The sequence below is a fragment of the Staurois parvus genome, unplaced genomic scaffold, assembly GCF_062004578.1.
Source record: "Staurois parvus isolate SC_StPar_1 unplaced genomic scaffold, SC_StPar_1.0 ptg000692l, whole genome shotgun sequence".
In the NCBI taxonomy this organism is placed as follows: Eukaryota; Metazoa; Chordata; class Amphibia; order Anura; family Ranidae; genus Staurois; species Staurois parvus.
In genome coordinates this window covers 24,984-249,363 of record NW_028318488.1, presented here as the reverse complement: position 1 = coordinate 249,363, position 224,380 = coordinate 24,984, and the positions used below count along the sequence as shown (strand labels likewise).

Here is a 224,380-nt window from a genome sequence, read left to right as displayed (position 1 = left end):
TCAAGAGTTAAAGTCAAGGGCACGTTAGAGCCCATGCTGAGAGAATGGGTTACTTGCTGCTACTGGAACTGGTAGTTTGAAACGCTGGACAGGTGGCTGTGGTCAGTGTTCAGCACAGCTCGCCTAATTGCACACTACAGTGGGAAGATGTACATTGACGCAGGGACTCAAGAGCTAACTGGAGAACTGTTGTGTATTCCCAGATGGCAACCTCAGCCTTGTTTGAAGCCATTAGTGAAAAAGGCACACAGTAAAGGTACCCCATGTGTGTGAAATAGAGTGATCCTATCTCAGGTGCCTAGCGTAGCCCAGAGGAGCCCACCCGAGGGTAGGCCTCTCATGTTTCACTGACTAGGTGCAAAACATGTAGGATGTGACAAACAACCATCATCCTACCCTCATGCATGTATGCGGAGTGCAGGACTCCAGAGTATTGATTATGAGAGGAACAAACTGTTTTAACAGCTTTCTCTGGATTTTGGTATTCCCAGATTGGGCTCCATAGTTTGGAGATTTCAAAGTGCTTTGGGAGGAAAGAAATCTCCAACCCAGTGTCCAAATCTTGTTGAGGACCAGCAGTGTGCGTGTCCAGGTGCACACAGCCCTTTCAATGACGGACAAGGAATTGTTCAGGGCTCCCATTTTGAAGGCAGGGTTCCACCAGACGGCCAGGAGGGATCTGTTCAGGAGACAATAGGGCTTCATCTTAGGAGACAGGTGTGAGCCCATACTGCTGTGTGCATTGAAGGGGAGTAGTTTGCCTTGAAGAGCTGGTGGTCCGAGGGACCAGTACCAATAATAGCAGTGCTGCTAAAGTGTAGCCAGGTCAGCTAGCATTGTCTGTTGCTGATGTTTGTTGGAGAAAAGCCCCTGTGTGGGCAACCTGTATAAAGACTTTGCTTTTTGTTTCAATAAAAGTGAGCTACGAGGCCCTTAAACAGCAAGTTTGGACTTGTCATGTCTCACTAAAACACATCTACCATACTGATTCTAATCACCCCGTCACACTATTTAAGAGGAACTACATGTCATCTAAGCACCACAAACTGAAAACACTATTTGTTTCAATTTTAAGATTCAAAGCAAACTCACCCATCCATCCATGTCTCCATGCTTTATTTTGCTGAGAAACCCCCTAGCATTTCTGGCCATGGACATCTTTAGTAAGGGCAGATGATTCATGTAGCATTTACTTCCTGGAATCCATCTGCCTTTCGCTCAGGCATACAGGCCAGAGGGTGTGCTTAGCTGGGAAAGCCCCTCTTCCCCTCCTAAGAACTCCTGGGATTTATGACATCATTTGCCTAGGCCTGGAAACCTGGAAGTAACAGAAGAAATTAAAAAAAAAAAAAAAGATTAAGTGCCCGGTCATACTGGTGCGATTTTAGCTGCGATTTGGGAATTGAAATCACATCTAATGAATGTAAATATCTATGTCTTAACATTTACGATTTGCTGCAGCGCAATTTCTAAAGTACACTGCTCAAAAAAATTAAACGAACACTTTGAAAACACATCAGATCTCAATGGAGAAAGTTATCATGCTGGATATCTATACTGATATGGACTGGGTAATGTGTTAGAAACGTAAGGATTCCCCATTGTTTAGTGGAAATGAAAATTATCAACCTACAGAGGACTGAATTCAAAGGCACGCCAAATATCAAAGTGAAAAAATTATGCAGCAGGCTAGTTAATTTTGCTGAAATTTCATTGCAGCAACTCAAAATGGTGCTCAGTAGTTTGTATGGCCCCCACGTGTTTGTATACATACCTGAAAACATTGGGGCATGCTCCTAATGAGACGACGGATGTTGCCCTGGGGTATTTCCTCCCAGATCTGGACCAGGGCATCACTGAGCTCCTGGACAGTCTGAGGTGCAAGCTGGTGGCATTGGATGGATCGAAACATGATATCCCAGAGGTGTTCTATTGGATTTAGGTCAGGCGAGTGTGGGGGCCATTCAATGGAATCAATTCTGTCATCCTCCAGGAACTGCCTGCATACTCTTGCCATATGAGGCTGGACATTGTCGTGCACCAGGAGGAACTCAGGACCCACTGACTATGCGCCCCTCCATGGATATGCCTCCCTAGACCATCATTGACCCACTACCAAAACGATCATACTGAATGATGTTACAGGCAGCATAACATTCTCCACAGCTTCTCCAGACCCTTTCACATCTGTCACATGTGCTCAGGGTGAACCTGCTCTCATCTGTGAAATGCACAGGGTGCCAGTGGCGGACCTGTCAATTCTGGTATCCAATGGCAAATGCCAACCTTCTACGGCCCTGTCCAGCTCTCCTTGAGTAACTGTCTGTCTCCTAGAATCTCCTCCATGCTCTTGAGACTGTGCTGGGAGACACAGCAAACATTCTGGCAATGGCACGTATTGATGTGCCATCCTGGAGGATTTGGACTGCCTGTGCAAACTCTGTAGGGTCCAGGTATCGCCTCATGCTACCAGTAGTGACACTGACCCTAGCCAAATACAAAACTAGTGACAGTCAGAAAAGATGAGTAGGGAAAAAATGTCAGTGGCCTCCACCTGTAAAATCATTCCTGTTTTGGGGTCGTCTCATTTTTGCCCATCTAGTGCACCTGTTGTTAATTTCATTAACACCAAAGCAGCTGAAACTGATTAACAATCCCCTCTGCTACTTAACTGACCAGATCAATATCCCAGGAGTGATATTTAAATTGAAGTGGTGTGACCAGTGACTAAAACAAGTAAATATGACATACCTTCCTATCTATTTACTAATGCTTGCAGCATAATGGTTAAAAATAGTCAATGATGTATCAGAGAGTGAAGTTCTGCTTTTAGGGTATTTATTTTGCTGTACAGTCCTCCTTTGATTCTAGTGAATCAAAATAAAAATGAAGGAATTTGAACAACCATATTCCACCATGAGCAAATTGTAAATTTAGAGGCAAATGCTTTGCCTTATATGTTAACAATTGCTACAAAAGACTTGGCATTTATGAAGTGACAAAAGAAAGTATTTCAAGCTCAGCACAAGCATGACAGAAGTTTCTGATTTTACATTTTCTGTCACTTCAAACATAATCCCATAACTGTGCAGTAGTCCCTTGTAAACTTGTTTCAATGGCAGTGCTTTTCAACTGTGGTTCTCTGCAACTAATAAGTGCTTGTTTACACTAGAATTGACCTCTGAAAAGCTGTCTGTAGTGGTCACTTTTCAAAGGGCGTTTGACAGGTGGTCAGGAGGCATACTGTTGCCTCACCACCCCATGATGCCTCATTCACTTGATAGGGGGGATCATTTTTACCACACTGAAGGCTAACCTTTGCAGCTTGGAGGACAGTAAAAATGAAACTCAGTCACCTGTTACTTGCGCCCCAACCACAATTGTAAACTAGGTGTTAGAAGTCCTCTCAAATAAAGCCCCTCCCCTACGTGTTGCGCCACCGGGTCACGTGGCTTCACGTGGCATATCCCCTGATGAAGCCACGTGACCCGGTGGCGCAACACGTAGGGGAGGGGCTTTGACGTCATGACACTGAACGAACAGTGAGAGGTATCAGCTGGTTATACATGTCAGAACTGCTAGTGGCATTTGGAGCATTTGTTTTTTGCAGTAAGCGCATCTATACATTGTACATGTGAGTGGAATATACTTTATTACAAATAAATGCTTTTTATAAGGATAAAGCACAATGTTCTGGTTATTTTTTTAGCATTTAATCTGATGGAGGAAGACAATCAGAGGAGTGAAGGGGATCCAGACCTGTTGGATACCAATCCTATCTTTACATAACCCAATAAAGGGACACAAGCTCTATATGACCTTACTTAACGGTTCGATCATGTATATAAGGTGAGCACAACTGACGGAGGCGCACACATGTTGGTTTGGCATTAAACACCAGAGGTGAACTGAGGAGCACTTGATTTATCATACTACAGGGATTTCAGAGAATCACAGATGTGATACGGACACTTGGATATACAGTATTTGTGCTGGAAGATTTTTGTATTCTTGTATATATATTTATAGTTTGTTGTAGATTTAAGTGGAGTGTGGCACAGTTTTGTTACTTTTTATTATTGGCACATTTGTATGAGTATGTGTATGGTGCAAGCGATCTGCTAATATTCACATAGGAAGAATTCACTTATCACATTTTGGCACTGAGTATTTGGCTTAGCAGTTCACAAGCTCTTATTTCATTTAGCTACAAGACCTGCTATGTTGTGGGAAACATTTAGAAATATAGTTCTACCCAAGCCTAAAAAAATAACAGAGCGGAGCACTTTCTTAGCATACAGTCACATATCTGCAGTGTGCGATCCAAGGCTCTGCTGCCACTGACTGCTAGTTTAAGCAGATACAGATTGAGGTTTGGTGATGTCACTACTGCACTGCTCCATGTTCTCCTTGCTGGAAGCTCTGACTTTGAGGAAGCAAAACTCTGCCTGTACCATGATGGCCACCTCCACACAAGGGTTCATTTACTAAAACTATAGAGTGCCAAATCTGGTGCAGCTCTGCATAGTAACTAAACAGCTTCCAGTTTTTTTTTGTCAAACTTAATTGAACAAGCTGAAGTTAGAAGCCAATTGGCTACCATGCACAGCTGCACAGGATTTTGCACTCTCCAGTTTTAGTAAATCAACTCCACAGTACAGAACAAGGCATGGTAATTCAGTAATGGTGGAAAGATCAGCTGTAGGGAAACCAGAGACAGTACTGTTGACTAGTTCTTTGCCGTATGCCTTTCTTTTTAGGGATCAGCTTCCACTGTTCAGGTACTTTTTAATTCCTCAACTAGTTTCTGCTTTGTATGTTGCCCCCCCATTTCCCAAACACACTCTCTTTTCCAGGGGCGTATTTACCACAAGGTAAACAAGGCACTTGCCTAGGGCGGCATTTTTCAGGGGGGCAGCACCTCCCCCCAGAAGAAGGGATGGAAGAAGGGACACGCGCACTATGGAAACCAGGTGGGATCAGAGAGAGGCTGCGGGCTGCTTGATGGTGTATGTAGAGCCTGACTCTCATTCCCGGGGATGTCTGGAGCTGTGAAGATAGATGTCTTTCTATCGCCGGGGGGGTAGTGGAAGGTTCTCCCAGGTAGGGGGCAGGGGTGTTGTTGGTCAATGTCAGGCTCTCTCGGTGGGAGGGGGAAGGGGGGGTGTTGATAGTGTCCATGGGGGCCTAGGGCAGCACAAAACCTAAATACTACACTGCTCTTTTCTCTCCCAATGGTCCATGATAAGCTGTCGATTTCAATGGATGCTTACTTCACAACTTGTTCAAATTTGGTGGAATTAAAATGAAGGCCCTTTTGAACATGGAAATTAACTTGAATTAAGAAGATCAAAAGATGTTTTAATAATGTTTGTGTGCTTTATATTAAAGGATAAGTTCACCTTTAAAAAAAAAAAAAATGCACTTTTTTTGCAGATGAAAAAAGTGCATTTATTTTTTTTAGGAGCCTGGAAAACATTGCACCCAGGAACAGCAGATCGTGAGTGCAATGTCCGGTTCCTGCAGACTATCAATGCAGCTGTCTGCCCATACCTATGATACAGGCAGGCAGTTACTTCAGTCCAGAAAAAATCAAACTACGAGGATGCTCAGCAGCACCCTCGTAGTTCATTGAAAAACTGCAGGCTGTCAGTCTCACAGGCTGTCAGTACTTGTAATAAACACTAGGGGGTCAGAGGGGTCCCCTCAAAGATAGAAATTTAAAAGAGAACCAACAGCGGTGTAGTATAAAACCAACAGCATTATTAAATTCCAAAAAATGGCAATAGACCTATTAGGCCAAAAAGATCCTCTATTCACATGAATAAAAGAGATAACGTTATCACTATGAAATGACCTGGGCCACACAAAATATGAGTATAGACATAATACAACTACCTTGCATCTTATATGAACACTGGTTGTGAGTCAATAGCAGCCAAAGTCTCGCACAGTGGGTCAACCCACAATGAGCCAAAGAAAGGGCAAAGCTAAGGCTCTGGACAATGGACTCCCCAACCAGAACATAATCCACTTATCATGTGCTACGCTACACAGCCACATCTCTCATTCAGTTCTGTCAATGAATAGACTACAAAGTACTAACAGAATAATCAATAGATAAAATCAAACCAAAATCAAATCTTTGGGTCATACAGCCAGTAGCCTCGCACAGCTGCGCTCTTTTCAAATTGTGACAGTGGTTGCAAGAAGAAGATCCCCAGCCTGCTGTCACAGGGAGGGGGGGGGGTGGATGGGGGAGAGCTGCAAGAAAAAAATGGGTGGAACATGTAACATGTTCCTGAAGGTGAACTTATCCTTTCAACCATTTCCTTACCCAAACGCTCTGGTGAAGGGATGCATTCGTAATGGCTCAAACTACATAGAGTGCTTTATTCCAATTCTTTTGAGTGACTAATCAGGTTGGCAGTCGCTTCATTGCAAGTACGGGAACTCTTGCAAATCACCAGCAAGAAGTAAAATGCAATAAAAATCACTTATTTTTCTCTAAACATGGTATCCCAAATATAACATTAGAGAGGACAAGCGCAATAACAAATATGACATTGGAGAGAACCAGCGCAATGACATAGTCTACCTACAGAGTGTCAGCGAGCGTATCCCAGCAAAGTATAGTAGAGTATAAAATAATCTATACTATAGGTGCAATTAAAATGTATTCAACATAAAAGCGAAATCATAAGTAAAACAAGTGTGATTTTTTTTCGGTATGGTGATTTAGTACAATAAGTTCATATTTTCATAAAAGCATAGACTAGTCTGGGTCAATTAAATATAATTTTTATTTGATACTTTGAACTTCAATAAACAACACAGCCATACAATATAAGGCACATAAGGGTAACATAAAAAGAGGACAACGCACAGTGTGGTATAGATTTGAAACTGCATTGTAATATTAAGTGCAATATTAACAGTTACAGGAAGTTTACATCTCCTGTCTGCATTGTTGACTTATAATGAATCCCACTTTTTTTTTTTAAGGATAAAGTTTTATTTAGTTCAAAATTAGGTAAAGCAGTAGAAAAAGTAAAAACAAAGTTTAACTCATAATGAATAGCATTTAGTACAGCTCAAGGCAGTAACATGATGGTGAGAGTAAATTGCAGTCTTTTAGAATTGTCTGCATGTACCATTAGCTGTCTTCAGAGTCCTGTAACTCCCAAACCCACAGAGGTCATTCTTCAAATGTCAGAAATTTGTCTCAGCTTCTTCTTATTCACTGAACCTTAAAGTGGTTGTAAACCTCAAACATGAAAAATTAATAATCCATATCCCTCTATAATGTCTACTTGTCTCAATTCAGAGTACTAAGTGTCATTTCTGTCTGCTGCCTCATTCCTCTGCTATGAGCATGAGTCGCTTCTGACAAGTTTTTCTTACACAAAAAGAAAAATGGTGACAGGGGAGGGACCTCCAGCAGATTGACAGCCTCAGCTCTGCTCTCGTGTGCTGTGTGAAGCAGAAGTGGCTTTTCCCTCCAATCAGCTCTCAGAACTCTTGAAAATTGTGTAACTGAAGCTCCCCGCCCCCTGCTTTTCAGAGCTGAGAGATACTGTATAAATTGTGCACTCTGAATGTATGTAGGGGAAAGATGGCTGTTGATAAACAAGTACAACTTATGTAAGAATATTTACATCTGTGTATAACCTGATGCCAGTCATTTCACTAGGTATACTTAGGGTTTACAACCACTTTAAATGTGACAGCCTCCCTCAGCAAAAGTGAGGTTTGGATGAGGCAAGCTGAAGTATTTGAATCTGTGCATAATTTACATAGATAGAGAGGGATTTTTTGTGATATTAATTGGTGGTTTAGTATATATTTTTTTGCTTGAAGACAATGAATTTTTGGATTGGCCCTTTGCCGGAGATTCTTTGGCAAATATATGTGACATGGTTTTCCTTTTGGGTTTACCCAATTCTAAGAGCAGAAATACATATTTGTAGGATTTATTCAGCCATAAATTATGGGTGAGGTCTCAGCCCCAATACTTTCTTAGTTATTTAATTGGCTCACTATGTGAGAGATATATAATCCCTTCATTGAAAGTTAGATTTAATAATATATCCTTTTTTCCCTTATGGTAGTGGGTGGTGATGGTCAAAGGGTCCTTGTGTGAATCCACAGGGGGGGACAGCGGCAACTATCTGTCACACCTCAGCTATGGAAGATGTCTTCCATGCTTAACAGATCATGATACATGTAAGAAAATACTTTCCTTGTGATTTAGTATGCATTTGAGAATTATTAATTTTTTCCTTGATTATTTATTGTGATGTAGTTGATTATGCATAGAACTTTGCATTGCAGAGTGGTATTATTTTCCTGAGGAAGGAACTAGTGTAACGCGTTGGAACCACAACCTGACCAACTAATAATCAAGATTCAACAGGTTGTAAAGTGTGAACATGTTTTCTACATGTGTTAGCTGGGGATACCACTGTGTATAGACTGTTGACAATTGTACTATTTGAAAACTAGCTCTTTAATAAGGATATATTAAAAATGCAATACTTTTGTGGAGAATGTGGATGTGTGAAACAATGTATATTCTAAACTACTAGATATTTGGTTTCTGGAAAAAACCAAATTTTTAAAGTTGATCAACCTTTTTTTACAATATGGATAATAGAATGTTTTTATATTCATGTTTTGAGTACTTATGGTTGTCTTTAAAATCCCATGAAGGGGGTTTTTCAATTGATGTAATCAAATAGGGATGTTGGCAACCACACCAACAAAAACCTTTATCTCGAAGTTCTGACTTCAATGCTAAAATAAGTAAATGCCTTGTGCAACTGTGATGATAACTAATCATATATACAGGCACCAAGTCCTGCTGACACTTGACTATTCCACACTTTACTAGGCCTCATGCACACTGCAGCTCAAAGATGCTTCTCCTACTGGCATTTGAGATGTTTTGAGCTTTTATTTTTCTTTGCCTGTTAACCCCCCTCTATGTTAGCCTATGTGTCCATGCACACTATAGGGGTTTTTAGGAGTTGAGTAGCAGGGGAGTTTACAGGCGGCAAAACAGTCTTTTTAAAAAAAAAAAAAAAAAAATCCACTCCTGCTGATGTAATTCTGATGCTAATCGTAGGTCTGTTTTCCACAATTAAGTCTAATCAGGGTGAAATACATTAGAAAGAAGTGGTTTCAGGCAGGGATCACTTACACAAGCTGATGCAATCAGTGTGCGGCCTTCTTCTCTACCCAACAGACTTTGTTTTACCTGTACTCCTAAAATGTATTTATCACACTAACTATATGGTAGGATATTTAATCAAAACCTGTATTGAGAGGGAAGAGAAAAAAACCGCACAGGATTATGTATGTGTATGATTATGTTAATACATAGCACTTTTGTTTTTCCGTTATAGTACTGTCTACAGTTTTCTAACAGTCCATGAGATAGGGAACTATATATGAACGGATGGAGTGTGCCTCCCAGAGCACTTCGGGCTCATGTAAAATAGCCCCAACTACTCTGTACAGTCAACACAGTGTTGTGCAGTGCTGAACAGTGCTACAGTGCAATTCAGGGAAGTGTCAATATACAGGTTGTATTTATCACAAAGTTGAACTGAGGGGCTACCCTGCTGCAGAAATGCATCATTACTTAGGCTTTATTCACACTAGGGCATTTCAAATTGCGGCGATTCTGCCCGCAATTTGAAACGCCCTACTGTGAATGAAGCCTTAACAATACCTTTCTTTATAATTATTTCTGCACACATTTGAAAAACGAATGATGCCATATACTACCAGAGTGGAATAACAACCAGAAGGACATTTAGTTACCAACATGGCAATATTTCTTTATAGTAAGAAAAGTGCTGTAAAGGGAAATTATGATAGCTACTACTACTATTCCCAATGAAGACAGCTGTACCAAACTAGCTTTTTAGAGGTTAACTTGAAATCTTAAATATGCTTTTTTGCCCCTGTATTTTTCAACGGTTTTAACTAACTTATGCTTTTCTTTCGCCAGATTGACCAACTGACAACAGTTTGTATATGCAGTAACTGCAGAGGGCTTGGGTTCTGTAGAGATCTTTGAAACTGTGCAATAATGTCAATGATGGTCTCTATTATGCTTTTTCAGATATGCTAGTAATACATTATGTGTCATGTGCTCAATATTGGTTACTAGTTCATTAAACATATATATTACCTATGGAGTCACAAATATATGTAGACCATCTTTGTGCCGATTCCAAGTGGCACTGGAAGCAGCAGTAAAACAACTGAATGTTGCATTATCTGGTGGCTGGTCATGAAGGAGGAATTGCCAGCAGATATACTATATGGATTACTGTTGTAGGCAACATGATGATGATACATTCGGGTGCATAAAATTTGACAACAGAGGACTGAGGTATGTAACACATTTGCTGGGTTCTCACTCTCTTGTCAGGATTCCACACTCTGGTACAAACTCTTACTGGAAGGGGTCCTGCTGTGTGGAGCATTCCTCAAGCTCTACACCCCACTTCGACATTTTGGAAAAATTGGGCCATCCAGGTCGGCCAGCCTTCTCTTTCTCACTGGTGAAGAAAAGCAAATATATTTAGAACATAACAAAGATCGAATAATTACTATTCAAGTTGAATCGACCTTGCAGTTACAGATATGATTTTTGAATGATCATATGATTATTTAAGAAAATGGCCCAAAATTTAGTAAACCAATAAACAGTAATCAGTCATTGTTTCATCTTGGTTGGTGAAAGTTGAAATCTAAGAGGCGTCTATGGTTTACAGAAATGTAGATATAATCACTTCTCTCTGGAATGCCTTATTAAATAAAGCCTATTCAGCACACGTCTGTATGGGGACAGTCATTAGTTATTTATGTAATTGCCCAGGTTAACCCATAAAAGATTTCTATTTCCTCCTCTTATTTATCCTCACCTAGGTTTTCTAAAGCTGGCCATAGACAGCAATGGATAGATAGAATGTTGAATGAATATTCTTAGGAAAAGTCTTAGGAAAATTTGTATAAACATTCTTAACCCCTTGGCGCCGCACCTCCCAACCCTTCAAGGGGTTTGTGATGCTGAGAGGCAGGGCTGGGCTTATGATTGGCTGTCACAGTGGTCACATGATCGGAAAGTTCACGATTGTAAATAGCGATTGCCGGTAACTGTGCTGGGAGTGCACAGGGCATGCACTCTCGGAACATGTTTGTTTACATCTGCTACCAAAATATGTGGCCTCTCGGCATCAAGGCCCACCTGCCAAGAGGCTGCATATTTGTGTATCGCCGGCGCTAAGAGGTTAAGCAGGCTTGACAAGTAGAAAAACAAACAAAAAACAAAGCTGATAGGCCAATCATTAAATTTTCAAATAATTACTGTGTCCTTGATTTTTGTGTCCCCATCGAAACTACATGACCAAACATGTTGGAAATTTTTATCAGAACAAACGATTTTCTAATAGTTTATTGGGTTATCATTAAAACAAAATGTAATAAAACTAAAATATGCATGAGCAAAAAAAAAAAAAAAAAAAAAAAAAAAAAAGGTTCTGTCACAGAAGTTCTGTCATGTCTTATTTTGATGAGCATAGTGTAGTGTGTGTTTTCTACTAGAGGAAATAAAAAATTTCCTGCAGCCACAGCTGACTGTAAGGGACGAGGGAGTTCAACATTTTGTGTATTGCAGCCTTGTAATCACAACAAGGAATCCAGACAGATGTGACTGGAAGCCTGTGAAGCAAACTATTTAGCATCATAAACCCATCACTTTCATCACTTCCACAGATAAAGAGAAAAAAAATGTTTTTGCAAAAATTACAAAACAATGATGGCCCGATCGTATGAAAAATTGAACAATTTTGATTTTCGTTCAACAGATTGTACGTTTTTCTACTTGTCTATGGCTTGCCTTAAAACATTCTCAGAACATGTGTTTGCGGTTTTTAAATTAATGGACTTTACCAAATAAAAACCACATACACTGTTAGAAATTCGTTCATTTGAGAAACAATTTCCATCCTGCTCCTTCTAATTTCTTATCACCGTGGTTGAAACCAAATGTTGATTTGACCCACTAATAGCTAGAAAAACAAAATTTCCTTAAAATCTACTTTTCCCAAGAATTTTCATTCAAAATTCCACCCATCTATGCCAAGCTTTAGCATGATACTTCACTTTGACGGCAAAGTCCAAAAATCACCTTTATTGTTGCCATGCTAACAGCCTTCTTGCCATCTTACATTGTTTTGTCAATTGCTAAGAGTGTGTTAATTAGCTGCTCAAATGCCCCAAAACACATAGTGCTCTATTATGGAAACACTAGATTCATTTCTGGAGTTAGTGCTTGGTTCCTACTCCCTCTCATCTACCACACCCCACTATTGGTCCATAATTATGAAAGGTGACCTAGAGGGAGCCAAGCCCTCACTTCAATAATTAGGTTGATATTTCTGTCATGGAGAGCCATGAGTTTTAGGATTTCCAGGCTGCTCAAGCAAACAAATAAACATTTGCCCTAGAACTTGTAGCTGTCTTTCATCACATCCTAGAGGAAATTCAATATATATAAAAAAAATCCTTGGTTACCCTTCATTTTTTAAAACAATTCTTTAGTTGCTATGTGAGAAGAGCATATCCCTCCCCTAGAACAACAGCCATAAAGCCAACTGCCCATCCCTGAAACCTCCAAGACCTCCAGAATTCTACCTTTTGACTTGGCTAACAGAGTTTGCACAATTCTGAGCTTCTGTACCTCTTCTCACTGACAGAAGGGAAGGATTGGCCCTATCATACATACATATTTAAACAAGTTGGAAAGATTAGCACTTCTGATGGTAGCCCTAAATGGCCCTAAAGGGCTTTCCACGTTGCAACTGACACAAGTATATTCAATAGAGGGGAGGGATCAGGCTGTTTTTGGTTCATTTTGACCTAAAGCTCAAATGCTAATATTCAGTTCTGCTGACCACTTATATTTCTCCTGCAGTAAACAGGGACTTCAGTAGGGAAAGCACTGCTACCCTGAATAGCTAAAAGACAAAAAAGGTTGTATTGGTTAAAGTGTGAATATGCCTGAAACCCAGGAATTTATTTTCTATGGTCATTAGAGACCTCTCTATAACACTAATAGTGGGCCCGTTAAGGAACGGCCTTTACATACAACTCCAATTCCAAAAAAGTTGGGACGCTGTGTAAAATCTACATAAAAACAGAATGCAATGATTTTCAAATCTCATAAACCCTTATTTTTTACAATAGAGAATATAAAACATATGAAATGTGTAAACTTAGAAAATGTAGTGTTTTAAGGAAAAGATAAGGTAATTTTGAAATTGATGTCAGCAACACGTCTCAAAAAAGTTTGGACAGGGCAACAAAAAGCTGGCAAAATAAGTGTTACTATCAAAGAAAAGCTGCAAGAACATTTTGCAACTAATCAAGGTTCACAGGCAACAGGTCAGTAACATCACCGAGTCAGAGTGTCTCAGAAGTAAAGATGATAGGCAGAAGTTCACCTATCTGTGAAAAGCTGCGTCTAAAAATTGCCAAACAATTTCAGAATAATATTCCTCAATGTAAAATTGCAAATACTTTAAATATATTATAATCTACATCTATCATCAAAAAATTAAAAAAAAATATGGAGAAATCTCTGCACAAGGGACAAGGACGAAATGCAATATTGGATGGCCATGATGTATGGGCCCTCAGACAGCACTGCATTAAACATAGGCATGATTCTGTGATGGACATCACTGCATGGGTTCAGGGACACTTCCAAAAATCACTGTCTGTAAACACAGTTCAATGTACATCCAGAAATGCAAGTTAAAGCTCTATCATGCAGAGAGCCTTATCTGAACATGATCCAGAAATGCCGCCAACTTTTCTGGGCCAAAGCTTATTTAAACAGGTCTGTTGCAAAGTGGAAAACTGTTCTGTGGTCAGACGAACCAAAATTTGACATTTTTTTTTATGGCAACCATTGGAACTGTGTCCTCTGAGCTAAAGAGTAGAGGGACCTTCCGGTTAGTTATCAGCACTCAGTTCAAAAGCCTGCATCTCTAATGGTGTGGGACTGCATTAGTGCATATAGAATGGCAGCTTGTACATCTTGAAAGGCAATGCTGAAGATATGTTCAGGTTATAGGACAGCATATGCTCCCATTCAGATGATGTCATTTTCAGGGAAGGCCTAGCATATTTCAGCAGGACAATGCTAAACTGCGTACTGCATCTATGACAACAGCATGGCTTCATAGTGGGGCCTAACTGGCACGGCTGCAGTCCGGACCTTTCAAGAACTGAAAATATTTGCTGCATTTAGAACCAAAAAATACAACAAAGATGACCCAGGACTGTTGAGTAGTTAAAATCTATAAAATGCTATACCAGGCAACAATGGGACAACATTCCTTACCCCAAACTCCGGCAACTGGTCTCCTCAGTTCCGAAACCATTACAGAGTGTTGTTAAAACTACACCATGGTAAACATGGATCTTTCACAACTTTTTTGAGACATGTTACTGCCAATTTTAAAATAATCTTATTTTTTCTTAAAATGGTGCATTTTCTCAGTTTAAACATTTGATATGTTTTCTATTTTTTATTCTATATGTGAATAAAGAGATTTAGGAGATTTGCAAATCACTGCATTATAGATTTTACACAGCATCCCAACATTTTTGGAATTTTAGTTGTATATCATTCTTATTATCAGCTAAGTACCTATTCTAAGTGATTTCAATTGCTCTTCCTGTAGGTTTCATTTTTCAAACCACTAATAAAACAACTTAAATTAATTTTCATGTACAATATTTTAAATATATAGAAAAGTAAAAGTTAAAAATGCAAAAAAGCGGTAGAAAAAAAAAAGCACAAAAACAGAAATGTCCAGATAAAGAAAAAGTATTTTGATGAAATGCAGAAAGAATAAAGCAAAGGCTGTGGACAGCCAGAAGGTGGCAGAAGTGAACATGGCTTGTGGAATAGACAAGACATTGCTAATAGAAATTTATAGAGATATTTTTTCTGTACTTATATATCTTCCAAGTCCAGAGTTGAAAAGTTATGCCATGGGACATCAGACCTATGTATACGAGCTGTAAACAAGAAGCAGATTGCATGTTTCTATGGGCAGTCAAAAAAAGAACAAGTAAGGAAGAGTAACATATTTTTGAGAAGTTGCAAATCCTGGCTAGGTTTACATCTGCAAGTGACTGCCATTGCGGGACCGCAGCTGTTCCCGCAGCCGCAACCACCCGCACAGAAAAATACCTTGGATGCATGTGGGTTCCATTAACCCGCACTGGAAATTGCTTCCCCACTGGGAACTGCAATGTACTTGCAGGTTCCGTGCGGGCTGAAATTTCTGTAATGCTGCAGGGATATTTTCCCTGAGTTTCAGGAGGCACGGCAGCCCATTCAAATAATTGGGCTGCCATATCCATGCAAATCGCATCTCGCATAGCTGCTTAGATGTGAACCTAGCCATAATAAGTTATATATTGAAACATTCACTACTGTATAACGTCAGGGGGAAAATGTAAGAACAATTAGCCCAGTCTCTTATTATTATAAACTTGTGTATTCAGCTCTGCCCAGATCACGTTGTAGTGTACCATCTAAGTACAAAAAGGGAAAGACTCCTAAAAAGGTAGGTATACATATGGATTTGAAAAAAAAAATAACATCTCTGTAGAATTCTTTATTTTCAGATATAAAATAGAACACCTACCAAATTTGTTTTGGATAAAGTAGTTTAAATCTATGTTAGTTAAAAACTAACGTCCATGTAACGTCCATTTGCTCTCAATTCATATCAATACACAACAGGAAATGAGAAGAAATCTCCCAAGGTATGGGCAAATCCCACTACTGTCACTATAAGGCCTCTTTCACACTGATCCGGTGCACTTCTCTTGCCGCGTGAATGCAGCACAGTGTACCCACAGTTTTTGTGTGGGTTAGAATTCTATTATGTCCAGTAGTTTTGATGCACTTTCACAAAGTGCACCAAAACTCTTACATGCAGGACCGCAGGACATAAGAGAAGTCACAAAGGCAAAGAACAGATGACCTGCATGAAAACCGTGGGTATGCTGTACTGCCCTCGTGCTGTGGGAGAAGTGTCCTAAAATGTGTCCTCCCTAGCAGATTTTAACTCTACTCTTATTTAGTGACAACTGTAAGATGTTAGATTTCCTTTCACCTTCTGTCTTGGTGTCATCCGTTACCAGAACAGAAAGCATCAATGAATTTCCTAAATGGGGAAAATTCTAATATATACAAACTAAACAATAATTACTTTTAGGTTGACAAATGTAGCATAAATACATTCTGAAATACCTGTTGAGTTTTTCTCATATCTTTGGCATCTCTTATATTGTTCAATTCACTGTGCGTTTTGGTGCCTATCCCACTTGACAGTTTTCAAGCATGACACCAATTGGAGTCCATTGCATGGTGAGAGATGCATTTTAACATCCTTTAATTCATTGCAGCATAGTGAGAGATTTATTTTTTTATGTTATAAATGTAATTTGCTCATGCATTAACTAAGTCACAGGTTATACATTCTATACCATCAGTTGCCCTAATAAATGCGAAGAGCATAACAAGAAAATACTAATAAGAGTAATTAAAATATGCAGCAGAATTTCTCTTATTTAAAAAAAGTACAGAGTGCTTGTGGATTACAGCACCAACTCACCAAGATCATTATTGTTCATCATTGCGTTTGAGGCTCGCAGCCTGGGGCCTTGTTGAGTGAAATGATAGCCAAATTTCAAAAGCGTTGAATTTTTTTCTAACATATTTGCAATTTCCATTTCCACTTTATTGCCAAAAGCTTGACTCTAAAGGGAACAAAAAAATGTACATTATATGAAGTGTATATTGCGACAAAATGTGGTGTCCGACCCCTGCCCTTCTCACCAACTTGTGACAAAGGACCGGCAAATCTCACCACGCTGTCGCTAACGTAACAATGCCACTCTCAGCTGCATCCTGCACAAAGATATTCCAGCTTGCAGGACCACAATCTAGGTGCCAGCAGCCTGAGAGTTACCTAAGTAAATAAACTTCAAACTGCCAACAGCTAGCTTTGAGCCTATCAACCCTTCACAATATTAGCAAGAACAAATATGAAGAATAAACGTCTGTACACACACTGTCACCACAGACAGGTATGTCCAGAGATTTATCATATACAGTAGCACTCTTAAAGAGACAGGGATCATTTAGTTTGCATTAAAAGCCCTAGAGATAATTTTAACACTTTTCAAAATAGGGTTTAATAATGAAAAATTCAAAATGGTGCAAATAAAATATTTACAGAACAAGGGTGTTAAAAGGGAATAAACACACAAGGCAACAGAAAAATAAAAAGCTGTTGAAAATGAAGAATACTTAATGTCCTGGTTTGCAGAGTCCAATGGATAAGCAAAGATGGTGGCTCTCTCCAGTCCAGTTAGGTGTTCTTTGGTTTTATATTAAAAGAGAGCTGTCAAAGTGTCCTGGCATCCCCCTTTTCTGTGGTATCAAAAGGGGTGTTGACAGAGGCCATCTGACCAATCATCCGGTTTAAGGGGTGGTTGCTGGGAGGTCACCCATTTATGACCCAGTCCCAGATGCAGTTTTCTATAAGTTTCAATAACTCTGTACAGCCGACTACCATGCATATTATTGTCCAGCATGAAATAAGCTTTACAATGGATATCAATATGACAGATCTCTAAAATTTACTTCTCATAGGAGGGGTGTGGAGGCCTAATCCACTCTGGTGCCTCCTATCATAGGGGTGTTTGGGTTCAAAATGCTACCTACTAACTGATGGTGAATATGACTTTATTCTGGCTATACAGTCATGATTTCAGAAGTTATGGAACATACTGCGATGATGGGTTCTACCAAAAGACAGATATGCATATTCTATGGATTCCAACTAAGGTATTTATGACCCAATGTCTGTTAACTTTCTAGTCATTGAAGTGGCTAAGTTAGATACTTTTATGGGCCCTGCCATGTGTATTGGAGGTTAGATCCTGCTAGTCCTATTACCAGACTGATAAGGGGTGTCTGACAGCAGCTAAGAGTTTGTGGATTGTATGAGCTGAAAGGAGGAGGGAGGGGGAGCAAGAAAAAAGGTCACTGTGTTATGCATTCTTATACAGAAACTGCATAGGAGACTTGTGACGTCAACAAAATGGCTACTACCCACACAGCTATTCGGGTCCCTGGTACGCACGACCATTACATATATGGACAGAAGAAAATATATTCCTATCTTCCAGAGATCAGGATATTAGACTACAAGGATCTTAAAGGGTAAGTTCACCTTTGGGAACATGTTACATGTTCCACCTGTTTTTAGGGTGGAACATGTAACATGTTCCCATGACCTCAGCCACCCCTCCCTCTGACAGAGGGTACAGAGAGCCTGGAAAGCATTGCACCAGCAATCAGTAGAACGATGATGCCATGCAGGTCTCCTGCAGACCTGTCAGAATATCTGCTTGCCGTGCTGGTATGTACAGCCAAGCAGATATTCTGACAGGAAGCTTCAGTGACGTGGTAGTTCATTGGAAACTACAAGCCAACAGCCGCTAAGGCTGATGGGACTTGCAGTTCAATAATTCACAGAAGACGCTATTTTCTAATCTGACAGAAACTTCTCCACGTATTATCTGTCGGAGGGGGGGACGGATATTTAACATGTTCCCAAAGGTGAAGTTATCCTATAAGCTGACTATAGATAGATAAGTGCATCACTAGGTGATTTTGGTGAACTGTCTAATATCTACTAGGGATAGGCACCAATACCCATTGTAGTTTCTCTACCCATTTGGACAACCATGTTTTATTGCTAGAGTGAACAGGGATGACCGTGCAGAGACCAATTTACCATAGGCTGCTTTATCTCTGGAAGTTACAGCTATTAACACACAGGAGAAAAATAAGAAGGTGCGGCCCATGCCCTATCTCATGTTGTTTTGAATTCTGCATTCAGTCAAATAAATCAGAGATATCTCATATATCATTGATGACCATGCTTTTACCTGATTGTCTATCTTCAGCTCAACCAGTGATGTGTTATATTGAAGTGACTCTACAAGAGCGAGTATTCCATTTCCACTGATGAAATTAGATTCCACATTTAAACTCCTCAGTGTACTATTGACCTTCAGCATGTCTGCCAAAGCCTTAAATAAAGAAAAAGCCCTGGATCAGTGTACTACATTCACAGCTGAGTTTAGTTACTTTTTGAGGCTTAGCTGGTAAGATGCAAAGATGAACAAAGACCAGAGCAACCAATTAGATTTCAGATAGAGGACTTAGACATATGTAAAATATTATTTCTGATTGGTGTTTGTTACTTCACTTTACTTTTTTCAGTGCCTCGTACTTAAACAGACCATTAACCACTTGACTTCCGGAAGGTTTTGCCCCCTCCATGACCACTGCCACTTTTGTTATTCAGCACTGTTACTTTAACTGGCAATTGCTTGGTCATGCAACACTGTACCCAAATTAAATTTATATAATTTTTCACACAAATAGAGCTTTATTTTTTATTTCAGATTTGATTTCAGGTACAAGAAACATCCAGAGTGCTGTCTGTTTACAGAGTTCTGTGTGTTTGTAAACTGTGCTGTGATTGGCCACAGCCAATCAGCAAGTTTCAGTCAAAATCATTGGCTGAAACCTGCTGACAAACTTGTGCTGTGTCCAATTACAGCACGGGTCAGCAGGGGGCGTGCACATGCATGCCCAAAAATCCGAAACAGGCGGCGACATGCGAGTATGTCGCCTAGCCTGTAGCCACTGCCGGCGCACAATAGGTGTACTGTGGGTGGCCAGCAAGCAGTTAAAGTGGTTGTAAACCCTTACATATACTCACTGAAGTGACTGACCTCAGGTGATACACAGAGATGAAACAAATCATCCCACATAAGCAGCCCTCTCTTCTCTACATCTATTCAAAGTGCAGAATTTACACAGGATTGCTCAGCTCTGAAAAGCAGGGGGCATGGAGCTGAAGTTACACTGTGCAGAGCTCAGTGAGGAGAGTTTTGAGCCCTGATTGGAGGGAAGGGACACACCCTCCTTCACACAACACACAGGAACAGAGCTGAGGCTTTAAATCACAGGCGGTGTGTGGGAGGTTCCTCCCCTGTCACCTTTTTACCTCTTGGTGTTAGCACTCATGCAAATAGAGGAATGGGGCAGCAGAGAGAAATGGTAACTAGTACTCTGGACTAAGGCAAGTACACACTATAGAGAGATATGCTTTGTTCATGTTTCATGTCTGAGGTTTACAACTGCAGGGAGCAATCATTAGAAAGTGCCCAAAACTATCAATTGAACTGGTTCGAGTCATGTGAACTTGGTATGTAAGTGTGGTGAATTGTTGTGAGCAAGATTGCCCATGAGTCACTGCATGATTCATAAGCGCACAATTTAGTAATGTAAAGTTATAAATGTACAAATATAAAAATATAAATTCCGACTAAAAAAAATTGCATATCAACTTATCTAAATGTTATGAATGCACTATATATACACATACACATACATACATATATACACACACATACATACTCTTTAAAAAAACTATCCACAGTTCAAGTGGTTTACTTACAAACGCAACTGGGTCATTACTTCTTGTTCCCACAATACTGAACTTCTTCACATGGGTATTATTTTTCATTTCTTCAGCGTAAGCTTTTAAAGTTAAAATAGGAATGTTCTAGAAACAGAACACAACATAAAATTACATTTGTATTAATACTACCAGAGTCTCCTTTAAGAAATTAGCATTTCATTTTGCACTTCAAAAATGTATTTATATTTTTTTTTAATGTGCTATGCAGATTTGGGGAGAATCACGTAATTCACAAATCCTATATGATCAATGAAAGAGTTCTAGAAAAAGATGCATTTTTTCTAAACGTGGAAATTGAAAACAATTTACTTTTTCAGTACACTGCCCTGAACATTGTTTTTTTTAGATATATCATTTAGGGCTCAGCAAATTTTGCTTCATGAACCCCCACTTTAGCCCAATGAGGTAATGGCTGCCAAAGACATTAGAGTAAGTATGTTCAAGTAGAGAATGGGACTAGGACTATGGCTGATGCAGGGAGCCTGCCAGAAAACGTTCATGGTGCCGGTAAAAAAAAATCAGAAATAATATGTTACATATGTCTGCACAGATTATCTATTTGCTTTTTTACAATTATGCTGGTCTTCTTTCTACATTCTGTAAATAGCAGACAAAAACAATGGGGGGGGAGCATGCTGCCAAGGTGAACACTGAGTCCCGTGAAGACTGAGATTTGGCTCTGCAGTCACTTTCGCAGCAGTTGTTTTCTTATTCTGGGTCACAATCCTGTGCAATGTCCTTCTCTCTCTTTCGGTCACCTGACCATGTTGACCATGCTTATCAGACTAAGTTTTCCCGAAAAACTGTATATGCCATCATAACCTTTGGTACTGTACCTCGCGACACAGCACATAAGTTGTCAATTTCAGAGGCAGCAGCTAAGTGGGCACCAGCACTTCACCCTCTTTGAAGCTCAGTAAGCTCTGACATGACTCCGTATTACTAGTAGCGCACGCAGTGAATGACGAAAGTGAGGCTTTCCACCTGTCAGCTATGTGTCTCATCGCACAGCAGAAGAAGACATTACCTCTGCTTTCAGCGTGACACATGTCGTCACTTTCACAAATCATAAATCATGTAGTGTTTCCATTTTTTGGATATAGAATTATTATTATTTTTATTATTAATAATAATAATTAATAATGCATTATTAATAAAATATGTAATCTATCTATTTTACCAGCTAGGTCTTGTCTTTTTTGGAACCATGCCCTTCCTTTTTCCTGTCCCTGTAGAATGACAAGTCCCAGCATCGCTTCTCTTCATGCTTACAGCCACACTAGTGGATGCATGGCCACTTATACTACTCTTCACCCTCCACTTATAGCCACTCCTCAACTTCAGGGAGAAACTTAGATGCTTAATAGATACAGTGTAGACTGGCTATTGAGTATATTGGGCTCCTGGTGGGAGCTGTATTCCTCCAATGTATATTATACAGTAAATAAAACCTTTTTTGTGCCTGTCAATGAATTATAATACAAAATAAAGTCCACAAAAGTTATTACTCTTCCGTGTCCAACTTGCACCTCCACATAAATCCAGATAAAGTGTGTACCTCAAAAAAATAAAAATACTACATAGTGCATTACCTTCAATAACAGCTAGTATATACTTTAGCAAACAATAAGTATATACTTAACACAAATAAGTAATAAAATAATAAATGAGATTCAAATCGTGAGCAACACGTGAATTGTGAAATCACATCATGTACACCTTAAATAACTAAATAAATAAATGTGAGCAGTGTACACTCAAAAATAAATAAAATATAAAGAAAAAACAAAATAAATGAAATAAATCAATCAATCAAATAAAAATAAGTAAATAAATAAATAGTGCACTCTCCGTGAACACTTCTATAGCTGAAATGCATACAATTCTTCTGAAGGGATGCATTTCAGCTATAGAAGTGTTCATGGAGAGTGCACTATTTAATTATTTATTTACTTATTTTTATTTGATTTATTTATTTAATTTTTTTTTTATTATTTTTGTTTATTTATTTTTTATTTATTTTTGAGTGTACACTGATTGCTCACATTTATTTATTTAGGGTGTACACGGAGTGATTTCACGATTCACGTGCTGCACACGATTTGAATCTCATTTATCCTTGCATTTATTTGTGTTAAGTTTATACTTATTGTTTGCTAAAGTATATACTAGCTGTTATTGAAGGTAATGCACTAAGTATATACTTAACACAAATAAGTAATAAAATAATAAATGAGATTCAAATCGTGAGCAACACATGAATTTGTGAAATCACATCATGTACACCTTAAATAAATAAATAAAATAAATAAATGTGAGCAATCAGTGTACACTCAAAAATAAATAAAAAATAAACAAAAATAATCCAAAAACAAAATAAATAAAATAAAATAAAAATAAGTAAATAAATAGTGCACTCTCCGTGAACACTTCTATAGCTGAAATGCATACAATTCTTCTGAAGGGATGCATTTCAGCTATAGAAGTGTTCATGGAGAGTGCACTATTTAATTATTTATTTATTTACTTATTTTTATTTGATTTATTTATTTAATTTATTTTGTTTTTTTATTATTTTTGTTTATTTTTTATTTATTTTTGAGTGTACACTGATTGCTCACATTTAATTTATTTATTTAAGGTATACACGGAGTGATTTCACAATTCAAGTGTTGCACACGATTTGAATCTCATTTATCCTTGCATTTATTTGTGTTAAGTATATACTTATTGTTTGCTAAAGTATATACTAGCTGTTATTGAAGGTAATGCATAATGTAGTATTTTTATTTTTTTAAGGTACACACTTTATCTGGATTTATGTGGAAGTGCAAGTTGGACACGGAAGAGTAATAACTTTTGTGGACTTTATTTTGTATTATAATTCATTGACAGGCACAAAAAAGGTTTTATTTATTTGATTCACTTTCAGGGGTGAAAGTGTGACTTTTTTGGACTCTTTTTGTGGATTTTTGTGGGACTTTGTTAGATTTACATAGTTTGAAGTATATTATAATTAATATTTTTCTGGATACCGAAATTATATATTTATATATTATACAGTGTATTGAACATGTACATTAGCAGCATTTTCAGTAAGGAGGTAGGGTGAGAGGGGAAATGTGTTGGAAGAAGGCTGTAACTCTTGGGTGGACAAGTTATATATCACTTAAGGTGTGCAGGTACATAGTGGGCTATATAAAAGAGTGGGCAATTCCCAAAGCATGTATCTATGAAATAGCTCAGATAACAAAAAAGTCTACACAGAAATGTTATAAATAACAAATGTAAATATACATTCCTTATACATGCGGATTAACATTCTGAATTCCTGTTTTACCAAAAAGATCACATTTGCTAGTGAAAAATTAAAAACACAGAGCGAATGGCAGTAGGCATGATAAGCAAATATGTTGGCAAGTGCATAAAAACTCAAAAGCTTAAATGTAAGCCATAACAACAAACTTCTCTTATTTGTTGCCTTCTAGTCTGGTAAACATACCATTGCAAACGTGCATAAATTCATTTGTGGCTCTATAAAAGTTGTAAGTTCAATAATTTTCATAATTTAAATTCTACAAACCAAATACAGAACTTTGCAATATCTTGTAAGATATTAATGAACTTCACCTCCATTAGAGAAGAGCACTTATCTTTAAAAGCTTTCCTACTGTTTTCACTTCTAACTATGAACTGTTTTGGCCATCATACACACTTCTTTCTCTTTATTTGCCATTTGAAAAACATTCCAGTCTTTGACTAGGCACTGGTATTTTTTTTATGTAGCTGGATTTATGTATTTCTATTAATAATGTATTATTATGCTTATTAGGATAATTTAGGAAACAATCTAATACAGGGTTTCTCAACCAGGGTTCTATGAAACCCTATGGATCCTTGAGAGGTTGCTAGAGGTCCCTTGAACGATGAGCAACTTCTGCCTCTCAGATAAGTTCCCACTGACAATATTGATCTTTGTACCTAGATATAAGGGGGCAATTCTTCCCAATGACCAGAAGTATAAGGAACACTAATGTATCATGAGTTGTAGATATAGTCATTTTTAGTTGGGGTTCCCTGAGACAGGGAGGTTATTTCAAGGGTTCCTCAGTGTTGAAAAGGTTGAGGAAGGCTGATCTAATACTGTATGTAGTTGTTCAGACCAGATTCTTAAATCTTAGAGCAAATATAGCATCAGAACTACCATATTATGAATTAAACTCCAATGATGTACTGAGAAAATTGGAAACAGATTCCTGAGGAACATCTCTTGGTTGGTATGTGGAGTCACTGTATATGTCTATTCTGCATTAGATGAGAGAGGGGAGTGCGGCCGTTGGCTCAAGGGATAGAAAGAAGTCACCCACTGTCTGGAGCCCAAGCACAATCGTATTTTTGTTTTTCGATCAACAGAATGTTCAGTTTTCGGCTCGTCTATGGCCTGCCTTGTACTACAATGTGCTGCTGAAGACAGAACGAGGTCTGTTTTAAAAGCAGCGCTAATTTCTAACTGTACAGACCACCAAACTAGAGGAAGAAAACATTACTTAACTGACATTTATTGATCTATGGATAACTTTCTGACTCCTGTCATCATCCCTTGGACACTTTGCAGTTCTCTTGCTTCATTTAATTATAATAGTCTTGAGGAGGCCAAAGGAGGTAGGCTTACTGCTAGCTCCCTGTCAGGGCACTGGTCCATGTGTGCAACTATGGTAAATACAGCTCTGGATCAGGCTGGCACCCATAATTGATAGGTGGCTAGATTTTCAAAAATCATAATCAACATCATATAAATACATACCCTTATATTGTTGAGATTAACCTCTTCAAGATCAGGGTCATTGCTTTTAACTCGTTCTAAGGTTTCATCCACATCTGTTGAATTAGGTTCTTCATCGGGAACAGGTTTATACTGTGTAGGCTTAATTACACCTATAGAAAGCATACTGTGCTGAATATTAACATTGAAATATACATTGCATACAAGATACGATAAATGTAATATTGCGATGATCCATTTCAGACCACATCTAATAAGCACATCCAAATACTTGAACACTAAAAAATTGCTTAAAAAAAAAAAAAATACTGCGCTGACAGACCCACAAATGTCACAATTTTTTCACTGGAATTGGGGACAATAAAAGGCAATCTGTAGGTGAATGCTTCTCCTCAAAAAATAGGTCTTGTGTGTTCCTAATGCACACATTAAAAACACGCACAAGAGGGCGCCCAATCTAAGTGTAGAAGATTTACTAAAACAAATGGTTAAAAAGTATTGCACTCACTGCATAAGAGAAGGTTCAGCTTGTCACATTCCCAAGAAAGAGGGACTTTCAAGAACCACCATTAACTGCAGAGCTCAGCAGGCAAGCAGCTGGTTAAAGCAAAGTTCGGCTTGGAAGCGGCTGGTGAAAAGTGAAGCGAACCAGCTGCAGTGTGGAACTCTAACTCTGTAGCAACTTCTAGATGCAAACAGATGACTTGGCTGTGGTTGGCTCTTGGTGTGAACCTCCGGTAGGCTCAGGTGGTGATGTCAGGGTGCAGAAGGCGTGGCATCGCATTTCAGGACATTTGGGGCTGGCCCTTTCTGGACGCAAAAGTACATGGCTTTACAAGGTGCATTCTAGATACACTATATTGCCAAAAGTATTTCGACACCTGCCTTTACACGCACATGAACTTTAATGGCATCCCAGTCTTAGTCCATAGGGTTCAATATTGAGTTGGCCCATCCTTTGCAGCTATAACAGCTTCAACTCTTCTGGGAAGGCTGTCCACAAGGTTTAGGAGTGTGTATGGGAATGTTTGACCATTCTTCCAGAAGCGCATTTGTGAGGTCAGGCACTGATGATGGATGAGAAGTCCTGGCTCGCAGTCCCCGCTCTAATTCATCCCAAAGGTGTTCTATCGGGTTGAGGTCAGGACTCTGTGCAGGCCAGTTAAGTTCCTCCACCCCAAACTCGCTCACCCATGTCTTTATGGACCTTGCTATGTGGACTGGTGCACAGTCATGTTGGAACAGGAAGGGACCCACCCCAAACTGTTCCCACAAAGTTGGGAGCATGAAATTGTCAAAAATGTCTTGATATGCTGATGCCTTTAGAGTTTTCTTCACTAGAACTAAAAGGCCAATCAAGCCAAACCCCTGAAAAACAACACCGCACTATAATCCCCCCTGCACTAAACTTTACACTTGGCACAATGCAGTTAGGCAAGTACTGTTCTCCTGACTACCGCCAAACTCAGACACGTCCATTGGATTGCCAGTCAGAGAAGCATGATTTGTCACTCCAGAGAACACATCTTAACTGCTCTAGAGTCCAGTGGAGGCGTGCTTCACACCACTGCAACCAACGCTTTGCAGTGCACTTGGTGATGTAGGCCTTGGATGCAGCTGCTCAGCCATGGAAACCCATTCCATGAAGCTCTCTACGCACTGTTGTGCTAATCTGGAGGCCACACGAAGTTTGGAGGTCTTTAGCTTTTGACTCTGCAGACAGTTGGTGACTTCTGCGCACTTCAGCATGCGCTGACCCCGTTCTGTCATTTTATGTGGCCTACCACTTTGTGGCTGAGTTGCTGTTGTTCCCAGTTGCTTCCACTTTGTTATAATACCACTAACAGATGACCATGGAATATTTAGTAGCAAGGAAATTTCAAAGGAGGACTTATTGCACAGGTAGCAACCTATCACAGTACTACGCTTGAATTAATTTAGCTCATTGAGACCCATTCTTTCACAAATATTTGTAAAAGCAGTCTATATTCCTCAGTGCTTGATTTTATACACCTGTGGCCAAGGAGGTGATTGGAACCCCTGAATCTAATGATTTGGATGGGTTTCCTAATACTTTTGTATTTATATAATGTAGTACCTGGTATCAAATCGCCTTGCTAAAATGTACCCAGGCTCCCTGCTCTTCTGCTTCCGGGGTTGTGGCCATGTGGGAACAGTTTGCCAAACATGGTAGACCTGTACTAAGGTGCGTCTGTTTTGGATAAGTGTCCACTCTCTTATACATTCGGTTACTATGGTCAACATCCCCAAGGATGCTTGGACAGCACTACTGAATGCCCCAGTGGCTGATATCCTGAGACGCTCAAAGACTTTGATCCATTTTATGTTCCTGGTGGCTAAGATCACCATTGCGACAGCCTGGAAAAGTAAAGTAGTTGATCTGGCCTTGACGAAGTGTAAATTGACGTAGTCATGCTCAATGAACAGATTTTGAGTGTCCTACGGGATAAACAAACCATCTTTGAAAAAGTTTGGAACCCCTTGCTCTCTTATCTACAGGTTCCAGATGACTAGGGGTGGCTCGGAGATCTGTTCGCGTTGGATCCCAGGATGGATGCACCTTTACTTTTTTCTCTTTTCCTTGACTTTTCTTTAATTTCCATTCCCTACAAACTCTTCCAACTTTTAAAGTAATTATAATTACAATGTGAAAATGATATCCTAAAACACCCTTACACCTATACTAATTCGAAATTGGAAAAAACTTTCAACCCTTGAAAGCTTAAACTTAAATAAATAGGTCCAAAGAAAATCTACCCTCTTTAAACAAATAGTCTACCTATATGTGCAACAACAAAATTATCCCCATATAATTATATGCATAAACTGACACAAAATCATAAAGTCCAGTGTCTCATTGATCCAAAACCAAATCATAAAAGTCCAGTGTCTCAATAAAAAATAATAGAAAAAAAGTTGTATTTCTTGCAGTGTTGATTGTGAAAAAACCTCAAAAATAAAAAAAACTCACAATAGTGCATTACCATAATATAATCAGAAAAGAAAAAAAAAAAAAAAAGAGATTATATATATATACACATACATGCACACATAAATGTGTATCATAAAATAGTGCAACTTTTAAGTGATATAAAATAGTGAAACACTTGTGAAAACCTTCCAAAAAAGGTAATAAAACACTCGTGCTTAAAAAAATTATAAAATCCTGAAGTGATCCACTCAGTGAGATTCCTACCCACACGTGACACTTCTAGTGAGTAAGGCTAATATACCCTTACCAACAGTAGAAAGAACCCACGCCTTGATCATATATTATGTAGAAATCCTCCAAAGGAACTTTATCCTCCTCTCCTCCTTCACTTTTTGTTAGGGTAATGTTAAAATGTCATTCACATTCATAGGTCTATAAAGCATGACGTACCTCCATATATATTCAGAGTAATATCATTTTAATGAATCTGCTTGCATATTGAATTAAAAATAAGCGATTTGGACAAACCCCACTCTGTGGGGATTACCGGGCAGTTCCCACAGTTTCCCAGGCAGTTCACATACAAATATCCAGCGATTCCCCAACAAAGATGGCCGCTGTGACACTTCCGGAAGTGTCACAGCGGCCATCTTTGTTGGGGAATCGCTGGATATTTGTATGTGAACTGCCTGGGAAACTGTGGGAACTGCCTGGTAATCCCCACAGAGTGGGGTTTGTCCAAATCGCTTATTTTTAATTCAATATGCAAGCAGATTCATTAAAATGATATTACTCTGAATATATATGGAGGTACGTCATGCTTTATAGACCTATGAATGTGAATGACATTTTAACATTACCCTAACAAAAAGTGAAGGAGGAGAGGAGGATAAAGTTCCTTTGGAGGATTTCTACATAATATATGATCAAGGCGTGGGTTCTTTCTACTGTTGGTAAGGGTATATTAGCCTTACTCACTAGAAGTGTCACGTGTGGGTAGGAATCTCACTGAGTGGATCACTTCAGGATTTTATAATTTTTTTGAGCACGAGTGTTTTATTACCTTTTTTGGAAGGTTTTCACAAGTGTTTCACTATTTTATATCACTTAAAAGTTGCAGTATTTTATGATACACATTTACAGTTGCAAGAAAAAGTATGTGAACCCCTTGGGATTATGTGGAGTTTTGCATGAATTGGGCATAAAATGTGCTCTGAACGTCATCTAAGTCACAACAATAGAAGAACACAGTCTGCTGAACATAATACTACACAAACATTAGATGTTGCCATGGTTTAATTGCACATAACATGTAAACATTCACAGTGCAGGGAGGAAAAAGTATGTGAACCTTTGGACTTAATAACTGGTTGACCCTCCTTTGGCAGCAATAACCTCAACCAAACGTTTCCTGTAGTTGCAGATCAGACCTGCACAACGATCTGGAGTAATTTTGGACCACTCCTCTTCACAAAACTGTTTCAGTGTAGCAATATTCTTGGGATGTCTGGTGTGAATCGCTCTCTTAAGGTCATGCCACAGCATTTCAATCGGGTTGAGGTCAGGACTCTGACTGGGCCACTCCAGAAGGCGTATTCTGTGCTGTTGCAGCCATTGTTTTGTTGAATTACTTGTATGCTTTGGGTCATTGTCCTGTTGCATCACCCATCCTCTGCGGAGCTTCAGTTGGCAGACAGATGGTCGTACATTTTCCTGAAAAATGTCTTGATAAACTCTGGAATTCATTTTCCCATCAATGACAACAATCCGTCCAGGCCCTGAGGCAGCAAAGCAGCCCCAAACCATGATGCTCCCTCCGCCATGTTTCACAGTGGGGATGAGGTTTTGATGTTGGTGTGCTGTGCCTTTTTTTCTCCACACATAGTGTTGTGTGTTCTTCCCAAACACCTCAATCTTGGTTTCATCTGTCCACAGTATATTTTGCCAGTAGTGCTGTGGAACATCCAGGTGCTCTTTTGCAAACTTCAAACGTGCTGCAATATTCTTTTTGGACAGCAATGGCTTCCTCCGTGGTGTCCCCCCATGTACTCCATTCTTGTTTCATGTTTTCCTTATTGTAGATGTGTCAACAAAAATGTTAGCATGTGCCAGAGATTTCTGTAGGTCTTTAGCTGACACTCTGGGATTCTTCTTTACCTCATGCAGCATTGTGCGCTCTGCTGTTGCAGTCATTTTTACAGGAGGACCACGCCTAAGGAGAGTAGCAACAGTGCTAAACTTTCTCCATTTGTAGACAGTCTGTCTTACCGTGGACACATGAACATCAAGGCTTTTGGAGATACTTTTGTAACCTTTTCCAGCTTCATGCAAGTCAACAATTCTTGATGGTAGGTCTTCTGAGAGCTCTTTTCTGCGAGGCATGGTTCACATCAGACAGTGCTTCTTGAAACCAGTAAACCCAAAACAGGTGAGTGTTTTTTAAGGGCAGGACAGCTGTCAGCAACACATCCAATATCATCACACTGATTGGAGTCAAGGTTGGCTCACTCCTGGCTCCAATTAGCTCTGGGAGAAGTCATTAAGCTAGGGCCTCACATACTTTTTCCTCCCTGCACTGTGAATGTTTACATGTTATGTGCAATTAAACCATGGCAACATCTAATGTTTGTGTAGTATTATGTTCAGCAGACTGTGTTCTTCTATTGTTGTGACTTAGATGACGTTCAGAGCACATTTTATGCCCAATTCATGCAAAACTCCACATAATCCCAAGGGGTTCACATACTTTTTCTTGCAACTGTATGTGTGCATGTATGTGTATATATATATAATCTCTTTTTTTTTTTTTTTTTTCTTTTCTGATTATATTATGGTAATGCACTGTTGTGAGTTTTTTTATTTTTGAGGTTTTTTCACAATCAACACTGCAAGAAATACAACTTTTTTTCTATTATTTTTTATTGAGACACTGGACTTTTATGATTTGGTTTTGGATCAATGAGACACTGGACTTTATGATTTTGTGTCAGTTTATGCATATAATTATATGGGGATAATTTTGTTGTTGCACATATACAGTTGCAAGAAAAAGTATGTGAACCCCTTGGGATTCCGTGGAGTTTTGCATGAATTGGGCATAAAATGTGCTCTGAACGTCATATAAGTCACAACAATAGAAGAACACAGTCTGCTGAACATAATACTACACAAACATTAGATGTTGCTATGGTTTAATTGCACATAACATGTAAACATTCACAGTGCAGGGAGGAAAAAGTATGTGAACCTTTGGACATAATAACTGGTTGACCCTCCTTTGGCAGCAATAACCTCAACCAAACGTTTCCTGTAGTTGCAGATCAGACCTGCACAACGATCTGGAGTCATTGTGGACCACTCCTCTTCACAAAACTGTTTCAGTGTAGCAATATTCTTGGGATGTCTGGTGTGAATCGCTCTCTTAAGGTCATGCCACAGCATTTCAATGGGGTTGAGGTCAGGACTCTGACTGGGCCACTCCAGAAGGCGTATTCTGTGCTGTTGCAGCCATTGTTTTGTTGAATTACTTGTATGCTTTGGGTCACTGTCCTGTTGCATCACCCATCCTCTGCGGAGCTTCAGTTGGCGGACAGATGGTCGTATGTTTTCCTGCAAAATGTCTTAAAAAACTCTGGAATTAATTTTCCCATCAATGACAACAATCCGTCCAGGCCCTGAGGCAGCAAAGCAGCCCCAAACCATGATGCTCCCTCCGCCATGTTTCACAGTGGGGATGAGGTTTTGATGTTGGTGTGCTGGGCCTTTTTTTCTCCACACATAGTGTTGTGTGTTCTTCCCAAACAACTCAATCTTGGTTTCATCTGTCCACAGTATATTTTGCCAGTAGTGCTGTGGAACATCCAGGTGCTCTTTTGCAAACTTCAAACGTGCTGCAATCTTCTTTTTGGACAGCAATGGCTTCCTCCGTGGTGTCCTCCCATGTACTCCATTCTTGTTTAATGTTTTCCTTATTGTAGATGTGTCAACAAAAATGTTAGCATGTGCCAGAGATTTCTGTAGGTCTTTAGCTGACACTCTGGGATTCTTCTTTACCTCATGCAGCATTCTGCGCTGTGCTCTTGCAGTCATTTTTACAGGACGACCACGCCTAGGGAGAGTAGCAACAGTGCTAAACTTTCTCCATTTGTAGACAGTCTGTCTTACCGTGGACACATGGACATCAAGGCTTTTGGAGATACTTTTGTAACCCTTTCCAACTTCATGAAAGTCAACAAAGATCGTAGGTCTTCTGAGAGCTCTTTTCTGCGAGGCATGGTTCACATCAGACAGTGCTTCTTGAAACCAGTAAACCCAAAACAGGTGTGTGTTTTTTAAGGGCAGGACAGCTGTCAGCAACACATCCAATATCATCGCACTGATTGGAGTCAAGGTTGGCTCACTCCTGGCTCCAATTAGCTCTGGGAGAAGTCATTAAGCTAGGGCCTCACATACTTTTTCCTCCCTGCACTGTGAATGTTTACATGTTATGTGCAATTAAACCATGGCAACATCTAATGTTTGTGTAGTATTATGTTCAGCAGACTGTGTTCTTCTAATGTTGTGACTTAGATGACGTTCAGAGCACATTTTATGCCCAATTCATTCAAAACTCCACGTAATCCCAAGGGGTTCACATACTTTTTCTTGCAACTGTAGGTAGACTATTTGTTTAAAGAGGGTAGATTTTCTTTGGACCTATTTATTTAACTTTTAAAGTAAGTTGGTTTCTATTGTTGAGACTCAGGTCTCTTCTACTGTTCACACATTGGTTCAACACAAGTGATACTTTTATGCCATGAGGATGGGGTGATCCCACAACCTTATGGATATTATTGAGCCATATAGTTGTATCTATGTAGTCTTATTGTAGCTGATATTGGCTCGTTTAATGGAGCTTAGGTTAATATGTTGGGAACTTGTAACTGCTGTTTATTTCTTTTGTACTGAATGTACTGTCATACATATCCTCATACTAGTATGTATCACTTTTCAATGGTGAACCAAATAAAAATTATTGAAACAAAATATCATGTGCATCAGAATCCTTTCAGTAGCTGCACATTTTCATTGTGCTTCTAAAAGGCCAGCCTAATTGTCACTGCCATTCTGGCTGGTAGTATCATATTGGTGTCCATTTAACACCAGGAAAACCAAAAGTGGAATTTAATGGAAGGCAATGGATTTAAATGTATTTGTTGCTAAATAATTTACACAATTTTTTTTTTCAACACAAAACATATGGCTACAATTAAGGTATTTATGATGTACTACATATGTATTATATATGTATTATATATACTTACTATTTAGACCCTCCTTGTTGACAATATTGCTGCTTGCAAGGGCCTCATAATACTGCTGATTACTCATCAAAGTGTGCATTCCCAGGATAGCTGAGATAAAGAAAGCAAACCAGCAGATTATATGCTTGCCAGAAGCTGAGATATATGCATGTATTATTCACTTCAAATTAACATATTTGATGAAGTTTGATTATAAAATTAGTCTTCTATTTTCATTATCAATTAGCTGGTCAGCCAATTAGTTGGCCTGCCTACAGAATGCATTATTTGTCTACATGTCAGTATACAAGGTGCAACACACATACAGCTCAGTACACTGTCCATACATGTCATGAGAACTTGTGAATGTGTGAGGATCAATGCCTCACATGACATGTAGTCCTGGGCAGGAGAAGCAAGTGATGTAAGGGCTCTGTGCAGGGAAGATCAGCATCTGAACCCACAGAAGCTGGAGACTGAGACTGGAGGTAAATTAAAGTATTTCAATTAATGTTAACGTAAACATTTACCAGTTCTGTGCATATCTAAAAACATATCCATGCAAAAAGTCTCAGCCTTTAGTACTTCTTTAATAAAAAAACTTCTATTCTCCCACCCATCCTTCATGTAGTTTCAGGTCTGATAAATAGTGTTAAAGTCCATCAATTGTATACAAAAGTCCATGCTCAAATAAACCTCTTAAGTGAGCGAAACCAAACCATTAAAAGGGACGGAGAAACCCACATTCAGTGAGTTAAAGGAGGAGGGAGATGACACCTCTAAGATCCTGGTGAAAACGACAGACATAGAAGAGCTCTTATCAGAGCTATTGTGCTTTTGTTTTAAAAAGCCAACAGAGCTGTAGGGGTTAACCCCAAACATGTCCCCAATGTAGCGCAGAGGTGATTCTGCCTGTGGCTCTGCTCCAACCTCGTATTTCACGCAGTGTTCATGGGAGTTGTAGTCCCGGCAAGCCCCAGTCCACCAAGTATGAGCTATTCCCAAAAAGCCCAACAGAGAATGAAAGTGACATCGGCTCCAGCACTGTTCTCCCCCTGCAGCGTCCCTGGCTCGCTGTCCCCTGGGGCTGGCTGGGACTACAACCCCCATGAACACTGCATGTTGGATAATTTCAGCCAATCACAGCGTTCACTGTGTCCTTGGCCGCATGAAGGATTTACCAGTGGAAATACGGAGTTGGAGTGGAGCCAAGGGCAGAACCCCTAAAGCTCTGTTGGCTTTTTAATACAAAAGCCCAATAGCTCTGGTAAGAGCTCTTATATGTATGTTGTTTTCACCCGGATCTTAGAGGTGTCATCTATCTCCTTTTTTAATTCACTGAATGTGGGTTTCTCCATCCCTTTTGACGGTTTGGTTTCACTCACTTAAGAAGTGTATTTGAGAACGAACTTTTGTATACAATTGATGGACTTTAACACTATTTAATGCTGAACATCTTTTGCTATATATAATAATAAGTTGCAGCCCTAGTTAGATGCAAATCAGGATGTCATAATCCTCAAGCTATATCATGATCATTACAATACTAAGGCTTTTAATGTAGCCTTGGCTTAAATAACCTGTATTATGTTAACTAGAAACAAATACACATTCTGGTTTGGATTTTTTTCTAAATACCAAAGCCCAATTCTGGTACATATTCCATAATTCCTGCTGTAATGGAGATACATTCAGAAAATGTTACTACCACTAATGTATAAGAAAATAATATCAGACACCAAAACACACCTATATTACGAGGGCCAGGTGGTTTATGGGACACATTACACCTCCTAAGGAAGACATCCCCTTCTTCATATCATATTTGGTGTCCATCAAATTGTTGTTTCATTTTATTCAATATATTTGTTGCCAGATTGTAAAACCATGTCATCTAAAAATATAGATATCGTTAGAATCATTGGCATGAAGAGATCTATGGCCATATTTCTTTGGTCATACATCTCTTTGGGTCACAGAAGTGCACTTACTTTTGCTCTCCTTTGACCTAGGGTCACCTGACGTCACAGAGCCACATCATATTGTCGGGATACACCCAGCTGCCAGACTGACAGCTGGCACTGGCTCTCAGGGAAAGATTGCGCCCACCCCTTCTCCTGCCCAGCCCATCAATGAGCATTGGAGAGGGAGAGAAAAGAAGAGTGACTAACAATCACTGCTCTCTGCACAGAGAAGACCCAGGGCTAAGCAGTCAGTGGGCACAATCTTGGTCTTAAGACAGTTGTAGCATCACACTGATGTTGCAGCATAGAGGTGAGTGTGTATGTTTGTTTTTTTTTCATTAAAATATAAATAAAAAAGTCAGCACTTTATGTAAAAAAGTATAAAATCAGTTGCTGGCACTAATAAGGTAAAATATGCCTAAACATTGTGATATGTCATAAGTGAAATAAGTGCAGCACTCAGAAAATCATAAACAAGTGTCATAACACATGGTTATATGAAAAAGTCCAGCAAGTGAGAAAACTCCAAAGATAACAGTTTATATAGTTACAGTATAATCATTCCTCAGTGAAGTATATCAATCTTCAACAAAAACTTAGTGGGTCCCATCACCACTCAAATTCACTCACCAGACAGAGTTGCTGCACAGGTTACAGGCAGAATATAGGGTCCAGTCACATGCTTCCTAATGGATAGAGTTCCTTAGAACATCTCCTTTAGAGAATTACTTCTTCAAAGATGACACCCACCAGGTACATCTCCCAACGGAAGTCGTAAGTGGATGGTAAAGCTAGATGGGGGCAGGGACAAGTGTTCCCCCCCAAAAAAAATTTGTATATATAGTGTAGTGGACCAAATATATAAAAAAGGATAAAATAGTGCAGCGCTGAAATAGTGACAATATGACAAAAAATTGTCCACTAAAAGTCTTGTTCATATGAACATGTCCAGTGTCAGATGTGAATTCAGAATTGGTGATCCGTGTGGAAATGGCTGGAAAACGCACTCACCAGAAGTAAGACACATAAACGCAGTGTGCATTTAAAGCTCATGGGTCATCAATCCAGAGGGAAGTGAAGCTGGTCCGGTTACAGGAATGGTGGGTCCCTCCTCCGTAAATGCAGCAACAGATCTTCCTTCTCTCGATTAGAAGTAGAATTCCAAGATCCAGGTTCTGCAAGCAAAAGCTCCTCAAGGGAGTTTTAGGGAAGGACACCCATAGTGAAGTAGGTCATAAAAGGCAGCTTTATTCAAAATAGTGATATCCAATTCAAAGCAGGCAGGTATCATACAGATGTGTCAGCAAGACAACTAACCCTGGCACTTCGAATAGTGGCCGCCGGGCCTCCACGTGGCTCCGGCGGCGTAGCGTCTCGACGTCCAGGCTCCTCCTTACGCGTTACGTGCGCACGCACATCTTCAGAGGTATGGAACCATTGACGTATTGACGCGAATGGGCGCATATATATAGGCATAATGACGCATGCGCAGTAGCGTGTGCGCCAATGCGCAAAACCCAAGGCGCATGCGCGTGGCTCCGTCTTCCATTTTAATGGAGCTCGAAGACACAGGGTGGGAGGGTGGAAATGCCCTATAATTGACAAATGAATGTCAAATGGAGTCAAGTTCAACAATGGTGTAAATTACACCTATATAAAGCAATCCGATGTGAGTCTATATAAAATATATGTAAAAAAGGCGCGATAGCGCCAATATGCTGAACTAATTTCCAATTAGATAGTATTTCAGTAAATATATACATGCGTCATTATAACTATGCAACTTAAAATTTGTCAACATTCAATAAAAACATAATATGCATAAAAGTTAAGTAAAAAATTCCCAAAGGATACAACAAAATAAAGATAAGAAGGCTGCAGAGCTAGATCTGTACCAACCTAAGAAATAATGCGCATCATTGAGAGATCATGGAAGGTACTAAGGTAGAAGCGCATGTGAAAAGGTCAAATCAAGCGTCCATACCCATGCGACTAAAGCATGGAAAAAATGGGGTGAAATTAAATCATCCATTAGCAATAAAGCAGTTAAGATCTAGATCTACATTGAGCCCCGCTGGATGGGAAGTACCCAATTCAAAAATATGTTTAGTCTCCAGCTGGGAAACTGCTCTCACTTTATGTGTACCTCTCCAGTGTGGGGTGACTGAGTCGATCCCCACAAACTTGAGTGATGTGGGATCTCTATGGTGAAAACGTCTATAGTGTAGAGATAGAGAATGGTCTTTGTAACCTTTTCTAATATTGGCAATGTGTTCCCTAAGGCGATCCCTAAGCCTCCTGGTGGTCCGGCCAATATATTGTTTGGAGCACGGGCATTCAAGTAGGTATACTACAAATTTGCTGTTGCAACTAATAAATTTATCTATTTGGTATGTCTTGTGTGTTTGACTGGAATTGTAGGAAAAGATTTTCTTCTTTCTAATTCCATTACACTTGCAGGCGATGCACCTGTTACAGGGGAAAAAACCCTTCATATTGAATAGTGTGAATGGTTGGGCAGGGGGGTTAATAATATTAGGAGATATTTTATCTCTGAGAATGGCTGGTCTCCGAAAAATTACTTCAGGTGTGTCAGGAAGTATGTTGTTCAAAACTGGATCTGATTTTAATATGTTCCAATTCTTCCTGATGATATATTTAACCGATCTATGTTGGACAGAGAATGTAGTGATGAACGGACAAAAAATGTCATTCATTTTCTTGGAATTGGTACCCAGGAGTTCCTCCTGGTTAATCTGGGTAATATCTAGGATAGTGTTATCTAGGGATACCCCATTATAGCCCTTCTCCAAAAAACGTTTTTTCAAAATATCGGCTTGTATCTGAAAGTCTGAGGTGTTAGTACAATTCCTTCTTAATCTTAGCAATTGTCCTTTAGGGACGTTAGCAAGCCAGCTGGGGTGGTGGCAACTGTCCAAAGGAATGTAGCTATTCCGGTCGGACGACTTGAAAAACGTTTTGGTGATAATTTTGTTATCTACCCTCATCAAGGTGAGGTCTAAAAAGTTAACTTCTTCATGGCTGAAGTTGTAAGTGAGTCTAATGTTTTGATTGTTAAAATTCAGAGTTGTGAAGAAATTATTTAGTGATTGTGTATCCCCATTCCACAACAAGAGAATATCATCAATGTATCTCCTATAGAAGGTCAATTCTGGCCAGTCCCTGGAATATATAATCTCCTCCTCCCAGAAGGACATAAATAGATTGGCGAGACTGGGGGCGAATTTCGCCCCCATAGCCACACCCTTTATTTGTAAATAGTATCTGCCATCGAACCACATGTAGTTCTTGACCATTGCAAATTCAAGTAATTCTATGATGAAATCTATATGGGTGGAACTAAGAGGGCTCTGCTGTCTTAAGTAGCATTCTGCAGCTCGCATTCCATCTGCATGGTTAATGTTGCTATACAGTGATTCAACATCTGCCGTAACCAATATTGTAGATGGAGTGATGACTGCGTCTTTGATGGCATTTAGGACCTGTTTAGTGTCCTTGAGATATGAGGGGGTATGGACTACTAGTGGCTGTAGGTAATGGTCTATATATTGCCCGATCTTGGAGCAAAGGGAATTAATCCCGCTGACAATTGGCCTTCCTGGAATAGCTACATTCCTTTGGACAGTTGCCACCACCCCAGCTGGCTTGCTAACGTCCCTAAAGGACAATTGCTAAGACTAAGAAGGAATTGTACTAACACCTCAGACTTTCAGATACAAGCCGATATTTTGAAAAAACGTTTTTTGGAGAAGGGCTATAATGGGGTATCCCTAGATAACACTATCCTAGATATTACCCAGATTAACCAGGAGGAACTCCTGGGTACCAATTCCAAGAAAATGAATGACATTTTTTGTCCGTTCATCACTACATTCTCTGTCCAACATAGATCGGTTAAATATATCATCAGGAAGAATTGGAACATATTAAAATCAGATCCAGTTTTGAACAACATACTTCCTGACACACCTGAAGTAATTTTTCGGAGACCAGCCATTCTCAGAGATAAAATATCTCCTAATATTATTAACCCCCCTGCCCAACCATTCACACTATTCAATATGAAGGGTTTTTTCCCCTGTAACAGGTGCATCGCCTGCAAATGTAATGGAATTAGAAAGAAGAAAATCTTTTCCTACAATTCCAGTCAAACACACAAGACATACCAAATAGATAAATTTATTAGTTGCAACAGCAAATTTGTAGTATACCTACTTGAATGCCCGTGCTCCAAACAATATATTGGCCGGACCACCAGGAGGCTTAGGGATCGCCTTAGGGAACACATTGCCAATATTAGAAAAGGTTACAAAGACCATTCTCTATCTCTACACTATAGACGTTTTCACCATAGAGATCCCACATCACTCAAGTTTGTGGGGATCGACTCAGTCACCCCACACTGGAGAGGTACACATAAAGTGAGAGCAGTTTCCCAGCTGGAGACTAAACATATTTTTGAATTGGGTACTTCCCATCCAGCGGGGCTCAATGTAGATCTAGATCTTAACTGCTTTATTGCTAATGGATGATTTAATTTCACCCCATTTTTTCCATGCTTTAGTCGCATGGGTATGGACGCTTGATTTGACCTTTTCACATGCGCTTCTACCTTAGTACCTTCCATGATCTCTCAATGATGCGCATTATTTCTTAGGTTGGTACAGATCTAGCTCTGCAGCCTTCTTATCTTTATTTTGTTGTATCCTTTGGGAATTTTTTACTTAACTTTTATGCATATTATGTTTTTATTGAATGTTGACAAATTTTAAGTTGCATAGTTATAATGACGCATGTATATATTTACTGAAATACTATCTAATTGGAAATTAGTTCAGCATATTGGCGCTATCGCGCCTTTTTTACATATATTTTATATAGACTCACATCGGATTGCTTTATATAGGTGTAATTTACACCATTGTTGAACTTGACTCTATTTGACATTCATTTGTCAATTATAGGGCATTTCCGCCCTCCCACCCTGTGTCTTCGAGCTCCATTAAAATGGAAGACGGAGCCACGCGCATGCGCCTTGGGTTTTGCGCATTGGCGCACACGCTACTGCGCATGCGTCATTATGCCTATATATATGCGCCCATTCGCGTCAATACGTCAATGGTTCCATACCTCTGAAGATGTGCGTGCGCACGTAACGCGTAAGGAGGAGCCTGGACGTCGAGACGCTACGCCGCCGGAGCCACGTGGAGGCCCGGCGGCCACTATTCGAAGTGCCAGGGTTAGTTGTCTTGCTGACACATCTGTATGATACCTGCCTGCTTTGAATTGGATATCACTATTTTGAATAAAGCTGCCTTTTATGACCTACTTCACTATGGGTGTCCTTCCCTAAAACTCCCTTGAGGAGCTTTTGCTTGCAGAACCTGGATCTTGGAATTCTACTTCTAATCGAGAGAAGGAAGATCTGTTGCTGCATTTACGGAGGAGGGACCCACCATTCCTGTAACCGGACCAGGTTCACTTCCCTCTGGATTGATGACCCATGAGCTTTAAATGCACACTGCGTTTATGTGTCTTACTTCTGGTGAGTGCGTTTTCCAGCCATTTCCACACGGATCACCAATTCTGAATTCACATCTGACACTGGACACGTTCATATGAACAAGACTTTTAGTGGACAATTTTTTGTCATATTGTCACTATTTCAGCGCTGCACTATTTTATGTTATTGCTTTTAAGTTTTATTGGTTGCTTAGAGTGCTCAGCCGCTATCAGGATTAACGCTCACTGCTGTTGTTTTCTTATATAAAAAAGGATAGTGTATAAAGAGACAGTGATTGAAAACTAGATGTAAATCTCCACGTGTTTCACCACCACCAGTCCAATGCACTCACCAGACCGAGTGGCTGTGCAACATGTGAACAGCAAACGAGCCAAGTATCTGTCTCCAGAAAACCACAGCAGGCACACTTAAGGAGAGTGCAACACTAGCCACAGTTGGTAACACAAATCAGTCTCCAGAGGAACAACAGGACTGTATGGAAAAAACACTCACCAAAGCAAAGCCAGAATGGAGGTATATAATGTAGTATTTATTAAAATTTTAAGCACGAGCAGGATAAAACCGACAAACAGCGTTCAAAACTTACAACTATGGCCGCCACATGCAAACATGCATCAGAGATGACGTTAGCACTCTAACTCCACCCAACGTGTTTCATGTTCTAGCACATCTTCAGGAATTTTTTCATTCCCATACTTCTCCTTTAAGGGAGTGGAAGTATAATAAAAAAAACTTCAGCATCCCTACATTAAACCCCTCAGATTTGCTAATTAGGTGCAGGGTTCAATGACATATTCTAGAGGGTCAACAAAAAGCTGCTGCAATGGGCAGCTGTAGCTCTCTCTAGCCATTAAACTACAAAGAAATACTAAGGATCATTCATAGGAGCCAGTGACATATCAGATTAGATTTATTCTGCAAATAAATTGGACAGGAGCCAAAGACCAGGTGAACCTTGCTAAGTACATTTCACTTATAGGTGTCCGTTTATGAACCAGCAGTAATAGATCGCTGCTCAATTCTCCGGCATTCTCGGAGAACACAGTTCTCCTGTGAATGCAGTTTATGAAGCAGGTCTCTGAACGAAGGGAGAACGGTCTCCAAACGCTGGAAAACGGCTCATTTTACTATAATCTCGCGAGATTACAGTAAAAGATCAGTTTACTAAGCAGAGGTAAATTATCTCTGCTTAGTTTTCGGTGCCTCTGATTCTCCAGCTCTGGGCTGGAGAATCTGGAGGGAGAACACAGATCTCCAGTGAAGGGCTGACATGATCTCCTGAGTGTCATAAACTGTGAATGACCAGAGAATAGCTGAGATCTGTTGAATCGCAGCTATTCTCTGTGTCATAAACGGACACCTAAGCCCCTATTCACACTTTGGCTTTTCTCAGCTTGTTTTCAAAAGCCTGACTATGGTCAACATGCAGAATCCCATTTTTTCTAATTGCCCCTGTTCACACTTGTATGTTTAACCTATGCTCTACACCCTGCACACAAAAAAGTAAATTTGCTTTTTTTTTTTCAGCATGTCCAGGCATTTTCCCCCTAAACTTCGATGGGTGTGCCTGTATATGTGTAACTTACGTGTTTGCACTAATTTTTAAAATCTAAAAAAACCCTCTCCTTCTCTAGAACTGCTCTACCCCCATTCCCAGTATAGGAAAGAAACACCTGAAGCTTGATACACATGCTACATTAGCCACATAATGAGGAACAAACAAAGAACTCATAATTCAACTGGTAAGAAATCATTAAAAATATTTATGTTATTTTAAATATATTATCATTGCCTATAAAAATGTATGAGATGCTAATGAAGCCCACTTCAGTGCTTTATTTACTGCATTTTTGGGTTTATTAAATACCATTAACGATGTGTAGTAATCCAAAGCAACTAAGCAGATTGCATTTTACTGCAGTTAGATGAATTAATTGAAAATTGGTTAGTTGAAAATGATAATTTGACTGCAATTCTCAAAGTATCATTTACAAAGGAACACCGCTGACTATCTCCTTTGTTTTCTTGTAATATTTATACAGCATCAACTTAAATGTCGGGGCTTTACTGGAGTGCAAGGGAATTTATGTATCAGGCAGGTGAATGATCTTTTTGAAGCTGTCCAACTGCATCTATTAAATCTCAAAAGTCTAGTGTCTAGTCCAGGCATGTCCAACCCACGGCCCAAGCTGACTATGAATGCGACCCAACATAAAATTATAACCTTATTTAACCCCTTCACGCCTAAGGGTAAAACAAATCTAAATGCCTAAGCACAATTCTGCAACGTTGACATGTTAGTAAAACCGTACCTATCGTCACAACTACTTTGTACATCCAAGTGGATTATACCTTGTTTTTTTCAGGACAAATTGGGCTTTCATTTGGTGGTAAATGGTAATGGATAGCTCCTAATTTTTTTTTATTATTAAAGGAAAACTGGGCCAAAATAGTAAAAAAAATCATTTTTTTAAATTTAACTGTGTGTTTCTTGTTACGACCATAACCTACCACCAAAGAACAACCCAAAATACATTCTCCAGTTCTTGACGATCGCAGCGATACCATATATGTGTATGTTATTTGTTGTTTGTACCCGTAGTAAAGCCCAGAAACAACAGTGCGCATTTTGTTTTTGTCTTTTTTTTTATTTTTATTTTTTTACATAAAACACACTGTCACTGACATTGACATTAACACTAACTGACACTGATACCAATTTTTTTTTAATCCTGACCTTTGACCCTGACCTTTGCCCTTGACCCTGACCTTTGACCCTGACCTTGACCCAAACACTAACCCTGGTACTATAAAAAACCTTGATCTAGGTATTTTTCTTTATTTTTTAATATTTATTTATCTTTTTTTTTTTTTTTTTTACAAACTTTTTTTTTCTCTCTCTATGTCAGGAGTTCGAGAGATACAATGTATCTCTCTTCTCCATTCATAGAGAGAGAGAAAACAAGGGGGCCGGGCTGCACAGTGATTGATCACTGTGATAGCCAATCAGAGGCTATCACAGCGATCACGTGACCCGGAATCGGGAGTCCCGGGTCCCGATCGTTAGAACGGGACCCGGGGCTCTCAGTGACACCGCGGTCTTGGTGCTGGGAGCGCGCCGAGCGGCGCGCTCCCAGCACAAAGACAGGTACGCAAATATGCGGCCCCACGGAAAAAAGCCCAGGTCCGTGAGGCCGCATATTTGTGTTACGTCGGCGTCAAGGGGTTAAAAATATAGATTTTTTTAAATGTGTTTACACTCAGCGAAGACATGCGGTCGAAGAAGAATTTGACAATGTCTCTTTACTGGACTTTTATAAATGTTATCTTTCCAAAGAAAAATATATCAATCTTCACAATAACACTTTATTGATGTCCTCAGTTTCTGGCAGCACCTATATTTGCAAGCAACTATTTTCATGGAGGACGCACACAAGGGCAAAATTAGAATCAAAATATCTGATGAGTATCTTGAAAATTTATTGAGAATTGCAACTATCTCCAACCAGATATTGGTGTGTAAGGTTATCAAGTGTCAAATATCACGACAGTGTCAAATATTGCACCAGTTTTATGTTGCCCTCTTTTATTTTTATTTATTAAAAATATTACAAAAAAAAGTTTTATTATTCAGACAGGTAAATTATCTACAGCACCCTTTAAAATTCTGCACAATTTCGAGGCACCCGTTACAGAATGTAGCAACATCTGCACATGTAGGACACCAAACGTCACAGGTGATTTATTCTTTAAAAGCAAACAAACCTTTGCACACTGGTACTGACTAGTACTCCATTGTTTCGCTTCTCCTTCAGTCTCTCTCCATCACTCAGCTAACATGACTCCAGTGATGATGGAAATGGTCAAAGGAGGGGCAAGCAAGGATGCTGTTCAGGTGCCCAATGTCCTCCTTATCAGTTGATGACATCATTGTTTTTTTTTATATTGTCGGTGACTTGAATGTTGTAACGGTGCACAATGAAAACCTGTGGCTTTATGTAACTACAAGGCAGGCTTGATCCACCTGCTGGCTTGTAAACAATTTTGCCGAGGCATCCCTGAAGAAACCTGAAGGCACCCCAGGGTGCCTGGGCACCCTGGTTGAAAAAGGCTGATCTACAGTATATCGGCGATTGCTAGCTTCTGATATTCCTTTTTCTGCTCATCAGCTATTCTAATTGGTAGTGTATTTTATGTGTGGCCCAAGACAATTCCAACACCCATAGTTTAGACCACTTTAACCATTTCAAATCTGGACACTTTTACCCCCTCCAGGCCAATTTTCAACTTTCAACGCTCTCACACTTTGAGTGACAATTACTCAGCATGCAACACTTTGCCCATATGAAATTTTTATTATTTTTTTTAGACAGAGTGTTATTTTGGTGGCATTTAAACACTACTACACTAGTTTCTTATTTTTTGCTATATAAATTAAATATACTAAAAATTTTGAATAAAAAACATTTCTCAGTTTTTGTTCTAAAATTTTGCAAATAAATAATTTGTATTCATAAATTTAGGCCAAAATGTATTCTGCTACTTTTTTTGGTAAAAATAACCCACAAACAGTGTATATTATTTAGTGTGTATGAAAGTTATAGACTCTACAAACGATGGGATATTTATCTGAAAATAAATCAGTTGAGGACCTAAAATGGAGGACGCTGGTATGGGATATGGCATTGACCAGGACACTGGTATGGTATATGGAAATAAGGGCACTGGTATGGCATATGGGGTGATCAGAATGCTGCTATGGTGTATGACGGTGATCAGGGTGCTGGTATGGCATATGTCGGTGATCAGGACGCTGGTATGGCATATGTCGGTGATCAGGACGCTGGTATGGCATATGGTGATGATCAGGGTGCTAGTATGGTGGTGACCAGGGCGCTAGTATGGTGAATGGTGGTGATCAGAACTTTGTTATGGTGTATGGAGGTTGTATTATGAGCACTGATGACACTGGAACAGGTGACAGAAGCTGGCTGCATTGTTTATTTGTACTACACTTGGGGCAGTGATCAAGGACACTGGGGATGGCTGCCAATGCAGTCTGTGAGTGTACATGCACTGTGACAGGCAGTGTACACTCACAGGCCTCAGCAAGTGATGGGCTGTGAGAGGAGAGAGAACCGATATTTACATTTAGTTTCTATTGTTTACCATATGATTGCTGTGATTGCACACTGCAATCACATGATACAAGACCATGTGATAACCCGGACACAGCGGTAATGTGATCCACTGTGTCCAGAGGACAAGCCAATCAGGGGCTCCCAAACGCACACTCTGAGCCGCTCACGAGCCTCTGATGACATTCAGAAACATCCAGCCGTGTCGGCAAGCATCCTGTCCATGGTTTATGTACATAGACCAAACAGGAAGTGGTTAAACTAAAGCGCATATGTCAGGACCCATCTGTATTTAATATAAATCAAATTTTAATATACTACTAAACGTAAACCTTTTAAAAAAGTACTGTCATTTTACCATTTTGGTGTATGGAGTAATGGCCATTGGTTTTAGCAGTTAGTAGGTAGTTAGTGAGTTTTAGTAGGGCAGTTTCAGTGCAATGTTGTTGGCGGAAGCCAGACAGTAGGGGATCAAGATGGTTGTCATCGATGAGGTAGCAGTTCATGTGGTTGTGAGAAACATGGAGGCAAACGGGAGCAAGGAGATGGGTCTAAAGTTATTCAAACAGGTGGGGTCCAGCAAGGGTTTTTTAAGTATGGGGGTAACCAGTGTATGTTTGAGCGGGGAGGGAAAGGTACCTATGGAGAGTGAGAGGTTGAAGATGTGGGTTAGAGAGTTTAGGATTGAGCAGGAAGGAGGCTGCAATAATTGTGTGGGGACAGGGTCCAGGGGACAGGTGGTGAAGTGAGCCTTGGAAAGGAGTTTGGTAACTTCCTCGGTGGTAACAGGGTCGAAGGAGGAGAGTGTTGAGTGTGGTGTTGGGCCTGGTATGTTGGTTGGAGGAGAAAGCTTGACACTGGAGATATCATCACAAATTGTGTCAATCTTGTTCCTGAAATGACTGGCAATCTCCTGTGCAGTAAGTTGGTGGGTGGAGGCAGTGTTGGGTGGAGTAAGGAATTTTGGGTAGAAAAGAGTTGATGAGGATTGGATGAGAGGGTTTTGATGAGAGTGTTGTAGTATGTTTGTTTAGCAGCGTGGAGGCCACAGTTGTATTTGAGACGGGCGGATTTGTAGAGGGTAAAGTCTTGCAGGGATTTAGTTTTACGCCATGCACGGCTGCATCTCTTGAGACTTCTGGTGTCATCTGTTTGCCAGGATTGTGGCAGGTGAGGCCTGGTTCTGCATGTAGAGAGAGGAGCAAGAGCGTCCAGGGAGGATGATAGTTTTTGTAGGCAGATGTGGCCAGGTCAGGGCAGGACAGCAGTGCAATTGTATCATAGAGGCACTCAATTGCAGAGTGAAGAAGTTCAGGGCTGATGTGGTGGAGGTTTCTACAGGTAACGGTTTGCTGGTTGGAGGCATGGGAGGTAGGAGACAGGGAGAATGTGAAGCTGATAAAGTTGTGATCAGAGAGAGGAAAAGGGGTGTTAGAAAGGTTACAGGGAGTGAATAGGTGGGAGAATACAAGGTACGTAGAGGGTGTTGCCATTAGAGTGGGTGGTGGATTGTGTCCATTGTGTTAGGTTAAAAGAAGAAGTTAGGCTGAGTAGTTGAGAAGTGGCTGAGATGTTAACATTGACTGGGATGTAAAAGTCAGAGGAGAGAAAGTATGGTAGCCATGCCGAGAAGCCATCAAGAAAGCGTGAAACTGGGCCAGGAGGCCGGTAGGTGACTGCGATCCTCAGACAAACAGGAGAACAGAGACGAATACAGCGCACTTCAAAAGAGCAGAGGGACAGAGAGGGAGGTGTAGGAAGAACCTGGAACGTGCTTTGTGGGGAAAGAAGAAGTCCAACTCTGCCCCCTTTTCATCTACTGGGTCTGGGTGAGTGAGTCCAGAGGAGGCCACAATGGGAGAGTGCAGCTGAGGAGACAGAGTCGAAATCCTGGAGCCAGGTTTCGGTAATTGCAAGTAGGGTGAGGGAGTGGGAGAGGAAGAGGTCATTGATAGTAGAAAGTTTGCTAGATCCTGAACGGGTGTTCCAGAGGGCACATAAGAGAGAGGGGTTGGTGCGTGGAAGAAGGGGAATTAAAATAAGAGAGCGAGGGTTGCGGATAAAGCCAGAGAAGGGAGGCTGCTGCTTCTGTGGCCTGGAGTTTGATGGTGGAAGGCCAGGGTTTGGGGCGATGTCTCCAGAAGTTAGTAGTAATAGGAGGGTGAGGGAGGTGAGGTGGGAGCGGAATTTATATGAGGGCAAATGCCTCAGTGATTTTGGAGTGGTGACATTATGTGGGCTAAGAGAGAGCAGGAGATAAGTGCAATGATATTGAGAGGGCAGAAGTGAGGGTGATATGTACAGGTTGTGGTGTGGGGAGGAGGGGTAAAGAAGAGAGAGTTTGAGGAGAGAGGGCATTATAGCAAAAAAGAAAGTTAGTAAGAGCATGCTGGAGAGAGGAGAAGTAACAAAGGAAGGCTAATGGAAAGAGATGATAGAGGAAAGAGCACTTGCAGACTACTTGGGGTGGAGCACTAATGTTTGTACTTGCCTTAGTTAAAGTGCCATGTTCAAAGTGCCATGCACTTTGCTCAAGGAATGGCCAGCCTGTCCCCTTGCCAGTAACCCCAAGGACTGTACTGAATTTATACTTGGATGGATTGGGGGAGGTTAGGCAATAGTTCAATTAAGAGCTAATACATGACACATGGCGGAGGTGTTCTGCCCTTAACAAATTGCAAGCAGGATGGACAAGAAAGAAGGCAAGGTGTTTGATCTCAGCTAAGGCACTAAGAGACTAAGTTAACCTAATATAGACAAGTATAGACAGCAGTTACAAAAAAAATCTAACAAAGCGGATAATTTCAGTGATGTAAAATAGCTTAGTGATTGAGCGAGCAGTGGAATCAGTGGTTACCAAGGGCAACAGAACACAGATGTCAGTTGCAGGCAGGCAGAGTAGGAGGTTTAAGAGCAATGGAATCAGTGGTTACCGAGGGCAACAGAACACAGATGTCAGTTGCAGGCAGGCAGAGTAGGAGGTTTGAGAGAGCAGTGGAATCAGTGGTTACCATACTGAGGGCAACATTTACATGCAGCAGAGTGCAGGTGTTTTGCTGCATCAAAATGGACAAGTACAATTGACAAGTATAAATAGGCCTTTAAAGTTCTTTTACTGCTTGTTTAGAATATATAAATGTTTCAGTGTGCATAGTCTGGGCACAGACATACATTCCATTTGACCTGCTTTGCCTGCAATGTAAATGTACAGCATGTCAGGGGAACCGGCTACTTCCTAAGAAATGAAAAGCAATGCAAAGCAGAGCCAGCACATCTCAGAACTGTCACCCACACTACATCATTGAAAACATGGGGATCTGCTGATCTGTGTTTGACATGCACTTGTACATTAAACTCAGAAATACAATGCCTGCTGACACGAGCCCTAATGCCCCCTGTAATCTGCACAACATTTGTCTAACAAGAAGTGAACTGTTTTTACTGTGGCACAATGTTGGCAGTAGAAAACATCCAGCACAGGACAGTACAGGGAACTCCATTACTCTTTTTCCATCTTACTATACCGGGAAGGTGTCTGGCAACAATAAGTATAACACAGCTTGATCCACATACACCACAATGTTCTAGCTGGAGTTAATATTCATATTCTTGCAAATATAATTAAACTTGAATACCACATTAAAAGTCCATTAAGATTTTGGCAGAAACAATGTTATTCTACTCCAGATTCAAAAGCATAAACTGAACAGAACATTCAACCCTTACAGGGCAAGATCATTTCTATCTGCTGAGCATGTGTCATCATTTTTTGCTTTATTTTCCATTTCTCAGAAGAAACAATTATATTTTCACACAAAATTCACATCACGCTAAACCCAAATTTGTACAAGTGTTAGAGAGAACAATGGCAACATAAGTTGTCTTTTATTGTTGTGGTGCCTGTGAGAGTCCATCAACAGGACTAGGGCTGAAACTACTAATCGACATAACTGATAATAGATTATAAAAATAGTTGTCAGCTATTTTCAGTATCAATTGTCATATCAACCCATTTTGCGGTATTTAGTAGGAGGAATGCGAGTTTTTGGAAGTTGTAATTTTATTGTCACAATGTTTTGAAAATGAATTTTTTTTTTTTTTTTTACACACTGTCACCAGAGCAGTACAGAGTCATCATATGACTGGTGTGATCAGGGATACTGATTGGTGACAGTATGATAAAAAAAAAAAAAACAATACATTTTTAAATAATTTATTTAATTTTTTTAAACATTTTTTTCCCTTTTTTTAATCTTTTTTTTGCACACTTTCATTAAAGTAGTTCAGTGTCACCATAGTAACACTGTACTACTCTGGGGGGAGGTGATCAGGGATTTTTTTTTTTTTAATTCAGTTTGCAGTTAAAATGATGATTACTGTAAAAGCAGTGATTTGAACGGTCATGAATAGCTTACATTCAAAACAGCTGTGATTACTAGTCATCTGTGTTTGACTACAGCTAATCACATGGCACAGGGTGCTGTGAATGGCCCATGTACCGTGTGATAGCTGTGGGCTAATCACTGCACCACTCTATAGAAAGCACAGCTGTTATGAATGACATTCATTCATAACAGCTTTTCATATGATCCCCGGGTCACTTAAAGCTGCCAGGTACCAGAAGCCACAGTCTGCAGCGGTTGCACGAGTGTTGCGCTGCACGTTCCTAACCCGGAGAAAGCTGGATAACGTACATATACATTATCTTGCCTGCTCATGCCACTCGGCCACAGTAAATGTACTGTGAGGGGACGCCAAGTACTGTATTTTTCGCTCCATAAAGACTTTTTTCCCCTCACAAAAAAGGGGGAAATGTCAGTGCATCTTATAGAGCGAATATGGAGCGGCCGGTCCGGTATTTCCACCGCTGCCGTGTCAGAATACAGAGCCGGCCACTCAGCTCTTCTCTGCAGCAGGACCTTACCTGTTCCTCGGTCCAGCGCTGTGCAGTCTTCCCACGCTGGCATCGTTAGTGTGGGAACTCGGCTGTGACAGCTGGGTGCCCACTGCGCATGCGCGAGAAGCGCTGCACTTTGAGAATTGTCCGGCATCTTCTGACACGACAGGTCCCAGAAGACGCCGGGCCATTCACAAAGCACAGTGCTTCTCGTGCATGCGCAGTGGGCACCCAGCACATCTGGACACAGCCGGGTGCCCACACTAAAGGGAGGACAAGTCTGCAGAATTGGGAGCGAGTATCTGTCAAATTCAGGTACCCGCTCCCCCTCCCTTCCTAAAGGTCTGCAGTCTCTTGGTCATCCCCTGTACTACGCCTGCAGTCTCTTGGTCATCCCCTGTACTACGTCTGCAGTCTCTTGGTCATCCCCTGTACTACGTCTGCAGTCTCTTGGTCATCCCCTGTACTACGTCTGCAGTCTCTGGGTCATCCCCTGTACTACGTCTGCAGTCTCTTGGTCATCCCCTGTACTGTCTGCAGTCTCTGGTCATCTCCTGTACTATGTCCCCAATCTCTGGTCATCTCCTGTACTGTGTCCGCAGTCTCTGGTCATCCCCTGTACTATGTCCGCAGTCTCTGGTCATCTCCTGTACTATTCCCGCAGTCTCTGGTCATCTCCTGTACTATGCCCGCAGTCTCTGGTCATCTCCTGTACTGTGTCCGCAGTCTCTGGTCATCCCCTGTACTGTGTCCGCAGTCTCTGGTCATCTCCTGTACTATTCCCGCAGTCTCTGGTCATCTCCTGTACTATGTCCGCAGTCTCTGGTCATCTCTTGTACTATGCCCGCAGTCTCTGGTCATCTCCTGTACTATGCCCGCAGTCTCTGGTCATATTTCTGTGCTCAAAGCGGTACCATTATTTTGCATGGAAATATGTATTTTTTTTGATTGTAGGCCTGTAATTTTTAGGAATAACTCACTGAAATCTGTCCGAACAAGAGTCTAGTAGACATCCCGGGTATGTTAAAATTTGAAACACGAAATCATAAATAATAATTTAATAAATAATCATAAAAATATAATAATAAATGTAATTCAATAATATAATCAAACCAAAAACACTGAAATTTGAATTATAGCGCCAAGTTCGCACATCACTGAGCAAAGTCGCAAAATCGTTTTCAGTGTCTGATGATGAATTTCCCCACGAATCATTATCACTCAATTCTGCAAGTAGTTCTAATTTACTATCGCTGTTCTCTAGCTGGTCTAAACTGATTTTGACCTAAAGGGACGCTTTTTGGACTCCATGGACTTTTCTCAGTTTCCAGGCAGAAAGAACAGTAAAAATGCAGGCAGGGCACAGGACAAAGCACTCGGAACAAAATGTATGTGAAATGCTTTGATATAGTAATGTTTTACTATGTGATTTTAGTGAATGTCACTTTTTGTCATTTTCAAATTTCCAGCCGTTCCGTCCCCCGTACGTCCCGACGTCGCAGGGGACGGAACCCAGAAGACAGATGCCAGCATCCGCCGGAGGACATTACAGGGGACACTGCAGGAGGGACATCGCGGGAGCGCAGGCCAAGGTAAGAGAAGAACAGATCCCAGAGCAGCGCCGCATGGTAAGCCCGAGTGTAGCTCGGGGTTACCGCTTGTGGTACTGAAACTTTACCCCGAGCTACACTCGGGAATACCGCCAGGGAGGCTACACCACCTGCCCTCCAGAGGATTTACCCCCCTTCCTGACCAGGCCATTTTTTCCGATGCAGCAATGCTTTACTTTAACTGACAATTGCGTGGTCATGCAACATTGATCATAAATTAAATTTATGTCATTTCCTGATCACCTGTGCAGTTTTTATTTTTTGAGCTATAAACAAAAAAAGTCCAACAATTTTGAAAAGAAAAATATTTTTTACTTTTTGCTATAAAACATATCCAGTAAAAAAAAAATTAAAAATCTAGTTTTTTTCATATATTTAGGCGAAAATGTATTCTGCTACATGTCCTTGCTACAAAAAAAAATCACAATACGTGTATGCTAATTGGTTTACATGAAAGTCTACAAATGGCGATATATTTGTTTATTTCAGGTACTTATATAGTGCTCTCAATTTACGCAGTGCTTTACATATATACTGTACATTCACATCAGTCCCTAACCCTCAAGGGGTGTACAATCTAAGGTCCTTAACTCACATTCATACATACACATACTAGGGTCAATTTAGACAGGAGCCAATTAACCTACCAGCATGTCTTTGGAGTGTGGGAGGAAACCGGAGTACCTGGAGGAAACCCACGCAAGCACAGGGAGAACATGTAAACTCCAGGCAGGTGGTGCCATGGTTGCGTTTCAAGGCCTGATTCACCCACTTTTAAAAAGAAATATCCCTTTTATCAGCATTTCCCACATAGGGATTTCCAACAACATAATTTCAAAACAAAGCAAATGTGTATCTAGCCGTCTGGCTTCTTCCAACAGCACCACTTCTCTGGTCTATAGCTTAGGCCCTTTGTCTCACAACATGACTATGCTTACTGGTGCACACCTTGAACTGGTCCACATTCTGTGAAACCTGAGCTATAATCTGTACTCCTACTATAAGGGCTGTGCATACCTGCACAATCAGCAGGTGCTGGTCGTCATTAAAATATGGAGCCAAGGTTGAAGGCTTCATCCCACTTAATGCTCTACAAAATTTCTAGTTCCAGAACCCATACCAGGATTTACCAATACAAGAGAAAACTGCAACCCACATCCTGCAGCCCCTAAACCTGCACTGATGAGAACCCTGGGTGACACAAAATCCTTTTCTATGCTGTGGCACAGGCAAACTCTGTCACAGCAGCCATTTCAAGAGTAATCAAAAAGCAAAAATTTGTTACAACAAAATACTAAGAGACAAGCTGTAACATTGAATATCTTCCTTAGGCCGAACCTCAGCAAACCCAATTATTTTCTGGGGGAGCTCTCTTAACCTCCCTGGTGGTATGATTATGTCAGGAATTTTGTACCAAAAGCGGTACCATTTTTTTGCATGGAAATTTGGTGTTATGTATTGTAGGCCTGCAATTCTTAGTAATTACTTACTTAATAAATACTCATAAAAAATAATATCATAATAAATTTAATTCAATAATATAATCAAACCAAAAACACTGAAATTTGAAATAGAGCGCCAAGTTCGTACATCACTGAGCAAAGTCGCAAAATCGTTTTCAGTGTCTGATGACGAATTTCCCCCATGAATCATTATCACTTAATTCTGCAAGTGGTTCTGATTTACTATCACTGTTCTCTAGCCGGTCTAAAACCGATTTTGACCTAAAGGGACGCTTTTTGGACGCCATGGACTTTTCTAAGTTTCCAGGCAGAAAGAACAGTCAAAATGCAGGCAGGGCAAAGGACAAAGCAGTAGGGACAAAATGTATGTGAAATGCATTGATACAGGAATGTTTTGCTATGAAATAATAGTTTTAAAAAAAATTTTACCGGGACCGGAACACGGAAGCCAGATGCCGGCATCGGCCGCAGGAGATGGCCAGGGACGCTGCAGGGGACACATCGCGGGAGCGAAGGACAAGGTAAGCACTGTAGGGAATCCCTGTGCAACGCCACATGGTAAGCCCGAGTGTAGCTCGGGGTTACCGCTTTTGGTACTGAAACTTTACCCCGAGCTACACTCGGGAATACCACCAGGGAGGTTAAATTAGAACTATAGGCAAAACTTTGGGATTTTCTTTTGCTTTCACTTTCAGTGATAACGGTAAACAAGATAAATAGAGAGGGTAAATGTCTCTAATAGGGGACACAGACAGCAATAAAAACCTAATAGGTGTTGTAATCCATCTCCACTCTATCCAAAACTAAAAAAAAAAGTTTTTTCTTTAATAAACTGTAAATCTGGTTCTAGTGGATTATACAGGACTAGTTTTTTGATATTAGCACATTTGAAATGCTACAGGTAATTCACTGACTGGCTTCACTGGTTGCATGAAACTATTCTTTAATATACTGTATGTATGTAAACCTAAATCAGAAAACTAGAGTTTGTGAAGATCACAATTCAATAATACATATCATTATTGAATACTAAAGGCTTTGTGTATGATTTTTTTTTCAGTCCTCCAAGGTATCAGAGTCACATTGCTGAGAAACAGCACCTTGATTTTATCTAAACCGACCAAGCATTAACACATAGGGGGTTATTTACTAAAATTTCATGGAGCAAAATCTGGTGCAGCTCTCCATAAAAACTAATCAGCTTTCATATATTATTGCCAAAGATTAAACAAATTGAAGTTGGAAGCTGATTGGCTACCACAATCAGCACCAGTTTTAGTAAATCTCATCCATAGTTAATTACAATAAATTTACCAAACTTAAGATAGTTTTTTTTTTTTAATTTTCATCTGGTATTTAGAGATATACTTATTTGGCTTTCTTGTAAGAAGAAAAATGTCATTTTACGTGCCAATATCACCAAGGGCTTTCATGTACACCGTTATAATCCCTACACTCACATGTAGTCCTCATATAGACTTACCTGCAATATCACATAATTCAGCATCCGAGGCATTGGCTAAAGCTTCTTCCAGTTCTGGCTCCAGAGTGACACTTTCTAAAACTGGATCAACTGGCTTGTTTTTTGGTATCCAAGGTTTTCCTGAAAGCAGGTAGGCAAAACATCAGAATAACATTTTCAAGTAAATAGTGTACTGTTAGATGAATAACACGATATATAATATGTGTTAATATATAAACTATTCTATAAGTAAATACCTATTCTCGCACATCAAAAAATCTAAGAGCCAATCTTTATTATACTGGTGCAACAGACATCATATACTGACAAATACAACCATAGTTTCCATCCAGTTGAGAAGAATTTAAATGGCCTACAAAATTGATATATCACTGTGGGGTTTATTTACTAAAGCTGGAGAGTGCAAAATCAGGTTCAGTTCTGCATAGAAGCCAATCAGCTTCCAAGTTTTATTGCCAAAGCTTAATTGAACTAGCTGAAGTTAGAAGCTAATTGATTTCTATGCAGAAGTGAGCCTGATTTTATTTATTATTTATTTATTTCAGGTACTTATATAGCGCTGTCAATTTATGCAGTGCTTTAAATATATATTGTACATTCACATCAGTCCCTAACCCTCAAGTGGTGTACAATCTAATGTCCCTAATTCACATTCATATGCTAGGGCCAATTGAGACAGGAGCCAATTCACCTACCAGCATGTCATTGGAGTATGGGAAAAAACCAGAGTACCCAGAGGAAACCCACACAGGCACAGGGAGAACATGCAAACTCCAAGCAGGTGGTGCCATGGTTTGGATTCAAACCAACGACCCTAGTACTGCCAGGCAGAAGTGCTAACCATTTAGCCACTGATGTTGAACTCTCCAGCTTTAGTAAATAAAACCCGGTATGTGGGAAGAATGTTTGCAGAATAGATATAAATAGCACCTTCATCTCAGTAAAAAACTTCCTAGCTTGAACATAGGTTTCTGTGTCTTCAACAAATTTGGTTACACAGATATATGGGCAAATCTGTACAATCAAATTACTCAAGTGAAGCCAGTGGATGATGAAAGCAACAATGAAGATGGCTGCATGATGACCTTGTACCCGCATCCATGTACATGTGTGTATATTAACCAAACAGTGCTATGGACCACGGTGCTTATATGCCACAGATACCTGATAGTGAGGTCTACAACAACATAATTATTCTGGAAATTCTCTCATCTATGGCCGGTTATAATATATCTCTATTTACAGACAGCAGTCTTATACAAGCACAAAAAAAGGATCTTTTTTCTTAATGTGAATCTATGGTCAAAGGCAAAATCAAATATTCCTTTTCACATTGTATTGTAATTACTTCTAGCCTACTCCTATTAATCTGAATGATCTTGAAGTTTGTAAACATACATCTTAGATTGTAAGCTCCAAGGAGCAGGGCCCTCCTAACCCTCTTGTATTGAACTGTATTGTTGCTGTATTGTCTCCCGATATATTGTAAAGCGCTGAGCAAACTGTTGGCGCTATATAAATCCTGTATAATAATAATAATAATTATTGTGAAGTTCCCCACACATTTACATCTTTGAATTCTGTGAAATCACTATACCCTGTGAGAAGGCACTGCTGTGTCACACATTTCACGGAGCCTGTTTCCTGAAAGTATAACTAAAGCAAAGCCTTTTTTTAGATTTGGATATATTGGAGATGGATTAGAACCCCTGTCAGTTTCTATTGCTGTCTGTGCCCTTGGTAGGGAGATTCACCCTCTCTATTTGTACATTATTATTGAAAGTGAAATGTAAAAGAAAATCCTAAATTTTGGGTTGTCCCCAGAAAAGAAATTGAAGGGAAACCTTCTAATGGGGACATTAGTTCTGGGGTTCCCCAAAGGATTCCCTTATTTTCAGGAATTTCCTTTCACTTCCTGTTTGGCTATGGAACTGGAAGTGAAGGGAAATCTTCAAAATGGGACACAGATGACGGGAAAAAAAAATCTGACAGGGGTTACAACACTTCCTTACTATCTCCAAAATGGAAAAAAAATGTTTTGACTATATTTCTACTTGAACTACTGGGAGGAGGAGTTTCAGGAGGCAGACTCAGTACAGGAATCATTGTTAGCAGGCAGCAAGGTACCATGGGATATGTAGTCCTTAGAAATGGAAAGTAAACAGCAGAGGAGAAGCTACAAAGCAAGGCGGCAATATAGGATGGTGTGGAAAGAAATGGCCAGACGATAGGCAGCAATCACAAAATGAAAGGAGATTTTTCCAGTAAGCTTATATTGGGTGCTTGCTTCGGCTGCACTTATATTAAAATTGGAACGATACAGAGAAGATTAGCATGGCCCCTGCGCAAGGATGACACGCAAATTTGTGAAGCGTTCCATATAAAAAAAAAAAAGCTTATATTGGCTTGTCAAATATAACTATTGTTTGTATTGTTCTTACAATGCTGATGTTAAATGTGAAAATGTCTGCTGAGACCACAGAACTCCTTTAAAACACAAATAACACACTGCTGTCAGTAAACATTTGGTTTTCTGCAGTAAATCCCATGTGAGGAATGCTAAAACCTTGCCTTGGTTCTTTACTAAACAAGACACCATTATGTTAATGTAATAGAATATTCTCAGGATCGATTGTTTTCCAAGATGCTGGTTTTACATATAATTCGGTGACCAAGCTTTTTCATTTTCAGAACTGGGTGACTTTTTTCCTGTCTATTATTAGAAGCACTGATGTCACCCGGCTATGATACTTCTGATCCTTCCAAAGATTTGTTAAGAGATGTGCACAGCACAACGTTGGTAGGTCGTTACTTGCATGCTCCTTTTCACTATTTCAACTTAAAGGATCAGAAATCATCAATTCATAATAAATATGGAACTTTTGTTTTTCTTTTTTGTTGTTTCAAAAATATATTTGGAGACAGCATAATGTAAATAATTATATCAATGTGTGTTACAGCCCATATTTCAGTAGACCCATTGACCAGCTATAAAAAGATTAAAGCGATACTAAAGGCCTAATTTGTTTTTTCTAAAAATAACAAACATCTCCATACACACCTGCTGTGTGCAGTGGTTTTGCATAGAGCAGCCCAGATCCTTGGGTTCCCTGTCAGCGCTCCTGGCCCCTCCCTCCTGTCTGGTGCCCCCACAGCAAAAGCTTGCTATGGGGGCACCCGCTGCTCTGTGTGTCCCTTCACACACGGAGCTGCTACTCTGCCCCATCCCCTCTCTCTTTTTATTGGCTCACTGGCTGTGATTGACAGCAGTGGGAGCCAATGTATATAGATATGGATGAATATACATATTATAGATATACAGTAAATATTCGTGACTAATTTCAGTTCGGTGATGGTGACTGTATACTCTGTCTCAAGTAGTGCTCAAACCACAATCATAATGGAATGGATACAGTGCCACCTCCAACACCTCAGTGGTCACAGAACTCTCACCTCAATAGAGATGTATGTGCACCTGTCGATGATAAATCATCACAATTCTCCTCCACAAGACTCCTCCAGCTCCCGTTACCCACTAGGGGACCTGCTCCTCTTTCTGATTGCACTTCCACGTACATCACTTCTGGTCTGCCTCCCTTCACGCCCTATGCATTACGTCACGGTCACGTGACTTCATAAGGGGAGAGGCGGCAGGCATTCTAACTGTCCTTATATAGTCCTATGGAATTCAATTGAGTGGTGGCCATTTTGTTGTAGTCCATAATGGTCTATTGCAGTGGCCGTTTGCCCTCTGATTTGTATATGCACTGCTAACAAGGATCCATAATGTTGTAGCCAACAATTGCACTTACCGCAGTGTTTACATGTGAGAATAAATTCCACTGCAACTAGGTTAAATTCTAGTAAATAATTAAAGTGTTACTAAACCAAAAACAGTAAAATCAGTCTGTATATGCAGTAAAGCATGCTTGTTATACTCACTGTGGAACCTAGGGGGTTCGCATTGTGTAAAAAGGATGTTTGATCCTGTCTTCTCTGATCCTCCCCTTCTTCCACAGTCCATGATCTATCTCCTGATCGAACAGAGCCTTGGGGGCAAGCTGCACATGCTCAGTTTGGTATGTATTGCTAGAGAGTTTTTTTTTTCTTGGGAGAGTGAATGAAATCAGCACAGGGCCAAACAGCATGTCCAGACAGAGGGTCAGGGGTCCTGCAGCCTCATAGAATAATCAGGGGAAAATGAAAACTGCTCCTACAAGCTTTAACCAGTGCTCTGCTGGACACTGATAGAGGTCATAAGACTGCTGATGAAAAAAAGGTATTTAGCAGTTTATATTTACTAAAATAATTGTATTTCCATTTTCTGTGTACTGTGGTAGACCAGATATAGTGAATGCAGGGTCTTTGCGTTTAGTAAAACTTTAATAGAACAATAGTGATCACTGTGAAAGCCAACAGGTTGTATTGTGGTGACAGACCACAGGTAAAGTTAGTTTCAGATAGATCATTCACCATTTTTGTTATGGTCCGCAATTATCTATTACTGTAGCCATTTTCCTTATTAATATGTACTACTAACAGGGGATATTTTACTGTAGTCAATCATTGTGCTTTCTCACAGTGTATATAGACTCATCTGATATGCTAGCAAAGGAAGATGAGAAGGCAACAAAGGAAAATGAAAAAATAGAGCAAGACATTGGAGGACTAAAGGAAGGAAGAGGGACCTCAGCTACCACGGTTGAATTATTATAACGATAGACAAGACAACATCCCAAGAAACTATGCTGAGCCACGTGGTCATGGAAATCAGTGGGGAAGGACACCACAAGGGTCATGGAACTCAGGGGGAGTGACACCACAAACTCTGTGGAGAATACCCCCTAACAGAAAACCACAAAAAAGACCATATTGGAACTGGAATAAAAATAAAACCAGTCCGAGGGGAAGAGTAGATTACACATACCGAAGACCCTAGGAATGAAGTCCAATATCCACCTATAGAGGAAGAGGAGGACCCCCCCTCCCCATCAAAGACCATATGAACGAAGCCCTATTCCAACATATAAAGAGAGGGACTTAGAGGGACTTGGAAGGAGGAAAACACTATAATTACAACCATTATGCATATAACCGATCCTTTTTAGGAAGAGAGAAAGAAGGGTTCAAAAGTACATTAAAAAAATAAACATTCAAACATATATTTTTATGGTAAATCGGAAAATCAGTGTTCTAAAAAACCGCAGGAAAATACAGGCATACATTGTGAAACAAGTCCTTGTTTAATCCCCAGGTGCAGGATAATAAACACATTGAAGTGTTTAAAAAACTAGTGTTAAAAGAGCTGGAAAAGTTGAAACCTAAAAAATGTGGCAATCAATTCTCTATCAAAAATGTAATCCAGAGTCTCAATAACCGGAAAGATATTGTTATCCGCGAGAAGGGAGGGGGGCATATTCATCCTAAAGAGCAATAGCAAGAAGAAATGAGTTGATTACTGAATGATGAAACTACATATCAGAAACTACTGACTCTACAGCTAAATACAAGAAAGAACTAGAAAAGATAATAAATCTAGGAATCAAGATTAAAGATAAAAAAAACTAAGTATCTGGTCCTGGAAATGTGCAGAATACCTATCATTTACACAGTGCCCAAGATAAACAAGAATAAGGAAAAACCACCAGGAATACCTATTGTCAATGGGATTAATTCCAGCAGGGCTCAGATGGCCCATTACATTGGTGGTTTCCTCCAACCTATAGTACAGAAAACCAAAGCATACCAGAAGACACCAAACACGTATTACAACTATTGGAAGGTAATAAGGTGGACAGAGGGCCCATAATTCTAGCCATGGCAGATGTGGCGTTGTTATAGAAGATTATTAACACCCATCAGGTATGTAAAGTCACCAAATTTACAAATGACTAAGAGAATATAGTAACCTGCAATGCTTTCGAAGGAAGTACTTGGTCAAATGTTTAGATTTCTGTTTATGACCAGACCTTCTATCAGCAAAAACAGGAATTGCAATGAGAGCTAAGTTCACTCCCAGTGTGGCCAATATCTTCATGGCCCAGTGGGAAGAGGAATCTATTTATCAAATGCCCCCCAGAACTCATATTTTATGAAAGATTTATTGATGATGCCATTATGATCTGGAATGGTGAGAAACATGCATTACAGAGATTCATGGAAACACTTAATCAAAATGAGAAAATCATACACCTATCTTGGGAAATTAGTAGTGATAAAATTATTTTTTAGATTTAGAAGATCTTGCTGGAGAGTGATAGGATAGTGACTAAAACACACTTCAAGAGTGTTGACCAGAATAGCTACCTCCCAATAGATAGCTGCCACCATAACCCGTGGCTATACAATATACCTAAAGGCCAACTCATGAGAGGATTTTTTGGAACAAGCCAGTATGGTGGGCAAAATAATTACCAATAAAGGGTATGAAAACCAGTTTATACAAAATAGAATCAAAGAAGTGAGAAACATTGATTGAAGCACCTTGATTAACACACAAAAGAAGAAACAAAAACCAGAAGACGGGGTACCAATTATCCTTGAGTACAACATGCAATATAAACAAGTTGAGAAGATTATACAGCGCCACTGGCACACACTAAAAGCAGATGTCTCCAAAAGCTTTTACAGGATAAATCCAACGTTGTCTCTAGAAGAGCTCCCACCATCAGAGACAAAATCGTAAAAAATGTAGTTGAGCCACCACCCACCAACAGATTATCCTTTTTCACTGGGATAGGATTTTATCCATGCAAAAGATGTTTTTCCTGTAATCACACTAAAAAACCTAGTGAGAAAAAAACTAACCTTCACTGCCACAAGTACAAGTACTACCCATTGGAACAAGGATTTCATATGCTGTTAACAAGGAGGAAGTGGTATACGTTTTGGAATGCGCATACAAATTACAATACCTTGGAAGAACAAGAGACTGCTCAAAGTAAGAATAAAAGATCATATAGAGAACATCAAAGAGGCATGCAGTAAACACAACATATCTAGGCATTTTGCACTAGTACACAACAGACACCTCCCACTTAAGATTCTGGGCCATAGAATGCTGAAAGAAGCAATGGGCAATGGCAAGGCAGCTATAAACTTAGGACTCTGAGTCAGCAAGAATCAAGATGACACCTAGTGGCCTAAATGTAGAATTCGACCCAAATTCCTTCATTAGTGATCACTAGTTACACACTTTTTGGCACTCATTTACAATAAATAATCAATTTGTTGCGCTGTGTATATAAATATAGATCAATATGTGGATAAACAAATATCTCTATCAAAATAAAAACAGTAACCTGAAAACGAATTACAAATATATACCGTATGTGAAATTTAAATCAAAGTCCATAAAATCCAATCAAGCCTTTATCCATGATTTTAAGTGCCCATTAATCTGTTACATCCAATGCAAATGTGCATCCACCACCACCACCAAACAAAGCCTCTTACCAGAAATATAGACCTCAAATTATAGGTGGTCAATTAGGGCATGAAGCTGTGTGATCATGAGCCAAATCATCCACCACGGAGATGCTCCAATGCTACGGTCTCCTCCTTCTATCCTTATACAAGGACTCAGATATAGAAAAAGGAATCTTCATACTGAAGTACCGCAAATAAATATTTTATTGTATAATTGCCGGTTCACACCATAGAAATGCAGTCCAGATGTGCAGTTGGGTATTTATTTATTTTTCTTTTCACTAATTGCAGTGAAGAGTGAATTTTTGTTTGTTACTTCTCCACATTACTTTGATTCATTATTACACTTTATTTCATTATTTAGCCCATTTGGGGTTGTATAATTCGTTAGGCTTACGTTATAGATGCACTCCAGTTATATGAGTATCAGCATTTATTTACTTGCACGACCTGGTGTGCAGGGGTGTTATGTAAGTTTATGTTATTCTATATATAGACCGCTACTCCTGTATTGTTTAGCAGTCTTACTTTATCTCTCACACTGTGGTATATACAGAGCTGCATTTATATCGTAGCTCAATTTCACTAATAGTTTGTTACCAACCATCCCAGTTATGTTTTTACATTGTTTGTAGTTATTTAATCATTTATCACCCAATGTAATGTATCTGAGAAGTTTATATACACTGTGAGAAAGCACAATGATTGGCTACAGTATAATGCCCCCTGTTAGTAGTACATATTAATCATAAGGAAAATGGCTACAGTTAAAGTGGTGAATGATCTGCTAGAATTTAACCTAGTTGCAATGGAACTTATTCTCGCATCTAAACACCATGGTAAGCACAAATGTTAGATACAACATTATTGCTCCTTTTCAGCAGTGCATAAACAAATCACAGGGAAACTGGCCACCACAATAGACCATTATGGACTACAACTAAATGGTCGCCACTCCACTGAATTCCATAGTACTATATAAGGACAGTTAGGATGCCTGCCGCCTCTCCCCTTATGAAGTCACGTGACTGTGACGTAACACGTAGGGTGTGAATGGAGGCAGACGGCAGAGCAGAAGTGACGTATGCAGAAGTGTGATCCGACTTTTAATTTTAAAGTGTTTTATGGCAGTTTTTTGAATGCAAGAGTATTACTTTTAATACAAGCAGATTGTATGTGCATACTTCACTATTGGGGGCCTTTCTCTTTCCACTTATGTGAGTGTGTGACACAGAGCCTTATGAATGTAAGCGGGCCTTAATGGAACCCTGACCCATCTAGCAGTGGAACATTGGAGAAAGAGGAACAGGACCCCAAGTGGGTAACGGGAGCTGGAGGAGTCTTGTGGAGGAGAATTGTGATGATTTATCATCAACAGGTGCACATACATCTCTATTGAGGTGAGAGTTCTGTGACCACTGAGGTGTTGGAGGTGGCACTGTATCCATTCCATTATGATTGTGGTTCGAGCACTACTTATTATATAGTCACCATCACGGAACTGAAATTAGTCACAAATATTTACTGTATATCTATAAAGACTGCATATGGGAATTTTTGTGTTCAGTTTTGTAACAATATTCATGCACTATTGATGCAGATTATGTTTATGAGAGAGGTGGGAATTGTATTTATTATTTTGTGATTTTATTTTGATACACATTTGGTTCATTTATCTCTTCAGCAATCTTATACTATGAGGAGCAGTGCAGAATTTTAATATATTCAGTAGTCTTTGTTGTGGGAACACAATTACTTGCTATCAGCAGCATTCTATCACTTCACTATTGCACATAATCAGGCACTGGTAGTGAAGGAGTAACACTTCATATACACTGCTCGAAAAATTAAAGGAACACTTTGAAAACACATCAGATCTCAATGTTGAAAAATCTCATGCTGGATATCTATACTGATATGGACTGGGTAATGTGTTAGGAACGTAAGGATGCCCCATTGTTAGATGAAAATTATCAACCTACAGAGGACTGCATTCAAAGACACACTGAAAATCCAAGTGAAAACATTATGCAACAGGCTAGTCCATTTTGCTGAAATGTCATTGCAGCAACTCAAAATGGTACTCAGTAGTTTGTATGGCCCCAATTGCTTGTTTGCATGCCTGACAATGTTGGGGCATGCTCCTAATGAGACAACGGATGGTGTCCTGGGGTATTTCCTCCCAGATCTGGACCAGGGCATCACTGAGCTCCTGGACAGTCTGAGGTACAACCTGGCAGCGGCGGATGGACCGAAACATGATATCCCAGAGGTGTTCTGTTGGATTTAGGTCAGGCAAGTGTGGGGGCCATTCAATCACGTGACCAGCTGTGTCATGGATATCGCTGAGTGCACGCCATTGGGGGAACATGGGAGGACTCGTTCTGGGAGGACGTCATATGATGCCCTCCCAGAACTTGACAACAGCACCGTAGCTGTCATTCAGCTCTAACGCAGTTGGCAAATGGTTAATGTAAGCTTAGACTACAGTAATAGAATGCTCCATTAGTGATTTATCTCTATAATCTATGAGAAAGTAACTTGTCAGCAATGATCAGTAGCATTAAAGTAATATATTAGTGTTGTTTAGTATACAAGCACACAAAGTTGCTCAATAAAGCACTATCAATTTGTTAGGCCAAATTCCATTTCAACACATAAATCTTAGTCGTGTGCTGTCTTAACTTGCTGAATCACCATTGCTTAGGGGCTGCCATCAGAAGACACTTCATTTATAATCAACCTTTTTAAGTATATGATATTTCCCAAAACTGGAAAGACAAAGCTGTTCTAGATCAAAGTAAATCCCTCAATTCTAAAATGTAAAGTCACAAAACAGGGATGATAATAGAGGACAGAGATGTCAACACATCCCTTTAAAGCTACCCCCCAGACAGATATACAAATAAGCACCATTTAATGTGTTAATCATGTATTCAGTAAAATGAGTCATGTATTTTTATATGCAACTAATATAAGTATATGAATTTATCTTGATATCAGGCTCCTGTGATTTCATGTATGGCATTACTCAAATGGGAACAGGTAAGGGTTAACAGGCCTCTAGTAGCAGATTAGGCTCTACTGAAGGTATATATGCTAACAAAAATTAGAAATAAGATGATACAGGCCTCAAAGGGTTCAAAGTAGAAATGTTCTGGTTAAAAAGCTGGCTTCAGCATCTGATTGTTCCAATGTCTTTCTATTTTAATTTGTTTAAAAGAAAAAAGGGGTGCTGTTGCACTTAGGAAAAAAATTTAATTGATATATATGTGAAAGGATTAACTATACATAAGAAACCTATATAGCAGCAGTCCTAAATGTGAATTTTTACACACAAATCTTATATATTTCAAAAATGGACTGTGCTAAGTACCAGTGTATTTTCTGAAGATAATCTATTGGTCGAAGCTAGTCGAGGGCTTATGACGCAACTTCTGCTGACGTCACTTCCGGTATTTGGAACTCACGCTGGAATGTGGCAGCCATCTTAATTCCCATTCATAATACACAAAGCTGAATACACCTAGTGCCAGGAAAGGCATTTTTTTGTGAGCGGCATTTCTATTGTTTGACCCCATATTAATGTTTTATACAGTTTTTCACTATGGAATGTCTGGTTTTGTTTTGATTTATGCTGAAAATATGAAATACTGCCTGTGGAGGAGAGGAGTTGCCTAACATTGATGCAGATCTAGTGGAAAGTTATTGGTTACTACCAGCAACCACGGTTATAAGGGCGAAGGAATATCGGCCATCAGGACCTGATTGCAAACTGGGATAGTCCCAAAAAGAGAGTGTGACTTATCTAGAGATAGGTGGTCATGAAATGATGGTGAGTTTACATCTATGTGGGGCACCAATGTGAACACAGTGAAGCACTTGTCATTTCAGTATGGAGTATCACTGTTAAAGATACAGCACAGTTGCACCAATTATTCACATGTTGGGACTGAATATCAATATTTTATTTGTATTTTGCTCAGTGTTATCACTTTAAAGATTACACAGTTTATTTTGTCAATTTGTGACCTTAGCACGGTCCATTTTTTAAATATATAAGATTTCTATTTTAATTAGCAAATTGAGCCCTAATGAATGAGGCCTTTGAGAGCTCCAAAATGTATTCTTATAATTTGTACTCCCAACTTTTGGACTCCAAAGTATTTGTTTCTACTTTGTCTAAAGCTCACTCATAGTATATGTTACCATAAATATTTTTTTTTTACTTTGTGTGTGGTCAAATATGTACCGTATTTTTCGCTCCATAAGACGCACCTGACCATAAGACGCACCTAGGTTTTAGAAGCGAAAAACAAGAAAAAAAAATATTCTGAACCAATGGACTGCAGACACAATACAGGAGATGACCAGAGACTGCGGATATAATACAGGAGATGACCAGAGACTGCGGACACAGTACAGGAGATGACCAGAGACTGCGGACACAGTACAAGAGATGACCAGAGACTGCGGACACAGTACAGGAGATGACCAGAGACTGCGGAGACAGTGCAGGAGATGACCAGAGACTGCGGACACAGTGCAGGAAATGACCAGAGACTGCGGACACAGTGCAGGAGATGACCAGAGACTGCGGACACAGTGCAGGAGATGACCAGAGACTGCGGACACAGTGCAGGAGATGACCAGAGACTGCGGACACAGTACAGGAGATGACCAGAGACTGCGGACATAGTACAGATGACCAGAGACTGCGGACACAGTACAGGAGATGACCAGAGACAGCGGACACAGTACAGGAGATGACCAGAGACTGCGGACACAGTACAGGAGATGACCAGAGACTGCAGACACAGTGCAGGGAATGACCAGAGACTGCAGACAGTGCAGGGAATGACCAGAGACTGCAGACAGTGCAGGGAATGACCAGAGACTGCAGACAGTGCAGGAAATGACCAGAGACTGCAGACAGTGCAGGGGATGACCAGAGACTACAGACAGTGCAGAGGATGACCAGAGACTGCAGACAGTGCAGGGGATGACCAGAGACTGCAGACAGTGCAGGGGATGACCAGACACTGTAGACAGTGCAGGGGATGACCAGAGACTGCAGACAGTGCAGGGAATGACCAGAGACTGTAGACAGTGCAGGGAATGACCAGAGACTGTAGACAGTGCAGGGAATGACCAGAGACTGCTGACCTTTGGGGAGGGAGGGGGAGTGGGTACCTGAATTTGACAGGTACCCGCTCCCACTTCCGCGGAGTTGTCCTTTCCTCTTCTTCCCTAGCCGGCTTCTGTGACAGCCGGGTGCCCACTGCGCATGTGCTGCACTTTGTGAATGGCCCGGCGCCATCTGGGACCTGTCATATGTCCCAGAAGACACCGGATCATTCACAAAGCGCAGCACATGCGCAGTGGGCACCCGGCTGTCAATTCCTTCATCCTCCAGGAACTGTCTGCATACTTTTGCCACATGAAGTTCTGTGCGTCCCTCCATGGATATGTCTCCCCAGACCATCACTGCCCCACCACCAAAAGTGTCATGCTGGACGATGTTGCAGGCAGCATAACATTCTCCACGGCTTCTCCAGACCCTTTCATGTCTGTCACATGTTCTCAGGGTGAACCTGCTCTCATCTATGAAAAGCACAGGGTGCCAGTGGAGGACCTGCCGATTTTGGTTTCAGTGGCAAATGCCAATCAAGCTCTATGCTGCCAGGCAGTGAGCAGAGGGCCCACTAGAGGACGTCAGGCCCTCATGAAGTCTGTTTCTGATTGTTTGGTCAGAGACATTCACACCAGTGGCCTGCTGGAGGTCATTTTGTAGGGCTCTGGCAGTGCTCAACAAAGGAGCAGATACCGGTCCTGCTGATGGGTTAAGGACCTTCTACGGCCCTGTCCAGCTCTCCTAGAGTAACCGCCTGTCTCCTGGAATCTTCTCCGTGCTCTTGAGACTGTGCTGGGAGACACAGACAACCTCCTGGCAATGGCACAGATTGATGGAGGAATTGGACTGCCTGTGCAACCTCTGTAGGGTCCAGGTATCACCTCATGCTACCAGTAGTGACACTGACCCTAGCCAAATGCAAAACTAGTGAAAAACAGTAAAAAAAAATGAGTAGGGAAAAAAAATGTCAGTGGCCTCCACCTGTAAAACCATTCCTGCTTTGGGGAACGTCTTATTGTTGTCCATTTAGTGCGCCTCTTGTTATTTTCATTAACACCAAAGCAGCTGAAACTCATTAATAACCCCTTCTGCTACTTAACTGACCAGATCAATATCCCAGGAGTTTAACTGACTTGATGCTATACACTTAAAAAGTGTTCCTTGCCGTATTGCAATATTAACCCCAAGCACTGATGTCAGTAAATGCAATATAACTTCCAGCATTGGTGTCAGCGGATGCAATATAATCTCCAGCACTGGTGTCAGTGGACACAGTATTAATCCCAAGCAATGGTGTTAGTGAACGCAATATTAACCCGCAGCACTGATGCTAATGGTCGCAACAATAACACCAAGCACTTGTGGTGGTGGACACAATAAGTATCTGCACTGGTGGCAGTACACGCAACAATAAGCCTCAGCACTGGTAGTAGTGGACACAATAATGACCCCCAGCACTAGTGTCAGTGAACAAAAAATCAAGCCCCAGCACTTGTGGCAGTGAATGCAAGATTAATTCCCCCCACTGGTGGTAATGGATGCAATATAACCCCCCAATGCTGATGGCAGTGGATGCATTAAGCCGCATCACCGGTGGCCGTGGACACAATAATAAGCCTCAGCGCTGGTGGCGGTGGACGCAATATTAACACACAGCACTGGTGGCCCTGGACATAATATTACCCCTATCACTGGTGTTGGTGGATGCAATATAATCCTCACCACTTGTGTCAGTAGATACCATAATAACCTGAAATATCTAATGGCTCAGTCACATGTGAGATTGGGGAACCGTATAACCATGCAGTTGAGCTACATTCTTACCTCCCTTTGCTGCAGAGGCAGCAGCTGGGGGTGTACACATGTTGCAGCCACAGCAAGAGATATATTGTTAGCAGTCTGGCCACACCCAGCATTTTGCCACACTTAGCTTTGTTACTGAAGGTACGGGAGGTGTTAAATGATGTACATTGTTGCAGGTCCACATGGGGCCCAGCTTATGCTCTTGCACACAGGCCCACTGCATTCTGAAAACGCTCCTGCTGCAGGTACATGTTTATCCCTTTTTCCCAGGTGGATACTTATACTTTCTGACAAAGGAAGTCTCCCACTAACTCCCCATAGACCTTAACTAGTTGCCGACCGCAGATAGCCGAATGACGGCTTCACTGCGGCCGGCCAGTTCTGGGTGGACGTCATATGACGTCCCCCCAGAACACGCTCTCCTGCGCGCCCCAGGGGGCGCCCACCCGGCGATCTCCGTGTCCTACGGACACAGCTGATCACGTGATGTGCTAAAAGGCCGATCCCAGCGGCCTTTTACCACGTGATCAGCGGTTTCCAATGACACGCTGATCACAGGGAAATGCAAGTGCCGGTTCTCGGCTGCACTTTCCTCACGCTGTCAGATCGTGAGGAAAGTACTGCCGAGAACTGGCAGTTGTCACAGCGGGGATCGGCACCGATCATCAGGACACTGATGATCAGTGCGCTGATGATCGGTGCCCAGCAGTGCCACCCGCAAATTCCGCCCACCTGTGCCCAGCAGTGCGCCCACTAGCTCCGCCCACCTGTGCCCAGCAGATCACCCACCTGTGCCCAGCAGTGCACCCACCTGTGCCCAGCAGTGCACCCACCTGTGCCACTCTGCAGTGTCACACACCTGTGCCCAGAAGTGCCACCTACCTGTGCCCAGAAGTGCCACCCACCTGTGCCCACCCACCTGTGCCCACCAGTGCCACCCACCTGTGTCACCTATCAGTGCCGCCTATCAGTGCTGCATATTAGTGCCGCCTATCCGTGACACCTCATTAGTGCTGTCTATCAGTGCCGCCTATCCGTGCCACCTCATTAGTACTGCCTATCAGTGCCCTTTAGTGCTGCCTATCAGTGCCCATCAGTGCCGCCTATCAGTGCCCATCAGTGCTGCCTCATCAACGCACATCAGTGAAGGAGAAAAAATACCTGTTTGAAAAATTTTATAATAGAAACAAAGAAAAATTTTTTTTTTTTTCAAATTTTTTGCACTTTTTTTATTTATAGCGCAAAAAGTAAAGCGCCCAGTGGCGATTAAAAACCACCAAAAGAAAGCTCTATTTGTGAGAAAAACATGATCAAAATTTCATATGGGTACAATGTTGCATGACCGCGCAATTGTCAATCAAAGTGCGGCAGCGCTGAAAGCTGAAAATTGGCCTGGTAAGGAAGGGGGTATAAGTGCCTGGTAGGCAAGTGGTTAAAGTGGTTCCAAAGGGTCAAGGTTTTTTTTACTGTCATGCAATCTATGCATAAAGTTAAAAAACCTTCTGCTCCCCCTAACACTTACCTGAGCCCTATCCCAATCCAGTGCTGTCCATGAGAGCCTCGATTCTCGGGGGACTCTCACTTCTGACTGACTGTGGCAACAGCGGGAGCCATTTATTAATTTTTTTTTATTTTTATATTACATATATATATATTTATATATATAATTTTTGTTATATTAATATTAGGTTATATAGCTAGAGGTTTAGGAGTTCATATATACTTGGTTGTATATAACACAACCAAGTAAAAGTGAGGTAGGATGTGTTTAGTATTTTTTCCCACTAGGTGGTGCTGTAGAATAAATAGGGCCGGGAATTCTTATTTGTGCATCTATTTGAGAAGTTCTTATTTTCAAAATAAATATAAAAATATATATATATACGTTAGTATTGATTGTAATGGGTAATATGTGTTTAATCATGTACATATAGCAAATAGATGAATATTGTGAAGCCCATATGGTCCGCGCTATGCAAACAGCCTAAATATGGTTAGACCAATTCAACCAATTAGGAACAAATGGGTGGCTTGAAAATTGTTTAGAAAATGGCAGCTCCGTGGCTTCCTGAAAGCGCGAATAGCAAAACTAGTTGAGGCCCTTGAGAGTTGTCATATCCGGTTCCAGTGGCATCACATCCAGCTCGCTCCTTTCCAGTCAGTGAAACGCACACTGATCCTGGGAAGGATCGTGATTCAACACAGGCTGTTTACATCTGTGCTGATCTTGGGCACAAGCTGATGTGAGCGCAATAGTTTTAACTTATATGCCTTTTATATGAATAAAAATAATGCACTATAGCCTTTATTCTCTTTGGTTTGGTGGTATGGTTCATTTCTGGAGAGCTGTTTCAGCAAGAAAGGAAACTATGGAGGAAGTGAATTAGATGGCCAATATATACCTTGGAGGAAAATATATAACCAATAACGCTTCTCGACCTTTAGTCAAATCGGTCACAGGAGTGTCGGTGAGTGTGTGCTTCTCACTGTGGTGGCACTGATACAAGATTTGAAAATAGAAGCACGGAAGATTATATGCACAGTGGACCTTATATACAGTAGAGACTTTTACATGTTTATCAAATTGGTGTGAATATTGATGTTCATTTTATTAGGGCCTGTATATTCCTTTTTTACTCTTTTGACCATTTTTCTCTTGGCGTCAGAAAATCTTGTCAGATGTGATTCATACTGATAGCAGAGGAAAAAATCTCTTAGATTGTAAGCTCCAAGGATCAGGGCCCTCCTAACCCTCTTGTATTGAACTGTATTGTTGCTGTATTGTCTCCCGTTATATTGTAACTGTTGGCGCTGTATAAATCCTGTATTATAATAATAATAATAATAATAATAATAAAGCAGACAGAAATGACAGTACACACTCTAGAAGGATATACTTTGTTCATATTTAATGTCTGAGGTTTACAACTACTGTTGTAATGGGATGTACCCATACTGCTGGAGTGACTTTCTATTCAAGTCCAAGAACAATAGCGCACAGACCTTAATTTCCCGGCATTGTAGTTTAAAAAGTAAATAATTTTTTTGCTTTCTTTACAACTTCCACCACGTTTTACGTCAAGGGTGTCAAACTTAATTTCATTGTAGGCCACATCAGCATTATGGTTGTCCTCAAAGCGATAGTTATATCTGTAATACTAGAAGTCCAGAGCACCCCACCCCCCTTTTATATCAGATGTCAAAAGCCACCCCACCATCAGAAGTCAAGATTCCCCTACCCTCCCCTTATATCACTTAGCTCAGTGGTTCTCAACCTGTGGGTCGCGACCCCTTTGGGGGTCGAACGACCCTTTCACAGGGGTCCCCTAAGACCATCAGAAAACACATATTTCCGATGTGTAAAGAGCAGCTACTGTGTAGAAAGCAGCTGCTGTGTTGAAAGCAGCTACTCTGTTAAAAGCAGCTACTGTGTTGAAAGTAGCAGTATTGGAGGTAAAATGACACTCATGAATTATAATTACTGGGTAAATAATTTTATGGTTGGGGGTCACCACAACATGAGGAACTGTATTAAAGGGTCACGGCATTAGGAAGGTTGAGAACCACTGACTTAGCTAGAGGAGTCTGCTGAATGCTGAGACCAGGGGACTCATAGATGAGGGGGGTTTCAGAGAGGTGCAGGATCTGTAGGAGTTCTTTCCTCCTTTCTGCTGCTAACTGCTGGGACAGGGGAGGGAGGCAAGCAGAGGAGCTTCTCTGCAGCTGCACAGAAAAGTGCAGGATCTGGTGGAGGAGTTCTGTCCTCTTCTCTGCTGCCGACCACTGAGACAAGGTGAGGGTAGAGATGAAAGGGTGCCACAGCTGCAAGAGAGGTGTGAGGGCCACTTGAAAAGGCATAGAGGGCCGAATTCAGCCCAAGGCCACAGGCCTTGTGTTTGACACATTTTACGTGCTGTTAGGAATCCCTGTTTTGGGGTTTTATGCTTTATTACTCCTTTTGCCGAGGTTTATTGTATCAAATATTGTTTGTCCACACTTGGCCTTATGTAGATGCAGACTACACTAAATAAATATGCAGCACCATGACTAAGTGGTTAGCACTTCCGCCTGGCAGCACTAGCGTCATTGGTTCAAATCCCAGCCATGGAACCACCTGCCTGGAGTTTGCATGTTCTCCCTGTGCAAAGACATGCTGGTAGGTTAATTGGCTCCTGTCTAAATTGGCCCTAGTATATGTATGTATGAATGTGAGTTAGGGACCTTAGATTGTACGCCCCTTGAGGGTTAGGAACTGATGTGAAGTACAATATATGTGTAAAGCGCTGTGTAAATTGATGGCACTATATAAGTACATGTAATAAAAATATAGATAAATGCAATAAACATTGATTTACAAAAAAAACAAAAAAAAAACAAAGTGAAAATGTACCTTATCAAGATATCACAGGTGAGAAAAAAATGACATCAGGAATCTTCCCAAGTGCGTTTAAACATAACATAAGAATGAAGTATCACATGAGGACTGTGGGATTGTCTGGATAAGAGATACCAACCACACAGCACACATAGCAAGGAGGCAGGAATGTTACACACTGTCTATTTCTGGCCTGTCCCTAAAGAAAGTCATAAAAAGACTGAGTGACTGCCAGACAGAAGAACAAAGAGGCAGCCATGTTTTATAAAATGACCACTCACCAAAGCCAAATATAAACCTCTCATCAGGGATGAATTTAGCAACCACTCACTTGGACTACATGTAACCTTCATCGGCTTATTAACTTGTTAATCTTGTAAGGGATAGAACAGCTGTGATGCTACAACCACCTCCTCATTCACAACAAATGGCACTGTTCTCTACCACAACTTTGACTTCCTACAAATGGCACTGAAAAACAAATGGATATCACTCTTGTGTGAGGCATTGCACTAAAAGCTGTCCAGCCATTTTTTTCAGTTTTCTGTTTAAATCATCGTTATTGTTTTTTTTTAAGGAGACATAACAACAGTCAAAATGTTTTTTAAGACCCAATATGAGCTTAGAGCTTTGAATCTAGGACCCAGCTAAAAAAGTTAGGAGTGTTTTAACCACTTGCCTATGAGCACTTTCAACCCCCTTCCTGCCCAGGCCAACTAGCCCTGTCACACTTTGAATAACAATTGCATGGTCATGCAACACTGTACCCATATGAAATGTTTTAAATAGTTTTTTTTCACACAAATAGAGTTTTCTTTTGGTGGTATTTAATAACCACTGGGGTTTTTTTTTTTGCAAAGAAATGAAAAAAAAAAACCTTTTATTCATTTGTGTTATAAAATTTAGTTTACATGTGATCAGCTGTGATGTGGACTGATAAAAATCCAGGAGCCAGGACACAATTTCTAGTCACCATAGCGACGTGGCGCCTGGGATTTGTCAAGCCCTGGCTTAGAGTAGTGTGTGAGTGGTCCAAGCTACTATAAGGGCAGACTGATCCAGTCAAGAAAAGATATGGATAGCATAAAGAGTGATAAGATGAGAATTACTAATACAGTCAAACCCCAAAACTTGTGGGGTCACGTTTGTAGAGCACCCGCGAATTGTGAAAAACTGTGAATTTTGGATGTGGTCAAAAAAAGAATAAAACGAGAAACACGAGAACACTCAGTGAAATACTCAAGATAGCTACACGCTGTAAACGGTTATGATGCGGGAATGCTGGGCTGATCTGCCAAGGAGGAAAAATACGCAAACGACTGAGGCCACGAACTCTGAACTGGGGTCGACTGTAGTAAGATCTGATAGGGGGATGGGACCTCAAAAAGCCAGGGTAAAAACTATAGGCAGCTCAATCTAGAAGAGTTCAAAGATGGTAAAACATAAGTACGCCCCATAATTTGACAAATTTAGGTTGTGAACCATTAAGGATGCTAAACATTTTCTCATTCACCAACATTGAAATAGGACTTTTCTTCCAAGCTTTGGCTATTGTTTTTTTGTAGCCAGAAACAAAGTCAATTTTCTGTTGCTACGAAAAAAGTCCTGGAATTCTGTACTGAAGGAGGGTTACTGTCACATTCCTATGGACTATTATATGAAATAGGGTTTTAAGGAGGTTAAAATCCATATGATTCTTAGAGACCCCAGGGAACACGGGCATGTATTTTCGAAGGCTCATTTTGGGGAATTTTTTTGAGTTTTCATTAGTCATACAACATATTCAAGCAATGGTGGTAAAAATCAGGAGAGGCACTGGTTAACCTCTAACCGCCTGGCCTATGGCCGAATGGCGGCCAGCAAAAACACTCACCTTTCCGGGTGGACGCCATATGGCGTCCTTTTGGGCATGCGCAGTTTGCGTGCCTGCAGAGCCGCGCAGCGGCGCGATCTGTCACCGGCCGTGTACCTCGGACACGGCCGATGACAGATCTGAGTACCCGCCCTGTTGCCGGCACCATGTGACCTGCTGTGACCAATCACAGCAGGTCACATGACAGTTATATACAATGGATGGCTTCATTCATGCCATCCATTGTATACTAGTGTGTCTAGCTGTGAATGGTCACAGGGTGAATGGTCACAACCCAGCTGTGTCATGTGATTAGCCGTGGCCAAATCACAGCTAAGCACAAAAAAAAACAAAAAAACCCTGAATGAATCGATGTCATTCAGGTAAATGCTTGCTTATAGCAAAGTAATTCTTTGCTATAAGCAAATTGTGTAAAAAAAAAAAATACTGATCACTACTATGGTAACATTGTACTACTTTGGTCATAGTAAAAATGTAAATAATGTAAATAGTAAAAATGTAATAAAAAATTTTAAATAAAAAAATTCAAAAATTCAAAAAAATTATAATTTTTTTTCATACTATCACCAGTCAGTGTCCCTGATCACCGCCATGCCAGTTATATGATGACGCTGTACTGCACTGGTGACAATATGAAAAAAAAATTGTGAAAATAATTTTTTTAATTTTTTCATTTTCCGAAAAATTATGACAAAATACAACTTCAAAAAACTCACCATGCCTCTTATGAAGTACGTTGGACTGTCTACTCTCCAAAAGGGGTCATTTGGGGGATATCTGTACTGTTCTGACATTCTTGGACCTCAATTAGATTGGCTGTCAGTACTTCAGGATTGATCAATATTCAGATATATCCCATAGTTTGTGAACTCTATAACTTTCCTACAAACTAAAAAATACATCCTAATTTGGGTTATTTTCACCAAAGACATGTAGCAGAATACATCTTGGCCTAAATTTATAAAAAAACAATTATTTATTTGCAAACTTTTATAACAAAAACAAAGAAAAACGTGTTTTTTTTTCAAAATGTTGTTTTTTTTGTTAATTTAGCAAAAAAAAAAAAAAAACCCCAGTGGCGATTAAATACTAACAAAATAAAGCTCTAGTTGTGTGAAGAAAATGATAAAATTTTAGTTTGGGTACAATGTTGTATGACCGCGCAATTGTCATTCAAAGTGTGAGAGAGCTGAAACCTGAAAAATGGCCTGGGCAGGAAGGGGATAAAAGTGCCCGGTATGGAAGAGGTTAAGAAAAGGAAGTACAGCATTAATGTGGTTCTAAACTCTAAAACCTTGTTCACACCATACGTGCAAAAAAACTGAAAACCAAGCAGATTTCACTTGCAGGGACAGGAGTTTACATCATTTTTTCATGCAGGGCTGAGTGACACCAGTGTTGTGGTGTGAACAATTCACATAAAGAACAATTATTTATTTTGTGCCTCTGCAGAAAAACTGGAATCTCTGCACCATGGTGTGAAGGAGGCCCAAAGGTTTTTTTAAGCACAGAACAATGCAAAGTTGACACTTCAGCGTTCAGAAATCCTAGGGAAGCTTGCCATTATGATACAAATGCCATGGGCACTGTGCAACATGGGCTGAATGATTAAGGCTGTGAGGTCCTCCTCAGATCGGGGAATCCAGTACTGCACAAACAACAAAAAAGGCACAAACACATAGTGCATTAGCTCCAGTACTTTATTAAGGGATAAAATGGTACATATTATAGTAACAAACCCAAATGGAGATTAATGGTATGTCAAGGTGGCAGGATCCAGATGTCCGCTCTTCAATCTCATGCAATAGTGCAGATGACAATACCAGCTGACATGTTTCAGGGGAATAGCCCACTTCCTCAAAGCAAGGACTGGTGCACCCTCCTAAATATAAAACACTGATGAACCCCACCCGCCCACCCACAACAGGGGAGGGGGAGCGGGAGGGGGAGGAAAGGAGGACAGGATTGGAAGATGGCCCCACCCACATTTTTCTCCAAAGGCAAGGATGCAAGAGTAAGCAAAAATTCAGGAAAATGACAAACATTCACATGACTTCAGCCCACAGTTTCTTATACATCAAAGGAGCGCCTATGAAATAGTTAACAAAATCAAATTGCACAGTGCACAGAAGTCGCCAACTGTCTGCAGAGTCAATAGCTAAAGATCTCCAAACTTCATGTGGCCTTCAGATTAGCACAACAACAGTGCATAGAGAGCTTCATGGAATGGGTTTCCATGGCCGAGCAGCAGCATCCAAGCCTTACATCATCAAGTACAATGCAAAGCGTTGGATGCAGTGGTGTAAAGCACGCCGCCAATGGACTCTAGAGCAGTGGAGACGTGTTCTCTGGAGTGACAAATCACGCTTCTCTGTCTGGCAATCCGATGGACGTGTCTGGGTTTGCTGGTTACCAGGAGAAGGATACTTGCCTGACTGCATTGTGCCAAGTGTACAGTTTGGTGGAGGGGGGATTATGGTGTGGGGTTGTTTTTCAGGGATTGGGCTTGGCCACTTAGTTCCAGTGAAAGGAACTCTTAAAGCACACCAAGACATTTTAGACAATTTCATGCTCCCAACTTTGTGGGAACAGTTTGGGGATGGCCTCTTCCTGTTCCAACATGACTGCGTACCAGTGCACAAAGTAAGGTCCATAAGGACATGGATGGTTTGGGTGGAGGAACTTGACTGGCCTGCGCAAAGTCTTGACCTAAATCCGATAGAACAGCTTTGGGATGAATTAGAGCGGAGACTGTGAGCCAGGCCTTCTCGTCCGACATCAGTGCCTGACCTCACAAGTGCACTCCTGGAAGAATGGTCAAACATGCCCATGGACACATTCCTTTACCTTGTGGACAGCCTTCCCAGAAGAGTTGAAGCTGGTATAGCTGCAAAGGTATGCCAACTTAATATCGAACTAAGAATGGAATGCCATTAAAGTTCATGTGCGTGTAAAGGCAGTCATACCAAAAAGTTTGGCAATATAGCATATACTATACTATAGACCTGTATAAATAATGGAAAATATGCAGTTGATATATTATCTATAAATTATTATTATTAAAATCAATTATTATACTGAATATTAAGTGGAATAAAAATAAAATTAAAAATGAGATCAACTCATCCTAATGATATATTCTATTAAACCATCTTATACGCTAAAAAAGGTCCAGTAAATTAGCACCTCCACTAACTCCAGATTAGATTTCAATCCATATTTCTCATCCCATCCTAGTGGTGTAATATATAATATATTTCTGTAGAGAAATGCAAGGCTTATTTAATTGGCAACTCCCAGTAGCTACCACAACACAAAATCATTATTTGACAGTTGGATGACAATGAGTAATTAATAGATGTTAATGAATTAATACCTTCGGATGATTGGTGACCATCCTATTTATTCATCAAAATCTATTAATGATTCACTGTCATCCAATTGTCAAATAATGATTTTGCATTGTGGTAGTTATTTGGAGTTGCCAATTAAGTAGGCCTTCCTTTTATCTACAGCAGAGATGTCCAAACTTTTGACTTTCCTGGGCCACATTGGAAGAAGAGGAATTGTCTTTGGCCACACATAATATACACTAACAATAAGGAGATCTGAGGAACAGAAATGTCGGGCACCTAACAAGTTAATGATCACTGATACAGATAATGAACCTGTGTAATAAAACTGCATTTTTGTAAAATATTTATTACAAAAGTAAAAGAAGGCAACATAAAACTAGTGTGATATTTGACACTGTTTTTTTTTTTATAAGCTAAAGCATCAATATCTGGTTGGATGGATGTAGTAGCAATTCTCAATGATTCTCTAAAGGTGCTTACCAGATATTTTGGTTCTAATTTTGCCTTTCGTGTGCTTCATCCTTGAAAATGGTTGCTCACAAATATACTGTAGGTACTGCTGAAAACTGATGACATAAATAAGGCATGATTGTGACAAGTGGGATATTTTTCTTTGGGAAGACAAAACACATAAAAGTCCAGTAAAGAGACACTGCAAGGTTTTCTTCGGCTAAGTGTGACCCTAGGTTCACACCTAAGCGTTTTCCGCAGCGTTTTGCAGAAATGCAGTACAGTCCATTTAATATTATTATTATTATTATACAGTAATATGATTTCCTATGGGACACGTTCACATCTCCATGTTTTCACCCATGCGTTTTTTGGAAAGGGTCAGGGACTTTTTTGAACGCAAAAAGTTGCGTCTTTGATTCTATAGACTTAAATGGAAACGTTTAAATCTGCCTAGCAACAAGGAAAAAAAAAGCAAAACGCTTCAAAAACACGGCAAAAACACAGGTGTAAAACACAGTGCAGAAATGGTTGAAACATAAACTGCATAGGTGTGAACCTAGCCTGAAAGCATTTTTACAAAAAATCCCCCCCCTCCAAAAAACATTTTTAAATAAGTTTCTGATTATGTGTTGGGCCGCACTCATAGCCTTCTTGGGCCGCAAGTTGGACACATCTGGTCTACAGGATGTCTAATATATCCCATTAGGATGGGATGAGTCTTGAAATTTGTATTGAAATCTAATCTGGAGTTAGTGGAGGTGCTGATTTACTGGTCCTTTTTTCGTGTATAAGATGGTTTAATAAAATAAATCATTAGGATCTCATTTTTAATTTTATTCCGCTTATATATCCAGTATAAAAACTGATTTTAATAATGATAATTTATAGATAATATATAAACTGCATAGTTAGTCTATTTAATGTATTTATCAGTATATATGCATCAGGTTTTTCATTTTTACTTTATTTATACAGGTCTGTAGTTTAGTATAGTATATCAACATGCAGTTGCATTACTATAAATGGCGAGGTTTCAGCAATTAAATAGATAGTTTTTACAGATATTAGTTTTGACATATGTTTCCATTCACAGCTTGCTATGTTGGTCTTGCATTGTCTTGTTTTTAATTATGTGAGCAATTGACAATTGACACAGAAGGCTAAAACTGCAATGATTATTAAGTGATTTTCACATTGCATTAATATATATATATATATATATATATATATATATATATTAAAATATTCCTATTTCTTCAATTATATATTTTGTGTTTTATTTATTTTTTATTTTTCACTGATGTTTTTTTAAATTCGTGTGTTTATGGCCCTAATTTAAACAGGATAGATTTCTATAATATTTTAGACTATTATCCCCAATGGGAGACTCAATGTCTTATGACCTCCTTTTAGTTCTAATGTGATATACTCATAGCTTCACAAAAACGGCGATCGACGCTGTCCTGTACAGGCCCAACAGAAGTGACATTATGTTTTGGGTAATCAGGCTCCTTCCTTTCCACTACAGGACTACTTTAATGCATATAAACTGTGGGCTAAAGTCACCTGGATATTTGTCGTTTTCCTGAGTTTTTTGGTTTCTTTTGTGTCCTTGCCTTTGGAGACAAACGTGGGTGAAGCCACCTTCCAATCCTGTCCTCCTTGCTGCCCATTGTTGTTGGGGTGTGAGGTTCAGTAATGTTTTATATTTAAGGAGGTTAAGGTGGAGGGTGCACCAGTCCTTGCTCTGAGGAAGGGGGCTACTCCCCCAAAACGTGTCAGCTGGTATTGTCATCACACTATTCCATGAGAGTGGAGAGCGGACATCTGGACTCTGTCACCTTGACATGCCATTAATCCATTTGGGTTTGTGAGCAAAATATGTACCCTTAATAAAGTGCTGGAGATATTGTACTTTGTTTTTTGTTGTTTCTAAAGGTTTTTTTTACCCTAATGTATTCTTTAGTAAGGTGAAAAATAGTGTTGCACCAAAATGAAAATTCTTGGACTGAAACCAAAATTTCAGGATGCAGTTGGCCAAAAACTGAAAATGAAGTTTAAAACATTTTTTTTTATATAGAATTGTGTTCTGTTTGACTTTTTTAAATTAATATCAATGATTTAAATGAATATGAATTTATTTTCAGTACCTTTTAGCCAATAGGCTACTTTTACAGTGAGTAGTTTTTGCAGCGTTTTTGTGTAAAAAAAAAAAAGAAAAAGAAAAATTTTAAATTCAATGTATGTCTTCACACTGGTCCATTGCGTCTCCCATAATATGTTAAAAATCCTGCCTGCCGCATCTATGGTACATTTTTGTCAAGTTAAAAGAAAAACGCACCTCCCCATTAAGGCCTGGTTCACACCAATGCGTTTTTTAGGGCTTTTTGCAGAAACGCACTACCGTCCATTTAACATGATTCCCTATGGGACACATTCACATCCTATGCTTTTTGAGCAGCTGCATTTTTGGAAAGGGTCAGGGACTTTTTCAACACAAAACAATGACTTTTTGGTTCAACAGACTTAAAGGTAGACACTGCAGAAAACGCATCTCGTGCATTTTTGCTGCATTTGCTACATTTGTGATGCGTTTTGTGTTTAATCTTAACAGATGCATAAAAAAAAAAACACAAGACACACTGCAAAATGTACAAACCGCAAACTGCATTGGTGTGAACAAGGCTTGAAATGCATAAAAAAATGCATGTGTTGCGTTTATGATGTGTTTTGCATTTTTAATCTGCCCAGCAACAAGTTGGCCAAAAAAAAAACATTAGAAAAACGCATAAAAAAGCTTCAAACGCATGTGCAAAAAACGTAATATGCACTGCAAAACCGACAAAACGCAAACTGTGTTGGTGTGAAACGGGCCTAAAATGCATTGCAAACGCTGTGCTTTTGCTGCGTTTTGCATTTTTAATCTGCTCAGCAACATAAAGAAAATTAAAAAACTTGTCAATAATGCGTATGCAAAAAGCACTGCAAAACAGACAAAATGCAAACTGTATTGGTGTGAACCAGGTCTGAAATGTATCAAAAACACATGTATTGTGTTTTTGATGCATTTTTATTCTGTCCAGAAACAAGTTGGTCAAAAACAAAAAAACTCCATCTCCTGGACTCCTGCTGTGGAGGGAGGACAACTTCCTTCACTCCTGGATCCCTGGACTGCCGCTGGGGAGGGAGGACGACCACCTCCTCTCCCTGACTGTGGATCTACCGCTGGGGAGGGAGGACAACCACCTCCTCTCCCTGACTGTGTATCTGCCGCTGGGGAGGGAGGATGACCACCTCCTCTCCCTGACTGTGGATCTGCCGCTGGGGAGGGAGGATAACCACCTCCTCTCCCTGACTGTGGATCTGCCGCTGTAGAGGGAAGACGACCACCTCCTCTCCTTGACTGTGGAACTGCCGCTGGGGAGGGAGAACGACCACCTCCTCTCCCTGACTGTGGATCTGCCGCTGGGGAGGGAGGACGACCACCTTCTCTCACTGACTATGTATCTGCCGCTGGGGAGAGAAGACAACCACCTCCTCTTCTTGACTATGGATCTGCAGCTGGGGAGGGAAGACGACCACCTCCTCTCCTTGACTATGTATCTGCCGCTGGGGAGGGAAGACAACCACCTCCTCTCCTTGTGTCAGGAATGGGCTCACCTGCTGTGTGGGCTGCAGTACTGGTGCTTGCCAGCGGGTGCTTTCAGCAGCAAGGATCTTACTCCTGAAATCAAGCCATCACCTGAGGCTGATTGCAGGTGTTATATTTAAGCAGCACCAGGCCTGCAATCAGTGCCTTGGTGTTGTCCCCATGAGCCCCTGTATCTTGTTCCTGATTGTCCTGTGCTCCTGATTGCCTTGTTGCCGACCCTGCTTGATCCTGACCTTGCTGACTTCTCCTGCTCTGATCCCTGGCTCGTTTGACTACTCTTCTGGATATCCCTATTGATCTGAACTCCTGTTACCGAACCCAGCAAGTAACCCGACTACTCTTTGCCTGCTGCCTTCTACCGTGCTGTCCCCACTGTTACCGACCCCGCCTTTCTGACCACGCTTGCTACTCTGTCATCCATCCGTCCTGCACGGACCTATCTGCCTCTTCACGTCAGGCTTTTACCAGTGTATACCTCTGGCGGACCCCTCTACCACAGGTGGGTGTACTCAGGGGCCGCGACCTGGTCACTGTCTGCTCCAAGTCCATCCCCACCATCAGGGGCCCTGGTGAACAAGCAGACTGGGGCTTAGACTCCGCGCTCTGGGGAATCCTGTCCTGTGGATTGCTAGAGGTACCGCCAGGCAGTATCTGACAGAACCATACGGCCTGCCTGACCATTCCACCTCTCCAGCCCTGACTACACCTGTGTTCCCGCACATACTGATATTAGTGGAAGTTTGGTTTTGTTACTGTGCGTTTTGTATATTTGGGCAGCTAACAATAAATTATATTGTTATTACATCATTCCTGAAGCCTGTTACTTCCCTGTGTCAGTCCACACATTTCTGGTCATACCCGGATCCCGGACACCTTGACTATGGATCTGCCACTGGGGAGGGAAGACGACCACCTCCTCTCCTTGACTATGGATCTGCAGTTGGGGACGGAAGATGACCACCTCCCCTCCTTAACTATGGATCTGCCGCTTGGGAGGGAAAACGACCACCTCCTCTCCTTGACTATGGATCTGCCGGTGGGGAGGGAGGACGACCACCTCCTCTCCTTGACTATGTATCTGCCGCTGGGGAGGGAAGACGACCACCTCCTCTCCTTGACTGTGGAACTGCCGCTGGGGAGAGAGGACGAGCAACTTCTCTCCCTGGGTCCCCAGAACTGCTCTGGGTGTGGGGCAGAGGTCTTGGACCCTCTGTCCTGTTGTCAGCTCTTCTGCTGGGACTGTGTATGGGCAGAGACTGACGGTACTCAGCCCCGCTGCCAGCGTTTCAGCTGGGGTTAGGAGTTCCACTGTATCGGCCTGCACAAATCCTCCAGGGCCACTGATTTTGTAGGCAGAGGTCAGCAATAGTCTGCTTCGATGCCAACTGTTCTGCTGGAGGCTCACTGGGTTGTTCCTCCTTAACAGAAAAGTCTATTAAATTTCCAGTCTCTGGAATTGCTGAAAATCCAGGGCACAGGCTGGCGGCACTTGGACCTAGTGCCAGTGCTTCGGTAGGCAACTCATAATCCATAACATTCATGGGTGCTGGGGCATACTGATGAGCTTCGTCTAACAGTCTTTTATATGCTTGTTCCAGCTCCCATTCTTGTGTAACTAAAAAGTCCAAGTCTGGGTTCAATCCGAGCTCAATGGGAAGTTCCAACTCCCTAACATCTCGAATGTCCTCTAATCTCCACTTCGCTGCATCACCAAAATATGAATCTTACTGAAGCATCTCAAATTTCAATCCCGGGCCGCCGTAATCATAGCTTTCTATGGGATCGATCGCTGTTCTCTTCCATGCCGACTGGCTCCTGGAATACTTCTTCGATAGCACCTGAGAAAGGGTCCCGGTGGTGGTTTGGATGTCCCAGACTGTAGGAAGCATCCCACTGCTGCCACCAAATGTGACAGAACGCCTGGCACCCAGCTTGTGTCTTCCGTCAGAGAACCGCTTCCTTGCCACTGGGACACAGAGCCAAGATCTTATAGCTGGGCACTGCACCCAAGACTAGATGAGACTAGCTTAGATCCAAACTGGAACACTTAGTTGAACAGAAATAGTTTTTATACATTCCAGAAATAGGGCAGTCCCCCACACTGATTAGATAACAAGGTGAAGTGGACATCAGTCTAATCCTATCGTGTAGACAACTCCAGATGGACTTGCCAGCAGACAGGAGTAATAGGTGACTCAATTAACAATGGGAAGGCACACAATGGGAGAAGATAGTAAACACATAAACCCTGGTTCACATTGCAGCGGTGTGGGTAATCCCATGTGATTCGCACAGGAACTGCACCGCATTCCTTTACAAATCACGTGATTTGTATGCAGTGAGATTAGAGCCATACATTTTGTATGGCTCTAATCGCACCGCACCATCACCAAAAAGGTGCAGGACCCTTTTTTGGTCAGCACTAGAATCGAATCGTATTGGTATTCACACCTATCCGATTCTGCACATCAAACCACGTTTTGTGGACCGATTTGGGGGTGTCGTTAACGTAGCAAACACATCCGCATTGGGTCGTGTGAACAGGATGCGATTGAGATGCGGTGCAGAATTCGCACTAAAAACGCTGCGAGTTCAGCACCGAATCAGTGTGAACAAAGGCTAATAAACCGATTAGTGCAAGAGTCCTCCCATCAGGTTGTTTGGCTAATTACATCAACATATTCTTAGAGTCTCTGAGTCTAGGAGGAGGGTTGAAGCAGTCAATGCTAGTTTGGGCACAGAGACCCCAAATCTGTATGTCCTGATTGGGTCTCTCACAGAAACCAATCAGCTTCCAGGTTTTATTGGTAAAGCTTAACTGAACAAGCTTAGAAACTGACTGGCTACCTAGCACAGTTGCACCCGATTATGAGTGCACCAGTTTTAGTAAATCTACCCCACCAATGTCCTAATTACTATGCTGCTTTGATTTGCTTACTCATAAAAATCTGTTGATTAACCATTTGCCTACTAGGCACTTTCACCCCCTTCCTGCCCAGGCCAATTTTCAGCTTTCAACGCTGTCACAGTCTGACAATTGCGTGGTCATGCAACACTGCACCCCCCAAAAAAATGTATGCTTTTTTTTCTTTTGGTGGCATTTAATCGCCTCTGGGGTTTTTCTTTTTTTGCTAAAAAAAAACTGGAAATTTAAAAAAAAAAGTTTTTTTCTGAGTTCTTGTTTATAAAATGTTGTAAATAAGTAATTTTTCTCCTTCACTGATGTGCGCTACTGAGGCTGCAGTAATGGACACTGATAGGCTGCAATGATAGGTGATACTGATAGGCACTGATAAGCATCACTGGTGGACATTGAAAGGCATCACCGATGGGCACTGAAAGGCAGCACTGATAAGTGGCATTGATGGCACTGACAGGCATCACCGATGGGCACTGAAAGGCAGCACTCATATATGGCACTGATTGGCAGCACTGAAAGGCAGCTCTGATGGGCACTGATATGTGTCGTTGATGTGCACTGGTAGGCACTGATATGTGGCTTTGATGGGCACTGACAGATGGCTTTGGGCACTGACAGATGGCACTGATGGTCAGTGTAGATGTCCCCTCTAAGGAATGCCGATTACCGGCTCCCCTCTCCTCACATGCTGTCAAGTGTGAGGAGAGGACTGCCGATAATTGCCATTTCCTTGTTTACATACGATCAGCTGTGATTGGACACAGCGGATCACATGACAGAGCCAACCTCATCAGCTCTTTAGTGTGATCGGTGACCCACTTTGTCCCAGGGAGACAGCGCACCACTGATCGCAGCGCCGTGCGCTCCAGGGGCGCGAATTTGCAGTTAGAGTGGGAGGACGTCATATGACATTCTCCCAGAATGAGAGAGCTGCTGCCCGCTTGTCATTTCCTTATATGGTGGATGGGAGACGGTTAAAGTTGTTGTAAACCCTCACATACATCCAGTGAAGAGACTGCCCTCAGGTGATACACAGATGAAACAAATTATCCTACATAAGTTGTACCTGTTTATCTACAGCCAGCTGTCCGCTACATCCAGTCAAAGAGCAGAATTTATACAACATCTCTCAGCTCTGAAAAGCAGAGGGTGGGGATCCGAAGTCACATCAGTGAGGAGAGCTCTCAGAACTGACTGGATGGAAGGGACACATTCCCCTTCACAGCTCATAGAAACAAAGCTGAGGCTGTCAATCACAGGCTGTGCCCTTCCCTGTCACCATATTTCTGTTAGTGTCAGGAAAACCTGTCAAAAGTAATATTGCAGAAGAACAAGGCAGCAGAGAGAAATGACACTTGATGCTCTTGATTGAGACAAGTACACACTATAAGAATATGTCCATATTTCATTCTGTAGTTTAAAACCAAAAGGGCATGCTCTAATTTTTCCAAGCATGCAGCACTGCAGTGCCATGATGTGAACAATGGGTTTTCTACAGGAGCTGCAATTACCTGCAATATATTACATTTGCTATGCATTTTACCACTGAAAAACAAAACCAGCCATCCTTTACCAAAGCTACTTCAAGGCACAGCACTCACCTCTTTTTTCCCCAGTGTAAGGCACAAGATCTTCCCTATCCTTCATTTCTTTAGCCTGTTGCTCTAGGTGTTCTAGAAGGGCATCTCGCTGGAAAGGTCCTGTTGGAGTTTTGGTGGTCTGATTCTTTTGTCTTAAACCAGCAGGTAATAACTGATTCTATAAGAAAAATACAAATTATATTGCAAATACTAGAATATCTTTTCATGTGACAACACTGAAGAAGTGACACTTTGCTACAATGTAAAGTAGTGAGTGTACAGCTTGTATAACAGTGGAAATTTGCTGTCTCAAACGTGAGTACACCCCTAAGTGAAAATGTCCAAATTGGGCCCAATTAGCCATTTTCCCTCCTTGGTGTCATGTGACTCGTTAGCGTTACAAGGTCTCAGGTGTGAATGGGGAGCAGGTGTGTTGAATTTTGGTGTTCTCACTCTCTCATGTTGGTCACTGGAAGTTCAACATGGCACCTCATGGCAGTGATCAGGCACACTGACTGGTGACAATATGTTTAAAAAATAATAATATCGCTGAGCTGCACCTACCCTCTTTATCCGTTGCAGCCTGAGATGCCCTGAATGCAGATATCTCTGAATCTGAACTCTACCAAGCCATCAAATCTTTGAAGGCCTCCAAGGCTCCAGGCCCAGATGGGTTTTCTGGTCTTTACTATAAAAAATTTGCCACCGTTCTGGTTCCTCATTTGACAGCCTTTTTCAATTCTTTGAAGCAGGGTTCCCGGCTTTTTTTTGGAGTCTCTTAATGCGCATATTACTATGATCCCTAAGAAAACTGAAGATGCTTTTGAACCACAAGCTTTCAGACCGATCTCGCTGCTAAATGTGGACTTGAAGATTTTGAGAAAGATTCCGAGCACCCGAATTATTAAGTATCTACTCTCCCTTATTCATCGAGATCAGGTTGGCTTCGTTCTGGGGCGACAAGCTGCTGATAACATCCGTAAAATCATCCATCTCATTCATATTTTACATCGTCGCAGGATACCAGGGTTCCTTTTATTCCTAGACATTTATAAAGCGTTCGATTCACTTTCTTGGGAATATTTGACATATACGCTATCTAGATGGGGGTTTGGTGATGCATTTCTGGCATGGATCTCATATATATACTTGTGAGCTACTATGGTGGTTACCTAAAATATTCCAATTGCTTATCTTAATAGAGTGAAAAATAAAATAAAATATAATGCACCTGTGGTTCGGTGGCACTCACACCAACTCATTAAACAGTGTTCTGTGACAAAAAGGTAAATATACTAATAGTGCCGCGCTCCTGTATATATTAACTCTGATGATTAGTGTTGTATTTCTCAGTTCAATTAATAAATAAATAAACATAGGAAAATTAAATATCAACTGTAAACAATATATATTCTTATATATGGTGCAAGAATAAACCATCTATTGCCTATAACACCATATAAAAATGAAGCATAATTGTGCTAGTGATAATTAGTGAATTCTAATGGTGAGCACACAGCCAGGATAACCAAGGAGTGGCTCTGTAAGAAGCATATCAAGGTTCTGGAGTAGCCTAGCCAGTCTCCAGACTTAAATCCAATAGAACATCTTTGGAGGGAGCTGAAACTCTGTGTTGCTCAGCGACAGCCCCGAAACCTGACAGATCTAGAGGAGATCTGTGTGGAGGAGTGGGCCAAAATCCCTGTTGCAGTGTGTGCAAACCTGGTCAAGAACTGCAGGAAACGTTTGACCTCTGTAATTGCAAACAAAGGCTTCTGTACCAAATATTAACACTGATTTTCTCAGGTGTTCAAATACTTATGTTCAGCAGTGCAAGACAAATAAATTCTTTAAAAATCATACAATGTGATTTACTGAATTTGTTTTAAATTCTGTCTCTCAGAGTGGGAATGCACCTACAATGTGAATTTCAGACCCCTCCATGATTTATAAGTGGGAGGACTTGCAAAATCGCAGGGTGTTCAAATACTTCTGTTCCTCACTGTATATTTGAAATGAGCATTTTCAGTGTATAATTGATTTATTGACTATTAAAGGAACAGTGCACCATTTTTTCCCTATACATCACATTATTTTGTTTAAGTCAATGAGTGCACTGATTTGATGGTAGCTGCAATTCCACTTGCATATCACAGCAGACTATTGTGTGTGTATATGTGTAAGTGTGATAAATAAATATATATATATATATATGTGTGTGTGTATGTATGTATGTTTTGGTCAGATATCACCATTTTCAGTAGTTATATTTTTTGGGGGGGTTTAGGCACATGGCAGCGCATACGTTTTTTCTCTTTTATTTTTCTTTACTACCTAACTCATAGCTCCAAATGTCCCCAATTTGGAGAAATGATCCCTCTTTTGCAGCCAAATCCCTCTGTCCCTCTTTCCTCCCCAGTTGTCCCTTTAAGCACTTGCCGTCCGCCTGCTGTTTATAAACGGCAGGGCGGTGGCACTCCAGGGGCGGGTTGCCGTTCATAAACGGCACCCGCCTTTTCTAGCTGTGCGCGCTCCCTGGGAGCGCGCAGCACCACGATCCGGTGCCCGCTGTGTTCTCCGGACACAGTGAAACACCGATCGTCGGACGGGACCTCTGTACGAGGTCCCGATCATGTGATCGCTGATTGGCCAATCAGTGATCACATGCAAAGTACTAAGCAAGATGTCACTTGTGACATCATTGCTTACTACTTATGAAATCTGTGAATGATCACAGAGGTCACATGGTACAAGGCTATTCACAACAGCCTTGTACCATGTGACAAGGTGTGACCAATCACAGCTCACTCAGTATTTCTCAATGGCTGCAAGAATGCAGAAAGAGAAATTATTGCTTTTACATCCTATATGGGTGTAAAAGCAATCACTGTAAAAAAAAAAAAAATATTCATCACCCCCCACAAGTAGTACAAGTAGTACCATGGTGACACTGTACTGCTAGGGTGACAGTATGTAAAAAAAAAAAAACCCATAAATAATATAAAAAAATAAAATTAAAATGTACAAAAAAGTTTCAAAATTATAATTTTTGGTTATACACTAATTTGGCTTATTTTTTTTTTTTTACTAAAAATATAACGGAATACATTTTGGTTAAGATTTATGATGAAAGATTATTTATTTGCAAAATTTTATAAGAAAAAAACTTTTTTTCAAAATTTTTGGACTTTTCATTTATATAGCAAAAAAAAAAAAAATCCCAGCGGTGAATAAATACCATCAAAATAAAGCTTTATCTGTCTCAAAAAAATGGTAAAAAATTCATATGGGTACAGTATTGCATGACCGCACAATTGTCATTCAAAGTGTGATAGTGCTGAAAGCTGAAAATTGCCCTGGTCAGGAAGGGGGTAAAAGTGTCCGGACAGGAAGTGGTTAATAAAAAAATCACTATTTCAGCTACAAAATTGGTATTCTATATTGAACCTTTTATCATCCAACCTTGAGAAATTGGCTGCTCCACCTGAGTGCTGTCATATGAGAAGAGGTCACATTCTCCCCTGTACCTGGAACCATTAAACATGTTCACCAGCTGAGTCAGTGGAGAGAGCACTGTTAAGGTAAGTATTCGGGGGGGGAGGTCGTAGGGCACTGCCAATTTGGCCGGAACGTCTGCAGTCCCAATGTTCGCAACTTGTGGAAAAGAGTTAACATTTTTTGTCAGGTTTTTATCTTTGTTCATGACCCCAGTTGGAAGATTTACCTTAACTTTCTGTCCTTGTATGAAAAATTACTGGAAGCAGAAGACCCAAACCGCAATAAAAACATTGTCAGATAGTCTAACTAATCTGCAATCTAAGTTTTTCCGCAAGCCACTACTGTGTTTTTCTCCAGGTCTTTTTTTTGGATGGTTTTCCCATTACTTCCTGTAAACCAGCGGTTCTCAACCTGGGGGTCACGACCCCTTTGGGGGTCGAACGACGCTTCCACAGGGGTCGCCTAAGACCATCGGAAAACACATATTTCCGATGGTCTTAGGAACCGAGACACCGCTCCTCGCCGCCGCCGCCTCCACCGCCGTCTCCAGGTGTGGGCGGGATGACATGCCGCCCCTGTCATCTGGACACACCTCGAGATCAATCCTCGCCTGTGATTGGCCGCCGGCACTGTAGCTCAGGAGAGGCACACAGGCGGCCAATCACCGGCAAGGAGGTGGAGCTTGGAGAGGAGGAGCCGAGCGGCACCGCGAAGATCGAGCGAGTGAAGAGGAGGAGAGCGGCCGGAGAAGGAAGACATCTGACAGGTAAGTGTCGGTACCATGGGAGAGGGAGGGAGCGAGCGAGCCCAGGCTGGAGCAGGGGTCTGCAAGGTAAGTATCATTGGTGTCAGTGGGAATAGTGCCCCATCATTGGTGTCACTAATGCCAATGATGGGGCACTATTCCTCCCACTGACACCAACGATGGAACACTATTCCTCCCACTGACACCAATGATGGGGCACTATTCCTCCCACTGACACCAACGATGGGGCACTATTCCTCCCCCAAATGACACCAACGATGGGGCACTATTCCTCCCCCATTGACACCAAGGATGGGGCACGATTCCTCCCCCCACTGACACCAACGATGGGGCACAATTCCTCCCCTCACTGACACCAAGGATGGGGCACTATTCCTCCCCCCACTGACACCAAGGATGGGGCACTATTCCTCCCCCCACTGACACCAAGGATGGGGCACTATTCCTCCCCCCACTGACACCAAGGATGGGGCACTATTCCTCCCCCCACTGACACCTATGATGGGGCACTATTCCCCCCACTGACACCTATGATGGGGCACTATTCCCCCCACTGACACCAATGATGGGGCACTATTCCCCCCACTGACACCTATGATGGGGCACTATTCCTCCCCCCACTGACACCAATGATGGGGCACTATTCCTCCTCCCACTGACACCAATGATGGGGCACTATTCCTCCCACTGACAGCAATGATGGGGCACTATTCCTCCCACTGATACCAATGATGGGGCACTATTCCTCCCACTGATACCAATGATGAGGCACTATTCCTCCCACTGACACCGATGATGGGGCACTATTCCTCCCACTGACACCGATGATGGGGCACTATTCCTCCCACTGATACCGATGAAGGGGCACTATTCCTCCCACTGATACCAATGATGGGGCACTATTCCTCCCACTGACACCGATGATGGGGCACTATTCCTCCCACTGATACCGATGACGGGGCACTATTCCTCACACTGATACCGATGACGAGGCACTATTCCTCCCACTGACACCGATGACGAGGCACTATTCCTCCCACTGACACCAATGACGGGGCACTATTCCTCCCACTGATACCAATGACGGGGCACTATTCCTCCCACTGATACCAATGACGGGGCACTATTCCTCCTCCCACTGATACCAATGACGGGGCACTATTCCTCCTCCCACTGATACCAATGATGGGGCACTATTCCTCCCACTGACACCAATGATGGGGCACTATTCCTCCCACTGATACCAATGATGGGGCACTATTCCTCCCACTGATACCAATGATGAGGCACTATTCCTCCCACTGACACCTATGATGGGGCACTATTCCCCCCACTGACACCAATGATGGGGCACTATTCCTCCCCCCACTGACACCAATGATGGGGCACTATTCCTTCTCCCACTGACACCTATGATGGGGCACTATTCCTCCTCCCACTGACACCTATGATGGGGCACTATTCCTCCCACTGATACCGATGATGGGACACTAATCCTCCCACTGATACCGATGATGAGGCACTATTCCTCCCACTGACACCGATGACGGGGCACTATTCCTCCCACTGACACCGATGATGGGGCACTATTCCTCCCACTGACACCAATGACGGGGCACTATACCTCCCACTGACACCAATGACGGGGCACTATTCCTCCCACTGACACCAATGACGGGGCACGATTCCTCCCACTGACACCAATGAAGGGGGCACTATTCCTCCCACTGACACCAATGACGGGGCACTATTCCTCCCACTGATACCAATGATGGGGCACTATTCCTCCCAATGACACCAATGACGTGGCACTATTCCTCCTACTGCAAAATTACAGTTATGAAGTAGCAACGAAAATAATTTTATGGTTGGGGGTCACCACAACATGAGGAACTGTATTAAGGGGTCGCGGCGCTAGAAAGGTTGAGAACCACTGCTGTAAACCAAGGTCTTGAAAGGGCCTACACAGCTACAAAAGTTCCCTGATCAATTTCTGGATTGAACACATATTCTCTGATGTCTGTAGGCAACTTTACACAGTATAGGAGCAGAGCACACAATTGCATTTCTTCCCTGAAGTATTATTTTTTCCCAATATCAAAATTGCCTGCATCTTTATCTAAAATGATATACAGTAATGAAGCTGCTTCTCTTCTCATGCTTATCTACAACATATGAAACACGAGAAGCTCTTTTGTGCTGATAACTGTGGTTGACATGCAAGCTTCCAACGATTCTAGTAGGGGATGACTATCTAATGCTGGCTAATATTACAGCCGTACACAAGTAAAATCTAGCATAATATTGGTCAAATGAAATTGAAGAATCCTTTTCCTTTAACCACTTCAAATCCGGATACTTTTATCCCCTTCCTGCCCAGGCCAATTTTCAAGTTTCAGCGCTCTCACACTGAATGACAATTGCGCGGTCATGTAACACTGTACCCAAACTACAATTTTATCATTTTGCTCACACAACTAGAGCTTTCTTTTGGTGGTATTTAATCACCGCTGGGGTTTTTATTTTTTGCTAAATTAAGAAAAAAAGACCGAAAAGTTTGAAAAAAAAAACACGTTTCTTTGTTTCTGTTATAAAAGTTTGCAAATAAATAATTGTTCTTCATAAATTTAGGACAATATGTATTCTGCTACATGTCTTTGGTGAAAATAACCCAAATCAGTGTTTATTATTTAGTTTGTAGGAAAGTTATAGAGTTCACAAACTATGGGATATATCGGAAAATTGATCAATCCTGAAGTACTGACAGCCAATCTAATTTCTTGAGGTCCAAGAATGTCAGAATAGTACAGATATCCTACAAATGACCCCTTCTTGCAAAGTAGACAGTCCGACGTATTTCATGGTGAGTTTTTTTAAGTTGTAATTGTTTTTTGTCATAATTTTTCGGAAAATGAAGAAATTAAAAAAAAAATTTTCACAATTTTTTTTCTTTACATACTGTCACCAGTGCAGTGCAGCATCAGCATATAACTGGTATGGCAGTGACCAGGGACACTGACTGGTGACAGTACGGTAAAAAATAAATGATGATTTTTTTTTCAATTTATTTTTATTTTTTATTACATTTTTTTTTTAAGTTTTTTTTTTTACATATTACGCTTTGACCAACTTGGTATAATGTTACCATAGTAACATTGTACTACTTTGGGGAAGTGATCAGTATTTTTTTTTATACACAATTTAATTGCTTATAGCAAAGAATTTCTTTGCTATAAGCAAGCATTTCACTGAATGAAATCGATTCAGTCAGGTTTTTTTTCAGAACAGAACAGAACAGGTTTTTTTTGTTGTGATTAGCTGTGATTGGCCATGGCTAATCACATGACACAGATGGGCTGTGATTGGCCCAGCCTGTGCATGTGATCAGTGTAACCATTCCCAGCTAGACACAGTTGTATACAATGGATGGCATGAAAGGAAGCCATTCATTGTATACAACTGTAATGTGACCTACTGTGATTGGTCACAGCAGATCACATGGTACTGGCAACAGGGCTGGTACACAGATCTGTTATCGGCCGTGTCCAAGTTACATGGCCGGTGACAGATCTCACCATAGTGTGGTCCAGGAAGGACGTCATATGACACCCTCCCGGAGGGACGAAGTGTTCGCCCGGCCATCATTTGACCATAGGCCGTCGGCAAGTGGTTAAATATGTGTGCCTTTGTTTACCTCCATTACATGGCGGTTTGATGGGGCAAATAGTTGACACACAAATGAAAAAATGTTTGTGCCTTATTTTTAGCAAAGCAACAATGCATTTTTGGCAAGATCACCAGTTATTGATATTTACTGAAAACGTTCTTAGCCTAAGAAACCAAAACAAATGCAGTCACCATATCTATGGACTGGTAAACTATCACATACAACATTTTTGTTTCTGGTTTAGATATGCTTTAGGGCCGGTTAACACTATAGAAATGCAGTCCAGATGCATTCTGGATGAGTTTTTGCATGCGTATTTTTGGCACGTTATAGTGCGTTTTTGACGTGTTCCAGTGCATTTTTTATGCATTCCAGTTCATTTTTTCCCCTCTCTTTTTCTTCAATTTAAATAGGGACATGTGCATTCCAGTGCAGTTTTGGTGCGTTTTACTGCGTTCCAGTACAGTTTTGTGCAGAAAAATGCAGGCTGTTCTACTATATTTCTGCAACTGGAATGCACTGGAACTGCAAGCACTGATGTGAACTATGACATTGACAAACATATAACCTACTATAACCAGGACAAACAGAGAGGGTGAATTTCCCTAATGGGGGCACAGACAGTAATAATAACCTAATTGGTGTTCTAATTCAGCTACACTCTATCCAAAACTTAACCGCTTCCCGACTGCCCTATAGCAGAACTACAGGGCAGCAGGGCTGCGCAAAATCACGTGTATATATACATGATGCTGCATTTCTGGGTAGCAGATACGGCGGTCGATCACCAGGTCTCGGCTGGAAATTCCAAGGAACAGTGACAGAGGAGAGGTCTGTATGTAAACCATTCAGATCTCTCCTCTGTCCGCACCAGCATGCTCCTTTGTATTACTCTGCATAGCAGAGCAATACAAAGCAGCATGATTACATAGTACAACACACACAGCACACACAGTAAAACAGCACACAGTTAACCCTTTGGTCGCCCTAGATGTTAACCCCTTCCTGCCCAGTGTCATTAGTACAGTGTCAGTGCTTTTTATTAGCACTGATCACTGTATTAGTATCACTGGGGATGACAGTGGCAGTTAGTCAGTTCCCCCCCAGTGTCAGAATATTTTGGCCTAAATTTATGATGAAATTTTATTTTTATTTTTTTTATTGAACATGTTTTATAGCAAAAAGTCAAAAATATATGTATTTGCTTTCAAAATTGGCAATCTTTTATTGTTTATAGTGTAAAAAATAAAAAACAAACGATCAAATACCACCGAAAGAAAGCTCCATTTGTGGGGGAAAAAAAGATGTAAATTTCATTTGGGTGAAGCGTTGCATGACCGCGCAATTCTCAGTTAAAATAATGCAGCGCCGTATTGCAAAAAATGGCCTGGTCAGGAAGGGGGTAAATCCTCAAGAGGGCAAGTGGTTAAAGTTTTTTGCCTTTAGTTACACTTAAAGACTAAAAACTGATAATGTCATCAAGTAGCATCAGAAAAGAAGAAAAATGGTACCCACATCAGGATCTAATTCTTCCAGTTCTCCTTCAAGAGCTCTCAGTTCCTCCTCAGTAAGTTTGTTTAAGATTTCATTCTCATCCACATCCCGATACTTTTCTAAATCGTTTCGGCGTATCATTTTCTAAACCTTTGGATACTTGGCTTTCAGCCTGCAAGAAAAAAAGATTTAGATTTAACTTGTTGAAAATACTGTATGTTCTTGTATGCAGTAAGCACAGGGCTGGTGCAAGGATTTTTGTCAACGCAGGTTAAGGTGCATTTTAATACCCCCCCCCCCATGTCCTCCTGCCACCTCCCTCCCCTCCACGATGGCAGTGTGTAATGAGGGGGCGATTTTTTGCATTCCTCACTTCCCCTCACTGGCTATGGGCAGCTGGCAGCTAGGGCAAGCTAAAACTTCCAAACTGCGCCCGGTAGGAGAAGGGGTGCAGCGTGACCAAAAGACAGGTATTTTAACCACTTGAGTACTCACAGGGCATCATAATGCATGGCGCCCCTGGTCACTGCCTAGGTGCCCCAAGTGCATGGGGGGCCCATGATGATCATTTTGCATTACATCGTATTTTCCAACTGTCCAGGATTTGTTGGGACAGTCGCACTTTTTCAAAGCTGTCCCAGGATGGCCCAGGCCGCATCCCGAAACCTGCATTGTGCCCTATTGATTGCACCCCCCCATGCTGAGCCCTTCTGACTTCCTCCCCGTGCTGTGCCCTTCGTGTTGATTAGTCTTTGATTTATGACATGTTTTCTTATTGTTCAAAATCAATTTTATTAAAAATACTAATAAATATATGTAAAATTCTGTCACCTATTTCTACTTCAGTTCTTGAGAGTAGGTGTGTAAATTGGAGGGGGCCCTAGAGCATTACTTTGCCCTGGGGCCCATGATGCTATAAGACTGCCTTGAATCCCGGAGCCATTTTAAAAAATTTTTTTTACATGTTTTAAAAATCATTTTAGGCCTGAAGTAGGGATGCACCAAAAATTCGGTGGCTGAAACATTTCGGCCGTCTGCCAAAATGAAAAAAAAAAACCCAATACAGATGCCTAAAAATCCCCGCCCCTCGCCACCGTCCGCCGCTGCCACCACCAGCCACCGCTCAGTAGTTCTCAGCATTACCTGAGAAACCATCGAGCAATCCCGGCGCTGTTCAAAGAGATTAGTGAAGGAAAGATGGCCTCCACTCATCTCTATGCCCTTGCAGGACCGAAGCGATGTCACTGCCGCTTCCGGCCATTTTTTTTTGTTTGTAAAGCACTAGATCAATGCGTGTTGTTTTTTTTTTTGTTTTTTTTTGGGTTTTTTTTAATCCAATGCTTTACATTGCAGAGGAGAGATGTGGGGTCTTATTGACCCCATATCTCTCCGCAAAGAGGACCTGTCAATAATTATTTCTATCACAAGGGATGCATGCATTTCTTGCGGTAAGAACAAAAGTGATTAAAATTTTTTTAAAGGGACAGTGCAAAAAAAACAAAAACAAAAAAAAACCTATTAAATTATTAAAAAACAAAAAAAAACTTCAAAGTGTCCCTGTGCTTGCACGTAGTGGTGAACGCATACGTAGGCCATGCCCACATATGTAAATGGTGTTCAAACCACACAAGTATTGCCACAAATGTCAGAGCAAGAGCAATAATTCTCGCACTAGACCTCCTCTGTAACTGCTAACCTGTAGACATTTTTACAGCATCACTAATAGAGATTTTTAAATACCACAGTTTCACGCCATTGCACGAGCATGCGCAATTTTAAAGCGTGACATGTTGGGTATCTATTTACTTGCTGTAACATCCTCTTTCATATTTTACAAATAAATTGGGATATATATTGTTTTTATTTTTTTTAATCAAAGTGTATTTTTTTCCAAAAAATATATATTAATTTTTAAAAACTGCGCACTTTGGTTTTCGGCCAAGTGCATTTTGAAGTTTCGGTTTCGACGCCAGAATTTTCATTTCGGTGCACCACTAGCCTGAAGATGACTTAAAATCCTCAAAACATGATATATTTTCTGAAAGCAGACACAGCAGAGAATACAATGTTGGTAGTTCTAACTTTTTATGTTACATAATATTAGAGTGTAACGATTTCTGCAAAATTTCAGTAAAAATACACTAAAGCAAATTTTAGGCCACCTAACTACAATCAATTACCAATTTTTGGTAAATATATAAAAGATGAGATTGTGCCCAGTAAACAGATACCCAACATGTCAAGCCTTAAAAATTGAGTGTGCCATGAAACGGTGAAAAACTGAAGTACCCTATGTTTTTTTTATAGGCAACGCTTTAAAAGCCACTGCATGTCATCGGTTTAGTGTTATGCAGGAACTTAGGAACAAGTGGCTGGGTATTCAGGTTTAACCTCCCCCATCCCAGTGCCTTAAAGCAAACATACCTTCACAGATTTTAACCACATACCGCCCAGCCACTGTAGAAATATGACGGCAGGGTGGCATGGCTGGGCAAAACCATGTTTTAAAACGTGTGTTTGCAAAACAGGTAGGGGGCGCGTGCCGCGGATGTCAGTCGCCGGGTCACAGCCGGTCATTACTGGTTGTGTCCCGCTGATTAGCGGCAATCACTGACAGAGAGCAGGGCTGTAGTAGCTCTGCTTTCTGTCAGTTCCCTGTCAGCTCCTGACATGCTGAGCCAGAGAAAAGATTTTATCTCTCCAGATCAGTGTGTCCCCTGTGCAGTACACACCCCCGCCCCCTAGTAAAACACTCCTCTCACACAGTTAACCCTTTCAGTAAATAAAAAAGTTAACCCCTTCCTCCCCAGTGCCATTAGCACAGTGTCAGTGTTTTTTTGTTTATAGCGTGAAAAATAAAAAGCGCACAGGTGATCAAATACCACCAAAAGAAAGCTCTATTTGTGTGAAAAAAAGGACGTAAATTTCGTTTGGGTGCAGCATTGCATGACCGCGCAATTATCAGTTGAATTAGTGCAGCGCCAAGTAGCAAAAAGAGGCCTGGTCATTAAGGGGGATAAATCCTCAGGAGGGCAAGTGGTTAAATGATAAATCTGGGTGATGTGTTTGGAGTAAGTAATGAAGTAGTGCGATTTCATAGTTGCATTCAGTGTGAAGCACGGCTTAATCAGCAAAATGAAAAGTGATCTGAGAGCCCTAAGGCTACATTGGCCCAAGCAGCCAGGGGAAGCCGCCAGTGAGAATCAGTAGATTGTTGCTGGCGGAGCTGCATGCTACATGCACACGGTGCGAATAGCAGGAGCTGTCAGCGGCGGCTGTCAGATGTTCGAATGTTACATGTAAGCAGTTACATGTGAACAGAGCCCCTGACCAACCCTGAAAACAGACAGTGTGCGTCAGAGATGACTTTTCTACAGATTTGGCAGCACAAAAACTGGATGTAGCTAATTGGCCAGTTTGTATGTGACCATAGTCCACAGTGTAGCTGCGTCCACAGGAGGCGTCTAGATGCTTCTAAATGCAGCAAACTTTCTGTTCCCGGCTGCCTGTGTGAATGCAGCTTAAAAGTTGTTTTTACTTCCCAGATGACTTCTCCTGCATTTAGAATAGCTAAACGCAGGAGTGCCCATGTAAATGAGGCCTTAATGGATGTGGTTCCCCATAATGGGACTGTATGTCCCTCCATGCCAAAGTTCTGTGGTGAAATCCTGGCCAAGAAGCTGAAACATCTTATCCTAGGCGGTGCAGATATGCAAAATGAAAAAAATTTGATTTGTTATTTGACTAATTTCATTTAGTTTTGATTAAATTCGTTTAATTCATTTTTCGGAATTCATTTTGTTTATTTAAATTTGACCAAATTCAAAATTTCAAAAATATTTTTCACAGACTCGATAACAATTCCAACGGATTCGATAATAATTCTAACCTTACAATCCATATGTGTTTTTGATGGTATAGGGGCTATATGAAAAGTTGTGTGACCATATTGGAAATGTCTATTTCAGCACAATTTTCACAGTGCCTTTGTTGATCATTATTCACGTCACCATAACGCAGCTCACAACGTTTTTGTAAAGTATTTTAGTCTTTTCTAATCTATTCTATTCTTTTCTATTATTTTATATTCTATTCTGATGTATTCTGTTCAAATTCATTCTATTCAAAATTCGAATTACGGAAGGCAGTTATATTCTATTTTATTCTATTGTTTTTCTATACTATTCTATTCTTTGATTCTCTATTCTAATCTTTTCTTTTCTTTTATAATCTATTCTTTGATTTTCTATTCTAATTGATTGTATTCTATTCTTTTATTTTCTGTTCTGTGTTACAATATTTTCTATTCTATTCTTTGATTTTCTATTCTTTTTAATTATATTCTATTCCAATCTTTTCTATTCTATGCTTTGATTTTCTATTCTAATCTTTTCTATTCTATGCTTTGATTTTCTATTTTAATCTGTTCTATTCTATTCTTTGATTCTCTATTCTAACATGTTCTATTCTTTTCTATTCTTTGATATTCTAATTGATTATATTCTATTCCTTTTTTTCTGTTCTTTTTTACTCTGTTTTACTCTATTATTTTCTATACTAATTTTTTCTATTCTAATGAATTCTATTCTTTTCTATTCTAATCTTTACTATTCAATTCTTTGATTTTCTATTCTATTTTTTTCTGTTCTGTTCTAATGGATTTTATTATTTTCTATTCCTTTATTTTCTATTCTATTTTGTTCTGTTTTACTCTATTATTATTCTCTACTGCATCCTGTCTTATTATTTTATTTTCTATTCTTTTGTATTTCTTTTTTTCTGTTGTACTTTATTCTATTCTTGTCTTTAAATTCAAATTGTTTTTCGAATTTGAATTGATTCCAATTTCGGCCAAATTTCGTTTTGTTTTTTCAGATTCATTTAAATTCGTTACTATTGGAATTCGGATACATCCAAATTTCCGAATAATGGAAAATTTGTTCGAATTTTGATTCGGAAAAAAACAGACTGCACATATCTAATGCCGTGAACCCCCTGTGTAAAGATATTTAGTGGCCCCACTCTCACCCCTATCACCCATTTGTTTTTTTAATAAAGCGGTTGTAAAGGCTGAAGGTTTTTTTACCTTCATGCATTCCATGCATGAAGGTAAAAAACCTTCTCTGTGCAGTATCCCCCCCAGCCCCCCTAATATTCACCTAAGCCCCCTCTCGACCCAGTGATGTGCACTGGAGTCTTGGCTATCCTGGGACTTCCTCTCATTAGCTGAGACAGCAATCGCAGCTAGTGAGCCAATGAGAAGAGGCAGGGAGAGGGGCCGAGCCACGGCTCCATGTGTGAATGGACACACGGAGCAACAGGTGCCCCACATAACAAGCTGCTTGCTGTGGGGGCACCCGACAGGAGGGAGGGGCCAGGAGAGCCTGCGGGGGACCACAGAAGAGGAGGATCCGGGCTGCTCTGTGCAAAACCACTTCACACAGCAGGTAAGTATAGACAAGTACCTCTCCTTGGGCTGCTTTGCTGGTTCTGTTTACTGTCTCAAGCTACCTTGCTGTTGCTAAGAGCTGCTCTGTCAGCTGGACTTCTGCCTTCCTTTTGGGTCTTCTTACCTGTACTCCCACTCAACTTCCCCTTTTTTTATTTTTCTCTTGTCACAGTTCACCTTTATATGGGGTAGTGTCACCCACTTCATCTGTGGACATTGGATAGTAAACTGTTAGTGCCGCTTCACATTATTCCCACATAGGAATCGCACAAAAACATGCTGCGGGTTCCTGTGCGAATCAAATGCAGTTTGAAATGTGGTGCGATTCCAGGCCATTCATTCTGAATGTGCTAAAAGTTGTACACACACTACTTTTAGAATCACGCAGCGACCAAATCACATGGTACTTTTGTACCCTGCGATCCAGTGTGGGCATAGGCACTGCGTGTTAGGGGTGCAGTGATATATCGGTGGCCAAAAATAGTGTTATCCGCATTTTGCCAATAGGAAAAAAAAGGCTGCCGAAAACAAGCGATTTTATGTGCAATTTTGCTATATGTTTAGGATGTGTTAGGTCATGTGACCAAAAGAACACATCAAAAACGCAACACGTGTGCATTTTTGTTGCGTTTTTAATGCATTTAAGGCCTGGTTTAAACCAATATAGTGTGCGTTTTGTCCGTTTTGCAATGCGTTTTTGAATGCATATTTTATTTTTGATGTGTTTCTTGACGCATTTTGCATTTTTTGTTTTTTGGGGGGGTTTTTGCCAACTTTCTGGGCAGATTAAAAATGCAAAACGCATAAAAAAATACAACACATGTGCGTTTTTTTATGTGTTTTTGCTATGTTTTGAATGCATTCCAGGCCTGGTTCACACCAATGCAGTTTGCGTTTTGTCCAATTTCCAGTGCGTTTTGTGGGGTTTTTTTTCAAAACTTGTTTTTGACGCTTTTAAGAAAAAATGTTTCTCGTTGGCCAACTTGTTGCCAGGCAGATTAAAAACACTGCAACACATGCGTTTTTGCTGTGTTTTCAATGCATTTTAGGCCTGGTTCACAACAGTGCAGTTTGCGTTTTGTCCGTTTTTGCAGTGCATTTTGCCTTTTGGCCAAGTTTTTTTATGCATTTTGCACTTTTTTTTTTCTTTGTCCAACTTGTTGCTGAGCAAATTAAAAAAGCAAAACACAACATGTATACATATTTGCTGCATTTTCAATGCATTTTAGGCCTGGTTCACATCGTGCCCCATGGTTGGTATCAATGAGAGGAATAGTGCCTCATCGACAATGTCAGTGGGAGGAGTAGTGCCCCATCATTGGTCTTAGCAGGAGGAATAGTGCCCCACTGATGGTGGCAGTGGGAGGAATAGTGCCCCACTAATGGTGTCAGTGGGAGGAATGGTGCCTCATCACTGGTGTCAGTTGAAGGAATAGTGTCCCAAGGGCTGGATAGAGTCAAGCAAAGAGCCGCATCTGGCCCCCTGGGCCGTAGTTTGGAGACCACTGCACTAAGATGTCCATAGACATATAGATATTTATTATTTATTTATTTCAGGTACTTATATAGCACCATCCATTTACGCAGCGCTTTGCATATATATTGTACATTCACATCAGTCCCTAACCCTCAAGGGTGTACAATCTAAGGTCCCAAACTCACATATTGTGATCATTGCCTGATCTAGAAGATCATGGCCAAACTGGAAGACAATAGTTTGCCTCAACTGAAGGCATTTCATGACATCTGCAGACCTGTCCTGGATGACCAACCCTGAAGAAACAAGTCATTGACAAGGCTGTATTTTTCCAATTGCTTTTGTTCCTTTAAGGAAATATTGGCATCTGCGCAGTCCGTTCAGAGACCAAACAGGCCTGCTCAGTTGTTACCAGAATGCTTGTTTATGCCAGTATTATAAAGAATAATTGCATGGTGGTCAGATTTTTCCAGTTACCATGTCTATGCTGTGGTCACCTTTTTATCTTTTTACAGTAAAAAATAACTAGAACACTTGCAATTAAAGAGTTACCCTCAGTTTTATAAGTGCTTTCAGTAATTGATTTAATAATTTACTGAGTATGCAGCATCTTTATTGTTTATTCCATGCCTATGTTCAGGTATAAGATGGGGTCATAACTGCTGCCCAATGATTCCTGTTTCAGGGTAGTTCTTTTTGTTTCATCCTATGGAGCCACCCTTGCATGCAGGGACTAAATTTGCATATCCCTACACTCTGTGCATCAATAGAATCACACAGCCCCAAAGCCTAGGACAACCTTTCTGAACTTTAACCATGAAGGAACCTTTGAAATAACTTTACAGTCTCAAGGAACCACTGCTAATATTTACTATATCTACAGCTCATGGTACATTAGCATGATGGCTACTAGGAACCGTGCTCTATTCACTTGTAGTCAATGGAAAGCATGCCCTCCTTGCAGATAACCCCTAGGATCCTCTGGAGGAACCGTTTGAGAAACTTTGGCCTAGGAGGACAAGGCATTCCCCTGCCCCACCCCTAGCTAACAGACTGGCTGGAGACTGCACTGTCCACTGTTAACTCTTTCTTGTGAAGGCCAGGAGTTCAGGGAGGTAGGATTGAGAGAGCAGAGGCCAGCAGCACTGAAAGTTGCGAATTGCAAGTGCTGGAGTAAGAATTTTAAGAGCCCTATGAAGAAGTCAGAAGTGATGAAATGCGTCATTGCGGGACTGTGTGGCAACTGGAAGTGACATAAGCGGAAGTGACGTGATTGGCGCCATTTTGTGTTACATGGCGGTGGTGAGAGCACTGCGGTTTCACTATCTGCAGCATTTTTGAGCTTGTTATTCTTTTTATTCTTGTAGGTGGCTATCTATTTGGGCCAATAAAGAAATCAATTTTGTACACCATTTGGGTTTCTCTTTTGTCTCTTTTCCCTAACTTGAGAGGTAATTACAGAGGAGGAAGAAGTGAGGTTGTGACCATTTTCAATGCCTGTAGATCCATTACCAACCAATCCATGGAATGATACCTGTGCATCTTGAAGAGAGTGACATCTTGGTGTAAGGGTGATGGTGATTGTTTTCTTTAAGCGATTTGGCCAACCATGAAAGTGGGGGGCAAATTCATTTGGTGAGTGTACACCTGAAAGGGGGGACATTTATATTGTGCACGTGATGATCCTTATTGGAGAATTTGAAGATTTTTCTGGGACTTTATTTAGGACTTTTTCACATCAAAAGTTATATTTCGATATTTAGTTTGATTGTTTTATTTACTACATGATATTTTGCGCCACTGAACCACATTAAGCTGTTGTTTTTTTGTCACATAAAAATGTTAACAGTTTACTGGGGAATGTTTAATTTGCTGTGCTTAATGTGTTCAGCTAAAAAAAAACACATTAAGAAAAATCAAATTCACATTTTTTAAAGGACTTGAAAGTGGAAAGTGAGGTGAATGAAATCTGGGCCACTTTACTAAATATTTGACCCCAGATGCATGTCTCCTCACTTAACCTCACTCCAAAATTTAGTAAATCAGTTTCAACGCACACACTCACTAACATGCTATAGGTTTGCTTTAATCCTTTTGGCTGCTCCCCAAAGATTTTATCCAAATAATAGTTCTCTGTTTTAGAATATCATTTATTTAAATTGGCAACTGTGTCTATAGGACATCGAGCACACAATAGTTTCTTGAAAACGATTGTACTTTAATAATGCCCTAGCTCCTTTTACATATTCAATCATATAACAAAAATTTGTATATAGCCTTCACAGTTTTCATTGATCTTGACACTTTTTATGAAATCTTTAGGTTCCTTGGCAGCTCCACCAGTTCCCATTTCAGAACTAAGGACTGGTAAACCCCTTTGTAAGAATACATTTTCAGTATATACACTGTATTGCCAAAAGTATTGGGACACCCCTCCAAATTATTGGATTCAGAAGTTCCAATCCCTTCCATGGCCACAGGTGTATACCATCAAGCACCTAGGCGAGCAGACTGCTTCTACAAAAATTTGTGCAAGAATGGGTCGCTCTCTGGAGTTCAGTGAATTCAAGCGTGGTACCGTGATAAATTGCCACCTGTGCAATAAGTCCATCTGTGAACTTTCCTTGCTACTAGATATTTCATGGTCACCTGTTAGTGGTATTATAACAATGTGGAAGCAACTGGGAACAACAGCAACTCAGCCACGTAGTGGTAGGACACGTACAATGACAGAGCAGGGTCAGCGCATGTTGAAGCGCACAATGCTCAGATGTTGCCAGCTGTCTGCAGAGTCAATAGCTAAAGACCTCCAAACTTTGTGTGGCTTTCAGATTAGCACAACAGTGTGTAGAGAGCTTTATGGAATGGGTTTCCATGGCCGAGCAGCTGCATCCAAGCCTTACATCACCAAGTGCAATACATAGCGTCAGATGCAGTGGTGTAAAGCACGCCACCACTGGCATCTAGAGCAGTGGAGACGTGGTCTCTGGAGTGACGAATCACACTTCTCTGTCTGGCAATCCGATGGACATGTCGGAAACAGGAAAACAGTACTTGACTGACTGCATTGTTCCAAGTGTAAAATTTGGTGAAGGGGGGATTATGGTGTGCGGTTGTTTTTCAGAGGTTGACCTGTACTGACCTCAACCCGATAGAATACCTTTGGGATGAATTAGAGTGGATACTGTGAGCCAGGACTTCTCATCCGACATCAGTGCCTGACCTCACAAATGCGCTTCTGGAAGAATGGTCAAACCATCCCATAGACACACTCCTAAACCTTGTGGACAACCTTCCCAGAAGAGATAAAGCTGTTATAGCTGCAAAGGGTGGGCCAACTCAATTATTGAACTCTACGGACTAAGACTGGGATGCCGTTAAAGTTCATGCGCAAATCTTGTAGGTGTGCATACTCACATACTCTGATCTTCAGCAAGGGTGAGCTAGAAACAAGTCTACAGTACCTACAGCGGTCCAGAGGATCCTTCAAAGACAAAGAACCGAAGACTATCTGCAATTTTTTAGGATTTTCTTGTGCTACCCATTCAGCTATCGGCAACTTCTGTTTCCGAGAAAGTTTTGATAACACGACAGCCTGTTGAATGTATATAAACTAGGTAGAGGAGCAACGCTGTTTTGGTTCACTTGCTTAAAGGCCAACTTTGGACAACTAGAAAAATTATCCCCTGGCAGTGGACCTATGCATGCACTGCAAGAGTTAATTGCTCATTTTGGTCTAGGGCAGTGGTCTCCGAATGTGGCCCTTAACTTGCCTTTATCTGGTGCTTGGGGCACTATTCTCTCAAATGACACCAATGATGGGGCACCAATCACCCTACGGACACCATTAATGGGGCACTATTCTTCATGTTGATACCAACAATGGTGTACTGTTTCCCCCATTAAAACCAATGAATGGGCACTGACGGGGGCATTTTTTACTCGCACTGGCCACAGTATGACCCCCCCTACAGCCTGAAGGACAATAAACTGGCCCTTTGCTTAGAAAGCCTGGAGACCCCTGGTCTAGGGGAACAAAAAAAAGAATTTACACTTACGCAATGCTTCACTCTATTCTGTAGCTAGACAGGTTCAAACATCTTCTTCTACCAGGCATTTCAGCATTCTAGGGCCATGAAATAATCATGGCAAAAGCAGGGTCTATAGCCCTGCATTGGATGAGAAATGTTCTTCTCTTCCCTAGACAAAATGAGCTATTAACCCTTGTAGTGCAGACGCAGCTCAAACTTGGGCCTTAGGAGCTAAAAATTATTGAAATTTTTGCTGTTTGTGTTTCCAGGCCTAAAATGGTATGGACATACCATGAACTGTATACTGTACATATGGCCAGATCTGCTATCATGTGCATTTCCTTTATGTAATAAAAGTCAGATCTCCCTGCATGTACTGCCTGTCTCCTATATTGCTGTTAACTGAACTATTTTGCACTATGCAACCCTGATATTTACAGTGATTACAGTCAATATAAGAACTTCATGAGTCATCAGATCACTTATGACATCCACTGATAATAATAACAATAGACCTGACCAGAATAGCATGTTAGAAACAAGAACTGTGCATAGGCTGGTAATAACTAATGACACACAGCAAACATGCTAAAAAGTATCTGTTGTAAGACTGGAGAGGCACTTTAACCACTTGCCCTCCTGAGGATTTACCCCCCTTCCTGACCAGGCCATGTTTTGTGTTACGGCGCTGACAATTGCGCGGTCATGCAACGCTGCACCTAAATGAAATTTACGTCCTTTTTTCCCACAAATTGAGCTTTCTTTGACTGGTATTTTATCGCCTGTGCGTTTTTTTTTTGTTTTTTTTTCTCTATGAAAAAAAAACACTTGAGAAAAAAACAATATTTTTGACTTTTTGCTATTAAACATGTTCAGTAATAAAATTAAAAAATCAAATTTCATCATAAATTTAGGCCAAAATGTATTCTGCTACATGTCTTTGCTAAAAGAAAAAATCCCAATACGTGTAAATTAATTGTTTTACATGAAAGTTATAGCGTTTACAAATGGTGGTATAGATACTGAAATTTAAAAAAAAATGTTTTGAACTAGTAATGGCGGCAATCAGCAACTTATAGCAGGACTGCGGCGGGCATTCTAACACTGGGGGGAATTGACTTGGTGTCACTGACATCCCCAGTGACACCAATACAGTGATCAGTGCTAAAAAAAAAAGCACTGACAATGGGGAGGAAGGGGTTAACATGAGGGGTGATCAAAAGGTTAACTATGTGCAGGGAGTGTTTTACTATGGGGCAGTGTGTTGGTGCTTCATTGTAAGCAAACTGCTGTGGATGGCTGTGCTGTGCACAGCCATCCACAGCAGTGTGCCCGAGCTGACAGGGAGGAGAACTGTTAGTAAACAAAACAGTCTTCCTCCCCATCTGTGATCATCGGAAATCAGCCGCGGCCATGAATGTGCGGGAAGGAAGCGCCCCCTACCCGGAAATGCAAAATCATACAGTGGGGCAAAAAAGTATTTAGTCAGCCACCAATTGTGCAAGTTCTCCCACTTAAAAAGATGAGAGAGGCCTGTAATTGGCATCATAGGTAGACCTCAACTATGAGAGAGAAATGAAAAAAAAAATCCAGACAATCACATGATTTGGAAAGAATTTATTTGCAAATTATGGTGGAAAATAAGTATTTGGTCAATATCAAAACTTCATCTCAATACTTTGTTATATATCCTTTGTTGGCAATGACAGAGGTCAAACGTTTCCTGTAAGTCTTCACAACGTTGGCACACACTGTTGCTGGTATGTTGGTCCATTCCTCCATGCAGATCTCTTCTAGAGCAGTGATGTTATGGGACTGTCGCTGGGCAACACGGACTTTCAACTCCCTCCAAAGGTTTTCTATGGGGTTGAGATCTGGAGACTGGCTAGGCCACTCCAGGACCTTGAAATGCTTCTTACGAAGCCACTCCTTCGTTGCCCAGGCGGTATGTTTGGGATCATTGTCATGTTGGAAGACCCAGCCACGTTTCATCTTCAATGCCCTTGCTGATGGAAGGAGGTTTGCACTCAACTATGAGAGACTGTATACGTGACTTTGCACACCCGTGCCGCCCTGTAGTAGTATTTCTGCTATAGGGCGGTCTGCAAGCAGTTAAAGAGTCAAGACTGATAGACTTTTTTTTTTATGACATGGCTCTTCTGCTAAAGACCATTTGGAAACTCGGGCACGGCACTGCACTGCCCGAGGGCCCGGGGTAAGTAGGGGGCCCCATGAGATGCCCCTGGTACCTTTTTCATAGGCTTTTTTGAGTTTGGGCAAGGACACAGGGGCCCCATGATCTCCCATTGCCGGGGGGCCCCATGAGTTGTCAGTCCACCCCTGTGCACCATAATGTGCAAATATGATGTGCATACTTTCACATTATAGTAAAAAGCTCCTGGGACCCCCAATTTTTTTTGGGCAGTTTCTCTTTAATATAAAAGGAAAATTATGCAACAACAAGCATGTACAAATTTTACCCACTTCATGACCAGGCCATTTTTTGCTATTCGGCACTCTGCTACTTTAACTGGCAATTGGCGGTCATGTAACATTACAGAGAAATGTATATCATTTTTTTTCACACAAGTAGAGATTTCATTTGGTGGTATTTGATCACCACTGGGTTTTTAATTTTTTAGTATACAAATGAAAAAAGACCAAAAAATTTGGAAAAAAAATATTTTCTACTACTATAAAACATATCCAATTAAAAAATCCATTTTTTTAATACATTTAGGCCAAAATGTATTCTGCTACATGTCTCTGGTAAAAAGAAATTCATTAAGTGTACTGGTTTGTGTGAAAGTTATAGAATCTACAAACTATGTGTAATAAATCTGAAAAATAATCAGTTCTGATGTGCTGACTGCCTATCTCCTTTCTTGAGGCCCTTAAAATTCCAGGACAGTAAGAAGGCATGGGAAGTTTTTTTAAAGCTTGTAATTTTTTGAAAAATAATTAATAAAATTAGTTTTTTTCCCAGTGCAGTACAGCATCATCATTTGACTGCAGTGGCGGTGATCAAGGATACTGACTGATGACAGTATGTTAAAAGAAAAAAAAAACTTTTTTTTTTTGAACACTTTTTTTTTGTTCTATTTTTTTTTAACATCCTGTTGTCAAGAGTAGCTCAGTGTCACTGTACTGCTATGGGGGGAGGGGGATGAGTAGAGATTTTCTTTTTTTACACTGTTATTGGTTATACAATTAAGATCACTGTATAAGCAATAGTTTTAGCTGTCATGAATAAACAGCTTGCTTATGGTTGTGATCACATGGTACAGGGAACCAGGAAACAAGTGATTGCTGTGGACCAATCAGAGATCAAAAAAGTAAGTGAAGCCATTCATGACAGGTTGTTTACATTGTTATCATGTGATCTTTATGACCAATTATGGCAATCACATGATACCAGGTTACCAGTAACAGTCACAGTAACTGTATTGTGGCAGGTGATTAAAGTCACATCAAAAATGTTGTTAAGGAAAGCACTGAAAAAACACTATACGTTTATGCATAACTAAAGGTAAAACCTTCCCTTTTTTTTTTGTTTTGGACAGAGTGGAGAGGAATTAGAACACCTGTCAGGTTTTAATTGTCTGTGTCCCCCCCCATTAGGGAGATTCACCCACTCTTTGTCCTGTTTTCCATTATCACTGAGAGTAAAAGTGAAAGAAAATCCCAAATTGTGGGTTATCACCAGAACAGGAATAGAGGGGAAATCTTTCACAGGGACACTAATCCTGTGACCCTGGTGACAACCAGGGATTTCCTCATTTTGAAGGGATTTCCTCTCACTTCCTGTTTTTGTCTATTGGACAGGAAGTGAAGGGGAATATCCCCAATGGAACACAGATGGCACAAAATGGTTCTTAGTCCCACTTTAGTACTGCGTTTTCATTCCCTAGAATAAGTGGCTATGCTAATGGCATAGAGCAATATCTGTGCTCCTCTGAAGGAACAGATGTCTTTTCATCTCCCCCTATATGAAATAACAGAACATGTATTGTAGGTTTGGTGTTAATTTACAGGGGCGACTATACTGGTCCCATGTAAGAAGACATCTGGGTTTGAGGATTTCTAAGACAGTTCTGAGCCTGGCAGAGTGAACTTGAGGCCCCATTTACACCTACCTGCTGCATTGCTGCAACACCCCATTCATGCTTTGCATTGCAGTGCCATTTATTTCAGTAGCATGCCATTGTATTAAGGCAGTGTACCTCCACACCTGTCCTGCATGCATTTAGGAGCAATGGCAGCCCATTCATATGAATGTCCTAATGTACCAGAACATGAGGGGGTAAATGGGTTCTGTGTTTTTTGTGTTTTTTTTATGAATTATTTTAAATAACTACTGTAGATTGGAGACAAGTATGAGAAATGCATCTACACTATAACAGTAATGTACACTTGCCGACCACAGATAGCCGAATGACAGCTTCACAGCGGCTGGCCAGTTCTGACAGGGCATCATATGACGTCCTCCCAGAAGGCGCTTTCCTGTGCGCCCTTGGAGGCCACACACACTGGCGATCTCTGTGATCGCTGTGTCCTACGGACACTGTTGATCACGTGATGTGGTAAAAGGCCAATCACAGCAGCCTTTTACCATGTGATCACCCATGTCCAATGACACACTGATCACCAGGAAATGCATTTGCCGGTTTATCGGCTGCAATTTGCTCACACTGTGATAGCATAAGGAAAGTACTGCTGAGAACCGGCAGTTGTCAGAGGAGGGATCAGCACCGATCATCAGGGCACTGATGATCAGTGCCCTGATGATCAGTGCCCAGCAGTGCCACCCACCTGTGCCCAGCAGTGCCGCTTATCAGTGCCACCTGTCAGTGCCCAGCAGTGCCACCCGTCAGTGCCCAGCAGTGACGCCCGTCAGTGCCACCCATCTGTGCCGCCCATCTGTACAGCCTATCCGTGCCACCTCATCAGTGCTGCCTATCTGTGCCACCTCACTAGTGCTGCCTATCAGTGCCAATCAGTGCCCATCAGTGCTGTTTGGTTCATGCATTATTTGTTTATGCCTATAGAAAAAAACAGGGGTTATGCCATTCCCTTACTCTACCTTTTACTTTATAAATGTGAACAAATTATTGATATATCATTTGTATGTGTTACTGCTCATCCCTGCCTATCAGTGCTGCCTATCCGTGCCACCTCACTAGTGCTGCCTATCAGTGCCCATCAGTGCTGTTTGGTTCATGCATTATTTGTTTATTCCTATAGAAAAAAACAGGGGTTATGACCTTCCCTTACTCTACCTTTTACTTTATAAATGTGAACAAATTATTGATATATCATTGGTATGTGTTACTGCTCATCCTTACCTTTATTTGTTATGGTAATTGTTATGCTAATTGTTCCCATATATAATGTGCTTTTGTATTTAGTTAGAGGTGCTTAAACCTAAATGATGAAAAAAAGATCATTTAATATTTTATGTTTAATAACCTATAGGTAGTCCTTAAAGCACAAAGATTGCCATTCCCCAGCAGATAAGTGAATGCATGGTGTAGGTCTGCCACAAACACAGATTACCCTTTTTTTCACTGTTATCTGAAAAATTTTAAGTTGCCTAAATAGATGACGAGGACAGAAGTCATGACTAAATTTGGTTGTTTAAGTTTTAGACAGTACCATGACTCATACCCACTTACCCATCAACCACCAAACCATCCATTACTTTTATGACATTTATTAGAGCTGCTGTGAAAAGTGCGCACAAAATACATTTATTCATAAAATATAGATATTAGATAAAATGTCTGTATGCCTTAAAATTCCTTAATAGATGTCTTATGTAAACATTCTTTCTTTGGATTATGCACAGCAAAACTTTCAATGATTTGTGAAGTGATGCCTGTGGAGTGTTCATGACGTAAATGATACTTTTTAGAATGTCCCTAAAGCAACGGTATATAAACATGCATAGATAGTAAATTAGAAAGATACGGTATATCACATAAAAGTAGCTTGCATATAACCCTCCAAAGAAAATTGGATAGTTATTTGACTAATATAGTTGATATTATTTAATCCTACTATAAAATTTTGGGTGGAATGGATATAACTGTGGAGCACCACAAGTGAAAAAAATCTTTAGTTCTCTAGCACACTGCAGATTGTAAAAGCTCAGTAAAGCGTTTTTGTTTTTATTTTTTTTGGGGGGGGTTACTGATCTAAAATGCAGTCCATTGTTTACAATGCACCTGTACCCACAGTTAAGTAAACAAGCACTGTGTATACTTGAGTAAAAAAAAAAAAAAGGAAAATCTGTGTTCCCAATCAGTATTTTGCACCAGTACTTGCATATGCACGCAAATACGTCCATATGAGCATGAATGTTAATGGATTCTGCATAAAAATGTATTGTGTACGTGAATGCATATACGCACATAAATAAGTGCAAATACGCACAAAAGTCTGAAATTACATCCACAAATGCTGATGCTCAAACATCAGTACCGTGTGCAAGAGGCCTTAAGGTTCCATGTCCCATATAAATACATGTGTATATAATACTACTACAGAAACAAGCACTGTTTCAAGGTTGAAGCAGAACTTCACTCTCTCAATCAACATTGACTATTTTTTTATTCCTTAGTCTACTATCATTAGTAAATAGATAGGAAAGTATATCATATTTACTTTTTTTAAACTTTTTTTTGCATTTCTTCAGTTCCTTTCTTGGGTTCCAGGCCTAAGCAAACAATGTTATATATCCCACGAGCCTTCAGGAGGGGTTTTCTCAGGAAAGCACACCCTGCAGTCTGAATGCCTGAGCTAAGGGCAGATGGACTCCAGGATGTAAATGCTGTATCAATCATCATCAAACGGGCACGGCCAGAAATTTAAGGGGGTGCTTTTCAAATTGATTTCTCAACAAAATAAAGCATAGAGACATGGATGGATGGGGAGTTTGCTTTGAATATTAAAAGTAAATCGAATAGCGTTTTTGGTTTGTGGTGCTCAGATGTAGTTTAGTTCTACTTTAAAGTCGAGAAGAATGAATTTCTGAGATTCTGCAAGATGCAGTTGCTGCCATGGGCCCCGACGCATTGATAACATCCCTGAAATAGCACAATTACAAAGCTAGCAGTGATTTATTTGCATGCATATATTAAAAAATGTTGTATGCTATTCATGTGCACCAATACGATTAAGATGGCCTAAAGTGTGACCTGTAGCATTCCCAGGAAACACTATGGTTGATTTACGAAAGGAAAATAGGTTGTTCGCTTTGCAAGGGTAGTTGCCCAAATTTCACTATGCAAAGAATACCCAATCACGTCCAAAGAAAAAAAACACAGCATTTTTGCTTGCACTGATTATATGATGGAAGTCAATAGAGCTTCACCACTTTCTTAAAGTGGTTCTAAAGTATCAAGGTTTTTTACCTTCAATGCATGAAAGTAAAAAACCTTCCGTGTGTAGCAGCCCCCCAACACTTACCCGAGCCTCCTCTTGATCCAGCGAAGTCCACGAGAGCCTCGGGGACCCCTACTCCTGATTGGCTGAGGCAGCAGAGGGAGCCAGTGGCTCCTGATTCTGTCAATCACAGCCAGTGAGCAATCAAGAGAGGGAGGGGGTGGAGCTGAGCTGCGGCTCTGTGTGTGAATGGACATGAGCCACAGTTTGAGAACACACCTGCTCGGGTGCCCCCATAGCAAGCTGTTTGCTATGAGGGAACCCGACAGGAGTGAGGGGTCAGGAGTGCTGGCAGGGGAGGAAGATCAGGGCTGCTCTGTTCAAAACCACTGCACAGAGCAGGTAAGCATGACATGTTTGTTATTTTTAAGAAAAAAAAAAAACAAGACTTTGGTATCACTTTAAAACTCACATCTGAGCAATGCATGCAACTAGTTTCTCCATACAGGACGTGTCTTGAAGCTATCATTACCAACAAAGGATTTTGTACAAAGTATTAAACAAATTTCAGTTAGCTTGTTCAATACTTTTTCCCTGTGCCATTCCATTTTATTACACCTAACTTTATTTTTAAACTTATTTGTTTTGGTTTCTTTGTATGTATAGATTGCATGGGTTGTCAATAGCACCTTTTTAGAAATATATTTACTGAGAAAAAGGGTGACATGTTCAATACTAATTTTACCTGCTGTACCTTCAAAACAAGTTAAAGTGGAACTGTAGTCAGAAAATTAAGTCCTGCTAGATTATAGATATATAAAACAATAAAAATAATTGACTTTTAAAAATCCAGTAATACACTGTCCCACCCTGCTCTACACATGCTCAGTTGCTCTCTATTTTTAGGCACTGTGCCAAATTTGTAGAGGCTGATTGGATGACAGTCTACAGATTTACTGCTGTTCAGGGCTCTGGGCTTCAGCAAAATGGCAGCCTCCAGCAAGAAGGAAGAGGAACAATTCTGGAGGCAATTTACAGCACACATCAATTTTGGTAGCACAATTATTGTGGAATGTATGTTTCTTGCTAAAGAACATTATTTTTTTTATCAGGTTGTCATGGGTAAAGTTCCTCTTTAACCATTTGCCGCCCGGCCAATGGCCGTTTGGCGGCAGCAAAAGTGCTTCTGCATGCCGGGTGCACGCCATTTGGCGTGCTCCCGCACATGCTCAGTTCGCGCAACTGCAGAGCGGCGCAGCAGCGCGATCTGTCACCGGCCGTGTACCTCGGACACGGCCGATGACAGATCCGAGTACTGGCTCCCGTTGCTGGTACCATGTGACCTGCTGTGACCAATCACAGCAGGTCACATGACAGTTGTATACAATGGATGGCTTCATTCATGCCATCCATTGTATACTAGTGCCTAGCTGTGAATGGTCACAGCAGGTCACATGCACATGTCATGTGATTAGCTGTGACCAAATCACAGTTAAGCACAAAAAAAAAAACTGAATGAATCGATTTCATTCTGGTAAATGCTTGCTTATAGCAAAGTAAATCTTTGCTATAAGAAAATTGTGTAAAAAAAAATAAATAAAAAAATACTGATCACTTCCCCAAAGTAGTACAATGTTACTATGGTAACATTGTACTACTTTGGTCATAGTAAAATATGAAAAAAAATATTAAATTTTTTTTTAAAAAATGTAATAAAAAATTAAAAATAATAAAAAAATAAAAAAAAAATAAAAAATATATATATATATTTTTTTTTTATACTGTCACCAGTCAGTGTCCCTGTTCACCGCCATGCCAGTTATATGATGACGCTGTACTGCACTGGTGACAGTATGTAAAAAAAAAATTGTGAAAATAATTTTTTTAATTTTTTAATTTTCCAAAAAATTATGACAAAAAAAATACAACTTCAAAAAACTCGCCATTCCTCTTATGAAGTACGTCGGACTGTCTACTCTGCAAAAAGGGGTCATTTGGGGATATCTGTACTATTCTGACATTCTTGGACCTCAAGAAATTAGATTGGCCGTCAGTACTTCAGGATTGATCAATATTCAGATCTATACCATAGTTTGTGAACTCTATAACTTTCCTACAAACTAAAAAATACATCCTAATTTGGGTTATTTTCACCAAAGACATGTAGCAGAATACATCTCGGCCTAAATTTATGAAGAACAATTATTTATTTGTAAACTTTTATAACAGAAACAAAGAAAAACGTGTTTTTTTTCAAACTTTTTGGTCTTTTTTTGTTAATTTAGCAAAAAATAAAAACCCCAGCGGTGATTAAATACCACCAAAAGAAAGCTCTAGTTGTGTGAAGAAAATGATAAAATTTTAGTTTTGGTACAACATTGTATGACCGCGCAATTGTCATTCAAAGTGTGAGAGCATTGAAACGTGAAAACTGGCCTGGGCAGGAAGGTGTAAAATTGCACGGTATTGAAATGGTTAAACATGGCAGCATCTATATTTCTGTCTTGACAGATTTCCTTTAGCCACTTGCGGCCCACCCACAGTGCATTTATTGCGGGTGGGCGGCACGGGCAAGCTGGATCACATATATGTACTGTACATCATGCAGTCTGCTGCGGGTTAAGGGTGTGCAGTGCACCGCTCCTGCACACCCTTAATCCTGCAAACAAAAAATTACAACTTCAAAAAACTCACCTTGCCTCTTACTAAATACATCAGACTGTTAGAATTGTCAATTAAATAAGTACAGTGCAAAAATGATCCTGGGCATAAAGGGGGTAAAACCTTCTGGAGGGCAAGTGGGTAAATACAAAATGTTTGTGTTTGGCTGAAGGGTATCTCTAACGTTAAACTGGTTGTAAAGGCTCATGGTTTTTATACTTTCATGCATTCTATTCATGAAGGTAAAACACCTTCTGTAGAAGCCCCCCCAACACTTATCTGAGCCCCATCTTGACCCACCATTGTCTCCCGCTACTTTCAGTCACAGCTAGTGAGCCAATCTGGAGAGGGAAGAAGCGGGGCTAAGCCATGGCTCTGTGTGTGAATGGAGGATTGCACATGCTCAGGTGCCTCCATAGCAAGCTGCTTGTCATGGGAGCATCCGACAGGAGGGAGGAGCCAGGCACGCTGGCAGGGAAGATGGATCGGGGCTGCTCTGTGCAAAACCACTGCACAGAGCAGGTAAGTATGATGTGTTTTGTTTTTTGTTTTTTTGTTTTTTAAAACAAGACTTTAGTATCACTTTAAGCTAAGATGCAAAATGCTTTCCAGACAACAATTATTCTATGCTAGCTCCATTTAGCTTCTTCTACACACACTCTTCCAAATTGCCTCAGGAACAACTACCAAGAACTTAACTCTACAAACAAGATAAACTAATTGCCAACATCTGAAAATATTTAGGAGGGACACTTTGAATGTAATGAGGCCTATTGCTTTCACTGGTAGTCAGCGGCAGTAACAAATAACCCCCCCCCCCCAATCCCACTTTCATTGATGAGCAGTGGCTTTCCTTACCTGATCACATGCTGTTGACTCTCTTCTCAGCATGTTGGACCAGGACTATAGTTCTACAGTCAGGTAGAGATCACTGGGACAAGGACAGTGTTCTAACACCCAGCACCTTGTTGTCTCTCTGCTCTGGTGCTAATTTGTCTTGGGTCCTGTGGGGCAGCAAGAGAAACATGGACACTTCAGGACAGTGTCCAAAATCCTGGGACTGTCCTACAAGATTCTGGACACTTGGCAACTATGTGTTGCCTAACTTGTGTTCACATGGATAATGCTTTATGCAGTTCCAAAAAGGAGCATATGATAACAGGGAAAGTATTATGGATATGTCTTGTTGTCCTAGAGGTGGTACTACAATTATCAGAGATAACATGATAAAAAGGATATCAGCTATTCCTTAACCTCTTCACGACCGTCCGCAATCTACTTCGGACAGACGGTTGCTGTACGCAAAGCAATATATAGATACGTCGCTGCCTACTTCCAAAAGAGATGATATAAATTTTGTTTGGGTACAGTGTTGCATGACCACACAATTACCAGTTAAAATAGCGCAGTGCGGTATAGCACTGGCATAACAATGGTGGGTACTTGCCTAGGCAAAAGAAATTAATGTAATGCATCCCATTCCTCCCAGCAGCTACAAGCCTAGTGATGATATCACAGATAGTAATAAAAGCTTTTTCTCATTAAATGAACAAGCTAAATGAGAAAAATGGGGCATTCTGATTAAGTGCACCGCTAATCCGTGTTCTGACAGCGCTGGGTACAGCTGCCAGAATACAATCTTCCAGCAGACGGGATTCCTCCATCCCCTTGTTTGTGGGGATGGAGGAGCCTGTTAGCTTTTTTTTGTTCAGTCCAGTAGATGAAGAAATAAAAACAAACCTTCGGACCACTAGCTTCTGGGTCTCGATCACCAGCCGATGTCACTGGCCAGGCCGAGATGAGGTCACTCCTATGCATGTGTGGGAGCTGCGTCAGATTAGGCATTGCCAAATTTGTACACTGAGCTGCGCTTGTGTGTCTTACTGTACAGGGGTGGTTCACTAATTTTTAAATCTCAGCCTAAAGTTACACTTTAGCATAATGACACTATGAATCAAGTGGCGAGGAATAGGGAACATACAACATGCATATGGAATAAGGTGCTGCAAAAAAGGGTAAATACAATATGGCATATGGGATGAAGTGGTGTCCTGTCTAAATTGGCCTTAGTATGTATGATAGGGACCTTGGACTGTAATCTCCTTGACAGGGACTGATATGAATGTAAAGTGCTGTGTAAATTGTTAGCACTAATTAATTACTTGTAATAATAAATGTGTTTTGCTTACACAGACAATTTAACTTAGCCCAGTCACAGGCTGGAGTGAGCCCTGATCCAGGCTACATGGCACTACTGTTTTAGCCGTCTTTGCAGATATTTGCCTGGCATTCAGCTTTAGCCCCGTTCACATCTGGCGATTTATAATCATCACAACTTTACCCTCAATTCTAAATTGTGCTACAATCCTGTTAAAATGCACCACGCGAGTTTGTGTGCCATTCATTTTTTAATGGCACTTCAAGCGGAGGGTGGTTTTTCCGCAATATATCACACAACAAACTGGAAGGAAGGGAGGAAGGAAGGAAGGGAGGGAGGGAAGCAAACAAGGAAGGATGGGAAGGAAGGAGCGTGAAGGAAAGAAAGGAGGAAGGGAAGAATGGATGGGAAGAAGGGAAGGAAGGATGGAAGGGAAGGATGGATGGGAGAAAAGGAGGAAGGAAGGGAGGAAGGAAGGAAGGAAGGAAGGAGGGGGAAGAGAGGGAATGAAGAAAGGTAGAAGAGGGAAGGAAAGGAGGGAGAGGGGAAAGGAAGGAAAGGAGGGAGAGGGGAAAGGAAGGAAAGAGAGGGAAAGAGGGGAGGGAGGGACGGAGGAAGGAATAAGGAGGAAGGAAAGAAAGAGAGGGAGGAGGGAAGGAAGGGGGGAGGAAAGGACGAGAGGGAAGGAAGGGAGAGAGGAAAGGAGGGAGAAAAGGAGGGAGAGAAGGAGTGAAGAGAGAGAAGGAAGGAAGAGAGGGAGAGAAGGAAGGATGAGAGGGAAGGAAGGAAGAGAGGGAGGGAAGGAAGAGAGGGAAGGAAAAGAGGGGGGGGGGTGAAAGGAAGAGAGGGAAGGGAGGGAGGGAGAGAAGGAAGGGGGGGAGGAAGGAAGGAAGGAAAGAGAGGGAAGGGAAAGGAAGGAAAGAAGGAAAGAGAGGGAAGGGAAAGGAAGGAAAGAGAGGGAAGGGAAAGGAAAGGAAGGAAAGAAGGAAAGAGAGGGAAGGGAAAGGAAGGAAAGAAGGGAAGAGAGGGAAGGGAAAGGAAGGAAAGAAGGAAAGAGAGGGAAGGGAAAGGAAGGAAAGAGAGGGAAGGGAAAGGAAGAAAAGAAGGAAAGAGAGGGAAGGGAAAGGGAGGGAAGGGAAGGAAAGAGGCAAGGAAGGGAAGGGAAGGGAAGGAAGGAAGGAAGGAAGGAAGGAAGGAAGGAAGGAAAGAGATAGGAAGGGAACGAAGGAAAGAGATGAAGGGAAGGGAAGAGAGTGAGGGAATGGAAGTAAGGAAGGAAAGAAAGGGAGGAAGGCCAGGGAGGGAAGGGAGGAAGGAGAGGGAGGGAAGGGAGGAAGGAGAGAGAAGGAAAGAAAGGGAAGGAGAGGGAGGGAAGGGAAGGAAGGAAAGTGGAAAGGAAGGAGAGGGAAGGAATGGAAGGAAAGGATGGATGGGAGAAAAGAAAGGAGGACGGAAGGAAGGAAGGAAGGAGGGAGGAAGGAAGGAAGGAAGGAGGGGGAAGAGAGGGAATGAAGAAAGGTAGAAGAGGGAAGGAAAGGAGGGAGAGGGGAAAGGAAGGAAAGGAGGGAGAGGGGAAAGGAAGGAAAGAGAGGGAAAGAGGGGAGGGAGGGACGGAGGAAGAAAGGAATAAGGAGGAAGGAAAGAAAGAGAGGGGGGAGGGAAGGAAGGGGGAATGAAAGTACGAGATGGAAGGAAGGGAGAGAGGAAAGGAGGGAGAAAAGGAGGGAGGGAGAGAAGGAGTGAAGAGAGAGAGGGAAGGAAGAGAGGGAGGGAAGGAAGAGAGGGAAGGAAAAGAGGGGGGGGTGAAAGGAAGAGAGGGAAGGGAGGGAGGGAGAGAAGGAAGGGGGGGAGGAAGGAAGGAAGGAAAGAGAGGGAAGGGAAAGGAAGGAAAAAGAGGGAAGGGAAAGGAAGGAAAGAGAGGGAAGGGAAATGAAGGAAAGAAGGAAAGAGAGGGAAGGGAAAGGAAGGAAAGAGAAGGAAGGGAAAGGAAGGAAAGAGAAGGAAGGGAAAAGAAGGAAAGAGAGGGAAGGGAAAGGAAGGAAAGAAGGAAAGAGAGGGAAGGGAAAGGAAGGAAAGAAGGAAAGAGAGGGAAGGGAAAGAGAGGGAAGGGAAGGAAAGAGGGAAGGGAAGGGAAGGGAAGGGAAGGGAAGGGAAGGGAAGGAAGGAAGGAAGGAAGGAAGGAAGGAAGGAAAGAAGGGAAGAGATAGGAAGGGAACAAAGGAAAGAGAGGGAGGGAAGGGAAGAGAGTGAGGGAATGGAAGTAGGGAAGGAAAGAAAGGGAGGAAGGACAGGGAGGGAAGGAAGGAAGGAGAGAGAGAGAAGGAAAGAAAAGGAAGGAGAGGGAGGGAAGGGAAGGGAAGGAAGGAAAGTGGAAAGGAAGGAGAGGGAAGAAATGGAAGGAAAAGGAAGGAGGACGGGAAGGAAGGAAGGATGGGAGGGAAGGAAAGAAGGAAGAAAGGAAGGAGAGGAGGGAGGGAAAGGAAGGAAGGGGAGGGAGGGAAAAGGAAAGGAAGGAGAGGGAAAGGAAGGAAGAAAGGAAGGAGAGGGAAAGGAAGGAAGAAAGGAAGGAGAGGGAGAGAAGGAAGGAAGGAGAAAGGAAGGAAGAAAGGAAGGAAGGAAGGAGAGGGAAAGGAAAGAAGGAAGGAAGGAAGGAAGGAAGGAAGGAAGGAGAGGGAAAGGAAAGAAGGAAGGAAGGAAGGAAGAAGGAAGGAAGGAAGGAGAGGGAAAGGAAGGAAGAAAGGAAGGAGAGGGAAAGGAAGGAAGAAAGGAAGGAGAGGGAAGGAAGGAAGGAAGGAAGGAAGGAAGGAAGGAAGGAAGGAAGGAAGGAAGAAAAGGGAGGGAAGGAATGGATGAAGAAAGGAAGGAATGAAGGATGGAAGGAAGGAATGAAGGAAGGGAAGAAGGAAGGAAGGAAATGAAAGGAGGGGAGGGAGGAAAGAATGAAGGGAGGGTGTTCAACACTTCTTTTTCTGTCACTAAGGCCCAAATTATGATTTGCACACAGGCCCACTTCTTTCATAAGACACTCCTGGTTGTGTCATAAAGATGGCTGCCACGTGGCAGCCATCTTTAAACCTAGAAGTACCCAGCAGCTTCTACAGAAAGAAGCCAAGAACGTCCAGACAGGCTATGCTGCGGTAGATATTTAAGGTCCCCTCTACGCAGCTGAGCTGCAATACGTAGTTGGGGCTTGAGTGTGGGTGTGTGACTTGAGTGTGGGCAGGGACACAGGGGGCCTCATTATCTCCTATTGCCCGGGGGCCCCATGAGTTGTCAGTCCGCCCCTGTGTAAGACCTTTATCCCCCCCCAAAAAAAAAAACAGCTGTAACTGCTTTTAAAGTATTATCTGAAGTCTGACTTAAATTTTTTAGTGTATTTAAATTTGTTAATACATCGAACACTCTCCCCAGACTGACAATGTTGCTGTCCAAATATGCCCCCTGTACTCCTGTGGGGGCGCTCTCTCTTATTCAGGTGGTATGTTACTGGCTAGATTAGCAGTTTAAAACAGAGAGTTCTCCCTGCCCCTCTGAGCAGAGATGGGACTGTCAGTCACCAGCTCTCTGCTCTGCCCCCTCAGTGATCACTGGAGCGCTGGGCTGTGAAGGAGGCAGGAGTGGCTGATTCAGGCTCTCAAAGGATCACTGATGGGATGTGGGATGAAGTGGTGTCCTGATCGCAGAGAGGCTGAGCCAGGTGCTGGTCCAGGCTCCTGGGTGAATCCGGACCATATGGTCAGGATCTTTCCCCAGCTTGAACCGTCTGAGTGACATCAGCTGACAGTGGACTTTAGCCTGCTGTCAGCTTAAAACGAGTCACAGGAGTGCAGAACGAACTGCACTCCTGTGATCCACAGAAGTACCGCCAAACCAGCTTTGGCTGTACTTCTCCTTTAAAGTGCTCCCGCCCCCCGCACTTGCACGCAAAGGCGAATGCCCGTGTCGGTCCCTCATGCACACAAACAGTGATCATCCCACATGTGTGAAGTATTGCTGTGAATGTCAGACCATAGGCAGTAATTCTAGCATTAGACATCTGTAAATATAAAGTGGTAACCTGTAAGGGCTTTTAGGACCAGTTCACACTACAAAAACGCACTCTGTGTGGTGTGAACTGTAAGCAAAAACGTATCCAGAATTAATCTGCAGTTCTGGTGCAGTTATGATGCAGTTTGCATTTTCCAGTATGGTTCTGTGCAGAAAAATTGCAGCACGTTCTCCTTTTCTTTTCTGTACCGGACCACGACTGGAACTGACTGCACTAGTGTGAACCTGGGCCATTGGAATACATGGAAAACACTGTGCATGCAATTTTGATGCAGAAAAAAAGCGCACTGAACTACATCTGGTGTGAACTAGCCCTTAAAGCGTCGCCTATGGATAGCAAAATGTATGTGATTTGTTGTGCACAATTTTAAAGCATTACATGTTGGGTGTCTATTTACTCGCTGTAACATCATCTTTTATATTTAAAAAAAAAATTAGATAATGTATTTTGTTTTTTTTTCATTTTTCTATTTTTTTCCTAAAGATTGCGTTTTTGAAAAAGCACCACGTGACATAAAAAACTGTAAAACCCACCAATTTATTCTCTGCTTTAAAAATGATATAATGTTTGGGGGGTTCTAAGACATTTTCTAGCAAAAAATATAAATAAAAATATTGTTACATGTGAACAAAAAGTGCCAGAAAAGGCGTGCTCTTCAAGGGGATAACTGTGGGATCTGGTAATCAGCAGTTACAGGACAGCAGAGATGGCAGCAGGTTTGTGTAGTTAAGTGCAGAGCATCTCAGGCACTCCAAACTGAGATAAACATGCATTGTCCCGATCTCAGCGGATCACTGTCTTCTGCTATTTATAGACACAAGCCGCGCAGTCCCCCCTTTGGTGACAACTGAATATTTTGACCAGATATGGTCCTGGCTCAGCATGAAATCCACAAGGCAGTTTAAGGAAGACTGCATCAATGGTAAAGAAATAAAAGAGAGATCCTTACCCTGGCTGAAGAAGTGAAGGCTGGAGGGCAGAGGATGAGCACAGAGGCAGGATGAACTTGTCCTTGCGGAGAACTTGTGTGCAGCAGCTGCCCGGAGAACTATTGTAAGAAGAACTCGGCAGCTGAACTCTGCTTCAGGCATCTGCGGGCACCGCAGCTGTCACTCAACTGACGTCACTGGCTGGCCTCCGGTGCATTGTGCCTTATTAAAAAGGGATGGGACCGTGCGCTTCTACAGGGCGTACCACTAGGGGCGCCACACCAGAGGAAGACTATCAGAACGTCTGCTACAGCATCCCCAGGAATGTCCTTTGTACATACAATGCAGCTGTTCACAGTGCTACAAAGTTTCATTCTGTGAAGTCTGAAGAATAAGAAGAACCATGTATTTACTTTTTAGCACTCAATGTACTATTTTATTTATGTTTATTTTATTACTTTTTATTGTATTTAATCACTAACTGTCTGGAGCAATTTTGACATTTTCATGCACATGCTAAAATCAGTGTTTTTTTGGTGACATACTGAAAGGAATCACGGAATGGAATGCCCATAAACTTTACCAGGGCACTGGATTGCCCATAGAGAATAATGAAACAGAAAGGAATGCCAATAGAGCATAATGGAACAGAAAGGAATGCCCATAGAGAATAATGCAACAGAAGGGAATGCCCATAGACAATAATGGAACAGAAGGGAATGCCCATAGACAATAATGGAACAGAAGGGAATGCCCATAGACAATAATGGAACAGAAGGGAATGCCCATAGAGAATAATGCAACAGAAGGGAATGCCCATAGACAATAATGGAACAGAAGGGAATGCCCATAGAGAATAATGCAACAGAAGGGAATGCCCATAGACAATAATGCAACAGAAGGGAATGCCCATAGACAATAATGGAACAGAAGGGAATGCCCATAGAGAATAATGGAACAGAAGGGAATGCCCATAGAGCAGAGGTGGGCAACTGTAGCCCTCCAGCTGTTGGTGAAATACAAGTCCCACCATGCCTCTGCCGTTAGGAGTCATGCTTGTAACTGTCAGTTTTGCAATGCCTCATGGGACTTGTAGTTCTACAACAGCTGGAGGGCCACAGTTGCCCACACCTGCCATAGAGAATAATGGAACAGAAGGGAATGCCCAGAGAGAATAATGGAAAAGAAGGGAATGCCCATAGACAATAATGGAACAGAAGGGAATGCCCACAGACAATAATGGAACAGAAGGAAATTACCATAGAGAATAATGATACAGAAGGGAATGCCCACAGATAATAATGGAACAGAAGGGAATGCCCATAGAGAATAAAGAACAGAATGGAATGCCCACAGACAATAATGGAACAGAAGGGAATGCTCATAGAGAATAAAGAAACAGAAGAGAATGCCCACAGACAATAATGGAACTGAAGGGAATGCTTGAAAAAAACGGTCGCCCACTCACCAAATGCAAGGAGAAATTCCTCTGTGGCGAGTGGCGAGCAGCGAGCACAGATGAAGCATGGAGCGAGTGCCTCATTGTGAAGCCGAGTTCCGGTTTACAACTTCCGGTTTCTGGCTTCTTTGGCTCCGCTGAGAGGAGACACCCTCTCAGCAGCCACGGGGGACTCGGAGGGACTAGGAGTAAGTACTGTATACAACATGTCATATCACTATAATGGAGTACAGGGGAGCTGGGATATACATTACTCAGTAATGTATATCCCAGCTCCCCTGTACTCCATTATAGCGATGTGACATGTATACAGTAATGTGTATCCCAGCTCCCCTGTACTCCATTATAGCGATGTGACATGTACACAGTAATGTGTATCCCAGCTCCCCTGTACTCCATTATAGCGATGTGACATGTATACAGTAATGTATATCCCAGCTCCCCTGTACTCCATTATAGCGATATGACATGTATACAGTAATGTGTATCCCAGCTCCCCTGTACTCCATTATAGCGATGTGACATGTATACAGTAATGTATATCCCAGCTCCCCTGTACTCCATTATAGCGATGTGACATGTACACAGTAATGTATATCCCAGCTCCCCTGTACTCCATTATAGCGATGTGACATGTATACAGTAATGTATATCCCAGCTCCCCTGTACTCCATTATAGCGATGTGACATGTATACAGTAATGTATATCCCAGCTCCCCTGTACTCCATTATAGCGATGTGACATGTATACAGTAATGTATATCCCAGCTCCCCTGCACTCCATTATAGCGATGTGACATGTATACAGTAATGTATATCCCAGCTCCCCTGCACTCCATTATGGCGATGTGACATGTACACAGTAATGTGTATCCCATCTCCCCTGTACTCCATTATAGTGATATGACCTGTATACAGTAATGTATATCCCTCCTCCCCTGTACTCCATTATAGTGATATGACATGTACACAGTAATGTATACCCCCCCTCCCCTGTACTCCATTATAGTGATATGACATGTATACAGTAATGTATATCCCAGCTCCCTTGTACTCTATTATAGTGATGTGACATGTATATAGTATGTATATCCCAGCTCCCCTGTACTCCATTATAGCGATGTGACATGTATACAGTAATGTATATCCCAGCTCCCCTGTACTCCATTATAGCGATGTGACATGTACACAGTAATGTATGTCCCCCCTCCCCTGTACTCCATTATAGTGATGTGACATGTACACAGTAATGTATGTCCCAGCTCCCCTGTACTCCATTATAGTGATGTGACATGTATACAGTAATGTATATCCCAGCTCCCCTGTACTCCATTATAGTGATGTGACATGTACACAGTAATGTATGTCCCAGCTCCCCTGTACTCCATTATAGCGATGTGACATGTATACAGTAATGTATATCTCAGCTCCCCTGTACTCCATTATAGTGATGTGACATGTACACAGTAATGTATATCCCAGCTCCCCTGTACTCCATTATAGCGATGTGACATGTACACAGTAATGTATATCCCCCCTCCCCTGTACTCCATTATAGTGATGTGACATGTACACAGTATGTATATCACAGCTCCCCTGTACTCCATTATAGCGATGTGACATGTACACAGTATGTATATCCCAGCTCCCCTGTACTCCATTATAGTGATGTGACATGTATACAGTAATGTATATCCCAGCTCCCCTCTACTCCATTATAATGATGTGACATGTACACAGTAATGTATATCCCAGCTCCCCTGTACTCCATTATGGTGATGTGACATGTATACAGTAATGTATATCCCAGCTCCCCTGTACTCCATTATGGTGATATGACCTGTATACAGTAATGTATATCCCCCCTCCCCTGTACTCCATTATAGTGATATGACATGTATACAGTAATGTATATCCCAGCTCCCCTGTACTCCATTATGGTGATATGACATTTACACAGTAATGTATATCCCCCCTCCCCTGTACTCCATTATAGTGATATGACATGTATACAGTAATGTATATCCCAGCTCCCCTGTACTCCATTATAGTGATTTGACATGTACACAGTAATGTATATCCCAGCTCCCCTGTACTCCATTACAGTGATGTGACATGTATATAGTATGTATATCCCAGCTCCCCTGTACTCCATTATAGCGATGTGACATGTATACAGTAATGTATATCCCAGCTCCCCTGTACTCCATTATAGCGATGTGACATGTATACAGTAATGTATATCCCAGCTCCCCTGTACTCCATTATAGCAATGTGACATGTACACAGTAATGTGTATCCCAGCTCCCCTGTACTCCATTATAGCGATGTGACATGTATACAGTAATGTATATCCCAGCTCCCCTGTACTCCATTATAGCGATGTGACAGTATACAGTAATGTATATCCCAGCTCCCCTGCACTCCATTATAGCGATGTGACATGTATACAGTAATGTATATCCCAGCTCCCCTGCACTCCATTATAGCGATGTGACATGTATACAGTAATGTATATCCCAGCTCCCCTGCACTCCATTATAGCGATGTGACATGTATACAGTAATGTATATCCCAGCTCCCCTGCACTCCATTATAGCGATGTGACATGTACACAGTAATGTATATCCCAGCTCCCCTGCACTCTATTATAGTGATGTGCCATGTACACAGTAATGTATGTCTCCCCTCCCCTGCACTCCATTATAGTGATGTGACATGTACACAGTAATGTATGTCCCAGCTCCCCTGTACTCCATTATAGTGATGTGACATGTACACAGTAATGTATGTCCCATCTCCCCTGTACTCCATTATCGTGATGTGACATGTACACAGTAATGTATATCCCCCCTCCCCTGTACTCCATTATAGTGATGTGACATGTACACAGTATGTATATCCCAGCTCCCCTCTACTCCATTATAGTGATATGACATGTATACAGTAATGTATATCCCAGCTCCCCTGTACTCCATTATAGTGATATGACATGTACACAGTAATGTATATCCCAGCTCCCCTGTACTCCATTATAGTGATATGACATGTACACAGTAATGTATATCCCAGCTCCCCTGTACTCCATTATAGTGATATGACATGTACAGTTGTGACCAAAATTATTCAACCCCCACTGAAATTGAGTGTTTTGGCCAGTTTGACATTGCTTTTGATCATTCAGTCATCTTGCTTACATTTACATTAAAGAGGCACTTGTAGGTCAGACAAATATAACATAACAGTTATAATGAAATAACCACAAATGTCTTTTCTGTGCTCACAGCATTATCAGTTTTATTCAACCCCCAAGTGACATTCAATCTTAGTACTTAGTACAGCATCCTTTTACAGTTATAACAGCTTTTAAACGTGAAGCATAGCTTGACACAAGTGTCTTGCAGCGATCTACGGGTATCTTCGCCCATTCTTCATGGGCAAAGGCCTCCAGTTCAGTCACATTCTTAGGCTTGCGCACTGCAACTGCTTTCTTTAAGTCCCACCAGAGGTTCTCAATCGGATTTAAGTCTGGTGACTGCGATGGCCACTCCAAAATGTTCCAGCCTTTCCTCTGCAACCATGCTCTAGTGGACTTGGAGGTATGCTTGGGATCATTGTCCTGTTGAAAGGTCCAACGTCTCCCAAGCCTCAGGTGTGTGACGGACTGCATCACGTTTCCATCCAATATCTCCTGGTACTGAAGAGAATTCATGGTACCTTGCACACGCTGAAGCTTCCCTGTACCTGCAGAAGCAAAACAGCCCCAAAGCATGATTGACCCTCCACCATGCTTCACAGTAGGCAAGGTGTTCTTTTCATCATAGGCCTTGTTCTTCCTCCTCCAAACATAGCGTTGATCCATGGGCCCAAACAGTTCTAATTTTGTTTCATCAGTCCACAGAACACTATCCCACAACTTTTGTGGTTTGTCCACATGGCTTTTGGCATACTGCAGTCGACTCTTCTTATTCTTTGGAGACAGCAAGGGGGTACGCCTGGGAGTTCTGGCACGGAGGCCTTCATTACGCAGTGTGCGTCTTATTGTCTGGGCTGAAACTTCTGTACCCACATCTGACAAATCTTTTCTCAGTTCCTCAGCAGTCACACGGGGACTTCTCTCCACTCTACGCTTCAGGTAGCGCACAGCAGTCGAAGTCAGCATCTTCTTTCTGCCACGACCAGGTAGCGTTTCAACAGTGCCCTTTGCCTTGAATTTGCGAATGATGCTTCCTAAGGTGTCTCTTGGTATGTTTAACATCTTTGCAATCTTCTTATAGCCATTGCCCTTCCTGTGAAGAGAAATCACCTCTTCTCTTGTCTTCCTGGACCATTCTCTTGCCTTCACCATGTTTGTAACCACACCAGTAAATGTCTAGAAGGAGCTGAGTATCACAGTCATTTTAAAGCTGCCTAATTGGTGCTTATTATGCTTGATTGCTGCTCGGTGACATCCACAGGTGTTTTCAATACCTGATGGAAAGCACCTGTATGAACCTCTGTTCTTCAGAGTGGTAGTCTTTAAGGGGTTGAATAATTGTGGCAATGAAGAAACCACATAAGAACCATTTACTACTGTATTACATAAACAATTGATGTCATTTTAGTTGCATTTGGGTAGTTACAACGTCCTTGTAGGATTTGATTCTGAATACAATTCCAAATGTACACTATAGTCCCTAAACCCCTTTACAGCATTGGGGGTTGAATAATTTTGGTCACAACTGTATACAGTAATGTATATCCCAGCTCCCCTGTACTCCATTATAGCGATATGACATGTATACAGTATGTATATCCCAGCTCCCCTGTACTCTATTATAGTGATATGACATGTATACAGTAATGTATATCCCAGCTCCCCTGTACTCCATTATAGTGATATGACATGTATACAGTAATGTATATCCCAGCTCCCCTGTACTCCATTATAGCGATATGACATGTATACAGTATGTATATCCCAGCTCCCCTGTACTCTATTATAGTGATGACATGTATACAGTAATCATTAATGTAATGTATTATGGCTTCATATAGGGGTGCAAAATGTGAAATTATTTGCAGACAAATCTGTCACGTAGCAAATTAACCTTTCCCACAGGTGTTCCCCAAGTAGAGAAGAACATTGGAAGAGTTTAGATTAAAAAAAAAAGTAACTGACATGCTCTCAAAATTCAGTGGCAATGTTTAAATTTGGGATTAAGCATTAGAACCATTAGACATATCAAATAAATCCTTAGCAGACATGCTCTCCAAGTTCAGTGGTGATGTTAAAATATTAAGATTAAGTGGGATTATCTCTGTGAATGACAGAAAGAAATGCCCATAAAATATAATGGGAAACAAAATATAAACTAATTTGCAAGCAAATCTAATAGAAACAGCGATTTAACCTTCCCCACAGTATTCAAGTAAAGTAGCAGGTTGTAAGGTTGAAGTAATTTAGGGTTATAGCTGTTTTCTATGGAATGACAAAGGTGAATGACAGATAAAAATGCCCAAAGAGTATAATATGAAGCAAGATGTGACTTGATGTCAGAACCATTAGACCTATCAAACAAATCCTTGACCGACATACTCTCCAAATTCAGTGGTGATATTTAAAATTGAGATTAAGTGGAATTAGTATTATTTTCTAAGGAAAGACAAGGGTGAATTACCATAGAGTATAATGGGAAGCACAAAGTGATTTGGAGTCAAAACCATTAGGTTGTATGAACGTAAAAAAAATTAGCTGACATACTCTTTAAATTCAGTGGAGATTATTAAAATTGAGATTAAGTGGGATTATCATTGCTTTATTTGGAATGACAAGGATGAATGACAGAAGGGAATGCCCATAGACTATACTGGGAAGAAAAATATTAATTTATTTGCAGACAAATCTGTCACATAGCAAATTAACCTATCCCACAGGGGCTCCAAGTAGAGTAGCAGATTGTAAAATTGAGATTACCTTGGATTATAGCTGTTTTCTATGGAATGGCAAAGAATGGAATGCCCTTAAAGTATCATGGGAAGCAAGATGTTACTTGAAGTCAGAAGCATTAGACATGACAAATAAATCCTTAGTCGACATACTCTCAAAATTCAGTGGTAATGTTTAAAATTGAGATTAAGCAGGGTTATCATTGTTTTCTATGGATTGACAAAAGTGAGAATGCCCACAGAAAATAATAGGAAACAAAATATAAACTAATTTGCAGGCTAATCTGAGAAACGTAGCAATTTAACCTTTACTACAGGTGTTCCTCAAACAGAACAGCAGATTGTAAAATTTAAATTATTTGAGATTATATCTTCTATGGAAGGACAGATGAATGAAACAAAGATATGCCCATAGAGTATAATGGGAAGCAATACGTGATTTAAAGTCAAAACCACTAGACATACCTAATAATCCTTAGCCGACATAATCTTCAAATTCAGTAGTGATGTTCAAAATTGAGATTAAGTGGGATTATTATTCTTTTCCATGGAATGACAAGGTGAATGGCAGAAGGGAATTCCCATAGAATATAATGAGAAGAAAAATATTAATTTATTTGCAGACAAATCTGTGTCACGTAGCAAAATAACCTTTCCCACAGGTGTTCCCCAAGAAGATTGTAAGATTGAGATTACTTTAGATTAAAAAAGTTATCTGACATACTCTCAAAATTCAGTGGTAATGTTTAAAATTGAGATTAAGCAGGTTTATCATTGTTTTCCCTTTTTTTTTTTAACCACTTGCCTACAGGGCACTTATACCCCTTTCCTGCCTAGGCCAATTTTCATCTTTCAGCGCTGTCACACTTTGAATGCCAATTGCGCGGTCATGCAACATTTTACCCATATGAAATTTTTATAATTTTTTTGAGACAGATAGATCTTTATTTTGGTGGTATTTAATCACCTCTGGGTTTTTATTTTATGCTAAACAAACCAAAAACAACTGAAAATTTTGAAAAAAAACAATTTTTTTCTTAATTTCTGTTATAAAATTTTGTAAATAAGTGATGTTTCTCCTTCACTGATGTGCACTAACTAATGAGGCTCAGGGATGAGCACTAATAGGCTGCACTGATGGGCATTGATGGGGAGGCACTGGTAGGTGGCACTGATGGGCATTGACGGGCATCACTAATAGGCACTGAAAGGCAGCACTCATATATGGCTCTGTTAGGCGGCACTAACTGGCACTGATAGGCAGCACTGACTGTCACTGATATGCGGCACTGACTGGCACTGATAGGTGGCATTGATTGGCAGCACTGATAGGTGGCACTGAAAGGCAGCTCAGATGGGCACTGATATGTGGCATTGATGTGCACTGGTAGGCACTGATATGTGGCATTGATGGGCATTGGCAGGTGGCATTGATGGACACTGACAGGTGGCATTGATGGACACTGACAGGTGGCACTGATGGGGTTACACTGATCATCAGTGCCCTGATGATCAGGGTACATGTACATGTCCCTTCAGCGTGACAGCTCGTGAGGAGAGGAATGGCGTTAACTGGCATTTCCTTATTTACATGCGATCAGCTGTGATTGGACACAGCTTATCACATGACAGAGCCGACGTCTTTGGCTCTTTCCCAGGGACACAGCACAGCACCGATCGCCGCGCTGCACGCCCCCGGGGGCGCGCACGCGTAATTAGAGTGGGAGGATGTCATATGACGTCCTCTCAGAACAAGAGAACCAAGTTGCGCCCGTCATTACCTTATATGGTGGGCGGGAGGCAGTTAATGGTTGAACTGGATGGACTTTTGTCTTTTTTCAGCCAGACTAACTATGTAAAAAATAAAAAACTCATGGGTAGACAAATCTGAGAAACACAGTATTTTAACCTTCCCACAGGTGTTCCCCAAGCAGAGTAGCATATTCTAAGATTACCATTATTTGGGATTATAGCTGTTTTCTATAGAATGACAGATTAATGACACAAAGAAATTCCCATAGAGTATAATCGGAAATAAAATGTGTCCTGGAGTCGGAACCATTCAATGAACCAAGTAAATCCTTAGCAGACATACTCTCCAAATTCAGTGGTGTTTAAAATTTAGATTAAGTGGGATTATTATTGTTTTCTATGTAATGACAAGGGTGAATGACAGAAGGGAATGCCCATAGAATATAATAGGAAGAAAAATATAAACTCATTCGCAGGCAAATCTGAGAAACCCAGCATTTTAATGTGTCTCACAGGTGTTCCTTGTATAATAGCTGTTTTCTAGAGAATGACAAAGGAAAATGACAGAAAAAGGTATAATGAGAAGCAAGATGTGACTTGACATCAGAACCATTAGACTACTACAAGAGAACAATAATAATCCCAACCAATCTCAATATTAAATATCACCAATGAATTTGAAGAGTATGCCTGCTGAGGATTTATTTGGTTTATTGATTGGTTCTGACTCCGAGTCATGTCTTGCTTCCCATTGTACTCTATGGGCATTCTTTTGTGTCATTCATCTGTCATTCCGTAGAAAACAGCTACAGTATAATCCCAACGGAAAGGTTATTTTGCTACGTGACCAGGGGCAGACTAACAACTCATGGGGCCCCTGGGCAATAGGGGATAGTGGGCGCCTGTTTCCTCGCCCACACTCAAACCACACACAAAAAAGTCTACGAAAGGTACCAGGGGCATCTCTCGGGCCCCTTACTGACCCCGAGCCCTCGGGCAGTGCCTGAGTTTTTCGAATGGTCAGTCCACCCCTGTACGTGACACAGATTTGTCTGCAAGTAAATTCATTTTTTTCTTCCCATTCTATTCTGTAGGCATTCCCTTCTGTCATTCACCCTTGTCATTCCATAGAAAGTGGTGATAATCCAGTTAATCTCAATTTTAAGAATCACCACTGAGTTTGGAGAGTATGTCAGATAATGTTTTTTTTATAAACCTAATGGTTTTGACTCCAAGTCAAATCTTGCTTCCCATTTTACTCTAAACTAAGGGCATTCCCTTCAGTCATTCACCTTTGTCATTCAATAGAAAACACCTATATTTATTTATTTAGTTATTTATTTCAGGTACTTATATAGCACCGTCAATTTATGCAGCGCTTTACATATATATTGTACATTCTCATCAGTCCCTAACCCTCAAGGAGCATACAATCTAAAGTCCCTAACTCACATTCATACATATACAGGGACAATTTAGACAGGAGCCAATTAACCTACCAGCATGTCTTTGGAGTGTGGGAGGAAGCCAGAGTACCCAGAGGAAACCCATGCAGTCACAGGGAGAACATGCAAACTCCAGGCAGGTGGTGCTGGGGTTGGGATTCGAACCAGCAACCCTAGTACTGCCAGGCGGAAGTGCTAACCATTTAGCCACTGTGCTGCCCCATATTCTAAAGTAATCTCAATTTTACAATCTGCTACTCTATTTGGGGAACATCTATGGTATAGGTTATTTTGCTATGTTGCACAGATTTGGTGGCAAATAAATTAATGTTTTTCTTCTTATTATATTCAATGGTTATTTCCTTCTGACATTTACCCTTGTCATTCCATAGAAAACAATAATAATCCCGCTTAATCTCAATTTTAAACATCACCACTGAATTTGGAGAGTATATCTGCAAAGGATTTATTTGATATGTCTGATGGTTCTGACTTCAGATCACATCTTGCTTCCCATGCTATGGGTATTCCTTTGTACTATTAATCTGTCATTCCATAGAAACCAGCTTTAATCCTAAATAATTTAAATCTTACAGTTTGCTACTCTACTTAGTGAATACCTGTAGCAAAGATTAAATTGCTATGTTTATCAAATTTGTCTGCAAATAAATTCACATTTTGCTTCCCATTATATTCTATCGGCATTATATTCTATTGGCATTTAATTTTGTAATTCACCTCTGTCATTCCATAGAAAACAGCTATAATCCCAAAATATTTAAATATTACAATCTGCTGCTATACTTGGGGAACACCTGTGGAAAGGTAAATTGCTATGTTTCTCAGTTAGTTTTGCCTACAAATAAATGTATATTTTTCCCATTTTATTATATTGGTATTCTCTTCTGTCATTTATCTTTTTCATTCCATAGAAAACCATGATAATCCTACTTAATCCCAATTTTAAACATCACCATTGAATTTGGAGAGTATGTTTGTTAAGGATTTATTTGATATATCTAATGGTTCTGACTCCAGGTCACTTTTTGCTTCCAATTACACTCTGGGCATTTCTCTGTGTCATTCATCTATCATTCCATAGAGAGCAACTATAATCTCAAGTAACTGCAATTTTACAACATGCTACTCTGCTTGAGGAACACCTGTGGAAAAATGTATATTGCTATGTTTCTCAGATTTGCCAACAAAAAAATTATTTTTATTCCCATTATTTTATATGGGCATTCACCTCAGCCATTCATCCATAGAAAAAAACAATAATCCTGCTTAATCTCAATTTTAAACATCACCAGTGAATTTGAGAGTATGTCTGCTAAAGATTTATTTGGTATGTCTAATGGTTCTGACTCCAGGTCACTTTTTGCTTCCCATTATACTCCATGGGCATTTTTTATGTCAGTCACCTGTCATTCCATAGAAAACTATAGAAAGCTGTAATCCCAAATAATTGTAATTTTGCTATGCTACTCTACTTGGGGAACACCTGTGGGAAAGGTTAAATTGCTGTGTTCATTGGATTTGCCTGCAAATTAGTTTATATTTTGCTTCCCATTATATTCTATGGGCCCTCCCTTCTGTCATACACTTTCATCATTCCACAGAAAACAATGATATTCCAACTTAATCTCAATTTTAAACATCACCACTGAACTTGCAGAGTATGCCTGTTGAGGATTTATTTGTTATGTCTAATGGTTCTGATGTCAAGTCACATCTTGCTTCCTATTATACATTAGCACCATTCCATTTTGTCATTCACCTTTGTCATTCCATAGAAAACAGCTATAATCTAAGGCAATCTCAATTTTACAATCTGATACTCTAGTTGGGGAACTTCTGTGGGAAAGTTTAAATTGCTATATGACACAGACTTGTTTGCAAATAAATTCATATTTTGTTTCCCATTATACTGTATGGGCATTCCCTTCTTTCATTCACCCTTGTAATTTCATAGACATCAATGATAATCCTGCTTAATCTTAATTTAAACATCCCCACTGAGTTTGGGGAGTATGTTTGCTAAGAAATTATTTGGTATGTTGGTTCTGACTCCAGATCACATCTTGCTTCCCATTATACTCTATGGGTATTCCTTTGTGTCATTCATCCATCATTCCATAGAAAACAGCTATAATCCCAAATAATTTCAATCTTACAATCTGCTACTCTATTTGGAAAACAGCTGTGAGAAAGGTTAAATAGTTGTATCTAGGGGAGAGGGGCCTGAGGTGGAGTGTGACGGGAGCTCCAGGCACCCTGCCGATGGAAGGCATGAATGTAGCCTAGGTCCCGTATGGACTAAGATCATTGGACCATTACCGAAGGCTTCTGACTTGTGTGGTGGTGGGCATCTGCGGCTTCCGGCGCGGTTCCTTCCGGATATGCGGACCCGCGGTGGTGGCTGGAGACCCTGGCTGGAGGGCTGAGTCATCAGGTGGTCAGTCCTGGAGCCGAGCCAGAGACCGGAGTTGAGCTGGTGGAGTGCCAGCAGGCAGGAGGACGGCGGCAGAAGGAGGAGAGCGGTAGAACCTTGAGACCCTGTAGGACTGGAGCAGGAAGCGGCAGGGTTTGAGAAGAGTGCCAGGATGCCCAGGTGATCACTTCACGTGACAGCACCCGGAAGCTTGGGAGAGTGGTGGGGTTCTGTGGACAAGGAGGGGAGCTGGCACCGGAGGAGAGTCCCCCCCCCCCACTCCAAGGCAGCACCTTTAGGAGATTGAAGGACTCAGAGAACACCCTGAAAATCACCCATAGAGACCTGCAAATCAACGTCCCCCCCCAGGAACTATGGTGAAGGTGGACCTGGTGAGGACAGGAGAGCACATTGAGATGGATGTTGCTGTACACAGGGCACAGTGAGTTCGCGGCAGGACATTTAAAATTTCTGTCAATATTGAAAGTCTCAGTCTTAAAATATTGAATACCTAAGCAGTGGGGAGGTTGGGGGGGGGGGTTGGAAAACGTTACATATTGGGTGTTTTCAGATAGGGGTGGATCTGTTAAATCTTTCCCTGCTCCAAAGTAACATAACAGGGATCACAAAAGTCTACAGAAGAACATTAAAAAAGAACCCACCTAGCGACAACTACCATACCTGTACAGTAATAGAAAAGGAGCGGGAGAGTTGACAGGTATGAAGGGAAGATCAGCTAAAGGAGGGGAATCAAAACCCCCCAATCAAATGCAAACACCAGTACAATTAGAAAATATATGCCCTTACAGGAGAAAAGCCCAGAGAAACAAACTTTGGAAAAACAACAAGAGGGACTTAGAAAGTATGATGGAGATCAATCCAGTATGTTATATGGGACCCGGGAAGGGAGCCAGATTAATGAATCAATACGCGGGGACAGTGTAATGGAACAAAGTATCATGGAACAACAGGGAGCCATGTCACAAATACGTACAAAAAATGAGATGGTGGAAATGTTTGCAAAACTGGAGATGTTCATGAAAAATGAGATGGCGGTATTACGCAACGATTTGGGCTGAATATTAACTTGAGTGGAAGAAGTGGAGGGGAAATTGGAGACACACGCCCAAACGATTAATAAATTAGAAACACAGGTGTAGGAGATGCGAAGAGAACAGAGAAAGCTCTCATTCAAACTGGAAGACCAAGAGAATAGTGACAGAAGAAATAATATAAGGATACGGGGTCTACCAGAAGAAGCGCAAGGAAAGGATTTATATGATAAAATAAAGAGAGTGTTTAATCCAATAATGGGAAGATCAGTGATAGAACACCTGAAAATTGAGAGAATTCATAGGATTAGATGACCACAAGAAGTACAGCTAGAACATCCCAGAGATGTGATAGTCCGATTTCATCATTATGAAGACAAAGAAAGAGTATGAAAAAGTTTGTGTGATACCACCGAAATAAAATATAAGGAAACAAAGCTGCAAATCTTTGCTGATATTGCATTTGAGACACTAGCTAGAAGAGGATCAGATGAGGGAGAAAAAAGTTCGATATACCTGGGGATTTCCAGCATGTCTGATTGGGTGGAAAGACGGGAGATCAGCAAGACTAAGATTCCCAGAAGACTTTAGTGACTTTTGCGAAAAATTATACTTACAGAAAATGGACCTAGAGAGGTGGCCAGAGGGGTCTAAAGAGAGCGTAATGCTGGGGACAGAAAAATGGCATTGGGTATCTAGGAAGTGAAAGTAGGCAGATGTGGGGTGGGGGGGTGGAAGAGAGGCCAGGTGGAGCAGAGGGGGAGAATTCCTCAGTCTGTCCTGGGACCCGGATACTTTGGGAATTTGTTTTTTACTTTTTTGGTTCTCTCTCCCTCCCGCTCCCCTCCTCATCCTAATTCTACTGCGCTATCACCCTCGGTTCTTCCTTCCCTTGTAGAGAGAGTGGGGGGAGGGGGCAGAGGGTTAGCGGGAATCTGGGACCGGCGGGGCGCCTGGAGGCCAAACATGCTGCTAAACTCCAAATTGACCTATGTTATGAGCTGGGGTTTGGAGTGAGCGTTCGTGTTCTCACCCCAAAATATGAGTCACTAGTGGAAACAAACCACGGCAGATTTCAGGGCAAAATGTGGGCAATGGGGGTTTTAGGAATAAGATAGTTAAAATGAAGGGAGGGTGGGAAATAGGGGGGGTGAACAGAGGGGGGGGGGGTTGTTTCAGTAAGGGGGGAAGAATGTCCATGTCCTAAGTTGTCTATACCTTAGTGACTTTGATTGGAAATTTGGAGGGGAAGTTAAATAACATTAAAAATGAGCCTGATTAAGTTCATAACTTATAACGTGACAGGATTAAACTCCCTGACTAAAACAAATAAGATACCTAGGGAAATTCATCAATACTCCATAGATGTAGTGTTTTGTCAAGAGACACACGTAACCCACGACACAAATATTAAGTTATATTCAAAGTATTATCCAACTTGGTATTATGCTGACTCCCCATTAAAAAGAGCCAAAGGAGTAGCAATCGAGTTCTCAAATAATGTAAGTTTCACCTGGAGGAGAGACTGGTGGATCCAGAGGCTCGGTTTCTATTCCTGAAGGGAAAACTACAACTACAAGGATCTGAATGTACACTAGTTAATATTTATTTTTTAATTTTTTAATTTTTTTAATTTTTTAATTTTTTTTTTTGGAGGGAAAGTGGCAGCAATATATATAATACTTATATAATAATTACCTGCATCGGGCATGATATAGTGACTTTTTGGCAACAATTTAAGGTGGTCACTTATAGAATAGTTAATATTTATTGCCCAAATAAAAATAGGGCGTCTTAAGAAACTTTACTGCATTTAAAAGGGGTAGTCTGGTTGTGGCAGGAGATTTTAACCTATGTTTGGATCCACAGATGGATGCATCATCAGGTACGCAGAGAAAGGGTGGTAGGAAATTAAAATTGCTGAGGACGACGCTATACCAATATCAACTAGAAAAGCTACAATTTCTGGGGAAATTGTGTGAAGTGTTCTTGCCACCACCAGTAGTCTACAACTGGAGTGTGCGGAATAACTGGGTGGAGTGGCTTGAGTAACTGTTGTGTGGTTGGAGTGAGATAGAGTGAGAAATGCATTTCAACTTTTAATTATTTATATAGCACATTTAATTGCAATGTTGTTGCCCAAAGTGCTTCACAGTTACATTAAAACATACATTTATAAAAACATTAGCAGCATTATCAAGCCTAGCAGATGAAGATATGACCACATGCATTTGGGGGGTCTCAGCATCTTGACATAGAATGGAGGTGAAGGTGTGCTATCTGTTTGATGATAATCAGTATTCACAATCACTGTTTCCAGGCAAAGCTCATGCCCTGTTTATGCAGGCTCTAAGCGTGTTCACAAACACTGCTCAAAACACAATACACAGGATCATTATAGCTGTAATAACTGTGCAGTACTCCTGACTGGAGACAGTGCTGCACCCTGGAGATGTAAATGTGATCCAACAGTGTGTTTTTTTCTGTGGTGGCTGCCCAGACCAGTTGGGTATATCCTCTTGAGTGAAGAAGGTCAGATATTGGCTTCTTTGCTCTGGACAGAAAATCTTCATTGAAATCTCCACAGAGTATTATAGGTTGGCAATCCATTCTTTCCAAAGATTCCAAGAGGCCCAGCAGGTTAGTAAGGAATTGGCCAATACTGTAATCCTGTGGCCTGTAAACAACGGTGATCAAAGCTTGTACAGGGGACTCCAGTTTGACAACCAAGAACTCCAAGTCAGTCACATTGTGATGATACTGCTTTTCAAAGGCCTTAAAATGGTTTCTGACATACAAGGCGACACCTCCGCCACTTTTCTTGCAATGTCAGGAACGTTCGTGTACGAGAGGTGTCTGTTGTATTTGAACAGGTTGTAGCCCTCCAGCTGGAGACTTTTAGCAACAGAAGAGCCTGAGAGATGAGATCCAGTGAAACATAAAACATCTCCAAGTATCAACTCGTGGTGAGATTTGATATCTTCAATGTGAGCTGGTAATCCTTCCGTGTTGTAATGGATAATTGTTCATGTTTGCTGTTTGTCTGTTGTCTGTAGAAACTTTAAGAGGGGCATAACACTTTCCAGTGATGCATTCTTCATTGAGTCCATGGAGGCTGTGATTTTAGGATCAGCAAAGATCTTCTTCTCATCAAAGTCGGTTATGTGCAGTCCTTGCAGTGTAGTCGGTTTACTCAGTGCAACATAGGCCATTCCCGGTTGGAAGACAGATTTCAATGAGACCACTGCCGACTGTATCGACATCCCCTGACACTTATGAATTATACATGCAAAAGCCAACTTCAGGGGGAACTGCCTGCGAACAACTCCTTTCTGTCTCAGGTTTTCCTCTACCCTTTCTAAGTACACCAAGTTGTCAGCATCACCAGACGACTTGTTACGGTATCTCTGTCCTGCATTTGGATTGTCCAGCACAAGCCCAAGCTTGTTTACCGTAGTAGCACCATTCTCAGTCTGGATGATTATTCTTGCAATCTTGCCAAATGTCCCGTTAACAAGCCCGTCTTCAACATCAATGTTTCTTGTGATCATGATACGGGCACCTTCAGCTGCTTGCAGTGTGTCAATCAGATTGTCTTTGTGTCCTTTGAAAGGTTGGTGTTGCCTCTGCATCACTCCTGTTTTAGGGTCTTTTTTGTAATCGTCGGCATCTATGTTGGTGACGTTTGAATGGAGAACAGACACAGTTGCGGCATTATGTTTGTGAACCTCTTTGTTGGTGGCAAAGATTTGCAGCAAGTCATTAGGGCAGTGGGTGGGATCTGTCAAAGCCTGAGCAAGCAGAGCTTTGTCATCATTACTTAAGGTGCCAGTCTTCTGCTTCACTCTGATTCTATTCAAAAGCTCAGCAAATGAAATGTCATCCTTCTGTCGCATGATCTCTGTCAGCGTGAAAGTAGTCTTTCCAGACGTCATTGGTATTTTCCTCAAACACGCAGAGTGGCTTACTTTTTCCCAGCGGGGGGACCTGGTAAAAGTCTCCTGCTGCTAGTACTGACATACCACCAAAAGGTTTCTTACTGCCTTTGATTTGCTGTAATCTCCAGTTGATGTAAGCAAACAGGGGCTTTGAAATCATTGACACCTCATCAATAACAATGATCTCCGCATTTGACAGCTGTGCCCTCACTTCATCTATGAGATTTCCAAGTCCTTGGTAGGGTGGCTTCAAGCTTCTTGGCAACTTCAGCAGAGAATGCAAAGTGTTTCCTGCAATGTTGAAAGCTGCTGTTCCTGTAAATGCAGTTAGTAAAACGCTGGGCATGGATATGTCTGTTTCCTCACGTAGTCTGGTAAGTTTACTGAGTATCTTTGTCGCCAGCATAGATGCACTTTATCAGGTGTGACTTGCCTGTACCTGCGTCACCAGTGACAAAGTAATAGAATGGGTCATTATTTAGGTCGCGCACATAGTTAGTGCACCAGTCACAAACTGAGTAGAATGTCTGAGCTTGTGTCCGGTAAAGGTTTCTGCACATTTTCCAAAGGAAATCAGGGCACATTTGTGGGGCCTTCACAGTAAGCGCAATTCCACCTGTTTGTTTGTGATGTGTATACTCCGGAACATCATCTTGTTCATTCTCATGAAGTGGCTCCCCTTCTTTGTGTTCCTCTATACATTCCAACGTATCCAACTTTGCTTCTGGGGCAAAGGTGTTCCAAGCATCTTCAACAGGGCCGTTTTTTACAAAGTCATCCAAGACTTGTTCCACAATTTTGTTGTGTTGTTTGAACTTCTTTTGGTTGCTGGTAACAATTGCAGACACTGCTCGGATTGCTTCTTCTCCTGGTAGGCTCACACAGGCGCCTTTGTAAAAATGCTGGTGTGTTGGGAACCTTACAGTTTTCAGTGATGACTCTGAACGGTGAGGGAGGTAGAGTTTAAGCAGTCTGCTGTATTAGTTCTCGGGGTCCTTCTTCTCTGAGAAGCGTGCGTACCTGATTATTGAAGGATTCCCTCTCGTGCGTTTTGAATCATTCCCATTTCATTCAATAGGCTGACACGCTTGTTGTCTTCCTTTTGCTTGCCATCTTCCTTTTGCTTGCCATAGACAACCCTGTAATGGGATGCAAAGTCTGCCAGACACATGGACTCAAACTCTGGTGTTTCGGGTCTGGCTCTGTATTTGTCGACAAAACTCGTCATCCACACATTAAGAGAATCGGCTGGTTTGTTCTGCAACGCACTGAGTGGGAGACTCATTTTCAGTGCGTTGTCACCAGTTGGCAGAAAAACAACCTCATGTGAGCAAGACTTAATTTTCAAGCTGCACGTACGGGCCACAGACTCCTGGGCACTGACCTCTCTGTGTTTTGAATAAGCCTGAAGAACTTCTTTCATTTCTTCTCGTTCTGTCTCTGTTTCTGGGCTCATTTCTTTGACTATTGTTTTGAGATAGTCACTCAGCTCGCGTTCTGGCTTGGATATGTAGGACAACATGTACATGATGTAACCATACTCATCAAGAATGTACTGGATGTCCATATTGGCGTTCCAGGCCATCAGCAAATGAGGATTGTAGATGTTTACCCAGCAGTCCTTGATATCACACTTCCTTAGAATCACGCTTGAGGAGGTCAATGCCTCAAAGTACGAGTTGTACTGATTCAAAGTCATATCACACTGTGCCAGTAGCTGTGACATGTCTTCAAGCTGCACTTTTGGGTAATTAAGCAAATCCCAGACTGGTTTCAGTTTGTTTTTGGCTGCTTGTGGTTTCATTGCAACGATCTCCTTGTTCTTCTGGCATTGGATACGTTATCCTCGTTTTTCTAACAGGTGGCTTTGGAAATCCAAATCTGCATTCTCTGTTACCTTTCTTGCACTATTTTGAATGAGATCTGCTGTGCATTTGAAGTTCTGTTACAAATCTGTGAAGTAAGGCCTGTTTGGCTTCATCAGGCAGCTAGCATGAGATGTTATGATCTATAAAAGCACACACCTTGTCATCACTGTCTTGTCCAAATATAGGAGCTCCTGCTAACCAACAGAGACAATGTATATGAGGGCTCCCTCTCGCCTGAAATTCAACCCGGTAAAAGTAGTCGATAACTTCACCAATTGGCTGTGCAGGACCCAACAGCAGCTTTCGCATCAGAGCATCAACCCATTTGTCAAACATGCGCATGGTGGTCACACTTTTCAGCCCAGTCTAGCTCTGCAAAATCCACCTTTTGACCTTGTTGCACCTTTATTGCCGTTATTACCTCTGGCCATCTGAATTCTGCAGCAGAGAAGGTAAGAAAAAAAGTTGGCTTACCCAATTGTCTGACCATGGATAGCAAATTCTTCAGATTTTTATCCCAGTAAGCTGGACTCCCTCTCAGTGGTTGCATGAACCTTGTGGCATCTCAGTTTCGCACCAACCTTTCAACCTCACGCTTGTCCTGTAGCAACTTGTTGGATATTTTCCGTCCATCCCCGGTATTTGGTTTTCCTTTTCTTAACTGGATGGACATGCTGCTTTTGGCCATGTGTGTCTCTGTAACAAACGCAAGTGTATGATCCAAACGCACACGTTTCTGCGTTAAAAATGGCTGTGTATAAGTGGGTGCTGCAACCGAACAAAATCAGCAAGGAAAAAATGTCACCAGCACACCGAGGATCACCAATATGGGTCCAAAGGTTTTAATAAACCATCACATAGTTACAGCAAGGCAACGTTTCGGAGTCTCACAGGACCCCTTCATCGTCACATGCCTGATGAAGGGGTCCTGTGAGACTCCGAAACGTTGCCTTCCTCTCTGTAACAAACTGCGCAAAGAAGAGGTAGCTTGTGTCTCTTGCAAAACGAGTATCAACACAAAAAAGCCTTGCATTGAAATACATGCTCGGGGACAGTTTGACTTGTCTTGCCTGGTCCAATGTATTCTGTCCAGTAGGGAACTGAACAGGGAAAGCCATTGCCTCAAGCCTAGGAACTTTAAAGAAGCTGACAGGTATGTTTCCTTGTGCAGGTGCAATGCTGAATATTCCATCACCATGTGTCAGTGCCTCCTCTCCAAGGTCAGATGGCTGCAAACAACTGTCTAGGCCAATTCCAGATCTTAGTGCATCCTTCTCATCCTCTGCATTGGGAGGTTGTTGGTCATGGCCTTCCTGTTGCTCAGAAGCAGCCGGTAAACCTGCAGACTGTACCTCTGATGAATCACAATTTTCAATGCGTTCAAGTATCTCCATCATTTCAGTTTCATCACAACTGTCGAGTTCCATCCCATCATCATTTTCAGCATCATCATCAGCGATTGGCTCATCCTCTCTGATTGAAATGTCACTGTAGTCGGGGTGTGTGTCAATGAGTTTTGACAGACCTACTACTACATTTCTCATGTTGACATTGTGAAACAGCTGGTGGCCTTTGTAAGTCAGACGTCTTTTCAGCTTCACTCTGTGTAACTGGGATGTGCTGTGCGATCTTGGTAGAGTATTGACCGTGGTATACACCTCGGATGGCACACACACTACAGCGCCGTGTATAGCTGCCTGTCGACCTCTGGGAAGTGTGATGATCTTGGCAGTATTTTGGCCAAAAGTTGTCTTTCCAGCACATTCAAATCGCAGAGCTCTGGGGGAATGGGCGCCAGCTCCATGTTGATAGCCACAGAGATGGATGATTTGTGTCCTGCTGTGATGTGAATCACAGTTGTGACAAATCCATTCTTTGGTCCTTTCATTTGGTATAGTGCATTGTTCAGGGCCTTGACAGTGATTGTTGCACACATGGACATATTTCCCTGTCAAACAGGCAGCAACAATGTGTAGATTCTTCTTGTAATTGCTGTGAATGCAATGTTTCACTTGGTTAGGGAAAAGGGTAGGATGACACATCGTGCACACAAAAGTTGGCCCAGCTTTAATGCATTCATGGAAAGTGGATATAGCTGTCTGCATTAGGCTGTTGTCCACTAGCTGACTGAATTCCCGCATGACACGAGTCCATCGTCTGTATTTCATTCTTATTTTGAAGGCACATTGCATCTTATGGATTATGTGAAAATCTGCTTGAGTGTGACGCTTCATTTTCATGTAACTCATGCACTGTTGCAAGTGATGTTTTCTGAAAGCAGGATCATTATGATATTTTCTGGTGATGTATTGCTTCTTCTTCAAGTTAAAATTGGCATCTGTCGCATATTTGCTGGTTGTGTATTGCTTCTGCTTTAACTTGAAACATGCATCTGTTGCATATTTTCTGGTGATGTAATGCTTCTGCTTCAACTTGAAATCGGTATTTGTCGCATATTTTCTGGTGATGTATTGCTTCTGATTCAACTTAAAATCAGCATCTGCTCTGTATCGGTTGGTGATGTATGTCCTCTTCTTATTGGTGACAGACATCTTTGTAGCCTTGAAACTAGAGATGAGCGAATCGAAGTATCCGAAGTGGAATTCGAGTCGAATATTGGAAAAATTTCGATTCGTGCCGAATCCGAAAAACAGCCTAATTCGGACGCGCGAATCGAAATTTTTCCGAAAATGGCGGCTGACATGTGCGGCGACGGAGCGGGGATGTCGGGGAAGGCGCGCAGACAAGGCGCGCTGCCCCATAATGCATTCCTCAACGACATGTGATCGCATCAGCCAATCAGCAGCCAGCCAGCCAGCACTGTGTAATGGTCGAGGTATATATAGCGGCCATTTTGGAAATCTTCATTTGCCTGCAGTCATTGAACAGAGGCAGACCGCTCTGTACTAGGGACAGGGACAGAGTTAGGGCCACAGAAACGAGAATTGGGGACAGAGAGAAGTTACTTAGGGACAGAGAACCATTACTCAGGGACACAGACTTGTTAATGAGGGCCACAGAATCGTTATTTAGGGACAAAGAAACGCTAGTTAGGGCCACAGAATTCATACTCAGGGACAGACAGAATTTTCACTCAGTGCCAGAGAATTGTTACTTAGGGCCACAGAAACGTTATTAGGGCCACAGAATTTTTACTCAGGGACAGACAGAATTGTTACTGAGTGCCAGAGAATTGTTACTCAGGGACAGACAGAATTGTTACTGAGTGCCAGAGAATTCTTACTCAGGGCCACAGAATTCATTCTCAGGGACAGACAGAATTGTTACTCAGGGACAGACAGAATTGTTACTGAGTGCCAGAGAATTGTTACTCAGGGACAGACAGAATTGTTACTGAGTGCCAGAGAATTGTTACTCAGGGACAGACAGAATTGTTACTGAGTGCCAGAGAATTGTTACTCAGGGACAGACAGAATTGTTACTGAGTGCCAGAGAATTGTTACTCGCACAGACACAAAATTGTTACTTGCACAGACACAGAATTGTTACTCGCACAGACAGAATTGTTACTCAGGGCCACAGAATTCATACTCAGGGACAGACAGAATTGTTACTGAGTGCCAGAGAATTGTTACTCAGGGACAGACAGAATTGTTACTGAGTGCCAGAGAATTGTTACTCAGGGACAGACAGAATTGTTACTGAGTGCCAGAGAATTGTTACTCAGGGACAGACAGAATTGTTACTGAGTGCCAGAGAATTGTTACTCGCACAGACACAAAATTGTTACTTGCACAGACACAGAATTGTTACTCGCACAGACACAGAATTGTTACTCAGGGCCACAGAATTCATACTCAGGGACAGACAGAATTGTTACTGAGTGCCAGAGAATTGTTACTCAGGGACAGACAGAATTGTTACTGAGTGCCAGAGAATTGTTACTCAGGGACAGACAGAATTGTTACTGAGTGCCAGAGAATTGTTACTCGCACAGACACAAAATTGTTACTTGCACAGACACAGAATTGTTACTCGCACAGACACAGAATTGTTACTCAGGGCCACAGAATTCATACTCAGGGACAGACAGAATTGTTACTGAGTGCCAGAGAATTGTTACTCAGGGACAGACAGAATTGTTACTGAGTGCCAGAGAATTGTTACTCAGGGACAGACAGAATTGTTACTGAGTGCCAGAGAATTGTTACTCGCACAGACACAAAATTGTTACTTGCACAGACACAGAATTGTTACTCGCACAGACACAGAATTGTTACTGAGTGCCAGAGAATTGTTACTCAGGGACAGACAGAATTGTTACTGAGTGCCAGAGAATTGTTACTCAGGGACAGACAGAATTGTTACTGAGTGCCAGAGAATTGTTACTCAGGGACAGACAGAATTGTTACTGAGTGCCAGAGAATTGTTACTCGCACAGACACAAAATTGTTACTTGCACAGACACAGAATTGTTACTCGCACAGACACAGAATTGTTACTCAGGGCCACAGAATTCATACTCAGGGACAGACAGAATTGTTACTGAGTGCCAGAGAATTGTTACTCAGGGACAGACAGAATTGTTACTGAGTGCCAGAGAATTGTTACTCAGGGACAGACAGAATTGTTACTGAGTGCCAGAGAATTGTTACTCGCACAGACACAAAATTGTTACTTGCACAGACACAGAATTGTTACTCGCACAGACACAGAATTGTTACTCAGGGCCACAGAATTCATACTCAGGGACAGACAGAATTGTTACTGAGTGCCAGAGAATTGTTACTTAGGGACAGACAGAATTGTTACTGAGTGCCAGAGAATTGTTACTCAGGGACAGACAGAATTGTTACTGAGTGCCAGAGAATTGTTACTCGCACAGACACAAAATTGTTACTTGCACAGACACAGAATTGTTACTCGCACAGACACAGAATTGTTACTCAGGGCCACAGAATTCATACTCAGGGACAGACAGAATTGTTACTGAGTGCCAGAGAATTGTTACTCAGGGACAGACAGAATTGTTACTGAGTGCCAGAGAATTGTTACTCAGGGACAGACAGAATTGTTACTGAGTGCCAGAGAATTGTTACTCGCACAGACACAAAATTGTTACTTGCACAGACACAGAATTGTTACTCGCACAGACACAGAATTGTTACTCAGGGCCACAGAATTCATACTCAGGGACAGACAGAATTGTTACTGAGTGCCAGAGAATTGTTACTCAGGGACAGACAGAATTGTTACTGAGTGCCAGAGAATTGTTACTCAGGGACAGACAGAATTGTTACTGAGTGCCAGAGAATTGTTACTCAGGGACAGACAGAATTGTTACTGAGTGCCAGAGAATTGTTACTCAGGGACAGACAGAATTGTTACTGAGTGCCAGAGAATTGTTACTCGCACAGACACAAAATTGTTACTTGCACAGACACAGAATTGTTACTCGCACAGACACAGAATTGTTACTCAGGGCCACAGAATTCATACTCAGGGACAGACAGAATTGTTACTGAGTGCCAGAGAATTGTTACTCAGGGACAGACAGAATTGTTACTGAGTGCCAGAGAATTGTTACTCAGGGACAGACAGAATTGTTACTGAGTGCCAGAGAATTGTTACTCGCACAGACACAAAATTGTTACTTGCACAGACACAGAATTGTTACTCGCACAGACACAGAATTGTTACTGAGTGCCAGAGAATTGTTACTCAGGGACAGACAGAATTGTTACTGAGTGCCAGAGAATTGTTACTCAGGGACAGACAGAATTGTTACTGAGTGCCAGAGAATTGTTACTCAGGGACAGACAGAATTGTTACTGAGTGCCAGAGAATTGTTACTCGCACAGACACAAAATTGTTACTTGCACAGACACAGAATTGTTACTCGCACAGACACAGAATTGTTACTCAGGGCCACAGAATTCATACTCAGGGACAGACAGAATTGTTACTGAGTGCCAGAGAATTGTTACTCAGGGACAGACAGAATTGTTACTGAGTGCCAGAGAATTGTTACTCAGGGACAGACAGAATTGTTACTGAGTGCCAGAGAATTGTTACTCGCACAGACACAAAATTGTTACTTGCACAGACACAGAATTGTTACTCGCACAGACACAGAATTGTTACTCGCACAGACACAGAATTGTTACTCAGGGCCACAGAATTCATACTCAGGGACAGACAGAATTGTTACTGAGTGCCAGAGAATTGTTACTCAGGGACACCTAATCGTTGAATTAAATAGTATGTCAGACAACATGCAGAGGAGTGGCAGAGGAGGCAATGTTTTAGGAGCGAGCAGACGTGGCAGCAGAGGAAGGGGTCGAGGCAGCAGTATTCGCAGCCAGAGGCCAGTGCTCCCGGTGTCATCCAGCGGTCGTGTCTCCACCGACAACCCTGCCGTCATTGATTGGTTGGCTCGGTCGTCTTCCTCTTCCCAGGTCACCTCTGACACCTACAGCCAACGGTCGGTGGGTACGTCAGACACAACCGTTAGTTGGCATGGCCCGAGAGCAAGCCCACTGAAATCACGTGTCCTCTACCTGCCCCTGTCCTTTGCTGTTCCCTCACCAAGCGAAGTATCGCATGCTGTGGGCTCAGCCCCACTGTACAGTGAGGAAGAGCTAACAGAGGGCGGTCAGGAACGGGGGGAGACATCGGCCTTTTCAGCAGCCAAGCGAACAAGTACTGGCGAGGAGAGTGGCTCGGTAGCCGGTCTAGAGACAGGTCTGTCTCCTGACCCAGACGCAGCCGAGGGGGCTAGTAGTGAGGCGGAGACCCTACTTGATGATGAGGAGGTTGATCGCACTTGGCAGCCTCGTCGTCATCAGGCAATTTCTTCCGCATCATCAGGAGAAGAGGGTGGCAGCTTGGCAGCGAGCAAAACAGTCGGTGGGTTGCCCAGGAGACAGCAGCAGGGTCGCATCAGTGTCAGTGGAGCCAAACGTCCACGGAGTAGAGCACCAGCTCCACTGCAGCCTACCACCACGGCCAGTAGTGGTGCCGGTGCGCACGGAGGAAGTAGCAGTCAGCCAGTGAAGAGTAGCGGGGGCAAAGTTTCCTACTCGGTGGTGTAGCAATTTTTCCTCAAGCCGCCCGAGGAAGTAAACGTAGCCGTATGTCGACTATGTGGCCAGAAATGCAAGCGTGGCCAGGGGGCCCATGTTGGGACTACAGCGTTGCGTCAGCATATGCAGCGTCACCATTCGGTGGCCTGGGAAAACCGTGATAAACATACGGCGGTTCTGCCTGCCCCAGCCCCCGCTCCATCACCCGCTCCGTTACTTGCTCCGTCACCCGACGTCGTCAATCGCCCTCTATCAGCCAGTCAAGGCTCCAACACCTCTGCTGAGGGGAGTTGTCGCTCGTTGGCATCTTCCGCTCGTTCAGATGCTCCTTCTCCTGCTACTCCTCTTCTCGGATTCCGTCAACAGTCTTTCTTGGAATCCGTATCCAAGAGACAACAGTTTGCGAGCACGCACCCGACGGTGCAAAAGCTGAACGTCCTCCTGTCCAAGTTGCTGGTGCTGCAGTCCCTCCCTTTCCAACTGGTGGACTCAGCACCTTTCCGAGAAATGATGGCTTGTGCCGCGCCGCGGTGGAGAGTGCCAAGCCGTCATTTCTTTGCCCAAAAGGCAGTGCCAGCCCTGCATTCACATGTAGAAGAGATGGTGGGCCAGTCTTTGAGCATGTCGGTCTCTGCCAAAGTGCACGGCAGCGCCGACGTGTGGAGCTGTAACTACGGTCAGGGACAGTACATGTCATTTACGGCCCACTGGGTGAACGTGGTGCCGGCACAGCCGCACCAGCAACTTGGACAGGTCACGACGCTTTTGCCTCCACGTTTGCACGTCCTTGGTCCAGCAAGCATGTCCGCCTCTACCACCTCTTTTTCCGCCGTGTCCTCAGCCGCCACCCTCGTGCCAAGTCCCATTACCCGACCGGCATATCACATGTGCAGGGCGCAACGGTGTCACGCTGTGCTGCACCTGGTATGCCTTGGCGAACGTAGTCACACAGGGGAGGAACTGCTGAGTGTAATGAACAGAGAAATCGACAGATGGCTGTCTCCGCGCAAACTAAAAATCGGAACCATGTTGACTGACAACGGAAAGAACATGGTGTCTGCTCTGCGTCAAGGAAGGTTGTGCCATGCGCCATGCATGGCTCACGTGTTCAATCTGGTTGTCAAGCGGTTCCTAAAATCCACCATCCCACTGCAAGACATCCTTAAAATGTCACGTAAACTGTGCATGCATTTCAGCCATTCCTACACCGCAAAGAACACCCTCATTGAGCTGCAGCGGCAGAACGGAATTCCACAGCATCGCCTGATCTGCGACGTTGCAACAAGGTGGAATTCAACCCTACACATGTTAGACCGCCTTTACGAGCAGCGAAAGGCCATCACCGATTTCCTGATGTTACAAGCGGATAAAGGTACTCCCCTGTGTAACTTAGATGTCAGCCATTGGCAGCTCATGCGTGACACCTGCCGCTTGCTCAGGCCCTTTGAGGAGGCCACGCTATTCGTGAGTCGGCAGGACTATGGGATGAACGACGTCATTCCTCTGTTGCACGTCCTGGAACAAATGCTGTTAACAATGGCTGGTCAGGGTGCGGTAGACGTGGCGCACAGATCTCAACGCCACATGACCCCTGTGGGGGCAGGACAGGAAGAAGAGGAGGAGGTAGAGGAGGACATTTGTGCTCAGGAATTATTGAGTGAAATGGGTGGTTTTTCCACTCAGCGGACAGGAGTGGAGGAGCAGGAGCATCTGGTAGAGGAGGAGGAGGAGGAGACAGAGGACCCAGACGCACCGTGGCAGTATGCTGTGGAGATGGAGGCAGGGAGTCCCTCGCATTCCTTGGCACAAATGGCCCATAGCATGCTCGGTTGCTTGCGTAGCGACAGCCGAATAATAACCATCAGACAGAGGGATGACTTTTGGCTGTCCACCTTGTTGGACCCTCGCTACCGGTCCAAAATGGTGGCCTTTTTCACACCTGCTGAGAGGGAGGCCAAAATTACGTACTATAAAAACCACCTATGTAGTCAGTTGGTCTCTGCCTTTGTGCGCCAACGTCCATCCTCAGACACTGTGGGCCCTGTGCGCTCGCGTTCCGCTGGCATGGCAGCAGGGGAGGGGTGGGGTGGTAGGAGCAGTGGCAGCTCCACCAGCAGTGGCTGCCTCAGTCTGCAGTCGATGATGAGTAGCTTTCTTCACCAGCGCAGTGAGGAAACTACTAACCAGCCGCAGCAGCAGCAGCAGCATCAGGTGGACCTGGAGCAGGAGCTCAAACAACAGGCTTGGGCCTACTTGGACAGCACCCTGCCAACCGAGGTAGACAATCCCCTTGACTACTGGGCAACGAAACTTGACCTTTGGCCCCAACTAGCTGAATTTGCCCTTGAAAGGCTGTCATGCCCGGCCAGTAGCGTGGCATCGGAGCGCGTGTTTAGTGCGGCAGGAGGTATTGTAACTCCGCGGAGGACACGACTGTCCACCCAAAGTGTGGAGAGACTCACGTTTGTGAAAATGAATCAGGCGTGGATTAGTCTGGATTTCAAACCACCAGTTCCTGACACAACTGACTAAATCCGCCATGAATCATGCCTCAAACATGTGCCACTTTCAGGTCTCCTCACACTGCTGGTGTGTTTAATTTTTTGACATAGGGTGCTGGCAGATTACGGGCCTCCTATAGCTGCTGCCAGGCCCCTAATCTGCCATAGGCCCCTATATACCGCCTCCTCATGCTGCTGCTAGGTCCAGAGTCTCTCATGGGTCCCTGTACGGCCTCCCATTGCTGCTGTCTCCATCGCCACACTCTGCTGCCATGTGCCACTTTCAGGTCTCTTCACACTGCTGGTGTGTTTAATTTTTTGACATAGGGTGCAGGCAGATTACGGGCCTCACATAGCTGCTGCCAGGCCCCTAATCTGCCATGGGCCCCTATATACCGCCTCCTCATGCTGCTGCCAAGTCCAGAGTCTCTCATGGGTCCCTGTATGGCCTCCCATTGCTGCTGTCTCCATCGCCACACTCTGCTGCCATGTGCCACTTTCAGGTCTCTTCACACTGCTGGTGTGTTAAATTTTTTGACATAGGGTGCAGGCAGATTACGGGCCTCACATAGCTGCTGCCAGGCCCCTAATCTGCCATGGGCCCCTATATACCGCCTCCTCATGCTGCTGCCAAGTCCAGAGTCTCTCATGGGTCCCTGTACGGCCTCCCATTGCTGCTGTCTCCATCGCCACACTCTGCTGCCATGTGCCACTTTCAGGTCTCTTCACACTGCTGGTGTGTTAAATTTTTTGACATAGGGTGCAGGCAGATTACGGGCCTCACATAGCTGCTACCAGGCCCCTAATCTGCCATGGGCCCCTATATACCGCCTCCTCATGCTGCTGCCAAGTCTAGAGTCTCTCATGGGTCCCTGTACGGCCTCCCATTGCTGCTGTCTCCATCGCCACACTCTGCTGCCATGTGCCACTTTCAGGTCTCTTCACACTGCTGGTGTGTTTAATTTTTTGACATAGGGTGCTGCAAGATAACGGGCCTCACATAGCTGCTGCCAGGCCCCTAATCTGCCATGGGCCCCTATATACCGCCTCCTCATGCTGCTGCCAAGTCCAGAGTCTCTCATGGGTCCCTGTACGGCCTCCCATTGCTGCTGTCTCCATCGCCACACTCTGCTGCCATGTGCCACTTTCAGGTCTCTTCACACTGCTGGTGTGTTAAATTTTTTGACATAGGGTGCAGGCAGATTACGGGCCTCACATAGCTGCTGCCAGGCCCCTAATCTGCCATGGGCCCCTATATACCGCCTCCTCATGCTGCTGCCAAGTCTAGAGTCTGTCATGGGTCCCTGTACGGCCTCCCATTGCTGCTGTCTCCATCGCCACACTCTGCCATGTGCCACTTTCAGGTCTCTTCACACTGCTGGTGTGTTTAATTTTTTGACATAGGGTGCAGGCAGATTACGGGCCTCACATAGCTGCTGCCAGGCCCCTAATCTGCCATGGGCCCCTATATACCGCCTCCTCATGCTGCTGCCAAGTCCAGAGTCTCTCATGGGTCCCTGTACGGCCTCCCATTGTTGCTGTCTCCATCGCCACACTCTGCTGCCATGTGCCACTTTCAGGTCTCTTCACACTGCTGGTGTGTTAAATTTTTTGACATAGGGTGCAGGCAGATTACGGGCCTCACATAGCTGCTGCCAGGCCCCTAATCTGCCATGGGCCCCTATATACCGCCTCCTCATGCTGCTGCCAAGTCCAGAGTCTCTCATGGGTCCCTGTACGGCCTCCCATTGCTGCTGTCTCCATCGCCACACTCTGCTGCCATGTGCCACTTTCAGGTCTCTTCACACTGCTGGTGTGTTAAATTTTTTGACATAGGGTGCAGGCAGATTACGGGCCTCACATAGCTGCTGCCAGGCCCCTAATCTGCCATGGGCCCCTATATACCGCCTCCTCATGCTGCTGCCAAGTCCAGAGTCTCTCATGGGTCCCTGTACGGCCTCCCATTGCTGCTGTCTCCATCGCCACACTCTGCTGCCATGTGCCACTTTCAGGTCTCTTCACACTGCTGGTGTGTTAAATTTTTTGACATAGGGTGCAGGCAGATTACGGGCCTCACATAGCTGCTGCCAGGCCCCTAATCTGCCATGGGCCCCTATATACCGCCTCCTCATGCTGCTGCCAAGTCTAGAGTCTGTCATGGGTCCCTGTACGGCCTCCCATTGCTGCTGTCTCCATCGCCACACTCTGCCATGTGCCACTTTCAGGTCTCTTCACACTGCTGGTGTGTTTAATTTTTTGACATAGGGTGCAGGCAGATTACGGGCCTCACATAGCTGCTGCCAGGCCCCTAATCTGCCATGGGCCCCTATATACCGCCTCCTCATGCTGCTACCAAGTCCAGAGTCTCTCATGGGTCCCTGTACGGCCTCCCATTGCTGCTGTCTCCATCGCCACACTCTGCTGCCATGTGCCACTTTCAGGTCTCTTCACACTGCTGGTGTGTTTAATTTTTTGACATAGGGTGCAGGCAGATTACGGGCCTCACATAGCTGCTGCCAGGCCCCTAATCTGCCATGGGCCCCTATATACCGCCTCCTCATGCTGCTGCCAAGTCTAGAGTCTCTCATGGGTCCCTGTACGGCCTCCCATTGCTGCTGTCTCCATCGCCACACTCTGCTGCCATGTGCCACTTTCAGGTCTCTTCACACTGCTGGTGTGTTAAATTTTTTGACATAGGGTGCAGGCAGATTACGGGCCTCACATAGCTGCTGCCAGGCCCCTAATCTGCCATGGGCCCCTATATACCGCCTCCTCATGCTGCTGCCAAGTCCAGAGTCTCTCATGGGTCCCTGTACGGCCTCCCATTGCTGCTGTCTCCATCGCCACACTCTGCTGCCATGTGCCACTTTCAGGTCTCTTCACACTGCTGGTGTGTTAAATTTTTTGACATAGGGTGCAGGCAGATTACGGGCCTCACATAGCTGCTGCCAGGCCCCTAATCTGCCATGGGCCCCTATATACCGCCTCCTCATGCTGCTGCCAAGTCCAGAGTCTCTCATGGGTCCCTGTACGGCCTCCCATTGCTGCTGTCTCCATCGCCACACTCTGCTGCCATGTGCCACTTTCAGGTCTCTTCACACTGCTGGTGTGTTAAATTTTTTGACATAGGGTGCAGGCAGATTACGGGCCTCACATAGCTGCTACCAGGCCCCTAATCTGCCATGGGCCCCTATATACCGCCTCCTCATGCTGCTGCCAAGTCTAGAGTCTCTCATGGGTCCCTGTACGGCCTCCCATTGCTGCTGTCTCCATCGCCACACTCTGCTGCCATGTGCCACTTTCAGGTCTCTTCACACTGCTGGTGTGTTTAATTTTTTGACATAGGGTGCTGCAAGATAACGGGCCTCACATAGCTGCTGCCAGGCCCCTAATCTGCCATGGGCCCCTATATACCGCCTCCTCATGCTGCTGCCAAGTCCAGAGTCTCTCATGGGTCCCTGTACGGCCTCCCATTGCTGCTGTCTCCATCGCCACACTCTGCTGCCATGTGCCACTTTCAGGTCTCTTCACACTGCTGGTGTGTTAAATTTTTTGACATAGGGTGCAGGCAGATTACGGGCCTCACATAGCTGCTGCCAGGCCCCTAATCTGCCATGGGCCCCTATATACCGCCTCCTCATGCTGCTGCCAAGTCTAGAGTCTGTCATGGGTCCCTGTACGGCCTCCCATTGCTGCTGTCTCCATCGCCACACTCTGCCATGTGCCACTTTCAGGTCTCTTCACACTGCTGGTGTGTTTAATTTTTTGACATAGGGTGCAGGCAGATTACGGGCCTCACATAGCTGCTGCCAGGCCCCTAATCTGCCATGGGCCCCTATATACCGCCTCCTCATGCTGCTGCCAAGTCCAGAGTCTCTCATGGGTCCCTGTACGGCCTCCCATTGTTGCTGTCTCCATCGCCACACTCTGCTGCCATGTGCCACTTTCAGGTCTCTTCACACTGCTGGTGTGTTAAATTTTTTGACATAGGGTGCAGGCAGATTACGGGCCTCACATAGCTGCTGCCAGGCCCCTAATCTGCCATGGGCCCCTATATACCGCCTCCTCATGCTGCTGCCAAGTCCAGAGTCTCTCATGGGTCCCTGTACGGCCTCCCATTGCTGCTGTCTCCATCGCCACACTCTGCTGCCATGTGCCACTTTCAGGTCTCTTCACACTGCTGGTGTGTTAAATTTTTTGACATAGGGTGCAGGCAGATTACGGGCCTCACATAGCTGCTGCCAGGCCCCTAATCTGCCATGGGCCTCTATATACCGCCTCCTCATGCTGCTGCCAAGTCCAGAGTCTCTCATGGGTCCCTGTACGGCCTCCCATTGCTGCTGTCTCCATCGCCACACTCTGCTGCCATGTGCCACTTTCAGGTCTCTTCACACTGCTGGTGTGTTAAATTTTTTGACATAGGGTGCAGGCAGATTACGGGCCTCACATAGCTGCTGCCAGGCCCCTAATCTGCCATGGGCCCCTATATACCGCCTCCTCATGCTGCTGCCAAGTCTAGAGTCTGTCATGGGTCCCTGTACGGCCTCCCATTGCTGCTGTCTCCATCGCCACACTCTGCCATGTGCCACTTTCAGGTCTCTTCACACTGCTGGTGTGTTTAATTTTTTGACATAGGGTGCAGGCAGATTACGGGCCTCACATAGCTGCTGCCAGGCCCCTAATCTGCCATGGGCCCCTATATACCGCCTCCTCATGCTGCTACCAAGTCCAGAGTCTCTCATGGGTCCCTGTACGGCCTCCCATTGCTGCTGTCTCCATCGCCACACTCTGCTGCCATGTGCCACTTTCAGGTCTCTTCACACTGCTGGTGTGTTTAATTTTTTGACATAGGGTGCAGGCAGATTACGGGCCTCATATAGCTGCTGCCAGGCCCCTAATCTGCCATGGGCCCCTATATACCGCCTCCTCATGCTGCTGCCAAGTCTAGAGTCTCTCATGGGTCCCTGTACGGCCTCCCATTGCTGCTGTCTCCATCGCCACACTCTGCTGCCATGTGCCACTTTCAGGTCTCTTCACACTGCTGGTGTGTTAAATTTTTTGACATAGGGTGCAGGCAGATTACGGGCCTCACATAGCTGCTGCCAGGCCCCTAATCTGCCATGGGCCCCTATATACCGCCTCCTCATGCTGCTGCCAAGTCCAGAGTCTCTCATGGGTCCCTGTACGGCCTCCCATTGCTGCTGTCTCCATCGCCACACTCTGCTGCCATGTGCCACTTTCAGGTCTCTTCACACTGCTGGTGTGTTAAATTTTTTGACATAGGGTGCAGGCAGATTACGGGCCTCACATAGCTGCTGCCAGGCCCCTAATCTGCCATGGGCCCCTATATACCGCCTCCTCATGCTGCTGCCAAGTCCAGAGTCTCTCATGGGTCCCTGTACGGCCTCCCATTGCTGCTGTCTCCATCGCCACACTCTGCTGCCATGTGCCACTTTCAGGTCTCTTCACACTGCTGGTGTGTTTAATTTTTTGACATAGGGTGCAGGCAGATTACGGGCCTCACATAGCTGCTACCAGGCCCCTAATCTGCCATGGGCCCCTATATACCGCCTCCTCATGCTGCTGCCAAGTCCAGAGTCTCTCATGGGTCCCTGTACGGCCTCCCATTGCTGCTGTCTCCATCGCCACACTCTGCTGCCATGTGCCACTTTCAGGTCTCTTCACACTGCTGGTGTGTTAAATTTTTTGACATAGGGTGCAGGCAGATTACGGGCCTCACATAGCTGCTGCCAGGCCCCTAATCTGCCATGGGCCCCTATATACCGCCTCCTCATGCTGCTGCCAAGTCTAGAGTCTCTCATGGGTCCCTGTACGGCCTCCCATTGCTGCTGTCTCCATCGCCACACTCTGCTGCCATGTGCCACTTTCAGGTCTCTTCACACTGCTGGTGTGTTTAATTTTTTGACATAGGGTGCAGGCAGATTACGGGCCTCACATAGCTGCTGCCAGGCCCCTAATCTGCCATGGGCCCCTATATACCGCCTCCTCATGCTGCTGCCAAGTCCAGAGTCTCTCATGGGTCCCTGTACGGCCTCCCATTGCTGCTGTCTCCATCGCCACACTCTGCTGCCATGTGCCACTTTCAGGTCTCTTCACACTGCTGGTGTGTTTAATTTTTTGACATAGGGTGCAGGCAGATTACGGGCCTCACATAGCTGCTACCAGGCCCCTAATCTGCCATGGGCCCCTATATACCGCCTCCTCATGCTGCTGCCAAGTCCAGAGTCTCTCATGGGTCCCTGTACGGCCTCCCATTGCTGCTGTCTCCATCGCCACACTCTGCTGCCATGTGCCACTTTCAGGTCTCTTCACACTGCTGGTGTGTTAAATTTTTTGACATAGGGTGCAGGCAGATTACGGGCCTCACATAGCTGCTGCCAGGCCCCTAATCTGCCATGGGCCCCTATATACCGCCTCCTCATGCTGCTGCCAAGTCTAGAGTCTCTCATGGGTCCCTGTACGGCCTCCCATTGCTGCTGTCTCCATCGCCACACTCTGCTGCCATGTGCCACTTTCAGGTCTCTTCACACTGCTGGTGTGTTTAATTTTTTGACATAGGGTGCTGCAAGATAACGGGCCTCACATAGCTGCTGCCAGGCCCCTAATCTGCCATGGGCCCCTATATACCGCCTCCTCATGCTGCTGCCAAGTCCAGAGTCTCTCATGGGTCCCTGTACGGCCTCCCATTGCTGCTGTCTCCATCGCCACACTCTGCTGCCATGTGCCACTTTCAGGTCTCTTCACACTGCTGGTGTGTTAAATTTTTTGACATAGGGTGCAGGCAGATTACGGGCCTCACATAGCTGCTGCCAGGCCCCTAATCTGCCATGGGCCCCTATATACCGCCTCCTCATGCTGCTGCCAAGTCTAGAGTCTGTCATGGGTCCCTGTACGGCCTCCCATTGCTGCTGTCTCCATCGCCACACTCTGCCATGTGCCACTTTCAGGTCTCTTCACACTGCTGGTGTGTTTAATTTTTTGACATAGGGTGCAGGCAGATTACGGGCCTCACATAGCTGCTGCCAGGCCCCTAATCTGCCATGGGCCCCTATATACCGCCTCCTCATGCTGCTGCCAAGTCCAGAGTCTCTCATGGGTCCCTGTACGGCCTCCCATTGTTGCTGTCTCCATCGCCACACTCTGCTGCCATGTGCCACTTTCAGGTCTCTTCACACTGCTGGTGTGTTTAATTTTTTGACATAGGGTGCAGGCAGATTACGGGCCTCACATAGCTGCTGCCAGGCCCCTAATCTGCCATGGGCCCCTATATACCGCCTCCTCATGCTGCTGCCAAGTCCAGAGTCTCTCATGGGTCCCTGTACGGCCTCCCATTGCTGCTGTCTCCATCGCCACACTCTGCTGCCATGTGCCACTTTCAGGTCTCTTCACACTGCTGGTGTGTTAAATTTTTTGACATAGGGTGCAGGCAGATTACGGGCCTCACATAGCTGCTGCCAGGCCCCTAATCTGCCATGGGCCCCTATAAACCGCCTCCTCATGCTGCTGCCAAGTCTAGAGTCTCTCATGGGTCCCTGTACGGCCTCCCATTGCTGCTGTCTCCATCGCCACACTCTGCTGCCATGTGCCACTTTCAGGTCTCTTCACACTGCTGGTGTGTTTAATTTTTTGACATAGGGTGCTGCAAGATAACGGGCCTCACATAGCTGCTGCCAGGCCCCTAATCTGCCATGGGCCCCTATATACCGCCTCCTCATGCTGCTGCCAAGTCCAGAGTCTCTCATGGGTCCCTGTACGGCCTCCCATTGCTGCTGTCTCCATCGCCACACTCTGCTGCCATGTGCCACTTTCAGGTCTCTTCACACTGCTGGTGTGTTAAATTTTTTGACATAGGGTGCAGGCAGATTACGGGCCTCACATAGCTGCTGCCAGGCCCCTAATCTGCCATGGGCCCCTATATACCGCCTCCTCATGCTGCTGCCAAGTCCAGAGTCTCTCATGGGTCCCTGTACGGCCTCCCATTGCTGCTGTCTCCATCGCCACACTCTGCTGCCATGTGCCACTTTCAGGTCTCTTCACACTGCTGGTGTGTTTAATTTTTTGACATAGGGTGCAGGCAGATTACGGGCCTCACATAGCTGCTGCCAGGCCCCTAATCTGCCATGGGCCCCTATATACCGCCTCCTCATGCTGCTGCCAAGTCCAGAGTCTCTCATGGGTCCCTGTACGGCCTCCCATTGCTGCTGTCTCCATCGCCACACTCTGCTGCCATGTGCCACTTTCAGGTCTCTTCACACTGCTGGTGTGTTAAATTTTTTGACATAGGGTGCTGGCAGATTACGGGCCTCCCATTGCTGCTGCCAGACATGTAATCTGCCATGGGCCCCCGTACCGACTCCTCATGCTGTGACGTTGCAACAAGGTGTAATTCAACCCTACATATGTTAGACCGCCTTTACGAACAGCTAAAGGCCATCACAGATTTCCTGATGTTAAAAGCGGATAAAGGTACTCCCTGTGTAACTTAGATGTCAGCCATTGTCAGCTCATGTGTGACACCTGCGCTTGCTCAGGCCCTTTGAGGAGGCCACGCTATTCGTGAGTCGGCAGGACTATGGGATGAATGAGGTCAAATCGGCCATGGGCCCCCGTACCGCCTGTTCACGCTGATGCTGGTCCCACAGTGTGACCTGGGTCCCTGTACGGCCTCCCATTGCTTCCACTCTGCCATGTACCTCTTTGAAATCTCCTCACACTCCTGCGGTTGTCCATTTTGTCATAGGTTGCTGGCAGATTAGCGGCCTTCCATAGGTGCCGCCAGGCCCCATATCGACCATGGGCCCCCGTACCTCCTGGTCACGCTGCTGCTGAGCCCACAGTGTGACCTGGGTCCCTGTACGGCCTCCCATTGCTTCCACTCTGCCATGTGCCACTTTGAAATCTCCTCACACTCCTGCGGTTGTCCATTTTGTCATAGGTTGCTGGCAGATTACAGGCCTTCCATAGGTGCCACCAAGCCCCATATCGGCCATGGGCCCCCGTACCGCCTGGTCACGCTGCTGCTGGGCCCACAGTGTGACCTGGGTCCCTGTACCGCCTCCCATTGCTCCCACTCTGCCATGTGCCACTTTCAGGTCTCCTCACGCTCCTGCTGGTTTCCATTTTGTCATAGGTTGCTGTATGGCCTCCCATTGCTGCTGCCTCCACCGCCACACTGTGGCTCCAAACACTGGTTTTGGCCCCGTGACTGCCCAAATGAGTGAAGTGTGCGGTGATTCTAAGATCGACGGCACTCATCTGCATGTCATACTGACAGACAGTATTATTTCTCTTCCCCAGCAGACTCCAAGGGCATTTAAATTAAAGGTACAGTGTTCTGCACTAATATTAAGTCTCTCTGAAGCCTAGAAACACCCTTTTTTAAGTTAAATTCACAGCGAATTTATTCGACTCGAATCGAATATTGTCCACGAATTCGCCGAATCAGTCGAATCGAATTTTTCATTTCTTCGCTCATCTCTACTTGAAACCATGCCTTCTTTCATTTCTGTGTCTTGTCTTCAGTTTTTGTCATCGCTGTACATTTAATTTTAGAATGCCTTACTGTCCTTCCATATGACCTTTGAGGATTTTGCATCAAGTGACCATGGAGAATGCTTGCTGGCTGGCAATCCAGTGTGTGTTGCATCTTTGGTCATCTGTGTAACTTTGTTCTCCACATACTTTCCATTATGTGGTTTGTCAGATTGCACCGGTGGGGACAGCAAACCATCTGACAGACGTCTTAATGAGACTGGCATGAAGTCATACTGCAGTCCATCAATAGGTCCTCTGGTGTCTGTAAGGAGCAATTCATACAACTTATAAATCCTTGCCCCCATATCACTCAAATGTGTAAAAGTGATCATAACAGCTTTTCCTTTTCCAGTGGCAGGAAGTGCATCCTTATTTCGACTATGAGAATCAAACAGTCCATATCTCCCAGACTTGTCTCTGAACAATGCAAAGCAATATGGCACTACTATAAAAAGTGCATGTGTAACATCTGCATTAAGGCACTGAAGTCTTGTTGAAAGGTCAACAAACCAACCTTGGTTGTCACCGTCTACCATGGCTCTCACACATCCTGATAACACTGGAGATTTAACAACGTTATACTCATATTTGTCAGTGTTGACTCTGAGGGGCACTTCTTCCATTGTCAAGTGTTGGTGCTGATAGACATTTCTTCTTTTTAGCTGTTTTATTGTTGTGCCATACAAGCTGTTGCCCTTCTTCAGTACTTGATCAAGATCCTCCTTCCTCACATCATCAAGCTCACTGTGGTATGCCAAAAATGTCAGAGCCATGCATGTACACTCTTTGTTCCTTAACCTTCCATAGCCATGATGACCCTGATAAAATGATGCCTGCACAGATATCTCACTTGGTACACATGGTTCTTGCATGCCATGGTTTTCAGAAGTGCCCATCACACTGTCACTGTGCTCTTGAACTTGACACTGAGTTGAACATGGGAATGACACCACAGGTTCACTATGTACCTCCTGGGCACATTCACTGTCACAAACTTCCATTTCCACTATGCTGCTGTGGGGCTCTGGATCCCGAGTGTCACAAACATCCATTTCCACTATGCTGCTGTGGGGCTCCGGATCCCAAAAGCGTGGGTCTGAAAGGTCCAGTTTAGTCCAGCGTATATTTGCAGCTTTAGATCTCTTTCCTTTAGATGGCATGATGATATTCACACAGCTCTAATTTCTTTTCATAAATGTAGCTAGTTGAAACACCTCAAATACTCTCTACTGTAAAAACTGATTTCCAAACCCTTAACCAGGAGCCGGCCAAACTGTCACGAATTCAAAATTAGATTTCAAATAGGGCAGAGAAGAGCGGTTAAAAACAAACTGCTCCAAATTGCTCACTTTACTGGCATCTTCAAATGGTCGTAGTTTTAAAAACTATAAATCCTACAGCAAAGAGCTTTATATTGTGAGAATCACAAGACCCAGACCTGATGCATAGTATGTCTCTGAAATATTAAAAATGAAGGCACAGTCGCAGTTTAGAAATTGCCCTTCAAATTTGAGGTGGCTACAGTGGAGTTTCAATGAATGTCAATGGGCGGCGTGAGTTGCAAACAAACGGTCATATTGTGAAAACTATCAGGACTATGGCTTAGCTATGGACATTTTTAGTGGCAGGAGGGATAGCTGAACGTTTTGATATAAGATTTGTGTAGGTGGGCTTGAAAATGAGGGAGTGATGGCAGTTTAGAAATCATGTCCTGATTTTTCAGCGTACACTCTAGCTTTTTTCAGCTCCCACTCTAGTTTTGAACATTCCGCCATTCATTCCCATGGGACCAATTTCCACACAAAAACGCCGATATTTCGTGAACCATTCGGCGAAACGTTCCACAAAGTAAAAGCACACCAATCAGGAACAATCCGCACGTTTCCGTATATTACTGTCTATGTAGTGTAAAAACTGTGGGAGGAGTTAGGGTGGTAAATTTGGCTATAATAATAAGAATATATATGTGAGATAACAGTAAGTGGTCTTGCCATGCAAGAACACTTAATTAATTGACACTAGGAGAGTGAAACATCCAAGAGAAAGAGACTACACCTTCTTCTCTTCAGTGCATAGATCGTAGTCACAGATAGATTACATAATGATCGAACATAAACAACTGGAGTCGTTGGACAGCTCCAGTATAGAGGTAATGTCTATTTCTGATCATGCTCCTGTCACAATGAGACTACGGATAGGAGGGGAGCGGAATAAAATATCTAGATGGAGATTAAATGAGATGCTTATACAAGACCATGAAACAGAGAAAAAGGGAAAGGCAGGAAATAGAGCAATTTTTTGAGTTTACTGAGACTGAGGAGGTTTCGGTGGCCACAATATGGGAGGCTCATAAAGCATACATTAGGGGAATACTGATTTCAATAGGGGCAGAAAAAAATGAAAGACCGGTAGAAAAAAATAAGGAGGGTAACGGAGGAGCTTTATAAATTAGAGCAGTCATATAAAAAGAAGATGGGTGTGGATATACATCAGAGGATAATTCTTAAAAGAAAAGAACTAAAAGACCTAATGGAATAGGAATCGAGAAGGATATTTAATAGGATATCAAAGGAAAGATATCGGTGGGGGAACAGGCCAGGAAAACATCTAATGAGGAGATTAAAGGAAAAAAAATCTAAGAACTATATAGAAAAAAAACCTAAAGATGGAAAAGGAGAAATGGTGTCTTCCACCACCAATATTGCTAGTACGTTTCAAAAATATTACAGCAGGTTGTATGATGTGAGTCCTAGAAACCAAAAAGAAACAGAGGACAAAAAGAGGAGAAAAAGGCAGAAATATTTAAATGAAATGGGAATGCCAAGAATAACAGAAGAAACATTAGAGGCCCTAGAGAGAACTATCACCCTGGAGGAAATTACCTTGGCCCTGAAGATTATGGCAGCAGGAAAGAGCCCAGGTCCCAACAGATATACTGTAGGTTACTACAAGAAATTTAAAGATCTTCTAGCCCCATATAGGCCCATATCATTATTAAATATAGACACAAAATTATACGCTAAGGTATTGGCAACTAGACTGAAGGCGCTGATGTCCGAGTGGATACACATGGATCAGGTGGGATTCATTCCTGGCAGAGAAGGGAGAGACAACAGCTTGAGAACATTGTTCCTTTACAAAGAGCAAAGAAAGAGAAGCTGCAGACAATAATCTTGTTGATCGATGCTGAAAAAGCTTTTGACAGGGTTGATTGGGGATTTATGTTTGGTACGCTAGAGGCCATAGGATTAGGGCCAAAAATGTTAACGTGGGTAAAAGGGCTTTACAATGGTCCATCAGCAGCAGTGAAGGTCAGTTCCCTTTCACAGTTCTTTAAAATGTATAACGGCACTAGACAGAGATACCCACTCTCTCCTTTGTTATTTGTAATATCTCTGGAACCCGTGCTGGCGATGGTAAGAAAGTGTGTGGATATAACAGGAATAACGATAGGTGAAGTAGAACATAAGGTGGCAGTGTATGCAGATGATATGTTATTCTATATTGTAAATCCTAGAATAATGTTGCCTAACTTAATGAGACTACTAAAACAGTATGGAGAGCTATCAAACCTGAAAATAAACCCCTCAAAGTCAAAGATATTGAACATCAATGTCTCAAAGACAGAGAAGCAAGCTCTACAAAAAGATTTTCCATTTACATGGAGGGAAAAGAAATTAGGTTATTTGGGAATAAAATTAACTCCATCAATAAAAGGTATATATCAGGATACTTATATTCCACTAATAAACAAAATAAAGGAAGAGTTGGGGAGACTTTTAAAGGGAGGGGCCTCTTGGACAGGTCGCATAAATCCGGTAAAGATGGTGATAGTACCAAAAATTCTGTATAAGTTTCACATGCTCCAAATACATTTACCAGGCTCTTTCTTTGAGATAATAAAGAGGATGATACTTATTAGAGATGAGCGAATCGAACATGACGAAGTGGAATTCGTTCCGAAGATTTGGAAAAATTCTATTCGCGACGAATCCGAAGATTAGCAAACTTCGGATGCACGAATCGAATTTTCCCAAAAATGGCGGCGACATGTGTGGCGACAGGAGAAAATGGACAGAGAAGATGGGGCGGGGATCTCTGGGAAGGCGCGCAGACAAGGCGCGCTGACCCATAATGCATTCATGAGTCATGAATCATGACATGTGATCGCATTAGCCAATCAGCAGCCAGCCAGCCAGCACTGTGTAATGGTGGAGCTATAAATCGCGGCCATCTTAGAATTCTCCATTAGCCTCCGGTCATTCAAGAGAGACAGACCTCTGTGTATTGAGGGACAGAGTTAGGTCCACAGAGACTTTAGGGCCACAGAATCGTTACTCAGGGACACAGAATTGTTACTCAGGGACACAGAATTGTTACTCAGGGACACAGAATTGTTACTCAGGGACACAGAATCGTTACTCAGGGACACAGAATCGTTACTCAGGGACACAGAATTGTTACTCAGGGACACAGAATCGTTACTCAGGGACACAGAATCGTTACTCAGGGACACAGAATCGTTACTCAGGGACACAGAATCATTACTTAGGGCCACAGCTATCAAAGAATCGAAAATTTAAAGTGACATACACCCTTTTTTTTTTGGTGGCTGTCGTGCACAGTTGGTGCTGCAGTTTGCCGATTGTGCAAAATAAACTGACTTTCTGCTTCACAACCACTATTGTACGTTCAAAGAGTTAAATCCATTTACACGCCGGCTGGCGGTAATATTTTTTGGGTGATTAGTGCATTCCAGTGACACAAACGTACAGTTTCCAGCCAACGGCAAGCTGCAATTGACCGATTGTGTACAATAAACTGACTTTCTGCTTCACAACCACTATTGTACGTTCAAAGAGTTAGATCCATTTACACGCCGGCTGGCGGTAATATTTTTTGGGTGATTAGTGCATTCCAGTGACATAAACGTACAGTTTCCAGCCAACGGCAAGCTGCAATTGACCGATTGTGTACAATAAACTGACTTTCTGCTTCACAACCACTATTGTACGTTCAAAGAGTTAAATCCATATACACGCCGGGTGGCGGTAATATTTTTTGGGTGATTAGTGCATTCCAGTGACATAAACGTACAGTTTCCAGCCAACGGCAAGCTGCAATTGACCGATTGTTCTAAATAAACTGACTTTCTGCTTCACAACCACTATTGTACGTTCAAAGAGTTAAATCCATTTACACGCCGGCTGGCGGTAATATTTTTTGGGTGATTAGTGCATTCCAGTGACAGAAATGTACAGTTTCCAGCCAACGGCAAGCTGCAATTGACCGATTGTGTACAATAAACTGACTTTCTGCTTCACAACCACTATTGTACGTTCAAAGAGTTAGATCCATTTACACGCCGGGTGGCGGTAATATTTTTTGGGTGATTAGTGCATTCCAGTGACATAAACGTACAGTTTCCAGCCAACGGCAAGCTGCAATTGACCGATTGTGTACAATAAACTGACTTTCTGCTTCCCAACCACTATTGTACGTTCAAAGAGTTAGATCCATTTACACGCCGGGTGGCGGTAATATTTTTTGGGTGATTAGTGCATTCCAGTGACATAAACGCACAGTTTCCAGCCAACAGCAAGCTGCAATTGACTGATTGTGCTAAATAAACTGACTTTCTGCTTCACAACCACTATTGTACGTTCAAAGAGTTAGATCCATTTACACGCCGGGTGTCGGTAATATTTTTTGGGTGATTAGTGTATTCCAGTGACATAAACGTACAGTTTCCAGCCAACGGCAAGCTGCAATTGACCAATTGTGCTAAATAAACTGACTTTCTGCTTCACAACCACTATTGTACGTTCAAAGAGTTAAATCCATTTACACGCCGGCTGGCGGTAATATTTTTTGGGTGATTAGTGCATTCCAGTGACAGAAACGTACAGTTTCCAGCCAACGGCAAGCTGCAATTGACCGATTGTGTACAATAAACTGACTTTCTGCTTCACAACCACTATTGTACGTTCAAAGAGTTAGATCCATTTACACGCCGGGTGGCGGTAATATTTTTTGGGTGATTAGTGCATTCCAGTGACATAAACGTACAGTTTCCAGCCAACGGCAAGCTGCAATTGACCGATTGTGCTAAATAAACTGACTTTCTGCTTCACAACCACTATTGTACGTTCAAAGAGTTAGATCCATTTACACGCCGGGTGGCGGTAATATTTTTTGGGTGATTAGTGCATTCCAGTGACATAAACGTACAGTTTCCAGCCAACGGCAAGCTGCAATTGACCGATTGTGCTAAATAAACTGACTTTCTGCTTCACAACCACTATTGTACGTTCAAAGAGTTAAATCCATTTACACGCCGGCTGGCGGTAATATTTTTTGGGTGATTAGTGCATTCCAGTGACAGAAACGTACAGTTTCCAGCCAACGGCAAGCTGCAATTGACCGATTGTGTACAATAAACTGACTTTCTGCTTCACAACCACTATTGTACGTTCAAAGAGTTAGATCCATTTACACGCCGGGTGGCGGTAATATTTTTTGGGTGATTAGTGCATTCCAGTGACATAAACGTACAGTTTCCAGCCAACGGCAAGCTGCAATTGACCGATTGTGCTAAATAAACTGACTTTCTGCTTCACAACCACTATTGTACATTCAAAGAGTTAAATCCATTTACACGCCGGCTGGCGGTAATATTTTTTGGGTGATTAGTGCATTCCAGTGACAGAAACGTACAGTTTCCAGCCAACGGCAAGCTGCAATTGACCGATTGTGTACAATAAACTGACTTTCTGCTTCACAACCACTATTGTACGTTCAAAGAGTTAAATCCATATACACGCCGGGTGGCGGTAATATTTTTTGGGTGATTAGTGCATTCCAGTGACATAAACGTACAGTTTCCAGCCAACGGCAAGCTGCAATTGACCGATTGTGTACAATAAACTGACTTTCTGCTTCACAACCACTATTGTACGTTCAAAGAGTTAGATCCATTTACACGCCGGGTGGCGGTAATATTTTTTGGGTGATTAGTGCATTCCAGTGACAAACGTACAGTTTCCAGCCAACGGCAAGCTGCAATTGACCGATTGTGTACAATAAACTGACTTTCTGCTTCACAACCACTATTGTACGTTCAAAGAGTTAAATCCATATACACGCCGGGTGGCGGTAATATTTTTTGGGTGATTAGTGCATTCCAGTGACATAAACGTACAGTTTCCAGCCAACGGCAAGCTGCAATTGACCGATTGTGCTAAATAAACAGACTTTCTGCTTCACAACCACTATTGTACGTTCAAAGAGTTAAATCCATTTACACGCCGGCTGGCGGTAATATTTTTTGGGTGATTAGTGCATTCCAGAGAAAGAAACGTACAGTTTCCAGCCAACGGCAAGCTGCAATTGACCGATTGTGTACAATAAACTGACTTTCTGCTTCACAACCACTATTGTACGTTCAAAGAGTTAGATCCATTTACACGCCGGGTGGCGGTAATATTTTTTGGGTGATTAGTGCATTCCAGTGACATAAACGTACAGTTTCCAGCCAACGGCAAGCTGCAATTGACCGATTGTGTACAATAAACTGACTTTCTGCTTCACAACCACTATTGTACGTTCAAAGAGTTAGATCCATTTACACACCGGGTGGCGGTAATATTTTTTGGGTGATTAGTGCATTCCAGTGACATAAACGTACAGTTTCCAGCCAACGGCAAGCTGCAATTGACCGATTGTGCTAAATAAACTGACTTTCTACTTCACAACCACTATTGTACGTTCAAAGAGTTAAATCCATTTACACGCCGGCTGGCGGTAATATTTTTTGGGTGATTAGTGCATTCCAGTGACAGAAACGTACAGTTTCCAGCCAACGGCAAGCTGCAATTGACCGATTGTGTACAATAAACTGACTTTCTGCTTCACAACCACTATTGTACGTTCAAAGAGTTAGATCCATTTACACGCCGGGTGTCGGTAATATTTTTTGGGTGATTAGTGCATTCCAGTGACATAAACGTACAGTTTCCAGCCAACGGCAAGCTGCAATTGACCGATTGTGTACAATAAACTGACTTTCTGCTTCACAACCACTATTGTACGTTCAAAGAGTTAGATCCATTTACACGCCGGGTGGCGGTAATATTTTTTGGGTGATTAGTGCATTCCAGTGACATAAACGTACAGTTTCCAGCCAACGGCAAGCTGCAATTGACCGATTGTGTACAATAAACTGACTTTCTGCTTCACAACCACTATTGTACGTTCAAAGAGTTAGATCCATTTACACGCCGGGTGGCGGTAATATTTTTTGGGTGATTAGTGCATTCCAGTGACATAAACGTACAGTTTCCAGCCAACGGCAAGCTGCAATTGACCAATTGTGCTAAATAAACTGACTTTCTGCTTCACAACCACTATTGTACGTTCAAAGAGTTAAATCCATTTACACGCCGGCTGGCGGTAATATTTTTTGGGTGATTAGTGCATTCCAGTGACAGAAACGTACAGTTTCCAGCCAACGGCAAGCTGCAATTGACCGATTGTGTACAATAAACTGACTTTCTGCTTCACAACCACTATTGTACGTTCAAAGAGTTAAATCCATATACACGCCGGGTGGCGGTAATATTTTTTGGGTGATTAGTGCATTCCAGTGACATAAACGTACAGTTTCCAGCCAACGGCAAGCTGCAATTGACCGATTGTGTACAATAAACTGACTTTCTGCTTCACAACTACTATTGTACGTTCAAAGAGTTAAATCCATTTACACGCCGGGTGGCGGTAATATTTTTTGGGTGATTAGTGCATTCCAGTGACAGAAATGTACAGTTTCCAGCCAACGGCAAGCTGCAATTGACCGATTGTGTACAATAAACTGACTTTCTGCTTCACAACCACTATTGTACGTTCAAAGAGTTAGATCCATTTACACGCCGGGTGGCGGTAATATTTTTTGGGTGATTAGTGCATTCCAGTGACATAAACGTACAGTTTCCAGCCAACGGCAAGCTGCAATTGACCGATTGTGTACAATAAACTGACTTTCTGCTTCACAACCACTATTGTACGTTCAAAGAGTTAAATCCATATACACGCCGGGTGGCGGTAATATTTTTTGGGTGATTAGTGCATTCCAGTGAGATAAACGTACAGTTTCCAGCCAACGGCAAGCTGCAATTGACCGATTGTGCTAAATAAACTGACTTTCTGCTTCACAACCACTATTGTACGTTCAAAGAGTTAAATCCATTTACACGCCGGCTGGCGGTAATATTTTTTGGGTGATTAGTGCATTCCAGTGACAGAAACGTACAGTTTCCAGCCAACGGCAAGCTGCAATTGACCGATTGTGTACAATAAACTGACTTTCTGCTTCACAACCACTATTGTACGTTCAAAGAGTTAGATCCATTTACACGCCGGGTGGCGGTAATATTTTTTGGGTGATTAGTGCATTCCAGTGACAAACGTACAGTTTCCAGCCAACGGCAAGCTGCAATTGACCGATTGTGTACAATAAACTGACTTTCTGCTTCACAACCACTATTGTACGTTCAAAGAGTTAAATCCATATACACGCCGGGTGGCGGTAATATTTTTTGGGTGATTAGTGCATTCCAGTGACATAAACGTACAGTTTCCAGCCAACGGCAAGCTGCAATTGACCGATTGTGCTAAATAAACTGACTTTCTGCTTCACAACCACTATTGTACGTTCAAAGAGTTAAATCCATTTACACGCCGGCTGGCGGTAATATTTTTTGGGTGATTAGTGCATTCCAGTGACACAAACGTACAGTTTCCAGCCAACGGCAAGCTGCAATTGACCGATTGTGTACAATAAACTGACTTTCTGCTTCACAACCACTATTGTACGTTCAAAGAGTTAGATCCATTTACACGCCGGGTGGCGGTAATATTTTTTGGGTGATTAGTGCATTCCAGTGACATAAATGTACAGTTTCCAGCCAACGGCAAGCTGCAATTGACCGATTGTGCTAAATAAACTGACTTTCTGCTTCACAACCACTATTGTACGTTCAAATAGTTAGATCCATTTACACGCCGGGTGGCGGTAATATTTTTTGGGTGATTAGTGCATTCCAGTGACATAAACGTACAGTTTCCAGCCAACGGCAAGCTGCAATTGACTGATTGTGCTAAATAAACTGACTTTCTGCTTCACAACCACTATTGTACGTTCAAAGAGTTAGATCCATTTACACGCCGGGTGGCGGTAATATTTTTTGGGTGATTAGTGCATTCCAGTGACATAAACGTACAGTTTCCAGCCAACGGCAAGCTGCAATTGACCGATTGTGTACAATAAACTGACTTTCTGCTTCACAACCACTATTGTACGTTCAAAGAGTTAGATCCATTTACACGCCGGGTGGCGGTTATATTTTTTGGGTGATTAGTGCATTCCAGTGACATAAACGTACAGTTTCCAGCCAACGGCAAGCTGCAATTGACCGATTGTGCAAAATAAACTGACTTTCTGCTTCACAACCACTATTGTACGTTCAAAGAGTTAAATCCATTTACACGCCGGCTGGCGGTAATATTTTTTTGGGTGATTAGTGCATTCCAGTGACAGAAACGTACAGTTTCCAGCCAACGGCAAGCTGCAATTGACCGATTGTGTACAATAAACTGACTTTCTGCTTCACAACCACTATTGTACGTTCAAAGAGTTAGATCCATTTACACGCCGGGTGGCGGTAATATTTTTTGGGTGATTAGTGCATTCCAGTGACATAAACGTACAGTTTCCAGCCAACGGCAAGCTGCAATTGACCGATTGTGCTAAATAAACTGACTTTCTGCTTCACAACCACTATTGTACGTTCAAAGAGTTAAATCCATATACACGCCGGGTGGCGGTAATATTTTTTGGGTGATTAGTGCATTCCAGTGACATAAACGTACAGTTTCCAGCCAACGGCAAGCTGCAATTGACCGATTGTGTACAATAAACTGACTTTCTGCTTCACAACCACTATTGTACGTTCAAAGAGTTAGATCCATTTACACGCCGGGTGGCGGTAATATTTTTTGGGTGATTAGCGCATTCCAGTGACAGAAACGTACAGTTTCCAGCCAACGGCAAGCTGCAATTGACCGATTGTGCTAAATAAACTGACTTTCTGCTTCACAACCACTATTGTACGTTCAAAGAGTTAGATCCATTTACACGCCGGGTGGCGGTAATATTTTTTGGGTGATTAGTGCATTCCAGTGACAAACGTACAGTTTCCAGCCAACGGCATGCTGCAATTGACCGATTGTGTACAATAAACTGACTTTCTGCTTCACAACCACTATTGTACGTTCAAAGAGTTAAATCCATATACACGCCGGGTGGCGGTAATATTTTTTGGGTGATTAGTGCATTCCAGTGACATAAACGTACAGTTTACAGACAACGGCAAGCTGCAATTGACCGATTGTGCTAAATAAACAGACTTTCTGCTTCACAACCACTATTGTACGTTCAAAGAGTTAAATCCATTTACACGCCGGCTGGCGGTAATATTTTTTGGGTGATTAGTGCATTCCAGTGACACAAACGTACAGTTTCCAGCCAACGGCAAGCTGCAATTGACCGATTGTGTACAATAAACTGACTTTCTGCTTCACAACCACTATTGTACGTTCAAAGAGTTAGATCCATTTACACGCCGGGTGGCGGTAATATTTTTTGGGTGATTAGTGCATTCCAGTGACATAAACGTACAGTTTCCAGCCAACGGCAAGCTGCAATTGACCGATTGTGCTAAATAAACTGACTTTCTGCTTCACAACCACTATTGTACGTTCAAATAGTTAGATCCATTTACACGCCGGGTGGCGGTAATATTTTTTGGGTGATTAGTGCATTCCAGTGACATAAACGTACAGTTTCCAGCCAACGGCAAGCTGCAATTGACTGATTGTGCTAAATAAACTGACTTTCTGCTTCACAACCACTATTGTACGTTCAAAGAGTTAGATCCATTTACACGCCGGGTGGCGGTAATATTTTTTGGGTGATTAGTGCATTCCAGTGACATAAACGTACAGTTTCCAGCCAACGGCAAGCTGCAATTGACCAATTGTGTACAATAAACTGACTTTCTGCTTCACAACCACTATTGTACGTTCAAAGAGTTAAATCCATTTACACGCCGGGTGGCGGTTATATTTTTTGGGTGATTAGTGCATTCCAGTGACATAAACGTACAGTTTCCAGCCAACGGCAAGCTGCAATTGACCGATTGTGCAAAATAAACTGACTTTCTGCTTCACAACCACTATTGTACGTTCAAAGAGTTAAATCCATTTACACGCCGGCTGGCGGTAATATTTTTTTGGGTGATTAGTGCATTCCAGTGACAGAAACGTACAGTTTCCAGCCAACGGCAAGCTGCAATTGACCGATTGTGTACAATAAACTGACTTTCTGCTTCACAACCACTATTGTACGTTCAAAGAGTTAGATCCATTTACACGCCAGGTGGCGGTAATATTTTTTGGGTGATTAGTGCATTCCAGTGACATAAACGTACAGTTTCCAGCCAACGGCAAGCTGCAATTGACCGATTGTGCTAAATAAACTGACTTTCTGCTTCACAACCACTATTGTACGTTCAAAGAGTTAAATCCATATACACGCCGGGTGGCGGTAATATTTTTTGGGTGATTAGTGCATTCCAGTGACATAAACGTACAGTTTACAGACAACGGCAAGCTGCAATTGACCGATTGTGCTAAATAAACAGACTTTCTGCTTCACAACCACTATTGTACGTTCAAAGAGTTAAATCCATATACACGCCGGGTGGCGGTAATATTTTTTGGGTGATTAGTGCATTCCAGTGACATAAACGTACAGTTTCCAGCCAACGGCAAGCTGCAATTGACCGATTGTGTACAATAAACTGACTTTCTGCTTCACAACCACTATTGTACGTTCAAAGAGTTAGATCCATTTACACGCCGGGTGGCGGTAATATTTTTTGGGTGATTAGTGCATTCCAGTGACATAAACGTACAGTTTACAGCCAACGGCAAGCTGCAATTGACCGATTGTGCTAAATAAACTGACTTTCTGCTTCACAACCACTATTGTACGTTCAAAGAGTTAAATCCGGTTTTATTTTTGGGGTGCTTATTGAATTAAAGAGTATGTCAGACAACACGCACAGGAGTGGCAGAGGAGGCAATGTTTCAGGAGCGAGCAGACGTGGCAGCAGAGGAAGGGGTCGAGGCAGCACTAGTCGCAGCCAGAGGCCAGTGCTCCCGGTGTCATCCAGCGGTCGTGTCTCCACCGACAACCCTGCCGTCATCGATTGGTTGACTCGGTCGTTTTCCTCTTCCCAGGTCACCTCTGACACCTACAGCCAACGGTCGGTGGGTACGTCAGACACAACCGTTAGTTGGCATGGCCCGGGAGCAAGCCCACTGAAATCACGTGTCCTCGACCTGCCCCTGTCCTTTGGTGTTCCCTCACCAAGCGAAGTATCGCATGCTGTGGGCTCAGCCCCACTGTACAGTGAGGAAGAGCTAACAGAGGGCGGTCAGGAACGGGGGGAGACATCCGCCTCTTCAGCAGCCAGGCGAAGAAGTACTGGCGAGGAGAGTGGCTCGGTAGCCGGTCTAGAGACAGGTCTGTCTCCTGACCCACACGCAGCCGAGGGGGCTAGTAGTGACGCGGAGACCCTAATTGATGATGATGAGGCTGATCGCACTTGGCAGCCTCGTCGTCATCAGGCTATTGCTTCCGCATCATCAGGAGAAGAGGGTGCCAGCTTGCCAGCGAGCAAAACAGTCGGTGGGTTGCCCAGGAGGCAGCAGGGTCGCAGCAGTGTCAGTGGAGCCAAACGGCCACGGAGTAGAGCACCAGCTCCACTGCAGCCTACCACCACGGCCAGTAGTGGTGCCGGTGTGCACGGAGGAAGTAGCAGTCAGCCAGTGAGGAGTAGCGGGGGCAAAGTTTCCTACTCGGCGGTGTGGCAATTTTTCGTCAAGCCGCTCGAGGAAGTAAACGTAGCCGTATGTCGACTATGTGGCCAGAAAGTCAAGCGTGGCCAGGGGGCCAATGTTGGGACTACAGCGTTGCGTCAGCATATGCAGCGTCGCCATTCGGTGGCCTGGGAAAACCGTGATAAAGATACGGCGGTTCTGCCTGCCCCAGCCCCCGCTCCATCACCCGCTCCGTTACTTGCTCCGTCACCCGACGTCAATCGCCCTCTATCAGCCAGTCAAGGCTCCAACACCTCTGCTGAGGGGAGTTGTCGCTCGTTGGCATCTTCCGCTCGTTCAGATGCTCCTTCTCCTGCTACTCCTCTTCACGGATTCCGTCAGCAGTCTTTCTTGGAATCCGTTTCCAAGAGACAACAGTTTGCGAGCACGCACCCGACGGTGCAGAAGCTGCACGTCCTCCTGTCCAAGTTGCTGGTGCTGCAGTCCCTCCCTTTCCAAGTGGTGGACTCAGCACCTTTCCGAGAAATGATGGCTTGTGCCGAGCCGCGGTGGAGAGTGCCAAGCCGGCATTTCTTCGCCAAAAAGGCAGTGCCAGCCCTGCATTCACATGTAGAAGAGATGGTGGGCCAGTCTTTGAGCATGTCGGTCTCTGCCAAAGTGCACGGCAGCGCCGACGTGTGGAGCTGTAACTACGGTCAGGGACAGTACATGTCATTTACGGCCCACTGGGTGAACGTGGTGCCGGCACAGCCGCACCAGCAACTTGGACAGGTCACGCCGCTTTTGCCTCCACGTTTGCACATCCTTGGTCCAGCAAAGATGTCCGCCTCTACCACCTCTTCTTCCGCCGTGTCCTCAGCCGCCACCCCCGTGCCAAGTCCCATTACCCGACCGGCATATCACATGTGCAGGGCGCAACGGTGTCACGCTGTGCTGCACCTGGTATGCCTTGGCGAACGTAGTCACACAGGGGAGGAACTTCTCAGTGTAATGAACAGAGAAATCAACAGATGGCTGTCTCCGCGCAAACTGAAAATCGGAACCATGTTGACCGACAACGGAAAGAACATGGTGTCTGCTCTGCGTCAAGGAAGGTTGTGCCATGCGCCATGCATGGCTCACGTGTTTAATCTGGTTGTCAAGCGGTTCCTAAAATCCACAATCCCACTGCAAGACATCCTTAAAATGTCACGTAAACTTTGCATGCATTTCAGCCATTCCTACACCGCAAAGCACACCCTCCTTGAGCTGCAGCGGCAGAACGGAATTCCACAGCATCGCCTGATCTGCGACGTTGCAACAAGGTGGAATTCAACCCTACATATGTTAGACCGCCTTTACGAACAGCGAAAGGCCATCACCGATTTCCTGATGTTACAAGCGGATAAAGGTACTCCCCTGTGTAACTTAGATGTCAGCCATTGGCAGCTCATGCGTGACACCTGCCGCTTGCTCAGGCCCTTTGAGGAGGCCACGCTATTTGTGAGTCGGCAGGACTATGGGATGAACGACGTCATTCCTCTGTTGCACGTCCTGGAACAAATGCTGTTAACAATGGCTGGTCAGGGTGCGGTAGACGTGGCGCACAGATCTCAACGCCACATGACCCCTGTGGGGGCAGGACAGGAAGAAGAGGAGGAGGTAGAGGAGGACATTGGTGCTCAGGAATTATTGAGTGAAATGGGTGGTTTTTCCACTCAGCGGACAGGAGTGGAGGAGCAGGAGCATCTGGTAGAGGAGGAGGAGGAGACAGAGGACCCAGACGCACCGTGGCAGTATGCTGTGGAGATGGAGGCAGGGAGTCCCTCGCATTCCTTGGCACAAATGGCCCATAGCATGCTCGGTTGCTTGCGTAGCGACAGCCGAATAATAACCATCAGACAGAGGGATGACTTTTGGCTGTCCACCTTGTTGGACCCTCGCTACCGTTCAAAAATGGTGGCCTTTTTCACACCTGCTGAGAGGGAGGCCAAAATAAAGTACTATAAAAACCACCTATGTAGTCATGCAGTATATAGCCCTATCGGCCACTTTCTGGCATCCAGTTGCTGTAGCCCCCATCACCACACTGTGCCACGGGCCCCTGTACCGCCTTCTCATACTGCTGCCAGATCCATCCTCTGCCATGTGCGCCTTTGTCGTCTGCTCACGCTGCTGGGTTCCAGTTTTAAACCTAGGCCTGTGTATGGCTTCCGAATACTGCTGCCTCCACCGCCACCCTGCGCCATGTGCCTCTGTCGTCTGCTCACGCTGCTGACGGCTTCCGCTTTTTAACCTAGGCCTGTGTATGGCTTCCGAATACTGCTGCCTCCACCGCCACCCTGCGCCATGTGCCTCTGTCGTCTGCTCACGCTGCTGACGGCTTCCGCTTTTTAAACTAGTCCTGTGTATGTCTTCCGAATACTGCTGCCTCCACCGCCACCCTGCGCCATGTGCCACTTTCAGGTCTCCTTACACTGTTGGTGGGTTCCATTTTGTGATAGGGTGCTGTATGGCCTTCCATTGCTGCTGCCTCCACCGCCACCCTGCGCCATGTGCCTCTGTCGTCTGCTCACGCTGCTGACGGCTTCCGCTTTTTAACCGAGGCCTGTGTTTGGCTTCCGAATACTGCTGCATCCACCGCCACCCTGCGCCATGTGTCTCTGTCGTCTGCTCACGCTGCTGACGGCTTCCGCTTTTTAACCTAGGCCTGTGTATGGCTTCCGAATACTGCTGCCTCCACCGCCACCCTGCGCCATGTGCCTCTGTCGTCTGCTCACGCTGCTGACGGCTTCCGCTTTTTAACCGAGGCCTGTGTTTGGCTTCCAAATACTGCTGCATCCACCGCCACCCTGCGCCATGTGTCTCTGTCGTCTGCTCACGCTGCTGACAGCTTCCGCTTTTTAACCTAGGCCTGTGTATGGCTTCCGAATACTGCTGCCTTCACCGCCACCCTGCGCCATGTGCCTCTGTCGTCTGCTCACTCTGCTGACGGCTTCCGCTTTTTAAACTAGTCCTGTGTATGTCTTCCGAATACTGCTGCCTCCACCGCCACCCTGCGCCATGTGCCACTTTCAGGTCTCCTTACACTGTTGGTGGGTTCCATTTTGTGATAGGGTGCTGTATGGCCTTCCATTGCTGCTGCCTCCACCGCCACCCTGCGCCATGTGCCTCTGTCGTCTGCTCACGCTGCTGACGGCTTCCGCTTTTTAACCGAGGCCTGTGTTTGGCTTCCGAATACTGCTGCATCCACCGCCACCCTGCGCCATGTGTCTCTGTCGTCTGCTCACGCTGCTGACGGCTTCCGCTTTTTAACCTAGGCCTGTGTATGGTTTCCGAATACTGCTGCCTCCACCGCCACCCTGCGCCATGTGCCTCTGTCGTCTGCTCACGCTGCTGACGGCTTCCGCTTTTTAAACTAGTCCTGTGTATGTCTTCCGAATACTGCTGCCTCCACCGCCACCCTGCGCCATGTGCCACTTTCAGGTCTCCTTACACTGTTGGTGGGTTCCATTTTGTGATAGGGTGCTGTATGGCCTTCCATTGCTGCTGCCTCCACCGCCACCCTGCGCCATGTGCCTCTGTCGTCTGCTCACGCTGCTGACGGCTTCCGCTTTTTAACCGAGGCCTGTGTTTGGCTTCCGAATACTGCTGCATCCACCGCCACCCTGCGCCATGTGTCTCTGTCGTCTGCTCACGCTGCTGACGGCTTCTGCTTTTTAACCTAGGCCTGTGTATGGCTTCCGAATACTGCTGCCTCCACCGCCACCCTGCGCCATGTGCCACTTTCAGGTCTCCTTACACTGTTGGTGGGTTCCATTTTGTGATAGGGTGCTGTATGGCCTTCCATTGCTGCTGCCTCCACCGCCACCCTGCGCCATGTGCCTCTGTCGTCTGCTCACGCTGCTGACGGCTTCCGCTTTTTAACCGAGGCCTGTGTTTGGCTTCCGAATACTGCTGCATCCACCGCCACCCTGCGCCATGTGTCTCTGTCGTCTGCTCACGCTGCTGACGGCTTCCGCTTTTTAACCTAGGCCTGTGTATGGCTTCCGAATACTGCTGCCTCCACCGCCACCCTGCGCCATGTGCCTCTGTCGTCTGCTCACGCTGCTGACGGCTTCCGCTTTTTAACCGAGGCCTGTGTTTGGCTTCCAAATACTGCTGCATCCACCGCCACCCTGCGCCATGTGTCTCTGTCGTCTGCTCACGCTGCTGACAGCTTCCGCTTTTTAACCTAGGCCTGTGTATGGCTTCCGAATACTGCTGCCTTCACCGCCACCCTGCGCCATGTGCCTCTGTCGTCTGCTCACTCTGCTGACGGCTTCCGCTTTTTAAACTAGTCCTGTGTATGTCTTCCGAATACTGCTGCCTCCCCCGCTACCCTGCGCCATGTGCCACTTTCAGGTCTCCTTACACTGTTGGTGGGTTCCATTTTGTGATAGGGTGCTGTATGGCCTTCCATTGCTGCTGCCTCCACCGCCACCCTGCGCCATGTGCCTCTGTCGTCTGCTCACGCTGCTGACGGCTTCCGCTTTTTAACCGAGGCCTGTGTCTGGCTTCCGAATACTGCTGCATCCACCGCCACCCTGCGCCATGTGTCTCTGTCGTCTGCTCACGCTGCTGACGGCTTCCGCTTTTTAACCTAGGCCTGTGTATGGTTTCCGAATACTGCTGCCTCCACCGCCACCCTGCGCCATGTGCCTCTGTCGTCTGCTCACGCTGCTGACGGCTTCCGCTTTTTAAACTAGTCCTGTGTATGTCTTCCGAATACTGCTGCCTCCACCGCCACCCTGCGCCATGTGCCACTTTCAGGTCTCCTTACACTGTTGGTGGGTTCCATTTTGTGATAGGGTGCTGTATGGCCTTCCATTGCTGCTGCCTCCACCGCCACCCTGCGCCATGTGCCTCTGTCGTCTGCTCACGCTGCTGACGGCTTCCGCTTTTTAACCGAGGCCTGTGTTTGGCTTCCGAATACTGCTGCATCCACCGCCACCCTGCGCCATGTGTCTCTGTCGTCTGCTCACGCTGCTGACGGCTTCTGCTTTTTAACCTAGGCCTGTGTATGGCTTCCGAATACTGCTGCCTCCACCGCCACCCTGCGCCATGTGCCACTTTCAGGTCTCCTTACACTGTTGGTGGGTTCCATTTTGTGATAGGGTGCTGTATGGCCTTCCATTGCTGCTGCCTCCACCGCCACCCTGCGCCATGTGCCTCTGTCGTCTGCTCACGCTGCTGACGGCTTCCGCTTTTTAACCGAGGCCTGTGTTTGGCTTCCGAATACTGCTGCATCCACCGCCACCCTGCGCCATGTGTCTCTGTCTTCTGCTCACGCTGCTGACGGCTTCCGCTTTTTAAACTAGTCCTGTGTATGTCTTCCAAATACTGCTGCCTCCACCGCCACCCTGCGCCATGTGCCTCTGTCGTCTGCTCACGCTGCTGACGGCTTCCGCTTTTTAACCGAGGCCTGTGTTTGGCTTCTGAATACTGCTGCATCCATCGCCACCCTGCGCCATGTGTCTCTGTCGTCTGCTCACGCTGCTGACGGCTTCCGCTTTTTAACCTAGGCCTGTGTATGGCCTTCAATTGAAGCTGCTTCTGCTCCGCCACTCTGCCATTGGACTCTTGATAGTCATCTCCCCACGATGCTGCTGGGGGGACTTTTTAACATAGGCCTCTGTATGGCCTTCAATTTTAGCTGCTTACGCTCCGCCACTCTGCCATGGGCCCCTGTACCGCCTCCTCATGCTGCTGCCAGGCCCGTAATCTGCCATGGGCCCCCGTACCGACTCCTCATGCTGCTGCCAGGCCCGTAATCTGTCATGGGCCCCTGTACCACCTCCTCATGCTGCTGCCAGGTCCAGAGTGTGTCATGGGTCCCTGTACGGCCTCCCATTGCTGCTGTCTCCATCGCCACACTCTGCCATGTGCCACTTTCAGGTCTCCTCACACTGTTGGTGGGTTCCATTTTGTCATAGGGTGCTGTATGGCCTCCCATTGCTGCTGCCTCCACCGCCACACTGTGGCTCCACACTCTGGTTTTGGCCCCGTGACTGCCCAAATGAGTGAAGTGTGCGGTGATTCTAAGATCGACGGCACTCATCTGCATGTCATACTGACTGACAGTATTATTTCTCTTCCCCAGCAGACTCCAAGGGCATTTAAATTAAAGGTACAGTGTTCTGCACTAATATAAAGGCTCTCTGAAGCCTAGAAACACCCTTTTTATAAGTTAAATTCGCAGCGAATATATTCGGCTCGAAGCGAATTTTTCCCGCGAATTCGGCAAATCAGCCGAACCGAATTTTTGAATAATTCGCTCATCTCTAATACTTATGGGTAAATAAGAAACTGAGAATTAAATATGAGGTACTGTGTAGGGCAAAAAGGAACAAGGGACTGAACCTGCCTAATTTTAGGAAATATTATTTATTGGTGGTATTATCACGAATTGTAGATGGGACATATAATTCACAAGGGGAATGTTGGGTAAATATGGAAGAGACTATGAGTAAGGCACAATTGGAGAAGATTATCTGGATATCACATAATTTTCATATATTGGATGTGAATACTAGTTCTTTGACAAAGAAAGTTTTAGGAACGTGGGACACTATACACAAGCAAAAGGCATGAAAATATAACTCAATATTAATTCCGTTAGAGGGAATGGAGTATTTTCCTCAAGGGAAGGATAATATTTCTTGGAAATGGATTAAAGATAAAAATGCACGTTTGAAGGATATAATGGAAAAGGGGAACGTGTGCTCTTTTCTAGATTTAAAGAGGAAAAAATATATATTTTTCACATTAGACGAGTGGTGGTACTATCATTTAGGTCATTTTTTTTCAACGCTCCCACAACCACTGAGGATGCTGGAGGATCTGCATCCATTTGAAAAACTGTTGAATGGAAATACAGCACAAAAACATGCTGCCTCTAGGAATTATAAGATCCTTATTGATTTAGAGTGAGCTGATCCTCCCATGTTCTTATAGAAATTGGAAAAGAATTGAATGAGCAACAAAAGAATAAGATATTTAAATTAACACGAGTTAATGAATATAAGCACTGTTTAAATGAATTACAAATGTTTGGCGAGATGGTATACAGTATTACACCGAGAGTGGCACATAAACAACAAGTAGATGTTTCACCTTTATGTTGGAGAGGTTGTGGAAAAAAGGGAACAATGGCACATATATGGTGGAAATGTCATAAAATACAGAAGTATTGGCAGGAAATAATCCAGTATATTCAGGAAATACTTGGGATCACCATACAGAAGGAAAGTATATAAAAACAGGTTACTGCCATCTAATTAGTACGGCTAAGGGCCTTATTCCCAAGTTCTGGCAAGCCCCAGTGCCCCCAAAAATAAAAGACTGGTTAAATAGAGTTGAATCTATAAACAGGATGGAGAAGCTATACCATATGGAGGAGGATAAAATTGAAAAATTTACGAAAATGTGGAGTAGATGGTTAGACTTTAAAATATCCAAAAGATACCTAAAAGTGGTTGGAGTATAATGAGGAAAGTTTAGAAAATGTATGAATAAGTATCTACGGGGAGGTAAGTGACGGAAAGAGAGAGAGAATATAGGAGGGAATGGACATAGCTACAGAAAGGAAAATAATGGAGGATTTGGAAGAAAGGAATTGGGATATGGACAGGGGTATTAGGATCGGGGTGGAAGGGGGGGGGGGGGGGGGGGTAGGGAATAGGATAATGTAATTGGAATTTGTGTATATGTGAATTGTTTGGGTATAAGATTGATTTTTGTAATGTAAAAACTTAATAAAAGGTATAATAAAAAAAAAAAAATTGTTGTTAGATTTGCCTGCAAATGAGTTGTCACTGCGTTGTCACTGCTGCAAAGGTTTCCACCTTCACCGAATCTTCTGGGATCAGGGGCTGCAGTCTCTTGAATGGGCGAGCGGTGATTACATCAATCCTGCGCAAGCACGAAGAAGTCTCGGCCGTGGTACACAGCTCTGAAGGAACAGCAGGGGTATGCCGTTCCTTCACAGAACATGCGCCGGTGACATCATCGGCTGCTGCTTGCTGGAATATCTCCGAAACAGTGCACATTTAGGAGATATTCATTTTACCTACAAGTAAGCTTTATTATAAGCTTACCTGTAGGTAAAAGTAAACAATTTTTATTACCACTTTAAAGTCTATGGGCATTCCATTCTGTTATTCCTTTTAGTATGGCCCTTCATTTTGTCTCTGTAAATCAATTCATGATTGCACAGCGCACACTTACTTGCTAGAACCTTTGTATGGAAAATGCATTTCCTTGTTTGTCACCGAGCAAGTAAGAACGCAGGGGTGAGGTATTATCCTGCTATTTTACAAGCCTGAGAATGTCCTCCCAACCCCTATATCACTCATGCTCACCAGTATTCACTCCCCTTCCCCTTCTCTGTCCACCCTAAGCACTGGTACTGATCCCATCCCCCCATCAGCACTGTCACTCATCCCATCCACCCCACCACTGCCACTGATCTCAACAACCCTCCCCCCAGAACGGCAACTGATCACACCCTCCCACCCAGAACTGCCATTGATCCCAGGAGTCCTAAGAGATTTCTGTCTATTGGTGGATCCCCTAACCTTCTCAGTTCATGGTGTGCAGGCAGTGAGATGATGTGCTGTATCCTTCAGCAACTAATCAGTGAGACGTAATTAAGTGCTGCATCTCTAGCAATCAATCAGTGAGTGGTAAGGATGTGCAGCAACCTCTAGCAAACAATGGGTGAGCAGTAATGACGTGCAGTAACCTCTAACAACCAATCAGTGAGCGGTAATAATGTGCAGTAACCTCTAAAAACCAACCAGTGACCAGTAATGATGTGCAGTAACCACTAGCAGCCAATCAGTGAGCGTTAAGGATGTGCAGAAACCTCTAGCAAACAATCAGTGAGCAGTAATGATGTGCTTGGTAGAGTAACCTCTAGCAACCAATCAGCACACAGAAATCACAAGCTGTAACCTCTAGCAACTAATCAATGACCCTTAATGTGTGCTGTAACTTCTAGCAACCGGTCAGTGGGCGGTTTTATTTGCTGTAACCTCTGGCAATCAATTGCAATTCCTGCCTGATCTGCTGCAGTAAACTGATTTTGAGTTTAGCTGCTATTTATTGTATGTCTCAGAGCAGGTGGAGAGCAAAATTTTATCGGGGGCCCAAGAAAATGTTTGCCCAGTGTCCAATCAATATTAAAAACGGCCCTGTCCCCATAGGCAGATTCCCTAAGCTGGTGATTGCTCAAAAGTTTGGATTTTCAGAATGGCCTCGGACTCCCCGATTTTTGGCTTTATTACCTGTCTGCCCGCTTTTCACAAATATCGCAATGGGCGACTATTAACTCCCAGATCCCCTGTGTCAGATTTGAATCTCAAGCTATACACCTGTTCTATTTACTGGGCCTCTTATGGATGAAAATTCCCCCTCGCTTATTGCTTGCCTATAATTCAATTGTTGCCCACTCACTGATACTCTGGTCCCGTTAAAAATTAAATCTTGTCTCCTCTATTTCACTGGGATCATCATTTTTTGGAGACCCAAATTTTGTTGAGGCATTCTCATCTCCGCAGGCGTTCCACTGGTGGTACGATCAATCCTTTATCAGGTTATCTGACTTTCAAAGAGGTGGGTCATACATTACTTTTGAGATGTTACAAACACTTTTCGACATCCCACTTCGCAAACACTATCATTATCGGCAAATAAAACATTTTTTTAATTCACATTTTGGACTGACACCTTCGTCCCCGATCACGTTTTTCGAACGGATTAGCCGTGACTCTCCCAGGGGTAGGGGTCTTATCTCAGATTTGTATCGCCTTTTTTTGGCAGCTATCTTTCCTGCATCCCCCTTGTATAGACAGAAATGGGAAGCTGATTGTGGTATCCCCTTCTCTGAAGAGGACTGGGACTCCATGGCAGGGGCGGACTGACCATTCGGGCATTGCCTGAGGGCCTGGGGTCAGTAGGGGGCCCATGAGAGGATCACTGTCCAGTGACAGTGAAGGCATTTTCAGATCCCGACCCAGAAGTAGCTCACCTGTCAGAGTGGCAGAGTGGCAGAGTGAGTCGGGTGACGGGAGGGGAGGCTTTTAGCTGCCTTGTTGAAATCCATGCAGGGAGATCGGTGCTGTCACTGTCCCTCCACTGCACCAATCATCCCTGACTGTGCATAGGACTTCCCTCCTGGCCCCCCCCCCCGTGCTCCTCAGCCCCACCCCCCTCGCAGGTCTCTGATGCCTCGGCTTCTCTGACAGTGTCCAGCCCCTCCCCCATCCTCCATGACAGAGCAAAGGAGAGAGGATCTGCTCTGCCTCCCCTGTCCAGCTCTGTGATGCTTCTGAATGTCTTCTCTCTCTCTTTTTCTCTCTCTCTCTCTCTCTCCATCTCTCTCCCATCCATTCCTTCCTTAAATCCTCCATTCATTCCCTCCCTCCCCTTTTCTTCCTCCATCCCCTCCCTTCATTCTTTCATCCCTCCCCTCCTTTCATTCTTTCCTTACATCCCTCCTTTCATTTCCTTCCTTCCCCCTCTCTCCCCTTTTCCCTCTCCCTACCTCTCTCTCTCCCTCCCCCCTCTCTCCCTCCCTCCCCTTTCTCTCCCCCCTCCCTTTCTCCCCCCCCTCTCCCTCCCTCTCTCTCCTCTCTCTCTCCCTCCCTCTCTCTCTCCCTTCCTCCCTCCCCCTCTTCTCCTCTCTCCCGTCCTCCCTCTCTCTCTCCCCCTCCCTCTCCCCCTCCCTGTCCCCTCTCTCCCCCCTCTTTCCTTCCCTCCCTCCCCCTCTATCTCACTCTCTCCCCCTTTCCCTCTCCCTCTCCCTCCCACTCCCCCCTCTCTCTCTCTCCCTCCCTCTCTCCCCCTCTCTCTCTCCTCCCTCCCTCTCTCTCTCCCCCTCCCTCTATCTCCCCCTTTCCCTACCCATCTCCCTCCCTCCCTCTCTCTCTCTCCCTCCCTCCCATCCATTCCTTCCTTCCTTCTTCCATCCATTCCCTCTGTCCCTTTTCTTCCTTCCTCCATCCCCTCCCTTCATTCTTTCCTCCCTCTCCTCCTTTCATTCTTTCCTCCCATCCCTCCTTTCATTTCCTTCCTTCTTCCCTTCCTTCATTCTTTCCTTCCTTCATTCCTTCCTTTCTTCATCCATTCCTTCCCTCCCTTTCTTTCCTTCCTTCCTTCCTTCCCCTTCCTTCATTCCTTCCTGCATCCCTTCCCTCCCTCCCTTTTCTTCCATCATCCATCCCCTCCCTTCACTCTTTCCTTCCTTCCCTCCCTCCCTCTCTCCCTTCCTTCCTTTCGCTCTCCCTCCCTCCCCTTCTTTCCTTCCTTCCTTCCTTCCTTCATTTCATCCCTCCTTTTTCTTAATTCCTTCCTCCATCCATTTTCTTCTTTCCTTCCTTCCTCCATTCCCTCCCTCCCTTTTCTTCCTTACCTTCATTCCTTCCTCTATCCCCTCCTTTCATTTCCTTCCCTCCTCTCCTTCCTTCGCTGCCTTTCCTTCATTCTTTCCTCCATCCATTTCCTTCCTTCCTCCATCCATTCCCTCCCTACCTTTTCTTCCTTCCCTTCTCTTCCATTCCTTCCTTCCTTTCTCTATCCATTCCCTTTTCTTCCTTCCTCCCTCCCCTCCTTCCTTCCTTCTTTCCCTCCCCTTCCTTCATCCCTTCCTCCCTGCTATTCCTTCCTCCATCCATTCCTTCCCTTTTTTTCCTTCCTCCATCCCCTCCCTTTATTCTTTCCTCCCTCCCCTCCTTTCATTTCCTTCCTTCCTCCCTTCCTTCTTTCCTTCCCTCACCCTCCTTCAATCCTTCCTTCCTCCATCCATTCCCTCCCTCCCTTTTCTTCCTTCCTTCCTTCCTTCCTTCCTTCCTTCCTCCATTCCCTTCCTCCCTCCCTTTTCTCCCTTCCTTCCTTCATCCATCCATCCATTTTCTTCCTTCCTCAATACATTCCCTCCCTCCCTTTCTTCCTTCCTCCATCCCTTCCCTTCATTCTTTCCTTCATTTCCTTCCTTCCTCCATCTCCTCCCTTCATTCCTTCCTCCCTCCACTCCTTTCATTTCCTTCCCTCCTCCCTCCCCTCCTTTCATTTCCTTCCTCTCCTTCCTTCCCCTTCATTACTTTGTCCATCCATTTTCTTTCCTTCCTTCCTTCCTCCATTCATTCCCTCCCTCCCTTTTCTTCCTTCCTCCATCCCCTCCCTTCAGTCTTTCCTCCCACCCTTCCTTCCTTCCTTCCTTCCTCCCTTCCTTTCTTCCTCTTTTTCCTCCCTCCATCTATTCCCTCTCTTTTCTTCCTTCCTCCCCTTTCTTCCTTCCCTCCCTCCCTCCCTCCCTCCCTCCCTAACTTCCTCCCTTCTCTCCTTTTCCTTTATTCCTTCCTCCATCCATTCCCTCCCTTTTCTTTTTTCCCTTCCTTCCTCCATCCCCTCCCTTCATTCTTTCCTCCCACCCCTCCTTCCTTCCCTCCTCTTTTTTCATCCATTCTCTCTCTCCCTTTTTATTCCTTCCTTCCTCCCTCCCTTCCCCTTCCTTCCATTCCTCACTACCCTTCCTTCCTTCCTTTTCCTTCATTCCTTCCTCCATCCATTTTATTTCTTTCTTTCCTTCATTCCTTCCTTCCTCCATTCATTCCCTCCCTTTTCTTCCTTCCTCCATCCCCTCCCTTCATTCTTCCTCCCACCCATCCTTCCTTCCCTCCCCTTCCTTCCTCCATCCATTCCCTCCCTCCCTCCCTCCCTTTTCTTTCTTCCTTCCTTCCTTCCCTCCATCCATTCCCTTCCTTCCCATATAAGGGGGTACAGGTTTTGTTTATTCATCCAATCTAATGACAGCCCAACATATACTAGTGCTCCCTGTTCACTCCCTACTGACACTGTCCACTGCCCCCATAAAATCATTGTGAAAAAAATAATACAGAAATAAATTGTAAAAAATAATTAAAATTAGATTCTGAAAATTTAACAATTCAGACAACCACACCATTGCTCTACCAAAAGCATTTTGAAAAAAAAAATAATAAAAATAATAAAACATTAATTTGTAAAAAAAAATCATAAAATTGTAAAAAATAAAACTAATAAAAATGAAGAACTACTGACACCACCTACTGACACCATCCTACACATACTACCCACAGCCATGCACTCCGCACTCCTCTCCCTGTACATACTACCCACTGTCATACACACCACACTGTACATTCCCTATTTAACATTAACTCATTCTGCACTCTATAAGTCATCTCAGACACTATTTAACCACACCCCTTTTAAACCATGCCCAATTTTTAGAGCAATTTAAAACACACCCCTCCTCTCTCATCTCTTCCTCTCTCTCTTACTCCTCCTCCTCCTCTCTCTCTCTCACACCCCTCCTCTTTTTCACCCTCTCACTCCCTTCTCTCTTTCACTTCCCCCACATGGCATCCATCTTTAAACCTGGAAGTGCCCAGTGGCTTCTACAGAAAGAAGCAGGGAATATTCACGCAGACTTTGCTGCACTAAATATTTAAATGACCCTTCTATGCAGCTGAGCTGCAATATATAGGTAGGGTGTTGTGTGGGTGTGGCTTGAGTGTAGGCGGGGGAACAAGGGGCCCCATTATCTCTTACTGCCCTGGGGGGCCCCATGAGTTGTCAGTCCGTCCCTGCCCCATGGTAGATAACATACGCAAGAGCTCTAGATCTCTTTCTGTCCGGTGCACTTGTCTGTGCAGATTTGCTTATTGGGAGCCTCTTTCTTGGGAATACAGACCGAAGCTATGAGGCTGATTCACACCATCTGTGTCTCAGTCCTATGGGCCATTGCCCTCCATTGGAAATCACCCACAGTACCTTTAGCCTCAATTCTACGTAGATTTGATATGGTAATGCTCATGGAACGTATTCATTATACATTATTGGATAGGATGCACTTATTCAACAGAAAATGGAATGTTTGGAAAACACATAGACATTTATTGTTTGACAGATAGATAGATAGATAGATAGATATATATGATAAAATTGATAGCTTTCCTCTGTTGGTCGCCTTATTACTCTGCTTACCTTCCTGCCTACTTTATTCATGTGCCTACATTTTATTTCTTACATGGAGAATATTACATATGTGCCCTTTTTATGTTGTATCCTATACTTTATGCAGTCATGTTGTTTTTGCAATTTATTCCTTAATAAAAAAAATGTTTGTAAACAAAAAAGTTTGGATTTTCCCTCACTTTCTGTCCTTGCAATTGTAATCAATATTCAGTAGAGAGAGTGAATCAAGTGAATAAGGACATAGACATTATTATTGACCTCTAGTTCTAATCCCTCCCTTCCCCAGACTCTCCATAACCCTAGCAAAAAAAAATTTGGCTTTATGTACACTTCAAGTTATGGCTAATAGACATAAAAAAATAACAATTTATTGGGCATAGAAATGGAAATTACAGGATAATACATAATGCATGTACATATTGGGAGTTCCTTTATAATAAGAAAAGAAATAGTTTAAAAAGAAGTTGCAATTTTGAATTCCAGTCTCTCTAAATTGACTTTTGCAAGTAAACGATTTATCACATGGAGGGGTAAAAATATCATTGTAAATGTTCAGAGATATGTTTTTGTTTGCATAGTATGTATTGGCTTTATATACAAATAAAACTCTTCAACGAGAATTGTCAAAGTGTTCCCTCTAGTGGATAACTTGCAGATTACTTCTTTATAATTATACCCCAATAAGGGCTGGATGGAAAACATCTGAATACTTTAAGATGAATTCCAGGTATGGATATTTTTATATAGATACATTGGTTCAGCTTAGACCAATGTAACTATGCATATACCATACCCGGTCAATGCCTGTGAAAGCTAGAAATAACTGTAGTAGGCATTGCTGGGTCCTGTGTGAAGTGGATGCAGTGGCGTCACTAGGGTTGGTGTCACCTGGTGCAGTAAAAACTGGCCCCTATAAATTATGCGTTCGGTGACGGCGTGCTGATCTGTGCACGGATGGGGGTAACATAATTGCGGTCGGATATCACTTTCTACTTGAAGGTGTCACCCAGGGCTGCTGTTAGAAATCACAGGGCCACGTACAGCCTACCTATCAGCCCCCTTCCCCACCAAAATCACAAAAAGTACAATTTGTAAAAATATTTTCCTACTTTTTTCATTTTTTTTTACAATTTAAATTTATTTTTTTCGCTATTTATTTTTTACATTTGTTTTAATGTACCCCCCTGCACACCAATTCCCCACTGTGCCTACCCCCCATTCCCCACTGTGAACCCCCCCTGTTCCCCCATCACCCAATCTGTCCCTGCAAACCAGTTTCCCACTGTGACCTCCCCCACCCAGTGGTGGACTGACCATTTGGAAACTCGGGCACTGCCCGAGGGCCCGGGGTCAGTAGGGGGCCCCATGAGATGCCCCTGGTACCTTTTTCATAGGCTCTTTTGAGTTTGGCCAAGGACACAGGGGCCCCATGATCCCATATTGCCCGGGGGCCCCATGAGTTGCCAGTCTGCCTTTGCCCCTGCCCCCACCCATGTTCCCTCACACCATCCCTACACACCTGCCCCCCCCTCCTTCTGAAGAAGAGCAGTGCTGCTGCATGTCCTCCTACTACATATCCCCGATGGTCTGGGAGCAGGTGGAGGGAGATGATATGCAGGACACCCACCCTGCGGTTCCCTATATCATGCTGCATGTCGGGCTGCTTGCTTCTCTTTGACTGAGCTCTCTCCTCTCCTGCTCAGGCTGCACTGCAGTGCAGAGGCCTGGACAAAGCTGTGGATACAGGGAGGAGAGAGGGAAAAACATTTCAGGGAGAGGAAGGGGCAACAGAGGAACGTGAACAGAGCACTGCCCACATTAGCTGGTAGGAGAGGAAAGCCGGGAGAGGAAACAGGGGGGAACAAGGTATGGACAGCACAGGGAGGAGGATCATTGCAGGGGGACGGGAGGCCAATTACAGAGTGATGCCCTATGTCTCTGTCTCTCCATCCAGCAGCTGAAAGCCAATGGGAAGGAGAGGGGGAGAAACCAGCTTTCAGTTGCTGGAGGGAGAGACAGGGACACAGGGCAACGCTCTGTAATTCCCCCATCGACAGCCATGGTGTCATTCCTCTGGCAGGTGTCACCCGGGTGCGTTCCATACACCCATAGCGATGCCACAGAGTGGATGTATATACAGTATACAGCTTCTAATCAGTACTACCTACTTGTAGAGTAAATGACACTTAAAAGTATTAATTGGAAGAGCATCTGAGCATCTGTGTCTGAGACATCAAATTATAGGTGCAGTTGTCTAATGGAATATGAAATTCTGATTCACTTATCTCAAATTTATCTGATATGTTAGTAACAGCAGGCGTTCAACCAGTGATTATGTACTACTGGTTATAGGGACCATTGCAATCTTAGTGAGGATGTTGCTTGACAGCAAAAGTCAGGGGAAGGGATAACTAAAAAAGAGAAAAGCAAAGGAAAATAAGGATGGAAATGGAGGATAAAGATTTACTAAACCAACAGCACCACATTAACTGGGCTAACAGCCCAGTGGGGAAACGTGCTCAACAAGGAGTGAGAATTCGAAGGGAGACCAAGCTACCTATCTTCCTCATGGAGCCGAAGCTCCAGACTCCAGGCTTTTTTCAATAGAATCATGAGAGAGAGGAGTGGTGACGTTTTTCATTAGTTTGACATCTCAGATCTTCATATGTAGCTTTCTGAGAAATTTTTTTTTTCCATTTGAGACCTACAAGGCATCTAGTCACAGTAGGTATATGTGAGAGCAGTGTTTTATTAGGTTTGAAAAAGCTGGTTGGGGTTAAGAACATGAGGTAGGTTTCAGAGGAAGGAATCCAGGTGTCAATCAGTCAGCTATGGTTTATTGTATGGACTATGCCAATATAGATATATAACACTGACGTACAAAGCTGTCCACCATACTGCCCCGAACTACATCACTGACCTAATATCCAAGTACCGCCCAGCACGCACACTCCTCTCCTCACAAGACCTTCTTCTCTCTAGTTCCCTGGTCTCCTCCTCCCATGCCCGCCTCCAGGACTTCTCCAGGGTGTCACCCATCCTCTGGAACTCCCTGCTCCAACCCATCAGATTATCACCTACTCTCCTCTCCTTTAGGTGCACCCTGAAAACCCATCTCTTTAGGGAAGCCTACCCCACCCCCTGCTAACTTGCCGACCTCCTCCACTCTTCCTACCACTCCATCCCCCACAGCTATCTCCTCCTGTGCCACCATCCCCTCCCTCCTAGATTGTAAGCTCGAAAGAGCAGGGCCCTCGATCCCCTCATGTTTTGAATTGTATTGTTATTGTTCTGTCACATGTTCTGTCCCCCTTTGTAATGTACAGCGCTGAGTGAACTATTGGCGCTTTATAAATACTGTATAATATTAATAATAATAATTTGTATATGTATATGTATACATATGTTGTGGGGACATAAGTTACTTTTTACATCAAGAACATTTATCAGTGGCTGTCAGGTATAAAGCATGGGATAGTTCTGCGGTCCAATACCAATGGACAAGTATTTTATATTGATTTTCCTTATATAGGATGCATATCGTACTTTTAGACACTTGATTCCATGATACTTGCTATATCTCCAGGGGTAGCTCTTCCCCCACAATATTTTCCCATTTTTTCATATATGGGTGGCTATATGTGGTTTGCAGGGGAGTATATTCAATAGCTTATATATATTAGATATTAATCCTTTGTAGGAAGGGCCCTTTAGGGAAATTTCCTTGAAGGGTAGCAGTTTAGAAAAAAATTGTGGTAAGTTTCAGAGTGTCTGGACAAAGCAGTGGATTTGTAAGTGTAGTTATTTTTGAGCTCCCTGTCATTCTGGACCCCTTTCTGAAAGGCCAACCCCTGCTGACACCACAGGACTCTTTTGACCACGGTAGATTACCACCAGAAAGTAGACTCACACACAAATTAGAGTAAACTGATATAAGGTTTATATTAAACTTCAATGTACGCTTGGTCAAACAGTACAAAATAGTATTGGTACATGTAATGGCAATTATCACTCTTAGCAAAGAAACAACACATACAGCAGAATCTCAATCAATATTAGCAGGCCTGCTTTTTAATAGTTAACCCAATATCTTCAACCTGAGGTGTTATCAACCCCAGTGAGCAATGAAAACTAGTAATAGTAAAATTAGCTACCACTGTAGGATTTGGTCAATGGCCTCCAGTAAATTACAAGTCCCACGCATACATGCCCACACCCCCTTATGGGACAACCATGTGGTGGAGGTATCATGTTAGTTGATGCTGTTAGTTTTATTTTCCTTGCCCATGACAAGTGTCTTACAATCTATGTACTAATATTTGTTTTTGTTGAATGTTTTGTCTTCGCCTTTATTGAATCTGTGATGTGATTGCATATATTCTTCTCTCAATAAAGAGTTTGCTTGCTAAAAAAAAAAAAAGCTAGCTCACTTAGGGCCCTCAGAATCTGATGGCAAGGCTTAAATCTGAGATAGAAAGAGCTCTTTGACCAGGGTAGTCAATGTCCCTTTAAATGCAGTGAGGATTCTTCTGCATGCTCGCTGGGGTCTAGTTAGTGCACAAGTAGAAAATGATGTAGGTGACAGTTCCTTAAAAGATTATCACAAGGAGAAGAAGAAGAAAGGACAAGTACTCTCCTTTACGTGGCACTTGACTTGGGTGTTGTCCCCTTTTATCCACTCAGGGAATACTGATGTAATATGGCCTGTAAGAGTTGTACACTACGGTCAGCTCTGATGATTGGACTGTACTGCAAATGTATTTAACAGTAGCAACTGTGGAAACTAGGCTGCAACACGTGTTAACTGGATGCAATGTCTGCAACTGATTGCAGGTAAAGTAGCAGATTTAAGGACAATGTCAGTGTTCACTTGTTTGGCAGGTGTATGGGACTCTCTCACCCAGTTGGTGTCTCTCTCTTTCTGCGGATGGGGACCGCCACAGGTTCTCCGGTCTCACTGGCAGTGTTCTGTCCGGTCACCTGCTGGCAGACTGTATCGCTGAACAGGGAGGCAAGGCTAGTGGTCACCAACTCCTCCTTGCCTCTCTCCTCTCTCTATCTCTGAGGCCTGGTCAGGTTCCCCGGCAGTCAGCACACCCTCTCTCTGCTTTTGCTCTCCAGCTCTGTCCCCTCTCACTTCCTGTCTATTCTTCCGAGTTTCTGTATATATCTTCCCCTGCCCTGCCCTCTGGGAAAGGTAGTCCTCTGATACCCTTCTCCCCAGCAAAGTCCTTCAGTTCAGAATACAAGGCTGCTCTACAGAATGTGAATGCCACTGAATTGCAGGACACTGCCATCTTGTGTTGGTTTTAACATCCTGCAGCTGACATTAAAGCAGGGTGTTACATAAGTGACAAATCAAATTTCTTTTGAAGTTCTCTAAAGAATTTTAATGCTCTAGTTCCAGCATCCACCAGGTGACCAAAGTGGAATGAGCTCCTAGACATCCAGGGTTAGGACATCTGTGTCGTCAAGCTTTCTGAGATCATGGAATTGAATAAAAAGAATGTCAATAAGGACAAGTTTGTTATTACGGGGTATTGGAGTTTTGTGTATTGTCATAAGGTCAGTGTGCATAGTAGGTTACATGATTCAGTTTCCACATTGCAGCTACACAGCATGGAGTTAGGTTGGATAGAAGCCATATCCAGTGTCTCCACTTCAGTCTAACAAGAGGGCATATAGGACCAACCTGGACATTTTGGGTCATTTGTAGATCCAAGTGATGCTTTGTAGGTAAAGTTGTATCTTTTTAAGATAGGAGGCTAGCACAGAGACTGGTAAAGTCTCAAAAAGGATAGTCATTTTAGTACGATGGTCACTTTGATGGTCACTATGCAGCCTACAAAAAGGATATATGGTGAGATATCCTCTGTTTTAGCTTGAAATTGAAAACAACCAGTATCTTATGAAATCAGGGGAGGGTGGCATGTATATGGGTCAAAGTTAGAAGCACATCATCAGCAAATTGGATGATATAAAACTCTCTATTTCTAACTAGAATGTCATGATTGTTGGGGTCATTTCTGTTGTGGGCTGCTAAGGATTCAATACATAATACAAATAAAAGGGGGAGAGAGAGCAAACCTATTTCATGCCATTAGATAAGGTAACAGGATGGAAAGTTGCATGCAGGGTCTTAACAAGAGCAGTGGGCAAGGTATATAAGTGTGTGATGGCAAACAGAAAAGGATCATAGATTCCAATATAGCTATAAGTAGTGAACAAGAAAGGCCAGCTTAGCCAATCAAAGGGCTTTCTACATTAACAGCCACTCTCTTCTTTTTATTGGTCACAACAATGAGATAAATAACCTTTCTAGTGTCATCTCAGCTTGCCTAAACAGCATAAAGTTGACTTGGTCTTTATGGATTATCGAAGGCAGGATCCTATTCATTCTAAGGGTTAGTAATTTGGTAAATATTTTCAAGGGGAGGGTTCAATAAAACTATTGTCCTATAGTTGTAATCCAGGGCGTGGTCTTTTTCTGACTTGGGGATAACTGTGCTAAAGGATGTATACTTAAAAATGATATGCTCTACTACAAGCTGTGGATTCATCTCCAGTTTTCCAGCTGTAGGAGTAGGCTCCCTGCAGTTATAAGCCACCGAACATTCAACACTTTGATCCTCCATGAAAGATGAAGGTAGCCATTCACCATAAAAGCCAATATACAGTGCATTCATAAAGTATTCAGACCCCGTTCACTTTTTTTCATTGTTATGTTGCAGCCTGATACTACAATTGTTTAAATTAAATTTTTTTCCCTCCTTATTCTACCCCATAATGACAAAGTGAAAAGAAATTTTAGACATTTCTGTGAATTTATTAAAAAGAAAAAACTGAAATATTACATGTATGTAAGTATTCACACTCTTTATTCAGTACTTAGTTGAATCACCTTTGGCAGCAATTACAGCCTTGAGTCTTTTTGGGTGATGCTACAGGATTTGCACACCTGGATTGGGGGATTTTCTGCCATTCTTCTTTGCAAATCCTCTCAAGCTCAGTCAGTTTAGATAGGTGGACAGCCACTTTTAGGTCTCTCCAGGGATGTTCAATATAATTCATGTCAGGGCTCTGGTTGGGCCACTCTAGGACATTCACAGAGGAGTGTGTGCACTTTGTTACTTCTATCATCAAAAAGGTGGCTCAGACACAATGGTAATTTCTCTATTTTTCTTTCAAACTAGCTCTGGCTTTAACAGTCTACCTAAGAAATTACAGAGGGGGTTGTCAGCAACTGTGAATGTATTTGTTTAATTTTATATTCAAGAAGAGTGTGCAGAGTGTTTGCATTCTTTTAAGTGCAGAGGATAGAACTATGCATTTTCCTCCAATCACTGGTTTGTGTGCTTCCCACAGAGTAGAATAGGACATATTTGGGAAGGAGTTTTCTTTAAAATAGTGTAGGAGGGCTGATTGTAGTACCATTGGCATTATTTAAATCATTGGGGAGTCAGTTTCACTGTGAGGGCAATAGGAGTGTGATCGGACCAAGAAATGGTGAGGATATCAAGGTGTTTACAGGAGCTCAAACATTAGTTTATGCAAGAATAAGTCCAATGTAGGTGGGAGTAAAATCTGTATTGTTTATCTGAGATTTTAGCTATATGCCAGGCGTCAAAAAAAGCATGTGATCTAGAAAGTTAGCAAAATAGCAGAGGTGGTTTTTTGGCTTGGGAGGAGGGTTTACATTTTTCAGTAGCTAATTTGTCAAGGCTACAGGAATACAGCATAATACAATTTTCTCCATTGACTAAAATCAATGTTCTGATGCAAAAAGACAGTTATAGATGTTTGATTAAAAATGCATTTTGATTAGTATTGGGGGAATGTAAATTATAGAGGGTGAGGTTTATATCCCTCCATTTCCCCCTAAGGATTATGTAGTGGCCATGTTTGTCATAGGATGAGCTAGTGAGCTGAAATAGAGAGCCCATCCTAATTATAAAAAAGTTTTTATTTTAATTTGTAAATATTGTAACTTTGCAATGCTTTGTACCAGAATTTTAGTGCTTAAACAGGACAAGTAGAGAATAAAATGTATATATACTTTTTATTTGCGTTAACTTTTTTTTTTTAAAAACAGCTTTAAAAATGTAGAACAAGTGTTGTTTTTTGTTTTACTTTCTGTTTATGGATTGCAATTAAAAAAACTAAGATAATTGTACTTACTACAAAATCTTTTTTCTTGGAGTCAATTGAGGGACACAAGAAGTCTAAAAGAATCCGGTTATACTGCCAACCACAGGAGGTTGGACACTGGGAAACAGAAAAAAATGTAAACCAGCCCTGTATAAGCCCCCCTCTGCCATGGTGCATGTGCCACAGTTTTTCAGCTCAATAATTTTTATTACATTTTTCAAAAAGAGGAAAGTATACAGAGTTAAACTAAAAGAAAAAAACAAGAAGTTAAATTGTACACCAACCCTGTCATATAGTACTGGACATAGCATTTATGAAATCTATAACCTTTCAGAACTATGAAAATCACTTTTCGATATGGTGTATGTAAAAGGTCATAAACTGTGTGAGATGGGTCTAAAATATGCAAAAGGACTGTAAAAAAGCAAACAATAATATCAATAGCCTGTTTACTCATACTAAAAACATTTAGGTAGATTGTCTGTTAAAACAAAGTCACCGTAGGCTAATGGTATCTAAATGAGAAATTATGTCCATACCAATGAACCCATGGTTGTAATTTAGTTGCTAGTTTTGAGTATGCGCCTTTACTAGAAGCCATCATGAGCTCATATGTGCAGTGTGTTTGCATTAGGTCAATAGTTTCATTGATAGTAGGAATGTGCTTAGTTTTTCAATGCCTAGTTAAAGCACAACTCCCTGCCAATAGAACATAAGTGGTATCATCAGAACAATAACAAAAACTGACAATGCTACCACCCTGTAATCCTGTTTCAAATGAGGTGTAAGGCCTTCTCAGTGCCCTGCTCAAAGCCTTGGCTAGCCATAGGTACACAACAGTTAATGGAGCTGACAGCTCGACTTGTTAAAATCCCATCTTCTTTATTGAAAATGATGCTGGGGTCTATGCAGGCCTTAGTCATTATGACTATGGCCAGTGTAGCATAGGCTGAAATGCATAAACTGTATTTTACCCCAACATCGTTTACAATAAAGAAGATTGGATTTTAACTTTTTGAGCACCAGTTCCTTTGACTGTTATCAGTGGTCTGAACTCAGGAGGAATGCATTTGATTTTAAGATTTAACAGTGCTAGGCCCAGGGGAGAGAATACAGGATTTCCCAGTGTCACGCTTCCGCCCCTCTATTTCAGCCTGGGGACAGGGTTTGGTAGGCTACTAAGAATATTCGCCTAAAGTTTCTGTCCATGAAGTTTGCTGTTCGTTATATTGGACCGTATGACATCTCTGCCAGAATCAATTTTGGTTTGCTATAAAATCCTTTTACCCCTCATCTTAAGATTCCCAACTTTTTTCATGTATCGCTACTCAAGCCATTGGGTCTGAATAAGTTTTCTAGTTCCACAGTGCTGGCAACTCCTCCTTCCAATCCGTCTCAAGAATATGAAGTTAAAGTTGATCTTCACTCTCTTAATCAACATTGAATATTTCTAATCCTAATGCTGCTAGCATCAGTAAATAGATAGGAAAAAATATAATATTTACTTGTTTTAAACTTTTTATTTACATTTCTTTAGTTACTTCCTGGTTACCTGCCTATCATACATCCCAGCAGTCTTCAGGAGGGGAGGGAGGCTCCTCAACTCAGCCAATGCCTTAGCTAAGGGCTGATGGATTCCAGGAAGTAAATATTACATTAATCATCTGCCCTCACTCAAGATGGTCCCTGCCAGAAATGCTAGGAGGTGTTTTTCAAAACTATTTCTTAGCAAAAGAGACATGGACAGATGGGTGAGTTTGCTTTGAATGTTGACAAGGAGTTAAACAGCATTTTTGGTTTGTGGTGCTGAGATGCAGTACAGCTTCACTTTAATTACATCTTGGATTCCAAAGTCTCCCATGGTAAACTCCAGTACCTGATTGATTGGAGGGGCTTTGGTCCTGAGGAGAGATCCTGGGTTCCAGTTTCTGATGTTTCCGCTCCTGGTCTGGTAAAAAGATTCCACCTTCGCTTTCCCTTGAAAACCAGGCCCCGGTTGCGGGGAGGCCTCATAAAAGTTGGGGGTAGTGTCATGCTTCCGTGTACATGGATCTGGGTTTTATCTCCTGTCCAAGTTGCTCGGGTTCCTGCCTATCTGCCCTGAACCTAGATATAATTAAGCCTTTGCACCTGTGTGTTAGTGTTCAAGCAACATGTCTCCTCGTAGAAGCCAGACCCCTTTGCTTCCTGTGGTGTTCACTGCTGTTTGAGTATTCTCATATTTTTTGTGTGTTTAAATCTGTCATTGTTCCCAGTGTGTCCCCTGGCTGTGAATTTGTATTGCCTTTGCTCTGTGTCCGTGGAACCCTACATTTCCTATTGCTGTTTGTGTTGTTCTCAGCATTGTTTCTTGTTGTTTGCAGTGCAGTCTTTTCCTAGCTTGCTGCAGTTGGTTACTTTGCTTCCTTCTATCAATCAATGTGTTTTTTGGTTGCACTGTGCTTGCACAGGTATGTTAGAGAGCTGCACCCTGGGGGCGGCCACGGAGCACAACATCCACACCTCCAGTGGCTCTGATGAAGACAAGATGGCTCCCCACACCTCCAGTGGCTCTGGTGAAGATTAGGTGGCTCCTTAGATCCTGCAACTCTGGCACACCATCACACTGCTCCTGCACCTGCGAGGATCGGTACCCAGTCACATCTGTTTAGTTGTTTACACTGGCCCACTAGATCTTGAGCTGCAGTCCCAGGTGATCTTACCCTCTAATTGTGAAACACATTAGTACGGAAACTATAAAGAATATAATATTATGAAACATAGGTTCATACAGGACCACAGTATGCAAAACAGTTCTCCAATGAGCCCCAGGGTCGTCTTTAATGTGGGGCAAAAGGGGCAGCTGCCCCGGGCCCGGTCATTGTTGTGGGGCCAAAAGCAGCTGCTTGCGAAGCCCGCACTTCCCATACTTGCCAACTGTCACAGAAGCTGCTTGTCCCACCATGCTCTTGTCCCCAGCTGTATCCCAGAAATCAGAGCCATGGCCGGGACAGCGTACAGCTATTTCCCTCATACATCATGGATCGCTGTACTAGGATTAGGAATTGCTGTCCAGACACATCGGGACTAGCATCTCCTACCCCTGTACCTCCCCTACCTTGCTCCCCCAGCCGCTCTCCTGCAGACTTAAGGAACATCCTGGAGGTGGAGCCTTCTGATTTCTGATGTTTGAGTGGGTGGGATGGGAATGTGCCTGACCTCCAGCATCACGCCCGCCTGGGGAAGGATGGTGTGACAGAGCGGAGCAGAGGGAGCCTAGCAAATATGTCTGGAGGTAGATTCATCGAGCAGCACATTATAGATTAGCTTGCAGGCACCTCTGTGTGAAGTCTCCTGAGTTACTGCAAGTTAGCTTAGAAGTGCTGTTTGCTGACAAATGGGAAGCTTCATGTAGCACTGTGAGAAATTTTGCTCATTAAAGCATTGTCATTGCCCCCTGGTGTGTGCCCCCCTGACCTCCCCCCTGGTGTGTGCCCCCCCCAACCCCCCTGGTGTGTGCCCTCCTGACCCCCATATTAAGCCCTCCTCTCCCCCTGGTGTGTGTGCCTTCCAAATTCCCATATTTCACCCTCCTGGTGTTTGCCCCCACTGACCCCTATATTATGCCCTCCTGATCCCCCTGTGCTTTTCCCTCACTGTGCCATGCTGATCCCTCCGTACTGTGCCCTCTTGACCCCCTCTCCTCTGCGCTTGTGAAGCCAAGTCCTCTGCCCTACTGATCCCTGTACACTGTCCTACATTCTGATGATCTCCAAACTCTGCTCTACATTCCACTGACCTATGTCATGTCAGCTCCTGTCCTCTGCCCTGCCGATCCCCCTGTTTTCTGCCCTACTGTTCCCTATACACTGCCCTACATCTTACTGACGTCTGTATGCTGCCTTACATCCTGGCACCTCTGTACGCTGCTCCACATACTACTGACCCCTGTACACTGCTCTACATACTCCTGACCTCTACACTGCCCTACATAATACCAACCCTTGTACACTGCTCTACCTACTACTGACCCCTGTACACTGCTCTACATCCTACTGACCTCTGTACACTGTTCTACATACTACTGACCTCTGTATGCTGCTCTACATACTACTGCCCCATATACACTGCCCTACAACCTATCGACCTCTGTATGCTGCCCTACATCCTAAGGCTAGGTTCATACCTGAGTGGGTTTGCAGCCCATTCATTTGTACAGAATTTGTACACTGCGTTTTCCACACAAAAAAAAGGTGCCTGTACCTTTTTAAAAACACAGTCGCAGGGAAATTGCATGGTGTTTTTGCACCATGGGATTTCTGTGCGATTCCCACACCTGCAACCACCCACTACAGATTGAACCTAGCCTATTGCCCATAAACTCTCCTAAACTATTGCCACTATGAGCATTTTTTATGCTGCTTTTTCTGCCAGCGTTATTGGTATTTTTTCTGCTCCTAGTCTGTATGTACTCCTAAGGTTGACTAAATTTATATTTTTACAGTGACATTATTATATTTTGCTAATTTTTCTTTATGCTTTCCTTATTTTTTTATTAGAAAGTGGAAAAAAAGGACCCAGACCCATAGTATTATTTTATCGGTACAGTCTCCCTGGCTTGTAGTGTAATATAACAAAAATGAAAATTGTTGCCCTTCACTTAACTCTAATTCAAGTAGTCATTCCTTAGGACTAGTGACCAAAATAGCATATTCCAGATGAGCATGAACAGCAGTAACCTTTAGCAACCAATCAGTGAGCAGTAATGATGTGCTCTAACCTCTAGCAACCAATTAGTGAGTGGTAATGATAAGCAACAACCGGTAATGATAAGCAGCAACCAATCAGTTAGCAGTAATGAGGTACAGTAACCTCTAGCAACCAATTAGTGAGCGGTAAGGATGTGCAGTAACCTTTGGTAACCAGTCAGTGAGCCTGGGCCAGTTATTTGTGTTTACATTATTAAATCTATGTGTGTTTGTTTTTTGGGATGTTGGGGTGGAGAGCGAAATTGCATGGGGAGGGGGCCAAGAAAAATGTTTGCCCAGGGTCCAATCAATATTAAAAAAGGCCCTGATGAGCCCACATACTCTCCAATATGCCAGAGAGGAGTTATTTCTAAATTTGGAAAGCCTAAATGGTGTAAGATGCCACCTCATAGACTTTTTCTGTGTAATTCCCATAATGAGGTACAGCATATAAACTGGTATATGGAGCAAAAGGTTCTTGTCAGTCTGAGTACTGGGATCCCAGCTCTGATTCCCATTGTTGAAATGGGCTGGTTTTTATTTTCAAAAATTGGTTTCTCTTGTTATAAATAAGTGATATGCCTTTCTGAATTGTAAAGTGTCTGAAGTAGTATTACATGGTCTTTGTCATACACTTTGTGGAAGTGCTTTTCTCAGTTTAGGGTTTTGTTTAAAACAGTGGGCAATTTGGAGATATTTGTACATATCCATGTAAGGGAGGTGACATTCTTCCAGGAGCTGAGCAACAGAATAAAGATTCCCCTGGGCGTAGAATTTATCTATAGTATGAATTCCAATCTCTAACCATCTATGAAAAGACAAGCCAGGAAACAGAAGATGTAGAGCAAAAATTGGGACATGTAGAGGGTGTCATGGAGTGACTTTTTAGGTGGCTGCCTAAAAGTTTCCTCCAGGCTTTTACCGAAGCAGTTATAATTGGAGAAAGGTGTAAGGGCAGTGGGAGATCAGTAGACTTACAGTCTCCAATGGTGAGATTAGAGCCTGGAACTTAAAAGCATGTGCCACAGTTTGTGAAAAAGCAGTACCAAGGGCAAAATCAACACCACCCAAAAGGGGTTAGGACCTCTGTTCCTTAATACTAGAGAAAAAAATGATGGTACAAAACCAATTCTTTCTTGGCCATTGAGGAACACAGAAATTCAAAAACAGTTGGGATGTCCAGAAACAGTTCAACTGAGGGGTGGGTAACAGCCTCTGACAAACTAAAGATGCTAGGAATTGTATAATGTGCCAATGCTTTTTTATGATCTGCTCTATTCCATTGAATTGCGTATTAAAATCAGTGATAAAATCACACACTTTATTCTCCTCCTTTTCATATTTTGATACCTAACAGAAACTTGCTATCTTTATCGAGAACTTTTTTTTCTCAGCCATACCAGGTGAGTTCCCTCACAACCTCTACAAGACTCTCTAATAAACATTAGTCTGATCCAAGTAGTCTTCGTCCAGGTCACAATTCCTTCTGATCCTTGTAAATTGACTTTTTGGTATATTATATATCCGCCTTGGATAATGACAACTTGTAGTAAAACAATATCTGTTACAATCAGTCTCCTTAAAGTATGTTTTAGTAAAAATGCTCCACTTTGTTTAAACAAGGTCATATCTCAGAAATTTACATAGATTTTATTCTACTCTCCTATACATTTCAACCCAAACATATTATTAATTCTCTCAAGAAACACTTCCAAACTTTCATTAGATCCTTCTCAGAATATATTATGTCATCTATGTAACACTTGTATAGTGTTGTTTTCCATATATCACCCCTATTCCCATTTTTAAATGACCAAACTTGCCATACTAGGAGCATAATTGGCTCCCATAGCAACACTTTTAACTTGCTGAAGATCCAGTTTTTTGTACCAAAAGTAGTTTTTTTTCCACCTACTCTCAAAAACAGGCAGTCAATCCCACATACAATTGGCCTCCATAGGGGACATTTATCATTCTTATGTACTTTGGGAAGAAAATAAATGGTTGGAATTTTTGGGGCCTTAAGTACAAGGTATCAGGTTTCTTTTTCTGTGAGGATTCTTAATTTCTTGCCTTTTTTAACAAATTTTTTCATTTCAACTTTAGTTTATGTGTAGGATTACTTGGTAATAATACCTTGTATGTATGCTGTAGAGATAATAATCTCCTCATTTCTTCATTATAATGTTTTTTTATCCAGAACAACAACCCTTCTTTATCTGTTGAACGAACAATATTCTTCCTATTTCCAGATCTCTAATGCCCTTTTTAATATATGCAGAGTTTTTTGGAGGATTTCACTTTAATTTCTTTGATGTCATTCTCTACCATTACTTTGAACATACAGTATCTAAAAACACATTGCCTTTTACTTTTGGATTGAACTAACATTACTTTACTTGCATGGAAGTACCTAAGGTGTGATAGGAAGTGATGTATACAGGCATTCTAACTGAATGTATACATGCATCTGTAACTGTATTTTTTACAATTATTTCCTTTTTTTGTTTACATTTTACTACTATTCAATGTGAACCCATGGGACCACTGGGGTGTAGAAGTGACTTGATTGCTTTACTACCAAGAATATTCAATGTTTTTAAAGTTTGCTGGACTTCAATTTGCAATCACATTTGAAACTAATATTAACATAACCTGCAAGATGACTCAGTAATTTCAGTAAGTTGGTAATGTTCTCTTTCCACTTTACATTCCCTGAGCTTAGCAGGAGCTGTTGAAAGGATTTTTGCCAGTCACTGTCAAACGTATAGAGGCCATCATCTTAATGGTTGTGCAAAGATTACTGGAGCATTGTAAATCTCATTAGCTTACCTAAGCCAGGATAAATACAAAGTAGTACATCTGCTCAATGCAGATCTGTGTGCAGTATTTCCTTTTTCATTTTACAAATAAATCACAGCTGTTCACTCTATTTACTGCAATATTTAAGTGTATTTCCACCTCAAACCAGAGGGCAAGAGGCTATTATCAGCTTTTTTCATCCCAATCCTAGTAGAACATTTTCCAGAAGATATGCAATGAGAAAAAAATCATAATATGTTTACTTTAATTAAAGCTCCAGAACCACATGTATTTTAAGGACCACTGTCAGGAAAAATATATATTTTTGGTACATTCATTTACACAACTAGCATGTCAACTGGTGCCTTAAAGAAAAATGTACTGATCCTTGTATCTGCCAACTTGAATCTACCCCCCAAAGAGTCATGTCAGCCTGTAGGGTTCTATGTTTTTTTTCCTCCAAATGTTATCTATTAATCATTTGGATCACAACACTGCACAATAAACTACCTTATGAACTCTATTCCACACTTACTGGATACCTAATTATTATATATTATTTATATTACTGTAGGTCAGAATAGTTTGTGGATAAACATCTGGAAGCCAGATCCAGTAGGTTGTATAATGTCATACATGTAGAACACCTGAGATTTTCTGGTTGACACAGGTGGAGCTTAGGTTCCAAGATCTTTCCGCTTTGCTCCCTATAAGCAAGCCAGCACAGCCACTGTGCTGATATTATTACAGCTTGCTGGGATCTGGCAGCCAGGTGACTGAGAAAATATTTCTGAACTGCAGAAATGTTGGGCCAATGTATCTGATGAGTTTAGAAAATTATGAGTCTGTAAAGTAGCCTATGGCATGGGCTTTCAAGCTGCAGCCTAACAAAAACAGGTGTGATAGAGTGTGGTACTTTTGCATTAAAACAATTCCCAAACATCTCCTACCTTTGGACGATGGCCCCATAAGGTTATATAAGGATCAACTGTGCAGGCGGAAGTATGCATTGTGGCCAGGGAAGGGGACAAAAAAAGATAAGTACACATTGTTTGAATGTACACCAATCCTTTGAACAGAAGCAGTTTTAGAAAGTTGGAGTATAAAAACACATGCACTATTTAATATTTAGAGAAGGCAAGTGTGCAAACTAAACCCTTATTATCACAGAAATTTGTGGAACTGTACACTAAGCACAATAGTACAGATGCATAAAATCCAGACAATATATCCAACTAAAAGCACCGTTAAAGCACTTTCTGCTGTTTTATTGTTAAATAAGTGGTGCTCTGCAATATATTCCAAATTGTACAGCTACACTATTAAACAATGTGCAAATGTTCAGAAAAAAATCAATGCAATTAAACAATGTAAGCAAATTTATTACATTATATATCTTTCACAGAAGACAAGTTTACATTTTCCAAACTTTCAGAACGTTCAGCAAATCAGAAACGAAGAACGAGGTAGCTTTTTAAAAGATTAGGCAAAACATATCAATTATTGCTTTTGCTTTAGGATCTCCAGTGGTCTTTGAAGGGTACCCTATTTGGGCTACAAAATTTAAACAAAGTATTCAGAAATACCTATAAGTCAGTGTCCAGGAGAGATGTATTTTATTGTTAAATAAATGGTACACTGCAGAATATTCCAACTTTGAACAGCTGCACTAGTAAACATTGTGCAAATCTTCAGAAAAAAAAACCTCTTTTAAATAATGTAAAACAAACTATTCTGTTAAACATCTTTCGCAGAAAACAAGTTTCAATTTTCCAAACTTCAGAACGTTAAAAAAATCAAGAAACAAGAAGAAGGTTCTTAAAATATCAGGCTATTCAAATCAGTTATGACATCTGCTTTAGGATCACAAATGGTCTCTGAAGTTCACCCTATTGGGGCGTTGAAAATTCAATGAGGTTTTCACACAATGTCATGAACCTATAAGTCAGTGTCTTGGAGAAATGTATCCACTAAGTATGCCACAACCTTTTAATCCCATGAATTTGCGTTTTCATTAACTGTTTGTATAAGAGCCATAGGAGGATTGTTTTCCATTTGGTTTCTGAAAACAATTTAAGCTACTTCAGACCATTGCTCACATTTCATACCTACAAAGGAAACAATAATGTAGCACCACCCCCTTAAGGTCTGCTGAATATTTTTGGGTTCCCTGTCTGTCCTGAGCCTGCTTTTAAAGTTAAACCCCTGCTGAGACCACCGTGAACCTTTGACCAGGAGGACCCCCTGGCTTGGAACCTTAAAATAAACACACACAGCTTAGGGTGAACAAGTATTATGGTTATATTGAAGTCAGAATTATAAGAGTGCAAACACAACAAAAAGATACCAACATGAAATAAGAGTTAAATGCTCTAAAAGGTTCAACAAAGTATGTAACACAGTATCACTTTAAGGAACTCCCAAATGCCCTGCAAGATCAGAATTTAACTTCAGCACAAGCCTGAGATGTCTCTATCCAAGTGAGCTGGGAGGAACTATCAAACTGTCGGACTACCTCACTTTTGGGCTCTCAGTTACAGGTGACTGGGTTTAACGTTGGAGGTGAATTCTTTGATGAAAAGCAGCAATGTACCTTTTTGTATCTCTTATCAAAGCGTCCAATCTTTTGGGGCCCTAGTTGGTGCACCTTTCCAAAAGGGGTATCACATCTACCCAGACAAATACTACACAAGCCTGCCCCTTTTCCACCTGTACCTTGATAAAAAGTTGTCCTGCGGTATCACCCGAACAAACAGGAAGGGCTTCCCACAAAATCTAGTGAACACAAGTCTACAAAGAGGGGAATCTGCAAGTCTGAGGAACAAGGAAGTGTTGGCCATGAAGTGGAGGGATAGGAGAGATGTTTATGCCCTGTCCACTATCCATAATGACACCATGGTGGAAATTCATAGAAGACAAGGTCCCATCCAAAAGCCAGAGTGTATCCACAATTATAATCGATTCATGGGAGTGGTGGATTTAAACTTATCAAATGCTGCAGCCCTATTTATTAACAAGGATGTCCCTCTACTGGAACAAAAAAGTTTCAATTTACTTTTTCCACATGTCCATTTTTAATGCATACATCACCTATCAAAAGTCAATGGAAAGACCTAATCTATCAGCAAGGATCTCCACCACAAAGCATTCGCTCTGATTGTGTCTGCAGACTTCATATACACCATTTCCCTGAGAACATTCCACCATCAGAAACAGGAAGAAGACGCTGAAAGAAATCTAAGGTATGCAACAGAGGCGGAGTTAGGAGAGACACCAGTTTTCATTGTCCCCAATGTCCTTCCCAACCAGGCCTATGCATCGGAGACTATTTTTAACAGCCTGCAATTTCCCCATTTTTATTATCTGTGCTGAACTTTTGTCTGCTGCCTTGATTGACCATGCCTCTGCCTTCCACCTTACTGACCCTGGCCTGTTTACCGACAATGCCTCTGCTTGCCCTCTGAATTATTTCTAAACCACATTTCTGCCTTCCTCTGGAATGGACCATGGCCTGTTTATCGACTATGCTTCTGCCTGCTGTCTGGATTATCAACCATGTTTATGCCTTCTTCCCGGACTGACCTTGGCCTGTTAAATCACCAATGTTTTTTGCCTGCTGCTTGGATTGATCTTTTGCCCTGCTACTGCAGTAGTGGGATTAAAGATAACACAGGGGTCTCACACATGTAAGGGGCTTCAGAATATAGAAAAAACTGTTTTTGGTTTTCTCCAGGTTTTGTAATTTCCAGAACAGGGTCTGTTTGTCTAGAGATTGGGTGAGACGAAGCCTCTACCCCTGTGCCCCGGTCCTATCTGACCAAGTCCCTAAGCCTGATGTTCCTGCCTGTTGCCTGGACCAATACTTTGTGATGATCATATCTCTGCCTGCATTGACTTAGGACTTTTTATGGACCATGTTCCTGCCTGTTGCCTAGACCAATACTTTTGGCTGTGCTGACCATATCTCCTCTTGCTACCTGTAGTGACCCAAGAGTTTTTCGGACCATGTTCCTGCCTACTGCCTAGAGCAATACTTTGGCTGTGCTAATAATATCTCTGCTTGCTGCCTGTACTGATCTAGGACTTTTTATTGACCATGTTCCTGCCTGTTGCCCGGACCAATACTTTGGCTGTGCTGACCATAACGCCTTTTGCTACCTGTACTGACCCAAGACTTTTTCAGACCATGTTCCTGCCTGCTGCCTGGACCAATACTTTGGTTGTGCTGACCATATCTCTGCCTGTTGTCTGTACTGACCCAGGACGTTTTATGGACCATGTTTCTACCTTCTGCCTGGATCTCAGCCTGCTGCCTGTTCTGACCCTGGCTTGTTTATCCACCATATTCCTGCCTGCTGCCTGGGCGAATCCTGTGGATGTTGCCTGCTTCCTGGTCCAATGCTCTCCTAAAACCACAGGTAATCTTTTGCCTATTCTTTCTTCAGCTAGGCTGTGAAAAATTCTGGTATTGTCATGTTCAGGAGTAGCAAAATGTATTTTTGAGTATAGAAGAAATATCCTATACATTGATAACTTTGTGTAAAAAAAATACTTTAATTTTCTTTCCACATTTTCCAAAAACTTGTGGAAAAAAATGACATGTTCAAAAGACTCATTATGCATCATAAAATATATTTTGGAGTGTTTTCTTTCCAAAATGTGGTAATTTTATTTGTTTTTCCATTGTCCTGGTGCCTTCAAAACTGTGATAGGTAGTCAGGAAATTAGATGTGTAATTTATGCCCCTTATATGCTCCTAGAATGCTTGAAGGTGCTACTTGGAGGTTTGGTCTCTGTATATGGCCAAAGCTGTGGAAAAGTCTCACAAATGTGGTATCGCCATAATCAGGAGTAGAAGAATGCATTTTGGGGCATAATTCTTGGTATGTACATGCTGTGAGTTAGACATATCTTATAAATTGACAACTTTGTGTGGAAAAAAAAAAAAAGTTTTCATTTTTCTTTCCATGTTTTCTAAAAACTTTTGGAAAAAAATAACATGTTCAAAAGACTCATTATGCCTGATAAAATATATCTTGGGATGCTTGCTTTCCAAAATGGGGTCATTCTGTAGGTGTTTCTGTCATCCTGGTGCTCCAGGGCCTTCAAAACTGTGATAGGTAGTCAGGAAATTAGATGTGTAATTTATGCCCCATTTATGCTCCTAGAATGCGTGAAGGTACTACTTGGATGTTGGGTCTCTGTATGTGGCCAAGCTGTGGGAAAAGTCTCACACATATGGTATCACAATACTCAGAAAGAGTAGCAGAATGTATTTTGGGGCATAATGCTTGGTATGTACATGTTGTGTGTTAGAAATATTTTATAAATTGACAACTTTGTGTGAAAAAAAAAAAGTTTTAATTTTTCTTTCCACGTTTTCTAAAAACTTTTGGAAAAAAATAACATGTTCAAAAGACTCATTATGCCTGATAAAATATATCTTGGGATGCTTGATTCCCAAAATGGGGTCATTTTGTGGGTGTTTCCACTGTCCTGGTGCTCCAGGGCATTCAAAACTGTAATAGGTAGTCAGGAAATTAGATGTGTAATTTATGCCCCTTTTATGCTCCTAGAACAAGCGAAAGTGCTACTTGGACGTTGGGTCTCTGCGTGTGGCCAGGTTGTGGAAATGTCTCACACATGTGGTATCACAATACTCAGGAGCTGTAGCAGAATGTGTTTTGGGGTGCAATTGCAAGTATGTCTATGCCAGGTGTGAGAAATAACTTGTTATTTTGACAATTATGTGTGAAAAAAAAAAAAGATGATTTCTTTATTTTCCAAAGAATTGTGGGAAAAAATTACAACTTCAAAAAAACCTCACCACGTGTTTTACTAAATACTTTGGACTGTCTAGTTTCCAAAAAAGGTCTTTTGGGGGCTATTTGTACATTCCTACCATGTTAGGGCCTCAAGAAATGAAATAGGCCATCAGTGCTTCAGGTGTGATCAGGTGCGATCAGTTTTCAGTGATTGGTGCCATAGCTTGTAGACTCTATAACTTTCACATAGACTAAATAATATACACTGATTTGGGTTTTTTTTTTTTTACCAAAGTTATGTAGCAGTATAAATTTTTGCCTAAATATATGATGAAAAATTACTTATTTGCAAAATTTTACAATAGAAACAATTTGTGTGAAAAAATAATACAAATTGCATATTTGTACAATGTTCCATGACAGCGCAATTGTCATTCATAGTGCGACAACACTAAAAGCTGAAAATTGGCCTGGGGCAGGAAGGGGGTAAAAGTGCCGGGTATGGAAGTGGTTAAAAAGTAAGGATCAGTTTTTGCAAACTTTAGACCATTCATCAAAAAAGAAGAACAAAGTAACTTCTTAACCACTTGCCCTCTAGAGGATTTACCCCCCTTAATGACCAGGCCTCTTTTTGCTACTCGGCGCTGCACTAATTCAACTGATAATTGCGCGGTCATGCAATGCTGTACCCAAACGAAATTGATGTCCTTTTTTTAACACAAATAGAGCTTTCTTTTGATGGTGATTGATCACCTGTGTGCTGTTTATTTTTCACGCTATAAACAAAAAAAGACCAAAAATTGAGGAAAAAATGATATTTTTTACTTTTGGCTATAAAAAATATATAGAAAACTCAGTTATAAATTTAGGCCAAAATGTATTCTGCGACATGTTTTTGGTAAAAAAAAATCCCAATAAGTGTATATTGATTGCTTTGTGTGAACTTTATAGCGTCTACAAACTGTGGTAAAGATACTGCAATTTATGCCTTTTTTCAGACAAATAGAGCTTTCTTTCAGTGGTATTTGATCACCTGTGTGCTTTTTATTTTTGGTGCTATAAACAAAAAAGGTTTTTTAAACAATATTTTCTCATTTCTGTCATAAAAAATATCCAAAAAAAACTTAAATTTTGTCATAAATTTAGGCCAAAATGTATTCTGCTACATGTTTTTGGTTAAAAAATCCCAATAAGTGTATATTGATTGCTTTGTGTGAAAGTTATAGCATCTACAAACTATGGTATAGATAATGGAATTTACACAGCTTTTACTTTCTGACTGCCCATCGCATTTCTTGAGCTGCTAAAGTACCAGGATAGTACAAACACCCCCAAATGATCCCTTTTCAGAAAGTAGACACCCTAAGCTATCTCTAAGCTATCTGCTGAGAGGCATATTGAGTCCATGGAAGATTTTATTTTTTCCACAGGTTTCTGGAAAATGACAAAAATATCATTTAAATGACAACTTTGTGTAAAAAAATATATATATTTATTGCACAAGCCATGGGTACAGTTGCAAGAAAAAGTATGTGAACCCCTTGGGATTACGTGGAGTTTTGCATGAATTGGGCATAAAATGTGCTCTGAACGTCATCTAAGTCACAACAATAGAAGAACACAGTCTGCTGAACATAATACTACACAAACATTAGATGTTGCCATGGTTTAATTGCACATACCATGTAAACATTCACAGTGCAGGGAGGAAAAAGTATGTGAACCTTTGGACTTAATAACTGGTTGACCCTCCTTTGGCAGCAATAACCTCAACCAAATGTTTCCTGTAGTTGCAGATCAGACCTGCACAACGATCTGGAGTAATTTTGGACCACTCCTCTTCACAAAACTGTTTCAGTGTAGCAATATTCTTGGGATGTCTGGTGTGAATCGCTCTCTTAAGGTCATGCCACAGCATTTCAATCGGGTTGAGGTCAGGACTCTGACTGGGCCACTCCAGAAGGCGTATTCTGTGCTGTTGCAGCCATTGTTTTGTTGAATTACTTGTATGCTTTGGGTCATTGTCCTGTTACATCACCCATCCTCTGCGGAGCTTCAGTTGGCGGACAGATGGTTGTACGTTTTCCTGCAAAATGTCTGATAAACTCTGGAATTCATTTTCCCATCAATGACAACAATCCGTCCAGGCCCTGAGGCAGCAAAGCAGCCCCAAACCATGATGCTCCCTCTGCCATGTTTTACAGTGGGGATGAGGTTTTGATGTTGGTGTGCTGTGCCTTTTTTTCTCCACACATAGTGTTGTGTGTTCTTCCCAAACAACTCAATCTTGGTTTCATCCCAGAGGTGTTCTATTGGATTTAGGTCAGGCGAGCGTGGGGGCCATTCGATGGTATCAATTCCTTTATCCTCCAGGAACTGTATGCATACTCTCGCCACATGAGGCAGGGCATTGTCGTGCACCAGGAGGAATCCAGTACCCACTACACCAGCATAGGGTCTGACAATGGGTCCAAGGATTTCATCCCGATACCTATTGGCAGTCAGGGTACCATTGTCTAGCCCAGCAATGGGCAAACTACGGCCCGGCGGACCTTTTAATCCGGCCCGCGGAGCGTGATCCAAAAAAAAAAAAAAAACAGCCGGGGCAGCGCGCTCAAATGCAATGATTGGCCAGTCTCGCTGCCACTCACATCCTGATAGCCAGTGATTGGCTGTCAGGATGTGTGTAGGCGGGGCAGCGTGACGAACGTGAGAGGAGCTAGGCTCCTCTCACAGTCCGCCCTGAAGACCGGAACGGCGCGGGAACACGGCGAGAAGAACGCATGGAGCAAAGGTAAGTGAATTGACACAGGGGGGACTTGGCTTTCTACTTGCTACTTACTTACTACTACTATATGGGGGATGAATTAATATGGGGAATGAATTACTATATGGGGGATGAATTACTATGGGGGATGAATTACTATATGGGGAATTAATTACTATGCTTACTATGGGGGAATATTACTATACTTACTATGGATGGCATGGTAGTGGCTGGGCCGGCCAGCAGCTAGTCCGGCCCCCGGGTCCAATATATGAACCCATTGCTGCCCTCAAGTCAAAAAGTTTGCCCACCCCTGGTCTAGCCTGTAGAGGTCTATGCGTCCCACCATGGATATGCCTCCCCAGACTATCACTGACCCACCACCAAAACAGTCATACTAAACAAAGTTACAGGCAGCATAACATCCTCTGCGGCATCTTCAGACCCGTGCTCAGGGTGAACCTGCTCTCATGTGTGAAAAGCACAGGGCGCCAGTGGCAGACCTGCCAATTCTGGTGTTCAGTGGCAAATGCCAATTGAGCCCTGTGGTTCCGGGCAGTGAGCACAGGGCCCACTAGAGGATGTTGGGCCCTCAGGCCACCCTTATGAACTCTGTTTCTGATTGTTTGGTCAGACATTCACACCAGTGGCCTGCTGGAGTCATTTTGCAGGGCTCTGGAAGTGGTCATCCTGTTCCTCCTTGCACAAAGGAGCAGATACTGGTTCTGATGGGTTAAGGACCTTCTATGGCCCTATCCAGCTCTCCTAGAGTAACTGCCTGTCTCCTGGAATCGCCTCCATGTCTTGACTGTGCTAGGAGACACAGCAAACCTTCTGGCAATGTCACATATTGATGTGCCATCCTGGAGAAGTTGGACTGCCTGTGCAACCTCTGTAGGGTCCAGGTATCACCTCATGCTACCAGTAGTGACACTGACCCTAGTCAAATGCAAAACTAGTGAAAAACAGTCAGAAAAGCGGAGTAGGGAAAAAAATGTCAGTGGCCTTCACCTGTAAAACTATTTCTGTTTTAGGGGGACGTCTCATTGTTGCCCATCTAGTGCGCCTGTTGTTAATTTCATTAACACCAAAGCAGCTGAAACTGATCAACAACCCCCTCTGCTACTTAACTGACCAGATCAATATCGCAGTAGTTTAACAGACTTAAAGCTATATTCTGATTAAAAATGGTTCCTTTCATTTCTTTTGAGTAGTGTAGATAGAAGTTCACAGTTTTGCAATTACTTTTGCCAATTGAATAAGATCACTAGGTTTGACACTTATCCAATATCACGCATAGACAAATGAATTGCTTGGGGTCAGCCCAGTATATGACAATGTTGGACCTGACCAAAGGGTATTGGCAGATTTTCCTCTCAGAATTAGCCAAGGAAAAGAACGCATTTGTAACTCCAGGTGGGACTTTCCAGTATTGAATGCTCCAGCAACGTTTCAGTGGGTGATGGGTAAGATATTTCAGCCCCAACAAGCCTATGCTGCTGCATACCTAGATATTGTGATCATCCATAGGGAAAACTGGGAATCATATTTACAAAAGGTTCAGGCATTTTTAGATTGTGGAAAAATGGGTTTACAGCCAATCCCCAAAAAATACCATTGAGCTAGAGGAGGCCAAGTATATGGAGTATACCATTGGGAGAGGTATAATAAAGCCCCAGGTAAACAAAGTTGCAGCTATTCAAATTTGGCCCCGCCCCAACAAGCAGGTTCAAGCATTTTTAGGCATCACTGGCTATTACCGGTGTTTTATACCCCATTTTGCCTCACAGGCTGCTCCCCTGACCAATGTGACAAAAAGGAAGGAATCTGTTATGATCAAGTAGACCTCTGAAGAAGCAGCAGCCTTTGTGTTATTAAAACAGGCCTTGAATAGTCCAGCCAGTGTTGTATTCTCCTGACTTCTCAAGGGACTTTGTGGTCCAGACGGATGCATCAGATGTTGAGTTGGGAACTGTATTGTCTCAGGTTTTCAGGGGGGAAGAACACCCCATCATTTACCTCAGCTGGAAACTAAAGGCCCATGAAGTAAATTATGCCTCCTTTGAAAAAGAGGGTTTAGCAATAAAGTGAGCTTTAGATTCTCACCAATACCATCTGTTGGGTAGACATTTTGAGCTGGTTACAGATCATGCTCCATATGACAGACCCAACAGGGGCTTTTGGAGGGGCTCTATTCTTTGGGAGGTGTGTGCCTGGGGGGAACTTTGGAGTAGTTTACTTCAGATTTAAGTCCATGTCTTCCCAAATAACAGACTCTGAAAACTGGAGGACCAGGATACAGATTTGGGGCCAAACTAGCATTGACTGCTTCAACCCCCTTCCTAGACTTAATGTTATCAGCTCAAAACAACCTGATGCTGTGGCCTCCCGTTTGTTATTTGAAATCTGTTAAGGTGTGATGTGTTTACTGTGTCTTTGTCCCATTTTCTTATGGAATCACCTATTGTCTGTTGGCAAGTCATTCTGGAGGCTCCTACATGATGGGAAACAAAGTAAAAGTAAACAAAGTTGAAGCTATTCAAAGTTAGCCCTGCCCCACCAACAAGAAGCAGGTTCAAGCATTTTTAGGAATCACTGGCTATTACCAGTGTTTTATACCCCATTTTGCCTCACAGGCTCCACCCCTGACCTTTTTGACAAAAGAGAAGGAATCTTATGATCAAGTGGACCTCTGAAGCATAAGCAGCCTTTGTGTCATTAGTGTCTTTGCCCCATTGTTAATTGAGTCACCTGTTTGTTGGCAAGACCTTCTGGAGGTTCCTACAAGATGAGATTAGATAACAAGGTGACGTTGACATAAGACTAATCAGTGTGTGATGTTTATCCTAATGTATGTTTTATTGTTCATGCAGGGACTGCCCCTATTTCTGAAGTGTATAAAAAGTAGTTCCAGTTTTGCACCTAAGCTAGTGTCGTCTAGTCTTTGGGTGCAATGCCCAGCTATATTACCTTGGTCCTGTGGCCCAGCGGCGAGGAAGCAGTTCTCTGATTAAATCACCCAATTGTGGTGACAGGCAATCCATCATACTCCATTAAAAGTGGATGGTACAATACAAAGAGACAAATAGAATGGGGAATAGGTGGTTTCCAAGTGTTAGGGATGGGGAAAGCAGATGCCCTGGCTTGGGTTCACACATGCCTGGCAACCTGTGTTCCAAGACATGTAGACTGCTTCTACAAACATTTGTGAAAGACTGGGTCGCTCTCAGGAGCTCAGTGAATTTAAAAGGCAAAATTTGTCTGTATTATATTTCACTCAAATTTAACAGAACAAAACATGAGAAATAATAATAACATGTAGCAGTAAATGGACAGAAAAACATTACAGGTGTGACTATGATCCATGTGGATGGATGAAAATGATTCTATACAACAGCAAGCTGGAAGGATCAATAAAACATATTACGGAGATATGACAAAACAGTTTCAGGGGCGGTTTTCCCGGGTGAGATGTATGGAACAAAATGAGAGAACTCTGTATTACCAAGAGTATAAACCCAAAAAAAAAAAAAAAAGAGGCCAGTGGTAAAGATAATGGAGGAGAAGAGAGAGGGTTGGGAGACGGAAATGGCAAAAAGCAGAATCAAGGTGTATCCCACCAGCAGACATTCCAAAATGAAAATGAATCAGGGGAGCAAGGCTCAACTCCACAAGGGCACGACAGGGGAACACTTATCTTGGAGAGTTGAAGAGGAGGAGAAATGAAGCCAGACTGACCACAGTGACTTATGTTTATTATAGGTATCATTGGCAAATGCCAGCATTTTCTCCATACGCATGGTATCATTAACCACTTCCATACAGGGCACTTTTACCCCCTTCCTGCCCAGGCCAATTTTCAGGTTTCAGCACTCTCACACTTTGAATGACAATTGTGCGGTCATACAACACTGTACCCAAACTAAAATTTTATCATTTTCTTCACACCACTAGAGCTTTCTTTTGGCGGTATTTAATCACCACTGTGGTTTTTATTTTTTGCTAAATTAAAAAAAGACCAAAAATTTTGAAAAAAACCCCACATTTTTCTTTGTTTCTGTTATGAAAGTTTGCAAATAAATAATTATTTTTCATAAATTTAGTCCAAGATGTATTCTGCTACATGTCTTTGGTGAAAATAACCCAAATTAGTATTTAATATTTAGTCTGTAGGAAAGTTATAGAGTTCACAAACTATGGGATATATCGGAAAATTGATTAGTCCTGAAGTACTGACAGCCAATCTAATTTTTTGAGGTCCAAGAATGTCAGAACAGTACAGATATCCCCCAAATGACCCCTTTTTACGAAGTAGACAGTCCGACATATTTCATAAGAGGTATGGTGAGTTTTTTGAAGTTGTAATTTTTTTTGTCATGATTTTTCGGAAAATGAAGAAATTAAAAAAATGATTTTCACTATTTTTTTTTTTTACATATGGTCACCAGTGCAGTACAGCATCATGATATAACTGGCATGGCGGTGATCAGGGACAGACTGGTAACAGCACGAAAAAAAAAATTGCTAATTTAAAAAAAAAAATTTTTTTACATTTACATTTTTTTATTAAATCTTTTTTTAAGATTTTTTTTCATATTTCACTATGCCCAAAGTAGTATAATGTTACCATGGTAATATTGTACTAATTTGGGGAAGTGATCAGTATTTTTTTTTTTTTGTTACACAATTTTCTTAGCATAACATTACTTTGCTATAAGCAAGCATTTACCTGAATGAAATCGATTTATTCAGGGGTTTTTTTTGTGATTAGCTGTGATTTAGCCACGGCTAATCACATGACACAGCTGGGCTGTGATTGGCCCAGCTTGTGCATGTGATTGCTGTGACCATTCACAGCTAGACACACTTGTATACAATTGATGGCATGAAAGGAAGCCACCCATTGTATACAACTGTTATGTGACCTGCTGTGATTGGTCACAGCAGGTCACATGGTACTGGCAACGGGACCGGTCCACAGATCTGTCATCGGCCGTGTCCAAAGTACACGGCCGGCGACAGATCGCACCGCAGCATAGCCCCGCAGGCATGCGCGCTCTGGAAAGGGAGCCATATGGCATCCACCCGAAGGGATAAGCTGTTTGCCCGGCTGCCATCTGGCTATAGGCCGTGCAGCAACAGGTTAAGCACAAAAACCCACATCGGAAGAGGTGGGGGAGTGGCAATTTTCCAAAAGAGGGGTATCAATTGGCGGGCCGCAGATAGAAAGAAGCGCAACAGACTTTTCTTCTGTGCTGCCACTGAGCCCAGTAATATAGAGAGGATAGCAATTTCCGGCGAAGGACTCGCCATAGATCCTTTCATATACAGCAAAGACATGTCGCCAGAAGGGTTGTATTTGATCACAGTCCCACCAAACATGAAGCTGTGTACCAAGAGCTTTATTACAGCACCAACAGAGATTAGGTGTAGAAGGAAAAATTTTGTGTAGGGAGAGGGGGTCCCTGTACCATCGAGAAATGAGCTTAGCAAGAAATAGATGATTTATGAGTGAAGTGGAACGACATGGACCAGTCCTCAGCCAATATGTCTTCCCTTGAGCCCACGCCTTGGTGTAGGGAGGAAGATCAGAATGAAGAGCATTGTGTGCCACTTGATAGAGGGAAGCTAGGACATGTCTGGGCAGTATAGAGAGGGAGCAGAGCCGTTCAATCTCAGACAGTGAGTGAAGGAGGAAGAGTATAATTTCTTGCAAAATTAGGATAGATGTAAAGTGGTCAGCCAATCCCTAGGCTCACCCTGAAGGAGAAGAAGACCCGACTGGGGGCAGATAAAGTCTCGTGCTATGGGTAAGGAGGCGCGTGTAAAGGGTCTGATAGTAGAAGAGCCCAACCCTTGAGGAAGATCGGGGTTATCAAATAGGGGTGATAAGGGAGAGGGATCAGAAGATATGAGAGCAATGATGCCCCGTTTATACCACAACCGCACTACAGCTAAAGGCAATGGGGACAGGACAGGAAAACGCCGATAGTCCTGGCTATACTCCCATGGTGATGCCCGAAGATCAACCTGAAAAAGATCTTGTTCTATCATACAAGAGGCTTTACGGAAGGGTCTGTGAAACCAATCAAGCATCCGGGCTAGTAACATGGCTCTTTAATGTAGCTCAAAGTCTGGTAAACCCACTCCGCCTCCAAGTTTCGGGTAAGTAAGTAACCTATATTTTAACCTCGAGATCCCACGGTGCCAAATAAATCTAATCAAAAGGGAGCGTAGAGAGAGGAAGAAACTCCTAGGGACAGTGATCGGTACAGTCTGAAAAACGTATAGTAACTTAGGTAAGTTATCCATCTTGAGGGTGTTTATGCTGCCGAACCAGGGCGGCGCTGAAGCGCCCCATGAAGCCAGATCTTTTTGGATACGCAAAAGTAAGGGTAAGTAATTAAGGGAATATAGAGCATTAAGATCAACAGAAATCATGACCTCGAGGTATGTAATAGCCTTAGGTCACCATTGAAAAGATAAATTAGAGCGTAGGTTCACCAAAACATGGACAGGTAAAGTATTCAAGGCCTCCGTTTTAGAGATATTAAGTTTGAAGTTACTGAAGAAACCAAATCTATGGAATTTGTGGAAAAGACTGGGGAGGGAAATAAGTGGCTGTTGAATGTAAGCTAGAAGGTCATCTGCGTATAAGGATAATTTGTGATGTGCAGAGGGAGTGCGGATGCCCAAGATTGAGTCATTAGCACGTATGGCTCTCGCGAGATGTTCCATTACTAAAACAAAGAGAAGAGGTGAGGGGACAACCCTGTTTAGTTCCATTCAATATGGGGAAGAGCAAAGAAACCGTACCATTCACTAGGACAGATGCCAAATGACGAGCATAGAGGGATATAATCTGAGTGAGGAACTGCGAACCCAAACCTATCGGTTCTAAGGTAAGATGTAGAAAACTCCAGTCAACGCAATCGAACGCTTTCTTAGTGTCAAATCAAGTCATATCAAGCTGTGTTTCTTGATATATGAGATAAGATGGATCGTTTTAGAAGTATTATCCCTAGCTTCGCGACCAGGGACAAAGCCAACCTGATCGTGGTGGATCAAGGTTGGTAGAAAAGGGGAAAGGCGGTTCGCTATAAATTTAGCAAAAATCTTAACGTCCAGATTAAGTAGAGAAATTGGGCGATAGCTACCGAAAAGAGAAGGGTCTTTACACGGCTTAGTGATAACTGAAATAGCTCAGTGAATTTAAGCGTGGTACTGTGATAGGTTGCCACCTGTCCATCCGTGAAATTTCCT

General features: G+C 42.7%; 2 protein-coding genes and 2 non-coding genes across 5 annotated transcripts; 2 read left to right on the top strand and 2 right to left on the bottom strand.

The window, feature by feature from the left end:
* Positions 1-6,785: 6,785 nt before the first annotated feature.
* Positions 6,786-126,089, bottom strand: TMOD1 (tropomodulin 1). Of its 2 annotated transcripts, none has more exons than XM_089652746.1 (10): positions 125,949-126,089; positions 97,811-97,961; positions 88,386-88,542; positions 55,791-55,910; positions 33,712-33,801; positions 25,477-25,607; positions 20,649-20,756; positions 19,066-19,209; positions 16,719-16,863; positions 6,786-10,574 (listed from the first exon to the last, which is right to left on the bottom strand). In XM_089652746.1, the coding sequence occupies exons 2-10, from the start codon at positions 97,928-97,930 to the stop codon at positions 10,510-10,512; spliced, it is 1,080 nt and encodes a 359-aa protein (XP_089508872.1). In that variant the 5' UTR covers positions 97,931-97,961; positions 125,949-126,089; the 3' UTR covers positions 6,786-10,509. The 2 variants fall into 2 exon arrangements, with proteins under 2 accessions (XP_089508872.1, XP_089508873.1); XM_089652747.1 differs by lacking the exon at positions 6,786-10,574 and adding an exon at positions 14,903-15,108.
* Positions 58,070-58,176, top strand: LOC149446272 (U6 spliceosomal RNA). Its single transcript, XR_016306223.1, has one exon. It is a non-coding gene; the product is annotated as a U6 spliceosomal RNA (small nuclear RNA).
* On the top strand, positions 112,624-112,758 carry LOC149446271 (small nucleolar RNA SNORA29). The gene has a single exon (XR_016306224.1). It is a non-coding gene; the product is annotated as a small nucleolar RNA SNORA29 (small nucleolar RNA).
* A 16,935-nt stretch (positions 126,090-143,024) lies between the features above and the next one.
* Positions 143,025-143,933, bottom strand: LOC149446269 (ATP-dependent DNA helicase PIF1-like). The gene has a single exon (XM_089652744.1). The coding sequence runs from the start codon at positions 143,931-143,933 to the stop codon at positions 143,025-143,027; it is 909 nt and encodes a 302-aa protein (XP_089508870.1).
* Between the last annotated feature and the right edge of the window lie 80,447 nt (positions 143,934-224,380).

What these genes read in the sequence shown, in the direction of transcription:
- TMOD1 (XM_089652746.1), bottom strand. Translation starts at nt 97,930, where the DNA reads ATGATACGCCGAAACGATTTAGAAAAGTATCGGGATGTGGATGAGAAT. An exon ending in TGAATTATGTGATATTGCAG is followed by an intron (nt 33,802 to 55,790) that starts GTAAGTCTATAT and finishes TCTTTATCTCAG; the next exon opens with CTATCCTGGGAATGCACACT. An exon ending in CAACAAGGAGGGTCTAAATA is followed by an intron (nt 25,608 to 33,711) that starts GTAAGTATATAT and finishes TGCTTTCTATAG; the next exon opens with GTGTAATTAAGCCTACACAG.
- LOC149446269 (XM_089652744.1), bottom strand. Translation starts at nt 143,933, where the DNA reads ATGACGTCTGGAAAGACTACTTTCACGCTGACAGAGATCATGCGACAG.